The sequence below is a fragment of the Scardinius erythrophthalmus genome, assembly GCF_964197995.2.
Source record: "Scardinius erythrophthalmus genome assembly, chromosome: 8".
NCBI classification, from domain to species: Eukaryota; Metazoa; Chordata; class Actinopteri; order Cypriniformes; family Leuciscidae; genus Scardinius; species Scardinius erythrophthalmus.
Window position 1 is genome coordinate 37,108,327 of NC_138228.1, and position 288,358 is coordinate 37,396,684.

Below are 288,358 nucleotides of genomic sequence, written 5' to 3' on the forward strand. Positions count from 1 at the left end.
TCTGTGGGGTGTGGCTGGACGAAGCTACTGTCATCCTCCACTTTGTCCGCTGTGAACGGGGATCCGCTCGTCCACGGTGCAAAGTTGATGTAATTCCTCAAAACGACGTGACCATGGTAACAAATGAGTGGTGGGAAAACTGAACAAAGGAGAACAAGTGACTAATGAAAACAAACTGAACATAATATTGACACCTACAGTATGTGCCTGTTAGAATTTTATTAATTTATAATTTATTGTACTCTTTATATCTACATTAATGTTTTACTATCTTGGCAAATGTACATACAGACTATGTGTAATGGATCGTCGGAGTCATAGAGATCCATTTGCAGCTTTTATTTAGAAACAGACAGGCAGGGTATAGATCGGCAGACAGGAATGGTATGGGCAAGGCAAAGAGTACTCAGGTAAGCAAGCGCAGATGGTCGAGGCAGGCAGAGAGGTTTCAAAGCACAGGTAACAGTCCAGGGTCGTGGGAGCCAGAGAATGATCAGATAGCCAGGAAACAGTCCAAGGCCGAGGTAGCCAGAGAGTGATCGAAGATATCCGTAAACAGACCGAGATCTAAACCAGTATAAACAGAAGTAGATAATTGCTCAGAATGTTAGCCAGGGCAAAACAAGACTTCGCACTGAATGATTGTGAGAGCGTGATTTTATACATGTGGGAATCAGGGCTCTCAAGTTTTACCAAAAGCTTGGAGTGAGATCACATGCGGTTAGGGGAGGAGCCCTAATGAAGCCCCGCCCCCATATGTCCCCGCCCCCCAATTTTACCCATTGTTCATAATTAACCAGCCCAAATTGAAATTATAACAATTGGTAAATCTGATAAATGACAGAGCAATTCATCACATCAAATATACTCTTTAATGTTATATTTCAAAATTACAAATAAGTTATACAAAAATTACAAAAATATAACAAATTGCTCCAAACAGTTTGGAAAAACAAATCTTTTTGCATTTTGAATGTGTCTAGTCAAAATGGTATAATTATTTATTGTGTGGTGCATGGGACATTGTGAACAAATGACATATTAGAGTATTATTAAGGTGTGTGTGTGTGTGTGTGTGTGTGTGTGTGTGTACACAAGAGTACACACTCCAGCTTATGAAATGTGTTTTGTGTTTGAAAAATACAAATGCAATGGCAATGATTAATGTATGTTTTGACAGGATATAAAATATTACCCAGAACACTCTGCTTTAATACATGTAGCCTTAATGTAACTAGAAAGACTATTAATTTAATACAGTATAATATATAATTTAAAATAAAATAAAACAAATTTAAATGTATTTAAAATAAAATTAAGAAATACATCTTCATTCCTTCCCATACCCACTAACATTCCCTTAGTTTAAGATAACGTAAGCTAGCCAAACTGAGCCAAAGCTTCTGGCCTGGTTGCAGAGTATTGTAGAGTTTTTGACTGCATCAATAATAATGTATACGATGGGCTATATATTAAATGTTCTAGCCTAAAAATGTTAGACGAGCTTTCTTCCAACTTACCTTCTCCATCACGACGTGTGTTCAAGCGATGTTGTTGGTTACCTAGTAACGAACGTACGGTGGCCGAGAATGTTCCGTCAACCTCCGTGTGTTCGCGCATCTGTGTTGCCTTGTAACGAACGCAATCTGGCCGAGATACGTGCTGGCGGCAGGAAACTTCACTTTGTGTGCCTGCGCCTCGTATACAACGTTATATATAAAGCTTGCAGGACAACTTGGTTGGCATTGCCTTTTCAGCGTGAGAAATACACGGTGTGGCGTGTGAGCGTGTGAACTGGTTGAATTGCGTGTGTCTCACGCCCAATGCGTGAGACTTGAGAGCCCTGGGGAATGAAGTGCAGGTGTGAGTGCAATCAGTGAAGAGCAGGTGTGTGTGATCAGTCCAGGAGAGCTGCATTATGGGAAATGTAGTTTGCATGGCAACAGTCAATACTCTGGAGACGGATCCCTCTGTGAGTGCGGAGGAGGTGACGCAGGGAACTCCTGTGTAACACTATGCTTCGCTCTTCCTTGTTCACTTGTTCCGCTACAAAACTACAAAAAGAGGGGTCAACGTTTATAATTGGTGGGAATGAGACGTCGGAAGTCTTGTATCGCTGTAAAGCATTGAGCTGTGTTGCTGTGCAAGGCTTCGTAGCAAGCATTTAAAGGTGTCACACGCCATGGTCAGGTCTATAATTTTTCCCTTTACGCAGATGATTTGTTATTGTACGTATCTGACCCCATAGCTTCCCTCCCCCCTATATTATCTATTCTGGACCAATTCAGTTGCCTATCAGGGTACAAGTTAAATTTTCAAAAAAGCTAATTATTTGTTGTTAACAAATTGGCTAAATCTCTTCCTCATCATTCATTCCCATTTCATTCATCATTCATTCCCCTGGATGGGTTTAAATATCCAGGGATATTTATCACCAGTTCGCTTAAAGACTTTTCATTTTTTAAGAATTTTACCCAAAAATGAAAATTCTGTCAGTAATTACTCACCCTCATGTTGTTACTACCCGAAAAACTTTCGTTCATATATATATATATATATATATATTGTAACCGCATTAGGTATTAAGAACATTAACATTAGCTCAAATAATATATAGAGAATTTTAATAACCAATCAGGAATATGATTAATATATATCAAATATTACAGTTACATTAAATTATCGAAGCTGAAACTAGATCGATTGTATATATGAATGATTACTAGTGTTGTTTTTGGCAGCCTGTTTTAATTTTAGTTTTAGTCTAGTCTTTGTGTCAGGCTGTCATTTTAGTTTTTATTAGTTTTAGTCGCATTCATACTCTTTTTAGTCTAGTCTAGTTTTAGTCGACGAAAACTGATATCATTTTAGTCTAGTTTTAGTCAACGAAAACTGATGACATTTTAGTCTAGTTTTAGTCGACGAAAACTGATGACATTTTAGTCTAGTTTTAGTCAATGAAAATTGTATTTTAGTCTCTTTTTAGTAATGTGATTCTATTTAACCCAGTCAATATAGAATTTCAAACAAGGCTATCTTATTATAGGCTATTTAGTAGGCCTATATTTAGGGCTGTGACGGTGGCAGGTTTTTTTTTTACCACCGCGGTAATGGACCAACTACCGGCGGTGGTTGGGGGGCTATTTAAAAAAAAAAAACTCGTTTTATATTTCCACACAAAGACGCGTGATATAGCCTACACTCTGCGCTTTGAGAGGGATGTGGGACGCAGGAAAACACGAAGATATCGATCTCCATCGATCTCTTTATGATATCTTTGTGTTTTCTACTTGATGTAAATTGGTTTGAAGAGCGAATTTTATCCTCCACAAGGCCGAAATATTTAGGCTATGTTTGAGATTGCGCTGCCAGAGAAAGTGAAACTAAAAATCACCCGCGCGTGTGAAGCGCGCTTTACAACTAAACTTGACGCGCCCTATGTCTATATAACAAGCACAAACTGTGTTAAAAAGAATTTGACATGCAAGTACAAATGTAGGCCATCTGTCCTACAGCGTTTTTCTACGTTACCACAGTAAAGAATACGAATATAATAGGCCTAATTAAAAGCGAACCAAGAAACGTTATAATACCTTTAGAAAATGGGTGAGACGTGACGTGAGTGAAGATTTGGGAAAAGAAACAAGAGATTCCATGCAGGGATGAGTCACGATTTTTGGATATTCGATTAGTTTATTTAATTATAGGATATCGAATAGGTTGTGCGATTATTCTCTAAAATAAAATCTCCATGTTCTGGCGCTGATGCGGTGACGTGTTCATGTAACCAGAGACGCTGCCAATAACATGCAGCTGTCACAAAGAACCGGCAAAAGTAATGATTATGAATGTGTCAAATACATCAATGAGACATTTTAATAGAATAACTAATGGAGTAATATATTGTTAAATTCGCTGATAATCGGGTGACCAGATCGCAATCCAGAATTTAAAGCCGACAAAGCTATGGGTTCACGCACAACTCTCTCATTCGTCGTGACGTTAACATTTCGTCTCGTCTCGTTTTGGTCAACGAAAATGAAGAGACATTTTAGCATAGTTTTTATTTTTTTAAACCACATTTAGTCTCGTTTTTATTCGTCAACGATATTGCATTATACATGTATTTTAGTCATCGTCACATGACCATGCATTTACGTCTAGTCTCGTCTCGTTTTCGTCAGGTGATAACGGTTCGTTGACGACAATATTTCGGCATAATTTTCGTTGACGAAAGCAACACTAATGATTACCACAACGGGTTATGGTTCGTCATTAATATATCAATAGTCTTTTACAGATCGATTGTATGAGATAACCTTTGTAGCTTGGATCAACATTTCATTGACTTCATAATGTGAGCATTTAGACAGAAACAATCAAGAATATAATGGATTTTAATACATGCAAAACTAAGGAATACATACTACGAATCACAGAGTAAATATGCGTATAACAATACAAAACAGTAAAAACAATACAAGACAAAACGGATAACGAATGAAAGAGAGAGATCGGATAATGAGAGAGATGAGAGATGAGAGATGAGAGAGAGAGAGAAAGTGAAAGCAAAATGTCAGGATGACACAGTATGGCAAAAATCACAGACAAGGTAACCTTTGAGAGAGACAACAAGAAATCAAAACAGGGACAGACAACCTTAAACGAATTAAAAGCTCGATTATACTTGCATATAGTCTGTTGTGTTGCTGAGGCCCGACGGCGCGCGCATGTGTTTGTCCTTCGGCGCTAGGTGTGTTCTCTCGTGTCTTCCGGGCGAGCAGACTCGCGGTAAATTTAAAGGTTCTACTTGAAGTTTAAAGTTGCCGGCTACGCTCACTTCACTGAACGTAGGAAAAGGTCCGAAGATGAAAATAAAGACAAAGAATAAAGAAAAGAAAAACGGAGACGAGCTCCCTAAGGAGCCATGGAACCGGAAAACCTCTCACAGAAAAATTGCTCTCCGAGAAACTTCTGTGTCAGTCTCTTATGGAGAGGATGGGTTCACGCCTACTTCGCATACGTGGACCAATCACTTTCAGAGATTTCCGAGTGGGAAAATCTCTCTTTGTCCTGTCAGATACGGTTGGTTCAGTCAGAGCCAGACGGTTAAACAGATACCAAGAATGAAATATAAAACAGTTAAGGATACAAAGTTACAATCAAATGCAGAATTACACACATTTAAAGTTCACTCACACGACTATCAAGCCATGATATCGGCTACTATGACACGGAAAAAAATCAAATCCATGTTTATACATTTCTTAAGTGGTTATACGTATAGAAAATGTAGGATTAACACTTTATTCCTACTCCTCTCTTAGAATCTCAGCTTGCTTGACATTCCGTTAGGGCCATAAAACCTTTTCCATCTAACAAAGGGGGGAGGTATGGTTGCAAGAGAATGTTGGTGAACATTCTTAAACTAAAACACTTTTGATTCAAGACTACACATTAGAAAACCACACCTCTATTATAAAGCAAAAACTAATAACACATGCATATAGGAATGTACATACATTAACCCTCTGAGGTCGGCAAACGCGCGGGCGCGTTTTGCTGGATTTTCTCCACATTGTAGCACTATAAACTTAAATTTCTCTGTCATTTATGGTCATACAGAAAAAAGAAATATAAAAAAAGAATCTGTGATATTTCTACTTTTGTATGTGTCCACTTACAATCAAATCAAAACATTGTGCTTTTGTAAAATAAAGAAAATAAACAGGGTGTGCGTTCTGCCTCTCCGTCGCTGTGAACTTTTTTTTCTTGAGCACGTCTATAAACTGAAACAAAACTCAGCGAATACTTGTCACACATTTATGAGCCATACACCTTTATAAACATTTAAGTGTGTACTTTTAAATGATCGGGTTCAAAATGAAGACAAATAATTTCTGTTTAAGTAATTTGTATAAAACCAACAAGATGTCCAGCTTCTCAATCGCTTGCTCATTACAGTTAATTTGGCCACGCCCACTCGCGCAAAAGATATTCACATGCAAATCTCCACATGGAACGCGAACGCGCTCGTTACCTCAACAACAAAACACCAAAACACTTCACTTCACTTTTCGTCGAGTTTGAAAGGCGCGCCTGAGCTTACATTGGATTTAGGCTACCTCAGAAGAAGAAGAACGCGATTTGAAGACAAGAAAGATTTAAGGTAAGAAATTCTTACATATTAGTTTGTTATTGTTGCATAAATGTCACATTGCAGTTGAACTGTTGCTAGATATATGTTGAATATTATAATATTTAGACCCGTGTTTACTGTTACTGTGTTTGTGGATATCTGGTCAAACGTAGATATGTATGGTAACCATAATGTTTTATATTTGAGCGCGATCGCGTTTGAATGTATCATTTGAAAATTTGAAAAGCAAAACACACCAAACGGCTTCATGTGTTTACTATTATCTCATTTCATATCATCATAACGAATGGAAACATTTGAAGTAACATGATAATCAATATATTTTTCTCTAGCTTGGTTGTTACTGAAATATTTTGGAAGATTTATACTGCTATCTATTGTTATTATTATTTTACCCAGCACTGCACATAGCCTATGCCTACAAGGCACAACAAACCTGGTGTTGTTCATTATATTATATATTGTTGGTAACATTTGTGTGTGTGTGTGTGTGTGTGTGTGTGTGTGTGTGTGTGTGTGTATTTTGTGAATTTTAAAAAGCAACTTTAACCAGAAAAATCTAATATTTATTTCCAAAATCGTGCAGGCCTTTCTCTTGATATCAGTATGTTCACTTTTTTTTCAGGGCCCAGATGCCACTGAGTCCTGCCGACTTCAACATTCACATGAGTCTCTGGAACATGAACATGGTAAAGTGAAAATCAAACACCTTGGAAATGAAAGGTATGTACAATGTTTTTAGGAATGGCACAAAGGTCTCTGTCTTTCAATAAGTGCTTTTTTGCCATTTGTTGTGTCTATTTGGATTATGTTGTGTAAATAAATCCAAACAATCTAAAAGCCATTCTTTTTTAAATCTCCTCATTCTTTGTGCAAGGTTGCTCAGAATGGCAGGGCCTGATAGCTCCTAATAGGGCCGTTAGGGGAGTGTCTTTGTCTTTCTCAGGTGAGAAAAGCTTACATATTAATGAGCTCCCGCATAGAGCTGTCTCACACAAAACACGTCGTAAAAATTTTAAATCAATATATTGTCTTCTCTGAATGAGCAGTCAGGGTGATTTTCACATAGTTCAGGAGCAAATATTCTAGGCTATGCCATACAATTTTCAAAAGTCTTGTGAAGAAATAATCAGTATGGGTTTCATGACCTTATTTCAGTGAGATATTTTTTTTGTATTTTCACAAACCACGCATAAATGTCATTATCTCAAAACTACAAACTTTTACATACATGCTGTTGATATATTATTGTAGCAGAGTTTGTGCTGAATACAGTGTAATTAGACTTTAGCCATGAAAATGTCACAAGTAACAGAAATAACCAGAAATGTCAGAGCATGTCAGAACACCTCCAGGGCCCAGAAAACAGCTCAGACCTCAGAGGGTTAAAAGGATATTTCTATCCTAAGTTACATACAAAGGGCGTTTGTGTGTGTGTGTGTGTGTGTGTGTGTGTGTGTGTGTGTGTGTGTGTGTGTGTGTGTGTGTGTGTGTGTGTGTGTGTGTGTGTGTGTGTGTGTGTGTGTGTGTGTGGAGATCTCCTGGACACCTGGGTCTCTGGCTTGGAGAGAGAGAGATGGGAGCAGATAAGAATCTCTTTGAAACCATCTCCTCGAGTTCTGAGATGTTCTCTGTTAACCCTCAGAGGTCGGAGATCACGCCGGCGTGATCTGCTCGCTTTTTTCCTTATGAGTTGAATTGAGACCCAAAATACTCTTTTGACTTTGATTTTACAAAACAAGTTTCATACATCAATCGATTCTGTTAAATGTGTATTATTTTTGTGTATACTCAAAATAAAAACAAAGTGTTGTGCTTTTTGCCAAATAAAGAAAAATAAACGTGATGCGAGTTCTGCCTTCTGTCTGTCAGTGTAGTCCATTCTGAAACGCGTCCGAAAATGAACTGTAACTCAGCGAATACTCAGTCAAACAGACATACAGATACACAGACATGAAGCTTGAATTCTATGCTTTTAAATGAGGTTATTTATATAAAAAACAAATATTCTCATCTTGTGAAATCTGTATTAAAAGAGAGCGATCCCAGTCGAGCTCATTAGAGCTAATTCAAAGGTAATGTGACTCCGCCCACGGAGAGCGCGTGCTATTCAAACGCAAACTACTGAGGCAATCCAAGCAAACCTGTGAACGCCCCCATCTCAGCTCGAGAAAACAAGTTTATTCAGATCATTGTAGCCTACGTGTTTACACCATCTGGCAGCGCTGTGAGAAATATTAATAATGGAAAATCTACCTCAGAGTGCGGGTATTGCAGGAGAGAGGATCCGAATATGTAGTAAGTTTTTTTTCCTTCTCAAGTTAATCGCGTTTCTGTGAATGAATGAACGGAAGCCGCAGAGATGCGCGCTGTTTATCACAGCTCGCAAAAAGACAGTTTAAATTTAAATTGCGTCTCTGTGTGAATGAATGATGATGTTTTAGCAAACTGTATTGCTATACTGAGTTGAGTAAAAATCGACAGAAATATGTTGAAATAAAATGTAGGCTATTTGTATAAGCAACGTTTTAAACTGAAAATTAACATTTATATGCCCTAATATTTCATAAAAACAACGTTACAGTCAGGCGTTTCTGTTTGTGTATGAATGTTTCGGTTTTAGCAAACTGTATTGCTACACTCAGTAAATATCGACTAAAATATGTTGAAATAAAATGTATTTGTATAAGCAACGTATTAAACTGCAAATTAACATTTATATTTCTTATAATAAAAATGAAAGACCTATGTTACAGACATATGAAAGACAACATTTCGTTGATTAGTTTTGGATAGATTATACATTTTTACTGTAAAATATCTGCCACCTCAAATAAGCTTTTGTTTGCCAATATTTGCTTATGTTAAATATAATATGTTTTGTCAAAAATAAAGTTATCAAATAATCAATCAAATCCTTAACTTTGAAATATGTATGATAAAATGTATACTTTAGTTTTTACAAAAAAAAGATTACACTTGAATTGTTGTTGTAATTGTAACCTTTTTAATAAAAAAATATATTTACAAGGTAGATGTAAACAAACTATTAAAAGGTAAATATAAGCCTTTTCTTTAAATAACTTTTATTGTGTTTTATTATTGACAAATTTGGGGAGAGGATAAATATTCCAAAACTGAAAATACAGAATGAGAATTAACTGCACAATTACTAGACATGTTTTCCTTGGATATTATAGGCCAAATTGCAAGCACAATATGTGGAAAAATAAAAAAGAATTGAGATGCTTCCAACTGTTGCTCTTGCATTCTTGTGGCTCAGTGACTCACCTGAATGAATGGCTAATTAAGTATGCGGCCCCATTGTCTCCTCGGGTGTGAACCACTACATATACATGACCGTTGACGCCCACTCCGCATATGGCCTTTCCAAACAGAAAGTGCTTTGCAAAATTCAAATCAATGTATTGTGTTATGTGAATGATAAGGCAGGGTGATTTTCACTTTATTTTGAAGAAAAAACACTAGGCGATGACATCTTTTAGACAAAAGTCTTATTGGCACATATTTAGAATGTGTTTTATGGCCTTATTTCAGAAACTTTAGTTTTTAGTTTTTTCAATAACCATGCATAAACATTATTCTCTCAAAAATGCAGACATGTACATTCTTGTTGCTCACATTTCATGATAGCCCTGTTTGTGCTAAATAGTGTGTATTTTTTTTTTCTATTAACATGTTTATAAGCAACTGAAAAAAGCAAAAATGTCAGGGCATGTCAGAACATCTCAAGGACCCCAAAAACACCTTAGACCCCAGAGGGTTAAGCATCACTTGGTAACAAACGCGTCAAAAGAGATCAATTCAGTCCAGACTCATGGCGCCATGCTTTAATTTACAATTATGAGTTTAAGGGTTAAAAGCATCCTTAAAATTTATAATGACAAGTAATCATGAGTCCTGTCCATATGCTACAATATACACTCACCTAAAGGATTATTAGCAACACCATACTAATACTGTGTTTGACCCCCTTTCGCCTTCAGAACTGCCTTAATTCTACGTGGCATTGATTCAACAAGGTGCTGAAAGCATTCTTTAGAAATGTTGGGCCATATTGATAGGATAGCTTCTTGCAGTTGATGGAGATTTGTGGGATGCACATCCAGGGCACGAAGCTCCCGTTCCACCACATCCCAAAGATGCTCTATTGGGTTGAGATCTGGTGACTGTGGGGCCATTTTAGTACAGTGAACTCATTGTCATGTTCAAGAAACCAATTTGAAATGATTTGAGCTTTGTGACATGGTGCATTATCCTGCTGGAAGTAGCCATCAGAGGATGGGTACATGGTGGTCATAAAGGGATGGACATGGTCAGAAACAATGCTCAGGTAGGCCGTGGCATTTAAACGATGCCCAATTGGCACTAAGGGGCCTAAAGTGTGCCAAGAAAACATCCCCCACACCATTACACCTCCATCACCACCAGCCTGCACAGTGGTAACAAGGCATGATGGATCCATGTTCTCATTCTGTTTACGCCAAATTCTGACTCTACCATCTGAATGTCTCAACAGAAATCGAGACTCATCAGACCAGGCAACATTTTTCCAGTCTTCAACTGTCCAATTTTGGTGAGCTCGTGCAAATTGTAGCCTCTTTTTCCTATTTGTAGTGGAGATGAGTGGTACACGGTGGGGTATTCTGCTGTTGTAGCCCATCCGTCTCAAGGTTGTGCGTGTTGTGGCTTCAAAAATGCTTTGCTGCATACCTCGGTTGTAACGAGTGGTTATTTCAGTCAAAGTTGCTCTTCTATCAGCTTGAATCAGTCGGCCCATTCTCCTCTGACCTCTAGCATCAACAAGCCATTTTCGCCCACAGGACTGCCGCATACTGGATGTTTTTCCCTTTTCACACCATTCTTTGTAAACCCAAGAAATGGTTGTGCGTGAAAATCTCAGTAACTGAGCAGATTGTGAAATACTCAGACCGGCCCGTCTGGCACCAACAACCATGCCACGCTCAAAATTGCTTAAATCACCTTTCTTTCCCATTCTGACATTCAGTTTGGAGTTCAGGAGATTGTCTTGACCAGGACCACACCCCTAAATGCATTGAAGGAACTGCCATGTGATTGGTTGATTAGATAATTGCATTAATGAGAAACTGAACAGGTGTTCCTAATAATCCTTTAGGTGAGTGTGTATATATATATATATATATATATATATATATATATATATATATAGATATATATATATATATTTATATATATTTATGTGTACATACTACACATACATGCATACATACATACACAGACACTCACACAGCACTTTAGAAATATAGTTGAGTTTCTGACTTGGCATTTTTGCATATTCAGTGTGTGTGTGTGTGTGTGTGTGTGTGTGTGTGTGTAGATCCATATATATATATATATATATATATATATATATATATATATGAGCTACAATATATTGTTTCATAGCAGCTTCACAATAGTAACAAATTAAAAAAATCGCCTGAGAAGCAGCTTGGCCGACAAGCCAATAATGTCAATATTCAGTTAATAGTCACTACAGTGTTGATTCAGTTCAGTTCAATAACTAACATTCATCAAACATACTGTATAATATATACAGTGTATTTATGCTCATACATGTATGTGTGACAAACTCCTATACACTCCACTGCACACTGAACAAGCAAAAGACACAAGATAGTAGTGTTTTACATAATTCATATATGTGTGTAGTTTGGTGTGTATGTGGGCTAATCATTTTATGTTTGTGTGTAGAGTTACTACGCAAAAACAACATTTTTGGAAGAGTTAAAATAGTTTTGAATGTTGACAGTACACATTAAGATTTTGTAGTGTGGACCATTCATTGCAACATTTATCCTCATTCTCATGTTTAAGAATCTGTTATCTGCTTGATAAATCATTTATGCTACTGCTGCCCACTAACATACTTTTTTTTTAAATTTGAGAGCTGGATCACTCCTCCATAGGCTTCTAAGGGATCGAAACTTGCCGGCCCAGAAAGTTAGAAAAGACAATGTTTAAAATAGTCCAAGTGACTACAGTGGCTCAACCATAAGTTTATCAAGCGACGAGAATACTATTTGTGTGCAAAAAAACAAACAAAAATTACGTCTTTATTCAACAATGCATTTCTTATGTGTGGGCCTCTGATGTGAGTTCACGTAGTGTAACAGCGCAGCGCTTCTGTATTGTACTTCACACGCATCACACACATGGCCAGCGTTGGCCAATAGTGAGCCTACGTGGAGACGTACAACACAGAAGCGCTGCGCTGTTACACTACGTGAACTCATTACAGCATTTTTACATGTTACATGTGCATCAGATACCTATGTGTGTTTACAGGGGTTTCATGCGAGATACCTGTCCTAACTGAATTACATGTGCATCAGATACCTGTGTGTGTTTACAGGGGTTTCACGCGAGATACCTGTTCTAACTGTATTACATGTGCATCAGATACCTGTGTGTGTTTACAGGGGTTTCATGCGAGATACCTGTCCTAACTGAGTTACATGTGCATCAGTACTAAACTACTTTAAAGGTACTATTACTCTGTTTGCTGTTTCCCACCAGACTGGCTTCCATCATCTTTTATATTTATATTAAATATCTTCATCTTCTAATGAGTACATCACTGGCATAGTTTCCTCAGAAGAAGACCTGAAACCTCTTCTGGAAAACCGCAAATGGGCAACTGGCACATCTTACACATCTTACACATGACTTGTCTTGGCATTTGGCAACCTTTTAATATTTCATTGTTGAAAACGTCTCTATGTGCTACGCCAGTATGTGGAGTGTTACGTGGATCGTGACTTGTTCTGTGACGTTGAGCGCAAATGCGCAGACCCGGGCGGCGCATGCGCGTGAAGTTTTTTGTGTTGTTGTTTAACCCATCGCCATTAAAGGCTTGACTAAACCAGTCTCTCGTGTCAGCGGCTCTCTGTACCTTATTATACACTGGCGTGGTGGCAGCTTTACCGCACTCACTCCCCAAACAGCCTGGTGAGTTCATGTGAGATTAATTCACACTATCGACGCACATAAACGAGCCGCGTTGTGGATTATCTTTGCTGGTGTAATGCGAGACTTAAGCCATGGCGAATACACACAGAGCACCGAAACAATGGTGCCTCACAAAAGTTGAGGCTGTAAATTCATTTGAGAACTGGCGTCAGAACCTCGTCTACACTTTATCTCTGGACACAGAGTTCGCTCTGTTTCTAGTTGACGGCGCGCGCTGGGAAAAAAAGACGAGGGCTTCACCATTCAGAGGTTTTACCGATGATGACGCAGATGTTCCCGCGGCGCAACGGCGCACAAGCCAACAAAAGGTCAGCATGCTTGAGCTTATGCTGGGGCAGATTGCTAACTACCGCCCAGTTATTTCCCGAAACACTGTTGTTAAGAGCTCTACATGCATTGATAACATATGGCAGACAATCAAACTACATTATGGATTCCAGTCGACTGGTGCACATTTTATTGATTTTTCTGCTATTAAACTAGAGTCTAATGAAGGACCAGATGATTTATACCAGAGATGAATGGCTTTTGTTGAGGATAATCTACTACGCAGAGACTCTGGTATTACTCACGGAGGTGAACCCATCACGGAGGATGAGGAGCTCTCCCCCACGATAGAAAACTTTGTTGTTCTCACTTGGCTTCGTCTTATACACAGAGAGTTGCCGAAGCTTGTAAAGCAGAGGTATGGCACAGAGTTACATTCACACACTCTGGCGTCCATTAAACCAGAGATATCTCAAGCCCTGTGCTCATTACTAGACGAGCTGCAGTCCTCAGAGGATGCTAGAGCTATGCGCTTGGCTGTGTCTAACCCCCCAAGACAGAAGCTGGCTTCACTGGGTCGACTAAAGAAATCCTGCCCACTTTGTAAAGAGGCTCGCAGACCAGACAATCACTTTCTCAGTAAGTGCCCCTTTCTGCCCCCTCCTGACAGAGCTTTCATTGCTAAGGCGCGCAAGTTGCTGGCTCACTGAGTCACTCTGACGGCGAGTCTGAGGACGACAACGAGGACAGTGCATCCAACCTTAAGGCAGTACAGCGCGTTCATATTATGCAGTCACCATGCATCGAAGCCTTCCATGGCCACATCCCCATTAGGCTGACCATTGACAGTGGTGCAACAGGAAACATGATAAGGGCAGCATGTGCCAGCAGACTGGGCCTTAAAGTCTCCAGAAGTACACAGTCAGCTGGTCAGGCAGATGGACATTAGAGACAAGCTTGCTGTTGAGCCGCATGAGGGCTGTGCACACTGGTTTGCCCCATCGTTGGTCGTAGGGGTATCCGGAAAAATCAGGATTCCCAATTTGACTGACGTACCGCAGGGGATTAAGAAACATGACCATGTATTCCGTGTTTGCATGACCTACGTTCCGGAGTCCCTAACTGAACAGGCCCCAATGGAAACTCCTCAGGCCCCTGTTTGCAAGTCCAGTTCGACCCAGTTTAGCACTATTCTCTGACCTTATCTCATTAGACCCCAATGGTATTATGACGGCAGACATCAGAGAAAAATTTCACGAGGAAATTTGATGAGGTCTTCAGTCCGCAGTTTGGAGGCTATAATGGCGCTGCTGGCCCCTTCCAGGCGAGGGTAAACATGGGACCTGTCCAACCACTGCAACGGAAGGGAAGAGTTCCGCAGTACTCCAGGGGCCAGTTACAGGAGCTGCAGGCTCAATTCGACGAGCTAGAATCACTAGGCGTTTTTCGAAAGCCTGAAGACATTGACATCGATGTTGAATATGTCAACCCATCATTTCTTATCAAAAAACCTAATGGGGGGTTTCGTCTCGTTACAGCTTTCGCCGATGTGGGTCGTTATAGCAAACCCCAGCCATCCCTTATGCCAAATGTGGACGCCACGTTGCGTCAGATTGCTCAGTGGAGGTATATTATCGCCACTGACCTCACCAAGGCGTTCTACCAAATTTCACGATCCAAAGCCTCCATGAAGTACTGCGGGGTCGTCACGCCATTTAAAGGAGTCCGGGTGTATGCCAGATGTGCCATGGGCATGCCTGGTTCAGAAACTGCGTTAGAAGAATTGACCTGTCGGGTACTCAGTGATCTCCTTCAACAGGGACAGGTGGCTAAGGTTGCTGATGACCTGTATTGTGGGGCTGACACTCTTGAGGGCCTTCTTGCAGTGTGGAAAAAGGTCTTAGTGGCTCTCCAGGCATGCAATCTGTGCTTAGCTCCCAGTAAGACTGTCGTTGCCCCGGTCCAGACCGACATATTGGGGTGGGTGTGGAGTCAGGGTACTATTCGTGCTAGTTCACACCGCATTGCAACATTGGCTTCGTGTGCTCCCCCTGCGACTGTTCGTGGCCTATGGTCCTTCATCAGTGCGTATAAAGTCCTAGCACGTGTTCTTAAGGGTTGTGCGTCGATCCCTGCTCCCTTCGACAATGTGGTCGCTGGGGGTGAGTCGACGGCTGCGATTGTGTGGTCAGATGAGCTTCTCCAGTGTTTTCATAAGGCTCAGCAGGCGTTATCCACTAGTTGCGCTGTGACGATACCGCGACCTGATGATCAGCTTTGGATTGTCACTGATGGTGCTCTCAGGGATCCAGGGTTAGGCGCAACAATGTACGTTACACGGGGGGAAAAGCTGCTGATCGCTGGATATTTTAGCGCTAAACTTAGTAAGAATCAGATTAATTGGCTTCCGTGCAAGATTGAGGCCCTGGCTATAGCTGCCTCCCTCAAACATTGCAGCCCATACATTATTCAGTCATCACAGAAGGCATGTGTGCTCACTGACAGTAAACCATGCGTACAGGCCTTTGAAAAGCTGTGCAGGGGCGAATTCTCTGCAAGCCCGCGAGTTACCACTTTCTTGTCCACTGCAAGCCGCTTCCAGGTCTCTGTTCGTCATGTCGCCAGGGCTGCCATTCTCCCGTCAGATTATGCTAGTTGTAATGCTGCTCAATGTGATAGTCCTACATGTCAAGTTTGAAGCTTCGTCCGTGAATCTATGGTCTCTGTGGTGTGCCGTACTGACGTCGCTGACATCTTGCGTGGAGCTCAAAAGGTACCCTTTGCCAATAGAGCCACGTGGGTGTCCATTTAGGCAGAGTGTCTGGACCTTCGTAGGGTGCACGCGCATCTTCGGCAGGGTACGCGCCCTTCCAAGAGGGTTACTAATGTTAAAGATGTGAAACGTTGTTTGAACACTGTTACCTTGGCAAGAGATGGGCTTTTAGTCGTACGACGTAACACACCACTGTCGACCACCACTGAGTGCATCGTCCTTCCTAGGTCAGTGTTGCATGGTTTGCTTATGTCGTTGCATATTAGGTTAGATCACCCCCCGGCACACCAGTTGAGACTTGTCATCGGCCGGTACTTCTATGCACTGGATTTGGAGGCTGCCGTCCAGCTTACTAGTAAGGGATGTCACCAATGTGCTTCACTGGCACAGTCCCCAGTGTTCGCAGTGGAGCAGTCCTGCTGCGATCCACCTGAGACGGTCGGGTCTACCTTTGCAGCTGACGTGCTTAACCCTCTGGGGTCGGCAAACGCTCATAAATACTCCGTCATTTATGGTCATACAGAAAAAAGAAATATAAAAAAAGAATCTGTGATATTTCTACTTTTGTATGTGTCCACTTACAATCAAATCAAAACATTGTGCTTTTGTAAAATAAAGAAAATAAACAGGGTGTGCTTTCTGCCTCTCCGTCGCGGTGAACTTTTTTTTTCTTGAGCACGTCTATAAACTGAAACAAAACTCAGCGAATACTTGTCACACATTTATGAGCCATATACCTTTATAAACATTTAAGTGTGTACTTTTAAATGATCGGATTCAAACTGAAAACAAATATTCTCTGTTTAAGTAATTTGTATAAAACCAACAAGATGTCCAGCTTCTAAAACGCTTCCTAATTATTTTTAATTTGACCACGCCCACTCGCGCAAAAGAGATTCACATGCAAATCTCCACATGGAGCGCGAACGCGCTCATTACCTCAAAAACAAAGCACGAAAAAACTTCACAAGTCTCTGCTTTTCGTCGAGTTTGAAAGATGCGGCGTGAGCTTACATTGGAATTACCTCAGAAGAAGAAGAACGCGATTTGAAGACAAGAAAGATGTAAGGTAAGAAATTCTTTCATATTAGTTTGTTATTGTTGCATAAATTTCACATTGCAGTTGAACTGCTGCTAGATATATGGTGAATATTATAATATTTAGACCCGTGTTTACTGTTAAAGTGTTTGTGGATATCTGCTCAAACGTAGATGTAGCTATATGGCATAATGTTTTATATTTGAGCGCGATCGCGTTTGAATGTATCATATTTTGGATCGCGATCGCGTTTGAAAAGCAAAACGCACCAAACGGCTTCATGTTTTTACTATTATCTCATTTCATATCATCATAACAAATGGAAACATTTGAAGTGATAATCAATATATTTTTCTCTAGCTTAGTTGTTACTGAAATCTTTTGGAAGATTTATAGGCTGCTATAGGTTATTGTTATTATTATTTTATCCAGCACTGCGCATAGCCTATGCCTACAAGGCACAACAAACCTGGTGTTCATTATATTATATATTGTTGGAAACATTTGTGTGTGTGTGTGTGTGTGTGTGTGTGTGTGTGTATTCTGTGAATTTTAAAAAGCAATTTTAACCAGAAAAATCTAAAATTTATTCCCAAAATCGTGCAGGCCTTTCTCTTGATATCAGTATGTTCACTTTTTTTTTTTTCAAGGCCCAGATGCCACTGAGTCCTGCTGACTTCAACATTCACATGAGTCTCTGTACATGAACATGGTAAAGTGAAAATCAAACACCTTGGAAATGAAAGGTATGTACAATGTTTTTAGGAATGGCACAATGGATTATGTTGTATCTTTGGATTATGTTGCGTTGTAAATAAATCCAAACAATCTAAAAACCATTCTTTGTGCAAGGTTGCTCAGAATGACAGGGCCTGATAGCTCCTAATAGGGCCGTTAGGGGAGGGTCTTTGTCTTTCTCAGGTGTGAAAAGCTTACATATTAATGAGCTCCCACATAAAGCTTTCTCACACAAAACACGTAAAATTTTTAAATCAATATATTGTCTTATCTGAATGAGCAGTCAGGGTGATTTTCACATAGTTTTAGAGCAAATATTCTAGGCTACGTCATACAATTTTCTAAAGTCTTGTGAAGAAATAATCAGTATGGGTTTCATGGCCTTATTTCAGTGATAATTTGTTTTTGTATATGCATAAATGTCATTATCTCAAAACTACAAACTTTTACATACATGCTGCTGATATATTATTGTAGCAGAGTTTGTGCTAAATACAGTGTAATCAGACTTAAGCCATGAAAATGTCACAAGTAACAGAAATAACCACAAATGTCAGAGCATGTCAGAACACCTCCAGGGCCCAGAAAACAGCTCAAACCCCAGAGGGTTAAACGTGAACGTCAGCTCATCCTAGTCGTTTGTGAGTGTGTGACATCCTTCACAGCTGCATTGTTGATTGATGACGAACGGAAGGAAACGTTGCGGGATGGTATCATACGTATGTGTATTAGCCTTCGTCCGCTCGATGGCCCCTTTGCCGTAGTTAGAACGGACCCAGCACCAGGTTTCTCAGCACTGGCCAAAGACGCAATGCTTGCTCAACACAGACTGGCCATTGAGGTAGGCGATGCTAAAAATATCAACAAAAATCCAGTGGCGGAAAAGGCTATACAGGAACTACAGGGCGAGATTTTACGTCTAGAACCACACTGCGGGGTCGTCACCCCCGTGTTGCTGTCGGTAGCTGTTGCTCAGTTAAATAGCCGTGTCCGGTCTCGTGGTATGTCCGTTCGTGAAATGTTGTTGCAGCGTGATCAGTTCTCTCTCGAGCAATTACCAGTGCGTGACCGGGAACTGATTTCGATGCAGCATGCACAACGCCTCGCTAACCACCCCCATAGTGTTAAGGCGAAAACACCACGAAGTCGGGGTGCACCCAGACCAGATATTAGCCCGGGCGACCTTGTTTACCTTTATAGTGTCCGCAATAAGTCCCGGGCTCGAAGCCGATATCACGTGCTTAGATCTGACGGTACGTGGTGCAACATCCGCAAGTTTACGGGCTCCCAGCTGCGGCATGCTTCTTATAGGGTCCGCTTATCTGATTGTTATAAAGTTGACTCTTTCCCAAGTGTCCTAGGTCATTGTGAAGACGGTGCAGCGTCTGAGAGTGAAGAGGAGTGTGAAGAGGAGGGCAGAGTGCCACTTAGCGCTTCCTCAAGTGATCCAGATATCCCCTTGGCGATTGCGGAGCCTGCTTCACCTCCAGGGTCTGATGGCAGCGGACGTCAGGAGGATAGACACGTGTCCCCGTCTTGTTTGGTGGAGGTTCCATGTCACGAGTTGGCCTCTCCATCAACTTTCCCGGTGCAGGTCCCACGGCGGTCTGCTCGTCTCCGTCGGCCCCCTGACAAGTTGAAAGATTATGAGCTTCAGTATATGGGCTGCCTTCGACTGTATCCTTATTTTGGCTTAGAAGTATTTTCTTTGAGACATTGCATTAGTGTTCTATGCAGCTCTGTGAGATATTCTGTGTGTATTACGCCACGAATGGTTCAGTCATCTTATCTTGTGTTGTCACATTCCACCTTTTTGTTTCCCTATTTGTGTATTTCTCAAGCTGGAAAAGAGGGCGTAGAATCCGGAGGAAAACGGGTGGCGCCAGTATGTGGAGTGTTACGTGGATCGTGACGTGTTCTGTAACGTTGAGCGCAAATGCGCAGACCTGGGCGGCGCATGCGCGTGAAGTTTTTTTGTTGTTTAACGTCCATCGCCATTAAAGGCTTGATTAAACCAGTCTCTTGTGTCAGCGGCTCTCTGTACCTTATTATACACTGGCGCTATACATATGTTGTGTTTTCTCTATGCTTTCTTCTTATTCTTTTTCATATTCTGTTAATTTCTTTAGCAGGGGATGGCCATTTCCATAAAAAATCTAAGAAGACAGAGATGGACAAAGACTTGCTTAAGGCAATATACAGTTACTATACTATTAATGAATCTGCTATTACTGCATGAAATTAAGTTGTTTGGGATTTTCTCTTCAGGCATGTGGTGTGGAGGTCTCTGTGGAAGAAACACGGAAAGCATCCACACTGATACACGCTGACTTGTGAACCATAGTGAAAACTTACCTAGGTTAACAAAGGTGAGAATATGATTGTGAAATAAAATGTTCTGTCAATAACATCTGTCCACTGAGCAAATTCTTTGAGCTTATTTATATGTACATTGCATTTTTTTTAGGACATGGCATCAGAGGTGAGACATATTCTGGAACAATTCTGGAACAACGCTGGAGGAAGGTTCCTGGCTCAATGACATGGTGTAATTAAAAATTACCCTTAATTACTTTCTTATTTATGATTATTCAGTACACTTTCTTTCTCAAAAAAGAAAGAAAATATTTGTTCATAATGAATCAAAATGCAACTACTTGCTTGATGTCTGATTTATTTTTTGATGACTGCACTTATTTCGCTTACTTTTCAACCCCTCCCCTCTGACCAACTTCAATCTCAGTTAGGTACATCACTTTTCATGATCTATGCCATTCCTTGTAGATAAAATCAGGTCACTTTTTTTTGCTGTGGATTTTTTTCTTTCTTTCTCAGTCACATTATAGAAGTAAAATCAGTTGTAATTGGGTACATTCACATAGACTTCATCCAGCATGATTCTTTTAGTTAACTTGTCATGCTTTTTATCGTGTAGTAAATATATTAAAAAAATTAGGATAAATTATACTAATAATATTGTTGTACTGTTCTCCTTGCATGTACAGATGCAATTTTACAGCCAGCCAAACTCCATCTATAAAGTACAGATGAGTCAGGATTCATCTTAGTCTTTGCCGTTTAATAAGATGCCAGGTACATTATGAATTAGGAGTGAAACTGTAAATAACAGCAAAATAAACAATAATCAGAACAATAATACAATGACTAAAGACCATTCATGTAGTTCTGAAACTCTTATCTGAAAATACCCCAAATGAAATCAGTGTCATCAATTTACTTGTAAGGACACTAGCTCAAATAAAGGGGATATATTTTAATAACTGATCATGAATATGATCACGTATCACATACAGGTTAAATGACCCGAAAAGGGAAAACTAATGTATCTGTATAGAGGGATAATTAAATACAACGAATTATAATCAATTATCAATACTGGTAGGTAAAAATAGATCAATTGTATATATCAATAATTAATTACAACAAATTATAATTAATCATTGATATATCTAAGATGAAAATAGATCAAATTGTATATATGAACAATCAATCACAACGAATTATAATTAATCATTAATATATCAATAGTCTAGAATAGATCAATTCTCAGGATAATCCTTAATGGAATTCATTTGTTATCGAATAATCTGTTTGTCCAGCGAACGGATCGCACAATCTTTTATCAACTCTCAAGAAAAGTTATCCTTTTGTAGACTCTCACGAAAAGGCTATTTTTCTGGCCACGAAAAATAACTTTTCTATTCTATAAAAATACTAATTACAGTATCAACAAATGTAAAGCTTGTAGCTTAGATCAAACATTTAAGGGACTTCGTAATGTGAGCAGCAGACAGAGCCAATCAAGAATATAATGGGTTTTAATAAATGAAACTACGAATACATGACTACAGTTAAACACGGAATATATATATATACACAACAAGATAATGGTAGTAAACAATGAAAGAGAATGAGAATGAGAGAGTGAGAGGAATAGAGAGAGATCACAGAATGACCATGGTAGGCTATGGCAAAATCACAGACTGTAACCTTTGAGAGACAACAAGAAATAAGATCACCCTAAGCAGGGCAAACAATTTTAACGCATTAAAAGCTTGATAAAGCTAGTACTTGCATAGAGTTCTCTTTGTGTCTTCCGAGCTGGGCGTGCTCTCTCGTCTCTTCTGGGGCGTGCAGAGTCGCGGGTAGTTTAAAAGTCCATTGAAAGTGAAGTTACCACAGAAATAATTCAGGCTAAGTTCAGTTCACTCGTAGGTGGAAATGAACAAAGGAGAATATGAAAAACAAAGACAAAAGACTAAAACTAAAGCTAAAAAGAAAACCGAAGTGAAGAAAACTAAGAGGATAGCTAAGGATGAATAACTGAAGTGAAGAACTGAACTGAAGTGGGGAGAAACTGCATGTCCCGGTCTCTTAAGGAAATCCTCGTTCACGCCTCCTTTCGCATGAATGACAAATCAACTTCAGAGATTTTCGAGCGGGAAGATTTCCTTTGTCCTGTCCGGCACGGCCCACTTGCCTGATTTACGGGGATGTCGAAATTCAGCAGTTATACCCAGAAAGTTGATATGTACAAAAATAATGCATATTATTGTACCTTGTCGTCGAGATTCGACTCAGTTGGGCCTAGACATTTACAGAGACACCACAAATGACATTTTTGCAAGACAGTGACACAGAGCTACATTTATATGTAGAATTATACACGTTTAGGGTTCACTTAAAACTACTAGAAACTCATAAACTAAGCTACATGAGCAGGGAACATGCAAAGGACACAGGAATATGTCGTATACAATATTTAAACGCTTATATTCTGGTTTTTCGGTATAAGTCTTTGTGTGTGTGTGTGTGTGTGTGTGTGTGAGATGGCTTTGTATCTCCAGGGGTGAATCTGCGTGTGTGGAGCACACAACAGGGGCTTGGAATTCCTTTGATGCGGCCAAAGTGAGTAGAGATGAGTGTACGATTGTCTCTGGAGAGGATCGCAGAGTCGTAAATGGTGTCAGAAAGCAATCCAATCCCAGACCTGTTGTCACCATGCTGGTAATTTAGATTGCAGAGAGTCCTGATTTACATTCATGAGTTCAGAGTGTAAAAGCTTTGGATTTCAGAAGGAATGTGCATTATTTGTGTTCAGATTAAACAAACCATGATTTATCCAGACGCTACATACTTAAATGGAATAATCGGATAACAAAGAAAATAGCAACAAATACAGATATTGACTCATATAGTGAAGTTATCACATCAAAGTAGAATGGAATCAACACATTGAATGCTATATCAAAGAAAGGCTAGGCTAATAGCTAAAGGCTATCACAAAAATAACTTTAAATCAAAGCTTCAAATAAACCTATCACAAATATATGCAAATATATATCATCAAGCATTATGTAATGAAGAATTAACTTACAGATAATGCTTTTACAAACACAAAACATAGGGATGGCATCCAAAGATCGAGGAGAAGCTGACTGCATGAAATATGATCACTTATATTTGTAGAGAACTACCACAGGGGGGCGCCAGAACTAAAACAACTATACAAAACAATACAAGTGACATTTAAACTAGAAGCAGAACACTCCCCGCCAGACATCCTAAGGATGTCTCATTTAAGTCTAAATTTTCCTTAGGCAACAGAAGAACAACCTCTGTAATTGGTCTGATATACTTTACTTCCTTTCCAGATCCATTTTTAGTAACTTTTTAGTAACTTTCAACTCAACCTTGCATACTCTCCCATCAGTAGTTGGAAATACTTGGGACACAAGAGCCAAAGGCCACTTGTTACGAGGGCTCTGATTGTCTTTTAGAAGTACAAGATCTCCTTCTTGAATGTCAGGTTGAGTACTATTCCACTTGCGACGACTTTGTAGTGTTGGGAGATATTCACGTCTCCAGCGATACCAAAAATTGTCAGCAAGACTCTGCACCCACTTCCACTGTTGTCTGAACATGTAACTACCTGAGAAGTTCCCAGGAGATGGAGGTGCACCAATCTTCTGAGTCAGAAGCATAGCAGGGGTCAGTATAAGAGGTGAGTCAGGGTCTGAGGAGATTGGAACTAAGGGCCTTGCATTAATTATTGCAGAAATTTCAGCCATGAATGTGCATAGGACCTCATGTGAGAGGGGACAAGACGCATACTGCATCAACATTGAATCCAGAATCCTCCTCACTACTAATGTCAGACGTTCCCAAGCTCCCCCCATGTGTGAAGCATGGGGCAGATTGAATTCCCATGAGCAAGAGCAGTTGGTGTGAGGTATTCCTGCATCTCTGGGTCCTTCACCAATTTGGAGAATCCCAGTTCTTTGCTTGCAGCTACAAAGTTAGTTCCACAATCTGACTGGAATTGTTTCACGGGCCCTCTAATAGCAAAGAATCTCCGTAGTGCATTTATAACTCGAGGTGTCAAGGGATTCAATTACCTCTATGTGAACAGCTCGCGTGGACATACAAGTGAAGAGAATAGCCCAACGCTTGCTCTCTGCATGACCTCCTCTTGTACGACGGGCTGAGACTGAGAAAGGACCAAACACATCCAAGCCAACATAAGTGAAAGGCGGAGATGGACTGAGACGCTCCTCTGGAAGGTCTGCCATTTTTTGACTCTCTGTATTCCCGCGCAACTTCCGACATACATTTATGTATGACACTACTAATAGATCTTTTTCCATTAATCAGCCAGACTCCTGCAGTGTGCAGAGCTCCTTCTCTGAAAAGACGGCCCTGATGCTTCAATTTATCATGGAAGTGACAAATTAGTAAGGTGGAGATATGATGTCGCCCAGGTAAAACAATGGGATATCTCTCATCACTGACCACAGGTGCATGTGTTAACCCCCTGAGGTCGGCTGTCGCGCCGGCGCGATAGGCTCGTTTTTTTTCCTTATCAGTGCAACAGAGACGAAAAATACTCTGTTGATTTTGATCTTACATACTTGTGTTTTACATCACTCGATCCAGTTAAGTGTGTATTATTTTTGTGTATACTCACAATAAAAACAAAGTGTTGTGCTTTTTGCCAAATAAAGAAAAATAAACATGATGCGAGTTCTGCTTTCTCTCTGTCAGTGTAGTCCATGCTGAAACGCGTCCGAAAATGAACTGTAACTCAGCGAATTCTCAGTCAAACAGGCATACAGACACACAGGCATGAAGCTTGAATTCTCTTCTTTTAAAGTGATTTTTATATAAAAAATATATTCTGTAATTACACCTTTGCCATTAATATGTTTATAAGCAACTGAAAAAAGCACAAATGTAAGAGCATGTCAGAACATCTCAAGGACCCCAAAAACACCTTAGACCCCAGAGGGTTAAACGACCACCAACTCTGATTAGCCCATTTTCACCCAGAACAGGATTCAACTTAATGAGAGGACTAGTCTGAGATTTTTCAACATGTCTCATAAGAGCACTGTACTCTCCAGGAAAGACAGACTTTTGGACTGAAAGAAGGATGACCTTTTTGGCTTGGGCCAACTCACTCAGGCAATAAGGTTGATGACATTTATGCCAGCTTATACGTTTGCAGCTCTGTCCTTTAGACGTAGAATGAAAGGATCGGGCAACATGGATCAAGCATGTCACAGCTCTCAACAGAGAGTTCCATGTGGAAAAGCGCTCAAAACGTTCTGGGTTAAGTGGTTTCTCAGTTATTCTTGCGGCAGCAGTGCTCACTTGAGGTAAAGGACGAACCTCGGAATCTGTCTCTGGACTCACCAGCTCAAAGGTGTCTTGCAAGGTTAGATCACTTTCCAAAGGTCCATAAAGAAAGTCTGGTCCAGTCAGCCACATGGTGTTTGTAAGAAGAGAAGCTGGAACAGACCTAGAGGCACAGTCAGCTGAATTGTGCTCTGTAGGGACAAAATTCCATTGCTCAACCTTCGATGATTGCATGATTGTGCACATACACATAGAACCTCTTACTTTCATTGTGTATGTAACCCAATACGATCTTGCTGTCGCAGAAAAACTTCACAGAGTCTGGTTTAAAATCAATCTTGTCCAAGATGAAATCTGAGATCTCGACAGCTAACACAGCTGCGCAAAGTTCTAACCTAGGGATAGTAGGTTCATCTGGAGGTGTCAATTTAGCTTTACCTAAGACAAAATCAACGTTGGTCTGTCCATCTTCATGAATAGTCTTAAGGTATGCTACTGCTCCAATAGCTTTGACAGAGGCATCTGAAAATATACACAGCTCTATAAATTTTGCTTTTGGGACTTCAGGCTATACAGTATGTCCTCTGAACATGAATTCTCTCCAGGTCTTGCAATGAATTTCCCACTCTCTGCATTTCTCTTCTGAGAGGGGCTTGTCCCAGTTATCAATTCCCTTTGACAGCTCTCTTAACAGGAATCTTCCATGAATCGTGACAGGTGCTGCAAAGCCTAAAGGGTCATACAAGCTGTTAACAGTGGAGAGAATACCACGACGAGTCAAAGGTTTGCTGTTATCTGGTGAGTGGAATGTTAAGGTATCTGTTGATATTCTCCAGTTCAGGCCAAGACTACGTTGAGAAGGCATGGATTCATCTCAGAAATCAAGATCTTTGACACCTACAGCACAGTCTTCAGGTTGAAAGGCTGCCAACACTAGTGGGCAGGGCCGTTTGAAGAGTTTTGGGGGCCCCAAGCAAAATGGACATGGAGGCCCCCCCCCCAATAAAAAACATATTATAATATGTAACCATATTCCGTCCGTTCGGGAAAAAAAAGGTGCACTAACTGTTTGTTACAAGCAGCATTTGCCGTCAGGCAGGTACCTAACATAAACATATTTTTTTCTAGCCTATACCTGCTGCAAAATTACACCATTTGTACAAGACAAGTGGAGCTATTTTATCCAGTGTAATTTATCACTTACCACTAGGGCTGTAACAAAATTCACGGTTCAGTTCAATACGATACACTTGTGTTACGGTTTGCTACGTTTTCGATACAGCAAAAAGAAAGAAATGCCAGAGAAATTTCCTTAATTTAGGCTATTTATTTTTCTTCTTTTTTAATTAAAACTAGCATCATAAAATATTATTTCTTTTTACTTTGAGCAATTCTGGAGCTATAATTGACTCTTCTTAGGAGCATATAAAACAAAACAGCTCCTTGGAAAAAATTAAATGTAATATTGTAGTAGTTATAAACAAATGTTTATTTTAGTTAAGATTGACATTTGAGGGCATTGTATTCATAATGTCAAAATAAAACCGACGTAATGTTACTTGAAGGCCTTATAGCCTACTATTCCTGCCAAACTATGTGAATGTTTCTCACTAGATCTCGCAGCGATGTTATTACTTCTGTGGCGAATTCAAATGCTTTCTTTAGCCTACTGAATCTCTTACTAGCGCTGTGTAGTAACAGTATCGCATGATCACGATCGGCGCTGAACTGGTCTAAACTGATAAATAACGGTCCGTCAACCACACAATAACGAGTAGCTCAGTTTCGTTCCGCTTAAATTACGTTTGCCATTTGATGTTGGGCAATGTTGTGGTCGCGCCGGCGTCTCTACATTATGAGCGCGCTTGCGACGCGCAACGCACCTACATTTGAAATAACCAGTCTATGGAAATAACGAAATTTTGGTCGGCAGGAAAAATTATCCAACGAACCGTTCGGTTTGAAAATGCGTATCGAACACCGAACCGAAAGCCTCGTACGTGCCGAACGGTTCAATACGAATACGTGTATCGTTACACCCCTACTTACCACTATCTTGTTTTTTCTTATCCTCCTCTTCCTTTCTCTTCATTCTTTTCTGGCTTCCTCCTGAAGCATAATTCCGCTTCATGATGACTGCCGAGGAGTTTTTGTATTTTGCCAGCAGCAGAGATCACGTGATTGGCTGGCTGCTGTCAGCGACTACTGAGGGGGGCCCCCTTGAGGGGGATCCCGATAACAGTGTCATTGCACTTTACTGCATTGACTATCAAAGGGGCGCTCACACAGTTTGTCGTTGCATTTTATTCTTAACCAGTCGTTGTCTTGGGGCCCCAGGCCAGCTCGGGGCCCCAAGCAATTGCTTGGTTTGCCTGCCTTGTAGCGACGGGCCTGCTAGTGGGCTGTTTGACATTATCTTGTGGAGCCTTAGGTTCAATTCTGCCAGGGATGCCTGTGTCCTCTGAAGTAAATCAACAGCTTCAAAAGCAGTCGGAAATGATCTCAAACCGTCATCCACATAAAAATCTCTCTTCACTAAGTTATAGGTGTCAGTTCCATGCATAGGCTCTCCTTCTTTGGCAGCCCGATGAAGTCTGTAGATAGCCACTGCTGGGGAAGGGCTATTTCCGAACACATGGACTTTCATCCTACCTTCAATTACATCCTTGTCGAGATCATTGTCACGGAACCACAGGAACCTCAAATAATCTCTGTGGTTTTCTTTCACTGTGAAACAGTGGAACATCTGCTGTATATCTGCAGTCACAGCAACAGGCTCCTTCCTGAATCGAATCAGCACACCTAACAAGCTGTTGTTCAAATCTGGTCCTGTCAAAAGGACGCTATTCAGAGACAGACCCTGATATAGGGCGCTAGAGTCAAACACCACTCTGATTTGGTTGGGCTTTTTAGGATGATAAACCCCAAAGAATGGTAAATACCAGCGTTCCTGGTCATAACTTAGGGGAGAAGCAAACTCGGCATGATCATTTTCAAACAAACTTTGCATTTTGCAAGTCTGTGAATTGCTGTGTCATCTCTGTTTTTTTTTTTCAGCAAAGTGTGACGAAGAGAGCAGAGCCGAGTGAGAGCATGCTCTCTGTTATTGGGAAGTTGAGGCCTTGGGTATCTGAAAGGAAGTGGACCCACCCAGCTATTGTCACTATCTCTGGAAAACTCACTGTCCATGATCTCCAGGAAGAGATGATCCTCAACAGACAGAGCATGCTTGTTGTCATCCCTTGTGCGCCTGAACACCGAACAGCCAAGGTGATTTTCTCTCCTTGCACCCTTGTAGAAATAAGGGATACCTTGTACTTCAGCTGTGAGTCTTAAGTTATCCTTCAAGTTAATGTGACTTTGACATGGTGGAAAGTATGAGGTTCTACCATTGTCCAGCACATGTGTCTTGTAACTCAACACACTTGGTTTGTGAGAATTACCCAAGCATACATATCCAACTATAAGCCAGCCTAAATCTGTTTTAATCGCAAAAGGAGCATTATGAGGCCCATTTATCTGACGTCTCACCTTATGGACTCTCAGAGCATCACGACCCAACAGCATGAGGATCTGGGCACTGTCATCCATTTCTGGAATCTGGAGGCTATTCTTCTGAGGATGATTTTGAGCAACCTCTGGGGTAGGTATTTCTCTCCTGTTATCTGGAATATCATTGCACTCGATTAGATAGGTAGAGCCAGGTTAATATCACCGCTAACTGGCTCTATCTGAAATCCATCAGCTCTCCTTCCAGAAGCTTCAATAGTTCCGGCACAGGTTTTCATGAGATAAGGAGAAGCCAGACTATTAATGCAGAAAAGCTAGAAAAACTCTGATCTTACTAGTGACCTGTTGCTCTGGTCATCGAGCATTGCATACATCTTGACAGCAGCTTCTGGACTGCCATTAGGATACACTCTAACTGCATATCTTAGAACAAGATTTAGCAGACGAACCATCCCCACAGACTTCAGTACAGGCACTGTTCACAGAAGGCGATGAACGTTCTTCCTCCCCGCCATGCTCTAAAGAGGTTGAGATTTTGGAGACCCATGGTGCTGGTCCTGGGTGGAGGGCAGTGGTGTCTTCCCTATCACATTCTGTACACTTCACTGAAGCTTTGCAATTGCGTGCAATGAGGGAAGAAGATGCACAACATCGAAAGCAGATACCATTTTCCTTTAAGTAGGACTTTCGTTCCTCCAATGGCTTCATCCGGAAACCACAACACTTTTGCAGTGGATGAGGATTGTTATGTATTGGGCAGTTCTTAGTCTTTTCATCACTGGTGCCTGAATCCTCACTGGGGTAGGCATTTTGAGAAACTTCAATTTTATGAACAGAAATGGGCATCCTCTGATGTGTTTGTTTGCTCAAGAATTTCTCACCTTTAGGTGGACTGGCAATTGTGAAGCTTGGATTGTTTCTGGCTTTTGCCTTATAACAGACGAAGCTAACAAAATACCAGAAAGGGGGCATTATACTGTTCTTTATATTTCGTGATTTCGATTTCCATGCTCTAAAACTCTCAGGTCTGTCATCAAACTTAACGAGACTTGTATTTACAAGCTCATGACGTACTAAATATTTTGCTAAGTCCAACATACCTGAGGCTTCTGGCTGGTGAAACGGTACTGAATGTGGCCATGCCGAGATAGGTTCCCTCTGAGAGAAACATGAAGCATGAGGATCATATGTTTCCTGTTTAACTTCATCTCTGAATGACTGATCAAACGGCTTAGATGGCAATTCAGTGAAGGCATCCTGTACACGGTTCATTTTAATGGTACTATGAGCAGAGCAGTTGGGGTCTGAGGCCTCAGGGTATAGCTTGTTACTATAATTTGAATTCTGCATGTATGTTTCTTTTGGTTCATTTAGGTCCACCCCACTTTGTGTTTCAACATAGTCTTTGGTGCGCTCCACTTTGCTATGTGAAGACACAGAGAAGCTAGCACTGGAAACACTGTCCTCAATTGCTGCTAACGCTGCTTCTAGCACTTCTGCCTGGGCCAAAGCAGCAGCTTGTTCCTTTTTTATGTTGTAGCACCTCCAAATCTGCTTCCATTTTGGCCGTGTCCAGTTTATGGGTCATTTCTAATTTAATCTTATCCAGTTTGATTGCATTCTCTTTCTTTACAAACAATACACAAGTTTGTGCCGCTTCTGCTTGCAGTGGCTGCTGCCATGCTAGCTGACATCCTTGATGATCTTGATGATCTCTTTGATCGTGATGAACGTGAGTGCTTTGAGCCCGCCTCAGAAGCTCGGTCTTCTGTGCTCATGGTTTTCTCTGCATTTTCCTCAGCAGAGGCTATAGGTTGCTCGTCATGGTTCATGGTACAAATATGACTGCAATCTTCTGCCTTGTACAGGGCTCCAGACTGCGACCAAATGGTCGCATTTTGCGACCAAAATTTGAGAGTGTGCGACTGAATTTTACACCCAGTCGCACATGTGCGACCAGTAATTTATTTTTTAATTTTTTCACGTTAAACGTGGAAGGGGCGCGAATGTGTGGCAGGCCAATGAGTGTGAGAAGAAAAGGGAATGGCCACTGTAACTGGCTAATGTGTGGAGGGGGAGGGTCCTAGAGATAATCGAGCGCGCGTAAACGTCAGTGGGAAGGAGACGGAGACAAATATCAATGTCACGGACAGACACAGTCGGATGATGATGATTCAGAGTCTGAGGTTTGTAAGGTGATAAAGGCCTGAACCCACTATTTTCGGGAAGACTGGCTACGAGAATTCAGCTGGTTGGGGTACTGTAAGGAGATGAACTCCATGAGCTGCGAATGTTGCAGTCGCTACCCCAGAACTGCGGGGAAAACGAAGTTTGCAGACAGTGCAGGCACTTCGCAGTTTAAACACTCAATCTCAGCCTCAAGCATAGTGTGCCGTGACATGTTAATAAATAAAAACAAAATGAAAGTGGGAAAAAACTGCGCTACTCAGCACTCATTCTGCTTCACAGACCGTTTAATAGTTCGAACCAATAATAGACAGCGCAGAGCTTCTCTCGCCAGTCGCGGGCCGATCGCGATCACGCGAAACAGTTACATCGTGGAGATCCCGTGAAGAAATCCATTGAGTTTGCGACAGAATTAATAACATTGCTGCGAGATCCAGTGAGAAACATTCAGATTTGACGCAGAATTCTCTGTTATAAACCATATAAGATCAAACAGCGCTGACGTGGAAACCAGGAGAAACGTGCAATGAGCGAACAAGTTATAGAAGGCTTTAGGTCCACAGATCAGCAACATTCACCTTGGATTTAATGTAGTAACAACTGTAACTATGGTATACTGTGGTTATAACAGTAGCCTACACATATTTTTCCAGCACTTCAAAACTATATTATCATATTTAAATGTTATTTTTTAATGTGTTGACCAAAACATTTTTTGTTCTTCCTTTAAAGATTGTACCTATTTATAAAACTAAAAGTTTCAAGAAGTAGGAAAACTCACACTTATTTAAAAAAAAAAAGATAAAGATTAAATTACTATTGTAAACATAGCTGCAGAGGACGCTTACTGGCTATTTTCACTCCCTAATATCTATTTTGTCACTCATTTTGCTTTTGAATTAATATTAAGACATTATGAATGATAATAATTAAAGTTAACTTTATCTATACACCTCAAATTAAGCTCAGTGCTTTGTCATCCCACAGTGCTACCAAATACGTTCTGTAGAACTTAGTGCCGCTGCCCTCAAATGTTAGTCTGGAGCCCTGTGAACTTAAAATAAAACTGCACATTGTAATTTCTGTACGTTAAGGCTATTTATTATCAAAGCATTTGTCAGTAATAGTTATTTTGGGGGAAAATGTGAATAATTGCATTGCAAGGTGATTTAAGGTGTGCGCCTAAATTTTCTGCTTGCGCTCCTAAAATTTTAAGTCAGGGGTTACAGCGCTCCTAATAAAAAAAGTTAGTCTGGAGCCCTGCTTGTAGCTTGATTTGCTTGTAGGATTATCATCTTTTTAATGTACTGTTCTCCTTGCATGTACAGATGCAGTTTAACAGCCAGCCAAACTCCATCCATAAAGTACAGATGAGTCAGGGTTCATCTTAGTCTTTGCCGTTTAATAAGATGCCAGGTACATTATGAATTAGGAGTAAAACTGTAAATAACAGCAAAATAAACAATAATCAGAACAATAATACAATGACTAAAGACCATTCATGTAGTTCTGAAACTCTTATCTGAAAATACCCCAAATGAAATCAGTGTCATCAATTTACTTAAAGGTACCGTATGTAGGATTGTGGACAAAACTGGTACTGCAATCACTTTAAAAATACTGTAGAGCCGTGTATCCCCTCCCCCTCCCCCCTGACTCGAGGTTGCCAGATAAGCTGCAGGATTCAGCAGAAACGTAGGCTGCTTCAATGAGCTTCCAATGGCAAGTGATGACGAGACGTACACAGTAAGTTTTTTTTTTCTGTTAATTGTGTTTATGCTTTATGAGAGATATTTTGATGAGTAATTACTTATTTTAAAAAATTACTAATTGTTGAGGTGCTGGGGCCATAATAGCTGAAGAGATAAGCGTTTTTGATTTGATATTTAATTTGATTTGATTTCTTTATTTTGAACATATAAATACAATTACAATTCAAAAGAAATCTGAGAAAAAAAAAGGATAATAGTAAAAGAAAACAAAAAAACATATAGACTTAAACAACAAAATAATACTTCCTTATTTTTCAATACGAAAAAAAAACCTTGATTTACAAGTGCTAAAGTTTTTGTCATATTATAGGCTAAAAACAGAATAAACATTTGCCACAGAAATTATAACACGGGACAAATTCAATATCACCAATGGCTATCACAGGGTTGTTTTCAGTCCCATCAGAAAATATTGTTAGAGTAACTAAATTACATTAGCAATGGTCATACAGGTCAACTTGCAGCATGTGTAACTTAGTCCACGATATACGTGAAGAACGAATGACGAATATTTTTTTCTGAGGTAAAGTTAGGCTTGTCTCAATTACGTTTCAAATTGCCATAATGGTCGTGCTAATGTTTTCATCAGCGTCTCAGCATAATGACAGAGAAACGGGCTCCTATAATGCATTGCAAATGCATACGTCCATGTGAGCTAACGTTACGTTGCTTGAACACGCATAACTTTGTTCGACTGTCATGAATATATGAAATGTCCATTGACATCCAGTACAAGTTAGCCAAGCATAGATGAATCTTACCTGTCTAGGAGAAAATTAGCAACGTTGGCGTCTGTGTTCAAATTCTTCTCCGTTTTCAGCCGTCTCCATCTTTCAAAAGCATCTCCTATACAAATTCTGGTTTTATTTCGGACTTTGTCACAACGAATTTCTGAATTATAACGAGGTCTTTTTGATTTAGTAACGTTAGACATTTTTATCCGACTAGAGTTAGGGTAGGTTAGGTTAGAGCAGAGCTGGCAACCCGGATCCCGAAACACTACTGACTTCGTGATTGGTCGATAGGTGGAGGGAGGCGCTCAGGCCAAAACACAAAATGACAACATCAACATCAGTTGAGGGCTGCAAGTCCACTTTTTAAATGACAATATCCTAGCCATTATACTGTTGTCAGTGATATAAGTATTTGAAATGAACATGATTTCTTAATGTCTAGTGACACATCAGGGCCATTTTATGATTAATTGAAATAGATTTCTTACATACAGCTCCTTTAAATGGAATTATCGGATAACAAAGAAAATAGCAACAAATACAGATATTGACTCATATAGTGAAGTTATCACATCAAAGTAGAATAGAATCAACACACTGAATGCTATATCAAAGAAAGGCTAGGCTAATAGCTAAAGGCTATCACAAAAATAACTTTAAATCAAAGCTTCAAATAAACCTATCACGAATATATGCAAATATATCATCAAGCATTATGTAATGAAGAATTAAGTTACAGATGATGCTTTTACAAATGCAAAACAAAGGATGGCATCCAAAGATCGAGGAGAAGCTGACTGCATGAAATGTGATCACTTATATTTCTAGAGAACTACCACAGGGGGGGCGCCATAACTAAAACAACTATACAAAACAATACAAGTGACATTTAAACTAGAAGCAGAACAATTGTAGCTAATAATCTTTGTTATATATCTATCACTGTTCCCTTTTGTGGTAACTACATAATGTGGTAACTACATAAATTCATAATGAATTATGATCAATAATTAATAACTTAATTATTTTCAGAATTTACTGTAGCAGAATCAATAGTATGATTATTTTATCAGTTCATCCAATGAACAGAAGGCATAAACAATTATTAACTCTAGGAAATATAATATCTTCCATGCCAAGAAAGGATAATCCCCAGCTAACAATAAATTACGAAGTAAATTAAGGGTAAAAGCATAGGTAACTTAGATCGAAGTTTAAGACAATAAATTCGTAAACAGATAACACAAGTAATCTCTTTTCAAATCCAAACAATACTTTATTGATTATATAGGCTACTAACACATAAAGCTAATATCTAACACAAACACACGCACACACACATTCATACGAGTTGCAGAAAGGAAGAGAGGAAAGAGTGAGATGATGATGAGTAAGATGATGAAATCTCAAGATTCTATGCACTTAGAGGACATAACCTGAACGAACCATCAAGCATTAATTCAACCCTTCTGTCGTTTTAGGCAGGTTATTAAATTTATATCAATGCACCAGTTCAGTTTTAGTCTGGAGGTACTTGCGTCTTTGCTTTTAGGGATTCCCTTGGGTTTCCCGTTCGTTGACTGTGGTCTCCTCGTGCCTGGATAGATGTCTGTGGCGTGGATGGCGGATGGTTGAAAAGTCTTTGAAGTTGAAAGCGGTGCGTTGCAGCCGTGAATCGTGGACCGAAACTTTGCAGCAAAATTTAACTTAAAACCGAGACTCACAACAGAAAATAAAGGAAAACTTAGAGAAGAAAAGAAAATTGAGACGAGAGTTGTAAGATGGCTTGAATAAAGCTGTTGAACCCGTTCTTCTGATCTTAATTTGGGTTCTTTGTCTCTGCGGTTACATGGTTGCTAATCTGGTTTTAGATCTTCATCTCCTGCTGCATTTTTGTTCTGCCCTTGTTGAGAGCGAGAACAGAGAGAGAGCCCAGAGATCGAGAGAGAGCACAGAGAGATAACTTTGTTTCGGGTCTAAGATTTTAAACTCAAAGTTTGTCCCCCCTCCTGAAGAGATCGGACCAATTAGACACTGGCTTTGTTTGTCTCATCGTAAATCATGCATTATCTGGGACCTCCTTACTCTAAGCTCTAATAGAGAGTACAGAGGCCACAGTTTAGACATCATTACTATTATAAGATAGCCTGGGTGCCAGCCCGAACCCCGCCCACAACATTTTTTGGTCGGGAAGTTCGGTCTGGACTCGATCCATTGAGGAGTAATTATGCTCGGCTCCTAGAAGGCCGAGCCAATCAAATTGCCAGGGCGGGCTTTAATCGATGATGGACAGATGGTCTGCGGTTACGTCACCAAAGAGCACTTGATTTGAATTAGTTTACAACAAAGGCGACTGCAGCTGGAGAATTGAGATTTCACGAGTTCACATTTACAAATAAGTCAGATCGAATAAATGCGTAGGCTATATGAGATGTCATGAGTTCACACAAATAAGTAAGATAAAATAAATGCGTATATGACGTGCTGTCCGAGAGGGCTGTGGGCTCGGTAGCCCACAGCCAAGAAAAACTGTCGGTAAAAACTGTCAAGGAGTGTTAGGTAAGTTGACAGAGTGAATATGCTTCCTCGGTAACGTTAGACATGGTATTGTTTGATGACAAGTTGATATTGGATTGATTATTTGTACGTGCTCCTCCCGAACTTTGTTTATGAAACATCATGTGTAGATTCCGCCATCGCGTCTGTTATAGAAGATATCGACAGCGTATTCATTTTAAAAGAGGAACAGAGAGCTGCACCCGCGACATTTTGTTGGTTGAAAATATGAATGAAGGACATGCGTCATTTACTCTGTTGCTCTGATTGGTTGTAGGTCTATCCAATTTAGTGCAGAGTTTTTTTTTTTCCTAGTTCGGTTGAGACACGCCCCATAATCAAATCTCTATGGAGCGGTATCAGACTCACATTCTGACTAGAATATGAGTATGACGAAGTCAGGCTAATTATAAGAATACGAAACATTTTTCACAGATTTAATTCCAGCCATCTTGCTAGTGGTGTTCGTAAGATAGCATTGATATGAAACAGTACACACTTTCATTCACACACCTATAATAGTTATAACATTTACATGAATTATATGGGATCAAGGCATATTAAATGGACACATATATCGTAGAAACACATAGAATGATGTATGATGTTTATAAGTCCATTGAAAATTGTTATTGAATGAGTTTTATGTGTACTGTAGGAAGAATCTCAGTTTTCTGGTTTAGAGAGAAAATAACTCTGTTTGTTCGTTCAGAGGTCCCAACGGGGGAGGGGTCAGGAATGTTGTGGGGGTTCAGCAACATCTGCTGGTATCGATCCGTCTTGTAAACTATCAAAGTTGACCAATAAAAGTCGTTGGTCCGCAGACTTTCTGGAGACTGTGAATGATTCATGGCTCTGGGTTGGGTAATTTCAATCTGGAATGTGAGGACTCTTGTCTGAGACCTTGGTCTCTGTCTTTCTCTTAACCAATCAGTATTTTGGCAACAAAGCTAGCATTGACCAGTTATTTCGTTAGTGCTGGGGGCTCTTTTAATTAGTCAGACCGGTGATGCCGGACCCGATGGCAAGATTGATGACGATCATGAGACGTTCTGAACAAATCTTCCTCTTTGTTCGGCAGGAAGTGGAAAGTTTGAATTAATTTTCTGGAAGAAGATTAGTTGGTGGTTGGTTCCTTCTCATTGTCGCTACATAGCGTAACTCCGCCCCACCTAGTGGGTATGTAAGGAAGTACGCCGGTAACATGCAGATATGGTTTCGCTTCGGAGCCAAGTTCATTCACTTCACTCCACAGCCAATTCTGAGTTCATCTCTATTTCTCTTCGAGACGAGCCTCTCTCCAGGTGTTGGTGTGACAGCGAGTTCCAGCGAGTGCACATTCCCTGCTTATCTGTGCAGTGATTTGCCAGTGTTTGTGTGATCTCCCTGGTCGCTTCAACACTCTGCGGAGAATCTCCTTTCACAAAAGAGCATTGCACGTGGCACGTCTTTTTAAAGATACCTCGTCCGTGCACTTCTGGTTGCGGTCGCATCATTTCTGATTCTGATGGGCACAATCGCTGTCTTGCGTGTCTGGGTGTTGACCACACTAAGGCAGCGTTTGTGGATGACTCATGTTCCCATTGTGGGAACATGACCATCGCGCTGTTGCGTTCAAGACTCAGTGACCTCGTTCGAGGGAGAGTCCCCTCATCCACACCCCAATCTACGCGCTCCGCGAGAGCTGGTACTTCGGCTGGCGGCCAGGGTACGTCTGTGGTCCGCATGACCCCGCTGGTACAGTTCTTGGGAGCCTGGCTAGAGCTTCCCAGATTGTCCCGCTGGGTCGCGAGGACCATCAGGCTCAGCTACGCGATTCAGTTCGCGCGGTCTCCTCCCCGCTTCAGGGGAGTCCGCTTCACTGTGGTCGGTGGCAATGCCCCTGTCATGAGAGCTGAGGTCGCCACCCTACTGGCAAAGGGTGCGATCGAGACTGTCCCTCCAGCCGAAATGAAGTCCGGGTTCTACAGCCCCTACTTCATTGCACCGAAGAAATCCGGTGGGTTACGACTGATCCTGGACCTGCACGTCTTGAACCGCTCCCTTCACAGGATGCCGTTCAAGATGCTCACGGCCAAACGCATTTTCGAATGCGTGCGGCCGCAGGATTGGTTTGCAGTGATTGACCTGAAGGACACCTACTTCCATGTCTCCATTCTTCCTCGACACAGACCATTCCTACGGTTTGCTTTCGAGGGGCAGGCATACCAGTACGCGGTTCTCCCTTTCGGGGCTAGCCCTGTCTCCTTGCGTCTTCATGAAAGTCATCGAGGCAGCCCTTGTTCCTCTACGGGAACACGGGGTTTGCATCCTGAACTATCTCGATGACTGGCTGATCCTATCTCACTCTCGAGACCAGGTTTGCGAACACAGGGACCTAGTGCTCCTGCATCTAGCTCATCTGGGCCTTCGGGTCAACTGGGAGAAGAGCAAACTCTGCCCCGTGCAGAGGATCTCTTTTCTCGGTATGGAAATCGACTCGGTCGCCATGTGCGCACAGCTTACAAGCGAGTGCGCGCATTCACTGCTGACTTGCCTTCGTCAATTCGAGGGCAAGAGTGCGGTTCCACTAAAACTATTTAGTTTGGTAACTAAATAGTTTGGTAACTCTGCACTCTCACCCCTCCCTGCACCACGAGCAGGGAGAGGGGACAGGGCCTTCATCCAAACGAACCGCGGATGTAGAAATCCAGTCTCGTCCTGTAACCAAGTTTTCTCGCCCTTCCCGCACCGGGAAGAGACTTCCGTACCTCTCGGTAATGTTACGATCAGTAAGTTTTTAAGAACTTCACGCGAAACGCAAGCCTACAAATCAATGAGACACGGTCCAGCCAAGATACGCACGTGGTCCCGAAGCCCAGCTTCACACAGACAAAGGAACAGAATCGCAAGTAACGTATAAAATGATCTCTCTCGAAGCGGCTTTCACAGTTGTCTCTTAAAAGGTTCTGTTTGTAAATTACCATACTTTCTCCCTAACTTTCTTCCTATTTTCATTCTGATCAAGTCATGTTTTATGTTTGTTTTGTTTAAACGTTCGTGGGTCTTGTGTAATTTTACGTACGTAGATTAGCCTATATTACTTCCTATATGCATATAATCCTTTGTTTGTCATTTTGATTAAATAAATCTTTTATACTTTGACTGACTCTGTGTTACAATCCCACCAATGTAATTGTCAATGAAATTGCGATAAGATCTGGCTACTAGCTCTTTATTTTAATTCATAAACCCAGCAATTTGCATCCACGGCCAGGAGAGAATTTGTCTGAGGTTTGATAATATAAATATTCCTTCTTAACTGGTATAATCAAAGCATTCGCTGGTCGAATGACTGATGAGAGACCAGTTATAGAACGAAATATTTTTGATAATTAGCAGGTAATGTAATAGCATATGTGAAATTTATGAATTATGACTATGAGTTATGATTTTAATATTTCCCCAAATTTCCTTACTGCTCGAGCTAATATTTCATATATGACCTAATTACGATTGTTACCAATAAACGTTACAAATCTATAAAACTGGGTAAGTCTCCTGGTTTAGATGTGCATCCTGAACATTTTCAGGAGGTATGGGATCAGGTGGGATCATTGATTCTGGCTTCAATAAATTATGCTGTTGGCCATGGGAGGTTTCACAGAGACCAAAATACATATATTTAACCCTCTACAGCACAGCATTGCACTTAGGCAACGGGATGTTTTCTTAAGCCCCATGTTCAGTATGTTTCTTTAAATGATTGCAACCAATTAGAATGGTCAAAAAAGTACCAAAGTATACTCCAATAAGGAGTCACTATCAAGCACCATTTAAAGGTGAGACTACTTCTTCTCATGGTAACAGGAGCACATGGTGTGAGAAGAAGGTAAGATTATTTGCTTTACATTTGCATTTATTCATTTAGCAGACGCTTTTATCCAAAGCGACTTACAAATGACAACAATAGAAGCAGTTAAACACAATAGGACAACAATATGCAAGTGCTATGACCCTTCCCAGTTTAATCTAACGCAGTACGTGTACTTTTTATTAAAATATTTTTTTTTATAAAGATAATAGATATATAATAGAAGATAGTATTAATGGATCAAGTGTTGCCGAAAAAGATGCGTCTTCAGCCGTTTCTTGAAAATGGTCACAGACTCAGCAGCTCTGGTTGAGTTGGGCAGATCATTCCACCAGCATGGAACAGACCAGAAAAAGGTCAGAGAAAGAGATTTTGTGCCTCTTTGAGATGGCACAACAAGACGGCATTTACTTGCAGAGCGCAAGTTTCTGGATGGCTTTAGTAATTTTATTTAAAATGACATGTACTGTACATAAAATATTTAATATATTAAATAATAATATTTTATAGTGTAAGGTTTATAGAGGCCTTTGTTTTGTTTTTTTTTATTTAGCATGTTCAGAAATTAAATTTTTCTTTTCGTTGCCTAAGTGTGATAAGGGGTACTTTTCAAGGATGTCTTTGCTGACAATGTGTTAGGACGTTATCACATGTATTAATGCACAATATAAGCTCTAAATATAGTTGTATTTATTTATTTTGATTTATTTTTATTTTGGTATTGCTCTCTGAGAATTGTCTTATGATATGTGAATCAACAATTTTCTTTATGATTCTGTTCCATTGTTTCACAAAGGCAACAGAAAATATTTTCAGGGTGGGTCAAAAAAAGTTATCAATAAAGGGTACCATCAAAATGTTTGCAGTAGAGCCTTAATTACTCTACTCTTAAAAAAGACAAGGCAAATCTTTGATATCCTCAGAATTAAAACTTTTTGCAAAAGTACTTGTAAATCAAATTGAACCACTGATGGGTAACCTGATAAATGAGGGCCAGACAGGTTTTATTAAAGGCAGACAGGCCTCTGATAATGTCAAACGACTTTTTCGCATTCTTAATATCCTTGAAACATCTAATAATCCAGCAGCACTTTTCAGCTATAGATGCTGAAAAAGCCTTTGACAGGCTTAAATTGAGGTATTTATGAGCGCTTAATGTATTCGACTTTGTAATTTTATACAGATGATACAAACATTATAGGCCTACAGCTGCTCTCAGGCAGTGGTTAAGACAGGGCAGGTTATCTCCAATCCTTTTCCTCTTAATAGAGGGTCTCGTCAATGAAGTCCACTATCGCCAATCTTATTTGCTTTGTACGTAGAACCTTTAGCACAGGCCATAATACCACATGATTGCCCCAATAATTATTTAAGATACAAGTCATAAAATCTTACTATATGCTGATGACATAATCCTTTAGTTCCCTATCAGTTCGGTCACGTTAAACGTAGTCGACGTGTCAACTGATTGGGATCACGCTTAGGGAGCCTGTCATCTTCGAGTATTGTTAAAACAAGCCAATGCACATTGGCGTGTGAGAATTGCATTACGCCCTCCGAGCTGGGTCCCTGTCCTCTACCGCGCTGCCTCACCCCGGGTACGTCTGTGGTACCTTTGGCCCCCCTTGGGCCAGTTCGTAGAAGCCTAGAAAGTGCTCCCAACCGATGCAGCTGGCTCCTCCGTACCAGCAGACTCGGCTATAAGATTCAGTTTGGCCGGCGTCTGCCAAAGTTCAGCGCTATTCGTTACACTTCGGTGTTGAGCGAATATGCGCCTGTCATGCGCGCGGTCATCGCAGTGCTACTGGCAAAGGATGCGATTGAGCCAGTCCCTCCAGCCAATATGAAGACCGGCTTCGATTTCCCGTACTTCATTGTACCCAAGAAAGGTGGTGGGTTACGGCCAATCTTGGACCTGCATCTCTTGAGTGGGGCCCATTACAAGCTTCTGTTCAAGTTGCGAACACAGAAATGCATTTTTGAATGCTCCGTCCCCGAGATTGGTCTGCAGCGTTCGACCTGAAGGACACGTACTTCGGATCTCTATCCTTCCACAACGCAGGCCATGCTTGTGTTCTTGCGTTCGAGGGATCGAAGTTTCAGTATAAAGTCCTACCCTTTGAGTGCTACACAGCCAGTTGGGTCTTCAGGTCAACTGGGAAAAGAGTAAACTAGTCCATGGGCTTAGGATCTCTTTTTACCCTAAACTTTTCAGAGGCTCCTGGGTCATATGGCAGATGCAGCCGTAATAGAACGGCTTCCTCTGCTAGCAGTACACCTTGCTTTGAGACGCTGCAGCTCAGCAAGCCTGTACTGGTCTGTACAGACAACAGACCGTTGCACTACACTTCCCTTGCATGTTGCAACTTGCCTGCCACCTCCTCCTTGGAGTCAGAAGCTTCTGAGGTCGTTTCATTCAATTTTTTTCTGGCCTGCTCAATCGTGCCGCCAACGAGGCCTCACGACAGCCTGTGGCCAGGAAGAGTGAAACTCCATCCCCAGGCGGTCCAGCTGGTCGGGGACCACTTCGGGGCCGCACAGTTACATCTGTTTGCCTCTCCAGACTTGTCCCTTTGCCAGTTGTTCTTCTCCCTGATTGAGCGGAAAACCCTCGGCACGGAGACACTGGTACACAGCTGGCCCCGGGGCCTACGCAAAGATGCGTTTCCCCAGTGAGCCTTCTTGCACAGCACTGTGTTAAGTCAGGGAGGAGGAGCATGGCTGTGTTCCAGTCCAAAATTGTCATGCAATTCACTCGCTAATAGGGGTGGGACGATAACCAGTTTCACTATAAACCACGATAAAATGTATTGACGGTTAGTATTATCGTTTAAAATTGAATTATCATTAAAACCGTGTTTGATTATCGCGATCAATTATAACTCACTGTAAATCCTGTCCAGCCAGCAACAGTCTTGACGCTGGCGCAGCGCGCAATGTTGGGTTTTTTTATTCGAGAAGGAATGGCGGAAGGCAGATTAATGTTTTAAATCTTACCTGTGTATAAATGAATTCTGTACAGCGTACAAAACAATCGTCCAGACAAGATGATCACAACAATATTATCAAACTCTGTAAACAATAAATCAACTCTGATTTCATTTTCAATACAATCAAAAACGAAGACGCAAGATGGCAAGTTGTATTTGAATGAAACGAGAGAGCGCGTCCGTTGTGATACATGGATGTGTGCTGTGTTATAATGCGTTATTGACGACGGTCATTATAAGGAAGGAAATGCCACAATATAATCTTGCTTAAAAAAGTACATAGAGCTGCTTGTTTTATTTGTTGTTTGTTGATTTTCAAATATAAAACTTGTTGAAATGTTTTCAGTGTGAGCATGTTATTTTGCACACTTTCATCTCGTTTTAACAAAACCGTGATAATACTGATAATCACGATAATTTTGGTCACTATTATCGTGATATGAAATTTTCATACCATCCCATCCCTACTCGCTAACTTCCCTCCTTCACTCGGATGTACATCATTGCTTACGTTACACGAGTGCCCACAACTGGCGGAGACTGCAATGGGCTGAATTGGAACGTCCTAAGCCCTGGATCACTTGGAATCAGCTATGGAGTTGATTTATTTAAATGTTTTTTTTCTCTTTAAGAATTTGTTTAATGCAGCATCCAAATGTATATAGGTGTGTTTGGGTTGTTTTAAATATAAACAAATATATAATTAATATATCATAGAGTTGTTTGTTGTGGTGGTGATTAGACGAGATCTGTGGTGACGTCACAATCGTACTGCATTGTGGGACATATAGGTGCCTGAAGTATACATATGAAGTAGACTCCCTTGGTCAAAAGATCGAGGGAGCGAGGGTCTGTCCATATAAACTTCCCTCGTCCACTTCACGAAGTGGAACACACTTCAAAATGGCGGCAGATTCCCCCGAGGAGAAGTGTTTAGGGAAGTTTGCAGGTGCGTATCTAAAAGTGGACTGGAACGCAGCCTAGGTCTTCCTAGTTGCTTTATGGCCCAACCGGACCTAGTTCCCCCGAACTTATGCTCCTCTCGACAGCCCCTCCCTGACCCATTCCTCTGAGACATCTCAGGGACGGGGCACCGTTGGCACCCTCCAAATGGAAACTCCATGTCTGGTCCTAAAGCAGAGGTTCTAGGTGATCTACCACAAACATGTCGTAGACACCATCACTTCTGTGAGAGTACCCTTTAAAGATGAGGCATGCTTACGCCCTGAAGTGGAACCTGTTGAGTGGTGTTCTTCTCACCGAGAAGACCCCAGAAGGTGTCCGATCACTTCTGTGCTTTCTTTCCTGCAAGATGGGTCGGAGCGAGGGCTGTCTCCCTCCGCCCTCAAAATGTATGTTGCCTTTATATTAACACACATCATGATGCAGTGGATCCAAATCTGTGGGGAAGCACAACTTGATTGTCAGGTTCCTGAGGGGAGCAAGGAGACTGAATCCGTCTTGCGCCCCCCTCTATATCCTATATCCTCACGTTATCCTGGGACCCCGGCCTGGATATGTGCCCAAGGTTCCTTCCTCTCCCTTAAAACGGGACCAGGTGGTGAGCCTGCAAGCGCTGCCCCGGAGGAGGCAGACCCAGCCCTGGCTTTTCTCTGACCCTTTCGCTCCTTGTGGTTATAACTGGACAGAATCCAAAGCCTCAAGACCTCAGACCAGCTCTTGTCTCTTACGGAGATCAGCAGAAGGGAAGGCTGTTTCCAAGCAGAGGTTGGCACACTGGATAGTGTTTGCCATCATCTTGGTGTGCATTATCCAAGGTGCACCGCGCTCCCTGGGTGGTGAGCCTCTCCAAAGAGAGAGTGTAGCTCCTTCCTGGGCATTGACACAGGGTGCCTCGCTGACAGATGTTGTTTTTAGGGCTGCGGGCTGGGCGACACCAACACATTCACTAGAAAAATAGCCTGTGTCGAACCGGTTGCTTCCCGTGTGCTCCCTTCACATGAAGCCAGTTTCACTGTAAGCCCGGTTCGAAGTGTCGGCTTGCTGCGCCATTCCCCTTCTATGGACTGGATACATGCGCCATTCTTGCTCCAGCAGAGTTCCTCTTAAGCCGAACCCTGTTAAGTTCCTCCACACCCTTCGGCAACGGACGTGGCGGAGCGTCCGATGCCAGGCCCAACACTCGTATGCAGTGGTGGAACCTGTGCTAGGCTGGGTCCATATGCTGTGATCCCTACGGCGATCCCATGTGTTTATTCTTCCACAGTACGGCTCCCTATGGTAAGCCTGTGTCTTCCCTTGGCAGAGCCTGCTCTGCCGTCACTGACCGGTTGAGTCTCCCCCTGTTATAGGCTGGAGCCACCTCACTGACATTCCATATGTTGTACTGCCCGGTAAATCGCCCAGTCTATATGTGTAACACCCGCGTTACCTCCCTACGGGCAGGATGTGGCTTCTGCAGCGTATTCCTTCAAACGAAAGGGCAACGCTTTCCCAGTGGTCTTGTAGAAAAGAAGTGACTTCCCTGGCCTAAGCCCTGGCCTATCTCCGCCTCAATAATGCAGGGGGATCAGAAGGCTTTTGTCTAGGCACTGGAAGGTGGCAGCTCTAGTGGCATTTTAATAGAGGATCCCAATCAGTCGACACGTCGACTACGTCTCGGTTACGTATGTCCCATCGCCACTATTGCTGGACCACCACTGACTCTGGGCTTCGCTCGGCCCCTCAGCAAAAAACAACTGGTGTGTGCACCCACTTCCGTATTTATTCCCGCACTGCGGGGTGGAGTATGTGATGCAATTCTCGCACGCCAATGTGCTTTGGCTCGTTTTAACAATACTCGAAGATGACAGGCTCCCTAAGCGTGATCCCAATCAGTCGACACGTCAACTACGTCTCCATTCCCTCCTTCAGGGAACGAGGGTTAAATATGTAACCAAGACGTTTACAGACATTACTAATTCGCTTCCTCAGATCATGAACCTTTTTTCTAGATTTTTTTTTCAGGATATAAACAAATTGGGAGAAGTCTCCATTAGTTCCTTTAAATGATGTAGAGAAGAAGACTCCCCTCCCTATAGCTTACCTCTTGAGTGGCACACTTCAAAATGTACTTACCTTGGTGTATGCATTCCTCCATGTCAGCTTTGAGAATTATGTCACACTTAAGAATAAAATAGTCAGATTTACAAAGATGGTCGTCTTTGAAATTGACGTTACAAGGGATGATTGCGTTAATAAAGATGAATGCTACTTGGCCATTTAATTTTCTATTCTCCCCCCTAAAGATTATTTCACAGACCTCACTTCAAATTGTATACCTTACACATCCTAAGTCTGTGGGTGGCCTATCACTGCTAGATTTGATGTTGTACTATTGGTCCTTTCATTTAGTCTTTAAACTCTTGGCTAGATGTACAACCTTCCCTTAATCCTGTTCTGCACACACACAGTAATTTACGGGAGTGACAACCACACTCTACAACAGAACACACATGGAATGATAATTTAGAGGACTTACTTTTAAATGTGGTTGTTACTCCTGAAACTTCTGGATCTCCAGTCTTGTTATCTGCCGGGATTCTTATGGTTCTTGCATTTACAGTTGAGATCTTCACTTAAAGCTTATGGAGTTCCTTGGAACAGACCTTTAACATCTCACTCCATAACTCATTAGTTTGAATCGGGGAAAATAGCTAAGGTCTCTATTTATGGTAGTCTTGTCATGGAGAAATGTGGAACTCTTGGTATAACTTGAATTTGGGACAGAGAGATTGGAGCACAGGATATTATACACCCTTGAATTTTTTTAGGATTAAACTTATTTCCTATGTATGTGTATCTGTTTCTCTTTTGTACATCTGTTGTTGTCAGTTATGTCCTCCACACTGGATTAAGTCAGTGAAAATGTATTCGTGGTAATGCTGGTAACTTTGTTCGTAAGAAAAGCACAATAAAGTATTTGTCAAAAAATTTAATAAAATAAATAACAGCTCTAGTTATAGGATTTCAGTAAAAAAAATAAAGAAAAACGATAAAACTTTGCCCTTAGCCAAATCGATTATATATATATATATATATATATATATATATATATATATATATATATATATATATATATATATATATATATATATATATATATATATTAGAGGTGGGCATAGATTAATTTTTTTAATCTAGATTAATCTAGATTAATTTCAAAATTAATCTAGATTAATCTAGATTAAAATGGCTCATTTGAATTCTGCCGAAGGCATTCAGAATATGTGTGCTACCCAAATAATGACTATAAAAGTAAGTCTTTGAGAACGGGTTTCTCAAGTCAGGTGGCGCATTAGACCAGGGGCTCATCTCCTGTTTCCAAAATGCATCCCAAACTGCTTGAGAAAGCTGTTCTACTCACTGTAAAAGGTTACTACTGTACTGTTACCGTCCGTAGGCAACATTAGGTAGGCCTATGTTATTATCAACTACTAGCGATGTTGCCTAAAATCCATATTGTGATATACATTGCAGCCTCTTGCGATAACGATATTATAATAAAACCATTTCAGAACAGGTTACACAGACCCTGCTAAACAACTGCTAAATGTATTTTTTTTTTAAAGGGTGTATGTAGTTTTGAGAACATATATTGTGCAAAACTGTAAGTATACAACATAATTTTGCAGATAAATAAAATGTAAGTACACTAGCTGCAGAGACTTAAGTAGGTCTAATGTTTATTATGGCTTGGAGCTTATGAAACCCCAAATTTAAAATTAGAATATTGTCTAACTGATGTCTTTTCAGTTAAAAAGAAACACAACAACGATTCTTAAAATCGGGCGCAGACAGAGATTATGTTCTACACCACTCAGATATATTGGGAATAATACGCGCGCTGGTATTCAGTGATATGTTTCGTTTTGAATTTGAGGTGGTAGAACGGATAAGTCACGTTTTAACTTACCGAACTGTTACCTCACACACTCTGTCTATATAGTTTGCTGCTGCTCGTTGCACCGATCTTTTTCACCAGTTTTCACTTTCAGCTGTGTTACAGTGTTTACTTAAGATGACGACGAATATGATGCGTTGCAGCCGGGTGTTCCTCGCGGCCGCGGGTAGATTGCGTCATCATAGCTTGTGTAGCTTTAGCCAGCTCCGAACCCAACTTGGAGAATAGATTAACGGCGATATTTTTTTATCGCGCGATAAGAGTCTCGCGTTAACGCCGATAACGGCCCACCACTTATATATATATATATATATATATATATATATATATATATATATATATATATATATATATATATATTGTGTATATACACATATACATATACACACACAGACAAGAGCAATAATGTTGTTCCCACCAACAACTCAAATTTGTACAAATGAACAAGCTGTTAATATTAAGTATATGAAACTTATCTTTTAAGACTGTCAGATTGTTATTTATTTGCCAACAAACATTTTAAAATGATGCAAAATCAATGTTGGAAATAAATAAATAAATAAATAAATAAGCATTGGCATTTCCTGAATGAATCAGAATGAATTATTCAATGACCCTCTCAAAAATATTTGTCACCTACAGTAATAATATAACCAACAGAAAGAGTCACAGAAAAATACCCACCAATAATGGCTAATGTGGTGTAATTGTTTTAATAATAATGCTAATAATAATTTAATAGACACATTACAGAGGGGTACAAGTTGTGCACCATTACCCTTCAACTCAGAATTTCCAACTTCTATAGTGTAATGAGTTACACTATACCGGCCATATTTTGGTTCCACGTAATACAATTAAAAAGGGTTGCAACAATAGATTTTTTTTTCTTTTACTTTATTTTTCTTTTGTATTCAAAGTGAATCTTGACAATAAAACACCATGATTTTTTATTCACTCACCAAAAGTCACCTGGAAATTCAGTTTAATGTGACTAAGTAGAGAAGGCTTGGTCACATCTTTATTCACTGAGAACTAGAGAGGAAACATCAATTACACTCTGCAAAGACATTATATCCAAAGGGTTACATTTCCCCAGTCCTCATACTGTTAAATATTGCACAGTGCAAGTGCTACATGACAAACTAGTGTAGCATCAAACCAGATAAGCAAATGAAACAAAACGCTAAAACAAAAGTATACAAATATCAAAACAGTGAATAACAATTTAATTTGATCAACTCTTAATTAACCAAGTAACTGAAACATGAAATACATAACTTGCAGTGTGAAGTAACTTCTTTGACAGATGATAAAAATGATATAAACCTTGGATCTGCTTATACACAGATTGAAAAGCAAAATACCAGGAAGTGAATTTCAGGTTGAATGGTAAATAATTTAGACAAAATAATTTTGTAAAAAGAAAAATGTAATTTTGCTAACATAATTTCCAAAATAAAATTGGTAGTGTTAATGTTTACTGAATACTGTTATTAGAAAAGTTCAGCAGAAATCATCCATATCCATTAATTTGTTTAAATGTGAACACACAATACATATTGAAAGTGTTGAGTACAGTTTTTTCGATATTGACACGGGATGTATTCAGGCTAAATGCTGGTGAACGCCATTTCACAGGGATCGAAACATATGCACAGGGTGCAACATATTAACATTCTTAATGAATCAAAATTAATATCAAGGCTTTTAATCTTTAAAATTAGCTGGCTAAGATTAACTAGAAATATATTAGTGATTGATAAGTCTAATTAATATTACCTATAAAAAATAAAAAAAAAACTTTTATATAACCATTTCGATCCCTGGAATGGTAATTTTACTGTTTGTTCTTTCTCGTATTTGGTCTGGTCAGTGGGTGAGCTGAATACTTGTTTTTGCAAAGTGAATGTGTCATTACCAATATCTCAATCAAGGCACACACTGTGTTGCTTACACTGATCAAGGAAACAAAAAGAAAAAGAAAAAGACATGACCAAACATGAATATAACATCAGCTGACATCAGTGATCATTTGTTTAAAAAAATGTTCTCAATAATCAAATGACAAACATTAATAAAATCACAATTCAGTTGGACAATTCATTTAAATCACAACACTGTACTCTCATTGCAAAGCATGGCCATGTGGTTACTGCACACTAGCCTTTTAATAAGTGCTCAGTGGCATGAGGTTATGGGGCTGCTTACCATATTAATCAAAAATTCATTGACAAAAATACTAATGTTTGTATTTCTGAAACACAGCAGAATAACTTTTAAATTGGATAAAGTTAAATCAGTCCTGCAAGCTATTACAAGTCAAAAAAACAGATGAACAGGTAAACATACACAAATTAAGTTAAACAAATTAATCCAGTAATATGCAGTGATGAGCCAGAACGGTTATGAAGATACAATACTGATTTGAAGAAGAAGAAAAAAATAAAAATCTACATGTCCATTATCAGCATTACAGTAGTTACGATGACACTCCAAACATTGAAGCAAAATTACTCAAAATCAAAATCCACTTCTAGTTTAGGCAATCAGAGAGACTCATACAAATAAACAAATGCAGTTATGAACTAGTCTAATCTAATTTCACAGCTATCTGAAGTGGCAATCAATATATAGCAGCTTGTCTATGATACATTCAAGATAGATGATACGACTTATTACTTGTTCAAAAAGCTAAACATAACCTCAGCCATTTTTTTTTAAATACAATTTTTGAAATTTACCCCATGACTATAATTACTACAGTATACGTGAGGTCTATGCAGAGAATAGCTACCTTGCTCTGTTCCAAAACCTAGCGAGCTGCCTTGCGTTCTGCTGACTTCATATACAGCTAATACATAATAGTTCTACATAAGCAGTAACTTCTCGTGAAGAGGCTCAACCCACAATTGATTACAAAATAGTTTGATGTTAGCATGTTGCTAAGCTAACAGCTCTATCTTGTAAGCAGAAAAAATGGCATGTTCGCCACAAAAAATGCATTTTGGATTGATAGATTTTTTTGAGTTCATAAATTACTGTAGAAATCACCGCCAATTTTATGATTGACAGGATTCAATTTATGGGACTTCTTGCGGTTTCCGCAAAAATGATTGACCGTCGTACAGAGTTGCCAGGTCTGCGTAACAAAACTAGCCCAATAGCCAATCAAAAATAGCCCAATTACCATACCCCAAACATCAAACTCCCTCCCAGGGGTCCTCCTTCACAACACTTAACTTCTAGCACAGCTTTAGCATTAATAGAATAAAAAAATAAATAAAAAAAGTATATATATATATATATATATATATATATATATATATATATATATATATATATATATATATATATATATATATATATATATATATGAATGCTATATAATGGTATAATATGATCAACCCACACCAACTTGGCAACCCTGCCGTTGCACAACTCTAACAGTGATTCAATGATGTCAAGGCTATAATATGATTGGTTTATGATGCACAGTTGACCGTTAGGATTTTTGCTATGGTAGAGCCACGGAGGATGATTCTTTGTTTAAGAGAATCTCTGACAGCTTTTGCATCAGGAGTTTAACTACGATGCCTTGAAATATCGCTAGGTTCTGGAACAGAGCCTTCAAATTACAGTCTTTGGTGGTGCACAAGCAAACTTCATTTGACAGGCAAAAACAAAAACCAAGCAGAACAAACTCAATACAAAAACGCTATATATATATATATATATATATATATATATATATATATATATATATATATATATATATATATATATATATATATTCTCCCTGACGGAATGTATAAAATGCAGTTGACACCAACAAGCTTTCAACATATGATATAATGGTATAATTAAGAAAAAAAATCAATTCACACATGCATAAATGATAATTTCACACCTTAAACCGTGTCAAGCTTCAGCACTAAAAATACTAGCTCTATTATATATATATATATATATATATATATATATATATATATATATATATATATATGTGTGTGTGTGTGTGTGTGTGTGTGTGTGTGTGTGTGTGTGTGTGTGTGTGTGTGTCTATACATCAAATACTGCATGGTCTTCTCAGGCTAAGATGAATCCATGACCCTGAATCAAAGACCGACAGTTGCATTTGTGTCTTCATCTAGTCAAAGCCATGCCCACCACACAAAACACAAACACACACAAAACCGAAGAACTAAATACACAGACAAAAAGAAAATCAAACCTTTAACTATATAGATTGTATTGCAGTTTTACTAAACAGTACAAATACTGTTAGATTTGTAGATTTTTCTGAATAGAAATTCAAAGAATTCTCTACACAACTAATGAATTCAAGATAACAACAACAACAACAACAACAAAAATTTAATTAAAGCAACAAAATCAACAGCAAGCATTCGCAGCAGCAAAAGCTGGCCGTTCTCCTATGAAGTAACGAAAAGTAACTTCACTACATCTCAAATATACATTGGATCCAAAAATAAGCACTGCAGTTTGTGCAATGCAGTACATTGATGCCTATCTATGCATGAAATAATACACCAGTGTGTATATACATTACACACAAACACACACACTCACACAAAAAGAATGCAAGGACTGATTTGAATTGCAAGTGCTGCAGTCCAGGACACGTACACATACAAACACATAGTATACACAAAGAGAGAGTGTAGTAGAACAAACAACTGCCGATATATATAAGGCACTATGGCTGGGGACAACAATGCAGCGAGCCTCTCGACACATAAAGAGCCCCTATAGGCTTCTCTCTGATCAACATCATGCAACACATGCAGAATGTGATGAACGACTCTTTTAGGAGACTCCATTCCAAACGACACCAAAGACACTGAGAAAAGTACAAATACTTGGAACGCAAGAAACACGGCAAGTGGACACATTTTATCAGTTGTGAACACCACACTGGGCTGTCTTTACAAACAAAGATGTGTTGTATACAAGGTAAAGGCAATGTATAAAAATAAGTTGACGATCACATGATTTTGGACACCATCCATTGTTGATATTCATTAGAGGAGCGCTCAAATCTGAAGATCTGAAAATCCGATAAGGTGATCAAATGTGCAAAACAGTTTTTTTTCTTATTTATCCAATCTCTTGCTTCTCAACCGTGCACTTTCTTTATCTACATGCTAAAGACTTTCCAAACGTTTCCTTTTTAAAGCTAATTTTAATTGCACTCAAGTCTGTGTGATTCAGAGAAATTGCTTCCTTTCTTTCTTGTGCCATGGCTTCGGGTGATTTCTACAGAGAGCCTGGCATCACGCCTGCCATAGGGTTGCAGAGCGAGCCTCTAGATGTATGGGTATTGGTTTAGTTTGGTGGGACTGAGGGGGAAGCCTGCGTATGCGGGTGATGCGATGAAGGAGTGTGGCGGGAACAGGGGCTTGAATTGGCCTTGAGGGTGGAGGGTGGGTGAGGGTAAGAGGCGGTTGAGACCCACAGTGACCTGGTGCACGAGGTGGCCTGCCGGATGGGAGAGGCCATATGCCGTTTGAAAGACGTGATTCCGTGTGGACCCAGGAGAAGCCAAGAGGTGGGCCATGGGGGCATTTGTCACCAGGGGGCCTGAAGGGGGGTAGGACAGTAAAGTTGGCTGGGTGTGAGGGTGGATGCCCAGGTGTGATTGAGGAGGGTGGGCTGTGTGGGTGGGACTAGCATGAGGCAGAGTGAAGGTGTGGCCATGTATGGTGGGCGGGATGAAGGCTTGAGGGCGGCGGTGGCTGTAGTTGCCATTCCACTCCTGGTGGGATGAGCCATAATGCTGGACCTAAAGCATGCACCAATCAGTTTATTCCAATAAAGAACAAATGGCAATCATGTCATAACTAAGACTGGGTTGTTGTAAGTAAGGATGCACCAATATGGAAGCCAATCAGCCAATAATTATTTTTGTTATAAAATCATTTATAAAATTAATTTACATATACATATATACACACACACACACACACACACACACACACACACACACACACACACACATACATGCATACATACAGCCGTGCTCAGAATTAATCATACCCCTGGTAAATATGATCAAAAATGGCTGTAAAAAATAAATCTGCATTGTTTATCCTTTTGATCTTTCATTCAAAAAATTGGCAAGATCCTAACCTTTCATTTAAGTAAAAGAATTGAAAGTGTGTGTGTGTGGGGGGGGGGGGGGATCACATTATAAAATAAATGTTTTTCTCCAAAATTATTCATACCCCTAGACATTTTTATGACTAAAATATCTCTGAATTATATTCCCATTAATATTTACCTTTTTTAGCACACCAGGGTGACTAGGAACATGAAATTGTCCAGCTATGACTTCTTGTTTCACAGGAGTTTAAATATGAGGAAACACAAAGGCCCTTAATCATCCATCACAATGAGTAAAACCAAAGAATATAGTTCTCAGGTGCAGCAAAAGATTGTTGAGCATCACAAAATAGAGACTGGCTGTAAGAAAATAGCTAAAGAATTGAAAATCCTCATTTTGACCATCAGGGCAATAATTAAGAAGTTATAATCAACTAAAGATGTTACGAATCCTCCTGGAAGAGGACGTGTGTCTATATCAGGGATCGGCAATAGGCGGCCCGCGGGCCAAAACTGGCCCGCCAGCAATATTTTCTGGCCCGCTGGATTATTTTGGAAGTGCGTTTTTTTTTTTTTTTTTTTATCAGCCTATTTTTATTTTACAATAACGGTTTACCAGGTTTGTTTTTAGGCCCCGTGTATTGGCCCGTGTACGTTTCCGTTCATTCATTATTCTATTTCGGAATGAAAGATGAAATTTAAAAAAGGGTGCAGCTTGGTTTTTTGTTTAAAAGAAAAAAAGCAGAAATGGCTGTTTTCCAAATGTTTTCCAAATATTTTTTTTTCCAAATGTATTGTTGTCATCAAATAATAGCATTAGATAACTGGACGACATTTCCGATATTTATTTTTACGTTTATTGTATTTCATAAATAAATACAATAATATAATAATAAATTAAAATGAAATAAAATTAAACGTTGCATTCATATTCTGGGCTCATCTTCTTTTTTGTACATAGGATAGCCTACTTTGTTATGATTTTAGTATCATAATGATTAATAAATGCACGCACAATTATCCGTGAACTTGATTTGAACAAATGCCTTTCAACTTGTGTGTGCAAAATTCAGAAAAAAGAATGTGCAGCAATTTGTAGGCTACAAATCTGTAGGCTTGTTGTAGCCATTAAATAAGCGCATTTAGTTTCATATTTGTTAAAATATTATAATGTTATTTTTTTCCATTTATGTTGATTAATGAAAAGTGAACAGCACGAGTAAGATAGGATGCGCAATATATCGAGAGACATGAAGTGGGTCAGACATGATTTTGACCAATTCATTAAGTTTTGTTTTGTAGAAAGCCTTTCTTTAAAGTGAATTTCGTTTTGTATAAATTGTATCTTAATTTTAATCAATTTTTCATCAACCAAATATAGCAGACAAGAGGCGTCCGCGCGGTCACTTGCATTGCACATTAACTGGAGTGCATCTCATCCTAACTTAACCGAAACTCAGCGTATGCCTCACAGACATGTGAAATACATCAAATACACAAAGCTTTAAATGTCTTTAAAAGAAATAATTCAAAACGAAAAGAAAAAGGCTCATCAGGCATTATAGGAGAAAATTCAGAGCAGTTATCTTGGCAAAAGGAGATTGCAAAAAGGTATTTAATAAAAGGGTATGAATAATTGTGGCCAACGTGTTTTGGAGAAAAACGTTTATTTTATAATGTGATTTCCCCCCCACTTTCAATTCTTTTACTTCAATGAAAGGTTAGGATTTTGCCAATTTTTTGAATGAAAGATCAAAAGGATAAACGATGCAGATTTATTTTTTACAGCCATTTCTGATCATATTTACCAGGGGTATGATTAATTCTGAGCACAACTGTATATATATATATATATATATATATATATATATATATATATATATATATATATATATATATATGTATGTATGTATGTATGTATGTATATATATATATAAACATACATTTTGAGATCTGATAAAGATTATAATTTAACAATATTATTTTGCCAATTATTTTTTTTCACATTGTTTACATTGCTTCTACTTAAAATAATTTGTGGCAAAATTCATGCTCCATGTCAAATTTTGCTCCATCTCAATTTTTTGAGATTCAGACATCTCAGCTTTTTATTTATTTTTTATATATTATTTGCGTTAGTACATAGTAGTGGTATCTAAATATAATATCTGACTTTACAACAGCCAATAAAATAAGAAGTGCAGCAGGTTTGAAAAACAGGTGAGGAGGAACTGACCTGTCCAAAGGAGAGCTGCTGTTGAGAGTGCTGCAGGGGTGGGAAAGCCTGTGTGGTCTTCCGTTGATGATTCACCAGTAATGTTGAGTAAGGCGGCTGCCTGTTGGAACCACTGCGGCCTTTAGGTGGGCATGATGGCTCTATAACTACAATGGAAGAAAGAGCAGGAAAAAGTAGCAATCACTACTTGAAAACCTCATAAAATAGTGCTAGATAGGTTTACACTTCTTGCAAAAGGGATTCAGAACAACAAATGGCAAAATTAAAAAGAAATTCCAAAAAAAGAAAAAAGAAACCACATCAAACTTGCCCTGTTTTCTTATATTTACATCAGATGCATTTGCTTGGAGTAAACCTAATATTTAAAAATAGAAACTGAATTTGAAGCTTAACTGATTCCTATTTAAAGAATTCACTCCGAACAGCAGTAAAAAAAAAAAAAAAAAAAAGAAGCCTATTTTCAGTCATTTAGCATCATGTACATCAGGAATTCCCAAACTGCATGGGGTTTAAGAGTTGATGAAAAGCTAACAATGAATTAAATCATAATGTACAATTAAGGTGAATACATAAATAAAAAATAAATAAAAATAAAAATAAATCACTTGCTAAAAAAATACTTTATTTGTTTACCTATATGTCATGTGACCTTTAGCTGAGAGAACCGTGAACATGAAAATGTGTTGTTAAATTATTGAATTAACTTTTTATTTCAAGATTTGCAAGATTTGGCTGACCAAAATAGGAATCTCTAATATACATAATCATTAGCAGTTGGTAGGGTGGCCTCATGGCTTCAGTAAACCCCTCATCTCCAGTACACAAAAAAACTGACAAGCATTGTGACCCAACAAATGTGCTCAGGTCTAAATGTTTTATTGCAAATGGAGACTGTTGTCCATGATGATTGTTTATGTCTGTGGATGATTATAACTTCTGTTGTGAGTATATTATTCAAACTAGGCTGCTGCTTCAAACTAGAGCTGCTTGTCTCCCTTAGGAGTTGCAGGTAATTTGAAATTCAGTCAAACATTTTTCACCTGTCTGTCTTTTGCTTGACACTCACAAACAATTTTTTTTTTTTTTTTTTACAAAGTATATAATTTTTTTCATACAATATGAATTTGAACTGGGTTTGTCATTGAATTACTTTGAAAGGTTTGGTGGGATTGGTTACCTTTGCGGCCCATCAGCTCATTATTCTGAACCCGCATGGGCGGCACCACCATGGTGCGGATGGGCAGCTTTGCAGACTCGGTCTCTGTAGTTCCATTGGCTTTGCAATTCTGGTTGTTGTCATTAATATAGGTGGCCTCCAGGAAGGGGCTGTCAGCTCGACTGGAGGACACCGACGCAGGCGAGCCATCCACCGTATCACATCCACTTTCACGCTCATCATCTGACATACTGAACACAGACCAAACCAATCACTCTCAGACACAAAGAGCAAAGAACATACTCACAGATAAACAGTGCTCAGAATGGAACACTATGCACTGATTAAACAACAACAACAACACAAGTATGTGGAACTATGCAGTACGCGACAAATATTCTATAAAATTCGACATTGTCACATGGCCTCTTTACTTTACATGTTTAATTTAGTGAGTAACTAAATCTACTTATCACAAAAATAAGGATATCATGTCATTTAGTTCGCAATTAGTGATTCGTATTTAAAAATATTTAATCACTATTAATTAAAAAAAATCTGAATCATCAATCTGCTAGATAAATTAAAAAAAAAAAAAAAAAAAAAAAAATTATTTAATTATATATATATATATATATATATATATATACAGTGAGGAAAATAAGTATTTGAACACCCTGCTATTTTGCAAGTTCTCCCACTTAGAAATCATGGAGGGGTCTGAAATTGTCATCTGGGGTGCATGTCCACTGTGAGAGACATAATCTAAAAAAAAAAATCCAGAAATCACAATGTATGATTTTTTAACTATTAATTTGTATGATACAGCTGCAAATAAGTATTTGAACACCTGAGAAAATCAATGTTAATATTTGGTACAGTAGCCTTTGTTTGCAATTACAGAGGTCAAAGGTTTCCTGTAGTTTTTCACCAGGTTTGCACACACTGCAGGAGGGATTTTGGCCCACTCCTCCACACAGATCTTCTCTAGATCAGTCAGGTTTCTGGGCTGTCGCTGAGAAACACGGAGTTTGAGCTCCATCCAAAGATTCTCTATTGGGTTTAGGTCTGGAGACTGGTTAGGCCACGGCAGAACCTTGATATGCTTCTTACAGAGCCACTCCTTGGTTATCCTGGCTGTGTGCTTCGGGTCATTGTCATGTTGGAAGACCCAGCCTCGACCTTCAATGCTCTAACTGAGGGAAGGAGGTTGTTCCCCAAAATCTCGCAATACATGGCCCCGGTCATCCTCTCCTTAATACAGTGCAGTCGCCCTGTCCCATGTGTAGAAAAACACCCCCAAAGCATGATGCTACCACCCCCATGCTTCACAGTAGGGATGGTGTTCTTGGGATGGTACTCATCATTCTTCTTCCTCCAAACACGTTTAGTGGAATTATGACCAAAAAGTTCTATTTTGGTCTCATCTGACCACATGACTTTCTCCCATGACTCCTCTGGATCATCCAAATGGTTATTGGCAAACTTAAGACGGGCCTTGACATGTGCTGGTTTAAGCAGGGGAACCTTCCGTGCCATGCATGATTTCAAACTAGGGTTGCCACCTTTGATTTGTGAAAAACCGGGACACTCAGATTTTTTTTTCTGTTGTTGTTGGGGGGGGGGGGGGGAGTTGTTTTTGCATGATTTTCCAGCGCTGTTTTTCCTTTATATTTAACTGAAATTTTTAACTCTAAAAAATAATAATATTGCAAATAAGTGTATTGTGATTGTCAAAACATTTTAGTAACTAAACTGAATTGTATTAGGTTTAGTGACAACATGTTACAATGTTTATATTGTACAATTTCTGGTAAGATACGTTTTTTATTATTGCTTGAAACAAATTTCAGGATTTCAATTCAGTTCAATTCTTGTGATTTGATTTAATTGACTGATTTGGATAAATATTAGAAGATAGGCATTCATTTTTCTCAAGAGAAAAATCTCACCTAATGCTGTAAACATACAGAGAGCCTTATCAGCTGGTAAAATTATTTAAGGTTAAAAATAAGTTTATTTAACAAATTAAATATAATGCATTTTTTTATTATAATAACAACTTTATTTAATGATAAGTAAATATAATAAATATGTAATATAGTAGCCTATGTTTAGCAAAATACTCTCTATAGCTCTTTTTCTAGCTAACTAACGTGCTATAGCCTATTATGGTCATCAAATGGCTTTCCTGAGGTAAATGTTATGTGACAATTGTTCTCCAGCTGTTTTATTGACCCTTTCCGCGGTTGAAAAACACTGATTGATCGATATTATGTATGATGAATATACATTTCGGTAAGTTGTACGTTTTATTTCAACATTGTTCATTCGTGTTTATTTACTATAAGCTAGAGGTGATCAGTTCACGTGCCGCTAGGGATCTTTCACGTCACATTTACAAACGCCAAAACGGTGTTTATTGTTTGAATTTCGTAATAAAATTGACAGAATCTGAGAGCTGAGATTTTTTTATAACGTAAGTAACCCGCTCTGTCTACTCTGTCGGTCTCCGTGTCCTCTTTGCTTCGCGATTTTTCTGTGCGTGAGAAGGGTTAATTGCGCGTGGCAGCTCTGCAGTAGGCTAACGTTAACAGTAGAAGGAAACGGTTTGAAACCAGGAAATTCTACTTTAGAAGTACATTTTAACAAAAAACCGGGACAATTCGTGTCCCGGGAAAGAATATTAATTTTCCGGGACTGTCGCTCAAAAAAGAGAACAATCCCTGGAAAACCGGGACGGGTGGCAACCCTATTTCAAACCATGACGTCTTAGTGTATTACCAACAGTAACCTTGGAAACGGTGGTCCCAGCTCTTTTCAGGTCATTGACCAGCTCCTCCCGTGTAGTTCTGGGCTGATTTCTCACCTTTCTTAGGATCATTGAGACCCCACGAGGTGAGATCTTGCATGGAGCTCCAGTCCGAGGGAGATTGACAGTCATGTTTAGCTTCTTCCATTTTCTAATGATTGCTCCAACAGTGGACCTTTTTTCACCAAGCTGCTTGGCAATTTCCCCGTAGCCCTTTCCAGCCTTGTGGAGGTGTACAATTTTGTCTCTAGTGTCTTTGGACAGCTCTTTGGTCTTGGCCATGTTAGCAGTTGGATTCTTACTGATTGTATGGGGTGGACAGGTGTCTTTATGCAGCTAACGACCTCAAACAGGTGCATCTAATTTAGGATAATAAATGGAGTGGAGGTGGACATTTTAAAGGCAGACTAACAGGTCTTTGAGGGTCAGAATTCTAGCTGAAAGACAGGTGTTCAAATACTTATTTGCAGCTGTATCATACAAATAAATAGTTAAAAAATCATATTTTGTGATTTCTGGATTTTTTTTTTTAGATTATGTCTCTCACAGTGGACATGCACCTACGATGACAATTTCAGACCCCTCCATGATTTCCAAGTGGGAGAACTTGCAAAATAGCAGGGTGTTCAAATACGTATTTTCCTCACTGTATGTATGTATATATATATATATATATATATATATATATATATATATGATAATGAAAAAGACCAAACTGCAAAAATGATAATGAAAGAGACCAAACTGCCTCATATATATATATATATATATATATATATATATATATATATATATATATATATATATATATATGAGGCAGTTTGGTCTCTTTCATTATCATTTTTGCCCAAGTTAATTTCAAGGAAAATCCTCAACTTGGTAAAAATAAATAAATAAAAAGTCAAAATTATGCCAAAATGCCTGTTTTGTCAAGTATCCTCATAAGCACAGTCTTAAATTAGTTAAATAAAGTTTTAAATGAGCAAAGAGTTATGAAAATGTGATGCATCAGATCCGTGTCGTGCGGTAGGTCTTAAAGTGACAGTAGCCCAATAAACCAGCTGCTGTCTGTCATTAATAATCAAAGAACAACAGAAAAAGAGACTCTTGACTGAATAACGCACGTTCATGCAACATCTGCTCTCAAGTCAACACAACACTCATGTATCGTTCTTAACCCTTTGATGCATACACCGGTGTGATCAGTCTAGGCTGGTCCCTGAAGCGTACGATCACACAGGTGTAATTAGAGACAGACGTGCTCAGCACTAGTCATATATCACTATTCAGTGTTATCAACCACATAATGTTTATTTTAGGTTTCAGACATTTAAATACACATGAGTACTAGCAAAACAATACATTCATAGTTTGTAAAATACACAATGTCTATGGAATCGGCTATAATAATCCTTTCTATTATAATTTGACGACGTGTCTGAAATGCGGTGCAAACTAAAATGGTGGTGCCCATCGCACGTTATAGATCAGCTAACATTATCATTATAAAGATAAAAAAAAAAAAAAAACATTTGCTTGCACGCATTTGAGAATCAGAATATCAGATAGTTCATGATATAGTTAACAAGTTTGTGAATATTTTGAATAAAAAGGGAAAAACAAAATAAAAGCAAAACATCTGTCATACAGCATTATTGTGGCTGCGGTGTGTCACGTGACAAGATTGACGTGTAGCCATGGAAATAATAAGGTGATACCATCTAAAATAAATATCGCCTTAAACTCACGCTGGGGGCTCAGCTAGAATATTTTAAACTTGCGTACAAAAGGGTTTACTTTGGGCTCAAATCCTCATTCTGACCGTAGTAAAGTGTGTGCATGAAATACGGACCTGTTGCGTCTCTTGCAGGGGGAGGAGCTGGACTGCTCTGAAGCTGATGAACTGGTACTAAGGGTTGAATCGGGACTGCTCAGGGAACACACCCGCTCCATATTGAGGGTGCTCTTACATGCCTCACACTCCGGACTACCTTTACACCTGAAACACAGAGGGTGCACACACTCTAACACTGCCTTTAGAAGCCATTGATCACATATACAGCTCAGCTACATTGCAACCATCCCTCTAATGATTTGTACTGAAATGTTTTTTTTTTTTTTTGAGCATCATAAGGGCGAGCAAATTCTGACTGATTTTTTTTTTTTAGGGTGAACAAACCCTTTAAAACTTCTAGATATGTATTAGACGTAGGGCCGCAACGACGCGTCGACGTCATCTATTACGTCGACTATGAAAATACGTCGACACGCATGAAATGCGTCGACGCGTCACATGAATTATTTACGTTTAAATATCGAGTAATGGCGGCTTCTGCTTCATGGTGAAAATGACAGACCACGATCATCCAAAGTATGGGAATACTTTAAACTACGGCCGAACAGAAAGGTGCTTTGTTCACTATGCAAACTATGCCCCATTCGGCGACGATAAAATGGGCTTTAATTTATAACTTCAACTTAAATAGGCTATGTCAACGAAGCTTTCAGTGCATTTGCCAGTTTTTAAAAGTTGTGTATACACATGTAGACTGGAGACCTGCACTCCCGCGGGACCCAACGCAACAGAGTGCGGCGCGGAAATATGGATCTGATGGCCGAGTGCGGGCGCGGGGGCGGTAATGCACCAGTGTGTGTGTGCTGGTTGCGGGAGAATAAAACGATTCGCGAGACTCCCGCAAAATAGAACAAGTTAATTGAGTAAATCATACTCCCACTACGGTAATTAATAACAGACTATATTAAACACATTTCCTAAATAGGCCTGTGACTGTATCTTATATTTTATGAAATAGTATCATTAGTTAAAAATAAAGCTTTAAATGCTTCCTGTTCGCATATTTCATAATAAAATGACAATTACCCTTTCTGATTTCATGTTAAAATAACATACAGATGCACTACCCTCTTCAAAATACAGCTGATATATTGTTGTACTTATTTATTGTAAAGTTTGCCAATGGATAAATCAGCTAATCCCAAAAATAATCATTAGATTAATCTGAAAAATAATCGTTAGATTAGTCGACTAATCGAAGAAATAATTGATAGATTAATCGACAACAAAAATAATCGTTAGATGCAGCCCTAATTAGACGGGTAACTCACTCTAGTGAATGTTTCTGAGAGTCCGGCCCCTCCTCATCTGTACCACTGCTGATACTGATGACGCTGCCAGCAGGACTCGGAGAGTCAGCGATCACAATGGTCTGCCTCTGCTTCTGAGACACAGTCGATTCCTCGTACTCTTGTTTTGCCTTACAGTATGCAGGCTCCTCCTCTGGCACCGGCTCTGACTCCGTCTCTACTACACATTCTGCTGCCTCTTCCTCTGTGTTTTTGGCACCTTCTACCATCTTTGGGGACTGGCATGATGAGTTTTGGGAATTGGTTCTGTGCATGAAGTTGTTACTTCTACATGGGATGATAATGATGAATTAGATAGGTAGGCATGACAAGAATGTAATAACCGATATCAACTATTTTTGAGCTTGCTGATAACCACGTGTAGCAAACAAAACACAGTGGCAAATGTTTGATCAACCCAATCAAGACATGTATAAATATATATCCAACAGAATGGAATGCAAAGTGTGTCATTTCAATTTATTAAATTAATTTGAAAATAAAAAAGTAAACAAATAAGTACCAATAATCTGACTTTTGGGTCTGGAATCTTCACTAACATTTACCAAAAGTAAATTCTCTTTAAAAAGTTATTTTAAAAGTTGCATGTAAAATGATTATTTAAACAAATATTGATTTATTTCTTTATTTAAACAATTATTTATTGATGTATTTTTGTTTAATTTCTTTATATTTGAAAATAAACAAACATTTCACTGTTTTAATTTGCTTTAAGAAATTGACCAATAAAAAAACATATCTGAAAAATGCTGATTAATGAATACAAGTGTACTGTTCATCAAAATGGTGTCCAAAAAATTCAATGGTATTTATTTAACATTATAATGCAATTATAATTTTTAAACATTTAGAAAAATGTATCCATTTATTGGTCAATTTGTAGTGATTATTATTTTCTGATTTTTTAAATCAGTAAAATTCATGATTGTGTTTTGAACAACGTTTACCTTTGCAATTTAAAAGTTAAAAATGATCAGTTAAAAGTTAAAGCTATTTAAAAAGTTATTATGTTTTATCATAACACTTAACAACGTTTATATAGAAGCATAACTCTGGCAAAGTTCAGTTTGAAATGTAATATGTAAAATAGCAATATAATCCTGATCTTGAATATATTTCCAATACCATATTTGCAACATATATTGGTGCAAAATGAAAATTTAATAATGGATTTTTTTTTTTACACTAGATTTAACATTATCAATTTCCATTTACAGACCATTTTGTTTTTTTAATAGTGTAATACATTTGATAATGATTTATTTCTTTTTACTTGAAAAGGGAATAAATAATATATATATATATTTTTTTACCAAGACATTTATTAATGTTGATGTTTTGTCATGGGCCTAAAAAAAAACGAATAAATAAAATAATTATTGCATTATTTTTTATATTCAACTGCATATTTACACATAAAAAAAAAAAAAAAAAAAAAATCAATTAACTGGATTTTTTTTTTTTTAATGAATTGATTTATAATCGGTTCCTTTTTTGTTTTAAAGTGGCACTCCTAGCCCTCCATACACTGACAGCATGCCCAGATATGGTATGTGGATTAACCTGTTTGAAGATGGTTTATTTCTCTTGTTAGCAGCTGGCTGTGGCCACACCACATGAGCTATTCCTATGCTGATAGGCTGGTGAGCTGACATGGCCATTGGGTTTGTTAACAGCGGCTGGTGGGGCATCATGGAGCTGTAATGGTTGCCATGGGAATGAACTTTCCTGCAAAAGATGGGAGAGAAGCTAAGCATTTCAGTGTGGAGGAAAGTATGCAAAGAAAGATGACTCACACAAGAGCTTGAAACGTGTTTTAATACTGGAACAAATAAATAAAGCAGTGCAAGTACAATGACAGAGAGGCTTGTTTCACCCACCCCCATTCTGCTAGTCTCTGTGGACCTGCCACTGTGTCTGAGGCCAATGTCGCTGCTGAAGGGGCCACCTGAGGCCAAGTGGGCACCAGGATCTGCTGAGGACGATTTGACCACGCCTGCTGTAAAAAAAAGGCATGCTAACTTCCTGACATGGATATAATAACTCAAAATGTGTCCTTGTCTCCTCCTTAAAGTAGCATTTAAAAACTAAAGGGATGGTTCACCCAAAAATGAACATTCTGTCATTAATTACTCACCCTCATGGCGTTCCAAACCCGTACCACAAATTAATCTTCGGAACACAAATTAAGAACTTCCTGTCCCTCCTTTGATGCAACTACCACTTTCAGGCCACAGAAAGAGTAAATGCATCATTAAGGTAATCCATTTGACTCCAGTGGTTTAACCTCAATTTTATCAAGTGACACGAGTGCTTTGTTTGCGCAAAAAAACCCCACAACTTACCACTTTATTTACAAAATATTCATCTCCAACGCTCATTCACAAGAGCACCACAACGCATGCGTGTTGTGTTGATGCGAGAGCAGACGTTGTTGCATTAACGTGCGTCGGAGCTTAATATTTATATAATAAAGTAGTAAATTATGTTTTTTGTGTCACATGGATTACTTTAACCCTCTGGGGTCTGAGGTGTTTTCTGGGTCCAGGGTTTCTGGATCCAATGATCATTTCTACAAATATGCCACCAAAAATACGACCTAAGGAGCTTTATGACACTCTCTCCCAATACAGTAATATTTTCAGTCAGAAAAACATAGGAAGCTCTCGAAAAACCGGAGTTGCTTTATTTTATGACATATGCAGAGCTAAATATGGATATCATCCAGTATAAAGAGACGAGACGAGAGGTACTGACAGATAAAATAAAAACATGATTGTGATAGCCTTTATGATTTGCCTGATTTCTTCAAGTGGTCATATTAACCATCTGGTAATGGTTAACGCGGAGTCCTTTGCATCGCATATATTTTTGCCTTATACCGTACAGTGATTAGAATCCACATCTGATCACAAACAGAAGGTATTCAAACATGAGAGTGTGTTTTGAGCTAAAATGATTTTAAAAGTCTTTAATGCTAATGTTAGCTGGTATATGGAATCAACCACAGTGCTGACGTCTCACGACTCAGGTAAACTCCTCCTCTGTTCGTAAACACTCCTCAAGCCTGACTTGGCCCGCTTTGGACCAAGGTATTGGTCAGGCCAGAAAACCCTGGACGTTGGCCCAGAGGAAGCCCTGGCGAGGCCCGATCAAGCCCCGGAAGTGACAGTGGAAACGCGACTGGCCCTGGCACGCACTAGCATGCCCGCTTTTGGCCCGACAGTCGAAATGTGGTTAATGGAGGGACAGAGAGCTCTCAGATTTCATAAAAAATATCTTCATTTGTGTTTTGAAGATGAACGAATGTCTTACAGGTTTGGAACTACAAGAGGATGAGTAATTAATGACAGAATTTTTATTTTTGTGTAAACTAACCATTAAATACCCTGATAATACACTAATACACTTTTTGTGTGTCCAGTAACCATGTCAATAAAATGTATGCAAACAATAAATTAAGTAAGTTACTTTTCCTTTAAGCCCGATTTAAAGGTGCTCTAAGCGATGTCACGCATTCTTTAGGCTGAAACATTTTGTCACATACAGCAAACATCTCCTCACTATCCGCTAGCTGACTGTCCCCTGAACAAAAAAACGTGGTCTCTGTAGACAGCCCAAGCTCCGCAAACGGCAACAAAAACAATCTGGGCCAACCTGCACCACTAAACATAACAAACAGTGTTCCAGCCAATAATCGACAAGAATGATTTGGGGGTGGGGGTTGGGGGGTTAGTGCGCATGCACATGAAGGGGGCTGTGGGGAGTGGAGGAGAGAGAAACATGAGAGGGAAGTTAGCTAGAGGAGAGATGTCCTAGACAACAACAACTAGAGTTCTCAACGGGCCTGAAAATTACAACCCGACCCGACCCGGCCCGTGGCTTTTAAAGCCCGGACCCGATGTAACCCGACACATCATCATGAATTATCTGCCCGAACCGGCCCGCGGCCCGACAATAATTTTTTTTTTCTCTCATACACGTATTATCATGACCAGCAGACGGAAATTCAAATCAACCTTTAATGTTCATGCCCTTTAACAGTACAAACAACTTTCCAGACCTCTGATTTTCCCACTCCTGTAGTAGCGACGGTGAATTCACCTGCGGCAAGTTTACTTTTCACCAACTCCATCTTCTTCTCCAGGCTAAAGGCCTGCACGCAGCGGCGTCAGGTCTGCCCCCGCCCCTCTCCATGATGCACGTTGCACGCAGCAGCCAGACTTTCTTTACGGTGAACAGCAGCGATGATTAATAAATGTTTTTTTGTTTTGTTTTGTTTTGTTTTTCACTGAGCGGAAAAGATTAAGCCCGAGGTCCGACCCGACCCGAGTCATTTGCTTATATTTTCGACCCGAACCCGGCCCGAACACGCGGGTCCCGTCGAGTTTGTCGGGCTGACCCGACCCATTGAGAACTCTACCAACAACGACTAACGTTAGAATTATATTCTCTTGACTTTTGATATGGCCATCACACGACCAAAGAGTCGACGTTCCGATGAACAAATAGCAAAGAAGAGGGAAAAAGGAGAAGGAACGCGCAAAATCCCATAGGATGAGGAGGAGGAAGGGTCGAGCTAGCCTCTGTTTTGTTTGACAATACTTCGAACGTCAACAAGAAGTGACATCACCCAACATCGCTTAGAGCACCTTTAAACAACTGATTAAGTGGAAGAGTGTAAATATTGATAAAAGTTTGTTTGTAACTATTTATCGATCAATCTGTATTTGTGTTTACCTGTGTAATGACCCCTGGTCTGATCTGTAGAGGCTGGATGGCAGAGGCTTGTGTCACCAGTGGTACTGTGCTCTCCATGCGCACAGAGAATCCCACTGGCTTATTTGGGTTAGGTGGGAGACCTGTGACATGAGGCAGGGTTATTATTGTTAACTAAAACAATAAAAAAATATGTTAATTATTTTCATTTAGTTTAAGCTGAAGTACTCAAATAAACTACAGACAACATGTGTGACCCGTGCAGGCTAAATGAGTCAAAATGAGCCCAAAAAAAAAGAAAAAAAAAAAGAAAAAAAAAATGTAAAAAGTGTTCTTGTTATTTTCACATTCTTGATGTATGATTTGTTTGAATCAGACAATGAATAAGCTACAGAAGCTATTGAAGTCGATAGAGTCAGCAAAGTCAATTGAGAAAAATCTAGTTAACCCTCTGAGGTCGGCAATCACGCCAGCGTGATCTGCTCGCTTTTTTCCTTATCAGTTGAAACGAGACTCCAAATAATCTGTTGACTTTGATTTTACAAACAAGTTTCATACATCAATCGATCCTGTTAAGTGTGTATTATTTTTGTGTATACTCACAATAAAAGCAAAGTTTTGTGCTTTTTGCCAAATAAAGAAAAATAAACATGATGCGAGTTCTGCTTTCTCTCTGTCAGTGAAGTCAATTCTGAAACGCGTCCGAAAATGAACCATAACTCAGCGAATACTCAGTCAAACAGGCATACAGACACACAGGCATGAAGCTTGAATTCTCTTCTTTTAAATGAAGTCATTTTGATAAAAAAACAAATATTCTCTGTTTATGTAATCTGTATGAAAAGAGAGAGATGTCAGTCGTTCTCATCTCAGCTCATTATGTTTTAATCTGACCCCGCCCACGGAGAGCGCGCGCTATTCAAATGCAAATGAATGAGGCAATCCACGCAAACTGTGAATGCTCCCATATCAGCTCGAGAAAACACATCAAGTTTATTCAGATCATTGTACTTGTTTACACCGTCTTGCGCTATTCAAATGCAAATAAATGAGGCAATCCACGCAAACTGTGAACGCTCCCATACCAGCTCGAGAAAACACATCAAGTTTATTCAGATCATTGTACTTGTTTACACCATCTCACAGCGTTGTGAGGAATAATACTATCGTAATAATAATAATGGAAAATGTACCTCAGAAGTGCTGGTATTTCGAGGAGCAACGGATGGAATACTGTAGTAAGTTTTTTTCATTCTCAAGTGAATCGCGTTTCGTGTGTGTGAATGAATGAACGGCAGAAATGCGCCACAACTTGCAAAAATACAGTTTAAATTTGAATCGCGTTTCTGTGTGTGAATGAATGATCCGCTTTTAGCAAACTGTATTGCTATACTGAGATGAGTAAAAAAACGACTGAAATATGTTGAAATAAAATGTATTTGTATAAGCAACGTATTAAACTGCAAATTAACATTTATATTTCTTATAATAAAAACAAAAGACCTATGTTACAGACATATGAAAGACAACATTTCGTTGACTAGTTTTGGATAGATTATACATTTTTACTGTAAAATATCTGCCACCTCAAATAAGCTTTTGTTTGCCAATTTTTGCTCATATGTTAAATATAGTATGTTTTGTCAAAAATAAAGTCATCAAATAATATGTTATAGTGTTTGTTCCAATGTAGCCTAGGCAATATTCAAAGTAATGAATCCTTAACTTTGAAATATGTATGATAAAATGTATACTTTAGTTTTTACAAAGAAAGATTACACTTGAATTGTTGTTGTAATTATAACCTTTTTAATAAAAAAAAATATATATTTACAAGGTAGATGTAAACAAATTTTAAAAGGTAAATATAAGCCTCTTCTTTAAATATTTTTTATTGTGTTTTATTATTGACAAATTTGGGGAGAGGATACATATTCCAAAACTGAAAATACAGTATGAGAATTAACTGCACAATTACCAGACATGTTTTCCTTGGATATTATACAATTTGCAAGCACAATTTGTGGAAAAAAAATTGAGATGCTTCCAACTGTGAACCAATTTGGTAGTGTATATATATATATATATATATATATATATATATATATATATATATATATATATATATATATATATATATATATATATATATATATATATATATATATATATATATATATATAGTACAGGCCAAAAGTTTGGACACTTTACTATTTTTAATGTTTTTGAAAGAAGTTTCTTCTGCTCATCAAGCCTGCATTTATTTGATCAAAAATACAGAAAAAAATGTAATATTGTGATATATTATTACAATTTAAAATAATTGATTTTCAATTTATTATACTTTAAATTATCATTTATTTCGGTGATGCAAAGCTGAATTTTCAGGATCATTACTCCAGTCTATCAAATGATCCTTTAGAAATCATTCTAATATGATGATTCATTATCAAAGTTGGAAACAGTTCTGCTGCTTAATATTTTTTCATAACCTGTGATACTTTTTTAGGATACTTTGATGAATAAAAAAAGAAAAAGAAAAAAGAAAAGAAAAAAAAAGAAGCAAATGTTTTCAAGATAGATATCTTTTATAACAACAATATACACTACTGGTCAGTAATTTGGGGTCAGTAATTTTTTTCTTTATTTATTTTTTAACTAAATCAATAATTTTATTCAGCAAGGATGTGTTAAATTGATAAAAAGTGATAATAAAGAAGATTTATATTAAAAAAAATATATATTTTGAATAAATGCAGTTCTTTTTAACCTTTTATTCATCAAATATATTAGGCAGCAGAACTGTTTCCAACACTCATAATAAATCAGAATATCAGAATGATTTCTAAAGGATCATGTGATTGACTGGATGTCACATGTGACACTGAAGACTGGAGTAATGATCCTGAAAATTCAGCTTTGCATCACCGAAATAAATGATAATTTAAAGTATAATAAATTGAAAACCAATTATTATAAATTGTAATAATATATCACAATATTACATTTTTTTCTGTATTTTTGATCAAATAAATGCAGGCTTGATGAGCAGAAGAAACTTCTTTCAAAAACATTAAAAATAGTAATGTGTCCAAACTTTTGGCCTGTACTGTATATATATATGCATTCTTTCCTGTGGCTCAGTGACACACCTGAATGAATGGCTCATTAAGTATGCGGGCCCCATTGTCTCCTCAGGTGTGAAGTACTCAATATGCATGAGGGTGTTGGATCGTTGACGCCCACTCGCATATTGCCTTTCCAAACAAAGTGTCTTGCAAAATTCAAATCAATGTATTGTTTTATGTGAATGATAAGGCAGGATGATTTTCACATCATTTTGAAGAAAAAACTCTAGGCCATTAGTTAAACTCTTTTTCCATTAGTTAAAAGTCTTATTGACACATATTTAGTATGTGTTTTGTGGCCTTATTTCAGAAACTTTAGTTCTCTTACGAGAGTTCTCTCGTACTGCGTTCGTAGAACGCTGCGGGAAAAGTCTCTTTTCACGAAATACTGAAGCAAAATTATCCTTAATTTTCATATTTGTAAAACGCATTGCGGCAGTGCACAGCCATGGCGAGACGGCTCGCTCACTCATTGGCTGTTCTGCGGCAACTGCATGAGCCTATCGAGCGAGGGCTGATGCAACATCAGACCAATGAGAGTGCTTCGCGCGCTCCTCGTCACATCCCGCCGAAACGGGTGTGGCCATCCCCTATAAAAGGAGCTCGAGTAGGCTGATTCAACTGATTTTCATCTCTTCAGCGAAGCTCACGCATCGCTGGATCACGGAGAAGCAAGCGTCGTCGAGGCAAGCTTTTCAGCGGGACGAGCCCTTGAAGCCGCTGGCCTTCGCCGCCTTCTACTGCCGTACCTGCTGCGCTTTCCGGCGCTTCATATCCTTTATCTGCTCTGTTTTGTGTATGTGTGTGTGCAGTGTTCCCGAACACTCACCCCTAAAAGAGCCGCGTCTTTTTCAAGATGCCATCCTGTGGCTCATGCCGAGCCCCGCTCATCGAGGGAGACCGCCATGTTATTTGCGTCTTCTGTCTGGGCGAAGAACACGCAGCGCTCGCGCTCGCTGACGGCGGCTGCCCTCACTGCGAGTTTTTGCCGATGGCGACTCTGCGGACTCGCCTGGCACAGTTCTCCGAGCCTGCGCCCCCCGCCGCGTTGCCGCGCCGTAAGAAGCGCCGCTCGCAGCGGGCCCCGGAACCCACCTCTTCCCGACAAAGCTCGCCGGCTCGCCCGCCAGCTTCACCGGCTTCCCCCGAAGCACTTCCTGATGCTCAGCGCCCGCAGTCTGCCGCCGCTTCATCTGAGGAAGTTGTTTCTGAAGTCGAGTCGGTCGAAAAGGATTCCTGCTCTCTGCTAGCTTCAGGCAGTGAAGACTGGGCGAGCTCTGCGGATCTCACGCCTCCTGCCCGAAAGCCGTCGGCTAGAGCTAGCATCGAGAGGGAGCTCATGCGAGTACTCGCGTTGGCCGCGGCGAGCCTCGGCCTCGAGTGGTCTGCACCGGAACTCCCCTCGCGCACCCGGCTTGATGGTAGCTTCCTCCCTGGTGAGCGCACTTCTCCTGTGTCTAAGCCCGCTCCGTTTCTTCCTGAGCTTCATGAAGAAGTGGCGAAGGCCTGGAACGCTCCCTTTTCTGCACGAACACGTTCGTCTGTATCCCCAGCATTTTCCTCCCTGGATAATGCTCAGGACCGAGGCTACCTCACTCTGCCGCCGGTGGAACAGGCGATAGCAGCCCACCTTTGCCCGCCCTCTGCTGGACGGCGGACTAAGCCAGCGCTGCCGTCAAAAGCCTGCCGCATGACGTCGTCGATGCTCGCGCGGATCTTCTCCGCCGCTGGGCAGGCGGCATCGGCTTTGCACACCATGGCCACGCTTCAGGTGTTCCAAGGCGATCTCCTCCGCAAACTGGACGAGATAGGACCTGAAGCTATCTGCATCGCGGACCTGAGAAGCGCGTCGGATCTTTCCCTCCGCGCTACCAAGGCTGCAGCACAAGCCATGGGACGCTGTATGGCTTCCGCTACCGTAGCCGAGAGGCATTTGTGGCTGACGCTCACGGAGATGGCTGATGCAGAGCGCAACGCGTTCCTCGACGCCCCGCTATCCTCCGCTGGCCTTTTTGGATCTTCTCTCTCCGAGCTCGTGGAGAGATTTTCCGAAGCCCAAAAAGCGTCACAGGCGTTCAAGCACTTCCTGCCGAAGCGCCCCAGTTCTGCAGCGGGCCGTGAGAAACAGGCCCCTCGGAGCTCACAGCCTCAGCCCCCGCCTTCGGCCGCCCCCTCACAGCGACAGCAGCGCGGATCACGCCCTCGCTCTCGCTCTACTAGCCGCCGCCCCACTCACCGCGGGCCGCGACCAAGGGTTGTGTTGAAGCCGGAAGCCCCAAAGAAACCCTAGCACGCTAGGAAAGCGCAGGTGTGTAAGCCCCATTGCGACCAGGGCCCTCACCAAAGCGCACCGCTGTCTCAGTCCCAGGAATTGCGACTGCTTCAGCGCTCTCAGCAGAGCACAAGCCCGCACAGCTGCCCGCTTGCCTGCACACAAAAGCCGTTTTTACGGCTACCCAGATAAATCCCGAAAAGAGTGTATTTTCTGGTGTCCCGGCCAAGGCCGATGGTGCTATAAATGTAGTGTTGATGCCCACTTCTCTGTGCCCATCCCTACACACAAGCACAGCCCTGCACACAGGGCCCGTACTCATAAGATCGATGCAGTTCGGTCGCGCCCCAAACATAGTCAAAGTGCCCACTTCCCAGTGCCCACAAACGCTATGTCTGGCGAGCCACAGGCTCCCTGTAAAAACGGGACCTGTGCGCGCCCGCTCTGTTCAAGCAGACAGCGCGGCCAAAGCAGTAAACGTGCCCGGTCCCCGCCCACGTTCACTTGTAGGCTGCATGAGTCCCATGAGACCTTCTCAGACCTCCCCCGCTCAGATAAGCACTGTAGCGCGGTCGAGGATGAGCGTTTTGCCCGCTGTATTACGCGCGCTCCCCGCCTCAAATGTCTCAGGCGTAACGCCTATGCCAGCGCACCCCGAAGCGCCGCCGTCGCACAGCGAACAGAGCGCGCTTCGCATCCAACCCCTAGCCGGCCATGCAGACGCATGGGCCGCGCTTCCAGGGGTTTCGGACTGGGTGCTAGACATTGTAAAGAGAGGCTTCTCGCTACAGTTTTGTCGACGCCCTCCACGCTTCACAGCGCGCGTCGAAACTGCGGTGAATTCAGAAGTAGCACACCTACTTCGCGCCGAAATATCAAAACTGTTGAGCAAAGGGGCGATACAACATGTATCCCAAGCTCAAAGCGAAGGGGGGCTATACAGCAGATACTTCCTAGTCCCCAAAAAGGACGGTGGTATCAGACCCATACTAGATCTAAGACGACTAAACAGAGCTTTAGTGAAACGCAGTTTCAAAATGCTCACGACCAGCAAAATCCTCGCGCACATTCGCTGAGAAGACTGGTTTATGTCGATAGATCTAAAGGACGCGTATTTTCAAATACAGATAGCGTCACGCCACAGGCGATTCTTGAGATTCGCCTTCGAGGGTCGGGCATTCCAGTATACAGTCCTGCCATTCGGCTTGTCCCTGGCACCCCGTACATTTACGAAGTGCATGGACGCAGCGCTCGCTCCCCTCAGACTCAGGGGCATGCGAGTGCTGAACTATTTGGACGACTGGCTGATCATAGCTCAATCACGATCTCAGCTCGTGGAGCACAGAACCATGTTACTCGATCACCTCGAGAATCTTGGTATCACGATCAATTGGACGAAGAGCTCCCTGAACCCCAGCCAAACTATATCGTTTCTGGGCATCGTTCTGGACTCTCGTTCTATGACAGCGCAGCTGCCGCAACAGCGCGCGCTGCGCATACAGCACGCAGCGAGGTCCTTCCGCTGCGGTGCGATTATCCCGCTCAAACGGTTTCAGAGGATGCTGAGCCTCATGGCCTCAGCATCATCAGTTCTCCAGATGGGCCTGCTTCGCATGCGCCCTCTGCAGTTCTGGTTGAAAGCGCGGGTGCCACGCGGAGCGTGGGCACTCAGCCGATTGCGCCTCAAAGTCGATCAAGACTGCGCAGCAGCCCTGAGACCATGGGCGGCGGGCGATTGGTACCGCGCAGGTGTAAGCCTGGGGACTTCCTCGAGAGTGAAAGTGGTGTCTACGGACGCATCCACCTCGGGATGGGGAGCGCCGCTCGAGGGCAGGCCGTTCTTTGGCCTTTGGTCAGAACGAGAAAAGCTCCATCATATCAACTGCCTGGAAATGCTAGCAGTTCACAACGCGCTGACGCGCTTCTGTCCCCACATCAAGGACCAACACGTCGTAGTCCGCTCGGACAACACGGCCGTGGTGTCCTACATAAATCGCCAGGGCGGTCTCGGATCCAGTTCCCTTTTCAGGCTGGCCGAGCGCCTCCTAATATGGGCTCAGCGCAACCTGCGCTCGCTGAGAGCGGTGCATGTGCCCGGGACACTCAACCTGGGTCCAGACAGGCTGTCCAGGAACAACGTTCCCACGGGCGAATGGTCTCTACACCCACAAACAGTCCGGCTGTTGTGGCAGAGATTCGGCAGGGCGGAGGTGGACCTATTCGCGTCCCCAGAAAACGCTCATTGCCCCGTGTTCTTTTCGAAGAACGACAGCGCACTGTCCCACAAGTGGCCGCACTGCCCGCTATACGCGTTTCCCCCAGTCTCCCTCCTACCTCAGGTGCTGGAGCGAGTCAGGGAAGTGAAATGCCCAGTACTGCTTATAGCACCGTTCTGGGACAACCAAGCCTGGTTTCCAGTCCTGATGCAGTTAGCAGACTCCGCTCCATGGCCAGTGCCATTGAGGAGAGATCTCCTCTCGCAGGCCAGGGGCTCGATTTGGCACCCACACCCAGAGCTGTGGTCCCTTCATGCGTGGACGCTCAACGGTTACCCGTTAGTCTCACGGATGGAGTGCTGAACACCATCACTCAGGCTAGAGCGCCTTCCACCAGGCGGCTTTATGCCTCGAAGTGGTCGGTTTTCTCCAGCTGGTGTACAGCTCGGGGCCTGTCACCCCTCGATTGTGAGGTGACGGAGGTTCTCTCCTTCCTACAAGAGCTGTTGGACAAGGGCAGATCCCCTTCCACGCTCAAAGTCTATGTGGCGGCTATCGCAGCGTGCTCGACAGCAACGCCAGGCCAGTCACTGGGAAGGAACGATTTAGTCATCCGCTTCCTCAGGGGAGCTAGGAGGCTGAATCCCCCCAGACCTCCCTCAGTCCCGGTGTGGGACCTTTCTACGGTCTTGGCAGCCATGAAAGGTCCCCCCTTTGAGCCTATCCAATCTGTCAGCCTCAAACATCTGTCTTTCAAAACGGTGTTTTTGATGGCCCTCGCTTCGGTGAAGCGCATAGGCGATCTGCACGCGCTCTCTGTGAGTCCAACGTGCTTGGAGTTTGGGCCCAATGACTCCAAAGTCATACTCAAACCTAGGCACGGCTACGTGCCGAAATCCCTCAACACTCCGTTTAGGGCTCAGGTTTTTTCCCTGTCTGCCCTGCCGGGATCAAACGAGGAAGGGGACTCGAGCTGTCTTTGCCCCGTTAGGGCTTTAAGAGCTTATGTGTCCCGCTCCGCTGCCTTCAGACAGACGGAGCAGCTCTTCGTCTCGTTCAGTGGACGTTCCAAGGGAACGGCTGTTTCGAAACAGAACCTGTCCAGGTGGGTGGTTGACGCCATAACAATGGCTTATACCACCAAGGGCCTTCAGTGCCCCTTGGGCATTAGAGCGCATTCCACGAGAGGCGTTGCCTCATCGTGGGCCTGGTCTAGCGGGATTTCCTTACAGGAAATATGTACGGCGGCGGGCTGGGCCTCGCCGTCTACATTCATAAGGTTCTACAACCTAGAAGTTCCCGCCTTGCAGGCCAGGTTGTTTTCGGTTTAGCCGAATCAGCTGTCTAACCAGGACACTGATTTCGCAGGCGCACAACGCCACCGAAGACTTCACCGCACTTGCAAGCCAAGTATTTTCGGTGTATTCGAGTCAGCTGTCTAAACACGGCACTGATATCGTAGACGCACAGCGCCGCCGAAGTTTTCTGGGCAGAATTGTGTAAGACCCATGTTTTTCCCACATTAGCCAGGCTCCCTCCTGCCTATGTGATGTTATATCGCGTCTAGAACGCACCTATTTGGGCGAAAGTGTGTAAGTCCCACATTTCCCACATCAGCCAGGCTCTCCCTGCCTATGTGACGTTGTATCGCGCTTAAGGGCGCATCCATTTGGGCGAAATTACGTAAGACCCACATTTCCCACATTAGCCAGGCCTCCCCCTGCCTATGTGATGTTATATCGCGTCTTAGGACGCAGCTATCTGAGGGTGGTTGTCCCCCCCCCCCCCCTCCAGACTCTCCGAAGTCTACCGGGTGATTATGCACTGTATACCTGGACTAGCTTCCAGTGGTCGGTGTTTTCTCATCCCAGCACGCACGGCGTCTTACAAGTGGTTCCCGCAGCGTTCTACGAACGCAGTACGAGAGAACTCTCGTAAGAGAACGTACTCGGTTACTAACGTAACCTCGGTTCTCTCTAGAAGAGGGAACGAGTACTGCGTTCCCTGCCGTGCGCGCGGTTCGCTCTGGTTCGCTTCGGCGATGAAAACCAGTTGAATCAGCCTACTCGAGCTCCTTTTATAGGGGATGGCCACACCCGTTTCGGCGGGATGTGACGAGGAGCGCGCGAAGCACTCTCATTGGTCTGATGTTGCATCAGCCCTCGCTCGATAGGCTCATGCAGTTGCCGCAGAACAGCCAATGAGTGAGCGAGCCGTCTCGCCATGGCTGTGCACTGCCGCAATGCGTTTTACAAATATGAAAATTAAGGATAATTTTGCTTCAGTATTTCGTGAAAAGAGACTTTTCCCGCAGCGTTCTACGAACGCAGTACTCGTTCCCTCTTCTAGAGAGAACCGAGGTTACGTTAGTAACCGAGTACGTTTTTAGTTTTTTCAATAACCATGCATAAACATTATTCTCTCAAAAATACAAACATGAACATACATGTTGCTCACATATTATGGTAGCCCTGTTTGTGCTAAATAGAGTGTAATTACACCTTTGCCATTAATATGTTTATAAGCGACTGAAAAAAACACAAATGTTAGGGCATGTCAGAACATCTCAAGGACCCCCAAAACCCCTTAGACCCCAGAGGGTTAAAGTTTTCTGAAGGTTCCAAAACAAACCCCAAAAAAACAAAAACACATAGCAACCATACCATAAAATTTGGCACACACCAAGTTAAAACCCATATCTATTGGGAAAATATATGTTAAACTTTATTGAGAATATTTATATAGAGAATATTTACCATTGTTACTAACGGATTTTTCTGCTTAGCAGTCAGTTTGAGAAGCGTACCACTGGTTAAGGGCTACCCATGTAGTAATCCATGTAGTAAAAGCATGCAACAAAATATCAATAACAACAATAAACTGTGCCATGTTAACAAGCAAAAAAAAAAAAAAAAAAATTCTGTGAAAGAATTTATGATTTTTCTTGCATGGAAATGTGGCCAGATTAATATTGATAAACACAGCTAGCAAAGTTCATCTTAATACGCAGTCATGACAGTTTCATATTGTGTCCATGCTGGGAAGCTAGGGATTAATCGACTTATTGAACGTCGATTAAGCAAGGTCATGTGCATGCGTGCTGCTCAACCGCGAAACACGTAAAAGCAGACACACGTAAAAAATTAAGCGAACGTGCCAGAGTTATGTTTGGGACCATTTTACGCTAACACTCTGGGGTCTAAGGTGTTTTTGGGGTCCTTGAGATGTTTTGACATGCCCTGACATCTGTGCTTTTTTCAGTTGCTTATAAACACATTAATGGCAAATGTGTAATTACACTCTTTTTAGCACAAACAGGGCTACCACAATATGTGAGCAACATACATGTTTGTATTTTTGAGAGAATAATGTTTATGCATGGTTATTGAAAAAAGTAAAAATTAAAGTTTCTGAAATAAGGCCACAAAACACATACTGAATATGTGTCTACAAGACTTTTGACTAATGGATGTTGTCGCCAAGAGCTTTTGCTTCAAAATTATCTGAAAATAATCCTGCCTAATCATTCACATAAAACAATACATTGATTTAAACTTTGTAAGACACGTTTTGTTTGGAAAGGCAATATGCGTGGGGGTGTGAATGATCATGAATAATGCTGTGATTCACACCCGAGAAGACAATGACCCATATAATGAGCTGCATAATTAGCCTTTCATTCAGGTGTGTCACTGAGCCACAAGAAAGAATGTGAGGACTTATTTTGTATGCATGCAAACTGTATAATATCCATGGTAAACATTTCTAGTAACTATGCAGTTAATTCTCATACTGTATTTTCAGAAAGTTTTAGAATATATCCTCTCCTCAAATGTGTCACTAATAAAAAAATAATAATAAATAATTTGATGAGAAGGCTTATGTTGACCTATTAAGATGCTGCTTACATCTACTAGCTTGTACATATATTTTTTGCTATTTTATTAAAAAGTTTTCACACGTAAATCAACAACAATTACAATTTTAACAATATTTCAAGTGTAATCTTTGTAAAAAGTATACATTTTATCATATGAACTTCAAAGTTAAGGATTCATTAGTTTGAATATTGGAACAAACACTATAATAACATCTTAGTTGATAATTCAATATACCTTCATTTTCAGACGTGTTTCAGAATGGACTTCACTGACAGAGAGAAGGCAGAACTCTCATCATGTTTATTTTTCTTTATTTGGCAAAAAGCTCAACACTTTGTTTTTATTGTGAGTATAAACAAAAAAATATACACTTAACATGATCGATTGTATGTATGATGTATAACACTTATATATAAGATCAAAATCAACAGAGTATTTTGAGTCTCTTTTGCACTGATAAGAAAAAAAGCGAGCTGATCACACCAGCCGGCGTGATCGCCGACCCCAGGGGGTTAAAATGCTTAAGTTACACCTTCATGACTACATGTTTGCATGTGCATTTGCAGCCTTGTTGTTTTGTGCAAATGTAAGTTGAAATTTTGTGTTTATTTTGTGTAGGGCTATATCTGATTTATATCATGAAGGATGCATTTGGTTAAGAATTAACGCGGTAGTAAAACGCACTGGTGGTCAACTTCAGCGCATGCAGCTCAAACAGCAATGCACGACTAATAATAACTATGATTAGGACTGTCATATTATATAAAATTATAATGAAAACACTATTGTAATAAATCGTTGTGAATTCAATGGGTTTAGTTGCTTTAGTTGCACTCTGACTAGCAGGCATCTGAGGCGGCGTTGGTGACACTTTGTATTAGTTGTTATTTTTGATTATTAAACAAGTAATTTAATTAAATGATTAAATCACATAGACTCATTTTACAATCCTACTAGCCCTTTATTTTAGACTAAAAACATAGGAACATAGCATTTTGAGTAGCATTTGCAGACCATGTCATGCTGTTGGCTACATGCCACGAATATTGCAGTATTAAGGCTAACAAACTATTCATCTATTAATTGATAGTTCATTTATAAGACGATCGATCATGGGAGTTTGTGTAAATTTACATCCCTAGTCCATGCCCAACAATTGTTCAAGTTTGCAACATTAATATCCACAATCATCTTGTTTAGGTGGTGGCACATTATAACTGAAGTTGTCATTTATAAATTGAGCAAAATGTTCCATTTCTATTACTCCAACAAGATTCGCCGAACGCATTGCATTTAAGCATTAGCCACCGACTGAGCACTCCCACTATCATCCATTTCCATTACAAAACAGGCATAGATATACGAAATAGTTTACTTTTCGTGTTTTCAGAGGATGGACGCTTCCATGATACCACAATGCGCCACCATGCGGGGTGTTTTGATTAATCACTGAAGGCGTTATTGTGGCTGGTTTTGTTTACATCAGCATGGGTTTGAAAATCCCATTTCATTGGTTAAGACTCATGACATCAAGAAGTCGATATGAATATTCACAAAGTTGGAATGCTGCACTTTTCCGACATGCTTGGATACCAAACTTGTGCTAAGGGGAAGCACCAGTCGTCGAGAAAAACAGCATTTTTTTTCATAAATTATTAAAATAAAATAAAGATTTAGGAAGGTACACCTCTCAGAAAACATACACAAAGGTCATTTTAGATGTTTAATTGCTATTTGGATCATTGGGATTGCTAGACGAGGACTTAATAAACGTATTTTTCTGAAAACCTCAAATGCAACAAAAATTGACGTTTTACTTTTTTTGCCGGTAGCTTGTAATAAGCCTATGCACCTTTCAACCCATTTTTCCAGCACGGGTTACAAAGACAAAAAAAAAGATAAAAATATTAACAAAAACTAAATTAGTACATCAATGTTACTAAAATAATACTGACATGAAGACAAATGACAAAACAGAAACAAATAAATGGTAAATTATAGTATCATTATACTGTTAAACATTGTGGTTGATCTAACATTAGCTTGAATCTGATGACTGAAGGTAAAGTACCTTGAATGGTTGGGGGACAGAGAATAAGCGCCTGCTGGAAAGAGTCACCAAACTGAGCACTTCCTGTCTGGAGAGGGATTCCAGGATGCATCACTGATGGGGCAGATGAGGCTAAAGCCTACAGAAAGAGAATAGAAAGAAAAAAATAATATACAGTCTGAATGACAAAGATTAAATGGGTCATATGCAGTTGTACTTAACTTTAGAGTCCTCTTATGCATGTACATACTGTGTAATCACTATGTAATCACTGGGTAAAAACTATGTACTAATCCTAAACCTAACCCTAAACCTAACCTTAACCAATGAAGTGACTTTATATTACTCAGTACATTCTTGCGTACACTGAAAGTGCATATACTGTAAAATAAATTGCAACTTCATTCCATAGTTTTAAATTTTTCCCTCAAAGTTTCAGCAAATGTTTCTGTGGACACACATTAAAGTGAATTAATGTCCAGTAATGTCCAATAGAGGGCGACACAGTATTAATAGACAGAACATCAGTATTGTCCTGATGAAACTATTTGACATTACATAATTTTTGTATATACTACAAGACCTAAAAATATTTAAATATACAAAAAGCTTCCCGTTCAAAAGTTGACATGCTTGGTTCTTAATATTATGAGAGAATCATACAATTACAAATGGCTGCAAGCAGTCACTAATGTAAAAGGAAGAAACAACTTTTGAACAGGATAATTTGTTATAAAGTTATTTTTTTAATGATGTCATTATTTTGCTATACAGTTGTGATCTAAATTATTCAAACCCCATTGCAAATCAGGTTTACTGGCTAAATGTAGAGACTTTCAGCTGTTTGCAATTAACAAATCAAACAAAATAATTGAAATGGCTCAACATAAATGTTTCAAGTGGTTTACCCAAACTCAACTGAAAATGCAACTTTTAATGACTTAAGTAGTCTCAAAATGGCTCAACCCCCTAAATAGAATCCCTCACAAAAGCACAAATCTGCAAAACAGTTGTTGTTTCATGCCACTAACCAAGGGCTTAATTAGCTGCACCAGGTTTGCTTGAGCTAGAACACATGAAATATCTAAATTAGCTAGGTTTGTTGAGTGTCACGTTTGACTGCATGTTAGAAATATGGCTAAGTCAAAAGTATGGTCCAAAAAGTTAAGATATCATCGCCCTTCACAAACAAGGAACAGGATACAAAAGGATAGCGAAGGCACTAAATGTTCCTAGAGACACCGTTGGAACCATCGTTCTCAAGTTCAAAGATAAAGGAACAGTGGTTACAATACCTAGATGGGGCAGAAAAAGAAAGCCATCAATGGCTGCAACCAGAATTCTGAGAAGGCAGGTTCAGAAAAACCCTTGAGTGATGGCCTTCCGCAGAAGTGAAGACCTGCAGCAAAACTTGGTGGCAACAGGCACTGAGGTTTCAGCTTGCACAGTGCATGCTAAACGCATGCAGTTTCCATGCCAGAACTCCAAGACGTACACCACCACTGACCCAAAAGCAAAGTTGGCTCCAATTTGTTCAAAATCATAAATAAGCCACAGAAGATTTGAGATTCTGTTCTGTGGAGTGATGAAAGAGAACTGGAACTTTTCAGCCCTATGGATCAGCAGTATATCTGAAGGAAGAAGAATGAAGCATTATTATGCTGAAAAGAACACTCTGTCTACAGTTAAGCATGGTGGGGCTTGGTGATGCTCTGGGGCTGCTTTGCATCATCTGGCACTGGAAACCTGCAGCGTGTGCAAGCCAAGATGGATTCACTAAAGTATCCAGAAATCCTAGGAGAAAACATCATGCGGTCAGTGAGGAAGCTGAAGCTTGGGCATAGCGAAGGTCATTGGACCTTCCAACAGGACAATGATCCAAAGCATACCTCAAATTCCACCAAGGCTTGGTTGCAGAAGAAGACCTGGAAGATTCTACAGAGGCCATCACAGTCACCTGACTTGAACCCCGTAGAAAATCTCTGATGGGATTTGCAGAAGGCGGTTTCAGCACACAAACCCAAAAATATTGCTGAACTGGAGGCCATTGCTCATGAGGAATGGACTAAGATTCCTCAGAAACGCTGTCGGAAGCTGGTGTCAAGTTATCTCATTTGCAGCAGGTCATAACAGCAAAACAGATTACAACTGTACTTAACCCTCTGGGGTCTAAGGAGTTTTTGGGGTCCTTGAGATGTTCTGACATGCCCTGACATTTGTGCTTTTTTCAGTTGCTTATAAACATATTAATGGCAAAGGTGTAATCACACTCTATTTAGCACAAACAGTGCTACCATAATATGTGAGCAACATGGATGTACATGTTTGTATTTTTGAGAGAATAATGTTTATGCATGGTTATTGAAAAAAATAAAAAATAAAGTTTCTGAAATAAGGTCACAAAACACATACTAAATATGTGTCAATAAGACTTTTGACAAATTGGATGTCGTTGCCTAGAGTTTTTTCTTCAAAATGATGTGACAATCATCCTGCCTAATCATTCACATAAAACAATACATTGATTTAAATCTTGTAAAACACCTTTTCTTTGGAAAGGCAATATGCGCAAAGGGTGTCAACGATCCAACACCATCATGCATATTTGGTGGTTCACACCTGAGGAGACAATGGGGCCCACATACTTAATGAGCCATTCATTCAGGTGTGTGACTAAGCCACAAGAAAGAATGCAAGAGCATTTTTTCACAAATTGTGCTTGCAAATTGTGTAATATCCAAGGAAAACATGTCTAGTAATTGTGCAGTTAATTCTCATACTGTATTTTCAGTTTTGGAATATGTATCCTCTCCCCAAATTTGTCAATAATAAAACAATAAAAATTATTTAAAGAAAAGGCTTATATTTACCTTTTAAAATTTGTTTACATCTACCTTGTAAATATATGTTTTTATTAAAAAGGTTACAATTACAACAACAATTCAAGTGTAATCTTTCTTTGTAAAAACTAAAGTATACATTTTATCATACATATTTCAAAGTTAAGGATTCATTACTTTGAAAATAGCCTACATTGACAAAACATACTATATTTAACATATTAGCAAAAATTGGCACACAAAAGCTTATTTGAGGTGGCAGATATTTTACAGTAAAAATATATAATCTATCCAAAACTAGTCAACGAAATGTTGTCTTTCATGTCTGTAACATAGGTCTTTCGTTTTTATTATAAGGAATATAAATGTTAATTTGCAGTTTAACCCTCTAAGCGCCGAAGTCGCAAAATTGCGACAAGACGTCATACTTAATAAAACAGGCTGTAGATCCTAATATGGTGTAATATCTCATTTGTATTCCCTACCACTAGATGGCAGACATGTAATACTTCGATTCAAGACCAAAATGACGTCATGTTCCTATTCAAAGTGTTGGAGGAAACAGCAGAGCAAGTGAGCGATCGTGTCTTTGATGCGGAAGCAGTTCAGTTCAGAGCGTCTGAGTAAATTGTGAGATTTGTGAGAGAAAATGGCTAATTAAAACTTGTACCGTGGTCCGTGAGGATGTGTTCAAATGTTATTCGCAGATTCTGACTCTGAAGAGGAATATTTGCCTTTCGGAAATGACGATCGGCCGTCTAATGGTCGCGCTTCTCCTGGTACATCTTTGCCGCGCAATGGTGCCGCCCGCACTTCTCCCGGTACATCTTTGCCGCGCAATGGTACCGCCCGCGCTTCTCCCAGTACATCTTTGCCGTGCAATGGTGCCGCACGCACATCTCCCGGTACATCTTTGCCGCGCAACGTGCCGCGCGCGCATCTCCCGGTACATCTTTGCCACGCAATGGTGCCGCCGTGCAAGGTGCGAGTGTTCACGAAGCACAAACAGATCATTTTGACCATTTGCCCAACGGGGATGGGGGTGGCAGGGGTGGACGTAAGCTTAGTGTACTCTTTTCCTGATCATTTGGAATGAGGATAGACAGACAAAAAAAACACTCCATACATATTTTTTCCTGAATATTACTGATGAACTGATCCAAAAGTAGGCTACTGTTCACATGTGTTTTACTACTAAAGTATTGTAATATAGTAATAATTTAGTACTTTCTCCTATTTTATTGTTGGTTTCCTCTTATGTAAATAAATTCCAACATCAATTCAATATCTACTATTTCCTGAATATTACTGATGAACTGATCAAAAAGTAGGCTACTGTTCACATGCGTTTTACTAGATAGTATAGTAATAATTTAGTACTTTCTCCTGTTATTGTTGGTTTCCTCTTTTCTCATCATTTGGAATGAGGATAAATAAAAATAAAACATGCAAATAAGTTCAAACATCAGTTCAATATCTACTATTTCCTGAATATTATGAAATTCAAGAGTGCTGCCCCCTGATGACGTCATAATATGCAAATTAGATTAGTATATTTACACCCCACATAAACTTTCAGTCATCCCCAACATTTTTCTAATTTACAGTAGATCTCTATATTTAAGCCCTTTCAAGCCACAAGCTTTTGAAATTTTGATGTCAAAATGCAGCATTTAAAAAAAAAAAAAACTTGGCGCCTAAAGGGTTAATACGTTGCTTATACAAATACATTTTATTTCAACATATTTCAGTCGATTTTTACTCATCTCAGTATAGCAATACAGTTTGCTAAAAGCGGATCATTCATTCACACACGATTCAAATTTAAACTGTCTTTTTGCGAGCTGTGGTAAACAGCGCGCATCTCTGCCGTTCATTCATTCACACACACGAAACGCGATTCACTTGAGAATGAAAAAAAACGTACTACAGTATTCCATCCGTTGCTCCTCGAAATACCAGCACTTCTGAGGTACATTTTCCATTATTATAATTCCTCACAGCGCTGCGAGACAGTGTAAACAAGTACAATGATCTGAATAAACTTGATGTGTTTTCTCGAGCTGATATCGGAGCATTCACAGTTTGCATGGATTGCCTCATTCATTTGCATTTGAATAGCACGCGCTCTCCGTGGGCGGGGCAGATTAAAACATAATGAGCTGAGATGAGAACGACTGACATCTCTCTTTTCATACAGATTACATAAACAGAGAATATTTGTTTTTTTATAAAAACTACCTCATTTAAAAGAGGATAATTCAAGCTTCATGCCTGTGTGTCTGTATGCCTGTTTGACTGAGTATTCGCTGAGTTATGGCTCATTTTCGGACACGTTTCAGAATGGACTACACTGACAGAGAGAAAGCAGAACTCGCATCATGTTTATTTTTCTTTATTTGGCAAAAAGCACAACACTTTGCTTTTATTGTGAGTATACACAAAATTAATACACACTTAACAGGATCGATTGATGTATAACAAGCATATAAGATAAAAATTAATATTAGAATTTTGATTCTTTTTTTGCACTGATAAGCAAAAAAACGAGCCTATCGCGCCGACCTCAGGGGGTTAAAGCATAACACTACAGGCAAAACCCCTGTTTTTTCAAGCACTGGATAATTCTGAGATTTTGGTCTATTTTGCAGCCATAACTTTTCTTCATTCAGATCAGTGGAAAGAAAACATCTAAAATACACATTTAAGTGTTTATTTTATAATATGTTATATATGTATCTATATATTTCAATTACAATACAATGTTTTCTCTGCACCGAGTCAGAAATCTCCACTTTAGCACTTGCATACACCAAACGTTTCAGTTTTATTCCCATCAGGTTTTTTACAAAGGGGTTTGCTAATATATAATTTTAGCCCTAAAATTATGGTGATTTTTTTTCCTAGTGGTTAATAAAAATTGTGATAAAAAAAAGAGATATCATAAATCCCCTGTTAAATCTAATATGTCAACAAAATGAAACAATAATTTTGAATGTCTTTATCATTCTGGCTTTATCAATGTCCAGATTTCTGTTCAGGAATTGTATGCAAATTAGTGCATTTTAACTAGATAATGCCTCCATTGCATATTTAAACACCAGATTTCAGATTTGTAATACAAAACAATTGACTTAATGTAGTGTAATTAATCAACTGTGGAAAGTATGGTGATATCTATTAGTTAACATGTTTGTTTACCCTATTCACCTGCAGGGTCTTAAATAATAATTTTTATATAAATTATTAATGATATTATATTATATTATATTATATTACAAACCCATTCATATTATATTATAAACCCATTCATATACACATTCACAGGCCTTTGGATCAAAGTTCACACAGTCCTGAGCAACATAGCCATAACTCCAGGGTACAGAATAACTAAAAAAAAGTGTGTTAGCAGTGTGAACGTGATCAAAGAGTGTGAACGTAATCAGGTCAACTCCTTCAGTAGCAACACAATCAATGTTATTCTTTTCCAGCTAACTGTAAACAGCTGACTGTATTTACATCTTTTAACCCGAGGTCAGCTATTGCGCCGGCGCGATAGGCTCATTTTTTTTCTTATCAGTGCAAAAAAGAATCAAAATACTAATATTAATTTTTATCTTATATGCTTGTGTTATACATCAATCGATCCTGTTAAGTGTGTATTATTTTTGTGTATACTCACAATAAAAGCAAAGTGTTGTGCTTTTTGCCAAATAAAGAAAAATAAACATGATGCAAGTTCTGCTTTCTCTCTGTCAGTGTAGTCCATTCTGAAACGCGTCTGAAAATGAACCATAACTCAGCGAATACTAGGTAAAACAGGCATACAGACACACAGGCATGAAGCTTGAATTCTCTTCTTTTAAATGAAGTATTTTTTATAAAAAACAAATATTCTCTGTTTATGTAATCTGTATGAAAAGAGAGAGATGTCAGTCGTTCTCATCTCAGCTCATTATGTTTTAATCTGCCCCGCCCCCGGAGAGCGCGCGCTATTCAAATGCAAATGAATGAGGCAATCCATGCAAACTGTGAACGCTCCCATATCAGCTCGAGAAAACACATCAAGTTTATTCAGATCATTGTACTTGTTTGCACTGTCTCGCAGCGCTGTGAGGAATAATAATAATGGAAAATGTACCTCAGAAGTGCTGGTATTTCGAGGAGCAACGGATGGAATACTGTAGTAAGTTTTTTTCATTCTCAAGTGAGTCGTGTTTCGTGTGTGAATGAATGAACGGCAGAAATGCGCGCTGTTTACCACAGCTCGCAAAAAGACAGTTTAAATTTGAATCGTGTGTGAATGAATGATCCGCTTTTAGCAAACTGTATTGCTATACTGAGATGAGTAAAAATCGACTGAAATATGTTGAAATAAAATGTATTTGTATAAGCAACGTATTAAACTGCAAATTAACATTTATATTCCTTATAATAAAAACGAAAGACCTATGTTACAGACATGAAAGACAACATTTCGTTGACTAGCTTTGGATAGATTATATATTTTATACTGTAAAATATCTGCCACCTCAAATAAACTTTTGTTTACCCATTTTTGCTAACTTGTTAAATATAGTATGTTTTGTCAATGTAGGCTATAATCAAAGTAATGAATCCTTAACTTTGAAATATGTATGATAAAATGTATACTTTAGTTTTTACAAAGAAAGATTACACTTGAATTGTTGTTGTAATTGTAACCTTTTTAATAAAAAAAATATATTTACAAGGTAGATGTAAACAAATTTTAAAAGGTAAATGTAAGCCTTTTCTTTAAATAATTTTTATTGTGTTTTATTATTGACAAATTTGGGGAGAGGATACATATTCCAAAACTGAAAATACAGTATGAGAATTAACTGCACAATTACTAGACATGTTTTCCTTGGATATTATACAATTTGCAAGCACAATTTGTGAAAAAAAAAAAAAAATATATATATATATATAATTTAGATGCTTCCAACTGTGAACCAATGCTCTTGCATTCTTTCCTGTGGCTCAGACACACACCTGAATGAATGGCTCATTAAGTATGTGGGCCCCATTGTCTTCTCAGTTGTGAACCACTCAATATGCATGCTGGTGTTGGATCGTTGACGCCCTTTGCGCATATTGCCTTTCCAAAGAAAAAGTGTTTTACAAGATTTAAATCAATGTATTGTTTTATGTGAATGATTAGGCAGGATGATTTTCACATCATTTTGAAGAAAAAACTATCAACGACATCTATTAGTCAAAAGTCTTATTGACAAATATTTAGTATGTGTTTTGTGGCCTTATTTCAGAAACTTTAGTTTTTATTTTTTTCAATAACCATTAGGGCTGTCACTTTTGTGAAAAAATCCTGTTCGATTTTTGAGAGATAAGTGTCATTGAATCGATTGTAAAATCGATTTTCCATGTCTAAAGACGTTTCCATTTTAAACGCAAAATATGGGCAAATCCACGGACAACGAACAGGCATTAGGACGAACATAAAGAGGGCGCTTGAGACACGCACAAGTCTGCAATATATCTGATGATTTATTAGCGTGAAGTTTCGTACACAATGACAAACAGGATTGCAACATTCTCGAAAAACAATAAGCAGAGTGGACTGCCATAGCATAAATGAAAAACATTACCTCAGTCTTCAACATGGCTGTTTACACGATTAGAAATGTCAAAGAAATTTCGCCTACGTTGGCGATTGTAGACGCGTTGCCCGAATTTGTATCTAAATGCATGAGACTGTCTGCATACCGGCAGAATTCACAGTTTTGTAGTAAAAAGAGACGCATTATGCAGAAGGATAATTTGCTGTTATGCGTGTTTGTCAGAGCCTGCAGTTGCTGTGTGACGCGCGTTCGCTGCGGGCGTATCGTGACAAGATCGTGACGAGCTGGACGTGCTCCAAGAAAAGACCGTTAAAATCGATTCCCTATTTTCGTTTTTGAAACTTGCGTTGGTTGGTCCAATCGATTGTGCAATCGATTTTCGAACGTAAAGTGACAGCCCTAATAACCATGCATAAACATTATTCTCTCAAAAATACAAACATGTACATCCATGTTGCTCACATATTATGGTAGCCCTGTTTGTGCTAAATAGAGTGTAATTACACCTTTGCCATTAATATGTTTATAAGCAACTGAAAAAAGCACAAATGTCAGGGCATGTCAGAACATCTCAAGGACCCCAAAAAACCCTTAGACCCCAGAGGGTTAATTCAATTTACCAGTTTTCAAAACTGAAAGTTACAAAAGTCAAGCCACATTATGTCGTAAAAAGCCACATTACGTCTCATCTTAGGTCAGTTTGGTGTGGGTAGAAAGTTTTTCTGCCGTGTCTCTCCTTGGAAACCAAATGTCCTTTCCATGTTGCCATGATGTCAGCGATGTCGCCGTGACAACGGCAATAAGGGTTCAAATTTGTGAGATATAAGAAAGACCATAATTCAGAACTGACAAGAGTAATTTATATGGACAGCATTAACCCTTTAGGCGCCAGAGGTTTTTTCCTAAAACGTTCGATTTTGACATCTTAATTTCAAAAGGCTATATCTTAAAAGTGATAAAAGATAGAGACTTTCTGTAAATTAGAGAAATATTAAGGGTGACCCAAAGTTTATGTAGGGATTACATTTTCCCATCTAATTTGCATATTATGACGTCATATGGTGGCGGTCATCTTGGATTATAGAAATTTCATGAAAAGTCACGTTTAAATGCACGATAAAAGCAGCACTTCTTTCTCCCAAAAATGTCCCTCACCTTCTGTATGCTATATTGCACAATACTGAATGCTCAGGTAAATAGTAAGTAGTAAACAAACTGTGTAAATCATTACTAATAAATGGTAGAAACAAACCGAATGCATGTAGCGGTTGGCCTTTTGCTGTAGAGATTTTCCATTTACTACATACAGTAGGCACTCTGATTCCATGTATGGGGCACATATATATTATTCATATGACACACAAACACAAGTAGACAAGACCTGTTTAGTTCAAAAGCTCACTCGCCTCGGCAAGGCACAGATCATGAGTGAGATGACGAGACAAGACGAGAGACAATGTTAGTATTTTTTTTTCTTTTTGTGGTTTTTGTTGATTTTTTTTTGGTTGTTTTTTTTTAGCTGACAAAGACGCACACATCACAAGGACATGAACACACAAAAAAGAACACATATTGTACACTACTAAATGGTCAGGGAAATAGATAGTAAATCAACAGTGTAAATCATTACTAATAAATGGCAGACAAAAAAAAAAAAGAATTTATGTTGCAGGGCTTTTGCTGTAGAGATAATGACTCCCTATCCATCCAGGTGACATTTCTTGTAGTGTTTCATGGTGTGGTCTTGAGATAGACTATGCATAATAGCCCCTCTTCCCCGTGTCACACCGCCTCTGCTCCTGCTACGGCAGCGCGAGCGCGGCCAGATCTGCCTCGCGCGCGCGCCGAGTGTGCACAGCTCGGACTACTGTCATTGTCATTGCAACTCCCCACCCTGCCTCCACGTTGCCCCCTAACTGTCCTATGAATACTTCGACCTTGTCTAACATACCCAGTGGCATTAGACAAAGCCTTCACTACAATACTGTCGCCGCGATTGCGGAGAGGCACACGGTCACCATGGCTAGCGCGGTAAAAATCTCCCGCCTCGTTTCCCACAACACTAACACGCCTGCTAACTTCAATAACGCGATGAACACTCCGACCCCAGGAAACATTGTTCCCACTAGAGGGTGACACAGGAGTGGATTTTCAAACCTCTCCCATCCCACTCCCACAAAAAAAAAAAATTCTGTCCCGCCAATCCCACGAAAAAAACATCCAATCCCGTCCCAATCCCAGAAGAATGACTCCTATTCCCTCCCACTCCCGTGTTGTGTTTTTTTTGACCGGAATCTGTCAGTTACAGTAAAAAAAATACAGTACAGATAACAGCATAGCACAGTTTATGTTACTTTATTGAACTGAAAGCCAGAAGTTTAAACAATGCACATTAAACACATTAAATTTCCTGTAAATCCATGCAAACACACACACAGGCACAAAAAAAAAAATGCATCACAATAAGTGTATTGTGATTGTCACTAACATTTTAGTAACTAAACTGAATTTTATTAGGTTTAGTGACATGTTACAATGTTCACATGGTACAATTTCTGGTAAGCTACACTTTATTATTTTTTCAATTCAATTCAATTATTGTGATTTGATTTAATATAGACTCATTTGGATAAATATTAGGTAGGCTACACAAGATAGGCGTTATTTTTTCTCAAGAAAAAAACAACTCCTCACCTAATGCTGTAAACATAGAGAGAGCCCTATCAGCTGGTAGTAGGCTATTATTTAAGGTTAAAAATAACTCAAATTAAATATAATGCGTTTTTTTTATTATTATAATAACAACAACTTTATTTAATGATATAAGTAAAAATATAATAAATATGTAATATAGAACACATATTTAGCAAAATACTCTCTATAGCTATTTTTTTTTCTTGCCAACTACGTGCTATAGCCTATATTATGTTCATTAAATGGCTTTCCTGAGGTAAATGTGACATAATTGTTCTCCAGCTATGTTATTGACCTCTTCACGCTGATGACAAACACTGATTGATCGATATTATGTACGAGGAATATACATTTCGGTAAGTTGTACTGTTTCTTTCAGTGTTCATTCGTGTTTTTTTTACTATTAGCTAGTAGAGATGATCGGTTCACGTGCGCTAGGGATCGTCACGTAACATTTACAAGCGCCAAAACGGTATTTAATGTTTGAATTTCGTAATAAAATTGACAGAATCTAAAAGCTGAGATTTTTTTATATCAAAGTAACCTGCTCTGTCTAGTCTGTCGGTCTCCGTGTCCTCTTTGCTTCGTGATTTTTCTGTGCGTGAGAAAATGGATGTGTGGCGTGAGAGCGTGTGAATTGTGTGTGTCTAACGGTGAATGCGTGAGAGTTGGCAGCTCTGTCTTATATTATTGATGGTTGGCACTGTATACCAACTTGGTGCATATATTACAGCCACCAACTGGTATGGGTGTGTGGAGCACGTCATTCACTTTACCAGCCACACCAAAGCAAACAGGAGAGCATAAAGAGACAGGGCAAATAGAATTTAGTTCAAAATATAAATATAGAGTTTATTTATAGAAACTGTATATTTGTGTATAAAGTTGGGTATCATAGCTTTATTACGATTCCCGGTCCCGCCCACTCCCGCTGAAATTTTTTCCTGTCCCGTCCCAATCCCGTGATTAATAGTGATTTTGTTTCCCAAAAAATGTCAGCCTCTAGTTCCCATCACTGACATTGGGCAAAGGACCATCTATATTGGCCAAAGGATTCACCATTTGTGCTTGATGTAGGACTATACTTTTACTTTCAGAATCACCGTCATTTTCTGAAGGCAGATAACGTTATTCCCCTTCAGAATCAGGGTCTGCGAATAGAAGACCCAACACTTCATTGCGGGTAAGCTTTATTGATGTCATTAGATAATAATAATAATAATAATAATAATAATAATAATAATAATAATAATAATCTAATGCAAATACTCGCTGACGTTGACAATATTGCTCTGATAAAATGGCTCACTCGCACACTAGCTCCGCTTTTGTTCGCACTGATTCAATGCGCTCTAGCTCGAAGATTTTGTATAGAAACATGACGTTTTTTTGAGTCGGGGATGAAGTATGACATGTCTGCCAACTAGTGGAGGGGAGGTCGAATGAAATTTGACACCCTATTTGACAAAATCGGCCGTTTTATTCAGTGCCGCATCTTGTCGAGTAAACTCGACCGTGGCGCCTAGAGGGTTAAAGACTACAACAACACATACTACTTTACTGCTTGCACAAAATCTTGTTTCTGAAAGCCTGTTTTTAGGAAGAAAGCTTATATTGGCCACGTAGACACTGCAGCTAAATTCGGTAGTCAGTTCACCTTTTAGTACTTAATTCTGTTCCGAATTTACTCCCCAAAAATGCAGGTATCACAACAGCATTTACAAAATTATATGTAGTGTGTATAGAACCGAACTAAACAACTAGTTCGTAATGCCATCCGACTAGAGATATGAAAGATGACAGACGAAAGATACATCTCTGTTGCTTGTTAAAATATATGTGTTATCGTCTATGTATTTATGGTCTGTATGTGTGGTGCAAGAAATCACAGGGAAAGCGGTACGAGCCTGACTCATTCGTGCTGCCAGATCTTGCAAGCCTATATTTTGGAGAACAGAATTACCATCCAATCACAATTCGTTATCGATTAACTTTCAGTTAGTGAAGGCGGGATATTAGAGAGAGCGGAGGATATCAGGTAAGACGCGAAGATGTCAAAGATACATGTGTACATTTAATGAGGATCTTCAAAAAGAGTTTATCAAGTTATTATGCACAGTAAGTTGTAAAAAAAAAAAAAGAACTCGATGCATCGTACTGAATGACACACACCAGAAACGCTCTCTTCGACAGCACACAATGCTGAATTCAGTTCTCTTTGCACTTAAATGGTCAAATACAGACAGACACATTATGTGGATTATCTCACGTAAAAACAATCGGTTATGGCTTAAATGAAAGCAAACAGCTTGGTGAAAACTGGATATAGGTGTCAGTATATTATATCCAAGCATTCGGTCTTGACAGGTATATTAGGCCGCTGTCACTTGATGTTAATAAAACAACAAAAGATGTTAAATAAATGTATACATGTTAAATAAACCTACTGTACCTGAAAAACAGTTTATTTGATTATTTGATCATATTTGTCCTATTCTTTGTAATTTGCTTCTTTTTTATAACTAATATAAAATAACCATATGATATATATAGTTATCAAGAAATAAAATTCCTCATATCTTGAAATAAGTTTTTGGTCATATTGCCCCCTCATATCTTGAAATAAGTTTTTGGTCATATTGCCCACTCCTAGTGGATGCTGCTACACAATAATTTAAGGAATTAATTTAATTAAAAAGTAATTTAGAATTAAACATTAAGTTACTTGCGGCTAATTAATTAGAATTAAATAAAATCATGTGATCAAACGTAACGGTTATAAAACTATTTCATTATCTCATGCATGAACATAATTTGAGTCCTGTTGGATTGCTTTCCATCAGTAAATATGACAACTCCCATCATTCCATACTCCATCACACAGTCAAGCTATGCCTTTGTTATTGTTTTGAATATGCAACCTCTAACAGTGAAAATTACATACTGTGCCTTTAAGCATAAACAAAACACGATGCCTCTGTCGACCTTGCTTTAGTTAAAATTGCTGAACAAAATGAGTCTCTTGTCACTGTAATATTTCTTTGGTCAGAATAGTAGATACCAAATACGTGAGATGCCAGAACGGTGTCAATCATCGCAGTTTTGGGAGCGAGTCGTGTTCTGTACACATATGGAACGATAATTTAAGGGACCCACTCCTGCATTTAAATGCGGTTGTCACTCCTGAAATTTACAGTGTGTACGTGGCCATTGAGGCTTGCTATGACTGTAGTGAGGCAGCGTGTGTGCTGTGACAGTCCTGTTTTGACAGCCTGTCATCACCTGCGCTGAATGGATCATGTCATCCGGAATGAGTCAACGTGACTCTCCACATGTTAAAAAAACATAAAAGGCAAGAAACAGAAGTCACAATGAAGGAACAAAGTGACAGGAGTGCAAGACAGAGCAAAAGGAAGAAACTAAAGGATAGATGATGTAATATTGTATCTGTCGGGCAAATGATCCAGCACATGAAAATGAAACTGTGTGCAAACCATACTAGCAATCATACAGATAAAAATAAAATAAAAAATAAAATAATCTCAGTGCATTTTTTTTTATTTAAAGCAAGCTTTGCTCCTGCGAAACACTAGATTTACATTTACATGTATTACACATTAACTATATTTATTCTATATTTTATTAAAAAAAAAAAACATACTTTTGCGTTTGGACTATGAGATGTACTGTCTTCCTTTCCAGCTGTGTTTTCGGATGTTTTTTTTCTGTGAGATCAAACATATATTAGAAAAAGCCAACTAACTGTGAGAAAAAGTAACTAATGCATTACTTTCTATCAGATGTAGCAATAAGTTACTAAGGAAGAGTATAATCAGGCATTTAATAAGGTATACCATTTTAAATAAATAAATACTACATATACTATAACTATCTGGTTGACACTCCTACATAAAAGGTGGCGGAATCGCACCTTAACTCTGGTTGCCGCATGGCATAAAATAAAAAAAATAAAAAAAAGACGACAACACAGTAGCTATTTTTATGTTCACCCAAATAATGTATAATCAAATTGATGTATGTATGACTGCAAATTTAATACATTTTTGCAGGCAAACATACTTTTTAGATATGTAATCAATGCAAAAGTCACGAAAAACAGTTTAGAGCATCAAAATGTTTACTGATACAGCTTTCATATTATTAAATTGTAGGCTATATTAAATGATTTTATTACTATTGGTAAAAATAAGACACGTTACCGCTCAAACATCATTCATCCTAATTTTTGTAATTTTGTCTAATGTTTTTTTTTATTAAATTGATGGGGTTTTTTTTTGTTTCGTTCTGAAGATGAAAAAGTCAAATTGCATTCTACACACTAAAAAAAAAGTGGAAACACTTTCATTTAAGGTGACGTAGTAACACGTTACTACATGTACTTACTATAGTAATAACAGTAAATTATGCATAATAACAGGTAACTGACCCTAACTCAAACCCTAAGTGTCCTTGTTACATGTTACATGTACTTACCATAGTAATGACAGTAAATTATGCATAATTACATGCAACTAACCCTATAGTAAATACATGTAGTTACTAAATATTACTCAGTACTTCAATATATAATTACACTGTTAAAATGACACCTTAAAATAAAGTGTAACCTGTAAATCTATAGTAATGTAGTTAATTAATATTACCCAGTACTTTTCTGACTAAGTACAATGTGACTTTAGCCCTATTCAGACGGGAATTGTTTCTTATGTGGACGTCTTTAAAAATACATTTGCATGGCACCTCAGTGACCAAACTCATGCATTCGGATGGCGATTTATTCACGTTGGAGGAGCGAGTTTTGTGATCCTATGAACCCGGGAACTCGCTGCTCACGTGGTCAGTCACATGATTGTCTGCTGTAAATAAAATGCTTGGAATAATACGAATAAATTTGTATTGATTTAATAACAGGAAAATAATGTCCTATTTATTATTTAATTATTTAAACACTATATTTGAAATGTTTTTCTGTCTTGCATTTTATCTAAATGATGGATGTCATTTTAAAAATAACTAAATTTGCAGAAATAAGTTGATGCAGCCTCTTTACATGAGGTAAACAAAGCTGCTTGGTTTGTATTTTTAATGCATGTAATTGTACAGTATATATCTAATACATATTTTAAAACTGTATTGTATATATTGCTGCCACAATAACGGCCCATTTCAAATGTTTAGCATTTTAGTGATAAAACTGTACATCTTTAAAATGCATGCAAATTACAGTGAAGCGCAACAGTTATCATACGGTGCTCTGCAGTGGTCAAAAAATGTAAACTCTCTTGTAAACTCAGATGTAGATTCGGACGGCAATTAAATTACCACATGAACTTGGTTTTCGTCAAAAAAACAGCAGGGATTTCAGCTGGGGATTTTTACGCGGGTGGTGGGAGAAAAACACTGACATTCTGGATACAGACAGCAATAAAATCACAGACAAGCCTTGTAAATGTTGATAACACCTTACGTCCCCATGAGAAACAATTATTGTCCGAATATGGCTTATGTCACCTTAAATAAAATAAAGTGTAACCACTATTGTTTCATCTTAAAGTGTTCATGCTACCATAACATTTTAAGTTTAGTCAACTTAAAGTGAAGTTGTATTATGCGACAACTTGGATATTTCAATTATCTTAAGTTAAAGTTATTCTGACGCTAATTTTTAAGTTGTGATAGCTAATTGCAACTATATATATATATATAGTATTTTTTTTTTTGTGTGTATAAATTCGGAATAGGCAGTTGTTGCTCCCATTTTAAAAATGATATTACCAAGCATTCTTTTCGGTCTACAATCTAATAAAAGTTTATCAGAAAAATAATACAACTGCACCCGTTTCTGAATATGATGATCAAGTATTGATCTAAATAGTTTTTATAACAAAGTACAATAAAAAAAAAGAAACATGAAACTTGCTAATAAAAATAATTTTATATATCCAATTTAATAATTTATAACCTAATTAATTTTTGTTTTGAAAATGGATGAGGAAAATATAGCGCCTTGAAAATCTCTGCAGCTCGTCAAAAATTAAAATTGGGCGTCTGTCAAATGAAGGAAGGCTGTTGGAGTTTCCAATGTTAACAAAAAGAAAGGTAAAATACACATCATATTACTTCTGTATCTGAATAAATGTCATAAAAAAAAAAATCACAATTTCATGGGCAGAAGCTGGCTACTTGACAAATGAAAAATCAAACATGTCACTTAAAATAAACTTAAAATTATAAAATAATTGTATAAATACAATGTATTAATGTAATTAATATAATTTTATCTCAAACAAATTAGGAAAATAAAGTGGGTAGAGTGCAAAAAGCTCAAAACTAATTTTAGAATTGTTATGACAGCAGCTATAGACCATTTGAAAAAGTTAAATATAGGCCTACACAAATAAAATGTTTAGGTTACAGCTGCATCTGTCTCTGAGAAAACAACAACTGTTTTGATGTTTTTTTTTTTTGGTTAGTATGCGTTCTCTACCACGTAAAGACACAACTGGCTTCTGGCTTGACTGCATGTTCAAGATTGCATATGTTAAAGATTGTTGCTATTTAACCAAACATTTCACTGTACCAATCTTTTTTATGGATCCTAATATTTGATGAGCTGCCCTGTGTCCAAACCCATGGGCTTCGTGCTTCGTAGCTGTCCCACTTCGCAGTGATCTTCTGATTTCCTAATATTTCCTAATTTAGTGATAGGCCTATTATTCATGAAAACATTAAGCAGTAAAACTGTTGAATTTCAATCGGCTCATTACTCTCTGCATTTTACAAATATTCGGGATGTGACAGATACAATATAATTTGCAATATACGGTAAATATTGAGGGCAGATTTTTTAGCGATAGAACAAAACTTATGCGACTGATTTTTTTTAGGGATGACGTCAGTATGCACGATTTTATTGGTAAAAGGCCAATTGGATAGAAACAGTCTGAATATAGCAAATGTCGCAATTTTTTTTTTTTACACACATTTACTTTGTCGATAAAGTGCAAAAAGTGGTGCTTTTATTGCGCTGACTTTCTCCAGTTCTGAACACGATTACTGCACATGCATTGAAGTTTTTTTTTGGAATACATGTAATGCACATTTAAACTAAACTGTTTGGATTAATGCCAATAGTCAAAACCTTGTGTGTAGCTACTACTGCCTCACAAAGTTATGTCAAAGATGATGAACGAAAGCAAGACACTATCCGCTGCTGAAAAAAAATTGTTAGCCAGAGTGGGACTCTGAAGATGGGGTGTTAGTCAATCAACAGTATGCTTTTTGTATGCTTATGGTATCTCTCTCTCTCTCTCTTTACATTTGACTGATATTTTTTGTTCTTTGTCTACAGCAATTTCTTTAGATATGATAATATCATTATCATGAATTCTTTTGGCCACAATAATCGTGTAGTGAAAACATGACATCATGATAGCTCTACACTAAATATATTCAATTCAACAGTTCATGGACTGTTGTAGCTAGAGGAATGCAAAACTTTGCGGCCTTCACGTGGCCTTCAGCACATGCGTCATGCAAAGCTTTGACCTCCACATGAAAAGTGTTAAAGATAGCATCACAAAAAACTATTTTATAAGGTTGCTAGGGAACAAAGCGGGAATTGGACGAAGTAAACATTAAAAGCAAATGCCATGCAATTTTCAAAAGAGATTTCTGAACAGAAATATGAGCTGATATGAGCTTGATATAAACAACAACAACAAAAAACAAACACATTCTTAGGGGTTCACAAACTTTCTAGCAGCATTGTAACGGCGATGCTTTCAGTACCTGAGTGTGAATGCCAGTCACTTTGCAGAAGGGCAGGGTAAGGTTGGGGGCTGCACCAGTGCTCGGGACAGTCCTGACAAACTGAGCCTTGGTCCGGCTGAGGGACTCATAACTGCCTGGTCGTGAGCAGCACACGTCCATGATGTGAAAACAGGATTTGACACTGTAAAGAGATAATTCAGAACACAAAACCTCAGTTTTGTCAAAGTGTTTTTTATGAAAAAGTCAGAAGGAATGAATCACAAACAAGATTGAGAAATGAAAAGCCGCTCACTGGTTGCTGTGGGGGAAGTCTAGTATGTGCTGCATGGTAACAAAGGGATGGCTAAGGGCGTCACTCGGGGCAATTCTTTCCTCAGCATCTATCAACAACATCTTCTTCAGCAAACCCACAAACTCTGCACGATCAACCTTCTCTGCCAACAAATCACAGCCTTCCAGATTCATCACTAGATTCACCTGGGAAAAAAAAATACACAAAACAACAAAGAGTTACTCACTTAGGTTACTCTTATTGAGGCCTGCATAATAGTGCACATTAAATTGAACACAAGTGTCAGTAAAGACATATATGTTACAATAATTTCTACTGCAAATAAATGCTGTTCTTTTGAGCTTTCTATTCAAGAAATGTATCACATTTGATAATAATAAGAAATGTTTCTTGAGCACTAAATCAGCATATTAGAATGCTTTCTGAAGGATCATGTGACACTGGAGTAATGGCTGTTAAAATTTCAGCTTTGCTATCACAGGAATAAATTAAAAGTATAAAAGTTTTCACAATATTACTCAAATTCTTTGTACTCTATTTTTGCAGCCTTAGTGAGCATAAGAGAAAAGAAAATTTTGTTGACCCCAAACAAATATTGCCAATAGTGTTCCAGTGATCATCATAACTTAAATCAAATACTAGATATAATAGAGGATTGACACACATTTGCTGTCATTAGTGAATTGAAAGGTGCCTGCTGGGAAATAGACGTGATTTGTTCATGTTACACTAACTCGCACAGCACAAAATGAGATTTCTATTCACATTTGTAAAGTAACCGCAGCTCTCCTTGCAGGGATTTTCCACTGGGAGAGAATAAATTGTGATTGATTCTGAAGACTGATGTGGTAAAAGCGGGATTTTCTGTGTTTTGATCCTGATCCAAAGATACGTACATGCGCTATATCATCCAAACAGCTGAAGATGTACTTCCTGGCTTCTTTTGATTTCAGCCCCGTCTCAGTCTCGTGCTCTTCTGTGGACTGAAACAAATGTATATTAAAGATGACACAAAATCAAATAGACCCTCTTTACTGTGATACATGTCCCTGGACTTATAATGCATTATTCATTATTGTGCACACAAATATTTGTTAACATAGTCTTTCATTAAAATGCAATAATGGATGAATTTCAAGAAGAAATGTTCAGCACATAACCCCACAATAAAATAAAAAAAATATATAATAATAATAATAATAATATATAAATAAACTATTGTTATGACTATTAAGATTTATTATTGCATGGTGATTTTTATGATCCTAAATTGAATTCAGTCCAAAAAAATACTTCCATTCCATACTTTCTGGTCATAGTCTCTGAAACATGGGTGGGTAAAAATAATATTAACCATCAATGTAACAGACAAGTTTTCACAATCCAATAAAATCCTGATAGATAAAATAAATTCTAGCCCCACTGAATATTAGATCACATATTGGAAGTGTGAATTGAAATTAATGTTATCTCTTCAACATGCTTACATCATGAACATGATACAGGTGTTCTGGTGTGTGTGTGTGTGTGTGTGTGTGTGTGTGTGTGTGTGTGTGTGTGTGTGTGTGTGTGTGTGTGTGTGTGTGTGTGTGTGTGTGTGTGTGTGTGTGTCATTGTTCTTGGTCTCACTTTAAGTCTCCAGCCAGCATACGGTGAGTCCGACTCCCGGCAAAAGAAGCGAGACGTCTTCGTCCCCACATTTAACAGATGCTCTCCTGGCAGACCCTGTGTCTGAGAAATGTAGCGAATCTGAGGGGAGACAGATGGGAAAGAGTGAAACCGAGCTAGTTGAACTCATTCATTGTTTATGTTTTAACACTGTCCAATGTAAATGGATACGTCAACAAAAGACCGTACTGAACGTGTTATTGAGATCACATGCTGTTTCTAGGCATCTGAAGCAGCACGTGTTTTGAGAAACACACAGAAATGGGTGGATTTATGGAGTCATGCTTGTGTGAAACCTATAGGAGGGTGTGTGTTGCGGTTTTGTGTGTGTTCTTACGTCAACGGCACTGTGGTGCGAGAGAAAGGCCTATTAGATGCTCAGTGTCACATGGGGACTTTCAGAGGTGCAAGTGCTTCAGTGGTACATCTTAAAATCAGATTACATGACCCTTTAACCTCTCAACCCCGGCCAACATGTTTGTGATAATTTGGCAAAAAAAAAAAATATATATATATATATATTTCTTAGTTCTAAACAGCCCGTCATGCTGGAAAACTTCAGAGAAGGATGAACTGATTGAAAGTAAGTCAACACAATAAAAGTTGAGAACATTTGCACCAAATCAGTTTTAAGGCAGTGACACACAAAGACGATGGTCAGCCGTCGGTCAATGTCGAGTGTCTGTCAGCTCAGTTTTTGTGTTGTGTTCTGTACCATTGGGACTTGTCAGACCACGGTGTAGGCTTTTTGTCCAATTGAACAGTTCAGCTAAACAAACCAGTGGACAAGAAAAAAACGAAAATGATGAAAACAAGCAAATGATTAAGTCAAAAGGGCACACACAGACAAACAAATTTAACATCTTCATGTTACCTGAGCATTCTAATACGCGAATATTTCCGTCATGTATGGAATGAAGAAAGTGAAGTCCAACATGATTCACATTCAAAATGGTAAGCAAGCGCTGCTTTGTTTCAGTAGTCGTAGTTTTGGTTTTACTTTTTGGAGTGAAGAATGTAAACTACTACTACCACTTTTCCCTCACACAGGCGCAGAATATTTGTGCTATTTGGCTGTTGGCTGTAGTCTTTGTGGAGTGTTCATTCATGCGAAAAAAAATTTGGCCCAGACACAGGCGTCACAAGGTGACATCACTACTTTGAAGATGATTCGGTCACTCCCTTTAGAGTGAAACCTCACACTTAAAAGTGTAGTTTAGCCAATGAAAATTCTGTAACTATTTACTAACTCCCTCTGACTAAATTCTGTAACTCCCCCCTCATCCCTCATCATACACATCTAATTACACACCACATAGCATAGCAGTCCATAATGATGAATAAAGAAATTCCTGTCGTGGTAATATCTTTCAGTGGTTTGGGTTATAAGTGGTTTCCAGCTTCAGCACAGCTGACTTCCAGTAATCCATCCATCCATTCATTCTCCAGCCGCTTATCTGGGACCTGTTCGCTGTGGCAGCAGGCTAAGTAGATGTGCCCACATGTCCTTTTCCCCAACAACTTCCTCCAACTCCTCCTGGGGGTTCCCAAGGCATTCCCGGACCAACTGGGAGATTAAGGTCCTTCCAGTGTGTCCTGGGTCACTTCCCAATTAGACAGAACAACCGGAAGGAGCTTGAGCGGCACCCTGACCAGATGGCTGAGCTACCTCAACTGGCTCCTTTTTATGCTATTGTAGGGGTGGGTGATACAAGTAAAAATATATAGAGATGTAAAATTATATCTCTATATTTTTCCAAATTTTGGTGATACTTGATACATCAATATTTTTGCATTCGCTCATTTTTTTTTTATGTGAATACTAATAAAGAAATAATGACTACTTGACTGCTTTTTACTCAATGAACACACACAAAATCATTTAAAAATCATATGTACTTAAAGGTTCCAAAATAAATTAAAAAACAAAAATGATTAAAAAAAAGTGCAATCTTCCTACAAAAGTTCTTCAAAAAACAGAAACGTGACACTTTTTACATAGAAAAAGTGGCATATCTATTATAAATAACTATCAGAAATATATAATAATGTAAAATTAAAAAAAGAATAATTTAAGATTCAGCAGTATTTTTTAGGTCAGTCTGATTTGTGACATTGACCCTAGTTGACGAATGAACGTTGACAAAAGGTCAGATTTTGTTTCCATTGCCAAACCTTCCATTGAAGCACAGGGTGCTCTTTGGAACATTCTCAAATAAACAAATGCTAGATAGCATGATCATCAGGTTTTGTCAATGCTGTCTGTCTGTCTGTCTATGTGTGGCAAAACTCTAACACAGGAGTAAAAGCAATAAAAGCTGTAACCTTTGGCTTCCTAGCTACATTTCTAATGGCAACCTTTCAATTACGGTAAAAGTTATTATAATAAGAAATTCCCAACCCTCCAGTTAGATTATTATTGTTATTCTTTCATTGGCATTTAAATCATGCATACCATTTTAATTCACTTTAAAAAAAGGATTTCATCAGCCAACTGGCTAGTAAGTCAGTTTTATTTTTACACACATTTGGCACTTGGTGAGTGCTACAGTAATTCCGCACCCTGTGTGTGTTCTGGGTGTTTCAGCCTCCAAGAGTAACAACTTTATTTTCAAACAGGGATGTATCACTTCAGTACTAGAAGAATATGCCTACATGTCCAAACCTGCACCCAGGGCCACAGTCTGCTAACCTGCATTTCTTCTACTTTCAAGAGGTCTAATAGCCACTTGCTATAACACAGTGGCAGTGTCAAACGAAAGGCTCCACATGCCAGCGAGATGAGGCCCTACGATTGGTGCCGTAAGTGGGCGTTCATTTATGCTATAAATATCATTTGCTGTGCGAGATTAAATTGAACACCCCAGTGAAGGAGGTGCGTGTATTAGGAGTGTGACCCCACAAGCCATTTTAGTCCCTAGACTGGAATCACACCTTAGGCAGTTAGGTGACACCCCAGACATATAATTGTTCAGAGGCGATGTAGCGACGTCCTGTTAAACATACTTAATGTGCTCTTGCATTGCTATCCTTTGGCAGTAACAAACCTCAGTACTCAAGGGGTCGATAGTGTCAGTGTCAAATGTCAAGTATCTAGCTAACTTTTTTTTTTTTGGCTGATTTCATTCATTCAGTCCTGCATGCGGGCGGGTACACACCGGATAAACCGCTAATATTTGGTGGAATAATATATTTATGCTTTCATTTGTGGTGCGGGAGAGGGTCAGGAATCAATAGGTACGGGCAGACTGTGGGTAGAATAGCCAAGAGACTATTTCGACTCAATTGGGTACCCATTGATAGGCAGCTGCTTTCAAACTGGCCCTTGCTTATTTGTGTTCATGTTCTGTAGTCTGAAGACAGTCAAATGTTTCTAATTACAGCACAATTTGAAGAGTTGAGCACAGCAGCATCTGCACGCTGCAACTGAAGTGATTGGCAGCTTCAGTCATTAAAAAGATACTTTTTTTTTCTTGCTGAAATTCAGGTTTTATGATTCCTGTGGGCTGTGGCGTTTTGGGTTTCAGTTAATTTTTCAATCAATATGTACCCCATTGTAAAGAGACCGTGGGGTTAAGTTGGGTGGGTGGGGATGTTGTATTGATGTGTTTTCATGTTCTCAATCTGGATTGATTATTGTTAAAAAATTAAAGAAATATCCTAATTAAAAAAGGAGCACTCTTTGTTTGCTTTCTGTATCTATTCTCAATTTGAATAAAAGTTGTATGTTTCATGCTGCTAAGAGGACCAACGTCCACGAGTTTCAGGAGAGACAACCGCATTTAAATACAGAGTGAATATCCCTGCCCTGAGATAATATTATATGACAATATAGGCTCATTTGGCTATATGTTCTTTTAATTTATGGAGACCTCTAAGCATCAGTATATAGGCCTAGCCTATTTATGCACATTTGTTCAAAATAGCCTGTATGGGCAGAATGTTCACATATAAGCAAAAGTTTTGTAAATTATTTACTTTTGTGTCGTAAAAATGTGATCGGTTTATGTGATCGGCAAGCTGAGAGACCATGTATGGAATCAAAGGAAATAATCAACTGGTTCAGATCAGCGGCCGATCATTTGGAGCATTCCTAGAAACTATAGGCCTACCTATAAAAAAAGTTTTCGTATCCATATTTTTCCTCAAAGTATATGGGTTGCCGACCCCAGGTTGGGAACCACTGATCTAGTGGATGGATCCTGAAACTGTCGGCAAAACCTCAAACAGTAGCTCCACCCGTGTCCTTTTAGAATTAAGTACCGCACACATTTCTGAAATGGTCTCTGCTTCTTTGCAGTGCAAATGTAAATAAAGAACTGGTTGTTTGAATATGTACAGTGCTTTCTTTGTTCAAAAAACACAATGTAAAGGCTAATGTTTTATGTATCTGAGGATCAGAGAAGAGAGTCTTAGGCCTTGTTTTACACTGTCAGTGAAATGTGACCCAATTCTGATTTTTTGCTCATATGTGACAGATCGGATGTGTTCTATGACCGTGTAAACAGGAAAAAAACGCATGCATTCGTATATTTCGAGATTGGTTTCAGGCCTCATTCATATGTGGAAATAAATCAGATATAAATCAGATATGTGTCAATGCAACTGTCATGTAAACAAGCAGATCGGATTTTCTATTGCATTAGGCTACGTCTCCACGGGACCTAAAGCATTGCAATAACGCACATCAACCCGATCACTTGTTTATCGTTCATGTAAACAGTACATTCAGATTCATCAATCTAAATGAATTCAGTCCGATTGAAACAAAAGGTGTGCATGTAAACAATGAATGGTGACTGTAGAAAGCAAAAGCCGAATCCCGGACATTTTGGAGCAATCTAGAAATCCCGGCCGGACGCATTTTTTTAGGTCCAAAAAAAAAAAAAAAAAAAAAGAGGAAAAAGAGGACGTATGGCAACCCAAGTTAAAGCCCCTCACGATCTCATGAAGGTGCGTATCTATCGCACAAATTTTATTTATCGTGCCATTTACGCCAAAAAAAGTTTTTGCGTGCATATGATACGCACATTATGGCGTGTAATACACATGCACTCCACAACCCTAATCCTACCCAAGGGGTTTTGCCATATAAATGGCAAAATCTGTGCAAGAACCCCCTTTAGCATGCGCAATGTTTCAGATAGTATGTCAAGTGTAAACACATGAATCGGATATGGGTCACAATTGAAAGAACATGTAAACAGACGGTCAAAAAAAAAAAAAAAAAAAATTAAGCATTTTTATGAGAAAATATTGAAAAATCAAAACAAATAACTGATAGATTAATCGTAGAAATAATAGTTAAAAATTAATCGATTCAGCCTAAATATTAAGAAATTATCAAAATAATTGTTAGTTGTAGTTAGTTGTGATGAATATAAAAATAGTTCAAGAATGGTGCTTTTATGGTGCTTTTGGAGCTTGACAGCTGGTCAGTATCTTGTTCCACAAAAAAAAAAAAAAAAAAAGCACAGAATAGCATAGGGGTTTGGACATTTCATTTGAGGGAAACTATTTCTTTCTGTACAGAAAAAAAAACAACAAAAAACAAAAACTGATAAACAAGGCCCCATCCTACAGTTGGGAGATCAGGAAATTAAAATTAAGGGTAAATTAAAGGGGTGCATCCAAATGGCTCTAGAAATATTGAGCAGAGGAATCTGACATCAGGAAATAAAAAATATTCTTCTCACATAGTTAAAGCTAGAGTGTTGTGATAATGGAGATGAATTATGCCCAGCAGACCAAAAAAGACACCCAGGCATAATGCAGGGTTATACGGGCAGTAAGGGGTATGTAGCACCCCTTGGCATCTTGAGATCCATAACCCAGCTGCGATAACAGCCCGGCCAAGAGAAGGAGGAAAACCCATCAAACCCCCAGCTACTGCTATAAACCGAATCAGGAGCTGCTGGGAGTCTCCTTTCCAAACCCTACCCAGAAACACTGTTCTAATCTAGGCTTGTTTCAGTGTATCAATCACATATGCAGACACACAGAGACTTGGTAATGTCCCCTCCTCTCAGTTTCACCCCGGGGCACATTCAGGGGCTCAGCAGCAGGAGGAGTGCGGCCCGAAAACTAGAAAACTCTCAGATCATAAACCATACACGCTCAGACAGAAGCAGCAGGAGTGCATACAAAAAAACACCCACATGCTGACACTTGTACGCCAACACAGACGCTGAGAAACGGCCGTGAAAATTCTTCTGGAGATTGTTTGGGCCTGACAGCACATACCACGGCTCTGTGCTAAACAGATTACGTCAAGAGGAGAAATATGGAGAACTCCTGATCAAGAAGAGGCATTCAGTTTGCTTGCGAGTGAGTGAGTGAGTGAGTGAGTGAGTGAGTGAGTGAGTGAGTGAGTGAGTGAGTGAGTGAGTGAGTGAGTGAGTGAGTGAGTGAGTGAGTGAGTGAGTGAGTGAGTGAGTGAGTGAGTGAGTGAGTGAGTGAGTGAGTGAGTGAGTGAGTGAGTGAGTGAGTGAGTGAGTGTTGTTTAAACAGGAGAAGAAACATGCTGAAAGAAAGGTGGATGTAGGAAGAAAGAGGCATTTTAGAGAAATTACCTGGTCAAACTCGAGGGCTCCTGGGTAGAGGGGCCAGCCCAAGAAGAGCTCAGCAATCACACATCCCAGCGACCACATGTCTATGGCTTCACAAAAAGGCAGGCCAAGAATGATCTCAGGAGCCCTGAAGATGACAAACACCAATATGAGCAACATAAAACACACACACAAAAGCAATTCTACCTTCATTTCACCCTCAGACTACAAATAGTGAGATCTAGGCCTCTGTATCAGTATGGAATTCCTGATTAAATTTAATTCCATTGCAAAAACTCTCAATTGGATGAGTTTTGGAACATCTCAATTACAATGTCCATAAGCCCGTCTTAATTATTACTTCAGTTAATAAATTATTGCTTGATCGCAACAGTGATATGCAAGTCAATCCAATTTCCAAATGTGAATATTTTGGCCAGAAAAAGGAGAAGAGACACTTTCAACCATAAATAAATAAATAAATAAATAAATAAATAAATAAATAAATAGTTGCAGCAATTTAGGGGAATTATTTTGAAATGTGGGCGCTGCACTAAAAAAATTTAGGCAGTAATGGAGGGTTTAAAATGGTCATTAATTGAGAAATCAAAGTTTCCTTCTTTTGACATGTAAGAGGTCATTGTATTCTAAAAAATTCCTCTAAGTTTCAGAACTCAAAACTTCCTCGTTAGTCCAAAAACAGCTTTCATTGATCACTAGACTAAAAGTAACATTATCTTCCAAAGGATCCCAATGCTAGGGAAGTGGTTCTTTATTTTCAACTATGTGAATGTCTCAGTTGAGCATTATTTGTTTGTTCGGTACATTTCACTGAGGATTCTTTGGTAAATCAATTGCTCAAATCAGAAGGCTCAAATCAGGGTAGAAAATGGCCCTTTATTCCTAAATTATGACCATTTTTGATGTAAAAATCATACTGACTTAAGCGCACCTCAGAAAACATTTAAAAAAAATGCAGTTCATGACCCCTTTAAAAAGTGATTGAACATACAGTTATGACAATTTCATTAAAAACGATGAGGTAAAAAAAAAGAAAAAAAAAAAAGAAAAAAAAAAAGCATCATTCACAATAAGATCTAACATGCATTTGCAAAGTATATTACATTTTATATGTAATTTTGTATACTGACTTGGTTAATTTTACAAACGTACTCTACAGCACTGGGCAGAGAAACAAAAAGTACATAGAACTGCCTGGAAAAGGTTACTCATATGGACAATTTAATTTTTAATTTTTAATGTGAGGGGCACACAATCATGAAATTTAGAACACTCTTTCCCATTTGTACAGCGCAAGACCATAAAACTGATGCGATGAGTGACAGAGGTTCATGAACCTATTCAGCACAGACTCTGACTTCAGCAGGACAGGAGCTCAAACTACAAATAATATGTTAACGGATATTAGCGCATTAACTGTAAAAAACGGCATAATTTACAAGATTAATCTTGGAGGTGCACAATATAAAGGAAAAATATGAGTAAACAAAACATGAGTATTTAAATAAATAAGAAATTAGTCTTCAATTAATCAACCTTAAACCTACAACGTTTCAGTCACCAGCACACCAAAGAGCCTGTTTAAAAAAAATGTAATTAAATTAAAATACAACGCACAACTATATATCTAAAAACATTTTGCTTTTGTAAAGGCTAAGGCAATGTATGTTAGTGTGTAAGGTAAGGTATGTTAGTTTAGGGTAGTAGGATAGGTCTCACGTGGGGTTACCAGGTCAGACAATGTAGACATGGTGAGACAGGAAGCCCTGTGACTCCTTAGCAACGAATCACCACGTGATCTCATTGAATGGCATTAAGGACTCTCCATGTGAGATCGAGGTGCTGCTCCAGTCAGCACTCACCTCAGTAAGTCTGTCTGACAGATTACTGTTACTCAGAGCTTATATTTCAATAATAGAAGTGTTTGTCCTTAAGTAGTCTGTCTAAAAACAGTGACCTGACAACATAGGCAACATTTTTAGGCATGAAATGTGCATGCATCTTTACAGGAAAACCAAGACATTAGCTTAGCAACATGCTAACACCAATAAAACCCAAGCCGTGAAACTGACGTCATCAGAAACACCAGAAACTACAGGGGAAGTACATTTTTGAATTTTTATTAAAGATTACAAAAGACAGTTTTTTTTTTTTTTCTTTTTTGTGAATCAACTTGCACAGATGAATTGTTCACCACAAGACAGTTATGTTATGTGTATAGTTATGTGCACTAACAAAGTAAATGGGGTAAATTTTGATTTCATGCCGACATTACGCCCGAAATATCAGTTTTGGCATGAATGCTAAGTTCATGCGTACACCTGAGGGCCATACATTTTTTCTACTGTCCAGCACTCATTTAATAAAATCATAGTTTCTTGTAGTTTAATAATCACATTAGGTTGCATTTCCCACCCCCAAATTTAAAGGGATAGTTGGCCAAACCTGTAGGTCTATGAGTTTATTTCTTCTGTTGAACACAAAATAAGATATTTTGAAGAATGTCAGTAACCAGACAATTGACAGCACCCATTGTCTTCCATAGTATTTTTTCCTACTATGGAAGTCAATGGGTGCCGTTAACTGTCCGGTTACCAACATTCTTTAAAGTATCTTCAAAAAAAAAACATATATATATATAAAAATGAAAATTATGCCATTAATTACTGACCCCCGTGTCGTTTCACATCCGTAAGATCTTCGGAACACAAATAAAGATAATTAGGGCCCAAGCCCTGAAAGGGCGAAGGCCCTATTGTTTCCGTAAGGATTATTTTTTTTTTTTCTTTTTTTTCTTCATTATTTTTTTTTTGCCTTTTTGCCACTTTTGGGGCCCTTAACATGCTCAAAAACTCTTGAAATTTTGCACACACGACAGAACCTGCGGCCATCAGGGCCGGGCTGAAGCTGGTACTGGGGCGTGGCAGGGGGGCTCGACAGCGCCCCCTGGAATGGGGTCCGAAAACTTGGTCCATAAATCAAACACGCTTGCATGTAATAGTATGAAACTCAGTACACATATAGATCTCATCGGGCCGAACAACTTTCGTGCTCTAAGTTTTACAAAAGCCCAACAGGAAGTCGGTTATTATACGTTGTTTGGAAAACGCATACAATGGAATGTGAAATACTCCTCCTAGGGATTTCATCCGATCGCCACCAAACTCGGTGAGAATAAAGTCAAGACATTGAGGATGAATTCTTGCGAACGGATTTTTGATATCTCAAACGGTTTGGCCGTGGCGAGGAAACGAATTTATGGCGAATAATGGGACACAGGAAGTGTGTTATAACTTCTGCATACATTAACTGATCTTGATGAAACTTCAGCAGTGTGTTCGTTGTAAGAGGCCGATCACATGGATGTGACTATTGTGAGTCAAAGTTATAGCGCCACCAACTGGCAGCAGGAAGTGTGTCACTTTCAAAATGCTTTGAAGTCACCCTCTTAATTTTACCCGATTTGCTTCAAACTTTATGTGTATAATGTAAACACAGGGCAGATGTAGACCTGTGAAAGGATTATTGATATCTTAGATACTGTTGCCGTGGCAACGCATCAAGTTTTAATATTCTTTTCGGATGCGTTTGAGACTCTTAACATGCTTGAAATTGGATGAATCTCGACAGACACATAACACTTATTAGCCAGTAGACATGTGAAAAGTTTCAGAAACGGGCGTGGCAGGGGGGCTCAACAGCGCCCTCTTGAACAGGGTCTGAAAACTTGGTCCATATATCAAACACGCTTGCATGAAATAATATGAAACTCGGTACACATATAGATTTCGTCGGGCCGAACAACTTTCCCTCTGACAAGTTTCACGCCAGCCCAACAGGAAGTCAGCTATTATGGGTTGTTTGGAAAACGCTTGCTGTGGAATGTGATGTACTCCTCCTAGAGAATTCATTCAATCACCTCCAAACTCAGTCAGCATGAAGTAAAGACATTGAGGATGCTAAATTGCGGACGGATTTTTGATATCTTGAACGGTTTGGCCGTGGTGAGGAAACGAATTTATGGCGAGAAAAGAGAGACACGAAGTGTTATAACTTCTGCATACATCAACTGATCTTGATGAAACTTCAGCAGTGTGTTCGTGGTAAGAGGCCGATCAGATGGATGTGACTATTGTGAGTCAAAGTTATAGCGCCACCAACTGGCAGCAGGAAGTGTGTCACTTTCAACATGCTTTTGACAAAAGTGGGGGGGTTAGTTTTAAATACAGTAAAAAAAAAATGTTTTTATATTGTTCTCATCAAGCCGGACAACTTTCTAATTTACATTCATTAGCTCAGAGCAAAAGGAAGTCAGGTATTTTGGTCTGAATGTGGATTTTTTTGCAAAATCAGCCTATGAATTTTTAGCCACTCCTCTTAAACTATTTATTTTATTCCCACCAAACTTTTTCAACATGATGAAAATACATTAAATATGCTAAATTGTGAACGGATAATAAATATCTCAAACGGTTTTGCTATGGCGAGGGATTAAAGTAATGTCCAAAAAGGAAAAACTAAAAGCCTCAAATTTTCTAAAAATGTAATTATATACCATTTATTTCTATATAAAAGTATACAAACATCACAACTAAACATTTTATTCTTTTTTTTCAATTTAAGAATGAATTTTAAGTTTAAAAACTGCCAGAATGGTTGTTTAGTCTAAACAATACATAAATAAAGTCAAACATAGTGCTATACTGCCCTCTTGTGTTCAAAATCAGGTAGGCCTATTATATCTATATATAAATATACTAGGTATGTGACGGTGAGAATATTTTACCACCGGTTAACTGACGTGTGACACCGCTGGGGGCTTTTAAATCGCTAACTTAAAAACTAAAGTAAAATATGTTCGTCCGCACTGACATTTATATTGGTTGAGCGAGCGTTTCAAATGAATTCCTATGGAAGTAGGAATTAACTGAAAAACGTTCACTCTGTTCTGCTCGTTCCTCGCCGTGGACGTGCACCGTTATGAATGCCCGTGCAGCCATGAGCATTTTAGTTTCATTTTAAAATTAGCGCCTTTCGGGGGGTGGATTGCTTGAAATTATTTTACAAAAGCACAATTTTGAAATGGCGTATGTATGACACACCAATTCGCATTTTCATTTTTGGCGTGTTATCAACACGCATAATTGTTTTTCAGCGTGTTTATCAACGCCGTTGATTTACGTTACATTACTGTATATAAATATATATGACCTACCCCAACCGCGTCCCTAAACCTACCCATCACTCGGGTTAATACCATTTATGAGTGTTCCCCTACCATCCTAGGAAAAAAAATATTGCTCCCCAGATGTAGATATACATTTTCCTCCGTTTCGCTCGGACATTTAACGGCGTACACATACACGCGGAATCACTCGGACGTTTAACGGCGTACACATACACGCGCGTGGACATACACGCGGAAAGCTCAAAATGCGTATAAATAACACGCCACTTGACTTGAAAGTGGCGTGTTATTTATACGCAAAGTCATGATGTCATGTTGGTTTTATTGCAACTGTACACAAATATAAGTTAACACTTTGCAGTTTGAATGTCGTCCTGTATAATGATGGAGTATGTTTTTATGTGTCTACTGTTCAATCGCGCCCACGCCACACACACACACACACACACACACACACACACACACACACACACGGTTTACTATCTTTGTGGGTACTCTCCATGGACTTAATGGTTTTTATACTGTACAAACTGTATATTCTATCTCCTCACACTAACCCTACCCCTAAACCTACCTATCCCATAAAACTTTCTGCATTTTTACATTTCCAAAAAAACTCATTCTGTATGATTTATAATCTTGTTTACCCATGGGGACCTCTATTTAGGTCCCCACTGTGACACGAGTCCCCATGAGTCTGTGTGCATTCAGGTTAAAGTCCCCACCGGGATAGAAAAACATGAACACACACACACACACACACACACACACACACACACTCCAGCATTACAATCTTGACATCGCAGCCTGTTCATTATAGCCTTAATAAAATATAATAATAAAATAGTCAACCTAACATATAAAAATTACACTGCTCTAAATAGTCAGTAGTACAATTCGTACATTCACAGTAAGCACCGCTCGCTCCACTGTGATGTTTCCAAGCAAATTTTTGCGCATGTGAAGAGGATGATTTTTTCCATCAATATTGGAACACGAGTGAAGAACAAAGCCTATAATAAAGAATAGTTTAGCATCCAAATACATCGCAAATGTTGAAACATTTTGATTCTGATGAGAGGGTTACGTGAGCCCAACACTGCTTACTTTCATTTTTACTTTTACATTAAATTTAAAGGATTTGTTGTGGAATATTTTGAGTGTATCATAAAATCTGAATAAAAAAATAATAATAATAATAAAAAAAAAAATGAATGAATGAATGAATAAATAAATAAATATATATATGTATGTGTGTATATATATATATATATATATATATATATATATATATATATATATATATATATATGTATATATATGTGTATATATATATATATATATATATATATATATATATATATATATATATATATATATATATATATATATATATATATATATATATATATATATATATATATATATATATATATATATATATATATATATATATAGCTGCGAGCAGCGATAAAGGGCCAAAGCCGGCGGCACCGCCACCCTAAAGGCACCGGGGTTGCGGTGCCACCGGCTTGGGCCCGTAATCGCTGCTCGCAGCTATATTTTTTAATGAAATCCGAGAGCTTTCTAGCCTGGATGCCAACCGAACTTAGCCCCGCCCACAACAAAAGCAGAAGCTTTTGTTCATTATGCCTGAACAAAAGCTGTTCGGACCAATCAAATTGTCAGGGCGGGCTTTATATGATGATGGACAGATGATCAACAGTAACGTAATCATCCACGTCACCAACGAGCGCTTGGGTTGAATTCGTTTACAACAAAGATGACTGCCGCTAAAGGAACTGAGATTTCACACTTACAAATAAGTTAGATAGAATAAATGCATATTTGGTGTGCTGTCAGAGGAGAGGGCTCTGGGTTCGGGCAGAATACAGAGCCTAGAGCCCTCTCCTCGGACAGCACGCCAAATATACTCCCCCCCGTATTCCAGGCTGTGGAAGAACAAGCCGAGAGTGAGTGGAGGGATGCTGAAAACTGTCAAGGAATGTTAGGCGAGTTGACAGAGTGAATAAATATATGCTTCCTCTCATGCTGATAGGGTAGACATGGTAGGCTAATTGTTTGATGACAAGTTGATTGGATTGATTATTTACTCCTCCCGAACTTTGTTTATGAAACATCATGAGTAGATTCCGCCATCGCGTCTGTTATAGAATATATCGATAGCGCATTAATTTGAAAAGAGGAACGGAGAACCGCGATCAAGGCATTTGACGATCGTAAAGATGAATGAAAAAAGAACATACGTCACTTACTCCGTTGCTCTGATTGGTTGTAGGTCTATCTAATTGAGTGCAGAGGCATTTTCCTTCCTGGTTTGGTTGAAACACACCCCTTAATCACAGCCCAATGGAGCAGTATCAGACTCATATTCTGACTAGAATCTGAGTATGACGACGTCAGGCTAAGAGCTTTCTGTCCCTCCTTAGAGATCCAACACAACTTACACATTCAAGGCCCAGAACGATAGGAATGACATCATTTAAGTAATCCATGTGACTCCAGTGGTTTAACCTCAATTTTATGAAGCAACATGAGTGCTTTGTTTGCACAAAAAAAAATATTTACCACCCTTTAAGACCTCTTAAAATGCTCATTAGCCGCGTTTTCACTGTCAGGCCAGAGCAGGGCGTGCTAGTGCGTGCCAGGGCCAGTAGTGTTTCCACTGTCACGGGGCTTGATCGGGGCTTACTCGGGGCCAACGGCCAGGATTTTCTGGCCCGTCGAATACCTTGGGCCAAAGCGGGCCAGTTCGGGCTAGAGGAGTGGTTAAGAACAGAGGCGGAGTTTACCTGAGTCTGGAGACGGCAGCCTTGGATGTTTCTGTCAGCATTAAAGACTTTTAAAATAATTTACCTCAAAACTCACTTTCATGTTTGAATGCCTTCTGTTTGGGATCAGATATGGATTCTGATCACCGTAAAAGGTAGAAATATTTATACGCGATGCAAAAGACTATGCAAGCTAACCATTACCATAGTATACACGAAATCAGACAAATCATAAAGGCTATCACAATCCTGTTTTTATTTTATCTGTCAGTAGCCTACGTCTCGTCTCTTTCTACTGGACTATCATAAAATAAAGCAACTGTCTTTTCGGGAGCTTCCTCTGTTTCTCTGGATGAAAATATAGGCTAACTGTAGCCTACTGGGAAAGAGTGCTAAAGCTCATCAGGTCGTATTTTTGGTGGCATATTTGTAGAAATTATCATTCTTTCTAAATGTAATGTAAATATGTCCTGTAACTACCAAATAAACAGAAACAGCCTCGACTGAATAAGTAAGTGTGTCCTCTTTCTTTTGTGAAATAGACCGGTAAAGCACTTTATTTCTGTGTGACTAACGTGCAATTTTTACACAAATTAATTCATTATGGTCAATGTATCACTTTTTATTGTAAATATGTGGTAAAACATCAATTTTTGGGCTTTAAATATTCAAGTAAACAATGAAAATGGCAGCAAACAGTCGCTTTTATCATGCTTGATTTGCGATCACGCTGTTTCCAGTGATTTCTTTCTGATAAGTTTTCTGATAAAACTTCCATTTGTTGGTGAAATGATGGGTTAGTGTTACGTTGTTCCAGAGAGGCGTGTTACGGGCATGTTTTAGTGAAGCGCTGTGGAGCTTCTGGCCTGACAGTGGAAACGCAGCAGATTTTCGGCCCGGTGCTACTGGCCCGAGGCTATTAGCCCGGCATGGCCCGTTTAAAGCCCTGGCTTGCACTGGCCAGACAGTGGAAACGCGGCTATTAAGACATTAAACCATTAAGACTTTATGTTCTTAATTTTCTGAAACTGAGGGGGTTTTTTTGACTTAAGGATCCACAGTTTGCACACAGCTTTTTTTTAGTGGCAAATGTAAGTGAAAAGCTTGCACTGTTGAGATTTGCTTGTCAACCAAGTGCATAATCTGTACGCTCAGCTCACAGAGATATTAGAGAATTCGGACTGTGCAAGCCAAGTACAGTACACATCTTTACTGATGATGAAATTTCACATGCACTGCATAGGCATACCCTTGCGTAGTAAAAAAAAAAAAAAAAAACCTGACACTCAACACGGTCATACATGAGGTTCAATTTCGGTTCGGATGTTGCCTAGGAATGTGGCGGCCTATGTAGCATGGCATCCAACTAAAGTTTGAAAAAAGGAAGAACACATTGTACGATTCATCTCAAGCTATACTTTTACTGTATGTGGGGAACTAATGTGCATCAATGTTAGACATGCATAACACTCAGTAAAAAAAAAAAAAAAAAAAGAAAAAAAAAAAAACTGCATTAAGCCTCCTACTACAAGATCCTTACATCAAACAAAGGAATTCAGAGAGCTTCCCGACATCTCCATGCATAAAGCAGTACAAACTGCACCATCCGCAGGGTGATGATCCACTGCAGTTCTCATATATCGTCTCTCCCTCATAAACAGGTGAGAGCCAATCTATTAACGGCATCTCCATCCATATATCTGATCTGTCTCTGAGGGTCGGCACTAAATAATCACGGTAGTGAAAATATCTGCCCAGAGTGATTGCATACAGTAATGAAAACGGGTATTTTTGGAGGGCACAATTAGGCTACAGGGTTGATTTTTGTGATATCTCGCAACCCTTTACTTAAAGATTTAATGAAAAGAATACATTTTTGTTCTGAAGATAGTCGAAGGAGAGCTGCACAATTAACCCTCTGAGGTCTGAGCTGTTTTCTGGGCCCTGGAGGTGTTCTGACATGCTCTGACATTTGTGGTTATTTCTGTTACTTGTGACATTTTCATGGCTAAAGTCTAATTACACTGTATTCAGCACAAACTCTGCTACAATAATATATCAGCAGCATGTATGTAAAAGTTTGTAGTTTTGAGATAATGACATTTATGCGTGGTTTGTGAAAATACAAAAATAAATTCTCACTGAAATAAGGCCATGAAACCCATACTGATTATTTCTTCACAAGACTTTTGAAAATTGTATCACGTAGCCTAGAATATTTGCTCCAAAACGATGTGAGAATCACCCTGACTGCTCATTCAGAGAAGACAATATATTGATTTAAAAATTTTACGACGTGTTTTGTGTTAGAAAGCAATATGCGAAGGGGCGGATCACCTCATTAATATGAAAGCTTTCCACACCTGAGAAAGACAAAGAACCTCCCTAATGGCCCTATTAGGAGCTTATCAGGGCCCATCATTCTGACCAACCTTGCACAAAGAATGAGGAGATTTAAAAAAGAATGGCTTTTAAAATTGTTTGGATTTATTTACAACACAACATAATCTAAAGATACACAACAAAAAAGCACTTATTGAAGAAAGAGACCTTTGTGCCATTCCTAAAAACATTGTACATACCTTTCATTTTCTAAGGTGTTTGATTTTCACTTTACCATGTTCATGTACAGAGACATGTACTGTGAATGTTGAAGTCAGCAGGACTCAGTGGCATCTGGGCCCTGAAAAAAAAAAGTGACCATACTGATATCAAGAAAAAGGCCTGCACGATTTTGGGAATACATTTTAGATTTTTCTTGTTAAAATTGCTTTTTAAAATTCACAGAATACACACACACACTCACACAAATGTTTCCAACAATATATAATGAACACCAGGTTTGTTGTGCCTTGTAGGTATAGGCTATGCGCAGTGCTGCATAAAATAATAACAATATAGCAGCCTATATATATTTTCAAAAAGATTTCAGTAACAACTAAGCTAGAGAAAAATATATTGATTATCATGTTACTTCAAATGTTTCCATTCGTTATGATGATATGAAATGAGATAATAGTAAAAACATGAAGCCGTTTGGAGCGTTTTGCTTTTCCAAAATATGATACATTCAAACGCGATCGCGATCAAAAATATGATACATTAAAACGCGATCGCGATCAAAAATATGATACATTAAAACGCGATTGCGATCAAATATAAAACATTATGGTTAGGCCTACCATATACATAGCCTATCTACGTTTGAGCAGATATCCACAAACACAGTAACAGTAAACACGGGTCTAAATATTATAATATTCACCATATATCTAGCAACAGTTCAACTGCAATGTGAAATTTATGCAACAATAGCAAACTAATATGTAAGAATTTCTTACCTTATCTTTCTTGTCTTCAAATATCGTTCTTCTTCTTCTGATGTAAATCCAATGTAAGCTCAGGCACGTCTTTCAAACTCGACGAAAAGTGAAGTGAAGTGTTTTGTTGTTGAGGTAATGAGGGCGATCGCGTTCCATGTGGAGATTTGCATGTGAATATCTTTTGCGCGAGTGGGCGTGGCCGAATTAAAAATAATTAGGAAGCGTTTGAGAAGCTGGAAATCTTGTTGGTTTTATACAAATTACTTAAACAGAGAATATTTGTTTTCGTTTTGAATCCGATCATTTAAAAGTACACACTTAAATGTTTATAAAGGTGTATGGCTCATAAATGTGTAACAAGTATTCGCTGAGTTTTGTTTCAGTTTATAGACGTGCTCAAGAAAAAAAAGTTCACCGCGACGGAGAGGCAGAACGCACACACTGTTTTTTTTCCTTATTTTACAAAAGCACAATGTTTTGATTTGATTGGAAGTGGACACATACAAAAGTAGAAATACCACAGATTCTTTTTTTATATTTATTTTTTGTGTATGACCATAAATGACGGAGAAATTTAAGTTTAAAGTGCTACAATGTGGAGAAAATCCAGCAAAACGCGCCGGCGCGTTTGTCGACCTCAGAGGGTTAAGGCCCGGGTATACTTCATTTTCCACGCTCTGCTTCGTCTCGCGCACTGCACTTAACTCAAGTGCAATCCTTTCAAACTAAACTCTTTTGGCGTCACACAGACAAGTGCACGGACCGTTGTGGGACACGGACGGCCGAAGTAAACTTTGGGCTTTATGCGGACTGAAGAGCATCTATTGTAAATGTTTATGTGTTGGGAGTCATTTAATAAAGTGAAGTGGTTTGAATTACACACCTTGTAACAGTTTTATTTTACTTTAGAAATGAAAGATATTTTGCATCCATTTTGTCGCGTGCCTTGGCTTGATACGTTTTTTATGAGTCGCATTTTCGCTACATCCAAAGAGCACTGGGATACAGGTTTTTAACTCCCGTGCAGACACCCCCAGACCCCAGGTTGTGAACCACTGGTGTAAACAACAGTCTGATAAATATAAAAACAAGTCTTGAAAGTTTCAGGTTCAAATGAACAAGAACAGTAGTTAAGAATCTAAGGAAAAGCTAGACACAGGGTTCGTACAGATTTTTAAGAGTATAATTCAAGCACTTTCCCAGCACTTTCAAGCAGTGGCACTCAGTGTTTTTCAAGGGTGAGGAAGTGGTTAAAAATAAAATATAGCCTAATAATTATAATTTCATTATAATTCATTATTGGCCACACATTACAGTTTAAATGAACACACACATTGTGTATACAATGTCTAACTGCTGTCTCAGCCAACCAATCAGACTCCAAAGTACCAGTAAATATTAAAAAAATAATCATAGAATGTTTTAAAATTTGAAAATGTGTTGAAAAAATTATTAAATTAACATAAGCAGAAAGGGGGAAAAAAGTGCAATAATGCTAAAAATGTGCCATTTTTAACTATGATAAATATTTTGGCAACAGCTACATGTTTAAACCAGAAATAACATCGGATAAAATTAAGAACATTCATGTCATAAGAGAGGAAGCTCAAACTGAATGCTGATCTAAATTCAGCTCCATGCATAGTATGGCCTATATGATGCCATCAGTGCACAACTATTTTTGTATTGGCATTCAAAATATCCTCTTGCCTCACAGGCTTACTTTTCATTAACCCAGCAGTGAGACAGGCAAGGAAACGTACTTCTGCCCTATCATACAGTAGCTATACAGCACCTGTGGGCCTGTTCCCAGAATATTTACTGAAGTCTGGTAATGAAAACCAAAGTCAAAGTAATAAATGAGTAATAAGACTCAAAGTCCATGGAGTCTATTTAGTGGAAATATGGAAAACAATAAATTACCAGTAATAGATAAACTGCTTTTATTTTTTAAATGTAATTGCAATACATGTAATGCAATAAAATGTAAACAAAAACTGCTTTTAAATACACTATAGGCCTATATATTTAATATATTACTTTTTATAATTTTATACATTTTCTCATTCTGATAAAACTCCACCATAAAGAAACTCAAAATTATTTTTAGATGGTGGCATGTGTGTTTACTAAACATCAACACTTGATGCTGGTGGTCTAATTGTGGAAAAAGTGGAATAGCCATATATTCACTGAATTATTCTTTTTAGTTCCACAGAAGAAAATGATACATTTTTCAAACAACATGATGGTTAAACAATCTGCATTTTTGTCTGAACTTACACTTCAAAAGTGAACAGTAAGATGAACCTTGACAACCTTGTCTTTACACAATCATTGGTCTCACTTATTTCGGCCCTCTCGCATGAATGTGAAACCCAGTATTTTGAGGTCTTAACGTGCAATCTGTGAAACCAAACGCCCATGCGTTACTTCAACATGATCCCTGATAAGTAGCTAGGCGGCATGAACCTTGTGTGGGTGTATAAACTAAGGAAATGTCCATGCTCATTCTAATGTTAAGTTTTCTCTTGGTAGAGCTTTTAGCTGAATGCAAACAAAAAATATATATATATAGCTGCGAGCAGCGATTACGGGCCCAAGCCGGTGGTACCGCAACCCCGGTGCCTTTAGTTACCAAAAGGCACCGGGGTGGCGGTACCGCCGGCTTGGGCCCGTAATCGCTGCTCGCAGCTATATATATATATATATATATATATATATATATATATATATATATATATATATATATATATATATATATATATATATATATATATATATATATATATATATATATATACACATACATACACACACATACATATATATGTATATATATATATATGTATATATATATATATATATATATATATTATTGTTCAAAAGTTTGGGGTCAGTAAGATTTTTTATGTTTTTAGGAGAAGTGTCTTCTGCTCACCAAGGCTGCATTTATTGATTAAAAATACAAACAAAAACAGTAATATTGTGAAATATTATTCCAATTTAAAACAGCTGTTTTCAATTTTTAAATATTTTACATAGTAATTCATTTCTGTGATCAAAGTTGAGTTTTCAGCATCATTACTCCAGTCTTCAGTGTCACATGATCCTTCAGAAATCATACTAATATGATGATTGATGCTCAATAAATATTCATTATTATTTTCAATGTTGAAAACAGTTGTGTACAGTTTTTTTTTTTCAAAATGCTTTGATGAATGTAAAGTTCAAAAGAACAGCATATATTTCAAATATATATATTTTTAACATTATAAATGTCTTTACTGTAACTGTTGATCAGTTTAACTCATCCTTCATAAATAAAAGTACTGATTTATTTTATTTATTTCCCCCAAAAATAAAATTGTAATTATTACTAACCCAAAACTTTTGAGCGGTAGTGTTTAACGTTACAAAAGCTTTAGATTTCAGATAAATGCTGTTCTTTTGAACTTTCTATTCATCAAAGACTGTACACAACTGTTTTCGACATTTAAAATAATAATGAATGTTTCTTGAGTATCAATCATCATATTAGAATAATTTCTGAAGGATCATGTGACAGTGACGACTGGAGTAATGATGCTGAAAACTCAGCTTTGATCACAGGAATAAATAACAGCTGCTTTCTATTTTAATATATTTTAAACTGTTTTAAATTGGAATAATATTTTACAATATTACTGTTTTTGTTTGTATTTTAATCAAATAAATGCAGCCTTGGTGAGCAGAAGAAACTTCTCTGTTATGTGCGCCACAGACTGCGTGCAGCACGTCCGCTTAGAGTTCCGCCTTTTGCCTTCCGTCAATATTACGTTATTAGAAAAATATTTTTTTAGAGAATCGATTTTTTGACATTTGTGAATCGATTCAGAATCGTCCACATCCGCATCGCGATGCATCTAAGAATAATTTTTTTCTCCCACCCCTAGATTTCATACAACAGATTAATAAACAGTTACAATTAAGTCACTTACATTTTAGATGCAATGTTGACTGTTTTTGTTCTGTTTCAGCAGCGAAAATAGTTAAACAAAGATCACGGCAGAACCATCACGCATCACGTGTTTTCTCATAACTGAACGATTCAGCATTTTTAACGAATCGGTTGACTCAAAGATTGAATGATCAATCCATAAACATCTGTCTTAATCATGATCGACTCATTCGAATGAATCGTTTGAACGAATGAATCAATGACTCGCTTATTAAGATGGATGCCTGGCGACACCTAATAGCGGTTTAGTGTTGTTTAAAAGCATCATTCTTTCCCACATGTGTGTGATTTGTGTGTGCAACATTATCATTATTTTTCTTTCACTATTATATTAGCGATTTAAAAGCACCCACTCGTGTCACACATCGATTAACCGGTGGGAAAATATCCTCAGACACATACCTAATAAATGTATATTTAAATACAATATTGGCCTACCTGGTAAAAAGTTTTATATACTATTTTGATGTCCTTTTGGACACAAGAGGGCAGTATAGCCCTGTTTGCTTTTTTGTTGAACCAAATAGCAATAAATAGCCTGTTTTAACTTTTTCATTCTTCTTGAATTGCAAAAACAGAATAAAATGGGTTTAGTTGTGATATTTGTATTCTTTTATATAGAAATAAATGGTATATAATTACATTTTTAGAAGATTTTTAGTGTTTCCTTTTTGGACATTACTTTAATCCCTCGCCATAGCAAAACCGTTTGAGATATTTATTATCCATTCACAATTAAGCATATTTAATGTAGTTTCATCATGTTGAAAAAGTTTGGTACGAATAAAATAAATTGTTTAAGAGGAGTGGCTAAAAATTCAGAGGCTGATTTTGCCAAAAAATTCACATTCAGACCAAAATATCTGACTTCCTGATGGCCAGAGCTATTGAATGTAAATTAGAAAGTTGTCCGGCTTGATGAGAACAATATACAAACTGTTTTTTCTTTACTGTAGTTAAAACTAACCCCCCCACTTTTGTCAAAAGCATGTTGAAAGTGACACACTTCCTGCTGCCAGTTGGTGGCGCTATAACTTTGACTCACAATAGCTACATCCATCTGATCGGCCTCTTACCACGAACACACTGCTGAAGTTTCATCAAGATCAGTTAATGTATGCAGAAGTTATTCCACTTCCGTGTTTCTCTTTTCTCGCCATAAATTCGATTCCTCGCCCCAGCCAAACCGTTCGAGATATCAAAAATCCGTCCGCAATTTAGCATCCTCAAAGTCTTGACTACATGCACACCGAGTTTGAAGGGGACATGGTGAATTTTCTAGGAGGAGTATTTCACATTCCACAGCAAGCGTTTTCCAAACAACCCATAATAGCCGACTTCCTGTTGGGCTGGCGTAAAACTTGACCGGGTAAAGTTGTTCGGCCCGATGAGATCTATATGTGTACCGAGTTTCATATTAATTCATGCGAGCGTGTTTGATATATGGATCAAGTTTTAGAACCCCGTTCAAGGGGGCGCTGTTGAGCCCCCCAGCCACGCCCGGGTACCAGCTTCAGCCCGGCCCTGATGGCCGTGGGTTCTGACCTGTGTGCAAAGTTTCAAGAGTTTTTGAGCACGTTAAGGACCCCAAAAGCCCCTGAAACCTTGATTAGCAATATAAAAGCAATAGTCAAATCCCCCCCTCCCCTCACACACACACAGACACAGAGAGAGGGAGAGAAAATTCTTTAGAAAATCCACTTTCAAACCAAAATATCTCTCTTCCTGTTGGTCGGAGATGGTTCATGTAAATTAGAAAGTTGTCCGTCTTGATGAGAACAATACACATACCAAGTTTTGTGATTCTAGGAAAAACTAAGCCCCCATTTTTGACTAAAGGTGGCGCTACTGAGCCATTCCACCACGCCCGTTTCTGAAACTTTGCACATGTCTACGGGCTAATAAATGTGATGTGTCTGTTGAGTTTCATGCAATTTCAAGTATGTTAAGAGTCTCAAAAGCATCAAAAAATAATATTAAAGTTTGATGCGTTGCCACGGCAACAGTATCTAAGATATCAATAATCCTTTCACAGGTTTACATCTGCCGTGTGTCTACATTGTACACATAAAGTTTGAAGCAAATCGGGTAAAAATAAGACACTGATTTCAAAGCATTTTGAAAGTGATGTACTTCCTGCTGCCTGTTGGTGGCGCTATAACTTTGACTCACAATAGTCACATCCATGTGATCGGCCTCTTACAACGAACACACTGCTGAAGTTTCATCAAGATCAGTTAATGTATGCAGAAGTTATAACACACTTCCTGTTTCATTTTTTCGCCATAAATTTGTTTCCTCGCCACGGCCAAACCGTTCGAGATATCAAAAATCCGTCCGCAATTTAGCATCCTCAATGTCTTGACTTCATGCACACCAAGTTTGGAGGCGAATCGATGAATTCCCTAGGAGGAGTACATTAAATTCCACAGCATGCGTTTCCAAACAACGCTAAATAGCCAACTTCCTGTTTGGCTGGCGTAAAACTTAGAGCACGAAAGTTGTTCGGCCCGATGAGATCTATATGTGTACCGAGTTTCATATTATTACATGCAAGCGTGTTTGATTTATGGACACGTGTTTGGATCCCGTTCCAGGGGGCGCTGTCGAGCCCCCCTGCCCCGCCCGGGTACCAGCTTCAGTCCGGCCCTGATGGCCGCGGGTTCTGACGTGTGTGCAAAATTTCAAGAGTTTTCGAGCATGTTAAGGGCCCCAAAAGTGCCCGAAAGGTTGACAAAATAATAATAATAAATATAGCTGCGAGCAGCGATTACGGGCCCAAGCCGGTGGCACCGCAACCCCGGTGCCTTTAGTTACCTAAAGGCACCGGGGTGGCGGTACTGCCGGCTTGGGCCCTCCATCGCTGCTCGCAGCTATATTTATATTATATATATATATATATATATATATATATATATATATATATATATATATATATATATATATATATATATATATATATATATATATACATACATACACACACATACATATATATGTATATGTGTATATATATATATATATATATATATTATTGTTCAAAAGTTTGGGGTCAGTAAGATTTTTAATGTTTTTAGGAGAAGTCTCTTCTGCTCACCAAGGCTGCATTTATTGATTAAAAATACAAACAAAAACAGTAATATTGTGAAATATTATTCCAATTTAAAACAGCTGTTTTCAATTTTTAAATATTTTACATAGTAATTCATTTCTGTGATCAAAGTTGGGTTTTCAGCATCATTACTCCAGTTTCAGTGTCACATGATCCTTCAGAAATCATACTAATATGATGATTGATGCTCAATAAATATTCATTATTATTTTCAATGTTGAAAACAGTTGTGTACAGATTTTTTTTTTCAAAATGCTTTGATGAATGTTAGTTCAAAAGAACAGCATATATTTCAAATATATATATTTTTAACATTATAAATGTCTTTACTGTAACTGTTGATCAGTTTAACTCATCCTTCATAAATAAAAGTACTGATTTATTTTATTTATTTACCCCAAAAATAAAATTTTAATTATTACTAACCCAAAACTTTTGAGCGGTAGTGTTTAACGTTACAAAAGCTTTAGATTTCAGATAAATGCTGTTCTTTTGAACTTTCTATTCATCAAAGACTGTACACAACTGTTTTCGACATTTAAAATAATAATGAATGTTTCTTGAGTATCAATCATCATATTAGAATAATTTCTGAAGGATCATGTGACAGTGACGACTGGAGTAATGATGCTGAAAACTCAGCTTTGATCACAGGAATAAATAACAGTTTAAAATATATTAAAATAGAAAGCAGCTGTTTTAAATTGGAATAATATTTTACAATATTACTGTTTTTGTTTGTATTTTTAATCAAATATATGCAGCCTTGGTGAGCAGAAGAAACTTCTCTGTTATGTGCGCGCCACAGACTGCACGCACGTCCGCTTAGAGTTCCGCCTTTTGCCTTCCGTCAATATTACGTTATTAGAAAAAAATTTTTTTAGAGAATCGATTTTTTGACATTTGTGAATCGATTCAGAATCGTCCACGTCCGCATCGCGATGCATCTAAGAATAATTTTTTTCTCCCACCCCTAGATTTCATACAAATAAACAGTTACAATTAAGTCACTTACATTTTAGATGCAATGTTGACTGTTTTTGTTCTGTTTCAGCAGCGAAAATAGTTAAACAAAGATCACGGCAGAACCATCACTTATCACGTGTTTTCTCATAACTGAACGATTCAGCATTTTTAACGAATCGGTTGACTCAAAGATTGAATGATCAATCCATAAACATCTGTCTTAATCATGATCGACTCATTCGAACGAATCGTTTGAACGAATGAATCAATGACTCGCTTATTAAGATGGATGCCTGGCGACACCTAATGGCGGTTTAGTGTTGTTTATTCTTTCCCACATGTGTGTGATTTGTGTGTGCAACATTATCATTATTTTTCTTTCACTATTATATTAGCGATTTAAAAGCACCCACTCGTGTCACACGTCGATTAACCGGTGGGAAAATATCCTCAGACACATACCTAATAAATGTATATTTAAATACAATATTGGCCTACCTGGTAAAAAGTTTTATATACTATTTTGATGTCCTTTTGGACACAAGAGGGCAGTATAGCCCTATGTTTGCTTTTTTGTTGAACCAAATAGCACTAAATAGCCTGTTTTAACTTTTTCATTCTTCTTGAATTGCAAAAACAGAATAAAATGGGTTTAGTTCGATATTTGTATACTTTTATATAGAAATAAATGGTATATAATTACATTTTTAGAAGATTTTTAGTGTTTCCTTTTTGGACATTACTTTAATCCCTCGCCATAGCAAAACCGTTTAAGATATTTATTATCCATTCACAATTTAGCATATTTAATGTAGTTTCATCATGTTGAAAAAGTTTGGTACGAATAAAATAAATAGTTTAAGAGGAGTGGCTAAAAATTCAGAGGCTGATTTAGCAAAAAAAATCACATTCAGACCAAAATATCTGACTTCCTGATGGCCAGAGCTATTGAATGTAAATTAGAAAGTTGTCCGGCTTGATGAGAACAATATACAAACTATTTTTTCTTTACTGTAGTTAAAACTAACCCCCCCACTTTTGTCAAAAGCATGTTGAAAGTGACACACTTCCTGCTGCCAGTTGGTGGCGCTATAACTTTGACTCACAATAGCTACATCCATCTGATCGGCCTCTTACCACGAACACACTGCTGAAGTTTCATCAAGATCAGTTAATGTATGCAGAAGTTATTCCACTTCGTGTTTCTCTTTTCTCGCCATAAATTCGATTCCTCGCCACAGCCAAACCGTTCGAGATATCAAAAATCCGTTCGCAATTTAGCATCCTCAATGTCTTGACTTCATGCTGACTGAGTTTGGAGGTGATTGAATGAATTCTCTAGGAGGAGTACATCACATTCCACAGCAAGCGTTTTCCAAACAACCCATAATAGCCGACTTCCTGTTGGGCTGGCGTGAAACTTGACAGAGGGAAAGTTGTTCGGCCCCATGAAATCTATATGTGTACCGAGTTTCATATTAATTCATGCAAGCGTGTTTGATATATGGACCAAGTTTTCAGACCCTGTTCAAGAGGGCGCTGTTGAGCCCCCCTGCCACGCCCGTTTCTGAAACTTTTCACATGTCTACTGGCTAATAAGTTTTATGTGTCTGTCGAGTTTCATCCAATTTCAAGCATGTTAAGAGTCTCAAACGCATCCGAAAAGAATATTAAAATTTGATGCGTTGCCACGGCAACAGTATCTAAGATATCAATAATCCTTTCACAGGTCTACATCTGCCGTGTGTTTACATTATACATATAAAGTTTGAAGCAAATCGTGTAAAATTAAGAGGGTGACTTCAAAGCATTTTGAAAGTGACACACTTCCTGCTGCCAGTTGGTGGCGCTATAACTTTGACTCACAATAGTCACATCCTTGTGATCGGCCTCTTACAACAAACACACTGCGAAAGTTTCATCAAGATCAGTTAATGTATGCAGAAGTTATAACACACTTCCTGTGTCCCATTAATCGCCATAAATTCGTTTCCTCGCCACAGCCAAACCGTTTGAGATATCAAAAATCCGTCCGCAATTTAGCATCCTCAATGTCTTGACTTCATGCACACCGAGTTTGGTTGTGATTGGACGAATATTCTAGGAGGAGTATTTCAAATTCCAGAGGATGCGTTTTTCAAACAACCCATAATAGTTGACTTCCTGTTGGGCTGGTGTAAAACTTAGAGCACGAAAGTTGTTCGGCCCGATGAGATCTATATGTGTACTGAGTTTCATATTATTATATGCAAGCGTGTTTGATTTATAGACCAAGTTTTCGGACACCATTCCAGGGGGCGCTGTCGAGCCCCCGTGCCACGCCCGGGTACCAGCTTCAGTCCGGCCCTGATGGCCGCAGGTTCTGATGTGTGTGCAAAATTTCAAGAGTTTTTGAGCATGTTAAGGGCCCCAAAAGTGCTTTTTTTTTATTATTATTATTATTTTTTTATTCAGATTTTATGATACACTCAAAATATTCCACAACAAATCCTTTAAATTTAATGTAAAAGTAAAAATGAAAGTAAGCAGTGTTGGGCTCACGTAACCCTCTCATCAGAATCAAAATGTTTCAACATTTGCGATGTATTTGGATGCTAAACTATTCTTTATTATAGGCTTTGTTCTTCACTCGTGTTCCAATATTGATGGAAAAAATCATCCTCTTCACATGCGCAAAAATTTGCTTGGAAACATCACAGTGGAGCGAGCGGTGCTTACTGTGAATGTACGAATTGTACTACTGACTATTTAGAGCAGTGTAATTTTTATATGTTAGGTTGACTATTTTATTATTATATTTTATTAAGGCTATAATGAACAGGCTGCGATGTCAAGATTGTAATGCTGGAGTGTGTGTGTGTGTGTGTGTGTGTGTGTGTGTGTGTGTGTTCATGTTTTTCTATCCCGGTGGGGACTTTAACCTGAATGCACACAGACTCATGGGGACTCGTGTCACAGTGGGGACCTAAATAGAGGTCCCCATGGGTAAACAAGATTATAAATCATACAGAATGAGTTTTTTTGGAAATGTAAAAATGCAGAAAGTTTTATGGGATAGGTAGGTTTAGGGGTAGGGTTAGTGTGAGGAGATAGAATATACAGTTTGTACAGTATAAAAACCATTAAGTCCATGGAGAGTACCCACAAAGATAGTAAACCGTGTGTGTGTGTGTGTGTGTGTGTGTGTGTGGCGTGGGCGCGATTGAACAGTAGACACATAAAAACATACTCCATCATTATACAGGACGACATTCAAACTGCAAAGTGTTAACTTATATTTGTGTACAGTTGCAATAAAACACAAAATTGTGCTTTTGTAAAATAATTTCAAGCAATCCACCCCCCGAAAGGCGCTAATTTTAAAATGAAACTAAAATGCTCATGGCTGCACGGGCATTCATAACGGTGCACGTCCACGGCGAGGAACGAGCAGAACAGAGTGAACGTTTTTCAGTTAATTCCTACTTCCATAGGAATTCATTTGAAACGCTCGCTCAACCAATATAAATGTCAGTGCGGACGAACATATTTTACTTTAGTTTTTAAGTTAGCGATTAAAAAGCCCCCAGCGGTGTCACACGTCAGCTAACCGGTGGTAAAATATTCTCACCGTCACATACCTAGTATATTTATATATAGATATAATAGGCCTACCTGATTTTGAACACAAGAGGGCAGTATAGCACTATGTTTGACTTTATTTATGTATTGTTTAGACTAAACAACCATTCTGGCAGTTTTTAAACTTAAAATTCATTCTTAAATTGAAAAAAAAGAATAAAATGTTTAGTTGTGATGTTTGTATACTTTTATATAGAAATAAATGGTATATAATTACATTTTTAGAAAATTTGAGGCTTTTAGTTTTTCCTTTTTGGACATTACTTTAATCCCTCGCCATAGCAAAACCGTTTGAGATATTTATTATCCGTTCACAATTTAGCATATTTAATGTATTTTCATCATGTTGAAAAAGTTTGGTGGGAATAAAATAAATAGTTTAAGAGGAGTGGCTAAAAATTCATAGGCTGATTTTGCAAAAAAATCCACATTCAGACCAAAATATCTGACTTCCTTTTGCTCTGAGCTAATGAATGTAAATTAGAAAGTTGTCCGGCTTGATGAGAACAATATAAAAACATTTTTTTTTTACTGTATTTAAAACTAACCCCCCCACTTTTGTCAAAAGCATGTTGAAAGTGACACACTTCCTGCTGCCAGTTGGTGGCGCTATAACTTTGACTCACAATAGTCACATCCATCTGATCGGCCTCTTACCACGAACACACTGCTGAAGTTTCATCAAGATCAGTTGATGTATGCAGAAGTTATAACACTTCGTGTCTCTCTTTTCTCGCCATAAATTCGTTTCCTCACCACGGCCAAACCGTTCAAGATATCAAAAATCCGTCCGCAATTTAGCATCCTCAATGTCTTTACTTCATGCTGACTGAGTTTGGAGGTGATTGAATGAATTCTCTAGGAGGAGTACATCACATTCCACAGCAAGCGTTTTCCAAACAACCCATAATAGCTGACTTCCTGTTGGGCTGGCGTGAAACTTGTCAGAGGGAAAGTTGTTCGGCCCGACGAAATCTGTGTACCGAGTTTCATATTATTTCATGCAAGCGTGTTTGATATATGGACCAAGTTTTCAGACCCTGTTCAAGAGGGCGCTGTTGAGCCCCCCTGCCACGCCCGTTTCTGAAACTTTTCACATGTCTACTGGCTAATAAGTGTTATGTGTCTGTCGAGTTTCATCCAATTTCAAGCATGTTAAGAGTCTCAAACGCATCCGAAAAGAATATTAAAACTTGATGCGTTGCCACGGCAACAGTATCTAAGATATCAATAATCCTTTCACAGGTCTACATCTGCCCTGTGTTTACATTATACACATAAAGTTTGAAGCAAATCGGGTCAAATTAAGAGGGTGACTTCAAAGCATTTTGAAAGTGACACACTTCCTGCTGCCAGTTGGTGGCGCTATAACTTTGACTCACAATAGTCACATCCATGTGATCGGCCTCTTACAACGAACACACTGCTGAAGTTTCATCAAGATCAGTTAATGTATGCAGAAGTTATAACACACTTCCTGTGTCCCATTATTCGCCATAAATTCGTTTCCTCGCCACGGCCAAACCGTTCGAGATATCAAAAATCCGTTCGCAAGAATTCATCCTCAATGTCTTGACTTTATTCTCACCGAGTTTGGTGGCGATCGGATGAAATCCCTAGGAGGAGTATTTCACATTCCATTGTATGCGTTTTCCAAACAACGTATAATAACCGACTTCCTGTTGGGCTTTTGTAAAACTTAGAGCACGAAAGTTGTTCGGCCCGATGAGATCTATATGTGTACTGAGTTTCATATTATTACATGCAAGCGTGTTTGATTTATGGACCAAGTTTTCGGACCCCATTCCAGGGGGCGCTGTCGAGCCCCCCTGCCACGCCCCAGTACCAGCTTCAGCCCGGCCCTGATGGCCGCAGGTTCTGACGTGTGTGCAAAATTTCAAGAGTTTTTGAGCATGTTAAGGGCCCCAAAAGTGGCAAAAAGGCAAAAAAAAAAATAATGAAGAAAAAAAAGAAAAAAAAAAAATATAGCTGCGAGCAGCGATTACGGGCCCAAGCCGGTGGCACCGCAACCCCGATGCCTTTAGTTACCTAAAGGCACCGGGGTGGCGGTGCCGCCGGCTTTGGCCCTTCATCGCTGCTCGCAGCTATATTTATATATATATATATATATATATATATATATATATAATCTTGAATGTATTTTTTATCATGTTGAAAAAGTTTGGTGTGAATAAAATAAACCACTTAGGAGGAGTAACTAAAAACTCAGAGTCTGACATATCCAAAAAATCCACATTCAAACCAAAATATCTGACTTCCTGTTGCTCGGAGCTAATGACTGTAAATTAGAAAGTTGTCCGGCTCGATGAGACCAATATGCGTACTGATTTTTGTAACTGTGGGTAAAAGTAACCCCCCCACTTTTGATAAAAGCATTTTGAAAGTGACACACTTCCTGCTACCAGTTGGTGGCGCTATAACTTTGACTCACAATAGTTACATCCATCTGACCGGCCTCTTACCATGAACACACTGCTGAAGTTTCATCAAGATCAGTTAATGTATGCAGAAGTTATAACACTTCGTGTTTCTCTTTTCTCGCCATAAATTTGTTTCCTCGCCACGGCCAAACCGTTCGAGATATCAAAAATCCGTCCACAATTTAGCATCCTCAATGTCTTGACTTCATGCACACCGAGTTTGGTGGGGATTGGATGAATTCTCTAGGAGGTGTAGTTCACATTCCACAGCAAGCGTTTTCCAAACAACCCATAATAGCTGACTTCCTGTTGGGCGGAGCTAATAACTTAGACTGCGGAAGTTGTTCGGCCCGATGAGATCTATATGTGTACCGAGTTTCATATTAATTCATGCAAGTGTGTTTGACATATGGACCAAGTTTTCAGACCGTGTTCAAGGGGGCGCTGTTGAGCCCCCTGCCACGCCCGGGTACCAGCTTCAGCCCGGCACTGATGGCCGTGGGTTCTGACCTGTGTGTAAAGTTTCAAGAGTTTTTGAGCACGTTAAGGACCCCAAAAGCCCCTGAAACCTTGATTAACAATATAAAAGCAATAGTCAAATCCCCCCCTCCCCTCACACACACAGAGACACAGAGAGAGGGAGAGAAAATTCTTCAGAAAATCCACATTCAAACCAAAATATCTCTTTTCCTGTTGGTCAGAGATCGTTAATGTAAATTAGAAAGTTGTCCGTCTTGATGAGAACAATACACATACCAAGTTTTGTTGCGGTTGATAAAACTAACCCCCCCCATTTATGACTAAAGGTGGCGCTGCTGAGCCCCTCACCACGCCCGTTTCTGAAACTTTGCACAAGTCTACGGGCTAATAAGTGTGATGTGTCTGTCGAGTTTCATTCAATTTCAAGTATGTTAAGAGTCTCAAAAGCATCAAAAAACAATATTAAAGTTTGATGCGTTGCCACGACAACAGTATTAAAGATATCAAAAATCCTTTCACAGGTCTACATCTGCCGTGTGTTTACATTATACACATAAAGTTTGAAGCAAATCGGGTAAAAATAAGAGGGTGATTTCAAAGCATTTTGAAAGTGACACACTTCCTGCTGCCAGTTGGTGGCGCTATAACTTTGACTCACAATAGTCACATCCTTGTGTTCGGCCTCTTACAACGAACACACTGCTGAAGTTTCATCAAGATCAGATAATGTATGCTGAAGTTATAACACACTTCCTGTGTCCCTTATTCGCCATAAATTCGTTTCCTTGCCACGGCCAAACCGTTTGAGATATCAAAAATCCGTCCGCAATTTAGCATCCTCAATGTCTTGACTTCATGCACACCGAGTTTGGTGGGGATGGGATGAATTTTCTAGGAGGAGTAGTTCACATTCCACAGCAAGCGTTTTCCAAACAACCCATAATAGCCGACTTCCTGTTGGGCTGGCGTGAAACTTGACAGAGGGAAAGTTGTTCGGCCCGATGAGATCTATATGTGTACCGAGTTTCATATTAATTCATGCAAGCGTGTTTGATATATGGACCAAGTTTTCAGACCCCGTTCAAGGGGGCGCTGTTGAGCCCCCCTGCCACGCCCGTTTCTGAAACTTTTCACATGTCTACTGGCTAATAAATGTGATGTATCTGTCGAGTTTCATCCAATTTCAAGCATGCTAAGAGTCTCAAACGCATCCGAAAAGAATATTAAAGTTTGATGCGTTGCCACGGCAACAGTATCAAAGATATCAATAATTCTTTCACAGGTCTACATCTGCCGTGTGTCTACATTATACACATAAAGTTTGAAGCAAATCGGGTAAAATTAAGAGGGTGAATTCAAAGAATTTTGAAAGTGACACACTTCCTGCTGCCAGTTGGTGGCGCTATAACTTTGACTCACAATAGTCACATCCATGTGATCGGCCTCTTACAACAAACACACTGCTGAAGTTTCATCAAGATCAGTTAATGTATGCAGAAGTTATAACACACTTCCTGTGTCCCATTATTCGCCATAAATTTGTTTCCTCGCCACGGCCAAACCGTTTGAGATATCAAAAATCCGTTCGCAAGAATTCATCCTCAATGTCTTGACTTTATTCTCACCGAGTTTGGTGGCGATCGGATGAAATCCCTAGGAGGAGTATTTCACATTCCATTGTATGCGTTTTCCAAACAACGTATAATAACCGACTTCCTGTTGGGCTTTTGTAAAACTTAGAGCACGAAAGTTGTTCGGCCCGATGAGATCTATATGTGTACTGAGTTTCATATTATTACATGCAAGCGTGTTTGATTTATGGACCAAGTTTTTGGACCCCATTCCAGGGGGCGCTGTCGAGCCCCCCTGCCACGCCCCGGTACCAGCTTCAGCCCGGCCCTGATGGCCGCGGGTTCTGACGTGTGTGCAAAATTTCAAGAGTTTTTGAGCATGTTAAGGGCCCCAAAAGTGGCAAAAAGGCAAAAAAAAAAATAATGAAGAAAAAAAAAAAAATAATCCTTACGAAAACAATAGGGCCTCCGCCCTTTCAGGGCTTGGGCCCTAAAAAATAATCCTTACGGAAACAATAGGGCCTTCGCCCTTTCAGGGCTTGGGCCCTAATAATAATAATAATAATAATAATAATAATAATAATCCTACCGGAAACAATAGGGCCTTCGCCCTTTCAGGGCTTGGGCCCTAATAAATCTATCAATGTCACCAAGGCTGTCCGTAACCAGTAACCACAGAAGCTCTTTCAAATGAAAACATCATAAGGGTATACTACTTTTCCACAAAGCTCACACTTTTTAAAGCAATAAGCTTATGATAATATATTTAGAAGAAAAAGAAATGGCAAGCTAAAATCTCACAGGTGGTGTGGTACCTGAGGATAATAAAGAACTTTTGAAACCAAACACACTGATTGTCATGTTCAAAGCCCTATAAAGATCAACCTTATAACCATTATCGCAGTGAGACAGACACCACAAATTCTTAGGAGGTTGAAAATGTTTTGATGTAATTACACAAAAAAAAAATGCAATATGAAACCTATTGGTTGATAATACAGTGAGTCTCACAGACAGGTTGGAACTAGATGGCAGCCCTGCCGGGAAAGTATTCCGCAGAGACCAAAGGAAATTCCCGGGTACTTTGTCATGAAAAAGTCTTTCAGTGGAAGTGTATAGGACACCAAACAAGACTCCATCCAGATGAATTCGTTAAAGTTTCCAGAAAGCAGGTTGATCTATATGAAGATTAAGAAAAACAAAAACAAACAAAAAAAACACCTGGAGCATCTTCTTCAAACTCAAACCAATGCCATACTTAATGTTAAGGTCTGAATGGGCTGGGTCCGTGGGACTGTTTCTGGGGATTCACTTTTTATTTTGCCTACCTTTTGTCTTCTGCATTCCCCTTACGTCACATACATAATTAGATTATGCACCGTTTGTCCATGTTAACAAACCATTTAAAAAAACTTAATACATTTTTTGTTTGTCTTGATGCAAGTAATCAACTCAGTAATTGATTCAGTAATCAGTAATTCAGTAATTGACCTCAGTAATAGGTCTTTTTCGAAACTTTCCCCTAATGGGATTCTTCGGGGCTTTTTTCTAGTGCTGTAGCGGTGCGTCGACGTCGACGTCATATTTTTTGCGTTGACGCTTCTTTGTTTTATTTATTTTATTTTTTTTGCACCATTCCCGGAGGTACAGCTCGCCACACACACACCGCCCGCCGTGTTATTCTGTCATGTTTTCTCCCTTTCTTTCCAAACCGCGACAAACGCCAGTCTCCTTTCTCTGCAGAATGCCATAAATCCGCTCAACCAATCACAGCGCACCATTCCACGCATTGTAAACAGTAACGGTGGCGCTCTGACACCCGGCATCCTAGTTTTCCTTATCTACTTTGCACTTTTTGATCAACAAACAAACAAAAAAATTAATACATTTGACGCCATTGATGAACCTGTGGTGGATTCTGCCGTAGGGAAGAAACGTTAGCCATCGAAATCTAATAATTTACGTGAGGAGATTAAGAAGATGAGGCACGCGGGAGGAAGAGCAATGCCGACTGTCACGCTGACACGTTAACCCCAGGGGATCTTTAAAAAAACTTTCAATTCTTGTACTCAAAGTCAACGAAAACCGAGCAGGACCCAAGCCATTTTACAGCTGATCGCCGTCAAAAAAGTTCAGAAGGTATTTCTTAGCGATGGCTGATTGAATGTAGCCTATGTTTAGTCCAGTACTGCTAAATATAAGATTAGTATTGACCGAGTTCAGAGGCAAGTTCAGAAGGTATTTCTTAGCGATGGCTGATTGAATGTAGCCTATGTTTAGTCCAGTACTGCTAAATATAAGATTAGTATTGACCGAGTTCAGAGGCTGTCATATGTGGATCAACTTACTTTGTTGTGTATTTTCAACAGTTTCAATGTGAAAAATAACTTTTATATTGATTCAATGGATTAATTGCATACAAAAAAATAATAAATCTTTGAAAATCAAAATCTGGATTTGAATTATTTATGTTATTATAACCCAAGGATGATATGTGAAAGTTTGAAATAGAAAATAGTGGTTTTCTTGCCAGTTTCTTGGTAAAGAAAACACATTTTTTACTCAAATGAATCAAAATGGATTTATCACGTTTATACTATATTATTCAGAAGTAAACATTGTAGCTGTATTTATGTCAGAATGTTTATTTTTAATAACCTTCACAACCTTCTAAGTGCTTCTTTTACCGATATATTTAACATATCTTTTGCATTTCTCATCCAAACAACGTCAAACTTGGCACTGCACTTACTCGTGCCCAGACAGCTGTCGAGTTTGAAATCCATCGGAGTAACGGTTCGACAGAGATATGCGAATAACAGACAGGATAATTAATTCCAATTAGTCGTTAGATTAGTCGACTAATCGATAAAATAATCGCCCGACTAATCGTTTAATTAATAATCGTTTACCCCAGCCCTACTTTTTTGCCTTACTCAGGACATATTGAGAATACAAAATCAGTTGAGTTTGCTTCTGTTGCAATTTGTTCAAGGATGACCCCCATTTTGGCTTAAAATGACTGGACTACGATTTCATTAGAAAGAGGTCAAACGATTCATCGGTTTTGATGATTTATCGGTACCGATAGTTGATTGGTGGAACTATCGTTATCGGCAAAAATCCATACCGATAGTTTTTCCGGCTTGCGTTCGTTGCTAGAGCGGCTGAGACGAGTGTGCTGTCATTACACAGAGTGAGAGCGTTGAGAAGAGTGCGCTGTCATTACAAAGAGCGAGAGCGGCCTCTAGAGGTGGAATAAAACTGTCACTGGCTGAGTTGTTTACATTAACACGTGAGGCAGCGCAGCAGGGAGAGAACACGCTTCACAGAGAGCGCTGACACTTCAGATGCACATTTAAAACACTGACAGTGAACCGGTATGAATACAGAACACTAAAGCACCAGGGTTTTCCCTGCATAGAGAATTACGAGGCGGCCGCCTCCTGCTCTCGACAAAACTCGGACAGACAGTCACATGCTCAGATACACTTTTTCCACCGTGACGGTTCTGTTGCGGGTTCCCAGCCTGTGTCCATTCTCAAACCGTATAGTTTGCCGATAGTGCTGCACGGATCATAATCTGCGGGTTGGGCGGGCCAAGTAATAAAAACATAACATTCCATTTAATCAAGGGTGGATGACAGATAAATAATTATAATGTGTTGAGTTTATTAAAGACACGGAACCCTCATCACGGTAAAACGCAATGAACGTGCATCACTCTTTTACTTCCGTTTTCAACAACGTAGGCTAATTCTCTTCAGGGAAGACCAATCGAGGAAAACATATCAGGGCTCGACATAAACGCTTGTCCGGGACACGTGTGTTTTTTGAAGAGACAAGTAAAAGAGATTTGTACTTGCTCGAACCGGACAAATTAAAACAACTTTTAATATAAAAAAATAAAATAAAAAATAACTAGGGAATCACCGAAAACGTGAGGATGATTCTGATTTTATCTCATTTAATGTAAGTGGCGATTGATAGCCTATAGTTGATAATAATATAGGCCTACCTAATGTAGGACTACAGACAGTCACAAAGTTGCGCTGTTGGCTCGCGAAACATCACATGACCAGAGTGCTGTTTTCCTGAATACAATCACGATTGAAACCGAGACACTGATTTCATAACAGTTCAATAAACAAATAGTTAAAATTAAGTCGCTTACATTTTAGACGCAATGACTGTTTTTGTTCTGTTTCAGCAGCGAAAATAGTTCCAAACAAACAAAGACCACAGCAGAACCATAGCGCATCTCACAGGAACACTCAGTCATGTTTCATTACTGAATGATTCAGCATTTTGAACGATCGGTTGAGTCAAAGATTCAATTACCCATTCATAAACCGCCTCATTCTGAATAAATCAGCCGTTTAAATGAATGACTCAATGACTCGCTCATTAAGACTGTCACCTGCCACCACCTACTGGCGGTTTAGTTTCAAAGTATCATTCTTTTCAACATTACTTATTTGTATATTAAAAAAAATATTTAAAAACACTCATAATCTCATTTAACCCTCTGGGGTCTAAGGTGTTTTTGGGGTCCTTGAGATGTTCTGACATGCCCTGACATTTTTGCTTTTTTCAGTTGCTTATAAACATGTTAATGGCAAAAAAAAATTACACACTATTTAGCACAAACAGGGCTACGATGAAATATGAGCAACAAGAATGTACATGTCTGCATTTTTGAGAGAATAATGTTTATGCATGGTTATTGAAAAAACTAAAAACTAAAGTTTCTGAAATTAGGCCATAAAACACATTCTAAATATGTGCCAATAAGACTTTTGTCTAAAAGATGTCATCGCCTAGTGTTTTTTCTTCAAAATAAAGTGAAAATCACCCTGCCTTATTCACATAACACAATACATTGATTTGAATTTTGCAAAGCACTTTCTGTTTGGAAAGGCCATATGCGGAGTGGGCGTCAACGATCATGTATATGTAGTGGTTCACACCTTAGGAGACAATGGGGCCTGCATACTTAATTAGCCATTCATTCAGGTGAGTCACTGAGCCACAAGAATGCAAGAGCAACAGTTGGAAGCATCTCAATTCTTTTTTATTTTTCCACATATTGTGCTTGCAATTTGGCCTATAATATCCAAGGAAAACATGTCTAGTAATTGTGCAGTTAATTCTCATACTGTATTTTCAGTTTTGGAATATTTATCTTCTCCCCAAATTTGTCAATAATAAAACACAATAAAAGTTATTTAAAGAAAAGGCTTATATTTACCTTTTAATAGTTTGTTTACATCTACCTTGTAAATATATTTTTTTATTAAAAAGGTTACAATTACAACAACAATTCAAGTGTAATCTTTCTTTGTAAAAACTAAAGTATACATTTTATCATACATATTTCAAAGTTAAGGATTTGATTGATTATTTGATAACTTTATTTTTGACAAAACATATTATATTTAACATAAGCAAATATTGGCAAACAAAAGCTTATTTGAGGTGGCAGATATTTTACAGTAAAAATGTATAATCTATCCAAAACTAATCAACGAAATGTTGTATTTCATATGTCTGTAACATAGGTCTTTCATTTTTATTATAAGAAATATAAATGTTAATTTGCAGTTTAATACGTTGCTTATACAAAAACATTTTATTTCAACATATTTTAGTCGATATTTACTGAGTGTAGCAATACAGTTTGCTAAAACCGAAACATTCATTCACAAACAGAAACGCCTGACTGTAACGTTGTTTTTATGAAATATTAGGGCATAAAAATGTTAATTTTCAGTTTAAAACGTTGCTTATACAAATAGCCTACATTTTATTTCAACATATTTCTGTCGATTTTTACTCAACTCAGTATAGCAATACAGTTTGCTAAAACATCATCATTCATTCACACAGAGACGCAAATTAAATTTAAACTGTCTTTTTGCGAGCTGTGATAAACAGCGTGCATCTCTGCGGCTGCCGTTCATTCATTCACAGAAACGCGATTAACTTGAGAAGGAAAAAAAACTTACTACATATTCGGATCCTCTCTCCTGCAATACCCGCACTCTGAGGTAGATTTTCCATTATTAATATTTCTCACAGCGCTGCCAGATGGTGTAAACACGTAGGCTACAATGATCTGAATAAACTTGTTTTCTCAAGCTGAGATGGGGGCGTTCACAGGTTTGCTTGGTTTGCCTCAGTAGTTTGCGTTTGAATAGCACGCGCTCTCCGTGGGCGGAGTCACATTACCTTTGAATTAGCTCTAATGAGCTCGACTGGGATCGCTCTCTTTTAATACAGATTTCACAAGATGAGAATATTTGTTTTTTATATAAATTACCTCATTTATTTTCTTTATTTGGCAAAAAGCACAACACTTTGTTTTTATTGTGAGTATACACAAAAATAATACACATTTAACAGAATCGATTGATGTATGAAACTTGCTTGTAATATCAAAGTCCACAGAGCAAAATTAATTTCTTTTGAACTGAACTGAAAAAAAGCGAGCTGGTATCGCCGACGATACCGTCGACCCCAGGGGGTTAATACAGTTGTATTTTTTCATTGTAAATTCTTTAATTTGATTTGTAACAGCCTAGTGTCTTATTATTTTAATTTGAATGTATTGATCAAATTTAAGAATTTGAAATTAAAGATGGAGCATACATTAAATAAGAGTGTTTTCCAACAGTGATGTAGTGAAACATTGACAATTTAAATTTGAAGGGAGTAAAGCAGGTGGGCAAACTACGGCCCGCGGGCCACATGCGGCCCGTTAGGCTGTTTAATCCGGCCCGCCGAGTATTTAAAAAAAATGTCTTAAGATCGCATTAATTTTGCCTTTTTTTTTTCTTGCAATAGGCTAGGCTACTATATATATATATATATACTGCGTTGCATATATTTGACAATCGGAATATCAGATATTGCATGCCATAGCTAACAAATGTAAAAAAGGAAAAATGACATAAAAGCAGATCATCATTCATTCAGCGCTGTTGTGGCTGCGGTGTGTCACGTAACAAGCAATGACGCGTCACCATGGAAACCAAACAGACAGCGACTTAAGCACATAGACTTGTTGCACGTTAATGTTTTTTCCTTTTTTGGAAACTCAATGAGAAAAAAAATGTTTGGTAACCGCTTGCACACCTTAGTTTTTCCTTTGATTTGTCTGCTATTTAGTTTCTTTGCTCCTCTGGATTTGTGGATGTAACGTTATCCTGCCCGATTCCGTTTACCGACCTTTATCGTCCAGCTTTTGACTACGCTCCCCTGTCTGCCATGTACAGAACCCGTTTTTTTTTCATTAAATGTTCTGATCTCCCTTTGCCTTTTATGTTTTATTTTATTATTCTTAAAATAAATTTGTATATTCGTTTATTTCCACAAATGTATGACTTTTGGAAGTGCAAATTGCCATTCAGTTTTAATAAAGTTGAATTAACGTAACCTGCAATTTGTACTCTTCTAAGTGTACACTTGCAGATGTTTTGTTTCTAATTTACTGTTAGGCCATTAAATAATAATAAGGATAAACAATATTTAAAAAGTATAGGCTATAATTATCTAACATCTTTAAAAATTAACATCAAAACATAACATGCTAAATGGGGGATATCTAGCATAAAAAAATTTATTGTCAGAATGTCGTCTCTCAGTTGTTGAATTTCGCACAGACAATTGCCACAACATTGTCTGTTTGCTCAGCCCGATCTTATGAAAGTGCGAATACCACGAATTGTATTTGTAGTGCATAATATGTTTTCGCGTGCATATGATATGCACTTTATGGCGTGTAATAGGCACGCACTCCACACCCCTAATCCTAACCAAGGGGTTTACAGTGTGTAGCATGCACGCAAAAAAAAAAAAAAAAAAAAAAAAACACCTTTTTGGCATATAAATGGCACGAGAAATAAAATTTGTGGTATAGATACGCACTTTCATGAGATCGTGCTTCATAATCTGCTACTGGGCCGGCCCTCTGTCAAATTTTTAAAACCCAGTGTGGCCCTTGAGCCAAAAAGTTTGCCCACCCCTGGAGTAAAGCTTCTGTTTAGGCTATTAAGGAAATGTAATTTTGCCAAAAGAACAACTTTTATTTTAAATAAATGTTAATTTTAAATCAGCCAACTTCAGTGTGATGTTACCATATACTCATGCTTAACACTGAAAATTTGAATAATTGTAATGTGATGATCAGATGCAGATATCTAAATCAAAGAATATCATAGTTTGGGCGGTTGGCGGGTGGATTATTTTTTTTTTTTAACAGCGGATTCAGGTGACTCAGTGCACCAGATTAATGAATTTATATTTATAAATGTACAAAATTTTCTTCCGGGAGGCATGCCCCCGGATCCCCCTAGAGGTACCGAGCTACACCCACAAAAATACTGTGGGAAACACAGTAGGCTATATGATGGTCTACAGAAAATACAAATTTAATTATCTAATTATTAAAATACATTATCAGGATTTTACCACCTCCGCCTCATTTTGAGCCAGGAAAAACCCTGAGTACATACTGACATATCATTATAAAGTAATTAATTTGTTGCTGAACTAGATGCTGAATTAGCAGGGAAGGAACAGAAGCATGTTTGTTGTCAAGGCGGTGATGACTCTAACATTAGTACCTCGAGCGGTTAAAACAATGTGACAAAAACACACACAAACCTGACCCAAATGTTTAATGTTGCAATTGTTACCATCTATTTGCATTAGTTTATATCCAGCTGGTTACTTGTTTGCATTCATTAGCCGGCAAAGTTACATATTTAAAGCTAGTGACGTGATTGCTTTCTCAACATTGATATGTTCATGCAGCAGACAGAAACATAAAACAAATCAGTAACGCATTCGATTTAATTATTTTTTATCACTGCAATACATATTGTTATTTTGATTAGATAATCATCAAGTGTTCTAATATAGAATCAAATAAAGTGAGAGACTATACATTTATGCAATTTTAATGACATTTTTAGCATTAACTAAGGTTAATAAATGTTGTAGAACATTTTGTCCATTGTTAGTTTGTTAATGTCAAAATTTACTAATACATTTTAAATTGAGTTTATTTAATTTTATCTGTTAACCTTAGTTAATGTACTATGAACTAACATGAATGATCAAGGTACAATCGTCTTGCTCAAATATTTATAGCCTACATGCTGTATAAAAAAAAAAAAAAATATATATATATATATATATATATATATATATATATATATATATATATATATATATATATATATATATATATATATATATATATATATATATATATATATATATATATATATATATATATATATATATATATATATATATATATATATATATATATATATTGCATGATGCATATAGTCCATGAAAGCTAGCTAATACATCCTTGTACAGATGGGACTTGCAAAGTGTTACCTATGAAATGTACCTATGTTTCTAGGTTATAGCTAAAAAAAAAAAAATTGTTTTAATGTAACTATTAAACATTAAACTGTTTAATGTTTAAATTATTTTCTGTAGAATTCATTTTGTAGATCTTCTCATTTTAATATATTCATATTTATATATTTATTCCATTAACACATTTCGGTTCAGCACTGTTTTACTTGGAGTGTTATGTTTTTTTTATCCAGTATCCAGTTTAAAAATATCGGTCAATTAATCGGTTTTCGGCACGTACGGTCAAACCTAAATATCGGTATAATATCGGTCGACCTCTACTATTAGCAAACAGAGGCAACCTGCCAAAAATCAAGCAAACAGGCAGAATCCCCTTTCATCACAGGACTTTAATCTGAAATGCATCATTAAAGATTTAGCCTAGGCCTAACTAACATTGGCAGTAATATTTTACTGTCATCAAAAACCCCTCAAATTTTAAAAAAGGCATGAAATTTTACAAAAACCTAAATCCATTAATTCACCCACTTTATTTCCTTATTCTAGCTTACAGCTACAATGATGGAGGAAGATAAGCGGTATTTTTTTCTGAGTCACATACTAGTTCTCTTTTGAGATCACTTCTGGGAAGTGCAACTAAACAAAGACTAATACAGAATATGATCCCAGAAGGAGGGGGTGAATTCTTAACTCTGTGACCTTGTGAGAGGGATTCCCATAAAATCCTAACATCTGTGGTTTACTTTCAGTATGCTGAATTAAAGGACACTTCAAGTTCTAAACAGTAAGTCTAACAACATGTTGCAAACTGTTCCCTGTTGAGTTGGTAGAGGTCAAACAAGATTAGCTGAGTGAAGAGACAAGTAGTCCTAGAAAGAAGAAAAATTATATGCTTCAAATATAAAACATTAAGACCATTCCAAGCAAAAATAAATATTGGGTTCTACCAGACTTATTGTCTCACTGACTGTTTACTTCAGTAAGTTTGAGAGTTTTTTTTTTTTTTTTTACTTAGTATTAGTTTGTGATATTGAAACAATTGTATCAAATTACTATATCCTTAAAACCTTATTTAAAAGCAAAAATAGCTATTTTGTGATATATTGTTATTGTGAAATAAAATTACTCATTGGATTATTTTGGTCATAGCATTTTCATGACAAATCTTATATTACTGAAGTGTTGAAAACATGCAGCTCATAGTAACAAAACACAATTGTACATAGGGGTTAAAGGGGTCACATGATGCGTTTTAATGTTTTCCTTTAGTGTGTAATGTAGGCTCTCTGTTTGTGCATGTATACGATATGTAGTTACAAAGCTCAGTCCCCCATAAAGCAATGTATTCTATCTAACAGAGAACATTGATCTAGATCTGCCTAAAGAGCCTCGATCAAAGTCCAGAGATTATTTCCTCAAACGTCCACATCATAATGTGAAATATTAGCATAATGCCCACCAAAAGGCATACACAAAGAAAGAAGGTGAGGTTTCAGTGAATTAAAGTGTTGTTGATATATAGCGGAGACGCTGTATGTTGGATGTGAATGCAAAACCGCTTTTGCTTTCAGAGTTTAAGATTTATTTATAAAGCTGTTCTCAACCCCAAAAATTGCTTGTGCATTTTACAAACAATATCTTCCTGAACCTGGAAAAGTACAACACAGACTATACAAAGATTACTTGCCAGTCTGAAATGTTCTGCTCAAGTCGTGCTTGCAAAGTTAGCATTTTCAGGATCTGACTCGGGCTCAAACTAATACGGTAAAACCGACAACATTATTATTACATTATTAACTTTGTGTTTACAAATGCTTTAGAAGCCTTGGGAAGCTGTAGCATGTGATTATGGGCCGTTACATTTCCGTCACACGTTTGAGGTGGCCAATCACAACGCACTGGGTCAGCTGGCCAATCAGAGCACTCTGGGCTATCCGGGAGGAGGGGCTTTGTATACATCAGTGCAGACTGGGAATAAAGGAGCAATGAACAGAATGTGAAAAATAATGTTTTTTTTTTTTTTTTACATTTAAGCATGTTAAGCTATTATATTACACCCAAAAATCAAAATAATGAACTTTTAAAATAGCATCATATGACCACTTTTAAAGTAACAACGCTACTTTTTCCTCCACTGTCCTTGCAGTCCTGATCCTTGATAACACATCTCAAACAGGCCTTGACAACACTAAGAACCCTTGATATACTACAATGGGTTTGGTTGGAAAAAAAATATATACATTTTGAATTGTAAACTTTGACTTTGGTTACAACACATCGATAGGATTGGTCGTACTTGAACAGTCATTCAGATGTTTATAAAAACGGCAATAACTTAATAGTACTACTTCACCTTAAAGCTCACAGAGAAGAGCAGATGATGTCAGAATATAGGGGATCCTCTAGATGAAATATATTCTTTTTTCCCCACTATTATTACATTTATAAGACAATTTACTTTGTTCATCTTACGGGACACAATTTGATTGCCCTTGTTTGCCATGTTGCCAACGTTAGCAGATAAATGATTGATGAGGTAGGCTAAAGTTTCCAACTCAAACAGAACATGGTCAAAGAGATACCAAGTCAATGGCTATTCATGCCAAATTATCATGGAAAAAACCCAACATGAGAAGAACCTGTCTCTCATACACTGGCTCCAGAAGTTCTTTTTCATCACTTAACGCGACAGGATTCATGTCATGTCCAAATTATAAGTCACACGGACTTTATTTTTATTGCTTTTTTGTGCTTTTTGGAGCTTATTTACATAATTTCAACATTCAGCAAATATAAAAATTGCTGACAATTTAATTGAATTGTTTGCCATTTTCATAAATTTCTGATTGCATTTTTAATGAAAGGTTTGGGGCTAAATTTATGAGATTGCTGGAACACACCCGGTTTTTAAATTCCTGTCTATCTATATTCCCGCTTCTAAAAGCAACAAAACAGCTGACGCTGGAAGATAGTGACCTTGACTGTGAGCAAAGGGGATCACTAGTATTTTGCTCTGCCTTATTTCACTTTGACTGCCAGCACACTTCACCATCTATAGAAGTCAAACTGAGTTGGCCATCCTCCCATCAGCTAATTTTAGGTAGTAGTTTCCAGAGTGCAGCCCCCACAGTGAGTTTGAGAGAACTCTCCCTAGAGCAGCAGAAACGGGGGTGAGATTGGATCACTTTCACGTGACATGGGTAGGTTTGGGTTTAGAGGGTGGAGAAAAGGGTATTGAACAAGTGTTTTGGCAATTCCATGTTTATATTATATTTATAATCATATCCAAAGAGTTCTCATTCTTAATGGTTTCAAGTATATTTAGGATACTGTTTTTCATACACCATAGAAACCATTTAGTTACATTTTACCATTGTAGTGAGGTGCTATATGCATTCGTGGTTTTTACTGTGGTTGTCATGATCTAAATCATTGTATGCTATGGAAGACCAATTGTTTAATAAAACTCAAAGTCAGAATATTTTAATTTTACCATATAAAAATGAAGTTGTTACAATTTTTACAGATGTTACTGTTTAAATTTACATCTGCATTCTAACTCAAGCTACTACTACTGTCAACTCAAGCTACTGAAACACAAAACATGTCATATTAATATTGCAGCCTGCTGCAAACTGTGCCAAAGATACGTGCCATCAAAGTTAGGCAACACAATACTGTTTCATGACTTGAAAAAAGATCACCCGTTAGCAATTGCAGAAGAAACCCTTTTTCAAAGATATTTATTTTGTTAAGTAAAAATGACTGAAAAAGTGTAAAGAATTAAAACACGAAGTGTTAGGCAAAATATATCATTTGTTTTCAGGCAGGATCACGATCCACAATCTTATGACGATTCGTTTTCATGTTGGTTTTAAAAGACTATTTTTTATAAGTCACTGAGCAGTAGAGCCAAACTTCCCTAACAAGTTCCCTATTTTACATATTTTACCTTAAAGCTAACAAAAGAAAAAAGAAAAGAATGACTGACCATTTAAGCCAAAGTAGGTGCGGCGATATGACCAAAATCATATTTCACTTTATTTTATTTCATTTTTTTATCTTTGTTATTAAAAATAAGAACAAAGATGCAAATTACAAATAATTATACAAATACAATAAGATACAAATAAAATAAACAGTGCTTTACTATTTTTACAGTAGGTGTATTTACTGTAACAGTATCATTCAAGTAAAAAACTGAATAAACAATGTAAAAAAAAAACTATAGGCTATAGATTTTACTAAAGGAATTAAATATACATTGATTCTTAAAGCTACAGAAATTATTCAGTCAAGAGCAGTGAGTGATTTTCTCCATGTATTTTGTTGTTTGATTAACATTAATGACACAGACAGCAGCAGGTGTATTAGGCTGCTGTCACTTTAAGACCTAATGCACATACCGTATCTAATATACTACTAACACAAATCTGAACGGTTTACATTCACTTAAGATATAAATGACTGTTTATGTAAACTATTTGTGTATTTTATAGTTTAAGTGCAATAAGACTTGCGCTGTGTGACAGGCTTTTTGTGTGTGAGAAAGTTTAACTGGCAAGGCTTTAAAACGCATGCAGATAATAACATTTCGTCATGGTGAAGAACTGAAATGTCACGTGAGCATAACCAATACCGCAGTGTTGCTAAACATGCTGTGAATGTACGTCGCGTTGTAGAGTATGTTGGGATGGCAGCGCCAGAGCTGCAACTGATAGAATGTGCACTGTAGCACGATACTATACAATCTCTCTTCAAAAGCAGATCGTGAAGACATTTTAATCGTTCAGAATCTAATATCATGATATCACACACACTTACTTTCAGCATTATTGAACACATTTTACAATGTTTGAATTAATTTCACAGAATTCCCCCCACAAACCAAAAATATCAGTCAATAAGTATAAACATTTTGTGTTGGCCTAGCTTTCAGTGATTTAAGATTTAGGGTTCTCACACTTTTTGTACAATGAATCTCTATGACATATCCATGGAAAAGTTAGAACGTAAAGGAAATTTGGAGCAAAGAACTGCATGAAGAACAAACGTACACATGAAATATCACAACAAATGTGTGAGAGTTTAATCAAACATCTGAGATGGACATGATTTCCAGAAGCATGGGCATGTTTACACTTACTTAGAGACATGGCTGAAAATAAGATTCCAAAGATGGCAACCTACACCAAGATAACAGAATGTGATGCAATCATAAGGTTTTGCTATATACTAGCACCTGCAGATGCTATAGCAGTTTAAGTCAATTTCCATTAGGCATGCTACTATTAACTCAATGTTAACAGTTATAAGAGCATAAGTTACTAAAAAGGAGGCGGAAGTGTAAAATTCACAACTTGGTCATAGGCAGCTGTAAAAGTGGAGGTGAAGTAAACTGCCTTTGAACAGATTGTGACTTAAGATGTAATCCGGCAGGCAACAGCAGAGGCTTGAGTAGATTAGTTACCCACACCTATGCGATTACACCAGTCATCAAGCAGGACACAGTCCGAAACTGACAGCTAATCAAATGCGCATTTTCTCAAGCATTAAAGTGTAAATTGCAGGTTACATTTTTCACGAAGATAATGCAATGTGCTTATTAAACATAAAGATAAGAACCGCCCACCATTGTTTTGTATGTTTTTTTATACCAAAATGCTGAATATAATATGAAAAGTTGGTACTTTTTACAGTGGTTTTAAGCACTCCCTCTCCCTTCCACTAGGCTGGGCGTGACGTCATAAGAGGGACTCCAAGCCTAGAGTAACCGTTAGTCTAACGGCAAGTAGACTAACTTTAGCAGTTATATTGGAGACCTAGCTAGCAAAAATGGTTAGGCTAACTATTGTGTTTGTGCGGGATGTGCGAATACATCAAAATTCACCTCCACGGCGTTCAGAGTTCGGTTGCTCGGCACTCTGTGGTTTTTGTTTATCTTTCGCTAACTGGACCCCGCCGCAGAAACACACTTGCCCTCCCGCGGGCTGCGCTCATCCGCCTTGAGCTCGGTCCGTCCAAAACGGCTTAATTCAGTTAAAGGCGCGTATCTCGCAACAGCTCCGTGTTGTTGCGGAGTTGCGTTTTAGCACTGACAATATCGCGTTCTGTCAGCAGATGCAAAGCGCCATTGTGCCTGTGGAATGTTTGCATCTCTACAGCTCTGATTAGGACTACTACTGACACCATGTAAGTAAATAATGTCTTCAGTCGTTGTCCCTCCTTGCTATTCTACATGACGGCAAGATTTTGAAAAGACTTTGGCTTGTTCCCTAATGTTATCAGTCTCCCAGTCGTTCTCCATAGTCAGCCACAAACAGTGGGAATCTAGCAGAATATGGGTTGCGAGTGCCTCTTATGACTTCATCACCCAGTCACTGTAAAAAACATGCTACTTTTGAAGAAACCCCAATAAATGTTATTTTAACGCATTTAAAGACAGAAATTTTTACATATATACATATTGAGCACTTTAATTTACACATTAATTGGTTGTGGTGGTTAACCTGCAATTTACACTTTAAGGCTGATTTATACTTCTGCGTCGGACCTACGGCGTGAGTTCGACGCAGAAGTATAAATTGGGCTTTAGCTTCAATGTACTGATTAAAATGAGAATGGCTCTTCAGTCACATGAAAAGTTTTACCTGCCATAACAGTAGTGCTGAATGCTTTCACACGAGTTACACAAAACTAAATTAAAATATAAAAACTATCATGTTTAAATTTCGAGATGATAAATTCACACTTCTTTGTATAAAGCGCAGGATAGTCGAATAAATGAGGCGAAGAAACAAACAGATCTAATGGAGGACAAAAATCTAAATTGATGGAAGTTTGTGACAGGAGGTTTACCCATAATATTATAGCAGATTTGTTACACACCACAAGTTTTACCACTGCACAAAAGTAAATGTAAAAATATTTTTAGTTTTAGTTAGACAAAGTTAATTCTTTGTCTGTTTTTAATTTTGCCAGTACATCAATGTGACATTCAAGGCATTTCCTTTGATGCATTCAGGAAACAAGATGGAGCATGATGATCTTACAATAAAAATAAACAAATGTAGCCACCATTTCAACGTTCAAACTAAGGGTGAACAATATTTACAAAGGTTCCCTGCATTCAAAAGTTATTATTTGATTACATATGCAACAGGGCTCTAAGAAAAAAAAATCATCTATTACGAGTTGTTTTTACCCTATTCTACAAAGTACTTTCAAAACATCACTTCCTTTCCCATGGTGATGTGAGAAGAATGGTTTAGCCCCTGCCTGTTGCATTGTGGGGTCAAATAGTTCTACAGAGTCAGCGTAGCTTTAGAACACAAGGGAAATTGTTTTACATCAGTGGCGTTTCCTGACTGGTAATTCCACAAGGACTTTAGTTGTATAACATTCACAGACAGCTAGAGATTTTAGAACGTTTTCAATGATCTATTGGTGAGAAAGAAGGATGTGCTTCAGAATATGTGTTACAGAAAATACAGATCAATGCCCAAACAGAACACCTCTGCCAAACTCAAGAAATTTAACGTTCAATATAGTGACCAAAATATTAATGCAATAAGTGCAATTAATTGGCCATTGTGAGAAAATAAATTTCAGCTGATGACTATTTCAGTCTTTTGTTTGTACATACCTGTAGTACCGTGACTGGAGGTACGTTGAGCAGACTGCTTTGGAGACGTGACTGGCTGAGCCAAAGTCTATGACTTTAACTCGGTAGGGCTGCCGTACAGGGTCCACCAGCATTATGTTCTCAGGCTTTAGGTCTGCGTGAATCAGTCCCATGGCCTTCAATTTTTTGAGTGCCATGGCCACCTGCTGAAGAATGGGACGGATTACTTTCAGAGGTAGCGGGCTGAATTTGTTTTGCTTGAGGAAGTCGTACAGGTTCTGCTCCAGCATCTCAAACACAAGGCAGGTGTGGCTGCGGTGCTGGAAACACTCGAAAGCTCGCACAAGATTATGCTCATCTGCATTCTCACTGCTGAGGCGGGCCAGGATGCCCACCTCAATCTGGCCCTGTCGTGCATATGATGGATGATTCTTCAGGATCTTCACTGCCACAATATCACTGGTGCCTCGTTTCCAGCATTTCACAACCTGGCCGAAAGTACCACGGCCGAGGAAGTCTAATACCTCATAGGTGTTCTTCAACGAGCAAAGCAACTCATGCTGCACCAACTGGTAGTCTCCATCCCCATTTCTGGAATTCCCACCTTGCTTTGAAGGCCCTCCACCGACCGCCGCTGGCACTGCAACCAGTGGGTTTCCCACGTTTGATTGCAACATTGCAGGTAACATTGACAGGTCCTCTACAATCTGCATGGCGCTCCCCAAGTTCTCAAGCTCCCCGCTCTTACGTTTCAGCCCGCATCTGTGGGAGCTGTCTTGCAAGTTAAAACCTCCACAGTCTTTCCGTTCACCTTTGTCCTCTCCTCCACCACCTTCACTGTTACCTCCACCCTGTCCTCCACCTCCTTCTTGACTGCCGCTTCCCTCTCCCCTACCCCTTCCAACTGCCCCTGTAGCTCCACTGCTGCAACCCCTTCCTTTGTCCTTGTGCTCTGGCCCCTTTTCCTGAGAGGAGATGCCCCCTTTTTGCTGCTGGGTCGCTGTGGTTGTATGCTGACGTCGCACGCCGTGTACAGTAGCCGTCTGCAATAGAAAATCCTGCCCGTGGTGTCTGCCAAACAAAGAATCTTGTGTCTTCAACGAAGCGGTGAGTTTTGTCGGGTAAGCAATGCCAAGGGTTCTACCATTCAAGTAAGTCTGTGGGTAGGCCCTCTCATGGTAAACACAGTTCCTGGGCTCGACTTTGAGTTTCTTCACACTACAAAAGGCACTTGTCTGAGTTTGAAAAACATGTGGTGGGTAGACCAAGACTTGTGAGGCCATACCTGCGAACACAAGAAAACCAGATACAGATCATACAGTTTCGTTTAAAAAGAAAAAAAAAGAAAGAAAAAAAAAAAACAGTAATTGTAACATTTTCAAAGTAACATTTTCATTTTCAAAGAAAAATTTACATTTAGGACTGGGTTCACACAGAACGCCTTTCTGCTGTTTTAACTTGAGCGCCGTGTTTTGAGAATGCCGTGTGGTGTGTAGGGATGTGTGTGACGGCTAATTTCATTAACGTTTAAACGGAAATTTTGCAGCCGACTAGTCTAAACCTCCCTCCTCCATTATTATTAATAATGGTTATTAATAATAATAAATCCTATGGTGCTGAAGAATGAATGGAGGCTTATGCTCCTTGGCCGACTGAAGGTTGTCATGGAAATGCTTGATGTACTTTGTATGTTAAGGCGAGACACTACAGGTGAATAGGGTAAAATTGTCAACTTACAGATATCACCATCAAACTTTACCAGTTGATTACTCACATGAATAGGAGAAAAAAATGCATTGCAATGTTTCTGTAATTTTATTGTTAAATATGCTAATGAGGCTATATCTAATTAAATATGCGCTAATTTGCATATATTTTGAAGTGACGAATCTGACCATTGAAAAAAACAAGGTTCAAAATTATTTTTGCATTTTGTTGATATATTCAATGTAAAGACATGTTCAGAGGGGATTATGAATATACCCTTTTGTTACCCTGTAAATCAGAAAATACTGGCAATAGCCTTAAAAAATTGATTTCCGCCCTATTTTTAGGCATAAAATGTCATATAAATCAGGCCAAGAATGATATATCAACAAATCCCTCTGAACAAATCTTCATAATATAGTTAGGAATAAGACTGTAAAGTTTGGTGTATGTAGGTGCTACAGAAGTGGAAAATCGTCACTAGGAGTGCAAGAAAAAACTCATTTTGAGAAAACGGCCTTTAAAGATTTTTATGGCAAAATTCCACTAATTTCTATTGAAAGCCATGAATTACAGACAAAATATGCTTTAGGTCCAAGTAAAATCCATGTATCACACTGTTTAACATCCAAAACTCATTACTGCTTCATCCATCACTGATCATAACATCCAAAACAACACATCAACAGTCCATCACACAGGTGGAATGGAAAAACTAAATACCGGTATATCACAGTCCCTCAGGCAGATACATTTAGCTGTCAGTGGAGCTGCTGTACCCTCTAGAACTTCCAGCTTCTTTTCTGGTGCTAACTTTGGGAAGTTTTATTCTTTTGGCTATTTGTCCATGGTGTAAATCACTTAGTGATGATGATACTTTTTCCCAGTGAAGGAGGAAGTGCATCTCTGTCTGACCCAGTTGGTGGTCACTGAGCCTGTATTTAGTCAGGATCCGTCTCTTCTTCTCTGACAGTGTGCAGATACTCTGTCAAATAACAATTTAGTCTACTTTGTTTGCTTTCTCCAATGTTCTAAATATTGATATTTTGAATGATTCATAATTAGTTTTGTCCTGTTGAGTTGTTTTGAACCAGTGCTGAAGGGAGCCTGTTTGGTTAGCTACACCATCAGCTGACTGAGGCGACTGTTTTCAGGATTTGGCTCGTGGGTTTTGAGTGCTTTGAAATGTAATGTGTCTTTTTGACTTACATTTAGATGTGTTCAAAATGTTACAGCTTGTTCGTAACGCATCGACACGACACACTATGTCAGGGTTCTCATTGCGCGGCTCGCGAACCTCGTGTGGCCCGCGAGCCTCGTGTGGCCTGCCAATAAGCTTTAATTTGTGGCTCGCATGGCTGTAAAAAATACGGCGATATCATGCAGCCAGTCACTACAGATATTTCTTAAAAACCTTAAAAATAAGTAGGGCTATAACATAACCCATTACAAACTCAAAGTGTCAGCTATATTACAAATAATTTTGATCGGATTGAAAGAGGTGGTTTATCGAGAGAACATGTAAATACTTGATCGATTGAGAACCGAAACTGAAAGGACGACGTATGGCTCTCCTACTGACTTTGTCCTATCAGTGCGGCTCTCATGAAAAAAATTGTGAAGACCCATGCACTACGTGATGGCATTTCATAATCTTTTGTCTTTGTTGGTAATCCCTTGTGTCTTCTAGCTAATGACAACTGTTTTCGGCTTCTCTGAGAGAATTTTACACGCATATCTTTCGACATTTTGAACTACCGCGGAAACATCAGAGGGCGTCACGTGATGATTCTGGACGAATCACGTTGTCAGAAATTGGCATCAGCCAATGAGATTGCGCATTTCGAGTTAAATCGCCTGTTTTACTTGCATGATTGGTTGCTGATAGACAGGAAATGACCATATTTGGATCCGACAGCATTGTACAGAAAAGAGAGAGCTTTCCAACGGTGTATTTTATGATGGGGTAGAGACAGCGATCGCGGAGCAGCGGGATGATTTAGAACGCAAACTTTTGGTGAATTTAGGCGAAATCTGCACACTCAAACAGACAAAGTGTAGTAAAATAAAGACCTAAATGTGTATTTTGGGCTTTTTTTCAGCACAAGTCTGAAAGAATACATGTTATTGAAGACAAATAACCCAAAATCTCAAAATTGACCAGTGAAAAAAAAACGATGTTTTTGCCTGCCGTGTCTCGCCTTAAGGGGAGATACCCCAGGTGAATAGAGAAAAAAAAAAGATAAAAAAAAAAAAAAAAATAGATATCAGCATGAAACTTCCCCAGTTGATTACTGACATTAAGAAAAATATCTTTTGTATTACAAGTTTTTAGAATGTTTATGTTTACATATGCAAATTAGGTATTATCTCATTAAATATGCACTAATTTGCATATGTTTCCAGCAGAGAAATCTGAACATTGGATAAAGCCAGATTCAAAATTCTTGTTTTATTTTGTTGACATATTAGAGTCAAAGTTTTTTACAGGGGGATTTTGGATATCTCTTTTTATCACTCCATTAATCAGAAAAAACTGTCAACTGCCATAAAAAAAAAAAATAATAATAATAAAAAAAAAAAAAATTGCCCCGTTTTTAGGTATAAAATGTTGTATAAATCAGAATCTGAATGATATATGAACAAACCCCTCGGTAAAAACCTTAAGAATATAGATAGGAATACAACTGGAAAGTTTGGTGAATGTAAGTGCTGCTGAAGTGGAGATTTCTGGCTCAGAGTATGAGAAAAAAAGCCATTTTGAGAAAAGGATTTTCTTTAAGGATTTGTATTATAAAAATTAATTATTTTTTAGTGGAAACAACTATTTACAGACACAATATCTTATCAAATCATTAGCAACAACAATACAAACCACCTAAAACACATCAAAACGTATAACACAGCATTTATGGCCTTCAACTGAACAGAACCCCAGTAAAAAGCTGTCAAAAACACACACAAACGGTCCCATATCAGATGTCAGAGCATGTCACGTGATGCATCTGAATGAATCATCTTTTGGTCTTTTCATCTTTTAAATCTTTTGGTTTGTGCAAAAGACTTGAGATGTGAGCAAAATGGTTAAATACGTCCATCTAGCGTGTTTACATTGAAAAACTGAAAAAGTAGCGCAGAAATGCATTCTGTGTGAACTGTCCCTAAGACTGATCAAATAATTATCTTTATCTTTGTCTTTATCTTTCAAAATTCACATCCTTGGTCTCTATTCAATAATCATTAATAAAATGACTAATGTCTGTAGAGGCATTTTCCTCAATTTGTTGTGACACCACCATGAACTTAATGTAAACAACTTATGTAGGGTCATTGATCCTATTGAGTACAGTGGCTTGCATCATCAGGCTGGCATCATACTTGACCTTTGCCCCTATGCTACAGCAGCAATCAGCAGGCTGCCTTGAGCAGCCAATGACAAGCCAAGAAAATGTCATAGGCCTATTGCAGCAGAAGGTTGAGTTCCTGCCTCCAACACCCACCAAAGCTCTTTCCATTAACGCTGTAAAGGGAAACAACTAACTGTTCACAGGTTCAAATGACCGTTTCATATCGGTTTCCATGTATCGAGGTCTCGAGGCAACAGCTGTTTCTAAATAAGCATTACTTAGAGTGGAGGAAAAAAGAGACACCAGGATATGTCTTGGCTATTCTCAATAAATGTCAAATTTAGGAAGCACTGTCTATAAAGGCCTAAGCAGTACTAGTGATGCTTTCCTTAGCAAACAAACACCAATAATAAGTTATCCACATTGACTTAATGTCAATGCAAAAATGCATTACGCAAAGCTATCAGCTGTCTTTTGTCAAAAGTTGTGGTACTACTCGAACTCTATTTACACTGAATTCTGCTCTGGGGTCAAACCTACCTTTGATTTGTACTCCAGGAAAAAAAAAATGTTAAGGAAAGGGAACAAGATAAGAGAGTATTTTCAGCAGCAGACCACAATTTTGAAAAGACATTGCCAATTTCACATTCATTTGGCTGACATCCAGTGCAAACTTTGTGGCTTGTCCAATTCCAGTGCTTCCCACAGGATTTTGTGAAACTGTGGTGGGTGGACCTTGGTCCCATTTTGTACTTTTTAAAGTTAAATCAATCAATCTGGTGCACTTTGAGAGTTCAAAATTAAGAGCTCCAACCCATGTTCAGTGTGCAAATTGAACAAAGAAAAAGTCTGTGCTTTGACTTGTATCTGAACTAAAGGGGACTCAAACCTCTCGTTTCAGTCTACATTACAGTAATAGTTGAGTAGTCCTACGCTACAGACCAATTAATGAATGGGAAGCACTGAAATCTATTTGTGGCGGTCAATGTTGATATTGTGGTGGGCCACCACAGATAATCAATGTATAGGAAACACTGGATTCAAGTTAAGGGCTGAAACACTCTTAAAAATCTCAAGAGCAACTTTTCTATAGAGTGCAAACAGCTAACAGAGGTGTAACAAAGTTATAAAGGGTATAATGTGAGAAATCACAACATAAGAAAAAGTAGGCCATTCCAAGGAAAAAAAAATGAACAAATATTATCCAAAACGAATCTTGCTGTTAACACAAATCATATCACAGACCGATCACTGAATGTTTTTAGTTTCAGTTGTCTAATTTACACTAATTCTACTATAATTTCTGGCTATTTGTTATTTGACAATCATCATGTTGTTAACTTAGTTTCACACAAATTTATGCTGGCTATCTTTATGCAACCATCCTTTTAATTACAGAATTATGAACTGATTAGGACGCTGGTTTATATTTAACAAACAGACAAGGAAATTTAAGGAAATGTTTAGGAAGAATGACGCATTACATCTCTTTAAAAAGTACCATGGAAATACCATGTTTTCGATCGTCTTTATAATTTTTTTTTGTACCATGTGAGGACAGGATTTTGGAGTTTTTACCTTAAAAAGTACCAAAGAAACCCATTCCTTTAATGTACATTATTTTAAAATAATTAAACTGCCAGGTCTATGCAGTTGGACAGCATAAAATAAATATGTACTCAGGGCTCGACAATAAGGACTGCCCGATGGCCCGGAGCCAGCATAAACGACGTTCGGAATTAGAACAGTAGATGGAACTGTCACTTGCCCAATCTGGCCAGTGCTGCACTGTAACGAAAGTTTATCATTTTCATCCGTTTTTAAGCCTTACCTATATAAATATTCAAGCACAAGACGACACAAAAGAGTAGTAAATTCGGTACTCGCTGTTTGAGAAGTTTTGTGTGCGCAACACACATCCGAAGTGAATGAATGAATGAGGTATTTATATAGTGCTATGTACTACTGTTCACCCAAAGTGCTTTACAATCATATCAGGGGATCTCTCCTCAACCACCACCAGTGTGCTGCATCCACTTGGATGATGCGACGGCAGCCGCAGTACAACGCATCACACACCAGCTACAGGTGGATAGGAGAGAGAGTGATAGAGCCAATTCAGTGGATGGGGATTATTAAGAGGCCATGATTGGCAAGGGCCAATGGGTGGAATGTGGCCAGGGCACCGGGGTTACACCCCTACTCTTTTACGAGAAGTGCCATGGAATTTTTAATGACCACAGAGAGTCAGGACCTTGGTTTTACATCTCATCCGAAGGACTAGTGTGTGCCCAGAAAGCCACGTCTCAGACAGCACACAAATACTGAATTAAGCTCTTTCACGTGTTTTTAACGGACACATTCACACAAAATTGTCAAAATGCCCATATTGACGAGTATCGTCGTAAACATAGTCGGTAATGTCTTCAGTGAAACGTAAACAGTTAAGAAATAAAACGCATGTGTTAGGGCCGGTTCACACAGAATGTGTTTATGCTGTTAAAAGCACGAGATGCAGGTCCATGGAATAAAAACCCAAGGTTTTTGCATTTTTTTAAAAGTTTAACTTATTTTAACTTGAGCGCAACGTTTTTAGAATGCTGTGTCATGCACAAGACTGCAAAAGACGCGAGACGTGAGCGCAACAGTTAAAGACGTCTGTCTATAGCGTGTTTACTTTGTTAAACAATGGAAAAGTAGAGCAGTAGAATGGAAAAACAGTATGGATCCGTGCATTAGGTCTTAAAGTGACAACAGTCTAATAGTCCTGCTGCCGCCTATGTTTTTAATGTTAATCAAACAAAAAGACAAAGAAAAAAGTCGCTCACTGCCCTTGACTCAATAGCTTTTGTAACTTTAATAAGGATTGATCTATATTAAACTTCTAACCACCAACAGTCTCATGTTTCCAGATCTCAACAACTCTCAAAAATTAATGATGTCCATTCATTTTTTCAATGCAAATGGCTGTCAGTGTTAAATTAAGCGCAAATCCCCCCCACAGTTGATTCTAAAGATTTCATTGGTCATGTCAATCACAGGCCTCATTGCCTATAGACTTTATGCGCAAGAGAAACGAGGGCGCCGCCATCTTTAGAATATTGTCTTTGAACTTCCGTTTTTTTGGTCGCTCTGTATTTCTATGGCATTGCTGTCCAGGAGTAATTAGCTTTTGAAGTGGATTTACTTAATGTAAAGTTAACGAAAATTATCATGAGGATTGTAATGTTTAAAGCAGATGTCTTAACAAATGTCAGTAGACTGGGAAGATTTTAAAACGAGCCGTTCATTCATAAATACGCAAGATCGCTGTGAAAATACAGACCGGAAGTCAAAAGACAACGAGCACAGCGCTGAAAAAGGAGCGGGGCTACATAAGGTCTATAGCCTACAACTTTTCTTGACAGGTGACTGCTTGATTGAGCTCAACAATGGAATCTGTTCTGTTTGTGCTTAAATGTATTTGGGAATTAAAAAAAATATAACAATGATAATAAAGTAGACCTATGTGATCACCTGTAAAGAAGGTTTGATTATGGTGGCGACAGCCGTGAAGTGCGTACTTAGTGCTTTAGTAAGGACATGCAACTTATTTGTTACTTTTTTTGCGGGGGGGGTGGGGGCTGGGTGAATTCCTCCTTGAAAAGAAAAAAAAAAGCCACAGAAAAGGGAAGAGGAAGTTATATTGAAGTCCCCTGTTTTCAAGGAAATCCAAAAATGCAGGACAAAATTCCACAATCCAACTAAACAAATTATTTGAGAAAAATAAGAGAGGAGGCCATAGCAGGGCTGAGCACAAAAGAAAAAAAGATTATTAGGATGAACAAAACAGTATCATGTATTTATGTATAGTTTTATACGAAGAGCCTAAGCGCCAGTACTTTGTGTATTCAAAAACATGAGAAGCTGTGGAATGAAAGAAAACCCAAAGTCTCGAGAAATGTTTTTTAAAAGAAGAACTTCTATTCACTTAACATGTCTTTCTAAGCATGCGGCTCTCTTGTGTGAGATGCGAGTGCAACGGTCAAAGATGATACACAAAGCAATAATCAGAACCTGAGATTATCAGTGTTGGACACATGGTTTGTACACTCCTGAATAGAAATCATTCTAAAAATAGAATCCCCAGTCGCACGTCACTTATCGCTGCCATGGTTGTTTAGGACAAAAACTCTGATTAGCGCGGAAAAAACATCTTTCATCTTGTGTCACAGTGCGCCTGGTTAGGACACTGTGTAACCAATCACTAGTTGTTCATTTGATAATAATTTACAATTCCCATCTGTACAGTAGGCTACTTCAAGAGGCCTGTTTCAAACACTTGCTAAACAATAATCAACTAAATGTTTACAATTTAACTTGACACGTGATCAATTCTGTTAAAGAATATTTTATGAGAGTTCAGAGAATACAGAGGAACATCACGATTGTGGATGCCAGGCTTTAAACTGAATACTTATAGCCTAGCCTATATGTTCATATATAAAAGAAATGTCCCAGACAGTGTTTATTGTCCTTTTCAGGTGAACTTCCCCTTTAAAGGACAAGTTCGGTATTTTACACTTAAAGCCCTGTTTACAGATCGTTTCTGATGAAATAGAACGGTTAAGATTAAAATTTGGACACATGCTGCTGTCCCGAGAACTTTAGGTTTCTTTCGCTTTCCCCCCACCTCCAGAATGGCTGCATATGTGCACTGGAACAATCCTTCCTAAAACGCATTAACCTTTCGTTTACAAAGATGTGAAACTCATCGAGTGGTCAGGGGTGTTCACTGATATGTTCACACAAAAATCGTAGCAAAAGATGAGTTCACTTAAGACAGTAATATGTTTATCATAAAATAATTTTTGAATGTGTTATGTTTATATAACCTAACCTTTTACAGTTTTGGAAATGTGTTTGTGTTATATTTCTTTTTTTATATGTGAAGTCTTTTTTTGCTTATTCTATTATACTGAGCTTTTTCCTGATTTCCAAAAAAAATACTCTAAAGATAGCCTACAAGTAAATGTAGTTTTTTAGAAAATTCAAGAAATTATCCATAAAAAAAAAAAAAAGTTTAAAACACAATGCAATATGCATCCAGCACCTAAACAGGTGGCCTGGTTGTATCAGCCGGCACAGACTGGGGGAAGGGCCACAAATACGTGAGTACAAACCCGTGGGAATGGATTGCGAAAGCGTGGGCACGGTTAATGAATTTGTGGGTACAGATTGCAAAAACGGAAGGCACAGTTTACAAATCTGAGAGCGCGGATTAGGAACTCGTGGGTACGGTTTATTAATCCATGGGCACGATTTGTTAAACCGAGGGAACAGTTTAAGAATTTTTGAGTATAATAGGCTATGTGACTTTGACTACAAGATGCGTCAAAATCAATCAAAACCCACAGCCAATCAGAACAGCGTATGGGCGGAGTCTCGCGGCAAGTGCACAGCACCAGAGAGTAATCGTGACGGCACTCGCAAGAAAATGGATAAGTAGCCTAGGCTACATAATCAAATTCACAAATATTACACCATTTTAACATTATTAAAAATACATAGGCTACTTGGTTACTAAAACAGTCTTTGTCAAAGAATACACTTGTTTATTCACAGTTTGAATGTTCTTGTTTTCATTTGTTTAATTTGAAGATCTGAGGTGAATTATCCATTGTTGCTTTTACAGCTACAAAGCTGGCAGCACTGAATGATATTCAGTCACATTACATGCTTTTAACATTAAATAAAGCACATAAACAGTACCTGAGATTATCATTGCCACACTTTGTGTTTGTTGTTCCAGCGCGACGTCGCAGAAAAATAGAAATCGTTTCTAAAATAGAATCGTCGTGTGTCGCCGTGGCTGGTTAGGACAAAAACTCTGATTAACATGGAAAAGATAAATTTTATCGCGTGTCGCGGCGTGTAGTTAGGACGTGGTGTTAAGCTAGTCCAAGACTAAAATGCATGTTTTAACTGAAAGCAACTTGCACTGAGATATCTTATATTAAGTCAGATAGAGACTTGAGATCTTTTGTCTCAAGATGCACACCAGTAATGTTTTTTTTTTTTTTTTCAAAGGCACGTTAATAAAAGCTACTTACATGCACGTCCTAATTGAACTAAGGCCTAATCTTGGCTTAGTCTAAGCCCTGTCTGTGAAACAGGCCATTGTGTTCCAGTTAATTTGGTTTACCACTCTACAGGCAGGACCATCCTACGGTCGTAAGTTGATGACCGGTTATTTGGCAGCAAAGGGAATTTGAGCCGCAGAAAGTCGGGTTGGACGAGCCCTCTGCACAATACTTCGACCATACCATGATATGCGCAAATAAAATGCAGAAATCAAATTTCGCATTTTTGTAAAACGGAAAAAAAGTTGTATGTAAATTATTTGATTTTCAATTAAATAAGCATTGTATATAAGGAAAATAAGTTTGTATGTGAATATTTTTTCACCAGTCTAAAAACGAATAAAGAAGAAAGCATGTTTTTGGTTTTTCAATTACGAGTTAAAAAAGGAATGGACACAAAAGTACATGGACCAACTTGTTTATCATGGATAATATTTGGGTTCAGGGCTTTCTTCAAATTCCTCACCCTAAGTATAAGCAATGGTAACAGTGATACTTGGTAAACACCAATAATAAAGCAACTTTAAGAAACAGTCTGAAAGTTTTTAGGGCTAGGTTAGGTAAAAAGTTTAGTGCATTTTTCTATACAATTAAAGTCAGAGAGGTTGCACCCCATTAAAACCATTGCATGGTCAAAAAAGCGAAACATTTTTCTAAATACATTTGTTTGTTTTCCACAAAGAAAGTAAATTCAGGTTTGGATCAACATGAGGGTGTGTAAATAATGAAAGAAATGTAATTTTTGTGTGAACTATCCCTTTAATAACTGACAAGAAACTCTGTTAACACCATGGGCCCTATCGTACACCCGGCGCAATGCAGCGCCAAGCGCAATGCAAGTGTTTTTTGCTAGTTTCAGTCCGTCGCAGTTATCATTTTCACGTCCTGTGCCATGTTGTTTAAATGGCAAATACATTTGTGCCCATTTGTGCGTGCTGGTCTGACAACGAGGTGTGTTCACTTCTGGCGCATTGTTGGCACGTTGCTATTTTGAGGCAAAAGAAATAGACTGCGCCATTGACCAACTGAAACCTGGTCTAAAGTCAATGGTGCAATATATATATTTATTTTTTGTTATTTAAAGAGCGCGTTAGTAATGTGCGCGTACACTCTGCTTATTAAACACACAGGGACGCACAGCAGCACACAAACATGCAAAATATTTTAAATAAAAGGATTAGGCTACAATGTGAAAGATTACTATTGTGTAAATAAAGATATGGTGGAATCCGGCTTGTCCCATAGATGGTCTGTTTGCGCACTTTTACCTCGCACATGAGCAGTTCCGTTTGCGCTCTGGAGACGGCTTCGGTCTTTCCACTATCAAATTCCGTCATGTAAATAGCGAATCTGCCATGGCGCGAGCTCAACTGGCATTTAAAGGGAATGGGAGATGAGACTCCGATTGGTTTAACGCACATAAATCCCAAAACACACCCATTACTCATTATGAGAATAGGGACAACCCTTTTAGACCATGCGCCTGGCGTTAAACTAGCAAGAGTGGATTCGGACACGCCCTATGTGAACGTGCGCCCAGCGCTTTAGACTATGCGCTTAGATCGCTAAAATAGGGCCCCATGTTTGTTACTTTATAGTGGGAGGGGCTGAATCTCATACCAAGGGTCAAAAAGCAAGGAGATCAGTGATCTGAACGCATAAGAATGCAAAGCCATAAAGCAAGAGACAGGCTATATTAAAAACTATATTTGCATCTTTCCTCATACTTTCATTTCAAAAACAATAGTGTTTTGGGGCTAGAGACAAACAACAAAGAAGGAAACATCCCTTAAAATGTAAATTCCATGAAATCATAGCACGTACTGTAGTCAGGTCTATTTTGGTCGCAAGCTTCACCACAGTGAGTAACACAGGCCGGAGTGGGCCGTTGGTGTGGACATGTCTCTGCACTCAGCAGAACTCAAATGGCAGTCAGGCTATCGTGTGACTCCTCTATTGAACTTCCCCCGCCACTAAATGAGCTCATTCTTCACAAAAAGCAAGGCCCTGCTGATGAAAACAGCCTTACCCACAATACAAGGAACACACAACACTTGCTCGTTCTCCTGGGGTTGCCTTAAAACAAAAACTAGCTGATTACAAAAACTCACATAGTTCACCCCTAAAATGTCATTATTTATTTATAATCATGTTGTTTTAAACTGATATTCCTTTCATTCTTCTGTGGAACACTTTGTGAAGATTATCCTGGGCAAGCGCATGAGCACTGATGTTGTCAAGCACCATGTATTAAGTTATTAGTCACTGATGATTGGGCTGTTAAACAGATAGCCTAGTTCACACAAAAATGAAAATTCTGTCATCATCATTTACTCACCCTCATTTCATTCCAAACCTGTAATACTTTGTCTTTCTTTTGTGGGACACAGAAGAAAAACTTGTGACGATGTGAGGATGAGTAAACGATGACATTATTTTTATTTTTGTGTGAACTGTCTCTTCAACTTTTGTATCTGGATCAGAATTGCTGAGTCAGTTTGTTAAAGTCCTCATGAAATCAAAATTGACTCTATTTACTTTGTTAGTGCAAATAACTAGTCTTGTGGTGAACAGTTAATCCGTGCAAGTTAATATGCAAAAAAAAAAATTGTTTGTCATGGTATCCAGTGTTTCCCATACATTGATTTATTTGTGGTGGCCCACCACAACATCAACATTTACCCCCACAAATAGATTTCAGTGCTTCCCATTCTTTAACTGGACTGTAGTGGCCCGAACATATATTTAAACCTCTCATAATAACATAAAAGCTCTTTAAATGTCATGATTTGCACCATTGCTGTCTAACAAACTAAAACTGAAAGGGCGATATGGCTTTGTGTCCTTATCAAAAGACTGTCTGTTTGCGCTGCGCAAAGAGAAGTGCGCACTTCACTCACGTGATCAGCTTCACATCGAGTTTAGCGTGCATTTGGGAATGTAGTGGGCATTATTTTCACATTGGATAGTTGTACCTGAATGAACATGCTCATTTGTCGCTTGAATTCTGCAATCTCTTGAGATGCAGACATGTAAGAGGCTGAAAATTAGCTGAACATATAGGCAACTAGTTTAACTAGTTAGAATTAGCCTACATTTTAAAACCTTTATTTGAATATGACAACATTTTTATTTTAAAAACTTTATTTGAATATGGCAACATTTTTATTTTAAAACCTTTATGCAAATTCTACAATATTTCTTAAATCACTGACAGAGACTCCTCCCCATCAGCCAATCACTGTGGTCATGGTTAGCAAGCGTGTTGACATCATCCATAGCAACGAGGTCAACCCCGCTCTTTCTCTAAGCTTAAAGGAGAACTCCGGTCAATTTTAACATTGAGCTAATTTTTTTGTCAATTTGGAGTGCTGTCAGTACAGAGAACAACGACAAAAATCGGTGTTGCCTACACCGTGTTACCCTCTTTTTAAAATTTGCACCCTGTTGACTTCAATGGGGCAAGTTTTAACCCTGCTTTTAGCCTCTTAACATCCTTGATGTGTCATTACATGTGCCCAGCCATGTTGAGTGATTCCTTCAGAGTGAACACGGGTGAATCTGACTGCAGTAGATGTGAAAGATATTAATAAAAGTGATGTTAATTCAGCCAGTGCACATACCTGTATTTACTTCCTGTTTTCGGTCGAAGTCCACAGTAGTCGATTGTCGAGTTCACGCGCATAGGTTTTGTTACCTATGATCACACGCGTGAACTCGACAATCGACTACTGTGGACTTCGACCGAAAACAGGAAGAAAATGTTCTCTGTACTGACAGCACTCCAAATTTACAAAAAAATTAGCTCAATGTTAAAATTGACCGGAGTTCTCCTTTAAGACTTCTCTCTATTCCTTAGTAAAAGTTGGTCTCAGCAGCTTTGTGAACAGGTTTTAATAGAAAACTCTTAACGAAGACCTTTGATAGCTATTTAGGAGAACTCTTAGTGGTAAGATAAAATGTTTTTATGATACAGCCCCAGACTTATAAATCTGATATTGTGACTTTTCTGATGGCTCCCATGGTAGGGAAAAAATAACAATGGAGGTCAATGGGGCCCATCAACTGTTTGGTTACCAACATTCTTCAAAATACCTTCTTGTGTGCTCAGCAGAAGAAAGAAATTAATTTAATTTAACTTGAGGGCGAGTAAATTACTTCCATTTTGGGGGGTGATGTATCCCTTTAATGTCCCCAGTTCTTACTCGCTTTCATTACGAAAATAAATAAATAAATAAATAAAATAGGATTTTCTTCAAATATTCAACGTTTGTGTTAGAGAAGTGTCATTTGGTTATGGTATGACTTGAATTGCATAAGATTTTCCTTTTAGGGTGGTCTATTACTTTATTTCTTCTGTCGAAATAATCATTATCATAGTCTTTCGTTTTATTTTGACGAGACAAACAGCCCTCACTTTAATCAGATCTTAAAAGTATCTGGCAAAGCACTATGGGTAATATTAGCAACACCCCACATGAGTTTTTCTCATGCATAGTGAATGAGTCTATTTTTATTTAACACTTGACCTATTCCACTGCAGATGCACGCTGCCTCAAAACAACCTCAATTAGCACTTTTAAAAAGTATCATGCCTTCATGCCTTCTTGTTTACCTCAGGAACTCTATTATCTTCTCTCCTTGTTTTGTTTTATTTATTTATTTCCATTTTATGTACAATTTATATCTTAAGTAGCCTAAATCACGTTGTCAACACTTTGACTTTCTCTAAACTCGGTGCAGACTTGTTTGGATCTATTTGGTCAACAACATGTGTGTGTGTGTTGTTAAAGACTAAAGGTTAAACTGCTGGAACAGTTGCTCTCTACTGAAACTTATTTACATATAGCAATGTGTACTTAAAGTTACAGCCTACTTGTCTAAAGTTTGTAAAATGCACAATTCAAACAGTTACAAAATCATTAGCAACTGATTCATATCCACATATCTATCGACCATCTAACTTCTATCTCTCAAAATGTACACAAATCCATTTCTCTTCCTTAAAGTTTATCCAACTTACTTCATTGGAGGTTTTACTTATTCTATGACGTAGAGGACCAGATCATTCTATTTATCATCAATAATTAAAGCAAGAGATAAATGATCTTAAATTCCTATTTCACTGGTTACAAGAGTTAGAACGAACCTCAGTTGACTAGGCTATGTGTCAAATCCTAGTGAGATGTCTATCAAGACACACGAATGATAGGCTAAGTTACCTATAATTCAAATCGAATTAAAAAAACGTTCGTATTATCACAGGCACAATCGAGAATTCCCAAATCGCCTATGAAGTCAAAAATGCTGTCTATGTAAGCAACTCACTAGGATTTGACACACAACGATGCGATCATCCGTTTTTGTTTGATTGTGTTCCATAAATAACCCGAGTTAGTTTACGATCAACAGTAAGAAAAAAACCCACTCCGATTAAAAAAAGACTCACCTTTCAAACGAAGTAACAGTAGATATAATCCAGGTCTTCTCCGATCATTTTACACACTTCAACTGAACTCACAGCATGTATGTGTGTGTCTCATACTGCTGCCATCTTGTCCACAGCACCATCACCCACATTTTACACCTCAAAAATCTCAACAGAACACGCGATCCACGACACAGAACCGAGTCCGGGGCATTTCGGTGATGCTCGAGCTCTGGTTTTGGTGGTATGGGCGGTGGAGCCCATGTTGTGTGCGGGGAAGAGCAGCACTGACAGTCGATATCATGTCCCTCCACACTCACTCACTCTCAGCTGCGCGAGGAATGTTTGCTGCTTATGTCACTGCGTCAGGCCAAACTAATCGAGCGAGGAAAGAAACAAAACACTCGATGTAGAAAAAATGAAAACACCACTATAACCTTAGTTACGGCGATTCACAATACATATTTTACAGGTTGTTGTTGCTAATGTCAAAATATAATACATAAGATCTCCTTAAAACAGCCTAATTATGATGCTTTTAGAGTCAATCTGATCTGATCTACACTTCTGTAAAAGAAGGGTGCTTAAATATGGATGTGCACTTATAGTGTACTTCAATTCTTCTTCTTATTATTATTTTTTTTTTTTAAATGATAGGCCTACTTGCAGATAATATAATACAATAAAAGCTTAACCGAACTGCTTGACGCGCTATAACAAACCTCATTGGTTCTTGCAGAAGCTCAAACGTGCAGTGTAACACGCAAGAATAAAATAAACCTCATTAGTTCTGGTAAAAAAAGTTAACATGCTTGAGCTTCCATTTACTACAACTGATGTGTGTGTTGATGAATGTTTATGTGAATAAAAACTTTTAAAACTGGTCATTGTATGAAGCGATTGAGTCTCTTCAGACTAAACCGCTCAATTCACATGGATTTTGGATTAGTTTTACAATCTCTTTATGACATTTTTGAAGCGTCAAAGTGGTAGTTGCGTAGCTGTCAACGGAGGGATTGAAAGCTCTCAGATTTCACCAAAAAGATCATCATTTGTAACGTGTAGAACGACATGAGGGTTAATTAATGACAGAATTCAGAGTTCTTTAATGGTTCTTTCACTATAAGGAACTTTGAGGAACCAAAAATGGTTCTTCTTTGGCATCGTAGTGATGCAATTAATGATAGTAGGCCGATCCTTTTATTCACAATTAAGTACACTTTTAAAAAGTGAAAGTCAAATTAAAAGTTTTACTATAAAGTAGATTGTTTTAATAATCTTTTGTCATGCTTCAAAAACGTTCATTTATTTTGATGTGTTGGCTAAAGCATAAAGTATTTGATTAATTTTAACTATTATTTTATTTGACACATTTTTAAATGTATAAATTTAGACATTATCATCATAAATGTGTAATTACATATAGAGAGAGAGAGAGAGAGAGAGAGAGAGAGAGAGAGAGAGCTGGTAAGTCCCGCCCCTTCCGCTAATCCCCCTGGACCTCTAGGTTGAAAAATCGTCAATGCAAGTGAATGGGAGAAAATAATTATTTTCTCCCATTCACTTGCATTGACGATTTTTCAACCTAGGGGTTTTACGGATGGGCGGGACTTACCAGCTCTCTCTCTCTCTCTCTCTCTCTCTCTCTCTCTCTCTCTCTCTCTCTCTCTCTATATATATATATCACACAATTTTCAATAGAAATGTATATATAAATGTATATATAATTTAACATGCTTGTCAGTACATTCGGCAGTACACCGTATTTCAAAGAAATAATATTTCTATGAAGATTATAAAATTGCAAATAAAGATGAACTTAAGTCCTATTTAAGTGGTTAAAAAAGCACTCAAGTTTGACTAATTGTATTTAATATAAATTTAAACTATAATACGTTTTTCTTTAATTGTAAATAACATGCAGTTAAGTGTCTGAAAACATTACATTCAGTTCGCACTTAAAGTAGGCCTATATTATTTCTGCAGCTACTTTCTATTTTAAAGTATGTTAAAGTGTTATCCTTTTTCACAAGGGTATTTATGACAGCAATGGCTAATATCAAGTTTCCACAAAAAGTTTCTAATATTTATAAATGTGTATTTATTCATTTATTTTGATTTATTTTTTATTTGGTAATAAAATATGACTGCAGTTAAGTTAACATTTCAATAAAATGCTTTTTTGAAGCATGTTGAATACAGACAATAAATGAATACTTTATACTATCCTGAGCTGTGACATAAAAGGCAGCAGTCAATTCATTGTGCAGTCTATTGTGCACAATGAATATTGTACAGTGTCTATTGTACAGTGAATTTTTCAGTCTATGGGAGATTTTGAAATTATAATCTTAAAAAAAACAAACAAAAAAAAAAAAACACTGTAACCTACGTTAAGTAGTTCAAGCTGAATTAAGCTTATGCCTTGTCTGCCTGCATGCTTGTTTGTCGTCTCAAAATGACAGCCGCCCACTGCAGAGAGGCTGTTTGAATGATTGTTAATCACCTAAAATTATGAATCACACTGGATAGTGTTTTCATGCTTTCACCAAAGACACTAATTGGTTTAAACCTGTTGCTGACACAGTATTTGTATGTATAAAGCAGCTGAAAAGAAACAGAACAGCTGCAACTCGTGTATAAGGATACTTCAATTTGCTTTTAGTATCAGTGAGATGACATAAGCAGCTTCTTCAGTGTGTGTGTGTGTGTGTGTGTGTGTGTGTGTGTGTGTGTGTGTGTGTGTGTGTGTGTGTGTGTGTGTGTGTGTGTGTGTGTGTGTGTGTGTGTAAGAACAGTTTGGCCAGTCATGTTTGATCAGCTGGCTACGGGGTAATCTTTCCCTCCTATAGTGCTGGCTTGTCTCTGGTAACAGGATGTAACATGGGGAATGGAGGTGGTCTCTGAATCACTCGGTTGAAATTGTGCAATATTGCCATATGTATTGAATTAATTGTTTATATTAAATAATTATAATTAACCGTCATAATCCTGGTTTCACAGACAGGACTTAAACCGGGATTAAGTATTAGTTAAATTAGGATATTTAAGTAGCTTTCATAAACGTAATATTGCCTACAACATATTTATATCTTCATTTTTATAATTAGAGTTAAAACAATATTACAATAATAATATCAATAGGCCCTATAGGCTACTCCCCGTATTAAAATAAAACCAAATAAAATTAAACAATTTTACCAAAAATAAAAAAAAAGATTCAATATTTTATCTGTTAACCTCTTCTGAACGGTCCCAACGTCAGAAAACCATGAACATGCGAATGTGTGGGGAATTATTGAAATATTAAGTCGAGCTTACAAAAAAAAAAAAAAAACGTTTGGGAACCTCTGGTCTAATTGAAGCTAAGGAAAGGAGCGTGTTACTAAAGAACAAGCAAGCGCTCAGAGTTCTGTGTTGCTTGTAGACAGATAAAATAGCCTGTCGATCGCCCCCTGGAGGAGAAAGAAAGAATGACGGGGCTGAGCTGTCCTTTGCCACAGCAAGAGCAGACAGAAGCCAGAGAAAAAGCTAAATCCAACAAAATAAAAAATAAATATATCTATGAAGCAATTGAATTTAAAAGAATAAAGGAACAACAATGGGAGCCGAGCCATGAAGTGTATTAGTGAGGATAAAGCAAAAGCTTACAGCACCTGGTATTCCCAGGCGGTCTCCCATCCAAGTACTAACCAGGCCCGACCCTGCTTAGCTTCCGAGATCGGACGAGATCGGGCGTGTTCAGGGTGGTATGGCCGTAAGCGAAAGTCTCAGCCGATAGAGAGCTATTTAAAGAAGGGACACCGGGGCTCTGTCCGCATTTACACCCGTCCCGGCTTACTGAACATAAATGTATTAAGAAAAAGACATTGAGTTATTTAATTAATATTATATTAGCCTCAAATACAGTTTTCTTTAAATATAGTCCATTCTTTTAAAGATTTGAAGTACACTACAAGGCCAAATTGTATAACGTTACAGTTAAGCAAAACAATGTTTCACAAGGGTTACACGAATGCGTGTTTTGTTTAGTTTCGCATAGATATTTATTTATTGTGTTTTTTTTTTTCATTTTTTTTTTTATTCTGTAACAACACTGACATACATTTTTGTCACAGTGCTTGCAAGGCAGCACTGCAGCCTATTGCTATTCACACATTCTCTTTACGGGTTATTCTAACCCCCTAACTCTTGAGCTTCTGCAACTAGCAAAACTAATAGTCACAGGATTCTAGTTCACTATTTAGCCTCGTGCTGGTTGCTTATAATAACGGGCATCTGTTTACCCTAAATGTGGTGAGGAAATGGTTATATCTGCTTTTGACAGGTGTGGCTGTAAACCTTCACCGTATAAATGGTTTGTTAGTTGTTCTGGCAGCTTTACAAATTGTAAAGATGTGTGAGAGGCATTTGCAATCGAAGAGGCACAATAACACGAGCAAGAGTGCTGTTCAATATCTATATATGGGTTCTGGTCTAGCCTGTCAGAAACGTGGAGAGCTGGTGATTAAACACGTTCTCCAATCAAATTAGAGGACATTTTTAAGAATCGGAAGAAAGTAATTTATTCAACATAATTAAGAGCTCCACTTGCTTACAGTACCCTTGTTTTCATCCATTTAATTGGTGTGCAGTGTATTCAACCCAGCCACACGTGCTACTGCTCGTCTTCTAAGGAACTCTGGGTTCTTTTAGTACAGCCTGACATGGGCGGCCCTTTTTTGCGCGATCTGCTGCCCTCTGCTGTTTGAAAAAGCAACAGTCATGAAAACCACTGCTCTGATATTTACGGTAGACCTTATTCAGAGCAGCGCCATGACAGGTAACGCGAGGTACTGGGATAGATTTACAGTGTTTTCAATGGCATCCTCAGTAAAAATAAATAAAAAATATTTGTTTAGAATGAAAATAAAAAAGAATACAAAATGGCGCTGCTGTGAAAAAGGTCCTTTACGGTCCCCTTTTTTGTTTTGGTTCTAAATGGAGATTGCAGAAATGATGGAAATGAGAATGAGAAAATAAAATAAATGAAAAATAAAATAATGAAATAGACCTACTAAAAGTTTTAAAAGCTGTAAATTGCTATTTACATGAAATCATACGATACAAAGAAGAAGAATAACCTAAAGAAACAAGTAATAAAAACTCAGTGAGTGTTTTAGCGCAATTTTCTGACGTCATGGGATCACAACACTAAGAGATAGTAAATCTTTTTATGTTTTTTTTTTTTTTTTTTTGTGCGTTCCCGAGATTAGACCTTCCTTAACATAATGCCGAAAACCCGAAGTCTCTAGGTGGTCTGGTTGAGGAGGAGATAGAAGTGCAAGATTGGTGCGCACAGACAGAACAGAAATCATGAGTTAACAATCGCAATTTTGTCCGTTGGAAAATTGAGCTAAAAAGAATAGCCTACATTAAAAACATGAAGAAATAGCATTATATAATAGAGTCGTAATAAGGCTACAAACAATTAACATAAGTTGCATATAACACAATTGTAATAATGTCAAAAGTATTGTGTACAAATTACATAATGTACATTTCATAAAAAGACTAATCGATGACGTCACTTTATGACGTTACCTGTGAGAGAAATGTGCTTGTTATGTGAGTACAGTTTTTACGCTGCGAATATACAATAGGTAGGCTACATTATATAGTGTTACAAATGCTGTGCATTAACGCTAAAATGAATTAAATCTGATGTAAAATAAATAAATAAATAAAAATAGCCAGCAAAAGGAAAGGATCTGTGTACAAGACGTGCTGTCATGACAACGGATGTCCTTTGCTACGGCAGCACCTGTAAGAGTCTTTTCTTCATGGTCGAGTTGTCCAAAGTTACTTGTTATTGTCTTAATTTCCCCATATGTTTCGTCAGAATAAGCAGTATGATGTCTGTGGATGTGCTCGTAGCGTGTGCTGTGCTGCAGGACCACGCTGATCAGCTGTCAGTGTTAGGAAACATACGCCTGGGAGCGGAGACTGTGAGTAACGTTAACATCCTCACTAACGTTATAGGAATCTCAGAATTGGTTTCTGATTTTGTTTATTTTTAATTTTTTTATTTTTTTTTTTCTCTTCATGTCATCAGATTGTTTAGAGCATAAGAAACAAATGGTAAAATCATAAAATATTCATGTTATGCTATGTCCTCTGTAGTGGATACCAGGACTCAAGGACTCACGCAAAAACAATGGGATTTTTTTAAACCAAAATTTGTTGTTAGTTGTTGAATAGTATATGTTATGAAACATAATATATGTCATATATGTTATGAAAGATATGAACAGAATGAATTGATACACCATTTTACTTTATGCAATATGTGGGTAAAATAGACATAAATTAATATTCCCATTCAATGCAATGTATACACTGTATCTAATTTGCACATTAATGTGTTCTTGGAGCAACATTTAATGAAAAAGAAGTGTAATAATTGGAGTAATAATTACATTTTAATAATAATATCTAATATATCATAGGAATATTTAGCCTATGTATAATTTAATTCCATATTCACTTGTTGTGTCTCCCAAAATGCCTGATAAACATGATTTAAGTCCTGATGTCCTCTACAGTGGACATGTATGAAATCAATGCCCTGTTCTGGAACAGAAAGTCATTTTTTTATTTGAAACCCCATAACGTTTTCCTGAGATGTTGGTTTATGAAATACAATTTGAAAAGCAGTCTGGTTTAAATTATAATTACAATATAGCCTAGGCCTATTATCATATTTCCATAAGAGTGCCACATTTGATCACTAAATTAATGTCAGACATTTTTAAAGACCAAGGAGAAGTTGTTTTCATGGTGAAACCTCCAAACATTTGGTGTCTCTGAAAATCCCTGAATGTGTTCTTTATAGGACACCCAGGTTGTGACATGTGACATGTATGGTGTCAGAGAAATTCACTAAAATATAATGTCCACTACAGTGGACAAAAGTCTATTCCTGGGTCCCAGGAGGTTAGGGATACAACAGCTTGTCGCTGGGCAGTACCCTTAAAGGGGCATTTGTATCTTATTTACTCAAAAAAGTCATAGTAGTAACTTAAAAGTATATTACTACTCTAAGGTACTAAAACGCACCTTTTAGGGGTTTAAGAAACAAAGTTGCTGCCCCAGTTGGAGCTGTTGTACCCCTACAGTTACTATTTTTGCACATTTTATTTAGTTTATTCAGTTTATTTACCTATATTTTGGATGGACTGTACCAATTAGGATTAAATTAAGCAGTTTAAGGCTAATCAAGGATGTGTTGTGTTAAAACAGATTATTAACAAATCACAGGACTAAAATTGTAACCTGTTGTACAGAAAACCCAAGACACATTAAAGTTATTCTTGAAAATGTAGGCCCCATAGTATACACAAGGCCTCAACAAGGCTCTTGGACTATGAGGGATCCTTGGCACCCCTCTTACTGTCTTACCCTGTCAATATGAAGACCCACATTGCTCTTATAACTATTCTTATAACCCATCCTGTCTAAAATTATATTTATATAATTGTATAATTGTATCTGTGGATTGTGCATTACATGTATTGTTTCGGTTACCATATATGGTTGTTTGCTTATTGGATAATTGTCAGGGTCTACTCTGCAGAGTGTGTTAAGTGTGGTAGGCTAATTTTAAGTTTTCCTACATTGTGTTTGGTTGCTTGATGGCCTGGTGTTCACAGGCAGGTCACATAGCACGGGCCACATCATGTGCCACAAGTGGGTGTGTGTGTGCGTGTGCGTGTTTTTGGTGATGTATAATTTTTGTTTTGCGTGACGACAAGGGTGCAGGATGTAGTGGTGCAGAACAGGTTTTTAAAAAGACTATAAACCTTTGCTCTTATTAAATGCTCTTATTGAATTGTTAAAATTTTGTATTTTACATGGTTTTCTTTTATTGAGTTTACCTTGGATCTTAAATAACACATGCCAGGGTCCGAAATTAATGGCTTGTGGCAAAAATGTCAGCAAATTAACAAAAAATGCCCCCAAAATGAATGTTATGGGGCAAAAATACCCCCAAAAGGAGTTGCTTTTTATATTCATAACACTATAGCCTAGTTAAGTAATATCACACAAACAGGGCTGTTTTTCCCCCAAATATCTGCACATTCCAATTGTGTTACTGTTTTTAATATTTCTATAAATATAGTTAGGCTAGTATTAGGTAACCTAAAAATTAAAACACAATAGTTCTGATCAAAGCCACATCAGAACCATTTCTGAGCAACATCTTTCTTTGCTAAATGAATCAAAGTTGTGGGGTGTGTTTCACTTGACACACACCTGCAAACTTTCTTAAGCCCTTCCCCTCGGCAGAATCCCCGTCACCATTTTGAACTGCGTTTATAAGTGGACTAGGGAAGTTCATGTGGACAGACCCTCGACCCCTCTTTTTTGACCAAGGGTTTGAGTCTACTCATGTACACTTCAGGCAGCTCAATATACCACAATGCAACACAATTGTGATGTCAAAGCAAATTGCTCTTAATTTACCCTTGCCCCACACATGTTTGGTGGTGTGGTTGCTAGCCAACACGCACAAAGAAGATGACTCAGAGTAGAAAAAGTCTCTGGTTACCTAATGTAACCTCGGTTCCCTGAGAGGAGCGAACGAGACATTGTGTCAGTATAGCTGATGCTATGGGGAAACACCTTTTTTCAGAGAATACTGAAGACCTATGAAATCTCGCAGGCAAGAATTCGCCTATTAGGCCATGCTGAACGTCATTCCCTCTGAATATTTGGACTGAAGCATTGTGTAGCTGGCAAAGTCTCTGATCTTTGTAACACGCTATCTTACGCAATGTCTCGTTCCCTCCTCCCAGGGAACCAAGGTTGCGTTAGGTAACCAGAGATGCTCGCTTTTGAATTTAGTTCACTCGACATTGCATCAGTAGCTGACGCTATGGGGATCTTATAAAATCCCGCCGTGCTAATAGTGAGGGTCCAGCTCAGCTGCAAGCACTGACTTTTGTTAAAAAGTGCTTCATGCAACAAAATACTTAATTGCACAAGCATTAGACTGCTGCAAACACATCGCAGATTAATAAGAAGGCGCACTCACCGCCATCCTTGATTTAAGCATATACTCACAAATTCAGGCCCATCTGGGAATAAACTGTTGACTGCTGACTGTTATCCTGCAGGCCTTATATGGCAATATAGGCTGCAACTTCCAAGGGAGATGGTGCAAGATAAGCAACAAGCAACTCTTGTCTAATTTAGAATGCATGTCTGACTGAACTGGCTCTGACCAGTGGAGAGAACATCATCAAGCGAGATCACATTATGAGCTTTGGGGACTCCAATGCATGAGCTCTTTTGAGAGAGAAAGAGAAAAGAAAGGTGCTCACTCACCATAGTTTAAAGGGTATCTAAACCCCTGGTCAGAGCCTGACTCAACCCACTGGCAATATTTGAAAAATGCTGGAAAAGTGGGCAGACCCCAGCGGAGATAGAGGGGACGAACTGAAGGCGGGGCTGAGCGGGGGGGCGTGCACCTGAGACCCAGAGTGACGGATTAATTAACAGCTGCTGTCAGACTCTAAAATGGAGAGTGACTCACAGGGTCGCAAGACGACATAAAGTACATGCATCTGATGAGTTTTATCGAGTTGATGTCAATAGCGCGCGCTCTCTGTAGGTATATTCATATTTTGCCGCTATGTGGAAAAAATCCAGCAAAATGCGGCGGCGCGTTTGTCGACCCCAGTGGATTAACTTTAGCCTAACCATATTTTGTGATTCTATATATGATTACTTACATCAAGACGCCGCTGCGATGGTGGAGTCCATGCAGGAGGAGCAGCGTTTGGCACTGCGTCACTTTTCAGCGCGAGCTGTGTGGAGAAGCCCATTTCCACCTCTATTGCGTTGGAGAAGCAATCCCGTGTAAAATTCAAGTTGCACACTTGAGTTCCACTGGCGCCTAATTTCCAAATCTGCTGGAAAGCTATGTAGTCCAGCAGCGCTGTTGCAACCAGCAACACTACACCTACGTACCCTCCTGACCACTGTACTAAATATGATTTTAATGGATGACGTGAAGTGCGTTAAAATCATTTAATGCACAGCTAGCTGTGGATTATCCCACTTATACCATGGTCATTTGCCCGCATTAACAAAATGATGTTTGCTACGCAATATTTGACTGGGAGGGTAAAATTGATGGTTATTTTTGTCAGTCACGGCTTGTTAGATCTAGCATTCTGTCCGCTTTCAATCAGACACAGAGATAAAATAGTGCGTAAGAATAGATTACAGTAATTTTAATGAATTAATTATAGCATTTATTTGAATTAATTATCCAAAGAGAGAGAGAGAGAGATGAGAGATTTGTACCTGTGTCTGTTGCGTCTCTCTCTCTCTATTAACATTGAAGCTGTGTACTTCAAAATAATGACGTTACCCCCTCGTTGCTGAGAAATACAATGTAGGGATTCAGTAGCGAAGCTATTTTGTTGCTAAAAGTCACGTGGCAGCGCTGAAGTTTCTGTGCGGCGCGCAATGCACTGTGTTCAAGTGACGTGTATGTGCGCTTCAAAGAAAACAGCGCATTAATATAGAACGGTGATAAAACTGACTTGGAACTAACTGTGCATTAAACGGTTTTATTGCACACCTTCCAGCCAATCCGAATCGAGTATTCAGACAGACCATGGTATAATTCAATTTACTGAGTGCAGAATTTAAAACAGCAACCAGGAGAGGATTAAGTAATCAATGCGAGAAAAAAAAAATTATATTAATTAACTTTTGAGTCGCTGAGAAACTTAACATTGACAGTAATTTTGATATTTCTGAAAAAAAGATAAAAATCTTTTGACAGTATTCTGCACGAGGTTCAAATGACAAACTCACATCAGATATAACTCTGAGCTTTTCCAGTTAAGATTGAAGCTCCAAAACTCAACAAATAAAGAACCAACTTTGCAAAACTGGTGAGGAGAACCAATAAGAATAACTTCATTACAACAGTATTATTGAGGTACAGAAATGGAATAAAATAAGCAAATGTAAAATAACACAGTATATTCTTAAATTACATATAATTTATAAAGTTTATAAAGTTTTTTTATGGAATACTGCAGTATTTATTATAATTATTTATCTGGGGTTCATTATTATTATTATTATTATTATTATTATTATTGTTTTTTAATTCATATGGACTAACCAGAGCTTCCTGTACTGTGTCCCTACACTGGCTTGGCTCCTCTCCCTCCTTCCCTCCCTCCCACATTGCTTCTGCTGTAATGGCAACCCCCCTGTTTGTCTTTCCTCTCATCAACTATTTCGTCTGCTTTATCTTCACTTGTGGAAGCTCGTTCAGTCACAGTTGTATTGTGGTCCGGGGTACTCATTTTGTAGCTAAAATTGCCGAGTCGGAGCTTAGCCTATTACTGCTGAGCACTGGCTGCATGTCTGTGTTGTACGTCATCACGCAAGTAGCCAATTGTGTTCTGCTCTTTCTGCTGGCTGTGCCCTAAACGTCAGTCAGTGACAAATGCTGTATATTGAAATATCGGAAATGTGTTTAAAAATCATATCAACGTTATTGAAAAAAAAAAACAATCACGATATATATTGTTGAATCAATGTCCAGCCTGTCACGTGTCAGTGTATGTTTGGACTTTCGGATTGTGTTTTGATTTGTTCCTGTTTTCCTTTGTTCTGTTCCCGAGCCTGAGTCTGTTCCCGAGCCTGAGTCTGTTCCAGAACCTGTGTCTGTTCCTGAACTCCCTCTCCCACCACCTACCATCATAATTTTTTCATCCACGCCTCCGCTGCTTCCTGTCAGCCCCTCAGCTTACCCTTATTCCACCTTCTGTGATGTTGGGTCGCCGCGGGTCTGCCAGTCTCCAGCTCCATCATGGTCGGTGGATCCCCGGTCTCCGTCTCCACCAGGACTCCACCTCGGCCCGTCAGTCCATTAGCTCTACCTTGGCTCCCACCTCCCTCATCTCCACTGTGGTCCATCAGTCCACCAGCTCCGCCAGGCTCCCTCGTCCCTCCGGCTCCGCCTTGGTCGTTCGTCGGCCTGCCCTCGCCTCGGGACTACACTCCTCTGGCTTTGCCTCGTCCCTTCGTCCCTCTGGCTCCATTGGGCTCCTCACTCCCTCCAGCTCCACCTTGGTCCTCTGTCGCTCCAGCTCCACCACGGCCTTCTGGATCCCCGCCTGCGCCTCGGTCGCCAGAGCCGTCGGCAACGCTATGTCCCTCGGGATCCTCAGCATCGCCTTGGCTCGTCGGCTCTCCGGCTTCATACGGGTATCCTCTTCCACCTGCTCCGCCTCTGTCAGTCGGCCCCCTGGAGTCGCCTACCCTGCCTCCACCATGGCTCCTCCCTCCGTTTGCTCCGCCCTGGTCGCCTGCTCCTCCCTGGCTGCCTGCACAGCCTGCTCTGCCCTGGCCGCCTGCACTGTCTGCTCCGCCCTGGCCTTCTGTCTGCCCTTCACCTGCTCTTCATCCTCCTCCTGAGCCCCCTCCCTCATTTCGCAGTTGGTCTATCCTGTTTTCCTTTGTTCTTTTCAGCCACTCCTTCGTTTCCATGGTTACTGTGATTATCAGTTCAGTTGTATCACCTGTTTAATCATCATCGTCATCTGTATCACCTGTGTTCTGTTAATCTGTGTTTGTATTTAAGTTCTGTCTGTTCTGTCAGTCTTGGTCCGATCTCAGTTATATTTAGTGTGTGTTGCTACTTGTTCTGCCGTCCTGTGTTTAATTACCAATAAACCTTCGTTTTGGAATTATATCCTTGTCTCCGTCTGCCTTCCTGCAACTACCCATGACACAGCCCTAGTTGTAAATGCTGTTTTATGTGCATGCTGGTCTAAATACATGTTTTATATAAAACAATGTATACAGGGCTTGACATTAACTTTTTTGCTCACCACCCACTGTGGCTAGGGGGTTTCCAAAGTTACTAGCCACTCAGTATTTTCACTGGCCATAATTCTGACATCGATACCATGGGGAAAACTGCCATGTAGATATTTTTTATATTATCTCGTAATTTGGCAGCAGGAATATGAGGCTGCTGTCACTTTAAGACCTGACACATGGATCTATTATACTGTTACACATGCATTTCTCAACTTTGTTTACGTTCACTTAAAACATATCTAACTGATTGTGTTTATGTGAATAGTCGTCAAGACCAGCATTTTGACAGTGAAAACGAACTCAAGATGGCTTTATGTGCGTGCACTTTGGGTGTGAGCACAAAATCTTGCGGGAATGAGTAAAATTATGCGTAATATGCATAATCCCACGCCGAAATTCAAGCCCTGTAACACCAACAATATTCATTCGGAGCAAAAGAAGTGAGTGAGTAAGGGGAGGCGGGTTTGTGTGTCAACTCACTGTCGGAGAGATGAGAGAGCGAGAAAGCACAGCTGGTATCGTGTATCTATTTAGCAGAAAATTAGTTTTGGAAGCGTTTCAGTATTGATATTAGTGTTGTCACGATACTGGAATTTCCAACTTCGATACCTTGAAAAATATTGATTTTCGATACCACAGGGAAAACTGCCATTATACCATCATACAGATCATTTAATATCTCATAACCTTTTGATAATTTTGTTGCAATAGCTTATACACAGAACAGGGAGGCTTTTTTCTATTTATTTGAATCATGAAACCAAAAAAAAAAAAAAAACTTAAAATAAAATTAACAAGTAAACAGTCAGTAATAAAATAAGACAAATAAACAAATTGCAAACAATAGCTCAAATAAATACAATAGAATAAAGAGACACATGAAATAAGTTTTTCAGGTGGGTCTAACAGTATATCCAGGTAAGAAATACTACAGAAATGAAAGTAATTAAATGTTGAATAACACTAGATAGTCTTAATTGTAAAAATTAAATACAGATTAATGCTTACAATTAAAGTCAGGAGCAGCGACCAAATTTTCTCTTTGTCTTTTGTTCTTTGATTAACATAACAGACATCAGCAGGTTTATTAGGCTGCTGTCACTTTAAAAGCTTAAGCATGGATCCAATATACTGTTATCCACATGCATTTTCAAATCTGACTATATTTACCTGAATACTAGGCAAGACAGACATGTTAACATAATTTTGTATGTATTTGACCATTTAAAAACTCGAAAAATATGTCAATTTACTACTTGAGAGCTGTTTGAGAGCTGAGGGCTGTTTGAGCTGTCCCTCTAAAACCAATCCAAAGCAGCAGCAGACAGTGGTTTGACTGAGACAATTCCATGCTAGTCTCAAGTCCGTGGCCTGGGGAAGGCTAAGCCTCGCCCAGCCCAACACATGCTCCACCTATGATTATTTATATTCATTTATTGTTCTTATTCTGTTGTGATTTATTTTTTGTGTTTTAATGAAACTGTTGGCTGATAAAAAAACAAAAACAATTAAACTAATCTAAATTGTCAAATTATTTTATGTATTTTAAAAATAAAAAAGAGTATTGGTCCACCCTACTTCACCAAGATCCACTCACTTTAAAATGTCTGGCCTCGTCACTGGTTTAAAGTAGCAACAAAACAAAATTTTGTTTACAATTTTTAAACAACAAAGTTTTTAAAGTTGCAACAGAATTGTTAGATAAATTTTGAATTAGATTAAACTTAACTTAATATTTTTTATGCAACCTTTGTTGTTCCCTTGTTTGTATCCCCCAGTCAACTTGTCTGTAAATAATTTTCTCTATTTGTTCATGGTTAGACTTTTTATAATAGTTCTATAACTAAGTGACTGGACAAATTTGACAATAAATGTCCAGGTCACATTTTACCCCATAGATAATAAAGTAATTTATGTAATATATCACAATTACAGTAAGCAATACTGCAACTATTGGTGGTAAAATGTGTTAAATTGTCATTAAAATTATTTATTTATTATTTATTTATTTTGACCTAGACATGTTCTTGAGATGTTTCATGAGATTTACCCAACTTATTGCACATTTATTAGACAGTTCGCCTCGTGTAATTTGAAGTCAGGTGTATTGATCAAGTACAAAATACTTAATAAGAGTTCCTTGTATGGTTTTATTGCCAGCTCACCACACAATAGTTATAGAACCTCATTGTCCGCATGCAATCATTGCTGTTTTATCTTCCAATCATGTTTTTCTCTGTATCACTCTGTATTTAGCAGCAAAGGACCGAACTGCAACTAAAAACAACTCGACTGATGGCTGGGAGCAGTTTGTCTGATTTCACAGGAAAATTAAGTATTCAGGAGAGTCTACTTACTCATGACAACCTGGCCAAAGTGCAGAGAGACAGGTATGCGTGCACACTTCTCTAAAGTATAGATCTAAATGTTAAAGGGATGCATTATATGTAATTAACAGTTTTAGCTGTAGTTTTTAATTTAAAGTTAAAAATTGTATATTTATTTACTTTTACTGAAAATGTATATATGTATCATTGTATATTTCTTTACTGAGTTGAAAATTTCTCAATGTTTCATAAACCATTTCAACATCATCTTTGATCCCATAGGCAGTTTATGTCAGACGTGTTAAATGAGTTAATGGTCGAGCTGCAGAAGAAAAACACTTTTCAAAGTCTCTTGTCAGCAGTAGGAGAGGACCGAAAGAAGAAAGTCCAACTTCTGGACATTATAAACAGGTCTTAACATGAACTGACCAATTATTTACCCCAAAATATCATGTACTGTACTTTGTAGCCTCAAACAGTTATCATAAACCACATTTTACACAAACTGTAGGGAGGAAGAGGGTCGTCTCAAGATTAAAGCACTGCAAAAACAGTTACTTGACATTCACAAGGAAAAAACAGAGGAGTGCGAGGTAATCATCTGTGTCATTTTGCATAGAACGTTTTTTAATTAATTCATATTTATTTGGCTTGAACACTGTTAACATAATATTCCTGATTTTACTGTGCATATTTCGCTGGTGTTTGTAAAGCATGAAGTGTGCTTAACTTTCATGGCAACAAAAGCTATGTTTCCATCCACCTATTTTTAATGCACATTTTGGGATATTGTATCAAAAACTGCTGGATGATAATAATACTATACTAAAAATGCGCATAAGTCATGCTGCTGCTGCTGCATATGTAATATACATTAATTAACCTCATAGCAGATCTATACAGGTGGAGCTGGGAAAGGTGGAGAGTTTCTGAAAGCGCGCTGCAGACTGCTAACAGCAACACTACTGATATTTGTTTGAATGTTGAGCCGCAGCTCATTGGCCACTGATGCAACAACAACCAATCAGCTGTGATTTGTAGATAATGATGTACTCGCTACTAGGGCTGCACAATTAATCACACTGAAACCACACGCGATTTGGCAAAGGCTGCGATTATTTTATGCGCAGCTTGTCAATGCAGTGTGGCTGGTCAGTAGTAAATGCTGCTCCATCTGAACACCAGAGGGCGCTCTCATGCAGACATGCCAAATATGCCCTGCCACAGAAGTAGATAACGCCCGTCATTCCAGGAAATCCCTATTAGAGTTCTCAACGGGTCGGGTCAGCCCGACAAACCCGACGGGATCCGCGGGTTCGGGCCGGGTTCGGGTCGAAAATATAATCAAATGACTCGGGTCGGGTCGGACCTCGGGCTTAATCTTTTCCGCTCAGTAAAAAAAAAAAAAAAACATTTATTATTAATCGCTGCTGGTCACCGTAACTGTGCGTTCACACCGCCGCCGACTTGAGCTGCAAAGAAGCTCTGGCCGCCCAGTCAAAGACGCTTGTCAAAAAGTACGGGGAAGCTTGTTGACGCTTTGGCCGCTCTGACGTAGCAGCATTCTGTGTTCGATCATGGAAGAAGAGAAGTGTCACACCATGAAATGTAAACAGAAAAAACAAGCAATGCATTCGGCAATTTAGGATATCGCGCAAGATTTGTCAACACAGAAAACATTTCATCACTGGAGAGTTTTTTTTTTCGACACCATCGTATCAATTGATTTTGAATAATATGCGCGAGGGAGAGAGAGAGAGCAAGAGTCTTGCATTCAAGACAGCGCTCGGGTGAGTAAGCGCGCGCGCGGCCGGGGATCTCTCTCTCTCTGCTCGTTCTTGCTGACAGGACTTTAAAACACATGCAAATGATACACTTTCACTGTATGATGGTTAAACTCTGCAATTAATAATTTTTTCTCGGAACTAATGTTTTGGTAGGAACGAAAGTTTACATCGTATGTTTCTCCGGAATCAGCCAGCGCGAAGGACGTCTATATTCCGATTGGTTGCTGGCGTTTTGCCGCTGCTTGCCGCTGAACCGCGTCATAGCTCATTACCATAAAGTTGAGCTTCTCTCAACTTTCAGATTGACGCTCAAAACGCTCAAAACGCCCAAAACGCGACGCCGAGGAATTTGACGCTCCTTGCAGCTGAGAGAAGCCAGCTTCCATTGAAAATGAATGATTTCCGGTAACTTTGGAAGCTCAAGTCGGCGGCGGTGTGAACGCACAGTAAAGAAAGTCTGGCTGCTGCGTGTAACGTGCATCATGGAGAGGGGCGGGGGCAGACTTGACGCCGCTGCGTGCACGCCTTTAGCCTGGAGAAGAAGATGGAGTTGGTGAGAAGTAAACTTGCCGCAGGTGAATTCACCGTCGCTACTACAGCCTATTTATAAATTTAAAGTGTATTGTTTCAGTTGTTTGTATTGTTTGTATTGTTAAAAGGCGTGAACATTAAAGGTTGATTTGAATTCCCGTCTGCTGGTCATCATAATACGCGTATGAGAGAAAAAAAAAAACCGACGCGGCGTCGGGCCGCGGGTCGGGTTCAGGCAGATAATTCATGTTTATGTGTCGGGTTACATCGGGTCCGGGCTTTAAAAGCCACGGGCCGGGTCGGGTCGGGTTGTAATTTTCAGGCCCGTTGAGAACTCTAATCCCTATCACTGTAGCTGAATAAACAGGAGATTGAAATGCTTTGATTGATTAAACATGACCAATAAACACACAACTGCCTTATTCTGTGTAAGAAGCCACATCATCTCACAGAGGAATGCTCAACTGTCGTTATGAAGTGAGTTCGGAGTAAAAGCATGTTATTAAAGGTTGTCTTTTGTTGGACAAGAGGTTATTAAATGCTTCTCATGTTTGGAAAGCTGTTTGACGCTTGTTGCTTTTTCAAATGCACGTTATAAGTGATTCAAACTCAGTGCTTTCAAGATGGAGCAGTGTTTACAGAGCCGTACATCAATGACAAGCTGTGCATTCAAAATAATCGCAGCCTTTGCGATTTCAAAATTGCGATAAGCCATCTCTTTTAAGTGCGATTACATGAAAATTGCGATTAATGCAGCCCTACTCGCTACCAAATGAATTAGACCTATAAGCCTGCGCCATCTAGAGTTCCATGCCAGAACTAGGTAATTCTGTCATGACAACTCTTGGGAGATTGGTATAGTAAATAATAGAGATTGGCATGGTAATGGAAATGGCAATGTTAGTGTATTTGGTTTTGGTAGAATAGATCTGCTACGTTGCTGCAGAGCAAGTACCAGGACTTGCTACTGCCAATACATTCACAGACATTGCTGTGAGCATGCTGCTGCTGCTGCATTATGTAACATACATGAATTAACCCCTAACAAAGCAGGAAACAACAGAAAATGGCAGAGACCCCTTCAACACAAACATCCAAACAGATCTTTTACATGTTTTACAACCAATACCAATAAGCTGAGGGTAACAGCTTAAAGAAGACTATTGCTATACATTTGTAAAGCATTTTTTTACCCTACACAGTTGCACAGGATAATGAGAGAAATAGACAATACAAGTAATAAACACATGATGTTGAGTGAGAAAACAAGCCTCTGCATCAGCATATATGCATATATCTGCACAATGATGACAGGAGACAGGAAGGGATGGGAAAAAACACCTCCAAAGACAGCAGATCTATCGCCAATCAATATGTACGGCTTTTTTTTTTTTTTTTTTTTCATGTGACAGCATGTTTTACTATCTATGTGTGCCTTGGCTACCTTGCCGACTGGCTTAACACTAGTGACCTAAGGCTATCTGCACCTTGGCTACCTTGCCGACCAGCTTAACACTAGTGATTTAAGGCTATGCGTGCCTTGGCTACCTTGCAGACCAGCTTAGCACTAGTGACTTAACGCTATGTGTGTCTTGGCTGCCTTGCCGACCTGCTTAACATTATATAAATGCATGCTATGTGTTCTTGTGAACAATAGATATAAAGATGGACAAGCTGATAGAGATAGAACCCAGCAACCACCTGAGCAAGTATCATCAAGTCATTTGATAATGATTACAAAACCCTCATGGTCTTATTTGATAAATGAAAAGCCAATTGGAGTGATAATGTATGACATAACGCTGCATCAACATGTTAAGCCTAGCTAATGAAAACATTACCATTGAAATAAAATAACGTCTTATTTTTTTTTTTTGCTTATTTTACTTCAACCTCCTCATCCATAGCTTAGACAGCGTATACTCTCAGAGAAACAAACAATAGACCATTTGCTGCTTCATAGAAACAAATGCATAACGCTCCAACTTATGCTTAGTAAATCACTTCCACAAGACTATAAACAGAGGCTTAGTTTAACTGTATTGATTGTTGTTTTAGCGTGACTCAAGCATCTGAATCAACCACACACATTTAGCATAGCTAATAAAAACATTGCTCTTGGAAATAAATTAATGTGTTGTCAGTAAACCTTTGCAGCTAAATCTATGAACGCTGTTTAAAGCGCAAATGCTTATATCACTTTAATTGTTTTCATATCCATGCTAACACATATAAAACAGCGATGACATACAATAGTATGTCAGCAATACTGCTGTTGCATACAGTAAACACTGCTGCTATGCTTCAGTGATTCACTCGTGCAAATGTTAACATGACACTAGTTTAAAACATTTCTAACATAAAGCTAGTTTAAAACTTGTAAAGATGGCTCCATTTAGGAATTAATAACTGGACCACACAATATGCACAGAGATGTGGAATAAAACATCAATCATTTATCTTAGATGTTGATTCCAGATGCGTTCTGAAAGAGCGCTGCAGACTGCTAACAGCAACACTACCGGTATTTGTTTGAATGTTGAGCCGCAGCTCATTGGCCGCTGATGCAACAACAACCAATCAGCTTTGCTATGTAGATAATGATGTGATCGCTACCAAATGAGTTGGACCTATCAGCCTGCGCCATCTAGAGTTTCATGCCATAACTAGGTAATGATATTTAGTGCCAGTTTATCAGAAAGCAAATGTTTCATGCAATATTCCAATTTTGCACATTAGTTAAATTCACAACCTTTGGATGGAAACATAGCTAATGTCACAATGCAAAGAATCTTAATTGTTGACAAAAGTACTGTGTAATCTTTACTTTTGAACTTTGGTCTAAAATGTTGGACAAATACACATGTGGCTTGCAGTCTGGCTGAAAAAAAAAAAAATTTTCTTCCCAGAGGCTTGAGGAGTTGTTGGACTACCTTAGGGTGCAGGCACAGAACATGAGGGTGAAGACAAACCGACAAGAGAAATTTGTGAAGAGCTGTGCCGAACAGCTAGTCTGCCAAGGGTTGAAACTCAACAGTCACAAGGAGAAAGAACTGGAAGATGAAGTTCAGGTGTGTGTTTGACAACTTGCTCTGCAACCTCTATGTTGCATCATTTTGTGTAACTTTTTAAACTTTCAGACAAGCCAACATTTAATTAATAATTTATATTATTAAATATTGAGAAACAAAGAAAAGTCCATTCAGGAACAATGGCGTTTTTATTTTATTTTAACTGCCACTGCCATTTTGGTCATTTTTACATCAATACGGTCAAGTGACAGAAGTCAGGATTTTTATAAATTCACTTTCCAATTAACAAGTTTATAATTAAAATTCCAATAATTCTGATACCCAAACATACTGTAAAACCCACATACCATCCACTTTTGGTTGCACTCTCAGATGCTGCAAGAGAAAACTGAGGAGGAAAAGAATGTTCACATGGAGATGGAGATCTTCCTAAAAAGACAACATGCAGTAAGTGAAGCACAACTTAATTTTATGTAACGTAATTCATAAAGCTTTGTAAAACAAACTAGATTTGTACTTGCAGGGATGTGCACCTCTGATTGTACCCCAATTGGTATAGAGTAGGGTGTCAAGTCTTGCTCCTGGAGGGCCACTGTCCTGCAGAGTTTAGCTCCAAGCCTAATCAAGTAAATCAAGATCTTCAGGATATTCCCCTGTCAATGCGAGTCATACATAATTGAAAAAGCGATGATGGCAAATAACGTCAACTCAGGTGGACACCAACTGCGATCACATTAATCTTTTCAATGGCGCAATGGAGGACGAAGGCTCAACTCAATGTATTGATGATTTTTAAAGATGTGGTGGAAAGCAAAAGCTTGTATTGTAATTTCCTCCGCATCCATTGCAAATCGCGCCGTTTTTACTTCCTTTCTGGATCGGTATGTCTACCTTGGGTTGTTTCACCAAGTATATGGTGTAAATGCAGATCACTTTTCACTTTTAAAAGAAGATGTAAGCTGGTCATCAAACAAATCCAAAATAGTCAACAAATTGGAATTGGGCATCAAGACCAGCAATGTAAATGCAGTCTTAGTAATAGTGTCATTTAAACTATGTTGGTTCAACATTATAGGACTGCTGTTAATGACGTCTTGCACATGTGATGGAATAATAACTTCTGCTATTTAATTCAAGATGGCAATTCATGTCTATTTTTGTTCCATTTGCCCTCTCTGATAAGGCCCCCTGAAATCATCCTAACCTTCCCTTGTTATTGTGCTCCTGATAATGAGTAACTATGCTTCTAACCACAGAGGAGTGTGGAGTGTCGAACTTTGGTATTTTCTTTACTTTACGAAAAACATAACATTTTGTTTTTATTATTAGTGTACACAAATAAAAGAAGACATTTAACAGTTTTAAATGATGTTTAATGTGACAGTGAAAACATCCAAACTAACCATATTTACTCAAATCGTTGAAATATGTTGTTAACGACAGAACTTGCAACCATTGTTGGCTAATGATGCTTTTGGGAAACGCACCCCAGAATGTTAAGAATTTCCATGCTGCTCACCACTGAAACTTTGGTAATGAAGCTGGCTGACTAAATTGTCTTGTTGGTTATGCTTGGAGTTCTGTTTGTAAGCACTTTAATTAAGCCTATTCTGATGCAAATACACCAGGATTAACTGCTGTCACTGAACTGTTTGTGCCTAAAAGAACTTAGGGGAAAAGTTCCAGTTTTGGATCCAGCGGTATGAAAAAGACATGGAGGAGAAGGAGCAAGAGATCACTGCTCTAAAGAATAAAAGAAACAACAGCCAGGCACGAATTCAAGAGCTGTCCAAAAAGGTGTTTATATGAAAAGCATTTGTGTTACATGTTAACTGTAACCTGATTTGCATTCCTTTTAAAATTCCTTTTGAGAGAGTCAGTATCAATAAGCTGCAAAAAACTTTTTATACCTCAGTGCAGAGACATGCAAGAGGTTATCATTGAGGACAGGATGGAGAAGGAATGTTTGCGTTCACAGCTGGAGAAAGAGCAAAAGGAAAGAGATGCAGCAACTAAGGTAACGTATAGCTTAATTCTAGGAAAAGTAGGTAAAAGGATAATGGCTATGAGAAGATGTATCATTTTATTAAGTCATTACTTTTGAAGCAGATAATGCTGTTACCAAATCTGGTATTTTCGGGGCTTAATGGAACTGATACCTATATGCACTTTGTGTTTGGTGTTTTTTTTTCAGCAACTTCATTAAATATTTTGTGGAGTCAATTTTGTGCAATTTTGAGTATCATTCAGAATTTAAATGAGAATTCCAATTTAATCCCTGAATTTGAGTTTAATTGGAATTGAGGTATAAGCATAGTCTGGCTATTACCAGACCAGGCTCAAACTTTTAAGATTGAACATTGGTCTGGGGAGTCCGCTCTGTATTTTCTACTGCACAAGAGGCTTGATCAACGGGCATAGTTCAATTGACTCTGTACGCAATTGGATAGTCCTTCAACCAATCAGACCAACGATCCGGATGATGTACTTTGCAGAGTGACGTGAAAACTCCAGGCAGGAAATGTGTAACCAAACGTGTTGATCAGCGGTTTGCAGAAGCAGCAATTGAATCGAGCGATTTTTGCAGGTTGTGCAAAAAAAACCATGAAAGTTAGTAGTATTTACACCCACTCGAGCAAATTGTTTGCCAAAAAGAAGCCATTGAGCATCGTTGAGAGGTTAAACGGAATTGAACAGAGCCGTAATGGCTCTGGAATTGGATTGGATTTGTAACCATGTAACCATAGTGACTAAAGAGTGGTGGGAAACTAGAACAAAAGTAACATGTGAAGATAAACAAACTAAAAGACCATGAAAATGAACTTAACAGAACATAACTGTGACAGTGTGTGTGAGTGAGAGAGAGAGAGAGAGAGAGAGAGAGAGAGAGAGAGAGAGAGAGAGAGAGAGAGAGAGAGAGAGAGAGAGAGAGAAAGAAAATGTATAACTAAATTATATAGGTAGAATTTTAAAAGTTCAATCATTTTTATTTAAATAAATAATTTTCCAGAATGCAGTAATTTATCTGAATATTAACTGACCAAAAAAACAACAACAAAAAAAAAATGTGGTAGATATTTTGTGGTGCTTTATGACAAAATTACACTTAGTTTTGATAGCTGTAAATTTTAACAGCATTGAAAAAAAAAAAAACGTATTTAACACAATAATTAGGCATAATTAGTCTAAATTTTATTATTTGTCTAGTCTCAAAACTTGTGTTAAAGGCACACTATGCAAGAATTGTACCTTAAAGGGATAGTTCACTTTGAAATTAATTTTTGATATGTTTTAGCTTACCTCAAGGCCATCCAAGATGTAGGTGTCTTTGTTTCCGCAGTAGTTTCAATTTTGATATTTTTAGGTCAAACCGTTCTTGTCTGTCAGTCATATAATGCAGGTCTATAGTCACTGTTTCAAAACACAAGCACAGAGTCCAAATTAAAACAATTCCCCATCGTCCAAATGAAACAATTCCCCATCATAAGTACACATTGATGGCCTAAGACACGAAACGAGCGGTTTGTGTGAGAAAACGAACAGTATTTATATTGTTGTTATCTCTTGAAAACAACACACGTCCAAATGATCTGACGGCGCGGGCGGGTATAGATATATTCATAGATGTCGCCTTGGCTACTGCAGTTCATTGGAACGAAACCGTAGCCAAGCGACATCTAGTGTATACATCTATACCCGTGCGCGGGCGGGTATAGATGTATACACTAGATGTGGCCTTCGCTATTGCAGTTCATTGGAACGAAACCGTAGCCAAGGCGACATCTATGAATATATCTATACCTGCCCGCGCCGTCAGATCATTTGGACGTGTGTTGTTTTCAAGAGATAACAACGATATAAATACTGTTCGTTTTCTCACACAAACCGCTCGTTTCGTGTCTTAGGCCATCAATGTGTACTTATGATGGGGAATTGTTTAATTTGGACGATGGGGAATTGTTTTAATTTGGACTCTGTGCTTATGTTTTGAAACAGTGACCATCGACCTGCATTATATGACTGACAGACAAGAACGGTTTGACCTAAAAATATCAAAATTGAAACTACTGCGGAAACAAAGACACCTACATCTTGGATGCCCTTGAGGTAAGCTAAAACATATCAAAAATTAATTTCAAAGTGAACTATCCCTTTAATATAACAGCTTCAGAGTCATTTCGGTGGTAAACAAACTCATAGTAGGGCGAATAATCCTGGTAATAAAGCTTGGGGGGGACGCCGCTGGAAAAACCAGCAGTGCAAGTTTGAGAGGGGCGCCCCCGACAAATCTCGCGAGAACACGACTTGCTTTACGGCAACGACGTCACACTCATCAACAACAACATGAAGCACGAAGACACTTGCGCGCATTTCAGACGTGATTCTTGGAAGACTCGACGATGGAAAAAAAACAAAGAAAGCACAGTTGGAAGAGTGTAGGAAAAGGAAGAGAGAATCTGACCGCGTGAGGAACCGGACAAGAGTCCCATAGTCCCAATCGGTCAGGCTTTCACTCGTTGGCGCGAGCTAAAAAGCAGCACTGGATTCAACAGCGATGCTGACCTGGCGATCTTGTTGATGGACTAGCTGCTAGTAAATAAATCTCTTATTTGTAAACGACGCTGTTGACGTTGATTCCTGCGATTATCATGAGAACAGTTGTCAATATCTCACACAATTATCAGGACATAAATAAGCCTAGAGGTTGTAAATAATGTAAACGAGCACAATTTACAAAAACGAGCACAATTTACAAACTATTACAAACAGGACAAGCGGTCAGTTAGTGGACCAGGCAAGAGCGCGCAAGTGTTTTTTTCTAAATACACCAGTTCTGCTGTTATTCAGTGTTCTATTTGACTCAAGGTAAGCCTATCTTCGATTCTCTGCTTATTTTTCATTTTCTTTCAGTCTACAACTCTCTACCCCCCAGCTGAAAACCCATCTCTTCCGTGAGCACTTAACCTAAAAAAAACCTTGTCTCTTTGGACAAAAGCGTCTGCTAAATGACTAAATGTAATGTAAATGTAAATTATGATAAATTGCAATAATCATCATGTCTAATGACATCATAACGGCCAATGTTATGAAATCCATGTATGAAATAATGTGACGTACACGTAACTTTATTGATGTCATCTGGAATTTTGTAATGTTTACATTACAATCAAAAAACACAAATGAAATTATACAGTAGGCCTAGACTATAGGCTATTTACTTGTGATTTAGCTGCAATCATGTAAAAACGTTGTAAGCCAGCAAACGGGGTAGGCTACTTTATTACTATAAAGTAGTCTAACACTTGACATAAACTTATTATTATCCTATCACCATCATCAGTAGTTCAGTAGACTATGCAGTAGCCTACTCTTTGTATGAAATTGTGAAACATTACCTGGTCAATATCTTTGGAGTCTATCTGTGCCTGTTCTATGCCCGACGCTTCTATCCTACCGAACAGGTACCGGTGTACAGGGTGGGGGGTGGGTATTTACGACAGTGCAAGTATTCCACAACGACTCTAGGGGTCGCTGTTTGACAAAAACACAATTCTTGCATAGTGTGCCTTTAAGGCCTATTCACACCAAGAACAAAAACTCTACCGATAACTATTTTGATAACCATATTAGCATCCACCTCATTGGACAATAAATAAACTATTCAGTTATGTTCTAATTACATAATGTCACGCTTGTGTAGTTGTAGCACCATCCAAAACATGCACAGGTAAAATAAAGACAATGAATCTTTAAAGGGGCCATGTGTAAAAATTGAGGTAAAAATATCCCAAAAATGAGCTACACAGATCAAAAGAATGAGAAGAAATAAGGGCGATGATGTCATTAAAAAAATGTCAAGCTATAGTGTTGCAGAGATATCAACCTTAATTAGCATTAGCATTACTAGCCACGGCCCGACAGGTGTCGTAATACCAGTTTCGGCCATGGGAGGCGGTATACGGGCAACATAACCACCAGCCAAACATGCAATACACGAATAACTCGCACGGCTTGTAGGCGTACTTGAACCTGATGTCAATCGTGTGGAAAGTACAGCCCACTACTACATTTCAGTTCAGGGAAGAGAGCGGAAGGATGGCTGAAGCCCTTGGCAAGAGACCCATACCACCACACAAATAAAATACAAGCACAAATAAAATCTGATAAGAAAAGGAGCCGAACCCGAGTAAACATCGGCACTGCTTTCCATCGATGGAGACAACTGATGGACATGAAAGAAATTAGGTTCGACTCCGAACTTGCAACATTTCTTTTGGATTGGCAAGTAAGATGCTGTTAGTATTTCGCTAGAAGTTTGTTTTATATGTTTGTGTAGTTTTTTCGGGAAGTTAACATAGAAATGTATTGAAGGCTGTTCGATAAACGTGCTAATGTTAGCGATGGCTAACCGTAGCTGCGTTTGATAATTAGCTCTAACTTACCCACAGATCCGATCCGTTTTTCACCTGTTATCTACCAGAGCCCGTCTCTACCAAGCTGATGCTAAAATGTAACATTACCTAAGAAGCTTGAAATGTCTTCGATGATAATGAACCCCAAATAGATGCACGCAGGGTCCAAAACTAACACCCGCCAAGTGCCATATGCGGGTAGATTTTCTGTTTGGCGAGTAAATCTCAAAAGGCTATCCGCCACACTGGCGGGTGAACGTTCATGCCAAAATATGACATTTTAAGCGCACAAGCGCTCTTCTGCCTCTAAGAACTAGCAGAGAGAGCGAGAGCGAGCCCCGGCCGCGCGCGCGCACTCACTCACTATATTCAGAGCGGTCAAGTTTCCCCGTACTTTTTGAAAAGCGTCCTTGACAGGGCGGCCAGAGCTTCTTTGCAGCTCAAGTCGGCGGCGGTGTATACAGTTTTAGTAACGCTCTATCTGTTGACGGCGCTGAGGAAAAAGCTCCCGCCACTGGAAGAAGCTGTCGTCGCTCATTTGTGTCCTCCTGCGCACCCATCAAAGCCGTGCAGAACGTCTTCAGCACTTACGGATCGCGCATACTCTGCCGCTGGCCAGGCTGCTTCTGCTTTACACACCTTGGACGCACGAAACGTAACGGAAAACATTGCAAGGTGTAATGAGACCGAATGTTTTTTGGTGACTAATGATAACTTAGCTAGAAGTGGTATTGCTAATGAAAATCAAACTTGATATATGCGGCTAAATTAGCTTCAGGCGGGCAGCATAACGTAACACTCTAAATAGATGTTGTCCCTATTTCCACTTGTATATGTGCAGCTAAGAATGTAGGGGCGGAGCATAGAGACTATGCCGTTTCTCGTTTGTTACTCTAGAGTAGACCAATTCACTTTCTGGAGGTATACTGCCCCCATCTGGTATGGAATGTGGAGTATGACTTGATTTTTTTTGCCAGACATGACACATGGCCCCTCCTTAAATGAAGAGATTACTCAGGAGACCAATTAAACACAATCTACACATAAATAATGATAATAACCTACAGGGAACCAAACAAAACAGGGAGTATATATACATGTACATTTATAACAGTACTCCATATGTAACAATACTCCACCCTCCCCAGAAGGTGCGTCCTTGTGCCGTAACTTAGTAGTCCAACAGTAGAGCGAGGGAGGGGTTTTTTGAGGAGGGGGCAGAACTGCGATGAATAGGACCCTGGATTAGCTGTCAGAGAGTGATTCCATGGCGAAACCGAAGGAGGGAGGGGCCAAGGTGGAGCACTGATGGATGGTCCAGATGGATCCTGGGAACCTACTGATGGAGGCTAAGCTGGAGGACTTAGAGACCCAGGCAGAAGGGGTGGAAGGCTGAGGTGCAGTTGGAGGCCTGGAAACCATGTTGGAGCTGAGGAAAAGCAGAGCCGGGGTGGAGCCGATGTGCTGACAGGCTAATGTGGATTCATGGGCCTGAAGCCGAGGAATCACCATGCTGATCTGTGGATCGGGAAGCTTGAGGCAGAGTCAGAGGGCTGGAGAGCTTGTGGAGAGGGTGAAGCCGAGGAGCGACACCAGCGTAGACAGCAGTTCCAGGAGGGTCAAGACCAGGGAGTCGGGCAGGGCTGACTGGGACACAGTAGCTAGGAGATTGGGCGGGAACATCGGAGGAAGGACTCCGGGTGAAATCGGAACATCTAAACAGCCGGACAGGACCAGCAGAGAAGAAGAGAATTCAAGGATGGGGACTAGGGTGGGACCTGGATCTTTGGATCATCCAGAATTTCAAAATAAAAGTCAAAATAACAAAACCTAAGGGTTTCTCAAACTTGGTCCTGGAGGGCCACTGTCCTGCACAGTTTAGCTCCAACCCTGATCAAACACACCTAGCTGTGAGTTTCTAGTGATCCTGAAGACATTGATTAGCTTGCTCAGGTGTGTTTGATCAGGGATGGAGCTAAACTGTGCAGGACAGTGGCCCTCCAGGACCGAGTTTGAGAAACCCTAATGAAATCTTTTTTTTCTTATTGTGCTAATTATTTCCTTACATCAGTAAAGTATTTTTCTATTTTTATTATTTCCTATTTTTGACACTCATATTGCAGCTAATTTTTAAGGCTTTCTTTTTTCTTTTCTTTTTTTTTTATTCTGAATTCAGTCCAATCCTTTTGTGCTAAGTATGGATGGGTAAATTTCATGTCAGCACATTAAGCTGTTGGCATGTTACACAACAATGCTTTGAACATTTCAAAAAGCATTAATACTTAAATCAGAAAACTACTACTACGCTAATAATAATGATGATAATAATAATAATGAAGAAAAAAAACTTACAGTAGCTACAATAGTTGCATACTCACTTTTGGAGCTAGGCACACATTTGCAATATGTGTAAGAAATTTTTAAAACATAGGTGTGTCTAATCCCTAATATACTTAATTATCTTTTGTTTCATGTATCTCTTTTCAGATCCAAGCCTGGTGGCGGGGGACTCTCGTACGCAAAGGACTGGGTTCACCTAAGAAAGCAACCAAATCCAAGTCTAAAGGTGGCAAAAAAGGCAAAAATAAGAAGAAATAATGACTGTCACAATATACATTTAAACAAACAATAGACAATTAAAGTCATTGCCAGAGCATCAGCAGAGTGACAGTTTGATGATCAAAAATGTAATTTTAAGATTTTTACATCATGTTCTGGGAGACGGTTTATGAGAGGAGGGGATACTAACTGGATTATAGGTGAAAACTAACACTAAAAGGTCACTCATGTTAGTACAAACAGTTAGAGAGATGTGGGTTTAAAATAAAAAAAAATCTCTTTATTAAGAAGACAAACAATGAAAATAAAATTGATGAAATTATGTGGAACCTGTAAAATTGTGTGAGATGGCCTTCTTTATAGAAAAGAAAAAGAGGATCAAATCAGGACTACAATGAGAGGGTCAGCCTAGTTAAGGACACAAAGGGTGCAGCATGATGCTAGTTGAATGATGATAGTACTTGAATCAAGGCCAGCCTTATTATGAGCTTGGCCCACTCTAGCAAACAAACCGTACCCCAGTATGCTCAGTTTTATCGCCTACTGTTGCATCTCACACACAGTCTAAGATACTCTTAAAAGTATTGTGAATATTGTGCATGCACACTGACCTGACACATGGAATTCCATTCTAAATTCTCAATGTCCTGTATTTAGTGCTACACAGCAACTTGTCGCATTACACGGCTACTTGCCACATAAGTAAATAATTAGACATGAAATTCTGATCTGAATCGAAATATTTTATTTGCTCTTTAAACACAAAGCTTCCACAGAGAAAGCAGTTGCTAGCAAGCGGCAAGTCCAAACTAGATGGACATACAGGGATAAGGGATACGGTACTGTCATACCACTTATTACACAGTATTTCACCACATGAATAAATTATGGGGATAAGAGATATTGATTTAAGAAGAAACCGTTTTAAAATAATTCCTGTTTGTTATCTTATAATCCATTACAGTTTACAAAACAATCGTCACAAAATGGCAGTTAGCTACGTTTGTATGAAATGAGAGAGCAAGTACAATACCGGATGACATAATTAAATAACTGTAAACAAAATAATGATTTGAGTTTTAATATTTTATTAGCTAACCAAACGCAAAACTTCCACAAGGAAAAAACGTTCCTAACAAGTGTAAAGCGCCGACTTTAGTTATCCGGATGAGCCTATGTAATCAGTTGTTACAGTTACACCCGCCACCAAACATACAACACAATACACATGCACCATTATGGGTGTCCCTCTGCAGCCACCCACCACAACCCTGTCAAGGGGGCCAACTAATTGTTTCTGACTTCAGGTGGTTTCCTGGGGGGTTCCCTAGCACTAGACTACCATATGACCCTATGGTATGCACGTGAAAGTGTCATTGTAACCCATTCTGATCAGCAGGTAACCCACCATGTCTGACTAAATTTTTGGGTTCGACTTAAATTCCTACTGTGAAACTCATCCGCAATCTCGTGAGGAGCTGAAGAGAAAACATTCAATTGTGAGTTTCCGAAACATGTTACTGCTCGTGAAGAACAGATAAGCGGCATTAGCTGATATGACGTCACAAAGTAATATGCATTAGCCTGACATCACCGTTTTCACAAATTCACATTTGTGTGACTGCATTGTGCCATTAACATGAAAACAATATTTGGAATCTTTGGTTTCCTTTCGAATGGGAACTCGCGCTGTGTGTTTGATTAGGGAGACAAAGAAAACGTGCAGTGTTGGGGTGCCTTCAGGACAGGTTTGGGAACCACTGCTCTAGAGGGCTCCCCCTCAAGGACTGAAGCCCCGTTCACAACACCGGAGACTTTGTTGCTGTATGTCGCTAGTCTCTGTACTGTGAAGTTGCTTGTGGGCATTCGTAGTGCTGTCACTCTAATGTTATTGAAAGACTGCACGTCTGGCTATATCTATACAAAAAACAATCACAAGTGATATGTACAACTATATCATTTTAATTTGACTAGGAATTAGGCTCAAAAGAAACAGTATGCTGTTGGGAGAGGGTTTTTATATTACCACAGCAGTGTTCAGTGGATTACATCATTTTTCAACAGGATGGCCACCACCCAAACAAACTTGGTTTAAGAGTGCTAAACGACAATATCTACATCTCCCTCCATCATCCTTCTGCTGTGTGTGCCAATCCACTCAATCTGAACGGCACACACACACACACACACACACACACACACACACACACACACACACACACACCTAAACACAGTATGAATGACCACAGGACTTCACTTCAGCACCTGAATGGACATGCGGTTGACATATCACACAAGGACAATGATAACGCCATGCAGCCACAACAACCTCTGCTCACGGACACAATCTCAGCTGAGCCCTGCCCACAGAGCTCACCACAGACAGACTGCGACATATTAGAACTGCTTCAAGATTCAGCACCCAAAGACGACTTCCTGGAAAACAGCCAGGAAAACCAGGACAACATATCACAGCCTCCGATAACACCAGAGCAATAGCCCCTCTCACCAGACACATTATCCCTCTCTCCAGCATCTCCACTTCTGTGCTTCTCAGAGAAAATGGAAGAACTGGTGTATACTGGAACCAAACTATCCCACTCTTTTGCTGCGAGCCCTCAGATATCAAACAAAAAAACGTCAGACCCCGCAAACACCAAAGCCTGCGGGCCCAGCTTGCCCTCCCCCTCCTCCTGTGAGAGCTCTTCGGCCTCTGCCACAATGCCAGGGCCCACACCCTCCTCCATCTGCTCGAGGTAACTAAAAACAACTGATACCAGCTCTCAGTGATATGTGTCGGGTCCCCGCTATGATAACAGTAACTTTCTCAAATGTTTACAAAACAAGCAGGAACCCAGTGTGCCTGTATCTTTCTCTATTGCTGTTCTATTACAAGATAGAAAGTCTAAGGCCTTCAATAGCCGTACAGCAAACCCAATTAATCTGGTGCCTATTACACATCAAACTAAGATTGCTGTAGGGACAAAAAGTAAGACTGTTAAGTTAGCACTTTTAAACATCCGCTCACTTAAAAATAAATCACTTCTAGTTAACGACGTAATAACCTCAAACAACCTGGATTTTATGTTTCTAAATGAAACATGGCTGGAAGACAGCTGCAGTGCATCAATCCTCAATCCTCAAACATCCCCTCCTAACTTTACTTTATGAGTGTCTGCAGAACAGGTAGAAGAGGTGGGGGTGTATCTGCTCTTTTTAAAGATGTCTATCAATGTAAGCAAATATCATTTGGGAATTACCCGTCTTTCGAAAATCTGGGTATTGTGTTAAAAGGTGCTCCACGCATTTTACTTATCATTATTTACAGGCCTCCAAAATACTCTCCAGCCTTTGCTGAGGACTTTACTGAACTGTTATCAACAATTACCTCAGAGTTTGACTGTTTTGCTATTGCTTGAGATTTTAACATTCACATAGATAATGCAGAAAACAATATGGCAAAAGAAATCAAAACTGTTTTAAAAACTTTTGATCTGACTCAGCATGACCATATCTGGTTGACCATAAGTCTGAGTGGACATCCATGACATGCGGAGTCCCTAAATGCTCAATTCTTGCGCCACTCCTATTCAACCTGTATATGCTCCCAGTGAGCCAAATAATGAGAAAGAACCAAATTGCTTACCACAGCTATGCATATGACATACACATCTACTTAAGGTGATGATACACAGGGCAACTTTTTGAGCATGGTGCTGGGCAATCTTGCCGAGCGATTGTTGCTTGGGCATTTTCCCATTGAAAATGGGCAATACATTTCTATCTGGATAATTTAGATTGGTCGTGGGCCCTGTGTCTCATCTGGTTGCCCAGGAACATTGCTCAAAAAGTTGCCCTGTGTATCATCACCTTTAGCCCTATCGCCTAACGATTACAACCCCATTGACTCCCTGTGCCAATGCATTGATGAAGTCAACAGTTGGATGTGCCAAAACTTTCTTCTGCTAAACAAAGACAAAACTGAAGTCATTGCATTTGGAAACAAAGATGAAGTTCTCAAGGTGAATGCATACCTTTACGCTAGGGGTCTAATAACTAAAAATCAAGTCAGGAATCTCGGTGTGATTCTGGAGTCAGACCTTAGCTGCAGTAGTCATGTCAAAACAATCAGCTAATCAATCAACTAAATCAGCATACTATCATCTCAAAAATACTGAAAGAATTAGATGCTTTGTTTCCAGACAAGACTTAGAGAAACTTGTTCATGCTTTCATCACCAGCAGGGTGGATTATTGTAACGGACTCCTCACTGGCCTTCCCAAAAAGACCATAAGACAGTTGCAGCTCATACAGAACGCTGCCGCCAGGATTCTGAGCAGAACTAGAAAATATGAACATATCACACCAGTCCTCAGGTCTTTACACTCTCTCCCAGTTACATTTAGGATTGATTTTAAAGTATTATTACTGGTATATAAATAATTAAATGGCCTAGGACCTCAATACATTGCAGATATGCTCACTGAATATAAACCCAACAGATCACTCAGATCACTAGGACAACATCAGCTAGAAATACCAGGGGTTCACTCTAAGCATGGCGAGTCCGCTTTTAGCTACTATGCCAGCCACAGCTGAAATCAGCTTCTAGAAGAGATCAGATGTGCTCCTACAGTAGTCACATTCAAATCCAGACTCAAAACACATCTGTTTAGCTGTGCATTCACTGAATCAGCACTGTGCCACTGTTCGTCCGACTGATTACACTGTATTTTATCTTAGCACTGATTGATAACCGGTGTTTTGTGAAGGGTATTGTAATAGTGGGGGAAACCCTGATGGTCCTGATGACAAAATTTGTGAGCAAGTGCTCACCTTTCTGTGGTGGAGTTTGAGAGGGATTGGCTCATGACGGTCAAGGGAACACTGTGGTGACTAGTACATATTACTGGTCTGGATTGGTACAGATTACTAATCTGGTGGGCTCAGATAATCCACGGCAGAGGTGTCAAGTAACGAAGTACAAATACTAAGTAGAAATTTGGGGTATCTATACTTTACTGGAGTAATTATTTTTCAGGCGACTTTTTACTTCTACTCCTTACATTTTGACGCAATTATCTGTACTTTCTACTCCTTACATTTTAAAAATAGCCTCGTAACTCCTATTTAATTTCGGCTTGTCGTCGTAAAAAAAATAATAATAAAATCGGCCAATTACACAAACGGTTTAGACCTGACTCCCGCCTCCTGAACACACATCGCTAAACTGATTGGCGTTGTGGTGTCTTTCTAACTTGTGAGAGGCTGTAGTCACATTTGTTTGTGCGCAGCGCCAAAAGTCCTCCGAAGGAAACCTAGATGCGGTAAGTGAGGTAGAAATCGGGGCAAATCGCGTCAGGTAAGCGAGGGAGAAATCGAGGCAAATCGCGTCAGGTAAGCGAGGGAGAAATCGAGGCAAATCGCGTCAGGTAAGCGAGGGAGAAATCCACAAAATTCTGGACAAAAGTCAGATTGGTTTTCTGCCCAAACACAGAACATCTGACCACATCTACACCCTCCACACCATCATTGATAAACATGTTTACCAGAATAAATCCAAAGTCTTCGCTTGCTTTATTGACTTTGAGAAGGCTTTCGACTCGATCTGGCACGAAGGACTCTTCCTAAAACTACTGGAAAATGGGATTGGAGGGAAAACATTTGATTTGATAAACACCATGTATAAAAACAACACATGTGCTGTAAAAATAGGGAATAGTCGAACAGAATTTTCCCCCCAAAATCAAGGAGTCAGACAAGGTTGCCCATTGAGCCCCACTCTATTTAACATCTATATAAACGAATTAGCCAAAGCATTAAATAACTCCACTGCCCCCGGCCTAACCCTGACGGACTCAGAGACCAGATGTCTCCTTTTTGCAGATGATCTAGTCATTCTGTCAGAAACAAAAGAGGGACTACAACAGCTCCTCGACGTCGTAGAGACATTCAGTCTAACGTGGCTAAAACAAAAATAATGATTTTTCAAAATAGATCCAGGTGTAGGGAAAATAAATATGTCTTCAGAGCAGGAAACCAAGTCCTCCAACACACCCACGAATACACATATCTGGGACTAAAGCTGAGTTCAACAGGGAACTGAAACTGAAAGCAAAAGCAATGAGAGTCTGCTACATGATTAAAACACTATTCGACATGAAATTCCAATTCAAACCTGGCTAAAAATCCTAAAAGCAATAATTGAACCCATTGCTCTGTATGGCAGCGAGATATGGGGACCTCTGAAAACCCAAGATTTCTCAAAATGGGAAAAAGAGGAAATCGAAACTCTGCAAACCCAAATTTGTAAAAGCATCCTAAAAGTAAACAGAGCGACACCAAACAACTCGTGCAGATCTGAATTAGGACAATACCCCCTGCTGATCACTATCCAAAAAAGAGCTGTGAAATTCTACCAGCACCTGAAGCGCAGTGACCCGAGCTCATACCAGGCTGAGGCCCTGCGGTGTCAGGAGCAGAACCGGCACTGGAGCGCACTCTCTCAGCTGATGCTGAAACTACAGCCAGACCAGCACAGCACTACACCTGAAAAGAGACTATACACCAGCAGAATACCTGAGCTGTGTGAAAGAGCATAAAATGAGAAAGACCCTGACCAAGTACAGGCTGAGTGACCACAGTCTGGCTGTAGAGAGAGGACGGCACAGGCAGAGATGGCAACCAAGAGAGCAGAGACTGTGTTCACTGTGCTCTCAGGGAGAGGTGGAGACAGAAGAACACTTCCTGATACACTGTGATCACTATCACAGCATTAGATCAGACTATTTCACTAGATTCCAACAACTAGAACCAAATTTTATGGCATTACCAAATTCAGAAAAATTAAATCATATTTTGGGAGAAAACTCCAGCTCAATCAAGTCAAGTCAAGTCAACTTTATTTGTATAGCGCTTTTCACAATACAGATTGTATCAAAGCAGCTTCACAGTATTAAATAAAATAGTACATCAGTGTTTGTTTCTAGTGTAAAACGTCCACGTTTGGTAATGCTGATCAATAGTATTGTTGATTGATTAATTAAATTAAGTATCCCCAACTGAGCAAGCCAAAGGCAACAGTGGCAAGGAACCGAAAAACTCCATCAGGTGACCTAATGGAGAGAAAAAAACCTTGGGAGAACCCAGGCTCAGTCGGGGGCCAGTTCTCCTCTGGCGTTTATGAACTAGAGACCGGATTTAACTGTAAGATTAAAAATATTATATAAATGCCTGGCTGAAGAGATGCGTCTTTAATCTAGTTTTAAACTGGGAGAGCGAGTCTGAGCAACGAATAGTATCAGGAAGGCTATTCCAGAGTTTTGGAGCTAAATGTGAAAATGATCTCCCTCCTTTGGTGGATCTGGATATCCTAGGTATGACCAAAAGCCTCGAATTTAGTTATCTTAAAGAGCGCGATGTATTATAGGGCGATAGAAGATCCGTTAAATAGACTGGAGCTAAGCCGTTTAGGGCTTTATAAGTCAGTAGCAATACCTTGTAATTACAGTAATACGGAACTTTATAGGTAACCAATGTAGTGATGATAAAATTGGTGTTATATGGTCAAATTTTCTTGATCTAGTAAGAACTCTAGCGTCGGCATTTTGGACTAACTGTAGCTTGTTTATTGAGGATGCAGGACAACCAGCTAATAAAGCATTACAGTAATCTAGTCTCGAGGTCATGAACGCATGAACTAACTTTTCTGCATCAGAAACAGATAGCATATTACGTAGCTTAGCAATGTTTCTAAGGTGGAAAAAGGCTGTTTTTGTAACATATGAAATATGATTTTCAAAAGACAGGTTGCAGTCAAGTATAACACCCAGGTCTTTTACTGTAGAGGATAAAGTAACAGGACATCCTACTATGTTAAAGTTGTATTATGAGAGGTTTTGCAATCACAACAGCAGCAAAATATGTGACAGCCTGCCACAAACTACGAGAGTCAGCCAGTGGACAAAACTAAAGTCAGAATCATCCTTATCTTGTCTGAATGTTTTTTTTTTTTTCTTGTTTATATAAATGTATATAAATTTGTTTACTGATTGATTAATTGAATGTATGTAATGTCCATTTATGTAATGGCCAATGCTTTGGCAATACTGTACAAGTCATGCCAATAAAGCTCATTTGAATTTGAATTTGAGAGAGTGAGAGAGAGAGAGAGAGAGAGAGAGAGAGAGAGAGAGAGAGAGAGAGAGAGAGAGAGAGAGAGAGAGAGAGAGATTTTTTTCCTTACATTACTTTTACTTTTATACTTTAAGTAGTTTTGAAATAATTATTTTTTATACTTTTACTTGAGTAAAAAGCTTGAGTTCATACTTCAACTTCTACAGAAGTCTTTTTAAACCCTAGTATCTATACTTCTACCTGAGTAATGAATGTGAATACTTTTGACACCTCTGATCCACGGTATATGCAAATTCACAGAAGAATACTGACCGTCATGGGGAAATCTCAGAGTCAAAATAAGATACACCAGTGTTTTGCCAGATGAGAAGTTTATTTACTATTTAATTTTACTCTAATTCATTTTATAACTGTATCATTTATCTCTTTTAATTCCTTTTATAACTGTTTTAATTTCCCCTGCTTTTATTTTGTGTCTATTTTCTATGCAAAGCTCTATGAATTGCTATAGTGTGATTATTATTATAATTCCTTTCTATGTAAAGCTTTTGAATAACTGTTTGATTTTTCCTTGGGTTTTTTTGTGATTATTTTTATTCCTCTCAATGTAAAGCACTTTGAATTGCCATAGTGTATGAAATGTGCTATATAAATAAACTTGCCTTGCCTTGCCTTACTAGATTAATGATCGATCAATCAATAAATTAAACTCACTCATACTGTCATAAATTAGTAAAACGTTAATTGAAATGAATGGGATCGTGTCGCTTTGTCACTGCGTGTCGCTGGCGGTGTGAACGGGGCTTGAGCGTGCATGCTCTTCGCCCAGGCACATAACACACATATAGCCATAGTTTGTCTTTTTAGACACGCATTTGACGGACTCCCGAAGACAAGACCGGTGCCCTTTTATGCTCACAGTCGCATCAGTAGTGACATCATAGGCTGCCTCCTGCCAATATCAAGTTCATTGCTGTGTTTAGACTCATGCGTCAGACACCTGTCATACCGAAGGTATTCCCCCATGGCACCCTCTATGGGATGCAGCATCTCGTTCCCCTTCTCAGGAAACAATGGTTACAGTGTACATGCTTAAAGCTGCAGTCCGTAGTTTTTTCTCTTTGTCGCCATCTCTGTTCGAAATCTGCAATTGCAGTTATTCGCGGAATTATCAACTTTACGTGGGTTGTGCCTCGGCACGGCACAGCGCGGATGAATGCAATGTTTTGAGGAGAATGTGCGGCTGTCAGTCACCATGCCGGTGTGGATACTGTCATTCGGAATCACAGATTCTACTTTTTGGAAGTGTGACCAACATAAGAATTTTCACCTGAAAATGTAATCTGAACAAGTAACATCCATTTTTGTTCTGACCAACTAAGTGAAAAAAAGCATTGCAGTAAATCACGCTGATTAAATATAACGATTGCTTATCATATCACGTCAAACCGTGCAAATTATACTAATTATACAAATTATATATGTTCTCAAATTGTTAATGTTAACAACATCATCATTGCATGACTACATTTAATGCCCTTCTGATATTTATCCTTGTTTTCGCATGGGCCTGGTTCTCTTTTTTTCTGTAGCCACTCCGAAGTCCAAAGTCTTTTGCATTTTACAACGGGTGAATCTCCAGTTGTCACTGGTGATTGTCGTTTGAATCTTTCTGGATCCGCCATCAAATTTATACGTTTAATTAAGTGCTGTGAGAAAATAGGCTATAAATCTCCACCTCCAACATCCTCACACACAATATAGCCTACTAGCCGAGACACCTTCTTTATGTGTACAGATGTGACTTAATGATGCAAAGAAATGCTCGAATTTCCCGCGGATATCCAGCAGTACCACTGGAATTAAAAACATATACAAGCTTCAGTTTTGAATCGAGCAAAGGCAAGCAGATAGTTTTGAACTTTGGCTGGTAATGTACTTGCTCAAAAATGTATTTTTGATAATTTTTAACCCAAAAAAGTTACGGAATTCAGCTTTAAGCTGAGACGTATTCAGTTGCTGAAGCTTCTGAATGACTGATTTAAGTCAGATGTATGAATTTTCTATAAAGCCATGGATTTCTCTCAAGCTCTTTCATTACGCTCCGAAGATAGCGAGTGTAGTGGTACAGGCCAGGTAGGCTACACAGAGTGACAGAGAGAGGCGGGGGAGCTGGATTTAACTGCTAATGTTAAGACTTTTGCCTTTATTTATTTGCTGTGGTTCTGTGTTCAATTGTTAAATTAAAGTTTTATTAAAATGTTAAATAATAGTAGGCTGCTGGTGTTGGTTTTTTGTAACGGAAAAATGCATTTTTTTCTGACTTTATCTTGTGTTTGTGTTATTATAAGTTATTATCTAGTTTACTGTAGTGTCACTTTCCACTTTACACGTGCCCAGCAACAGTTAGGCCAATCAGCAATCCCCCTTATTTTTCTCACCAGCATGCACTCTCTGCATGTTTCGGATGTGGCGCGATTTAACCCCTTCTCGGCCAAATAGAGGCGCTAGATGGCCATCCCGTCGGAGGAGGAGAAATTCAACGACTGACTGAGTAGATAAAGTTGCACATCGGTACCCTGCACTCAGAAACAATTCAATTCTATGTAATTCAAGCTCCACATCACTCCATCATACTTGGTCTGCCCTGGTTACGTATCCACAATCCTCACATATCTTGGAGAGATGGTCAAATCATTCAATGGGATACTACATGTCACGAACAGTGTTTGTCAAAAATCACTCGTGTTACTCCCCCTGTTCCAGTTACACCCACTCCGGATGCAAACGAGATCTCCCTGCCTCCTGAATATACTGATCTCATCGAGGTTTTCAGCAAGAAAAAAGCTTCACAACTTCCCGAACATCGCCCCATTGACTGTGCCATTGATCTCCTTCCCGGTACTACACCACCTAAAGGTAGAATTTTTCCATTATCTCAACCCGAGTCTGAAGCCATGAAAAAATACATTGAACTGGTCAAGGGTTTTATCAGACCATCAACCTCTCCTGTATCAGCCGGCTTCTTCTTTGTCAAGAAAAAGGATGGAAGTTTGAGACCATGTATTGACTATCGTGGGCTAAATGATATTACTGTAAAGTTTCGCTATCCCTTACCTCTTGTTCCGACCGCTCTAGAGCAGCTCCGCCAGGCCAAATACTATACCAAGTTGGATCTTCGTAATGCTTACAACCTGATTCGTATCCGTGAGGGTGATGAATGGAAAACAGCCTTTTCGACCAGTAGCGGGCACTATGAAAATTTGGTTATGCCTTTCGGCCTGTCTAACAGTCCTTCCGGGTTCCAGTCCTTCATGAACGACGTCTTTCGGGACATGTTGGACAGATGGGTAATAGTTTACATTGACGATATCCTGATCTACTCAAACTCCCTAGAAGAATATGTTCAACACGTCAGGAAGGTCTTGAAACGTCTGCTACAATATCAACTCTATGTTAAAGCAGAGAAATGTGAGTTTCACCAGACAAGCACATCATTCCTGGGGTACGTAATCGGTCAGGAGGGAGTGGCCATGGACGAGAAGAAAGTAAGGGCAGTTCTGGATTGGCCATTACCTCACACCGTTAAAGAAATGCAACATTTCCTGGGGTTCGCAAACTTCTACCGACGTTTCATTAGGAATTTCAGTACAGTAGCCGCCCCTCTCACAACCATGACCAAATGCCATACCTCCCATCTCAACTGGACCAATGAAGCTCATCAAGCATTTGACAACCTCAAGACACTGTTCACTTCGGCTCCCATTCTAAAACACCCTGATCCTGAGCTCCAGTTCATCGTAGAGGTAGATGCCTCCAACACCGGGGTGGGAGCCATCCTATCCCAACGTCAAGGTAACCCAGAAAAGAAGCTTTCTTTTCCAGAAAATTAACTGCAGGAGAGCGAAATTATGACGTTGGAAATCGTGAACTACTGGCCATGAAACTTGCTCTCGAGGAGTGGCGGCACTGGTTGGAGGGAACGACCCAACCGTTCGTTATCCTCACCGATCACAAGAATCTTGAGTACCTCCGATCAGCTAAATGCCTGAACCCACGACAAGCCAGGTGGGCCTTGTTCTTTGCCCGTTTTAACTTTACTGTCTCCTATCTACCAGGTTCAAAGAACACTAAAGCTGATGCACTCTCCCGTCTGAGCGAGGAACCCGTTCAACCCTCAATAGAGGAAAACATCATTCCAGAGAACCTCTTAGTGGCTCCAGTACAGTGGGATATCATCACAGAAATCGAACAATTCAATCACCAAACTGAACCTCCCTCTGAATGCCCTGAAGGTGTTCTATTCGTTCCAGAATCCGCACACTGACGTTTGATCGACCAGGTACATTCCACACCCAGTTCAGGACACCCCGGAATCACAGCCACAATACAGCTACTCAGAAACCGCTTCTGGTGGCAGACTTTACACTCGGACACTACCAAACACATTCAGAACTGTATCACCTGTAACACATCCAAAGCCTCCAGACAACTACCAGCAGGACTCCTCACACCTCTACCCATACCTCAACGCCCCTGGTCACACATTGCCATTGATTTCATTACCGACTTACCAAACTCCCAAGGTCATACCACCATACTCACCATAGTAGATCGTTTCTCTAAAGCTTGCCATTTAATTCCTCTGCCCAAACTTCCCACTGCATTAGAAACCGCTGAACTACTGTGCAATCAAGTTTTCCGTTTCTACGGCCTTCCTGAGGACATCGTCTCTGACCGAGGACCCCAGTTCACTTCTAGGGTATGGACATCCTTCTTCAAGCACCTCAATGTCAATATCAGTCTCACTTCCGGTTACCATCCTCAATCCAATGGACAAACTGAACGTCTCAACCAGGATGTTATCCACTTCCTACGCTCTTATTGTCAACAACATCAAAACGAATGGAGTCGATACCCTTTCTGGGCCGAATATGCTCAGAATTCCCTCATCAAACCCGCTACTGGCATCACACCCTTTAAATGTATCCTAGGCTTCCAACCTCCACTCTTTCCATGGTAGGCGAACCCACTGATTTACCATCAGTCACAGAATGGCTACAAAGAAGTGAAGAGGTCTGGGATCAAGCACACACTCACCTACTGCATGCTGTTCGATGTCAAGAACTTCAGGCCAATCGTCATCGCCGCTCCGCTCCAGAGTACCAATCCGGCCAATGGGTATGGCTCTCAACCAGAGACCTCAGACTCCGACTTCCATGTCGCAAACTCAGTCCCAGGTATGTTGGTCCGTTCCAAATTATTAAACAAATTTCTCCAGTATCCTTTCGATTAGACCTGCCCGCTAATTACCGCATTTCTCCCACTTTTCATGTTTCACTTCTCAAACCTGCCGGTGGTCCGAGAGGAGTTTCGGAGGAGGTAGCCACGTCTCCAAACCCCCCATCCATCATGGTTGACGGCGAGGAGGCGTATTGTGTGCACTAGTTGCTCGACTCAAGACGCTGGGGTAGGTACTCCAGTATCTGGTTGACTGGGAGGGGTTCGGTCCGAAGGAGCGATCCTGGGTCAATGCAGGAGATATCCTAGACCCCACACTCACGGAGGAGTTTCATCGGATGCACCCGGAGAAACCGGCCCCTCGACCTTGTGGAAGACCCCGGCGTCGTTTGCCTTCTCGCTTCAGGAGCCGCTCGCAGGGGGGGGGGCTCTGTTACAGAGCAGGCTTCCTCTCCACCTCCTCTTCACCACCGGAGGGAGCCGTCGCCAGAGTATTAACTTTTCACCGGACTCCAATTCCCATAATGCCTCTTACCTGGGACTGATTGCACAACACACCTGCATCTCATTCACACACACATATAAGCCACTTCCACACACACACACATTGCGAAGTCTTGATTTGCCCCGGCCATCATCTCTGAGCGTTATTTCCCTGTGTTTGATTTCTGTGTTTGACCTTGGACTGCCTATTTCTGCTGAACCCTTGCTGCCTGCCCTGACCTGGATTGTTTACTGGACTTTGATTCTTGCTGCCTGGCCTGGGGCCTGTACCATGAAGCCGGTTTAGGTGGCTAGCCAGCTATGTTTCAGTTTAGTTTCCGCCAACCCTGGGTTTTAGGTACTATGAAAGTAGCTTGGCTTTAATCGGTGTTCGTTGCCATGGTATCTTACGCTGCATGGCTAACCTGCTCCGGGGCAGGTTATGTTCTGGATTCAAGATCTCAGATTAAAGTTTGACCAATCAGCTGATAGCAAAGAAACATATAGATGACCTAACTTATTCCAAGTGTCTGTTGCAATGGCTTCACCTTTTCTTCCAAATCCGGTGGACATATCAGCACAAATTGTTTGACGAGCACTTCGTAGAGAGAGTTTTTAGCCAGACAAAATCCCCTTGCCTTTCCTGATAGTTATTTGTATGAAAGATACAGATTTTCCGCGGAAGCAATGTCTTATCTTTGCGAACTTCTTGAGCCGCACATAAAGAATTTAACACGTCGAATTCGTGCACTTACTGTACCGCAAATATTGCGTTGCGTTTTTTTGCAAGTGGTATAGTCTTGCACGGTGGGTGACGCACAGAAGCTAGGGGAAAACACGGTTTGTCAAACCATTCGCAAGGTGGTCCTCGCTCTGCAGGAGTACATGAATAGTTTCATTAATTGTGTTCCCCGGACATTTATCGACCATGTCCATAAAAGAGGGCTTTTATAAAATTGCCGGTAAGATATATTGATAGGGTGACATCACATGAACACATTATTTTTTTTTATTTTTTTTTTTCAAAAAGCAAATTTCACAAATGTACTATACAATACATGTTAAGAATTATTTTAAATCTTTATTATTATTCTGTTAATCTTATGATAGGATTCCCTAGAGTCATTGCAACATGTATGCAGTCTATTGCTCCAATCTCCACTGCTCTAGGGGAACATGAGGCAGATTATGTTAATAGGAAGTCCTATCACAGCCTTAATGTTCAGGTAGAGATGATGTGAATATGTGAGATGATTATTTTCTGTGAGATGAATCTTTAATTAATAGTAACATTAACAGATATAACAATGATCTACTAAACAGTTCATCTGCAGACGACTTGTGGTGGTCATGAACGTATGATTACAAGTTTGGATGCCAAATGGCCTGGCTCCGGTGCTTGACTCACAAATTTTCCATGAGTCTTTGTTGTGTCAGCACTTTGAGGAAAGCAAGTTAAATTTGGTACAGTACAAAACACTGTTAATTTGAACTGAGATAGAAAAACCTACACAATAACCCCCTATCATGACCCTCAGACAGGGCCACAGCACTGCTTCAATGTGGCCCTCAAACAAGAGTGAAGATAGAGATGACCTTTGGCCTCCTAAAGGCACGTTTCAACTGTGTTCGGCACTTCAGAGTCACCAGAGCGGACCACCCAGCTGGTGCAGATGTAGATGCAATCACCATACAATATTACACTTAATAAAAGCACATTGAAACTGCAGATATGTCTCAAACTGTTTTATTGGTTTTGTGGGATGGGAGGGAGAAAGAAAGCAAGAGAAAGTTGCATTAATAAATATTCATACTAAAGTGTTACTTGGTTAAATAAGTTCACATACTGAGATCAGTTTTATCCAGCTGTTTGATCTCCAATTATTATTATTATTATTATATTTTTTTGGAGCCTCCTCAGCTCACAGTCCAGCTAGTGAACAGTCTAGTTCAAGTCTCCTTTAGTGTGCAGTCTAGTTCAAGTCTCCTTTAGTGTGCAGTCTAGTTCAAGACTCCTTTAGTGAGCAGTCTGGTTCAAGTCTCCTTTAGTGAACAGTCTGGTTCAAGACTCCTATAGTGAACAGTCTGGTTCAAGTCTCCTTTAGTGAACAGTCTAGTTCAAGACTCATTTTGTACAGGGCCCTGACTGAGTCTGTTTCTACCTGAAACATAATTCCTTCACAAACATGATCATTACAAGTTTTCTGGAGGCTCATCAAATCACAAAAAGTTCCTTGACTTCCTACAAACACAGACTGACTGTAATTTATGTCAAGGGTTTTAAATCCTTACACATTTCTTCTGAAACCCATTGAGGTAGAGGCCTCAGTTTCTGGGGCAGGTTGTGTAAAATCCTACAATAAAAGAGATGTGTAAGGGCCAGTCCCTTTTTATGCCACACATTCAAATGTTTGCCATAATAAAAAGCCCAGTGCATTCACATCAGCAACTCTGAGAACACACAGACAGAGTGTCTTCATTTCATCCACCCTAATAAATAAAAATAGGCCAATGTAAAGCATAACTGTTGTAAAGCAGATTATGTTTGGTGTTCTGTCTGCTGCATACTGACCTCTGCGTGGGAGACTGTGTGTATGTGTGCTGGCTTCAACAGGGACACTGTATTTCCCTCTACTGCAGAACATACAGTCAGCCATATTTAAAACTTATGTAGCCCTATGAAAAATTCGGGTATTTCCTAAATCCATTATTTTTATTTTGGTTATTTTCTTTAAAATGTACGTTTCATGTTGTTAAACATGTTTAAATAATGTTTATGTGTGTTAAAAAAATAAGTTCGTTAAAATTCACTTACCTAGAAGAAAGATCCAATCAGGGGGCAGGGTGAGAGGTCGGGGGAAACAGGAAGATAACGTTGGGAAAACAACGGAGGAGAAAAGGAGAGAGAGGCCCTGTCCCAAATGGCACACTCCGGACTTGTGGACTTCCTCAGAGTCCACACTTTGGTGACGTCATATAGTGCAGACCTATAGGGCCCTTGGCGCGAGTCCACGAGGGCGCATTGAGAGGTATTTTTGGGACAGACTCGATCGTCACGCCGGAAATAATGGCCTGTTTTTTTTTTGTTTTTTTTTTGTTTTTTCATTACAATATAAATCATTACAATGGAAATAATACAAAACAATGAACATGCACATGTGGGGATACAGACAAAATGAAAGTAAATAATAACAGTAAATAAAATATTTTTACAATTTATGTAAAACTTGTTCTATAATACAGGATATTTTCGAAGCTCTTTTATTGGAGGGGATTTTTTGAAGTGAAGAATAACTGTAAATCATAAGCAAAAAATTTGCAACTAGGTTTGAATTTAAGGTATATTGCTTTGTGAATATGATATTTACCCATCGTACAGAAAAAGTTTAATATATCATCTAGCTTTTTATTTTCAGAGACATCAGAGTGAAAAATAACCTTACTGACAGAAATATTACAGGTCTGGTTGTTGTTGGACAGGAGAAATCACATTTTTTGCGCTCCAGCGTCTCATCTCCACGTCCACTACACAGCCTAATTTTACAGTTCTATATTTTGATATTGTGCATATCACCTGGGCATTAGACAATAGATATATCATGCTTATTTAAATGATGTATACAGTTGTACATAATAATACATAATGTTACATTTGAACTAAGATTGCAATTTTAAAACATAATGAAAATGTGCATGAGTTTCAGATGAATTTACAGGTTTCAATATTCATACTATGTTTACATATGACTCAGTAAAGCCCTGATATTCGGTTCTATTTATTTAATGAATCATAATGTGATCGTATTATTAAATGCGCTATTATTATGTTTGAGACATCAACCACTGGTCGATGACCATAATGTTTGTATAAACTGTAGGGAACAACTGGTAAAATGTACATTTAGGTCATAAAAACTGTAATATTTTCTTCTCAGCCATGTCAACAATTATCCGTGAGTGAAATCTCCTCCCATCCGTTGTCTGATTGGCCTTTCGCAAGGATTCCTGGGTAGTTAAAGTGCGTGAAGCCTGCTTCTATGCGGGCTTCGCGGAAGACCGCTTCAAGGGTACAAAGGGGGCGCTGCTGAGCACACTTCAGAGCGGTAAAATGCTGAATGGGACGGTCTACGGACTCGTAGACTCAGCGAGCACGCGCAATTCAAGTCCACGAGACCGAAAGTCCGCATGAAGTGCGCCATTTGGGACAGGGCCAGACACATGAGTGAGAATTGCGCTGTGACTGGCACGTTAAAAATTGGTAAAACACCAAGTTAATGCGTGTGATTGTAAATGTAATTGTAGACTTCATGAAGAGTGAGTTACGGACATTTGACAAAGTTTACAGTGTAATAGTTAATGGTTGTGAAGGACTCGGTTAGAGTTTTCAATGAGGAGAAAGAGTGGACAGCTAGTCAGCACGATTCAGCTATAAAGACTATGCCAGCGAGTAGCCTGCTCGGTTGCCCTTTTGTGCATCGTCTGAAAAAACCCTTATCTCCAGAGCCATTCCCTGCTTAGCTGTCGGACGACGTCTTCAACCACCAGCATCGCCAGCACCGCGTTGCCGCGGCGTGGACGACGACAACGACCAGCACAACACAGCAGTGAGTTTTTTTGTTTGCTGCGCAACTGCGCGAAACGGCCATTGTGTTTAAGGTCTCCCCGGCGCTCGCAAGCAACACTACAGGCCTGCAACGTATCCTCATCTGACTGTCTGGGGTATTCATTTTATTTCATTGAGTGGCCACTTAGTCATTTGCCGGCTTAGTTTTAATTTTGGGAACTGAATTGTGTTTCATTTGAATGCACTGTTGATATTTGATCTGTATATATGTACATACTATTTTTCTTAAAGTAAATAGTTCAAACGTATTTCTGTGGTAGTTTTGCATTACATTGGGTTTATAATATTGGAGGATTTTGATACTAAATGCAAGCTAATATATAAGTTTACAGTATCCTGATTTAAAGTAAAAGTGTTTGATAATTCTGATTTAGATAAGTGACCTCTAAAGTAATTCTCATTGACTAAAAGTATTGATAGTCATTTAAAAGGGGTGAAATATTACTGTAACAATAATGTTGACATTTTGACTAACCGAGCACTTGAAATAATTCCCTACAATTAGTGTTGTTATCTCATTTAGCAATAAAGACACTGTATTGCCAATTAAAAGCAGTTATTAAGGTAAACGGTTACAAGTAGGTAATAATTAGAGAATTACATTTAGAGCATTAATTTTTCAATAAACAGGAATTCGGGGAGCGCACTCCACACTAATAGCTAGACACGCTAGGGGGCGCTACATAAAATGGGGGCTCGTCCGGGATCTTAATTAATGCAATTAACTAATTTATAATTTGATGCGATGAGCCGTTAGCAGTAGCAGTAGGGCTTGGCGACGTGACGTCACGGCTCTAGCGCCGCGGTGGCTGATGGGTAGTGCCGCCATTTTGTGAGGCCATCGCCGTTCCGCTGTTAATCTGTCAATCTGTCAGACGCGAATCCGGACCGCTAATATATAACTAGTATACATTGATATTTCGATTAATTTTAAAGTTATGGGAAGAACTTGTTGTGTTGTCGGTTGTAATGTACGTTCACACGACCGACAAGGTAAGAAATTAGACAACGTATTGTCTTTCTTTAGCTTTCCCTCCTGGAGGCAGAATCAAGGAAGCTACGTGTCTGATGTGACGAAGAGACGCCGGTTGTCTTGGATATCAGCCGTAAGACGTACAGACATCAAGTTTTCCAGCATCCCAAGATCGTTAAAAGTGTGTTCCAGACATTTTTATTCAGGTGAGTGTTAAAGTATTAGGGACATTCTACCAGCAACGTACAACTCTACTTCTAAATATATTGGAGAAAAAAAGATCTTGGGAAACGCATATCGTGCCATTTTAGCATGTTTTTATTTTTGAATAAAATACATTTTTAAAAGCGTTTTACACCTAAATTGTCAGGCCCTGTCACAGACAAATTTGTATATGTTAGAATGGTTTTCTAATGGATTAGTTTGACACAAATTACAGGAAATTACATGTCCCTGATTGTATCTAACATGGTATTATCATTTCTGTAAGAAATATAAGCAATGTTTAGGTCAAATGTAGGGAATGGAAATCCAGAATAACCACCAGGCACTTATATAGTTGTAAAAAATACCCTACTTAGGAGATTTAACACATAATGGTGGGTATATACCACAGTTAAAAAATGAATTAAACAATATTATCTCAAATATGACATTTTTATATCATAATATTTAATGTGACAGGAATGACTGTGGTGTGACAGGGCTGACGGTGTTGTGACAGAGATATTTAGGACAAGATTCGTTTGTGTTCTTTAAGTATTGGTAAACATTCCTATTTTAATTTCTTATTATGATTTTAATGTTAAATAAGGTGTGATTTCTTAAATATGCATCTTAAAATGTATTTTCTATGTTGTTTAAAAAGAAGTTGTTTAACTGCAGTAGATCTCTTTTTTTTTTTCTGTATTTATTTATTTATTTATTTATTGATGTCTTCTTGAAGGTAAACCAGCATATGAAATGGATGAGTCCAATCCTGACTGGGCTCCAACACTGCACCTGGGACACTCTGAAGTGCATGTTACCGAGTCAGACCGATATTCTCGTCGACTACAACGACAACAAATGACCGCGCCAGTAGCAGGAGACGACTCTGAATCCCAAATGCAGGGAGAAACCACTGCAGCACAAGAAAAGGAAGGTGATGACCAGGCAGAGGCAGAAGTGACAGCAGATGGGGGAGGTGGTGACCAGGCAGAGGTGGGAGCTGTAGAAGATGAATGTGAAGAATGGGCGGATGTGGAAGCCGCAGAGGATGAGGAAGGTGAAAACCAGGCAGAAGATGAAACAACAGCTAAGAGACAAAGAACAGAATGTCAGTTCTGTGAGCGCAAGAGTGCAGAAATCAACCGTCTGTTGCAGGAGAACAGGGAGCTTAGGTGTGAGCTGAACAAGAGAAAGATGGATGAGGACTTCTTAAAGGGTAACACAAATAAGGTCAGGTACTACACAGGACTTCCATGCTTTGCCATTTTATTGTCATTGTTCACCAATGTTAAGGCTTTCCTGCCAGGTACCAAAAAGTTGTCATCCTTTCAAATGCTTTTGTTGACACTCATACGTCTTAGGCTTGATCTTCCTGTACAGCACCTTGCCCATCTCTTTAATGTTTCACGTACAACTCTTTCCACTGCCTTTACTGACACCATAAATGTTTTGAATGCACGGCTTAATCCATTGGTGTGCTGGCCAGAGAGGCATTGCTTACAAGCTACAATGCCACATCAATTTTTGGAAGCTTTTGGGAAAAGTGTTGCTATTATAGTCGACTGCTTTGAAATACGCACAGAAAGGCCATCAAATCTAAAGGCACGTGCACAGGCCTTTTCTCATTACAAAGGTACACACACCATGAAATACCTCATTGGTATGACACCACAAGGTGCCATATCATTTATTTCCAAGGGATGGGGTGGGCGTGCCTCTGACAAGCACATAACTGAGAACTGTGGCCTTCTTAACAAACTGTTACCTGGTGACATAGTGCTAGCTGATCGAGGCTTCGATATCAAGGATAGTGTGGGGATGATGTGTGCAGAGGTCAAAGTTCCTGCGTTCACTAAAGGAAGATGTCAACTCGACGCTAAGGATGTAGAAAACACAAGAGCGATAGCACACCTGAGGATTCATGTTGAGAGGGTGATTGGCAGTATGCGCAACAAGTACACAATGTTACATAAGAGAATTCCAATTAGTTTGTTACTGCCATGTGAGGGGGAGGAGATGACACTTCTTGACAAGATAGTGAATGTTTGCTGTATACTTATAAACATGTGTCCCAGTGTGGTTGTAAAACCAGATGAAAATGAAAAATGTGCATGTTAAAACGGTTTCATTGTAATGTTGTAAATATGTATATTACTGTTGTAGACATATATTAGTTTTGATGCTGTGTGTATACTTAAATACTTCTATTGAAAACAAGATGACACAATATGAATTTGTAGAAACTGGTTTAATAAAAATAAAATTTGCAAGTACAAAAACAACAATTTTTTGGTGGTGGAAATTTAGTTCAATTTTTTCCAGCGATAAATGTAAACAATAAACATGTCTGTGTTAACATCTTCAGAAACTGCAAATATATATATCTATTATATACAGTGTAATCATGTTGAGAACAAACTTAATATATATATCTATTATACAGTGCAATCATGTTGAGAACAAACTTAATATATATATATATCTATTATACAGTGCAATCATGTTGAGAACAAACTTAATATATATCATATACAGTGCAATCATGTTGAGAACAAACTTAATATATATATATCTATTATACAGTGCAATCATGTTGAGAACAAACGTAATGTATATATCTATTATACAGTGCAATCATGTTGAGAACAAACGTAATGTATATATCTATTATACAGTGCAATCATGTTGAGAACAAACTTAATATATATATCTATTATACAGTGCAATCATGTTGAGAACAAACTTAATATATATATATCTATTATACAGTGCAATCATGTTGAGAACAAACGTAATGTATATCATATACAGTGCAATCATGTTGAGAACAAACTTAATATATCATATACAGTGCAATCATGTTGAGAACAAACTTAATATATATATATCTATTATACAGTGCAATCATGTTGAGAACAAACGTAATGTATATCATATACAGTGCAATCATGTTGAGAACAAACTTAATATATACCTATTATACAGTGCAAGACCCAGACTACATGGCTGTTCAAGTGAGCTTATAGTACCTGTGGTGTATCCTTTGAGTAATATTTGGCTACAAGCTCTGGAAGGCAAACTTTCTCAAAGAACTTTTGTGCTTTCTGTAGACGTAGATCCCAGAATTCCTGGTCTGGAAAGACCCGTACTACAACAAAGTCCTCCAGAGTCCAAACAGCAAGGTCACAGTAGTTGGATCCAGTGACAAAGATTTGCGTCTGTGTCTGTGTGTAATAACTATGTGTTTTCTTAAGCTGAAGCTTTTCATTGGACAACTCGAGACAGAAGTCTTTGTCCTTTGTTTCTAAGGCCTGTTGGATGCTGTGAGATCTATATTTGAAAGGACATTTAACTTCAAGGCAGCCTTTCCCACAGCAATCACACATTGTAAGTCCATCAGGAGAGGCTCCAACTTCTGGAAACCTGGGGTTAATTATAAAACCACACTCTTCAACTTTTAGGTTTGTGTGATGTGGGGCTCTGGTGTGAAGGTAGGTCTTTTGAGCATCAATCTCATGCTCTATACCCCATCTGGTTTGTACAGTGGACACTGAGTGTTGTGGGTTGCACACCTTTTTAATAACAGTCAGAGCTGGCTTTTCCATACTAGTGGCAAAGACTGCATGCATGTTTGAGGCAGTAATTCTTCCAGTCCGACTAGCATACCAAGCAGAAGATTTATGCTGTTGTCTTGTGCACATCTCAATAGCTGATGCCTGCTCATCAGTCACATTTGCAGCATCTCTGTATTTCTCACAGTGTAGTTGGATAGCTGAAAGGTCATGGGAATCTATTCTTTTATCACACAGAGATGTTGCAAGGGACTCGGGCACTGCAGAGGGCTGCACTGTCTCTGTGTACAGTGTGTAATAGTTATTCATCCCTGACAAACCAACAGCCTTGCTATGCTGCAGCAGTGTGTCAAGCAGGGGTGACAACTCGTCAAGTTTAGCTAGGGGAATTTTCCTTTTTTTGGCACGACTCCTTATGCCTGGCGCAGTGGAGGGTGCAGTTATGCGCTGGTCAAGATTTTTTTTTTGCCTAGCAGACGAGGTGTAGTCAATCTTGTATCCCACTTCAGCTGTGATCTTGCTCAAATTGCTGGGCAAAACCCAGTAATGCTGGTACATCGGTGACAGTTTTTTTCCCACGAATCCGAAAAGTAGCCTCCACTTTAAATAACAGCGCGCCTACATGGGTACATGTCTCCGCTACTCCTGCCATACATGTGCAGTGTGCACACTCCACCTTTCCACTGCTGCTGACGATCACCCATGGCTTTAAAGGCGGTTCATTCAGTCGCTGAGAGTGCATGACCTTAACAAAGACAAAAAAAAAGTGAATATTGTAATGCTGTAATGTTAAAGGGATAGTTCGCCCAAAAATGAAAATTCTGTCATCATTTACTCACCCTCAAGTTGTTTCAACCCTTTATCAATTTCTTTTTTCTGCTGAACACAAAAGAAGATATTTTGAAAAATGTCTGTAACCAAACAGTTGATGGACCCCATTGACTTCCATAGTAGGAAAAAAAATACTATGGAAGTCAATGGGGTCCATCAACTGTATAGTTACAGACATTTTTCAAAATATCTTCTTTTGTGTTCAGCAGAAAAAAGAAATTCATAAAGGTTTGAAACAACTTGAGGGTGAGTAAATGATGACAGAATTTTCATTTTTGGGTTACACTTTATCTGTTGTTTAAGGCTATCTTTATTTATTTTTATTGTTATACAAGCTTGTGCTGTACAATGACAAATAAACAACCTTGTTGCTGGTGTCGTAGTCTACAACTATGCTAAAAGAACGAAAGCCGGTAAAGTTACTTTCCTTCGGACGACAGTGTTTTAATCGTTGATTTATTTATTTATTTTTAATTATCGGTATACAATCCTGTCTTGCATAATGACAAATAAGCAACCTTGTAGGCCTAGCCTAATACCATTGTAACGTTGCCGGTTATAGAAAAATGCTAAAAGAAAGAAAGCTGGTAACTTACCTTTGTTCGGACGACAGTGTTTTCTCCGTTGACAGGCTTAAAACTCTCCAGGTCATGTACCCAACCATTGGTAAACTGAACGTGGGCTTCCAGAGACTTATAATTGTGAAACTGATCAGCGGTATAGGCACTGACACCACAAACAAAATAGGTAAAAATATCAGGAAATGTGATGGGAGGTAAGGCGTCAGGGTCGCGGATCCACTCGTCTTTTGGGACTTCATACGGATCGACATTTCCAATAAAGCTGATTTTTTTCAACATAGCGTTTCTTGGCGTCCGGTAGTAGTTTGTCTCTGTACAATCCACCTTGTTTTAAACTATTTTTAAGCATACTCAAATAAATAATTCATACAACCAACATTGTGTGTCGCTCTAGTGGTGCTTGGTTACCGGCTTGTTTGTGGCCTCACAAAATGGCGGCAACCTCTTGTTTACGTTCCAGAATGCACTGCGCAGTGACGTCGGTTGCCAAGCTCTGTTACATTTTTGTTAGTTTCTCAAAGAAATTAAATCATAGTTTAATGAGAAGCTAAAGATCTATGCTAACTTAAGTTAATATCTGCTAATAATTAGCCTGGAATTTTTGTTATTAGCTTCTCCAAGAAAAAAAAAACAAGTCAAATAGCTTATTTAAGCTAAAAACCTAAAAGAAAATGGAGGCTAAGTGTAGCACTGCAGAATTAGTTCAAGAGCTCAAAGACTGGTGCAGGAGAGAAGAGTTGGATGATGCCCATTCCCTCATGGTACTGATTCCAGAAGACGTTGCTAATGCCCAGATTGAAGAAGCCCTAGGAACTATCAAAGCCTTAGGCCGAGTGCGAGTGAGAGGACGGACAGTTAGTCTGAAGCTGGATAGTCACAGAGTGCTATGTGAGTGTAAAGAGACGGTGGACCCCACCAAAGTCCCTCCTGAACTTTTGCCAGAGGGCAAGACGAAAAAATGGATCATTGTTGTTGCTTCGGAAAGTCCTGCTCCTCCGAGCCCGTTAAAGAGTTTGTTGGAAGAACCGCCAGAGGGTGGCTCGGCAGAGTCTATTATTCGTGCGGTAGGTGATTTGTTGGATAAGATGGGGAAACCATCAGGTGAGAACAGCAGTTACCGTCGTCTGAGAGTGTTCTCTGGTACGTTGCCAACTCCCATGGGAGAAGAGTCTCTTGAGCATTGGTTAGAACATGCACGCCTGATGGTCGAGGAGAGCGAGTGTTCCGCTAAGGAGAAACGACGACGTATCATGGAAAGTCTGAAAGGTCCTGCGTTAGCTGTGGTAAAGGCTGTGCGGACTGCTGATCCAGAGGTTAGTCCAGCTCTGTGCTTAGAAGCCATTGAGAGTGCTTTTGGGTCTGCTGAGACAGGAGAAGACCTGTATTTTGCCTTTAGATTGCTACAGCAGCAGCCAAAGGAAAAGTTGTCTGACTTTCTGAGGCGCATAGAATTGTCATTGACCAAGGTAGTTCGTCGCGGAGGTCTCCCTACTGGCCGTGCTGACCGTGCTCGAGTGGAGCAGCTGCTGAGAGGTGCTGTCCACTCCGATATGATGCTTGTTCAGCTCAAACTCAGGGAAAGGAAGGAAAACCCTCCATCATTCTTGGAACTGCTGAGTGAGATCAGAAGTGAAGAAGAGTACGAGTCATCAAGGATGAAGCTGAACACCTCTGTCCAGAGAGTTCACACAAACCCGGCTACAGACTGTAGGCAGGATGAGGTTGAGCGTTTGAGAACAGAAATTCAAGAACTCAAGTCAATGTTCACTGCCCTGAGTACTTTGCCTAGCCAGGTGGTTGCAGACAGCAAAATACCTGTGTCAATGACAAAGATGCCCACCCCAGAGACAGGTGGCGATAGTGAAGTAGCTGTTTTAAGAAAACAAGTGAAAAACCTGCAAAAGCAAATGGCAGGCCATAAGCTTAAAGTCTCTGAATCCCCTACTTCAGTTCTTCGAGTAGAGCCATCAAGACAAGCCCATAATGATAATAGAAAGCAACCATCTAACGACTCAGATGGGAACTTTTGTTATCGCTGTGGTGAAAACGGCCATTACTCTGCCAAATGCCAGAATGCAGAGAATCAAGCCAAAGTGATTCAAAAGCTGATACACGCTCTAAAGAAAGCTAAACAGGGTGATACATCTTCTCAAGCATCAGGCGGTAGTCACACAGTGTGCTCAGCAAAGAAAAGTGAAGTAACCACCCTTGAAAGAGGCATTCCTCAAGGATTGATCGGCCCCTGTTCAATCATTCCAGTGAAGATAAATGGCCAGCACTGCGATGCACTTCTTGATAGCGGCTCTCAAATCACCATCATATTTGAGACCTGGTACAAACACCACGTACCTGATGTCCCAATCCAGCCAGTGTCAGGGTTGGCAATATGGGGTTTAAGCGACACCAGTTACCCCTACCTGGGATATGTCGTAGTGGAGATGGAATTTTCAGAGAAGGTCACAGGTGCAAAGGAGACACTTTCCGTCCTTGCTCTTATTTGCCCAAGTCCTCAAAGTCCTGAAAAGACCCCTGTGATCCTTGGCACAAATGCAAACCTGTTCCAGAGACTGTCCATGCTCTGCCGAGAGACCACAGGAGTGGACATTGCCCAGACCCTTGGCATAAAGGCAAAGAATTCCATTGTTCACACAGACCAACCAACCACTGAGGGTGAAGAGGATGAAGTTGCATGTGTAAAGTGGATGGGTCCGGGCTCACTAACCTTACCTCCTGGTGGTGAATGCTGCGCCATCTGTGAAGTGGTGGCGAAGGGGCCTCTGGGTAAAGACATGTTGATGGTGGAGGCATCACCCACCGCTCCATTACCATCCGGAGTACTGTTGCAGCCTATGGTCTTGCATGGTATTGCAATGAATGATCACCTCACAGTCCTTATCCAGAATGAGTCCATGAAAGACACCGTCATCCCAGTTGGAACTGTCGTAGGCCAGCTGTGTCACGCTGATCCAGTCATTCCATCTCTGAAAGTCAAAACCGAGGCTGTGACTGTACCAACAGAGTTAGACCCTCAACTCATTCAGTTTGGCAACTCGCCCATACCACCGCAATGGAAAACACGACTCCGTCAAAAGTTATGTGAGCGAGCAAATGTATTCTCATTGCATGAATGGGATGTCGGCCTGGCAAAGGATGTGGAACACCATATCAGGATGACTGATGCAAAGCCATTTAGAGAACGTTCAAGACGTTTAGCTCCTGCAGATATCGACGATGTTCGTCAGCACTTGCAAGAGTTGTTAAAGGCTGGTATAATTAAGGAGTCACGTAGCCAGTATGCATCACCAATTGTGATAGCCAGAAAGAAAACTGGGCGTATTAGAATGTGCATTGACTATAGGACCCTTAATAGGCGTACAGTTCCAGACCAGTACACGACTCCTCGCATAGACGATGCGTTAGATTGTTTAGCTGGGAGTAAATGGTTTTCTGTCCTTGATTTATGTAGTGGCTACAACCAGATCGCCATGGCAGAGGAGGACAAAGAAAAAACCGCCTTTATTTGTCCCCTTGGATTTTTACAATTTGAAAGGATGCCCCAAGGCATAACAGGAGCGCCTGCAACGTTCCAAAGACTAATGGAGAAAGCTGTCGGCGATATGAATCTCCTTCAGGTGTTAGTGTATTTGGATGATCTCATAGTCTTTGGACGTTCATTAGAAGAACACGAAGAACGCCTCCTGCGAGTGTTAGATAGGCTGGAAGAAGTAGGGCTAAAACTCTCCCTTGACAAGTGCCAATTTTGTCAACCCAGGGTTAAGTACGTAGGTCACATAGTGTCCGCTGATGGTGTTGCCACTGACCCTGAAAAGCTAGAGGCAGTCGCTAGGTGGCCTAAGCCCACAGACCTTAAGTCACTGCGGTCTTTTTTAGGTTTCTGTGGGTATTATCGACGCTTTATAGAAAACTACTCTGCGATCGTTAGGCCCCTCACGGAACTGACAAAGGGCTATGCACCCACTCAGCATGGTAGGAAGCAAGCCCCAGACAAGAGCAAGACGTATTTTAAGGACTCAGAACCATTTAGTGATCGATGGGATCAGTCCTGCACTGACGCATTCCATCGTATCATTCAGTGTCTGCTCAACGCGCCTGTACTGGCATTTGCTGATGCCAATAAGCCATATGTCTTACACACAGACGCCAGTTTCAAAGGGCTCGGTGCCGTACTCTACCAGGAACATCCAGAAGGGTTAAGACCAGTGGCGTTTGCCAGCAGAAAGTTGAGCTCTCCTGAACAGAGATACCCTGTACATCAGTTAGAGTTCCTTGCGTTGAAATGGGCTGTCGTTGATAAATTTCACGACTACCTCTATGGAGCCAAGTTCACCGTACGCACCGACAATAACCCGTTGACTTACGTGCTTACCACAGCCAAACTGAATGCGACAGGTCATCGTTGGCTTGCAGCCCTGGCCACCTATGACTTTGACGTGAAGTATAGGCCTGGGAAGGCAAACATTGACGCTGACTTGCTGTCTCGCAACTTACCCAACTACGGGGACTGGGATGACATGTCTCAGAACGTTGTGAAGTCCATTTGTCGGCGGGTGGAAGTGGATGTATCCCCAAATTCGTCTCCCAGATATGTGGAACAATTAGGAGCTTCGCCAGCCTGTATTCCGGAAGTGTATGCCTTTCCGTCTCAATTACACCTCAGTTCACTGGAGCAACTATCAAAAGCGGACTTGATGACTGCCAAGAAGGGGGATGCTGTGATCAGACGTGTGATTGAGGCATTGAAACAGGGAGTCTGGCCTAGCAACAAAGACTTAGACCCAGAGATGCTACTGATGAAGAGGGAAGTTGGCAGACTTGTGATGAGAGATGGACTTCTGTACAGAGCAAGCAAGAAAGCTGCAGAGGAGGCACTACAGCTTGTGTTGCCTGCTGAGTTCAGAGAAGTGGTGTTGCACTCTCTTCATGACGACATGGGCCACTTAGGAGTGGAGAGGGTAACTCAACTCCTAAGAGCAAGATTCTACTGGCCCAAAATGGCTCATGATACAGAGGAATATGTGCGGAATTGTGGACTGTGCATCACTCGTAAAAAAACCTGCCAAGAAAGCCGCTTCCCTACACCAAATCACCAGCAGTGGTCCTATGGACCTTGTGTGTATTGACTTTTTGTCGATGGAACCTGATTCCAGAGGCATTAGCAACATCCTGGTTGTGACCGATCACTATACCAGATATGCACAAGCCTTTCCTGCAAAGAATCAGAAAGCCCTGACAGTAGCTAAGATCCTAGTCGAAAAGTATTTCGCTCACTATGGCCTGCCTAGTAGGATTCATTCTGATCAGGGAAGAGATTTTGAGTCGAGACTGATAAGAGAACTGCTGACAACCTTGGGCATACGGAAATCACGAACGACTCCGTATCACCCTCAAGGGGACCCCCAGCCGGAGCGGTTTAACCGTACGCTGCTTTCTATGCTGGCTACGTTAGGCCAAGAGAAGAAGAGATCCTGGAGTCAGCATGTTGCCTCATTGGTGCACGCGTACAATAGCACAAAAAGTGATGCGACGGGATACTCTCCTTACTACTTAATGTTTGGTAGGGAAGCTAGACTACCTGCAGACCTGTGCTTTGAAACGTCAAAAGATGGAACTGAGGAGAGGAACCATTTCCAGTACGTTGAAAGCCTGAAACGTGACCTGCAGAGAGCCTATCAACTGGCAAGTCAAGCTGCTGACAAGACTCACTTGAGGAACAAGAGAGCCTATGATGAAAAGGTCAGTTTTCAGAACATACAGGAAGGAGACAGAGTTCTTCTAAAGAATCTAGGACTCAAAGGGAAACACAAGCTGGAAAGCCGATGGAGTTCCATACCCCATGTAGTGGTGGGAAAGATGCCAAACTTACCTGTATTCCATGTGAGACCTGAGGGAGGCAGAGGCGGAGTAAGAACCATCCATCGTGACCACATCTTACCTATTGGGCAATTGGTGAGGATTCCAGTGGAGCAAGCCTGTGAAGAAACCCCTGTGAGACCCAGAACACGTTCAACCCGAACAAGACAAAAACAACTGATCATGAGTAAAAGAGAAGTCCCAGAGATGACGGATTCCTCATCTGAGGTGGAGTGTGATCATACCAGTATACCATACCGGGAGTATGTGGAAGGTCTACTAAAGAGGAGAAAAGTGTCCGATGGAGTCTGTGCGTTCACAGTATGAAGACGACAAAGAACCAAATCCTGTGCAGTTAGCTGAAGAGCTAGAGTCTAACATAGAAGATAACGAAGAAGGTGAAGCAGTGACAGATTCAGATCCTTATGATTCCGAAACAGACCTGGATGCTGGAAGAAATCCTGTCTACACATCTAAAGAAAAACTGAGCTCTAAAACAAAAGTTAATAGTGTACTTAGACCAAGCATAACTGAGAAAAGACGAATAAAACCAGTATTGAGACTTACCTATGATGAACCTGGAAAGGTCAGTGAGCAACCACTTACCATAGTTCATAGAGGAGTAATAATTAAACTAGGAAAACACTAGGTTTCCACTTAGTTCATAAGTAGGAGCTCATAGTTCTGAATAAAAATAAATAAATAAAGTTCATTATTCTACATAGTTGAATGGGGGGATTATGTTTTATGTCTAATGAGGACATTTAGACATTTAGGAAGGGGAGGATGTAGCCCTATGAAAAATTCGGGTATTTCCTAAATCCATTATTTTTATTTTGGTTATTTTCTTTAAAATGTACGTTTCATGTTGTTAAAAATGTTTAAATAATGTTTGTGTGTTAAAAAAATAAGTTCGTTAAAATTCACTTACCTAGAAGAAAGATCCAATCAGGGGTCAGGGTGAGAGGTCGGGGGAAGCAGGAAGATAACGTTGGGAAAACGACGGAGGAGAAAAGGAGAGAGACACATGAGTGAGAATTGCGCTGTGACTGGCACGTTAAAAATTGGTAAAACACCAAGTTAATGCGTGTGATTGTAAATGTAATTGTAGACTTCATGAAGAGAGAGTTACGGACATTTGACAAAGTTTACAGTGTAATAGTTAATGGTTGTGAAGGACTCGGTTAGAGTTTTCAATGAGGAGAAAGAGTGGACAGCTAGTCAGCACGATTCAGCTATAAAGACTATGCCAGCGAGTAGCCTGCTCGGTTGCCCTTTTGTGCATCGTCTGAAAAAACCCTTATCTCCAGAGCCATTCCCTGCTTAGCTGTCGGACGACGTCTTCAACCACCAGCATCGCCAGCACCGCGTTGCCGCGGCGTGGACGACAACAACGACCAGCACAACACAGCAGTGAGTTTTTTTGTTTGCTGCGCAACTGCGCGAAACGGCCATTGTGTTTAAGGTCTCCCCGCTCGCAAGCAACACTACAGGCCTGCAACGTATCCTCATCTGACTGTCTGGGGTATTCATTTTATTTCATTGAGTGGCCACTTAGTCATTTGCCGGCTTAGTTTTAATTTTGGGAACTGAATTGTGTTTCATTTGAATGCACTGTTGATATTTGATCTGTATATGTACATACTATTTTTCTTAAAGTAAATAGTTCAAACGTATTTCTGTGGTAGTTTTGCATTACATTGGGTTTATAATATTGGAGGATTTTGATACTAAATGCAAGTTAATATATAAGTTTACAGTATCCTGATTTAAAGTAAAAGTGTTTGATAATTCTGATTTAGATAAGTGACCTCTAAAGTAATTCTCATTGACTAAAAGTATTGATAGTCATTTAAAAGGGGTGAAATATTACTGTAACAATAATGTTGACATTTTGACTAACCGAGCACTTGAAATAATTCCCTACATTTAGTGTTCTCATCTCATTTAGCAATAAAGACACTGTATTGCCAATTAAAAGCAGTTATTAAGGTAAACGGTTACAAGTAGGTAATAATTAGAGAATTACATTTAGAGCATTAATTTTTCAATAAACAGGAATTCGGGGAGCGCACTCCACACTAATAGCTAGACACGCTAGGGGGCGCTACACTTAAAAGTAGTAATGTATTGCACACTTACCCAGTGTTACTTGCTTAGAGGAGCCAGCACCAGGGTCAGACTGTACAGCACCTGTAATCCCATCCATAATCGGCCGTCCCTTATTGCCTACTCAGAGCCAACTCCTCCACCAGTGTATTCTGGTTTTCTGAATTTAACTCTTTATTTCTGTTTGCTGCAAACAAGTGTTTGTGATAAAATGTTCACAAAAGTAATAAAAGGTTGTGGTAAATAGGCCTACTCACCACTTTGAATTATATTTTTTTATTTTGTCTTTATCTGCTGCCAAGAACATTTAGAGTTGGGGTTGCATCTAAAAATCTATGAATATTAATCTTCAGGGGTGCAAACAGCGCGCTTTTCGGCGCCTCCCGCTTTTTTCACGTCAGTTTGGGTGACTTGTGGGAATTGTGCAGATCCGAAGAGGTTTTTTTAAGGGGGGGGGGAGAGGGGGGGAGGGGGGGGGGTGGTTTGAGAGGGTTTGATTATAATTTAACCAACAGTAATTCTGGATTGCGTCCACCAACAAGTAAATAGGAAATAAGCGAATCAGAACACTGCGCGCCAAACCAGCAGTATGTGCGCAAGCGTGAACCACTAGTGTTTCTGTCTCACTCTGGATCTGCCACTGCATCACATTTCTCTCTGCGTGGCGTGGAGTGTCCGTTTTATGTCGGCTCTCATGTTAACTGGTTAGAGCTTGTGTTAGAGCACAATGCCTGCGTGACACACACACTTCTCGAGCCGCGCCGAAGTCGCGTGCTAGAAATAGAACCGCAACCGACGCCTATTTTTCACGCGACACGCAAGAGTGTTGGAAGTTTTCAGACAAAATAGAAGGCGCAAATACATATTAATAAATTACATTTTGATGCTTGAAAGTCTCTCGGTTTTGACAAATGCATATATAATTGTAATTTAAAAAATAGGCCTAATTTTCAAATATTGCCCCTGTCAATAGGCCTGCAGAACGAAATATTCTGTAGCCTATTTTGCCGTCAATACTGCCGACGTTGTCTTTGCTGTATCAGGCTAACGTTATATATATTATGTTTAACATCCAAATGTAGATGGTCTGTCGGCGCACAGAGCCACGCAGTCGCAGACAGCACGTGAAGTTCGTGAACACCGAATTCCCTTTTCTTTCTTATCTATTTGTGTTTGAACAGACATGTGCACGAAAAAATAAGCCAGTGTCCGTCTCAACGAGGTTCCCCGTAAACGCAGTCAAAATAAAATGGATGCGTGTCATTACCGGTATTAGATACGTGCATTCGTCTTAAAGGGACAGCACCCAATATACCTGCAGCTGTTTGTGTCACCAAAGTTAATCAAACAACAAAAGAGAAAAATCATGTTTTGTCAAAAGATAAACTGTATTAATACTTAATACAGTTAATTTACCTGAAAAACATAAAGCACTGCTTTATTTCTCTTGTATTTGTGTTTTATTGTATTTATATATGCTTGTATTTTGTTTATTAGTTTCTATGCAGATGCACTAGGCCTACCCTACACAATTACCCCAATCATCCTAGAATTAATTCTTTACAAAAAGAGCTATTCAAATCATCAGGTGAAATTGTTTTCAGGAAGTAGCAGTAAAGCAAGAAGAAGAAGTGCAAGATAGTTTTTCTAAATTTCATTTGACTCTATGTGCATAGGGGTGGGTTGGGGATGGTGGCAATGTAGTATCTGGATATTTGCCGCGGGACGAGGGCTTCGATTACCTCTCTCTTTTTTGACCATACATGTGTTTGCACCCCTGATCTTTCTTAGTACATGCACATTTTTATATAATATAAAAATAGGCTATAGGCTATATTACACGTATAGGCTACACATACATACACCGTTTTATAAATATAGAACGTATTTGTTTAACTTACACATTAACAATCAGCAATCTTTCTCCAACAGTCTTCTCTTGCTTTGGCAGCAGAGACCGTATTGTTTCGAGCTTGAAATACATATTTAAATTCATTGTAATTCTGAATGATTATCTCTTGCTCCTCCGCGGAAAAATATATCGCTCTCGCTCCACCCGCGATTGGTTGTTCAGTGTCGACGTCACTCTTTTAAGTGCACGCGCGCGTGGAGTAATCATAGCTTGAGGATCAAAGCCTGAGTTGACAGAGAAAGTTGATGAGCTGCATCATGGTACCAATAAAGCCTGATTGCATCGGTTTGGTTTTGTCAACTCAAAACTAATCCTGTAACCCCGAGTTTGTTCAGCTACCTTCATGGTACAGGCCCCTGATCCTTAGCTTGTCTACCTGGTTTGTCTCTGTCTCCTCTGCATTGCCCTGTCTGCTATTGATGACCTTGCCTGTTTTGATTATTCTTAATAAAAGCTGCAAATGGATCTCTCTGAGTCTGCCTCGTTACAACAAACAGGCTCTTGTTCTGTGGAGAAAGCTGAGTAGTAGGGGTTACCATCCTCTTTTTCCTGGACATGTCCGGCCGTCGAGATCGTCCAAAATGTCCGGGATTCGGCTTTTGCTTTCTACAGTCTTTCTTTCTGAACTTGCCATTCATTGTTTACATGCAAACCTTTTGTTTTAATCTAACTGAATTCATTCCTTTTGGTGAATCTAAATGTAGTGTTTACATGAATGCTAAACAAGTGATCGGTTGATGAGCGTTATAGCATTGCTAAGAAAATTCCCGCTCCTCCGTGAGATATAACCTACGAGACCAGTGCGTGTGTCTCACAGGTGTCGCTCATCAGTAATCACGCCACCGGCCTCGCGCCGTTCTCCCGCTCCTCTCAGCCTCGTCCTGCTCGCCACAGTAAATATAATGAATGGCGACTGTAGAACGCAAAAGCCGAATCCCGGACATTTTGGGCGATCTCGAAATCCCGGGCAGACTCGTCACGGAGACTCACGATAAATCGGCGTCTTTTAAGTTTCGAGTCAACTAGTAGCCCAGCCTAGTTGTTGAACTGCACTCTCTTACCTGTAGGCGTGGCTTGGGAGTGGCCTCGTAGGGCAGTGAAGCAAGTGCATTCTGGGAGTTGTTGTCTTCCATCCACATGAGCCAAAAATACATTTTCTGGCTTTTCTCAGTCTAGATAGCCTAGAAATCTAGACGCACCCTAGCGGCAGCAAAATGTATTTCGCAGCCAGGGGGGTCTAGCAACTCTCAATAGACCTTCTAGCTGCAAAGACCTAAATTGGGTCAGGCCAATCATGTCGTGTATAGAGTAGGCGGGGGCGGGCTTAACATATGAGGACAGAGTTGCGACGGTTGCCACTTGAAAACAAAGAATGGCGGCTGCTGGAGAACAACGGTCTTTCGAATCTGCCGGCCAGATATGGCAAAAGTTGAATCTATCAGCTAAGCTCCGCTGTTGGGAAAACGCTCTGGTTGGTTGAAGCGCTGTCCTATTGCGTGCAGAGGGAATTTGAAAGACAGCCGTTTATCCCGCCCCTTGGATTGAGCCGTGTCTATGGTGAGTTTCCAGACCTAACATCTTGATGTAGGTCTGGCTTGCCAGGCTACAGTCTAGAAGGCTCCAAATTAAAAAATAATTTCACATTTCTACTACATAAATGACTCATTTTAAATACACATTCATCTTTCCAGAGGTGAAGTATCCCTTTAACTAACAAAAAACTCTGATTAACAATTAGCAAGTAATAACGCTCAGTTGAATAGTAGCCTAGTTCACCATTAGCTAATTGTTACCGTTGGTTGCAAGGAAGGATGAACCTGGATCTAAGTGCAGCAGTGTTTATTGAAAAAAAAAAAAAAAAAAAAAAAAAAAATCAAACTAACCAAAATACTCAGATTCTAAAAAAATTCCAAAACATGAACAAATCCAGTAAAAGACAACAGAACTGAACTAAACAGGGCTTAAGCAAACAGAGGGAGAAACTAACTAGATAAATTGACAAGACTCACCTGAACAGAATACTAAAGCAATCAATGACCATGGTGCACTGTCAGAAAAAAAGGTACTGTGCAGGTACAATTTTGTTCCTAGGGGAACAAAATCTATAACTGTACCTTTAAAGATCCACAATAGGTCCCTAGGGTGCATTTATGTACCCAAAATGGCTTATAAGGGTAAAACATTCTAGGTTTAGATGTGTAAGGTCCATTTTTGTACCTTTTGAAACCTTTTTTTTTTTTTTACAGTTTAGCTCCAACTAGAAAAATGTATGGCTGTTTTTTATTTTTTTATTATTATTAATACATGTCAGCACATTATAACAAGACACCACCATATTAAGATGTTTTAAATGTTAAACATATATTTTGTAAGCCAATATGGGCTACATAAGATTATGCATCACCATTACTTCATGTCTGTAAAATAGGACACATGCTATTTCCAAACCTGTTAATGAATTTATGAAATTAATTATTTTGTTTAATAATTGTTCATGTTTGTTGTATTTAGGCCTAGATTTCATATTATATTTTTTTTAAATCAATTAATAAACTTTTGAATGTTGCATCAAAAACATTTGTGATTGATCTTGAATTAAATTTGGAATACAGACAATGATGAACGGCAACAATTAATTATATTCAAGTAATTCTTCATAGCTTATGCAGACAGGTTGTTGTCGCTTTAAGAAAATCTCCCGCTTGGCTTGAGTCGTTCGGTTCTGAGACAAGTGTGTGAATATGCGGTCCTGTTCTGACAGAACTTTTGGTGACAGAATTTTTTTTTAGGTAAATTCGGCATAATGTTATAATATATTCTTATTTTTTCACATATGATTGCATGTTCTGTTGATTTTGTTTAATTTGATGTTCCTTTGCTTTATGCCCGCGAAAAGTAGGCTACTTGAGTTAGACTGGCTGGCGTACGTTACTGACTGATTTGGGAAGAGCCTTCAGAATGGAAAATGTCTACCGTTCAATTACTAAAGGAGCTAATGCAGTTTGGACTCACTGAAGAGGAGAGGGAGAAAAATAGGGTGAGTAGGCTATAACGCATGTTGGGATGTTTTAAGAAAAACTAGGTTTCTCGAGGATGATTCTCAGTGACAACGCCCTTGTCAATGATTAAACTTCCATCTTAGCCTCTCATACCTTATTTCTTTAATAAAAAACTGTGGCTAACAATATTTACAGGGCTAGCCATTGTTAGTGATTATCTCAGTTTTTACATTTTAAGACAAAAAATGTGATAAATATGATTCACATCTCCACGCATGTGGCTTTTCTAATCAAAAAGTGACTTACAAAATTTAAATCAATATATTGTTTTATGTGAATGAGTAGGTAGAATGATTTTTACATTATTTTGAACCAAAAACTCCAGGAAACAAGAACCAGTTTTCAAAAGTCTTGTGGAAACATATATTTAAGTAAATTTAAGTTTATTTAATAACCAAGCATACACATTATTTTCTCCAAAATACAAACACCTAACGTAGACTCACTGTATTCTGGACATCACGGTATTCCGGACACTTGACCTTTTCCCGCAAATTCTATAAATAAACACTTGCAGGTCACGGCATCTATATCCGTGTCATCTTTGCCTCCTCCTCTTTCGATTCCGACCAACCCTATGTTTCCAGAGCCAGTCGTTTCAAAGAAATCAACGTGAGTTTCTAATGTACACCAATGACTGTTCAGAAAATGGCCGGGGGAGGGTTTTCCGGCAGGACAAAAGGAAGAGGGGAGAATAGGCTCTTAAAACATGATCACCCATGATCACCCAGCAGAAAATGACAAAAAAAATATTCTTATGGTCTTATAAAATAATTATGAGTTACAATTTGCAAATATTTGTACTTTTTTAAGGGATATACATGTTCAATGAGGCACTTTGTCCGACATGAATTTGAGCGGCAGCGGCGCATCACTGCACCCTCATTAAAACACCTCAAGTTAAATTAACGTTCATCTTAAATGCTGTTTTAAAGGTCATTTCAACACATCTGTGTAATTTCACGTTATCGGACAGCACGCATTGTAATAACATGCATTTTAACAACATTTCAAGCCATTAAGTTAACATATGTTTAAGTTACTTATAAGCCGTAAAAGTAACGTTAATAACGTTAATCATAATTTCTATAACATTAAGTTATTTGAGGACCCAATAAAAATGAATCTAGACTCTAGATGAACATCAACAAAAAACTATATACATTTAAGGTTAGGTTCCCCCTTTCCCTGGTGTGTCCTGGCCTCTTTCCCCGCCTGTTAAAAAGAAAAACATTAATGCTTTAAAAACACTTAAAGCCATAAGTATAAGAACTCACATCAGTATTAACATTACAATTTTAACATTAAGTTACAGAAAAGCTTACAAATGCATGTCTTCTTTTGGTAACGTTATGTTAGGGAAGAATGTCAGGGAAAAATAGATACAGCAGGGAAATGCTAGACGCAGCATTAAATGCTGTAAAGTCAGGAGAAAGTGTGAGGAGTGTCTCACAGAAATTTGGGATACCGAAGTCTACCCTGTCAGACCACAAGCTGGGGAAATCTGAATGTGGGCCGCATCCAAATAGGGCCCTTACCCTGGAGGAAGAAGAATCTTTAGTCAATTATATTGTTTGGATGGCAGATCATGGTTTTCCCCTAACAAGAACCATTGTCAAGTGTCTTGCCCTGGAAATAATTAAAGAAAGCAGCCGGAAGACTCTGGTCAACCTGGAGACGGGGTTGAGTGACAACTGGTGGGTCTGCTTCAAAGCTCGCCACCCAGAGCTGACCACCCGGACACTGGACTCCCTTGATAGGGCCAGGGTCCTTGCTGCAACACCTGAGGGAATAGGTAATTTTTTCATGTTACTTGTAAAAATTATTAACCTCCACAGTCTGCATGACAGACCTCATCAGCTGTGGAACTGTGATGAGACGGGCTTCGGAGATAAGCCAAAGTCGAAGGAGAAGGTGATCTGCCAGAAGGGAAAGCGCCACATCTACCGGCAGCAGATGACCACCAGGGAGCACATCACTGTGCACGTAGCAGTTAGTGCAGCTGGTGAAAGTGTCCCTCCCTTCATAATATATCCCCGCTGCCTTCCCAGTGTGGCGTATGCCTTGAGTGGGACAGAAAATAGCCTTTACGGCTATGCAGACAAAGGCTGTATGACGGCAGAGCTGTTTTTGAAATGGTTGGACCATTTCATTAAGTATGCCCCTCCTGCACGCCCTCTAGTCCTTATAATGGACCAGCACGAAACCCACTGTGGCCGTCACATAATAGATGTCTGCAGGGAAAAACAAATTGACATTCTCCTCCTACCCCCCCACACAACTCACATGCTGCAGCCACTGGACATTAGTGTTTTCAACCTCCTGAAGGGAGTGTTCAGCACCCTGGCCAGTCGCATGGGCCTGGTGAGAGGAGACATGGTGGTGGGCAAGAAGCACTTCTCCTCTGTGCTGAAACATGCCTATGAAAAGGCCGTCACTGCAGCCAACATCAAGGCAGGATTCCGGAAGGCAGGCATCTATCCTCTGTCAAGAAAAGCAGTGGACATGACACAGGTTAGGTTCTTCATTGTATTCCCTAAAAATATTCCTAATAATTGTGTTATGCAACTTAAATCTAACATAATGCGAAGAATACCAGTTTTTAAACTCTCTTTCTAGATTGTATAGTTTGTGCCCACTGTAGCTGCTGTGCCCACCTCCTCCACGGCAGCTGCTGCTCCCTCCTCCTCCACGGTAGCAGCTGCTCCCTCATCTGCTGTGCCCAGCTCCACCACAGCAGTGGCTTCTTCCTCCTCTGCTGTGCCCACCTGCTCCACTTCACATTTCTGTCCTACTTGCAACAAAAGTACAAAAAATCACTTGGTGGACACTGGCCTCATTCCACAATATTTAGCGGACATCCTGGTCACACCCACCTTTGGCCAGAGAGCGGAAGGGATACGGCGTTGGGTGCCATTGCAAGCCCGGGTCATAACAAGTGACGATTATGTGGCACACCTTGACAACCTGGAGGCCAAAGAAAAAAAAAAGAAGAACAGGAGAAGAATAGGGAAGCAAAAAGGGCTAGACAGGCTAAGGCAGCAAGAAGAGGAGCACCTGCAATGGATGATGGCAGCTACTGTTCAATCTGCAAAAGCACCTTGCCACCAGGGTCCAACGCAGATGTGGATGAGTGGATCCAGTGCGACCTCTGCCAGCTGTGGTTCCACATGGCGTGTGTGGACGCAGACACTGTCCCTGACGGCGAGTGGCTGTGTCACAAGTGTGGTGTCACTACGTAAATAGATGTAAATAGATATAGATACAGATAGAATAGATAGATAGATAACGTTAGATATAGACATTATATATATATATAGGAGTCATCAATAATAAAAAATGTTTCAGATAAAATGTAATATAAAAAATAGTAAAAAAAAGTTTATACACACATTATTATTATTATTATTAACGTTATCCATCATCATAATCATCATCATGCATTCACACAACACTATAATTTCTATATGTACATTTCAGTCATTATTATAAATTGTTATTGTTAAAATTAACTTATGTGTTAATGGGTTAATTTAATGTTATTTTGTTCATTCTGTTTTTGGTTTTGTTTTAACGTTAATGATCAATTTTATGTGGGGAAATTAGTTATCTTTTGTAATAATTAAATGCGTTCAATAATTCACCAAATTGGCAGAATTGTGTTTATTTACGGTAAATTAATACTCCACATGGCTTTACATGAGCAGTATTTCTAGCTATAACAATATACTAAGATGATTTAAAATTCTTAAATATAATGTTAACGTTAGAATATAATGTTATCGACGTCAGTTTTCAGTTGCACCATTTTGGAATGCCATGTGCTTCACATGAGCAATCGTCGATTAAAAGATTGTATAGACGCTTATAAATAATAAATATACAACATATGAAGATTAATATCATTATTTTACCAACTTATAGTTGTTAAAATGTATGTGTTTTATATTAGCGATGACTCCTTCTTACCTGTCCGAAACACAGTGAGTAGAAATTTTCAGCCGTCCAGGACACCGTGAGTCCTCATGATAATCAGGACACTGCGTCTTCCGGCAGTTTTTTCAAGATTTCTCCAAAATGATTAGTCCAAAATGTGTCAATCAAACTTTGGAACATGTGGAAGGCATGTCCCCAGAGACAGACGAGCCAATCAGGTTTATCTTTCCGCGGATTGATATCTTACGGGACTTTTTACTGTGCAAAGTGTCCGGAATACAGTGAGTCTACGTTACATACATGTTGCTTAGCCTACATATTATTGTAGCCCAGTTTGTGGTGAATACAGTGTAATGAGAATTAAGCCATTTAATATGTTCATAAGCAACTAAAAAAAAGCACAAATGTCAGGGCATGTCAAAACTTCTCCAGGGCCCCAAAACCCCCTCATCACCCGATGGTTTACCAGCTCAGAGACTGTTATGCCATTGAGAATACACCCACCCTGCACCACTCTCCCACGTTCTCTGCCCAGGCTAGTCGGTCCCTTGGCACTACCTTCGCTGGCGCAGTTTAACCCGAGGCCAGTTTGCAAAGGCCAGCTGCAGCTCACCATCAGTGGTGGGAGTGTGGTCAGGGTCTTCCTCCATTTCCTCAAAATCCACATCCAGTCCCATGCATGATGACAGACAAACCTGGTCAGACTTGTGGGGCTCGGGCTCCGGGGCAATGGCTGGCTCAGTCTTGGTTTCTGGCTCTCTCATCGCGGCAGGCTCGCTCTCTCCGTCTGCAGTGGGCTCAGATGGTGTTAGCCGCTCTATTGTTTTTCAGCACCCACTCCACAAACTTGCCGAAATTACCCTGAGGACCCATACTGGGCAGGCGTGCTTTTGTTTCCACATTCAAACTTGTGAGGTAGAAAGTGCACAAGTTACGGTCTGGGAAGTTTAAGCACACCAGTGGTAAACATCTCCAGGTGTGGATCTCAAGGGACTGCTGCTCCTGGTCCATGCAGAGCAGCTTGTACTACTGATAAATCGGTCTGGTCTTTTGTCAGGCGCGGATGTATTATAAAGAGAAGAGAAACAAAATTGTGACCCTGGACCACAAAACCAGTCACATGGGTAATTTTTTTGAAATTAAGAATATTTATGCATATTATAAATATGCATTTACATTTAGCTGACTAAATAAGCTTTCCATTGATAGTAGTAGTGATTGCATATCTGTATGTAAGAGTTTGTGTATGTGTAGGCCTGGGGAGTCGCTACGCCTGGCATCATGATCTAGGTGCCTCAGTCCGCAGGATGGTCATAGCGATACACAGCAAGTTGCCATGGAGACAACCTTGATCAGATCCCAGACAGAGTCAACAATCAGCAGGTGTCTTTGGGGAGTGGGGGAAGGAACGCAAGAGCATCTCACTGCAGTGCTCTTCCGGGGGAGTTGTTGTTCCAACAGCGGCCTTGGCCAAGGCCAGTGCTGGTTGAGGGGGGCCGAAAGCAGATAAGATTGGGATTGTTTGGTCTTGGGGCGAGTAGCCGCATTCCAATTTACACAATTATTCTCCTGGTCCATTTTGGTCTCCGAATCGATCCATTTGCCTTTGCAAAGCTGTGAGCTTCTCCATGATGTGATCTATATTGTGGTTCATAGTCCCATTCTGAGTGCTGACAGCTCTGCCCACTGCTTCAATCATGACGGGCAGCCTTGGGCTTTGGACAGCTGTCACCGTCTTCTTAATTCCTCGATAAACCAGGGCAATGCCTAATCCAATCAGCAGGAAACCTGTTGTCATGGTTCCGAATAGGTAGATGTCTTCAATGTCCTCCACGGAAAGAGCCGCCAGACACACGACCCGCCACCTCTCCCACGCGTCCATCGCGTAGCCAGCTGTGAACGTTCCGGCAGGGCAGTCAGGTTCCCCCGAACCCAAGCTTCTCGTCGAGAAGATGGTGTCAATTGCATTGAGAGACCAGTTGATCAAATCCATGATTTCTTAGTTCGGAGAGCAGTGCGGAGAGAGTCTCTCAAAGTACAAGACAGTAGACTAGACGAGACGAGAGGAGCAAAGCAGGAGAGGTAATGGGGAGGAGAGGGAGAGAAAATGCGACCGCCTTTGTTGAGAGCCAAAGAAGAATATGTATGGTTTGTTAGGATAGGACAATATTTGTCCGAGATACAACTATTTGAAAATCTGGAAACTGAGGGTGCAAAAAATCCAAACATTGAGAAAAACGCCTTTAAAGTTGTCCATTTATGTTCACGATTGTGCTGCATTCACTCACAAAAATAAATGTTTTATATATTTATGGTAGGAAATTTACAAAGTATCTTCATGGAACAGGATCTTCACTTAATAGCCTAATGATTTTTGGCATAAAAGAAAAATCGATAATTTTTACCCATACAGTGTATTGTTGGCTATTGCCACAAATATATACGTGCTACTTGTGACTGGTTTTGTGATCCAGGGTCACAATTGTCTTTAGTTATATCCACTAAGTAAATCACAGGAGACTGCGAGTGTATCGTAACACAACCACTAAACATCGACGAGACAGAACAGTGAAACACTAAACCGAGGGCTTAGAGGATGATTGACTGAAACAGAACAGGTGTGTAAGACTAATTAGCAAACGAGAAAACTAACTAGTAAATCAGGCTGGCAAAACGGAAACAGAACACAGAGAAAACGAAACCAAAACACGTCACAGTTATATTTTAACATAATTTAAAAAAAAATATTTCTCCTGCTGATAGGGTTGCCAACCGTTCCGTACAATACGGAATCGTTCCGTATTTGACACATAAAAGTCTTGTTCCGTATTGAACTGATAAGGAACGCACTTTGTTCCGTATTTTTGAGAATCAATTCAGTGCAGTGAAAAAAAACCCCGACGGTGCGGTAGATAGGCTACTAATTTCTCCCCCGGATTCAGCGTAGCGTTTTTAACATCTTGGAACATCATCAGAGAATGCCCTTTTAATTGGTCGTTTCAGTCATTGTGAGTCACGTATCGTAGCAACGATGACGACAAGTGACAACAGCGGGAAATGTAAAAATGACTTCCTCCGAGCAGCCGGCGAAAAAGAAAAGAGCACAAAAATATAGAATTGAATGGGAAAATGACTACCCGTGGCTGGAATGCGTGAGGGACAATGAATACACGGCCGAGCGATGTCACGGTTCCTTGTCCGTCAGACGTCTCCAGCTGATATGGTTGGCTATGTAATTTTAAAACTCAAATTAGTTCATAAGAAAGTGATTATATTAAAAGAGATAGTACAGGTTTAGCCTAACATTGTAAAGAAATCAAAAAAGTACACATGGAAAAAATAGCTGCACAATGTGCTTAGTCTGGAGGTTTATTTATTTCTGTGAGATTTTCCATGTGCATACATACAGGTGTTGTGCTTGAATGCAGTATTTGAGTGCAATATTTTAGATTTTCTTTATTAGCTTTTTTATTTATGTTTTTATATTATTGTTTTGCACTGGAAAGAAAGTTAAGTATAATGGAAGTATAATTATATAAATATATTTGCACTACACCTCCTTAAAATGTTGTCTAATTAAATTAAAAATATATTTTTTTGCACTGGAAAGAACATTCTAGAAGTCTAATTCTATTGAATAAGTTTGCACAAGGCTACAGAAGTTTTGAATGTTAGATGTTGTATTTGTTTAAGTTAAAAATAAAATGTATTATAAACTAAACAAATCCATGGTTCATTGTTGGCAAAATGATCATGATAGGCTTTATATTTCACATCTAACTTATGTGGTTCAGTCTTGTATATTGATTAGGCCTACTTTGCTATTCTATAGGCCTATAAGTTGTATTATAAGATGCTACAATGTATTAAATATATTTATCTAAATATATCAATTAGTTTCCACAATATTCACCAGAAGTCATCATTTCAGGAGTTATTTTTTTTTTAAATTATTCCTTGGGGGGCGTGTCCGGGGGCGTGTCACAGGGGCGTGTCCCCCCGTTCCTTATTTTCATTTCAGAGAGTTGGCAACCCTACCTGCTGATTTCCTTGATTCTCATAATGTAACCCCAAATCAAGAAAAGTTGGGACATTTTGTAAAATGCAATAAAATCAAGAATCTGTGATTTGTTAATTCTACAAAAGTACAAAGAAAAGGTTTCCAATTATTTCACTGAACAACTTAATTGTATTTTGTAAATATAAACAAACTTTATTGCATTTTACAAAATGTCCCAACTTTTCTTGATTTGTGGAAAGACACCACCATTAAGAACAATGTGGATTTACTTTTAAATTATAACATTTAGATATAGTAAGTTAAGCATATGCAGGATGATGATGCATGAGCCAATGTGTTCTAGGAAATAAATAGAAACAATTATATTTGTATATATTTTTTAAGTGTCATTACTGTAAAATACGAAATAAACTATTGCATTTAAAGCTTTTTTTGATCATATTCAGTGAAATCGACACTATAATCCGACAGAACAACATAAATAAGGTGGTTTTAGAAAAAAAAAAGAGCTTCTAACTCCACCTGGAGCGTGTTATTTGTTTTGCAAAAATCCACCGCTCCCGGATCATCGGGTCCAATCAGCGCAGGGGGGTGTGAGATCTGACTGTCAATCACAGGTCGTGCACACGCCACAGATCCCCCCTCCCTCGCGCACGTTACAATATCACATGCACACGACATGCCTGAAGTTCGCCTGAAGATTGTACGAAGCGTAATGGCGGAGAGAAAATCTACTAACAAAGCTTCCAATTCCTCTGTTATTGCTATCTATGGGTAGATTAGCCAGGGCAGCCTACCTCCGAGTCCATGGTGTTGATCGATGCTGAAGAGAGGGACGCGTTCACAGAAAATCTGGTGCACATGCACTGACTAGCACGACCTCGATGGGCGGGTGCTCGCTGGTAGTGGGGGAGGGGCATGAGAGTTGTAAACATTCAACATTTTGGCTAAATCTGCCAGACTTGCCGACTGCAGCTTTAAAATTTTATTTTGACAATATAGTTGATAATAATTTGCTAATCGATGACAAAGCAGAATACCAGTAATAGAGATTCATCTGAAAGGTAAAAATGCATTTGAATATTTACTTATTTAATTGCCCATATTTTAAATAAAGATATGTCATAATAGCATCACTTAACTAATCTTTAGTTTTAATGAAAACAAAGATGTCTGAAATGTGCATAGGCTATAATTCATAGAAATACTGAATAATAACCCCATTCATTACAACAATTATTACATTTAAAAAGAATAACAAACACTGGTAACAACATGCCAGTTGTCGTCTTAGCCCAAGGGTCTAATTTAATCTTTTTACTTAAATAAAACTATAATTTTTACTCTACAAATCTAAAAACATTAATGTGTCCACAAATCCCTCATTAACAAATAGAGACACACACAATTTTTTTTTTTTTTTTTTTTTTTTTTTGTTATTCAACATAATGCAATGTCATTGATCTAATTTTGTTAACCTAAAAACTGTCTATTTTTCCTAAAAATCTCACAAATGTTGATTCAGATGAAATGACCAAATTAAAAATAGCATAGCCATTCATCATAAGTGCTGCGATGAGATTTTGTGTCATCTATGGTCAAGAGAAAAAAAATAATCCAACCTTAATACAACTGTAATACCTAAGTCTCTGCTGAGTTTGCACTTGTGTCACTAGGTGGCACACAAACACCATCCTACATCACAGCTTTCAAATACCTTGACTTATCTCCACACTGCTGTTGTAAAATACAAAAGACTCTAAAGCAAAGTGTAGAGCAGGGGTTTTCAAAGTGTGGAGTGCGCCTCCCCAGGGGGGTGCAAGAGCGTGTCAGGGGAGGCGCAGTATTGAGTATTCACGTAAACACAGTCAGTTATGTCTAAAGTGAAAGTAGTAGATGGGTGAAATTATTATGTTGGATCCATGCATAAGGTCTTAAAGTGACAGCAGCCTCATACAGGCCCGTCGTTAATGTTAATCAAACAATAAAAGACAAAGAAAATCATTCACTGCTCTTGACTGTATATCTTTAACAGCTTTATTAAGAATCTATGCAGTTTGAACTATGCAGGGGGCAGGGGGGATGGTGCCATTGTGTGTGTTGTGTTAGAAGTGAGGCCCACTGTCTTTGACTCTGAAACCCCCTGGTGTAGAGTGTTCATTAGACAGAAAATGTGCAATATTAGTATGTGCGGTAAATTATATATTATTACAGTTTTTTTATTCGCTTTGGTACTATTTTCACAAGGTGTACATTTTTAAAACTTTTAGTACCAATATCCAAACTGATCACACTTGTAACAGTCATTCTTTCAAAACCTGATCCCATGCTTTCATTACAGTTATACACATTTCAATCCATTTCAGTAATCATTGTTTCAGCATGTTGGAACATTTTGGTAATATTTTCACAAGCAAGGTGTACATTTTCAAAACTTTTTGTACTATCACAAAAGATAATCAAAATTGCACTTTTTTTCAAATTTCAGCAAAAAAGTGTTCTCATTTGGTTTAATCACCGAAACACAACAATATGATCTTCTTTCAATTTAGTACTTTTAACATTTCATTTCAACATCACATTTCATTTAATAGCAAATGGATACATTTTTCAAATCACTCTTGTTGCTAAAATAATTACAGTAGCATTAGAACATTAGAAAATACACATTACCTAACTTACGTAACATAAAATCCACAATGTTTGTAATAGTATCTATTCTGTGTGTTATCAAAAGGTGTGATGTTAGTTTATGTTAGTGAAGTTATAAAACTGCCATGAGGTTTTGTGCTAGAACAGTTTGCTGGCAATTCAGTAAATGTTCTCACTGTACCATATGACTGAATCTACACTGTAGTTGACCTTTACAAGGGTGAGTTACAGTAATGTGGCAGTCTCTACCATGGTAATCTGTTTACAGTATCACATGGCATACATACTGTAATGTAAAAGCTGTATTTGATGCCATCTGTATCCCTTCTACTGATCTGATGCATCTCTGATCAATCTGATGTTATACAGTCATTTACTATTTTCTCTCCCTTGTACTCTATCCTGATCACTCACTCACTCACTCACTCACTCACTCACTCACTCACTCACTCACTCACTCACTCACTCACTCACTCACTCACTCTCTCTCACACACACACACACACACACACACACACACACACACACACACACACACACACACACACACACACACACACACACACACACACACACACACACACACACACACACAGTAGAATCTGTATCTATAGAAATCTATAGATGTGCCAAATGATTCACTGATTAACCATTAAGATCAGTTTAATTAAATAATAATAATAATAATAATTAATTCCATTTATATAGTGCTTTTCTCGCTATATAAATAATAGACACATGTATTAAACTGAACAAAAAGAGATGCCAAATGAAAAGTGGCATTATGAAAGGCAGTTACTGTGAATGAAACTTATATATGAAACAATTATTTTGTTGTGAAAATGATACTTTGTGATTTTGTGTATTGTACTAACACAGTTAAAAACATGCTGAAATTTGAAAAAAGTGCAATTTTGATTATCTTTTGTGATAGTACTAAGAGTTTTGAAAATGTACACCTTGCTTGTGAAAATATTACCAAAATATATTAGAATAAATATAATAGAATCAGTGGTGGGCTGTCAGGGCCATCAGGGCCTTCTCTGCTGGCCCTGTCAAAATAAAAAAAAATATATATATTTTTTAATTAAATTAATGTGTGTCTGAACAAATCTAAATTCAGTTACTGTCAATTTCAGTACGTTACGGTTATCTTTTGTGCGGCTGAGCTGGATTTTCCATAAGTCATCTAAATGCAGCTCCGTGGACCAGCACTAGTAGTATAGCTAGCCCTTCCATTGAAGCTGCTATATTCCATTTGTTCATTACTAACGTGTGTTATCAGCCAATCAGATTTTGATGCACAGTGACAGAACGCCCCTTGGGTCCAGCGATGTGTCAAAACTAGCCCGCGCTGATGTCATCAACAAGGGGGAGGAGGTTACCATACAATGCTAAATCAGATATGTACAATACATGTGTACAATAACAATTTCCGGGGGAAAAAACAACATTACAATGTCCAGAAATCAATTTCAATAGTACATTGGGTCATTTTGGGTACATTTGTCATTTAATGAGATCTACTAACATAACACTGCAAAGAAAAAAATGTAGACGCAAAGAAAGAAGGTGAAACTTCGATTCTCGCTGTATTATTGTTGCTGCCGGCGCCGCCATGTGTTTTTCGTTGTGAAAGCCAAACTACTTTGTTTGGCCTTCCAAAAGAGGACACAATTAGAAAACAGTGGTTAAGCTTTATTTACAACACAATTTTGAGCAGTATAGAGCAGCGCTTGTTTGTCATTTCTATGATCACAAATGCAGACATGGTTTTATGTTTATAGTGTTCTCCTCCCGTAGCACAGTAGAACGTGTATAAAGTAGGCATATGAGTCATTATAATCAGCAATTATGTCCCCAATGAAATAAAACCTTACCAATCTGATGTGTTCTGGTCCAGTCACATTGGCAAAGTTGATCGATCAGCTTGGTCATCTGCATTTTCCGGATCAGATTCGGGCTCGAATTGATAGCTGTAGTCCGACATTATCACCTGTCATTATTGCTTTTGGAGCTGATGTTCCAGATATGGTAAGGGGCGTGACAGGTATTTCGGGCCAATCACAATGCATTGGATCGCATCGCTGGCCAATCAGAGCACACTACTCTTTTCAGAACGATGAGCTTTGTCTAAAGGCGGGGCATAGAGGATCAACAATAATGTACGGTTTGTGTAAAATAATGACTTTTTTAACTTTTTTGGAATTATTTATCTATTTGTGACCCTGGACCACAAAACCAGTCACATGGGTCATTTTTTTTTTAATTGAGATGTATACATCATCTGAAAGCTGAATAAATAAGCTTTCCATTAGTTTATGGTTTATTAGGATAGGACAATATCTAAACATAAAATCTGGAATCTGAGGGTGCAAAAAATTCGAAACATTGAGAAAATCGCCTTTAAAGTTCTTGCGATTCGCGATTGTACTGCATTCACTCACAAAAATAAATGTTTTATATAGTTACGGTAGGAAATTTACAAAATATCTTCATGGATCATGATTAATATCCTAATGATTTTTGGCATAAAAGAAAAATCGATCATTTTGACCCATACTGTTGGCTATTGCCACAATGTGACCTGTGCTACTTGTGACTGGTTTTGTGATCCAGGGTCACATTTTACAATGGCTGTACTTTCACTCCGACTGTCTTTGCCATTTAGTCTTCTTTACCAAAGCCAAACTGTTAATTAGTTCCATTATGTCAGGCATGTGCCAGAGTGCTGTAATGGGAACATGTGACCTGTGTTCTGTTCAATGATCCAGTGTTCCCTGACCACAGGAAGCAAAACCATCTGTCCTCCTCTTATTTTATTTCTCAGCACCCCCACCACCACCCCATCTGCAAGTGAGCATACCTCTGAATAAATGTGACATGATGTTAGCTTTCTTATTTAAAGGCATTATCCGAGCTAATTGGCACGTTGTCGATTACAGAACATAATTTGGCCCTTAGTTGTTGTTTTTTTCAGGAAATTTTGTATTTTTGTTAGTACTTGAATTATTATTATTATTTTCAGTAAAGCTGTGCAACCAGTTTACTGTTCTAGAGACCCTTGAACATTAATTTGTCACAGAGTGCTTCGGTGCATGGTGCATAAAAGCCTTCAATGCTCTGTTGATTCCAAATGCTGAAGAGTTCCAATCTTCCAATGGCATGATTAATTTAAAGACAAAACTGTACTGCTACAGCATGGAATAGGTTTTAATGGCCGAGCAGTGGAAATGTGTTCTTTGGAGTGACGAATTACACTTCTCTGTTTGGCAGTCTGATGGGTGAATGCTAGGAGAACGTTACCTGTCTGATTGCATTGTGCCAACTGTAAAGTTTGGTAAAAATGGCACGGAGCTGTTTTTCAGGGGTTGGGCTAGGCCCCCTTCTAATGAAGGGAAATCTTAATGCTTCAGCATAGCAAGACATTTTGGACAATACTATGCTTCCAACTTTGTGGGAACAGTTTGGGGAAGGAACTTTTATATTCCTGCATGACTGTGCCCCAGTGCACAAAGTAAGGTCCAAAAAGACATGTTTGGGTGAGTTTGGTGTGGAAGAACTTGACTGGCCCGCACAGAACCCTGGCCTCAACCCCATCGGGATGAACTGGAACAGCCAGACATGCTCATCCAACATCAATGCCTGACCTCACAAATGCTCTACTGCATGGGGTAGAAAACTCAATTCCACAGCCCTGCAGAGTTTAGCTTCAACCCTAATTAAATGCAAACAATCCAGCTAATCAAGTATACTTCAGTCTTATTTGAAAACTACCTGTATGTGTGTTGGAGCAGGGTTGGAACTAAACTCTGCAGGACTGTAGTCCTCCAGGAACTGAGTTTTGCACAATAATTGAATCAATAAACTTTATAGATCTTTCCTCTCATTTACATCTGGTCAAAGAATTTGATCAACATCACAAGTCATGTATCATGGGAAAAAAGCTGTGAATGCTGGATCCATCCTTCTCCACAGGTCTCTTCCATCCCTTGAAGAATAATTACTTGGTTATAAGGGTTGTGATCATATACTTTCCATCTCCAAGAGAAGAATATGCTGGAAGGAACATCATCCTGAAATGTGAGTGATGCTCAAACCACTCTTGCACCAATGCTGAATGGTGAAAGTGGAAATTGACCCACACAACTGCACAATTTTGCTCTGAGCTCAGAGTTCGGCCCGAACCCAGAGTACTCCCCCCGTATGTAAATATGTAAATGGTTAGGACTAGAAGTGTGGAGAAGGGGTGGTGGAGGGATGCTGCTAAACTGTCAACAAATTGAGGTGAGACTGCTGAATATATATATATATATATATATATATATATATATATATATATATATATATATATATATATATATATATATATATATATATATATATATATATATATATATATATATATATATATATATATATATATATATATATATATATATATATATATATATATATATATATATATATATATATATACCTCTTACTGTTGATTGCTGAGTGCTCTCCACTCGTGTTAATTATCTGAACATGCTCCTCCCGAACTTTAATAAAACATCATTTGTTGTAATTGAGATAGCTCTGTAAACAATTAGGACATTTGCATGTCCTGTGTTCCATTCCAAGTGCAATTGAGAATTTAACAAATAACAGTTTTGTTTTTTTGTGTTTGTAAAAATGGTACACAAATGATTATGATTTTTGTAAAACCAACAAAAAGAGCTGCAATTGTTTGTTTTTCCACATTAAAGTTTTGGTTGGCTGTATTAAGTACTGTGAAAACATTTGAGAATGTTGTAGACAGTGTTTTAAGAAAACTATGCATGTGATTTGTAATTTGCATGAAATTAAGGAAAAAAATTACAACCTGTTTAGGACAGTTACAAAGTGTTCAAATCAAGTTTTGAGAACAGTGACCTGAGTTTGGAGAAATGTGTCAAATTGATTGAGAAAAACTGTAATGTCTATGTATTTAGAATGCAATCAGGTGTCCCAATACTTTTGTCCATAAATAGTGTATTTTTTTGTGTTCCTATTTTCTCCAGTAGCAAAAGAAAAAAATCCATGATAGCATTTCTATGACTTTCTAAAAGAGGAAAAAATATTGAGAGATTGATTACATTGGTCAGAAAAGAGAAATATGCCAAATTTGTCATCACTTCCTCAGTGGTTTTCTAAAAGAAAGGTAGTATAGCACAGAGTTGTAAATGCACTTTTTTTTTAAATCGAAAATTGTTATATTTAACTGTGAAAACGTGTCATCACAGTCCGTGAAAAGGTCCATATAACGCCACTCATTCTAAAGGGATTCTATTCCACGATTTGTTTGTAAGGGTCTTTTGAGCAGAACCTCAGTGCCATGCACTAATCAATAAAAGTGTCAGACCCAAACACAAACACAAGGTCAGTGAGAACCTAAACAAGGCCTTCAGCAGAATATATCTGCACCTCTTGCCATCCGTCCCTCTTGGTGACAGATTCTCAGGTCACGCTGTCCTGGTCTGGACTCCTAATTTACGAGCCGCTGTCACCAGGTCTCCTCCTCGAGGTTCCATTCATTTATTTTTGATGAAACTGACCCCAGACGGTGAACATGTGCATGTGATCCTTTCTCACCCAGTGCACTTATAAATAAAGAACATGGACTAAACTAGACATTGGAATTGAAATAATTGTGCTTAATCTATCATGTAAATGATACCAAGAGCAAATGGTAATGCAAAAAGAAAAGAAAAAAGAAATCTAAAAAATTCTGAAAATTATATTTATTTTATTTTTGGCCTTTTTATTGACAGTAGATAATGGACAGAAAAGGATGTTGAGAAGAATGACATGAGCAGGAATCTAACCCACATGAGACAGCCCAATAGCTCCATTCACACCACTATTGGAAAAGCCTCTTCATTCTACTACAGATTTGGTGTTTCAATGCAACGCTGAAGTACCGCTGATCATTTACTGTCCCTATTAAGGTGCCACTAAGCTGTAATGATAAGGCCACTATGAGCTTGTTGACATAGTGCTCATGCTTCATGCCTGTTATCTCAAGGCCTGGTGAACATAACCTGGAAATCCTAATATGATAAGCACTAAATGAAGCAAGCCTATTAAGTGTGAAGGAGCCCCTGAGAGCCCCTAATGGTTAATGCATGTGCTTGTGTTGTTTAAGGATCATTTGCTAAATAACACAGTTCAGCCACGTGTTTGCAGAGATTTCATATCAGTCCCATACTGAGCACACCAGCTGTTGTACAGTGATTGTGTGTGTGCGTGTTTAGCTCTTAAGTGGCGTGCCTTAAGGTGTGTGCCAGTATAAACAGGTTATAACATTAATGTTTTAGTGTATTCTTTACAAATTACACAATAACCCATGTTATAAATCTCATAAAATTACTATTTGGGGTACATTTGTTCTGCCATATAGTTAACGTAGGTTTCAGAATATAAAAATGGCCAAGTTAAGAGTAATAAATATAGGCTACTAAAGAAAAAAAAAGAGTTACATTCAACTGCTTTCCCCCGCAGCAAATTTCATAACATGTAAATATTTGTATGAACATAAAAATATTCAACAACTGAGGCATAAACTGAACAAATTTTTGACATTTGATGAACAGAAATGGAATAGTGTGTCCCTGAACAGAGCAGGGGTCAATTTCAAAAGTAGCAGTCAGTTTCTGGTGTGACCACCATTGATTTTTAAGTAGTTTGGCATAATCTTTTATTATTATATTTTAGGAATAGAATATACAAAATATTTGTACAAACAAAAATGTTAAAAACTTTTGTCCTGTGGTGAAGTAATTTAGTCCAACCAACAGGCAGAAACAAAAAAAATCTTAAATACAGGAGATAGCAAAGGTTTTTATTTTCTCTCCATTTAATCTCATTGCAGTAGAAATACAAATTAAAATATTAAAGAGTTCTGTTTTTTCTTTTATATGGGTTTAAACTAGAGTTTGTCTTTACCAATAGAATTGTTTTTACAATGTTTGTAAAATGTCTCTCCTCGTCCAGTAAATGGCCACATCGCTGTTGTTCTTTGCTTAAGGCAAAGAAACCATGTGGACAGAAGCACGTTGTTTCGAATTGATTCTTTCCTTTTCTTGCTACTGAAAGAGTACAAACAGAAAAGGCAGAGAAATGTTTGCTTTGACAAATTGATGGTCATATAGTAATCTACAGGCTGTTTAATCACTGGGTAATCACTGATGGCAGATTCAGAATATTTGCTGTGTACAGTTTCTTTATGGAAGTAACTGCTTTAATCAGATTGATATCAAACACACACAGTTAAAACATGACATTTACAACATCAGGCCATAAAGCAACTAAGACTGATCAATACATGAGGATGATTTACTGATGTACACTACTGCATCAGGGCCATGAGGAGAGCAAACACTCACAAATTCAGCTCACTGTGTGTTGCTTTACGTCAAATAATACCACTAATAAACATGTAAACCTCTAATTACATTTTAACATTTGTATATTTTAGGGCATAGGTTTGATTTCTACATTGCTGGGGACATAAAAGCAGCAAAAATAATAATAATAAATAAAATAAATTATTTAGGGATTGATTGAAGGATTTTTAGTATATTGACTTCTTGCTATATTGACTTCAATTAATCAATTCTGTAAAGTCATAAGTTACAGGTAATGATGACAAGGGGGGCAGTTTTACAGTGGTTTAACTTTTCCTTTACTCTGTCCATAGTGCAATCATCAACATCTCTCATCAGCATCAGAGTATATACATAATGTATATGTAATACTTTGTATAATATAAAGAACACACACTGTGAAGTAAACAGTGTTTTTCAGTTTTTGATTTCACTAGTTCGCCTGTCCATTCAGGTTAAGAGTAAACTAACTTGGCTTGCTGTCCTTAGAGAAGGCTCGAACTCGGGGCTCGGCTTGAGCTCCGAGTTAAAACCCCCCTATGATGGAATTGCGCATGAGGATAGAGACAATTTACTGAAGAAGAAAGGGAGAAGGGGGGCTGCCGGAAGAAGTTGTCAATGAGATGACATAGTGTCTGCTGCTTATATAGTGTACTTGTAATGATGATTGACAAGACTGAATGTTTAGGCTTCATTTTTCATTTTAGACTTCATTCATTAGGCTTTATTTCACTAGTTCACCTGCCCATTTAGCCTTAAAGGTTAATAGTAAACTAAGTTGGCTTGCTGTCCTTGGAGGAGGCTCGAACCGAGGCTCAGCTTGAGCTCAGAGTTAAAACCCCCAAAAAGCTGGGCAATAAACCGTAAATGGTTTGACAATATAGGTATAGGTAGATAAGATTTAAGACATTAAGCCCTCTCCCCCCCCCAAAGATGAGTAGAATATTTTGCTGAAGTCGTTATGGAGAAATATAGGGCGGCTCATGGGGTGAATTTCTTGTGGAAGCTTAGAGAAAACGAAGGGGCTCCTGCAGGTAGCAGGGGAAGAAATAACTGATGCAGTTGTGAAAAGAATGGAGGTTATTGCGAGCGGAGTGAGAAATCATTGCTGCGCCGGGTAGAAATAAAATTTTGTTTGAGAGTTGGTGCAAAATCGCTGTTGCAATAGCAAGGAAAATTTTTATTCTGAAAGCTGGCGTGAGAGCAGTGGCCGAAATCCCTGCTGCGGCAGTGAAAAAAAAAAAAATAGAACCAAAAGCTGCTGTGAGACCAGTGGCCAACATAACTACTGCGGTAGTGAGAGAAATGTACTCTGAAAGCTGACGTGAGAGCGGTGGCCGAAATCACTGCTGCCGGCAGTGAAAAACGAAGTTTACTCTAAAAAACTGGTGCTAGACCAGTAGATGAAATCGCTACTGTGGTAGTGAGAGAAAAGAAGTTTGCCCTGAAAACTGGTGCTAGACCAGTAGCTGAAATCACTACTTCAGTAGTGAGAGAAGTGTATTTTGATGAGGGGAGAAAGCACTGCTTTGCACAGTGAGACATGAAAGTTTAACTGGAGAACCTGAAGGGAAACCCATGCTAGGTGGGCTCGCAGCACTTGAGTAGTCACAAATGTGTAAAATGCCATTCGCAGAAATACAATGACAGACACAAACTTGTAATATATATTTGCATTTAATCTTACATTCACATTCGCAGTACAAGCTCAATTAGGCACTTGCAACTTCTCAAATCTGTCACTGCAAATTCAGATTTTGCGCCTTGACTTTTGCTGCTCTTTTTGCGATATATTAGGTGCAAAACTAACTTGTGCACTTGAAACTCAGTGGCGGCGCTAGAGAAAGGGGGGCGGGAGCGGGGGTGTTCAAAGGAGCCGTTCTATTGGTTGGTGCCTAGCCTAGCTGTGAGTGTAAATGTTCACGTACAAGTTCGAATATTTATTGTACAAGTTTTCAAATTCACATTTACCTGCTCTCGAGTTTTGCTACTCTTTTACCTTACCTTCCATACTGGAATGGCAATAGGTGAGTGTATGTCGTAAACAAACAATTTGTAGTGATCTGTCGAAAGGCAGCCATAACAATTAATAGATTTGTACAGAAGCATCTGATGAACAAAACAATTGGGAATCGCAAATGTAAAAAATGTCAAGAGAGCCCAGTGTGATTTGCGTTCACGATAAACATTTTTGTGAAACATACCGGTAGCTGAAAGCAAACCATACTCAAACCATCAGGGTCTAGGGTCTGAGGTCTTTGGAGTGATCCACATATGGGTCAAAAATCCAGCGAGCCATGCTCAGGCTCCTGAAATGAAACAGGTGGAAGTTCCACAGCAGTGGTGTGGGTTGGGTTGGTACTAGGGCGGACATAGAGGGTGTAAGATGGTATTTGAGCTGATGTAGGTAGTGGCTAGTGAAGAGGAGAGCAGAGGTAGGAACCTTCTGCGGAGGCAGCCTCACTCTTGGTTCAGTGCTTCTGAAAGGAAAGTGTTTGGAGGAAACAAGAGGTGTGCAAAGGTGGAGTCAGAGCAGTTCCTTGTTGCGGAGACCTCACGCTAGGGGCCGCACCAGAGACAGCTGGGAGGAAGGCAGGAAAAAATGGAGAGGAGCGGCGAGGCTAAGTAAATCAATGGTGGGTAGGAGCAAAGACTCGTTCATAGAAATTCTGTTCACTTGGCGCCATATCTGCAACGTCGCTGGGCAGCTATTTCGGCCATCAAAGATGAAGTCCTATCTATTTGAATTAGGAAATCCTGAAATCTAAAAAAAAAAATCTGACGTGAATTATACCATAAATATTGTTTTTATGTTCAACTGGCATTTAAAAGGCTTATAATTTTGACTGGATTCGACAAGCCAATGCGCATGCAGTTTGTGCATCTCAGTACACTATATGTTTGTATAGCAACCGGAGCTTGGCAGCTGCAGTGACGCAATGACTTTGCCAATTGGCGACTGGCTCTATTATTTAGAAGGCGGTACTTATTCCAACTTGTTGCCTTAGGGATATAATATAAGGAATATGACCAATTCTTAACAGCTTTAAAATTTGCTGACAAATTAGGAATGCTCTATTTTCATGGCATGAAAAATTAACACTTTACTTGAAAATGTGATTTGTAAAAGCATGATACTCAACAGATATTTTTGTGTTATTTTGTATAGTTGGGAAGATCTTAACCAGTAGAATAGATCAAGCATATTTGTTTGAATTAGAGATCAAACTACAGTGAGTTATTTAATTTTTTTTGTAAGAAGAATTTTTTTTTTTTTTTTTTACAAATGTAAACAGTATACGCTTAAACCATGGTCACTAAAATTTGAGTGTGCAAAATTTCTTATGACGTCACTCTCTGAAGCGTCTTTTTTATAAACACATAACAAATGGTAATACACTCAAAATGTAGAAAATATACAATCTACTCGACTTTAATGTAAGTCGCACTTTATTGCAAACGTATCGATCTTCTACTGGACACACGTCACGTGATGCGAATTCGCAGTTCAAATGCAAAACTTTTCGCAATATGCTTGCATGCGTTTGAATGGAAGTCCATGGAACGAAAAGTGCAGTTTGACTATCCATTACAAATGCCAGTCGACTGGGAGATTTAGAAACGAAATGTTCATTCGTAAAAATGTAGATCTTAATTACCTTCGTGCTTTGAAAATACAACCCGTAAGACAGAACACAACGAGCTGATCAATATAAGAACATAATTATAAAATATAAATATAATTATAAGTTTAAATACCACTTTGCATTAAATCATTACGAAATCATTGGGAAAATCTCTTGGAAGGGCGACTGGGAGCGTGAGGAGAGGAGAGACGGATAAATTCCAGTTTGCGAATCGAGGAAAAGAGTGTAGAGCTGGATTTTTGTTCATCATCGAGGGGAAATGGATGTTCGTGGCGGTGAGAGCATGCTGCGGCTACTTGACTGGATGGAAGCGGTTGAGCTCAGCCGGGGTTCGGAAAAGAAGGCGAGACAGCTCCGGTGCATGCTGCGGAAGCCTAGACAAGGGCAGGAGGAGCAGGTTTTTTTGGTGGCGCCCTGACGAATTTGCAGGAGGACGCTGAGGACGATGGCTCGATTTCCCCTGTTTATATGCGGAAGGGGAACCGAGGATCCTGTGTTGGCTTGACAAAGGAAGAATATTCTGCGGAACACTCTTTGTTTGAGGTAAAATACTGCTGGACCTCATCGGGTTGGTTGGGACATGGTTCAAAGGGCAGGGCGGGGTCATCTGCCAGAAGTATTTGTCAATAAGATGACGTGGTGTCTGCTGCTTATATAGTACGCTCATAATGATGATTGACAGGACTGAATATTTAGGCACCTTCCGAACTTATGTTTTGAACTTCATTTGTATTTGTTGTTGTATTTCAGTGGTGTTTTTAATTTTGTGGATATTTGAGCTAACAGTTCGCTTTGTGCACTGTGCACATAGGCTATGTTTCAAACACTTACCTTGCTCTGCACACACTAAATTCTTGAACAGAGCTTTTTAAATTTTAAAAGAGCTTTGGTTCTTGGTTCTACCAGATTTGGTTCCTCCACAAAGCCCTCAGAAAATCGATCTACCAGATTTGGTTCTCCTCCTCAGAGGGGGCAAACATCCCAATGCCAAAACAATACCGGGCAGAATCTGAGATATGCATTCAAAGAGATATGCGTGAGTGGGTGCACACAATTAAGCTTGTGTGAAGTACTACCCACTCTCTCCCGGGAAGGCTCGCCCTCAGAGGCATGAGCCTGGCATCAGGACCTCATTCCTGAAGTCTTCCTAAAGAGAATGATGGTCCTCAGAGAATGGAGGTCTCAGGAAATCAATCTTCTAACTCTGCCCCCAGCTGACAGATTCCCTTTGTAGACTGTTTAGCAGCGTGGAAACTTCTGCCAAATGTGTCTCAATGGGTCCTGCGTACAGTAGAAAAGCGGTACAGACTCCAGTTCTATGGTAGTGGGCCCCGAGCAGGTTCAGGTGCTGGAACAGGAAGTTCAGTCTCTCTTGGCAAAGTAAGCCATAGAGCGTATCCCTCTTCCCGAAAGAGATTCTAGGTTCTGCAGCCGATACTTCATAGTTGCAAAGAAGGATGGGGGTAGCGTCCCATCATAGATATACGGAGATACAGGTTCAATATGTTGACGGTTCCTCTTATTGTGAGTCACTATAGATATAAAGGACAAAAGGACACATGTTTCCATATTTCCATATTTCCATCCTTCCTCAACACAGGGAGTTCCTAAAGTTTGCTTTCGGTGGTGAAGCCTACTAGAATTGGGTTCTTTTGTTCGGACTAGCATTGTCTCCCCACACCTTCACCTTCAAAGTGCATGGATGCAGCTCTGGCTCCTTTGCGACTCCAGGGCATCCATGTACTCAATTACATAAACAAAATACAAATTCAGTAGCAGAAGATGGTGGTTCAGTATTGAGATTTTGTCTTTGCCCACATAAGGCACTTTGGGCTAAGTCTGAACTCCAAGAAGAGTAATTTTTCTACAGTTCAGAGGACAACTTTTCCAGGAGTGGTTTGGGACTCTGTTACCTTACAGGCGTGTCTGTCTCCTGCTCGTATCGAGTCGATTCTCTCAGAAGTGTGCAGAATCAGGCTGTGAAACAGTTTCAGAAGCTGGTGGGACATAGCTGCATCCAACGTGATTCCTTTTGGCCTTTTGTACATGAGACCATTGCAGTGGCTCAAGACCAAGGGGTTTTCCCTGAGGGGCAACCCGTTTCACATGATCAAGGTAAAATGCAGATGCCTTCATCCCTTGGTGATGTGGAAGAAACCTTGGTTTCTGTCCCAGGGACCTGTGTTGAGGGCCCCCTTGTTGTCGCAAGATGCTTATGACAGGCGCTTCCCTCCAAGCTGGGACGCAGTCCTCAAGGGCTGCTCGACTCGAGGTCTGTGGAGAGGGCATCATCTATCTTGGCACATAAGAGATGATGGCTGCATTTATAGCACTGAAGTACTTCCTCTCAGATCTCAGAGGCTATCATGTTCTTGTCCTGACAGACAACACATCTGTGGTCTCATATATAAATCAACAGGTGCGTCTGCGGTCGCGCCCTCTTTGCAGTCTGGCACACCAGACCCTCCTGTGGTCCCTCCTGTAGGCAAGCTGCTCTCCTTGAGAGCAGTATACATCCCTGGGTACCTGAATCAGGGAGAATCATCCTGTCGAGGCAGAGGCAGAGGCTGAGGCCCAGTAAATGGAGACTCCACCCCGAGGTAGTGGAGTCGATATGAGGGAGGTTCCACCGAGTGGAATTAGACTTCTTGTTTTTTTGGACCTTATGTCTCTCCATCACGTGTCACAGGGTGACGTCACGCCAATCAGGATCAATGTTGGGGAAGTTACTTTTAAAAAGTAGTGTTTGCTCGTTACTCGTTACTTTTTAAAAAAGTAATCCGTTACTTTACTTAGTTACCCCATTTGGAAAGTAACTTTTTACGTTACTCGTTACTATTACGTTACTTTTATGTTGCTTGACTTTGGGCAGAACCCAATATCTGTTCCTAAATATGTAGACATAAAGTTATACAATGGAGGACATAACAGGTAATTATTTTGTGCTCTTTATTATAAAAAATAGTATCAATTTCGAAAGAAAAAAAGTCCTTCTCATTGGCGCTGCTGTGTGCGGCAACTTTTATTCTCAGCCGGCTCTGCATCATGGGGTAGAGTGCGACACTCTGCGATGAGCAGCTCGCCCGCGCCACTTCTTTCCGCTCCGCTCCCCCTATCCACCGAACTTTAAATTTCGGCAACAGCCAATAAAGCTTCCCTGCTCTCTAACACCGGTGCGAATCGCGTCTTGATAGCATAGGACAAAATGATATAGAAGACATAAGCTTAGTTTTCAGACATACGACTCACTCTAAGGGAGTAGGAGAAAAAAAAGAGATTTTGAGAAAAAAAAATTATATTTTGTTTAAAAGTACACATATTCAAGCTTTCTATATATTTCTCAGGTCTGTGAGACAAGTATAGCTTATCTGAGTTTCGGTTCATTTACAGTATGGAGACGAGCTCCAGTTCACGCGCTGGTGCCGTCATGATTATTTTGCATGCCATATTTACTTATTTATTAAATTCAGGCAATTAATTGGTTGGTAAAACATTGATTAAAATTAAGATAAAATTAATACACAACAAAATTCGTTTTAAAGAAAGTCTTTCTACAAAAACAAACTTAATAAAGTGGTCTAAATCATGTCTGCCCACTCCATTTATCTCCCGATATATTGCACAAAATTATGATCTTACTCATGCTTTTCACTTTTCATATAATTAACATAGATTAAATTATTTATTTATTTATTTTATTTAAACATAAATATGAAACTAAATAGTTTTCTTTAATTTACTTCTTATTAAATTCAGGCAATTGATTGATAAAACATTTATTACAATTAAGATACAATTAATACAAAACGAAATTCACTTTAAATACAGGTTCTCTTACGAGAGTCCTCTCGTACTGCGTTTTATCAAAACGCTACGGGAAAAGTCTCTTTTCACGAAACACTGAAGCAAAAAATTATCCTTTAATTTTCATATATGTAAAACGCGTTGCGGCAGCAGCAGACAGCTATGGCGAGACGGCTTGCTCGCTCATAGGCTGCTCTGCGGCAACTGCTTAAGCCTATCGAGCGAGGCCTGAGATGGCATCAGGCCAATGAGGGCGCTTCGCGCCCTCCTCGCCACTTCCCGCCGAAACGGGCGTGGCTTACCTCTATAAAAGGAGCTCGAGAAGGCTGACTCACTTGATTTTAATCTCTTCAGCGAAGCGCACGCATCGCTGGATCACGGAAGCAAGCGTCGTTCGAAGCAAGCACTTCAGCGGGACGAGCCCTCGAAGCCGCTGGCCAACGCCGCCTTCTACAGCCGTACCTGCTGCGCTTTCCGACGCCTATATCCTTTATTGCTATATTGCTCTGTTTTCTGTGTGTGTGTGTGTGTGTGTTCGCTGCAACACTCACCCCTAAAAGAGCTGCGTCTTTTTCAAGACGCCTTCTCATGCAGCGCTCGCGCTCGCTGACGGCGAAATGCCCTTACTCCGAGCCAATTGCCTACGGTGACTCTGAGGACTCGCCAGGCATCCTTCCGAGGCTGCCCTTCCTGGAAGCGGACGGCGGGATTAGTTTTTCTTTACGTTACAAGAAAAGCTACCCTGCCTCCGCGCGCGTCATTCACCGGCGAAGGAGAAAAGAGTGTTCTCAGTCCCACCATTGGTCGGTCTCACCTCTTTTCTCTCATATTTCTCAGTTCCCTGTTCGGCGACTGGAAATATTATTGCAGCAAGTGAGTCTGTTATAGCACGCTTGCCTGCCAGCAAACGCCGAAGAATACATGTTGACGCCGCCTTTGCCGCCAATGCTTCACTCTGTCAGTCCCCTGAAGGCGACTGCAGAGATGCATTTTGCAGCCAGCGAGCGCGTAGTACCCGCTTGCCTGCAACCGAACACCGTTTCTACGGTTCCCGTGCGTCACTGGCGAAAGGAGAATGGAGTGTTTTCAGCCCCGCTGAAACTGGGCGATATCCACTCTTCTCACATTCAAAGCCTATGCCGCCAATGCGAAGCATTGGCGGCATAAAAATATATATGCCGCTAGACCGGGATTAGAACTCCGGTCTCCCATGCGGAAAACCTATAACTCCGCCACACGGCCGATGGTGCTATAAATGTAGTCTCGATGCCCACTCCTCAGTGCCCATCACTACACATAAGCACAGCCCTACACTTAGGGCTCGCGCACATAAAATCGACTCAGGTCGATTGTGCTTCCAACATAGTGAGAGTGCCCGCTTCCCAGTGCCCACGAACACTATGTCTAACAGATCACAGGCTCTCTGTAAAAACGAGACCTGTGAGCGCGCGCTCTGCTCAGGCAGACACCGCGCCCAAAGCAGTAAATGTGCCCGCTCCCAGCCCACATCTACTCGCTCGCATGAGTCCTATGAGACTTTCTCAGTCCTCCCTCACTCAGCTAAGCACTGTAGTAAGGTCGAGGACGAGCGTTCCGCCCGCTGTATTAAGCGCGCGCCCCGCCTCAAATGCCACAGGCATAACGCCTATGTTTTTATCCCCCGAAGCGCCTCTGTCGCACGGCGAACAGAGCGCGCTCCGTATCCAGCCCCTAGCCAGCCATGCAGAAGCATGGGCAGCGCTTCCAGGGGTTTCGGACTGGGTGCTAGGCATTATAAAGAGAGGCTTCTCGCTACAGTTTTGTCGACGCCCTCCCCGCTTCACAGCGCGCGTCGGAACTACGGTTTCGTTGGAAGTAGCTCACCTACTTCGAGCCGAAATATCAAAACTGATAAGCAAAGGGGCGATAGAGCGCGTTCCCCCAGCTCTAAGCGAAGGGGGACTATACAGCAGATACTTTCTAGTCCCCAAAAAGGACGGCGGTATCAGACCCATACTGGATCTAAGACGGCTGAACAGAGTATTATTGAAACGCAGTTTCAAAATGCTCACAACCAGCAAAATTCTCGCGCATGTTCGCCGAGAAGACTGGTTCATGTCGATAGATCTGAAGGACGCGTATTTTCAAATACAGATAGCGTCACACCACAGGCGATACTTGAGATTCGCCTTCGGGGGTCAGACATACCAGTATACAGTCCTGCCATTCGGCTTGTCCCTAGCACCTCGTACATTTACGAAATGCAGGGACGCAGCGCTCGCTCCTCTCAGACTCAGAGGCATGCGAGTGCTGAACTATTTGGACGACTGGTTGATCCTAGCTCAATCACGATCACAGCTCGTGGAGCACAGAACCATTTTACTCGATCACCTCGAGAATCTTGGTATCACAGTCAACTGGACAAAGAGTTCATTGAACCCCAGTCAAACGATTTTGTTTCTGGGCGTCGTTCTGGACTCACAGTCTATGACAGCGCGGCTGTCACCACAGCGCGTGTTGATCATTCAGCGCGCGGCGAGGTCTTTCCGCCGCGGCGCTGTCACCCCGCTCAGGAAGTTTCAAAAGATGCTGGGTCTCATGGCTTCAGCATCGTCAGTTCTCCGGCTGGGCCTGCTCCGCATGCGCCCGCTGCAGTTCTGGTTGAAAACGCGGGTACCGCGCAGAGCGTGGGCGACCGGTCGATTACGCCTCAAGGTCGATCAGAGCTGTGTTTCAGCCCTGGCGCCTTGGACGGCGGACGACTGGTACCAATCAGGAGTAAGCCTGGGGACTTCCTCGAGAGTGAGGATGGTGTCGACAGACGCATCCACCTCGGGATGGGGAGCTCTGCTCGAGGGCAGACTGTTCTTCGGCCTGTGGTCGGAACGAGAAAAGCTCCAACACATAAACTGCCTAGAAATGCTGGCAGTGCACAACGCGATGACGCGTTTTTGTCCCCACATCAAGGACGAACACGTCATAGTCCGCTCGGACAACATGGCTGTGGTGTCCTACATAAATCGCCAGGGCGGTCTGAAGTCCATATCCCTGTACAGGCTGGCGAAACGCCTCCTATTTTGGGCTCAGCACAACTTACGCTCGCTGAGAGCAGTGCATGTACCTGGGCTTCAGAATGTGGGCCCAGACAGACTGTCCAGGAACAATGTTCCCCCGGGCGAATGGTCTCTACACCCACAAACAGTCCGGCTGTTGTGGGAGAGATTAGGCAGAGCGGAGGTGGACCTTTTCGCGTCCCGCGAAAACGCGCACTGCCCCGCGTTCTTTTCAAAGACCGACAGCGCGCTGTCCCGAAGGTGGCCGCGCTGCCCGTTATATGTTTTTCCCCCCGTCTCCCTCCTGCCACAGGTGCTGGAACGGGTAAGGGAAACGAAATGCCCAGTCCTGCTTGTAGCTCCGTTCTGGGAGAACCAGATATGGTTCCCAGTTCTGATGCAGTTGACAGATATCGATCCATGGCCACTGCCGTTGAGGAGAGATCTCCTCTCGCAGGCCGGGGGCTCGATTTGGCACCCACACCCGGAACTGTGGTCCCTTCATGTGTGGGTGCTCAACGGATACCCGTTGGTCTCACAGAGGGAGTCGTGAATACCATCACTCAGGCTAGAGCGCCGTCGACACGGCGGCTTTATGCTTCGAAGTGGTCGGTTTTCTCCGGCTGGTGTACAGCTCGGAGCATTTCACCCCTCGAATGTGAGGTAACGGAGGTTTTCTCCTTCCTACAAGAGCTGTTGGATAAGGGCAGATCCCCTTCCACGCTCAAAGTGTATGTGGCGGCTATTTCAGCGTTCTTTGGTTCAACGCTGGGTCAGTCACTGGGAAGGAATGATTTAGTCATCCGCTTCCTCAGGGGAGCTAGGAGACTGAATCCGCCCAGACCTCCTTCAGTTCCTTTGTGGGACCTTTCTACGGTCCTGGCGGCCATGAAAGGTGCCCCTTTCGAGCCTATCCAGTCTATTAGCCTCAAACACTTGTCTTTCAAAACAGTGTTTTTGATGGCTCTCGCTTCAGTGAAGCGCATAGGCGACCTGCACGCGCTCTCTGTGAGCCCAGCGTGCTTGGAGTTTGGTCCTAATGACTCTAAAGTCATACTCAAACCTAAGCACGGCTATGTGCCGAAATCCCTCAACACGCCTTTTCGGGCTCAGGTCATTTCCCTGGCTGCCCTGCCGGCATCGAGTGAGGAAGGGGACTCGAGTTTTCTTTGCCCTGTTAGGGCTTTAAGAGCTTATATGTCCCGCTCTGCTGTCTTCAGACAGACAGAGCAGCTCTTTGTCTCGTTCAGTGGACGTTCCAAAGGAATGGCTGTTTCGAAACAAAGTCTATCCAGATGGATAGTTGACGCCATAGCGCTGGCGTATACTGCCAAGGGCATTCCATGCCCGTTGGGAGTCAGAGCGCACTCTACGAGAAGCGTTGCTTCTTCGTGGGCTTGGTCCAGCGGGATTTCCCTACAGGATATATGTACGGCGGCAGGCTGGGCCTCGCCGTCTACATTTATCAGGTTTTATAACCTAGAGGTTCCCGCCTTGCAGGCTAAGCTTTGTCGGTGTAATCCGTTCAGCCGTCTAGTCAGACCGCTGAAACTCATGCGCTATGCGCTACCGACTATCTTGGGCAGAACTGTGTAAGACCCACATTTTCCGCATTAGTTCAGGTTCCCTACCCTGTCTATGTGATGTTATACTTGCGTCTGTGGACATGTCTATTCTACGACGCTACAGTTTAGGGAATTAAGGCTCCCACCCTTATTCCCTGACTCTGTGTGAGTCAATCTGGTGATTATGCACTGTATGCCTGAAATAGCTTCCGGTGATCAGTGTTTTTTATCCCAGCACGCACGGCGTTTTGCAAGGGGTTCCCGTAGCGTTTTGATAAAACGCAGTACGAGAGGACTCTCGTAAGAGAACGTACTCGGTTACTAACGTAACCTCGGTTCTCTCTAGAAGAGGGAACGAGTACTGCGTTCTCTGCCGTGCGTACGGTTCACTCTGGTTCGCTTCGGCGATCAAAATCAAGTGAGTCAGCCTTCTCGAGCTCCTTTTATAGAGGTAAGCCACGCCCGTTTCGGCGGGAAGTGGCGAGGAGGGCGCGAAGCGCCCTCATTGGCCTGATGCCATCTCAGGCCTCGCTCGATAGGCTTAAGCAGTTGCCGCAGAGCAGCCTATGAGCGAGCAAGCCGTCTCGCCATAGCTGTCTGCTGCTGCCGCAACGCGTTTTACATATATGAAAATTAAAGGATAATTTTTTGCTTCAGTGTTTCGTGAAAAGAGACTTTTCCCGTAGCGTTTTGATAAAACGCAGTACTCGTTCCCTCTTCTAGAGAGAACCGAGGTTACGTTAGTAACCGAGTACGTTTTCTACAAAAACAAACTTAATAAAGTGGTCAAAATCATGTCTCCACACAAATTTTTTATTTTATTTAATTTAAACATAAATATGAAACTAATTTGTTTTCTTCAGTTCTCAACAGTTCTCTTCTCTCAAGCGTGCAGCTGAGGCAGTGTCGCTGTCAAATATATCCATGGGAAAAGTAACGTTGCGCCGAATTGAAAAAGGAACTACGTTTCGTTACCAAATTTTTAGTAGTAACGCGTTACACTACTTTTTACCCGAAAAAGTAGTTACGTTACTGTAAAGCGTTACTTTGTAACGCGTTACACACAACACTGATCAGGATTGGAATAGATTGGAATAGACACTTCATAGTGTCGATTTCATACGCAGCGTCTCATTCCTTTCTTAGAGAACGTTTCTGAGAGAAGGTTACAACTGTAACCATGGTTTCCTGAAAAGGGAATGGGACGGAAAAATCTACGCTGTGGGAAGGTCTCAGTGCAAATTCCCTTGTTTTTGGTTGCGACCCATCAAGAACCATTGGCTAAAAATAAAGAAACTGTAAGAAATTATAACCACAGTGTAACCTGTTCTCTGACACAATGAGCTGTTCATAAAGTTGATATGACTTTCAACCTTCAATTCTTTAGAAAATATATATTTTAAGCTGTGGCAGTGAAAATCAGTGAAAAACACCCTCTGTTTTGTAAAAATGATGCAACAGGACTGTAAGATTTGCAACCACCCAGAACTGCACCAGATCTCTGGTGTACTCCACTGTTCTGTTAGGTTTCTGTAATGGGACGTGTCAGTTATCAGGACCACAGCGGTCAGTGTCCAGCACAGAGACTGCAAAGGCTTGACCATGATAGAACATCCACCCCCTCTGTTCACTTCTTGCTGTTTCCCTTTTTTAGAGAGAGAACAACTGGAATTTTCTTCTTTTCCTAACAGTGACAGGAAAATAAGTGAATTGTTTTATTTATCCAGCTCGGTTTCCAAACAATTATAAATGTTGAAAAATTCCACTGTTATTAATATATATTAAACAATATATCCAAAACCATCAGAATTCCTTTAACTCCATGTAATTAAGTGGGTGCTTGCTGCTTTATGATTTATCATTTGTACATGAATGAGCATCACCATACATTTTGAAAATGCCACAAGTGTCCTGAGTAGCTAGATATTGATCTCATCCACGATCAATTAATTGCCAGAAACATTTTATATTTTCTGTGAGAGTTTATATATTCTGTAAGAGGTAGTTGTTAGTTTGTCTCACAATCAATCAAATATTTTCATATTTTGAGTATAGAGAAGACTGATGATAATGCCACTCTTGTGCTGTATTATGAATTGCATTTTGACTTTTTTTTTTCGCACTTGGAACTTGTTTCAGTTTATTTGTTTTTATGCTATAATCATGCAATGTGTGTGTGTGTGTGTGTGTGTGTGTGTGTGTGTGTGTGTGTGTGTGTGTGAAGTTTCATTGTCTTACTACACCCTCTTTATTTTCTCTTCACCACACCACAGAATTGGAAAGACGCATTGATCCCATCCTTGTGTCAATGAAACCACAGAGTGATGAAACCGTGCATGTGTGTGGCTGAATGAATGGTGACCAAAACAAGGCCTGATCAATCAAAGGCTGGGCTAATTGATTGGTGGGCTCACACCATTATACTGAAAGAGAGTGAAGCAGAGAAACAGAGTCAATATGCTGTGGCGACAGGAACAATCACCAATCTGCTCCAATCTGCGGTCTCAGGTAAGAATTCTGGATATTTATTCTTCTGTGTGTGATGTAGAAGCCTGAAGATATCATATTAAATACATGCTAAGCATGTAGCATGCACACCTAATCAAAACGACTTACATCTACACGTGAATCAGCCAGAATTTGCAGATGCGATATGCAGCTCTCTCTCTCTCTCTCTCTCTCTCTCTCTCTCTCTCTCTCTCTCTCTCTCTCTCTCTCTCTCTCTCTCTCTCTCTCTCTCTCTCTCTCTGTGTGTGTGAGAGAGAGAGATAAACATACTGTGATGCTGTTGAGAGGGGAGGAGCCAAATATGCAGCTTATGAGGAAAGTGTGTGTGCAGATCAATGAACTGCCTAGTGCGTGTGTATTCACTATTCTTTGTGTAGCTCATAGCACAGTGATACTGTATTCTGTATTCAGAAGTTTAATTTACTAAAATGAGAATAACCTATTTTAGGGTACAAAATATAGATTTTCAGTATTTAAGTTTATTTGTTTTTAAATATTGATTATGCTTTTCTATGAAATTAGAAAAATGTAATAAAATACATGACATTTTTTTTTTCCAGTGAGATATATTGTTTACAGCTATTTTTTTTTTACAAATAAATAATTAAAAAAGTAAATATATAAATAGTTTTTTGTCTATTCCTTAATACAGTGATAGAATGACTGCACTATTAAAACAGAATTACAGCCATTTGAGATTCCATAATTACATATAACAGATTAAAAAGAAGCACAACAATGAACTCTGTAGATGTCTAGATCAATAACAAACACTCAGCTAATTCACAATACATAAAGAGCTGATGAAGAGCAGCTTCTTATTTTCATTAAATGTATACTTTATCAGACAACAGAAGGAAAGAAATAAAGACTTTTTTTTAATAAATAATTATTACTTCTGCAATCCTCTTTATCCAGAAGCTAGAGATTGAAATACAAAACAGGTGTTATTTATGCAGTATATATCTTATTACATTATTCAAAATAGTAAAAAGTAGTAGAAATTGTGCAAAATATTAAATAGAAATAGTAGAAATATTAAAAGAATTCATCAAAAGAATTCATTCTTAATTATGACTTACGGGAAAAACTTCTGTCTTTTACACACACAAGCAGAAAAAGGTTTATTGTTAAAAACATTTTTTTATTATTATTAATATTATCATTTAATAGTAGTAATAATAATGATGATAATGATAATACAGTGGAACAATAAGTGCTTGAAATATAGAAAATTCACTGGCTGAAAAATTATTTTCCGAAGTAAAGCTTTAATAATTAAAGATATATTGATTTTTAAATATGCAGGACTATTATATGGCTGTATATCTCAAAATAATTATCTTTTTGTAACTAGTTTATTAAGTACATTAAATGACAATATTAAGTGATACTTGTTTAGAAGAAAATTGGAGCAAAATTTGTAGTGTATTATGATTACTTCAGTAATACACCCGAAATTGTGTTTAAAAGAAGTTGTGTGTGTGTCCATGACAATGACCTCCACCACCCCATGACCCCCTGTGTGTGTGTGTGTGTGTGTGTGTGTGTGTGTGTGTGCGTGTAAAAGGGGTGCCTCTTCAGAATAAATCACACACACAATGGACGAGTGCTGGGATTTCACACTCAACGCCTTCCTCTGTGTGTCCTATTCTCCTCACACGTGTCAGGGAAGAATAAGGAGCCCCTTCACGCAGTGTGACAAATCTCTCCTCCTCACACATATCCTTTTGTGTAAAGTTTCAGAGCATCTGACACACAATTTGCTCGGCCTGGCACGTGCGTGGTTGTGCGTTGCTATCTTATTTTTGTATAATATTAAGTGATACACTTGTTTAGAAGAAAGTTGGAGCAAAATCTTTTGTATACGTGCTTTTCTGTCAGATCTTCTGGATTGTCTGCCAGGATGCCGTTTGAAAAGGCTTATTGTTTGAATGCTTGCAGTCCACTCCACAAGGGCTCTTGCTGTAAATACGGCAATTTGACTCCGGCTAGTGGAAAGTAGCTTTGACAGCAGCTAAATAGGACTGCACCACAAAAAGAAATCAATACTGGACTCCTGTTCATGGCAGCCTGCGTCTCTCCCCTCCCCTGATTTATACAAGAAAACCTTTGGGCTTTCCATTGGAAAGAATGCAGCCGCTCACATTTGTGTGAAGAAAGGTTTAAACGCTTTTAAAAAATGAGTTCTCGGAAACCTTCTGCCTAAATTTCTGGAAAACAACATAGACTGCGTTAAAGGGTTTTGCAGTGAAAGGGTATGAATACAATGTATTCGTACAATTTTCAAAATTGTGTGTCTCCTTATTGATTTCACCCACCAGCACCTCTAAAAACTGAGCAAATGCATTTTGTCTCTTACATTAGTCCAAGCTTTTTCTTCCCAACAGCCAGACATGAGATGCTTAAAACTGTAGGAGTTGACACACTTATTGTTATTAACAGAATTATTATTATTATTATTTTTAAAAAGTGCTTCTGCATTAAGAAACCTTAAGATTGTTTGTGCATGAAATCTGCATTAGCAAAAGAATATGAATCCAATATCAAAAGAAATTCTTAAAAAGATATAAAATGTAAAATAGCCCAAGATTATTCAGAGGAAAGTTCATTCTTTTGCTTCTCAACTAACCTCATGCTCTTTCAAATTTTTTAATATAGAAAAATATGTAGCTTTATATTTTTAACTATGAATCTTAAACATTAATATATTTTTCTCACATGTATCTGCTTCATATTACAGTGGTTTATAAATCTATAATTTATGCCTAAACTATGAAAATACATTTTGTGCATTCATTTAGTGTGTTAATCAAATTTACTTGAAAATGGTAAGCATACGTGATGTTTTTTTATTTTTATTTTATTATTCTTGGAAACAAATAAAACAGGCTAACAATTCTATAAAACATACGTGTGTTGTAGTCACTCTTAATAATTGTATTATTATTATTATTGAAAGCATGCGTGGATATTTTGTATCAACATAAACAAGTGAATCTGCTGATTCATCTGATGCCAGTTTTGTCATTTAGTTTTACAATGTTCTGAAATGTTTTATTTCTTACCTCAAAATTTGATTTATTCTTTATATTTTCCACAGACGTTTATAACTTCTACTGTCACTTTGAGCTACATTTTCCTCAGTTTCTCCTACTCTATTAAAAATTATTTAAACTACATTGTGCTAATTATTTTTCAATTACTGTGCATGCAGCTTTTATGTCCCCATATTAACTGTGTGTCTAAACTGAATATTTGTAGTTAAAAAAATAAATAATTTGTCACATTTCAGGAACATTTAAAATAAACTTAGAAAACTGAAAAACTAAATTGTGACCAGTTGCATGACCAAAGGTATACAATTTTCATTAAACATTGATATAAATTTGAACTTTTATTCTTAGTGTTGATAAAAAAGTGCATACACGTTATATGTCAATACTATCAATATATGTCAACTACTATCAATATATCCTGTAATTTAACAACTAGGTACAAAATGATCATGACCACATAATCCAAACGCGAGAAAAAAGGAGACATTTTTGCGTCAAATTGGGATATGGATCAACTTTAGACAATGAGGTTTTTGTAGATGAAGAAAGATAAGCTGAACAATGATACAAAGGTTGCAAGTTATTAAATGAAGAGAGAGATGGAGGAGTGGAACAGTATTGATTTTGAACTGTTCCCTGAGGCTTTACAATGGCTATCAAGCCAGGGGGATGGTGTACACACACACACACACACACACACACACACACACACACACACACACACACACACACACACACACACACACACACACACACACACACACAGCAAGCGGTTTAAAAGTGAGAGGATAATGACCCTACTGGTTAAATTGTCACTTATATAGTTTTGTCTTGCACACTCCACTAATAACAGAGTGAAAGACTCACAGCTTTCGTACAGTATTTCTGTGACGGCTGTCTGTGATGGTACACAAACACACCAACCAAGCTCACATTTGTGCTATTAAGATCTTTATCTTTAAAATGAATTGTTATGTGAAGCCTAATGCTATTAATTCTATAGAGAAATTCTTGCCTCATACTTATGTGAAGTTTAATGTTAAGAAGATGAATATGGTGTGTTTTGTGCAGAAGTTATTATTATTATTATTATTATTATTATTATTATTATCATTATTATACACAATAATTACTATAATTTTTGAGATTAGTTAAAGTATATAACATATTTAATAAATCAGAAGGTACCAAAACATTTAACACACTCACTGAATTAATCATATCAACAATATTATAATATATATATAGTATTATAATATTGATTGAATAATGATATTATGTTTCTGAATAAAGTACAATCTCAAAAACTGTAAAAAGTATTTTAGAAAAAGAGTTTTACCTGCTTATTGTAATTTTAAACTATGTGTGTTTTCACCATAATACATATATTATTATTATTATTATTATTTGAATTTTTTTTATATATATATTTTTTTATCCTGTTTATTATTTTAGAGAAGAAAAAAAAATATCCACAATTGTGTAATGTTGTATTTCAACCACTGTGGCTTGGATTTACACATTTTCTGGGTTAAATGTGCACATGCTATAATATTTAAAATATTGTATCAGTGCCTTGTGTTTGTACATTTATATGGTCATACATATTTAAGTGCAAACATGCAATGTAATAAAATATAATGTCATAGTGGCCTATATGTTGAATCAGGCACATATTGATATTATATGAACTTTCAAGTTAGCCTTAAGGAGCATGTTTTACAAAAGGTCTTTATTTTTCTATGTACAATATTGTTCCTGCTGTACAACTTTATGAAATCAGATGCTGGATGAGCAAAGCTTTATTTGTCTTGTTTTTTTTTTAAGTGGGGTGGGGTATTTTTTAGGGGGATAGGGGGAGTTGTTTTGTCCATCTGTTCCCCCAGATATGGCACTAAAGCAGTGACCACGCTGATCTGACAAAGGTCAGAATGACCCTTGACCTTATGGCCGCTAGTTGAGTGCAGTGGACATCTGGGCAAAGCCATCATTAATACACATACACAATATGGTCTGCCACGTGCTGAGGATATTTTTTTTTTCGCCGGTTTTTTTTTTTTTGGCAAGATAAAAAGAGACTCATTTGAAAGTGCAGTGTCATATTTTTATGAGCAATATGTCCTTGGCAGGGTAATGGACTGTAACTGTAGACGTGATTCTTATTCTATTAAACATTACACCTATTTTAATTGTGGATCCGATCACTTGATATGTGAAATACATTGTATAATGCAACTGCTTTACCATTACATTTTCAAATACCTATAACAGAAATGAAGTAATGCAGTTGAATTGCCATTTATAAGTGCCTTGATGTTTAATTTTAATTTATTCATAGTTATAAAAAAGGATAAAAAATCTAACTTACAAAAATTGACCATGAATAACCAGTGCTTTCATAAAAAAAAAATATCTTAGTTACTGCAGTTGTAAAACAATAACAAATTGCTTACTATGATTAAAATTAAAAAAATTCAAAAACGTTACTATGAGATCTTCTTCAGAGAAGTTTTCATTTAATTATTTATTTACACAGGACAATGTTGTATAGGTTTTAATAACTGGGGTTGTTTATTGAAGTTTAATGTTTAAATATTTAACATTTTAACTGAAGTTAGCTAATGTTAACATGGTGTGATCTGATAATTAATGTAGAATGCTACAGAATACGTTTGATAGCAAAATTAGAGAGACCGAATAAGAATATGCTGCCGAAATTGAATTATTAACATTGCTGGGTTACAGCCAGTATGTTAGCATTAGCATAGCTGGGTTACAGCCAGTTTACTAACATTGCTGGATCAAAGCCAGGATGTTAGCATTAGCCTTTGCAGAGTTGGACAGGTATTTATATGGAGGAGCTGATAATAAATGGCGTTTTCAGAGAGGAGTCTGAGGGGTGCTGACATGTTAGCTGATAACCTAGCCATTTCAGTTTGTGTTCGCATGTGTTTGGCTAGCAAGGTGTCTGGCTCGCTCAGTCCTTAAAAATCACTGATTAATTAACAAATATGCAAGGTCGAGAGATCCGTGAACACCAAAGCAGATAGTACTGATTATCATGATGCATCCTAACATCAGCACTAGATGGAGCTGATGGAGTTCACTGAGCATAGTTTCCACTAAAACAACAACAACAACATAGTTAGATATATTAAACTATAAGAATACTACTTATTTGTGTTAATGAATGCTGTGTCCACTGTGGATTTTTTCCTAATGCACTCTGATTGGAGTATACAGTAGGTTGAAGGGAGGTCAAGGATCATGGCCTCAGAGGGTCGAATGACCCCCGGTCAGCAGATTGTTAATGTGCTTAAGGGGTGTGGCACTGTCAAAGTGAAACGGCATAATGCACAATTACTTACTCAGTACAAGCGAAACGCACACCAACACCTGCAACAAGACGCATGATCATGTAACAGGACCTCATTTTCCTCAAGAGTCAAAGCTGGATGTTTCAGGCACTGACTATCCAATTTGTTTTTTATTCATTTATTATTTATTTTTTATTTATTTAAAAAAAAAATTGTTGATTTGAATATTTAGCACAGTTATTATGTTTGCTGCTATATTTATTTAGTCAATAAATCACAATCTAAAGCAGTAGGCCCTAACTCACATTATGATGAATGCTATTCATAATTTTAGCTAATCTTCAGTATCTTTTTATCTTCAGCATTTTTCAGATTGCATAATATAGTTTTGCAGGAAGAGCAGTATTCAGCAGTGTAGTTAACAGTAACAGTAAAATAACTGTCATGTCATACAACTTAACAGACATATCTGTGGTCATTTTGCATTACACATGTCTTGAGTGTGATTTTCTTGTGAGGTTTCTGTAATAGATGGAGATGTATGGGGGTGGGGTGTCTGGACTTGACTGCAGATGGGGGCCGATTAAACAATCACAAAATCAACCGAACAAGACCCCCACCAGAACGCAATTTCAACTGGAATGCAATCGCAGTGGTGTCACAATAACGAGTTCCAGATCCAAATGCAAGTTGCTCAAGTTTATTAGACAGAGAAAGTACTCAGATCAGACAAGATGCAGGAGACTGATGAAACTTGACAGACGATACCATAATAGGAATACTCAGGGTGCACTACAAGAGACTGGTCGATGTAAATTCCCGAACTGGTATTCCAGCGCCACACAGGACTCAGAGGAGAACGCAGGGATCAAACACAGCAGGCAGTTCTGACGAAGTAACTAGCAACGAGAACAAGACATGCGTGACGAACCGACACCCAGCATAACTCACTCCAGCTAGATATAGGCAGTAACTAGCTGCAGCTGAAGTGACTGATTGGAGTAATGAGCTGGTCACTAGGCAACAAACAAGCAACACATACATAGACCCAACACCTACCACACACCAACAGATCCACAAAATGAACACAAGGATTTGTGAACCGTGACAGTACCCCCTCCCCTAACAGTGCCTCCTGGCACTCCCAGGAGAAACTACCTGGCGATTGTAATCATCGATAAGGGAGTGATCCCTAGCAGGAACCCAACTTCTCTCCTCCGGACCGTAACCCTCCCAGTCCACCAGGTACTGGAATCCGCATCCCCTCCGTCTCGAGTCCAGAATACGATTGACCGAATACGTAGGTTCCCCGTCTATGAGTCGCGGCGGTGGGGGAACCGGGGCTGGCGGATTAAGGTGAGAACGAAAAACAGGCTTCAATTTGGAGGCATGAAAGGCGGGGTGAATTCTCCTGTACGCCGGAGGAAGTTTGAGGCGGACTGTCACCGGACTAATGATCTTGGTGACAGTGAACGGGCCGATGAATTTGGGGAGCTAGCTTATTAGACACGGAGTGGAGCAGAATGTTCTTGGTAGAAAGCCACACTTTTTGACCCACAACGTATACGGGAGGCTTTGACTGGTGGCGATCGGCCTTAGCCTTAGTGCGCGCCCCCACCTGGAGCAGAGTCTCACGGGCTCTGGTCCATGTGCGGTGACACCTCTGGACGAATGCGTGAGCAGAGGGGACCACGACTTCAGATTCCAGACTGGGAAAAATAGGTGGCTGGTAACCTACACTACACTCAAATGGAGATAGGCCCGTGGATGACACGGTGGACACTCGGGCGGAGGCATTACCCCTTCTAAGGCCGAACGGACCTTCAAATCGATCTCCCATACGAGTATGGAGACAATGAGTCTCTCAGGAAAAATGCACTCGGGAGTGGATGGGTGAACGGAACGGTCAAAAATTCGAGATAACATTTACATTTACATTTTACATTTATTCATTTAGCAGACGCTTTTATCCAAAGCGACTTACAAATGAGAACAATAGAAGCAGTTAAACTAACAGTAGGACAACAATATGCAAGTGCTATGACCCTTCTCAGTTTAATCTAACACAGAATTTTTTTTTTTTTTTTTTTTTTTAAGAACAGAATAGCATAGAGTAGTAGAGAAAGTGTTAGTATTACTGGATCAAGTGCTGTCGAAAAAGAAGTGTCTTCAGCCGTTTCTTGAAAGTGGCTATGGACTCAGCAGCTCTGGTTGAGTTAGGCAGATCATTCCACCAGCAGGGAACAGTCATGGTAAAGGTCCGAGAAAGAGATTTTGTGCCTCTTTGAGATGGCACCAAAAGACGTCGTTCACTTGCAGAGCGCAAGTTCCTGGATGGCACGTAAGTCTGAAGTAAAGAGTTAAAGTAAAAGGGAGCAGAACCAGTGGTTGTTCTGTAGGCAAACGTCAGTGACTTGAATTTGATGCGAGCGGCAACTGGCAACCAGTGCAATTTTGTGAGGAGAGGAGTAACGTGTGCCCTTTTCGGCTCGTTAAAGACCACTCTAGCTGTGGCGTTCTGGATCAGTTGCAGAGGTTTGACTATGCAAGCTGGAAGACCAGCCAGGAGAGTGTTACAATAGTCAAGTCTGGATAAAACAAGTGCTTGGACAAGGAGTTGAGTAGCATGTTCTGATGGGAAGGGCCTGATCCTTCTAATGTTGTACAAGGCAAATCTACATGACCGGGCAGTTATAGCAATGTGGTCTGTGAAGTTCAATTGATCATCAATTACCACACCAAGGTTTCTGGCTGACCTAGATGGAGTTATGGATGACGAGCCTAGCTGAATGGTGAAGTTGTGGTGAAGTGTTGGGTTGGCCGGGACCACTAGTAGCTCTGTCTTTGCAAGGTGTAGTTGAAGGTGGTGGTCCTTCATCCAGCCAGAAATGTCTGTCAGGCAGGCTGAGATACGATCAGCTACCGTCGGATCGTCAGGCTGGAATGAGAGGTAGAGTTGTGTGTCATCAGCGTAGCAGTGATAGGAAAAGCCGTGTTTCTGAATCACAGATCCTAGTGATGTCATGTAGATGGAGAAGAGAAGTGGTCCAAGCACTGAGCCCTGAGGCACTCCAGAAGCTAGATGTTGTGTCTTAGACACCTCACCCCTCCACGATACCCTAAAGCACCTACCTGAGAGGTAAGACTTGAACCATTGGAGTGCGGTTCCCAAAATGCCCTTCATCTTTAGGATTGACAGGAGGATCTGGTGATTAACTGTGTCAAAGGCAGCAGACAGATCCAGCAGGATGAGAACTGAGGATTTGGAGGCTGCTCATGCCAGTCTCAGAGCTTTAATTACTGAGAGCAGGGCAGTCTCAGTTGAGTGTCCGCTTTTGAAACCAGACTGATTGTTGTCCAAGAGGTTGTTCTGTGTAAGGAAGAAAGAGATCTGGTTGAAAACAACTCGTTCAAGTGTTTTCGCGACGAATGGAAGGAGAGATACCGGTCTGTAATTTTCCAGATGTGCTGGATTTAGACTGGGTTTCTTAAGCAGTGGGGTTACACGAGCCTGCTTAATTGCTGTGGGAAAGGTACCAGTTTAAAGAGAGGTGTTTATGATGTGTGTGATTGTGGGTACAACCGAGGATGAAATGGCTTGAAGTAGGTTAGTGGGAATAGGATCAAGCGGACAGGTGGTAGGGCGATTGGAAAGGAGGAGATTGGAGACTTCTGCCTCTGCAAGTAGAGAGAAGGAGGGTAGAGAGTGTGTGTTAGTTGGTAAAGTGTGTGTGTCCGTTTGTGGATTGGTAAATTGGCCGCTGATGGAGGTTGTTTTATTTATAAAGAATGTAGCAAAATCGTCAGCTGTTAGTGTTGATGAAGGAGGAGGAGGGTTGAGAAGAAAGGAGAAGGTTTTGAAAAGCATGCGAGAGTCTGAAGAATTGTTAATTTTGTTGTGATAGTAAGTCATTTTAGCAGTAGAGATATTAGCAGAGAAGGAAGAGAGGAGGGACTGATAAAGACCAAGGTCAGTAGGATCTTTCGATTTGCGCCACTTCCTCTCTGCACCCCTTAGTTCTGAACGGTGTTCACGGAGAACATCAGATAACCAGGGGGCAGAGGGTGTGGTGTGGGCTGGCCTGGAGGAAAGGTGGCAGAAGTTGTCCAAGCAGGATGTTAAAGTGGAGAAAAGAGTATCAGTTGCGCTGTTAGTATCTAGTGTTGAAAGCTGATCAGGTGGAGGAAGTGTGGATGAGACCAGAGAGGATAGGTGAGAGGGTGACAGTGAGCGTAGGTTTCGCCGAAAGGTGACCTGTGGAGGAGTGCATGTTGTGTTCTGTGGCAGGTTGAGTGAGGAGGAAGTGATCTGAGGTGTGCAGTGAAGTGACCAATGTATGGTCAGTGGAGCAGTAGCGTGTGTAGATAAGGTCCAATTTATTACCTGATTTGTGAGTAGCCGCAGTAGATACTCGCTTGAGGTCGAATGAGGCGAGCAGAGTGTGGAAATCAGCAGCCTGAGGCTTTTCTATGTGGATGTTGAAGTCTCCTAGAACTATGAGAGGAGTACCATCCTCAGGGAAGGATGAGAGTAGCACATCAAGCTCTTCCAAGAAACTGCCAAGCTGCCCTGTGGGACGATACACAACTACAAAATGGATTTTAATAGGGCTAGTGATAGTAACTTAATGTGATTCAAATGAGCTGTTGTCACACAGAGGTGGTAAATGATCAAATTTCCAATCGTTTGAGATGAGCAGACCAGTACCACCACCCCTACCAGTCAGACGAGGGGTGTATGAGAAAGTGAATTTAGTGGAGAGGGCAGCCGGTATGGCAGTGTCCTCTGGTCTGATCCAGGTCTCAGTCAGGGCCAGTAGACTGAGACCCAAATGACTAGAAATAGATGTAATGAAATCAGCTTTGTTTACAGCGGACTGGCAATTCCAGAGACCAATAGGAAAAGAGAATATAGTACTAGAAGACACCGGAAAAGTACGCAGGTTGTTAGGATTGGACTGCCTCTGACGTGTGACATTAGATTTACGTGTGTTAGTAATAGTAGGGATTTGAAAACACATAGTGTAAGAGGAGGTAAAGATAAAGCATCGGGTTTGATGTTCTTAGAACCCGGACGACACGATAGTAAAAAGTCAAAACGTCCGAAAAAAAGTCGTTTAGCAGATCTGATATATTCAAGGTTCTTATGATCGGTCCAGACGATAAAAGGTACCCCTGAACCCTCTAGCCAATGGCGCCACTCTTCCAACGCTAGCTTGACTGCCAGTAACTCTCTGTTACCAATGTCATAATTACACTCAGCAGACGATAAACGATGAGAAAAAAACTCGCAAGGGTGCATCTTATCATCCGTGGGTGAGTGCTGGAAAAGAACCGCTCCTACCCCCACCTCTGATGCGTCGACCTCCACCACAAACTGACGTGATGGATCAGGGGCTACAAGAATGGGAGCTGAAACGAAGAGGCTCTTGAGGTTGGTAAATGCAGCCTCAGCAAAGGCAGTCAGAAGAGCGACTAATTGGCTGAAATTGCAAATGAAACGGCAGTACAAATTGGCGAACCCCAGAAACCTCTGTAGGGCTTTACGGGAATCTGGAGTTGGCCAATCCACCACAGCCTTAACCTTGTCAGGTTCCATGCACACACCCTCGGAGGAGATGATATAACCCAGAAATGGAACCGACTGTGCATGGAATGAACATTTCTCCACCTTGACAAAAAGCCAATTCTCTAACAGTCTCTGGAACACTCGTCTGACGTGCTGAACGTGTTCCTGGAGAGAAGAAGAAAATATCAATATGTCATCCAGGTAAACATATATGAACTGATCTACCATATCTCTCAGCACGTCATTCATGAGTGCCTGGAAAACTGCGGGGGAGTTGGACAGCCCGAAAGGCATAACCAAATATTCAAAGTTCCCCCTGGGGGTGTTAAAAGCAGTTTTCCATTCATCCCCCTTCCTTATGCGAACCAAATGATAAGCGTTACGTAAGTCCAATTTTGTGAAGACGGATGCTCCCTGCAACCGCTCGAAGGCTGAAGACATCAACGGCAAAGGATAGGTATTCTTTACCGTTATGTTGTTCAACCCTTGGTAGTCAATACACGGTCGCAGAGAACCATCCTTCTTACCCACAAAAAAGAACCCTGCCCCCGCTGGAGAAGAGGAAGGGCGGATGAACCCAAATGTCAGAGAATCAGAAATATATTTCTCCATGGCCTCCCTTTCTGGGGCAGAAAGTGAGTATAACTTTCCCTTAGGCGGAGACATACCTGGCAGTAAATCTATAGCACAGTCATAGGGACGATGCGGAGGTAGAGAAGCAGCCCAAGACTTACTGAACACTCCCTTCAGGTCCAGATACTCTGAAGGCACGTTAGACAAATCCATGTGTTCATCCTGAAACACAGAACAAGACACAGAAGAACACGCAGACAACAAACAAGTGGCATGACAAAATTCACTCCAAGCGAAAACAGAATTCATACGCCAGTTTATATGAGGATTATGGAGCGCCAGCCAGGGGTGTCCCAGAACCACAGGAGCAGAAGGAGAGTCGATCAAAAGAAAGTCAATGCAAAGCAAAAAGCACGATCGCCCATTGTGCAGAGTTTAGTTTTGGGTATTAAGAGGCGGTTTGAGGTTTGTGATCGGAGAGATCGTGCTGTCGAAGCCGCAAGATGGAGCAGGGCAGGAGACAGCAGCAGAAATGGAACAGCCGCTGGGTGGGGCAGGGCAGTAGGCAGCAGCCGAGGTGGAACAGCCACCAGGTGGAGCAGGGCAGGAGACAGCAGCAAAGGTGGAACAGCCGCTGGATGTGGCAGGGCAGGAGACAGCAGCAAAGGTGGAACAGCCGATGGATAGAGCAGGGCAGGAGGCAGCAGCAGAGGTGGAACAGCCGCTGGGTGGAGCAGGGCAAGAGGCAGCAGCAGAAGTGGAACTGCCGCTAGATGGAGCAGGACAAGAGACAGCAGCCAAGGTGGAACAGCCGCAAGATGGAGCAGGGCAGGAGACAGCAGCAGAAATGGAACAGCCGCTGGGTGGAGCAGGGCAGGAGGCAGCAGCCGAGGTGGAACAGCCACTAGGTGAAGCAGGGCAGGAGACAGCAGCAAAGGTGGAACAGCCGCTGGATGTGGCAGGGCAGGAGACAGCAGCAAAGGTGGAACAGCCGATGGATGGTGCAGGGAAGGAGGCAGCAGCAGAGGTGGAACAGCCGCTGGGTGGAGCAGGGCAAGAGACAGCAGCAAAGGTGGAACAGCCGATGGATAGTGCAGGGCAGGAGGCAGCAGCAGAGGTGGAACAGCCGCTGGGTGGAGCAGGGCAAGAGGCAGCAGCAGAAGTGGAACTGCCGCTAGATGGAGCAGGGCAAGAGACAGCAGCCAAGGTGGAACAGCCACAAGATGGAGCAGGACAGGAGACAGCAGCAGAAATGGAACAGCCACTGGGTGGAGCAGGGCAGGAAGCAGCAACCAAAGTGGAAAAGCCGCTGGGTGGAGCAGGACAAGAGACAGCAGCAGAGGTGGAACAGTCGCAGGGTGGAACAGGGCAGGGTGGAGCATGGCAGGAGGTAACAGCAGAGGTAGGACAACCACTAGGTAGATCAGGGCAGGAGACAGCAACAGAGGTGGAACAACTGCTGGATGAAGCAGAACCGGAGGCAGCAGCAGGGGTGGAACAGCCGCAGGGTGGAACAGGGCAGGGTGGAACAAGTCGAGAGGTAACAGCAGAGGTAGAACAGCCGCTGGATGGAACAGGGCAGGAGGCAGCAGCATAGATTAAACCGCTGCTGGTTGGACGTGGTGGAGAGGCAAAAACAGGAGCAAACCTACTATAAAAGTGGTTAAACTCCTTAGCCAAAGAGACATCTCCTTGAGTCACCTCTCCATTATCCTTATTGCCAGTAATCACTCTCATTCCCTTCCACACTTCTCTTGTGCTGTTGTGCTGCAGTTTTTTCTCCAGCTTTTCCTTGTAGTCTCTTTTAGCTTGTCTTATGGCCTTCTTCAAGTCACGTTGGGCAACTCTGATCCTTTCCCAGTCTCCAGCTTTGAAAGCTTCCCTCTTCTGATTCAGAAGGTGCTTTATGCTGCTTGTAATCCAAGGCTTATTATTTGGAAAACATCGAACTTCTCTGACCGGAGCCACCACATCCTTGCAAAAGTTAACGTAATCAGTCACACATTCAACCGCCCCATCAATATTATTGTCTGACCTATGAGTGTCCATAAGTGTGTTCCATTCAGTAGACTGGAAGCAGTCCCTTAGAGCTTCACTGGTCTCCGGGGTCCACCTCCTATAAGATCTAATGGTTGCAGGCAGTCTCATTACACAAGGTCTGTAGGACGACCTGAGATGGATCAAGTTGTGATCTGACTTGCCGAGCGGGGGCAGGGCACATACAGTGTAGGCATTTTCCACATTAATATAACAGAGATCTAAAATACTGTTATGCCTCGTGTGACAGTTAACATACTGTGTAAAGCCGCCCACAAATGAGCTTATGTCAACATGATTGTAATCTCCTGAAATGGCAATCAGCGCATCTGAGTGTTGTAACTGTATTCCTGCAACTGTGTCCTGAATGACGTCACACGCTACTGAGGGGTCTGCGCGCGGTGGAATGTAAACAATGATGGCGACGATGTGGGAAAACTCCCGCGGCACATAGTAAGGTCTTAAACTCACCGCTAGTAACTCCACATCCCGGCAACAGATTTTTTCCTTAACAGTTATATGACCGGAACGGCACCATCTATCGTTGACGAGCAGCACCAAACCAGATTGGAACTTTTCGAATAGATGGTTGTTTTTGAGGTGGTCCTGGAGATGAGTTGCAACAACTTTTTCCAAGACTTTTTAGATGAACGGAAGATTTGAAATTGGCCTATAGTTTGATAATATATCAGGAGCAAGAGTGGGTTTTTTCAGAAGTGGTCTGATTATGGCGGTTTTAAGTGCATATGGAACAATGCCGGACAGGATGGACTGGTTTATTGCAGTGGTAATGAGAGGGCTTAGAATAGCGGAGTTTGCTTTGACAAGAGTAGTAGGAAAAGGGTCGAGGGCACAGGTGGTGGGTTTCATCCTTTTGATGATCATCTCAACCTCCTGATTCGAGATTTCTGGAAAGCATTTCAGGGGGTGGACGATTTCAAGCTGTGGGTGTACAGATAGGGCAGATTGGGTTGAGGATCCATGAATGGAAGAGCGGATCGAATCTATTTTAGTTTTGAAAAAGTCCAGTAGGTTATTGCAGTGTTCTTCTGTATTTTCCTTGAGTGAGGGAGTTTGTGGTTTTAGAAGATGATTAATGGTGGAGAACAGCTGCTTTGAGTTTCCGGGACTGTTTTTGATGATATTAGAGTAGAATGACGACCGCGCCTTTATTAGCGATTTAGAGTATTTCTTTTGGTGTTTCCGAAAAGCTTGTTGGTGGACAATGAGACCAGTGGCTTTATATCTCCGCTCAATGGCCCGCCCAGATGCCTTCATTTTCCGTAACTCACTGGTGTACCAGGGGGCTGTTCGGGAGAAGGTGACTGTTCTAGTTTTTACTGGTGCATGGATATCTAGGAGGCTCTTGAGGGTGTTGTTGTAGTAGTCCACAGGGTCCATGACTGGTGAGCAGTTAACCTGTTAAGCTGCACCCCCACTTTTAAAAAATCCCCAGAAATGACATACCCAAACTGAAACAGATACAGTTCATGAACCCTTTGCACTAAAAGCACAAGTATGATCTCATTTGAAAGCTGACACCTAGCAGTTTATTGTAAATGTAGAATTAATTATTGTCATAATGAAAAAAAATTGTTATAAATAGCTTCAAAGTTTTGTAAAGTTATTAGAAAATATTTTTTATGAAACATCCTTATGAAAATAAAATTGAAGTTGGCACTGTAGCAATCTAGAAATGCACTACAGCTAAAGCCACGTCTAAACATTTTGTTTAAAATCTGAAGATAATAAGTCCAAAACTCTGTATTTAGTTAAATGTTTTTCAAGACCATGTCAATGACTTTATTTTGATTTGACGCTAAAATGCTACTGATGTTTATTGTCATCTTCTAAGCATCTATCCAGTATATTGTCTCTATTGTTTTGTGGTGCAGACGAGCCCCATTCAGTCTCAGTCTCCCCCTGCACACATTCAAACCTCTCCAGCCTGGTTATGGCTCTAAATATGCATTTCTTTTGTCTGCATTATAGTTACTAATGACTGGCTATTCACAGGCTATTCATAGGGTTTCAGTCCCTAATTTCTTTTCTCAAAGTTCACCTCACATTTAAACTGTATCAAATGCATTTCTTGAATAAAGAAACTTTCAGTAAGCATTCAAAAAATCATAAAAGTATACATTTCTAGGTTGCAGGTGCACCTAGGGCTAGCTAGCATGTTAGCTTAGCACACCATCAATACACAATTTATGAGATTAAAACCATGTTTGTGCTCCAAACTTACTTCATAACACAAGACGAGTGTTTTAAATAATCTTCTGTGATCTAATTTGGCTTCAGATAAAAAAATCAGACAGAAAATATACTATTGTATGGTATTCTGCACAATGACAGTCTATATTAGCATTACATTATAAATATAATCTATTATTATGGAAATACCTGGCATGGCTTGAAAAACACAGGTAACTCAAATATCATTGCAAACATGTTTATTGTCTTCAAAACATCTTTATCTGCATGTAACAGCGATATCTTGTTAGCTTTGTGTGTATCAGTGACGTCCTGGAATGTCACATGATCATGGCTCTTCTTCATGTTCCATATATGGACTATTATTGTGCATAATAGCGCCCTCAGGCTATTGGTATGAATTGAAAACACAGCACATTTCAGTAAAAAGCGCTCATAATGATTACATCGACGCATTTGGGTATAAATTCAATAAATATTATTCCTGTCTATAGAAATCTGATGTAAACCTATGAGAATATATCAATATTTCTCCAAATCTGCACATTTTTGAGCTAAAGCCCTGAGGGACGTTGTTTTGTGTATCGCTGTCATGACGACAGCACAGGAGTTTTTTATGAATGAAAGCGGCTGACGCGCATAATTCATATTAAAGGGATCGACTCATTTTTTCATTTCATAACTCCTGACACAAATTAAGAAATAACTGTCGCTATAAGTTTCTCAGAATACAATAGTGGTCAAATACTGAAACTTGAGTCTTATATCTTTTTAATGATGTATAGTTTGTCAAGGTATAACATTAAATCTGATAGTAACTTTGAACTATATATAAAAAAAAAACGCTTCAGTGCGCCCGCGCACTGGCAACGGTTAACAGGTTAACAGAGAGAAGATGCTGAAGGTCGGATGCCAGTGAATCTGAGTTGATGTTTTTTAGATTTCTAAAGCAGATTTGGCACTTAAGCTTGATGACGGTGGACGGTGAAGACATCATCATAGAAATGACCTTGTGGTCAGAAATGCCCAGATCATAAACCCGGAGATTCCTGAGATGTTCAGAGTTTGTAATAACCAGATCGAGTGTGTGTCCCCTAGTATGAGTGGGGACATCGACAAGTTGAGTTAGATTAAAACAGTCCAGTAATTGCAGAAATTCTGCTGCAAATCGACAGGTGGGGGAGTTGACATGGATATTCATATCTCCAAGAACTATGATGTTGGTAGACATAGTACAGAGTATTGTCAGAAGGTTAGACATTTCTGGGATGAAAGACGGGTTCGGTCTGGGTGGCCGATAAATGAAAAATATTATTGTTGAGAAAGGAGGCTTACACTTAAAAGCG

The 288,358-nt window shown here is 39.5% G+C and overlaps 2 protein-coding genes across 3 annotated transcripts; one reads left to right on the forward strand and one right to left on the reverse strand.

Annotated features, from left to right (window-relative positions):
* Positions 1-52,538: 52,538 nt before the first annotated feature.
* Positions 52,539-170,861, reverse strand: hipk3b (homeodomain interacting protein kinase 3b). Of its 2 annotated transcripts, none has more exons than XM_081373212.1 (16): positions 170,540-170,861; positions 153,936-155,199; positions 109,401-109,524; positions 102,790-102,909; positions 102,057-102,143; positions 101,161-101,345; positions 100,887-101,049; positions 81,959-82,076; positions 68,412-68,533; positions 65,552-65,667; positions 65,235-65,399; positions 63,633-63,938; positions 62,359-62,505; positions 57,716-57,945; positions 56,539-56,684; positions 52,539-53,982 (listed from the first exon to the last, which is right to left on the reverse strand). In XM_081373212.1, the coding sequence occupies exons 2-16, from the start codon at positions 155,195-155,197 to the stop codon at positions 53,506-53,508; spliced, it is 3,768 nt and encodes a 1,255-aa protein (XP_081229338.1). In that variant the 5' UTR covers positions 155,198-155,199; positions 170,540-170,861; the 3' UTR covers positions 52,539-53,505. The 2 variants fall into 2 exon arrangements, with proteins under 2 accessions (XP_081229338.1, XP_081229337.1); XM_081373211.1 differs by having other exon boundaries at positions 65,552-65,670.
* Positions 170,862-176,409: 5,548 nt separating this feature from the next.
* Positions 176,410-200,401, forward strand: drc9 (dynein regulatory complex subunit 9; the record flags this gene model as incomplete). The annotated part of the gene is made up of 9 exons (XM_081372317.1): positions 176,410-176,505; positions 185,675-185,808; positions 186,028-186,156; positions 186,257-186,338; positions 190,973-191,134; positions 191,468-191,542; positions 192,761-192,892; positions 193,011-193,112; positions 199,996-200,401. The coding sequence occupies 9 exons, from the start codon at positions 176,410-176,412 to the stop codon at positions 200,104-200,106; spliced, it is 1,023 nt and encodes a 340-aa protein (XP_081228443.1). The 3' UTR covers positions 200,107-200,401.
* Positions 200,402-288,358: the final 87,957 nt, after the last annotated feature.

Coding starts and splice junctions, on each gene's coding strand:
- hipk3b (XM_081373211.1), bottom strand. CDS start 155,197: ATGGCCTCACAAGTCTTGGTCTACCCACCACATGTTTTTCAAACTCAG. Junction 63,939..65,234: donor AATAAACCATCTTCAAACAG/GTTAATCCACAT, acceptor CATCCCATGTAG/AAGTAACAACTTCATGCACA. Junction 56,685..57,715: donor TGAGCTGATGGGCCGCAAAG/GTAACCAATCCC, acceptor CTTCCATTGTAG/TTATAGAGCCATCATGCCCA.